At 51.9% G+C, this 282,594-nt stretch overlaps 6 protein-coding genes across 11 annotated transcripts; 1 reads left to right on the top strand and 5 right to left on the bottom strand.

Annotated features, from left to right (window-relative positions):
* Positions 1 to 49,613: 49,613 nt before the first annotated feature.
* Positions 49,614 to 177,797, bottom strand: RERE (arginine-glutamic acid dipeptide repeats). The gene is given in 23 exon segments (XM_038159560.1): positions 49,614 to 50,466; positions 50,844 to 51,024; positions 51,723 to 51,869; positions 53,217 to 53,937; positions 54,360 to 54,582; positions 54,841 to 55,937; positions 55,940 to 56,200; positions 56,841 to 56,954; positions 58,102 to 58,263; positions 59,309 to 59,508; positions 60,268 to 60,360; positions 62,434 to 62,596; positions 88,448 to 88,528; positions 104,881 to 104,979; positions 110,202 to 110,301; positions 111,093 to 111,217; positions 113,558 to 113,606; positions 125,248 to 125,352; positions 127,443 to 127,539; positions 129,190 to 129,295; positions 150,977 to 151,047; positions 160,024 to 160,494; positions 177,504 to 177,797. Coding segments are annotated over 22 exon segments (4,554 nt in total). The 5' UTR covers positions 160,349 to 160,494; positions 177,504 to 177,797; the 3' UTR covers positions 49,614 to 50,432.
* A 48,687-nt stretch (positions 177,798 to 226,484) lies between these two features.
* Positions 226,485 to 238,334, bottom strand: ENO1 (enolase 1). 2 transcript variants are annotated; one of them, XM_038159565.1, is made up of 12 exons: positions 238,218 to 238,334; positions 234,841 to 234,934; positions 233,446 to 233,541; positions 231,915 to 231,973; positions 230,912 to 230,981; positions 230,593 to 230,726; positions 230,238 to 230,460; positions 228,518 to 228,715; positions 228,078 to 228,279; positions 227,809 to 227,917; positions 227,362 to 227,420; positions 226,485 to 226,945 (listed from the first exon to the last, which is right to left on the bottom strand). In XM_038159565.1, the coding sequence occupies exons 2-12, from the start codon at positions 234,923 to 234,925 to the stop codon at positions 226,876 to 226,878; spliced, it is 1,305 nt and encodes a 434-aa protein (XP_038015493.1). In that variant the 5' UTR covers positions 234,926 to 234,934; positions 238,218 to 238,334; the 3' UTR covers positions 226,485 to 226,875. The 2 variants fall into 2 exon arrangements, with proteins under 2 accessions (XP_038015493.1, XP_038015492.1); XM_038159564.1 differs by lacking the exon at positions 231,915 to 231,973 and adding an exon at positions 231,593 to 231,651 and having other exon boundaries at positions 238,218 to 238,306.
* A 2,091-nt stretch (positions 238,335 to 240,425) lies between these two features.
* Positions 240,426 to 257,577, top strand: CA6 (carbonic anhydrase 6). 2 transcript variants are annotated; one of them, XM_038159561.1, is made up of 10 exons: positions 240,426 to 241,752; positions 248,312 to 248,394; positions 249,342 to 249,524; positions 252,248 to 252,396; positions 253,134 to 253,229; positions 253,699 to 253,765; positions 254,246 to 254,403; positions 255,482 to 255,605; positions 255,978 to 256,076; positions 256,576 to 257,577. In XM_038159561.1, the coding sequence occupies exons 1-10, from the start codon at positions 241,493 to 241,495 to the stop codon at positions 257,187 to 257,189; spliced, it is 1,833 nt and encodes a 610-aa protein (XP_038015489.1). In that variant the 5' UTR covers positions 240,426 to 241,492; the 3' UTR covers positions 257,190 to 257,577. The 2 variants fall into 2 exon arrangements, with proteins under 2 accessions (XP_038015489.1, XP_038015490.1); XM_038159562.1 differs by lacking the exon at positions 240,426 to 241,752 and adding an exon at positions 248,073 to 248,200.
* A 149-nt stretch (positions 257,578 to 257,726) lies between these two features.
* Positions 257,727 to 267,732, bottom strand: LOC119710480 (solute carrier family 2, facilitated glucose transporter member 5-like). The gene is made up of 13 exons (XM_038159563.1): positions 267,477 to 267,732; positions 266,857 to 266,986; positions 265,209 to 265,307; positions 264,687 to 264,847; positions 263,521 to 263,645; positions 261,597 to 261,749; positions 261,391 to 261,516; positions 260,939 to 261,126; positions 260,459 to 260,569; positions 260,096 to 260,197; positions 259,637 to 259,712; positions 259,227 to 259,354; positions 257,727 to 258,511 (listed from the first exon to the last, which is right to left on the bottom strand). The coding sequence occupies exons 2-13, from the start codon at positions 266,911 to 266,913 to the stop codon at positions 258,284 to 258,286; spliced, it is 1,554 nt and encodes a 517-aa protein (XP_038015491.1). The 5' UTR covers positions 266,914 to 266,986; positions 267,477 to 267,732; the 3' UTR covers positions 257,727 to 258,283.
* Positions 267,733 to 268,868: 1,136 nt separating this feature from the next.
* Positions 268,869 to 270,261, bottom strand: LOC119710483. 2 transcript variants are annotated; one of them, XM_038159571.1, is made up of 2 exons: positions 269,876 to 270,261; positions 268,869 to 269,795 (listed from the first exon to the last, which is right to left on the bottom strand). In XM_038159571.1, the coding sequence occupies exons 1-2, from the start codon at positions 270,233 to 270,235 to the stop codon at positions 269,184 to 269,186; spliced, it is 972 nt and encodes a 323-aa protein (XP_038015499.1). In that variant the 5' UTR covers positions 270,236 to 270,261; the 3' UTR covers positions 268,869 to 269,183. The 2 variants fall into 2 exon arrangements, with proteins under 2 accessions (XP_038015499.1, XP_038015498.1); XM_038159570.1 differs by having other exon boundaries at positions 268,869 to 269,804; positions 269,885 to 270,261.
* Positions 269,309 to 280,570, bottom strand: GPR157 (G protein-coupled receptor 157). 3 transcript variants are annotated; one of them, XM_038159569.1, is made up of 5 exons: positions 280,123 to 280,570; positions 274,567 to 274,780; positions 273,070 to 273,264; positions 272,337 to 272,611; positions 269,309 to 270,447 (listed from the first exon to the last, which is right to left on the bottom strand). In XM_038159569.1, exons 1-4 carry the CDS (start codon positions 280,497 to 280,499, stop codon positions 272,372 to 272,374), a joined length of 1,026 nt encoding a protein of 341 aa, XP_038015497.1. In that variant the 5' UTR covers positions 280,500 to 280,570; the 3' UTR covers positions 269,309 to 270,447; positions 272,337 to 272,371. The 3 variants fall into 3 exon arrangements, with proteins under 3 accessions (XP_038015497.1, XP_038015494.1, XP_038015495.1); XM_038159566.1 differs by lacking the exons at positions 274,567 to 274,780; positions 280,123 to 280,570 and having other exon boundaries at positions 273,070 to 274,346; XM_038159567.1 differs by lacking the exons at positions 269,309 to 270,447; positions 274,567 to 274,780; positions 280,123 to 280,570 and adding an exon at positions 270,461 to 270,731 and having other exon boundaries at positions 273,070 to 274,346.
* Positions 280,571 to 282,594: the final 2,024 nt, after the last annotated feature.

Here is a 282,594-nt window from a genome sequence, read left to right as displayed (position 1 = left end):
AGCTGAGTGCCAGGAGTGTGTGTGAGTGTGAGAAATGGGCACAGGAAGAGCTGAGCTGAGTGCCAGGAGTGTGTGTGAGTGTAAAACATGGGCACAGGAAGAGCTGAGCTGAGTGCCAGGAGTGTGTGAGTGTGAGAAATGGGCACAGGAAGAGCTGAGCTGAGTGCCAGGAGTGTGTGTGAGTGTGAGAAATGGGCACAGGAAGAGCTGAGTGCCAGGAGTGTGTGTGAGTGTGAGAAATGGGCACAGGAAGAGCTGAGCTGAGTGCCAGGAGTGTGTGTGAGTGTGAGAAATGGGCACAGGAAGAGCTGAGTGCCAGGAGTGTGTGTGAGTGAGAGAAATGGGCACAGAAAGAGCTGAGTGCCAGGAGTGTGTGTAAAAAATGGGCACAGGAAGAGCTGAGTGCCAGGAGTGTGTGTGAGTGTGAGAATGGGCACAGGAAGAGCTGAGCTGAGTGCCAGGAGTGTGTGTGAGTGTGAGAATGGGCACAGGAAGAGCTGAGATGAGTGCCAGGAGTGTGTGTGTGTGTAAAAAATGGGCACAGGAAGAGCTGAGTGCCAGGAGTGTGTGAAGAGCTGAGTGCCCAGGAGTTTGAGTCTCTGTGTGAGTGTGTGTGTCTGCCTGGAATCCACAGCCAGCTTACAACCAGAACAAATCAGTGCCCATAAAAAGCAGGTAACAGGAGGTGCCCTCCTGGCACCGAGCAGGGCCATGAGGAATAAGCCATGGGTGACTCCTGTAATTCACACCTGAACACAAACCCGAGTGCACAGAGCAGCTTTCTGGGGTGAGAGAGATGAGCCTTTTTCAGGAATCCTGTGGAAGTGATGTGCCAGGAGAGTCTGGTGTAATCCAGGTGTGACTGCTTTTAATACACACTAGGAAGATCAAACTGAGGACTCAGTGGAACCTGTCCTGACCAATTTAGGAGGTGCTGAAGTGCTACCTTGAGCTGGCTCCCAGCTCCCAACACGTTAATTAGAGCCAACATCTTCTGAAGGCTTTCAATCACTGAGTGCCTCTGCAGAGAGAGCAGACTCTGCCCCTTTCTAACACTGCTGCGGTGGAGTCTCTGCCCTGGGATTAGCACCCAGCACCTCTCCCTGGGAGCTGCACCCTGCAGGAACCCAGCTGAGCAGTAATTGTGAAGCAGTGAGAGCTGGAGGTGCAGCCGGGACTGTCAGGGCTGTCTGTCCTGCAGGTCTGTCCTGACTGAGCTCCCAGGGGACTCTGAGGGGACATCCCCCAGCAGCTCCCCATCACAGACCTGTGTTTCTGTGGGGAATTCTCACTGCAGGTCCTGGGCTGGGCTTTCCCTGCAGGTATTTCAAGGATTAGGAAGGCGATTCCCAAACCAGTGACCAGAACACGGTCCCTTCTCCACATTTGTTAAATTTGAACAAAGCACCCCAAAAACAACCCCACAAACAGTCCCAGGCACGAGCAGTGAACTCACAAACACACCCCAAGAACTCTGTACTCAGTCCTCACTCTCAGCTGGCCACCGAGGAGCTCCTGGGTCAGGAGCACACGGGGGCTCCTCTTGTTTGGTTCCATTTTCTTTTAAATCCTACAATCCAATAAACACAGTCTGCTTGATTACAAACCTCCTGCCACGACTGCACTGTGCTGCAACAGAGGGCTTTAATCAAACAGAAACTGAGATAAGAGATAAGGCAGGGGTAACCAAAACAAAACAGAGGGAATTTCAAAAAACATGTAAACAGGCATTTGCATCTTTGGATCTTCTCATGGTGGTTGGAGTTTCTCAGAAGAGCAGCAGCTTCTCTGCTCCTTCACAGCCAGTGCAGTGTGGAGAGGAAAGCTGCTGCTGCAGCTGCTTACCACTGAGTTTTGTTTGCTGTCAGACCTCCAAACGGGGTCTTTTCTACTCGTGGACTCGGGCATTCCAGCCTCTGCCTGCTTTGCTCCACTGTGGGGCTGCAGCAGCCCCTGGGGACTCCAAACTCGGGTGCCTCACTCGCCAGCCTGGGAGCAAACACCTCTGTAAAACTCCAGAGGCATTCCCATCCCATCCTGAGGATTTGCAGAGCTCTGTTTCTCCCAAGTTCAATCCTGAGGCATTCCCATCCCATCCTGAGGATTTGCAGAGCTCTGTTTCTCCCAAGTTCAATCCTGAGGCATTCCCATCCCATCCTGAGGATTTGCGGAGCTCTGTTTCTCCCAAGTTCAATCCTGAGGCATTCCCATCCCATCCTGAGGATTTGCGGAGCTCTGTTTCTCCCAAGTTCAACTCCAGAGGTGTTTCCATCCCATCCTGAGGATTTGCAGAGCTCTGTTTCTCCCAAGTTCAATAATTCAATAGCTGAGCACAACCAGGGAATTGTGAGCAGTAACACAGCACACGTGGCAAAGGCAGAAATGTCAGAGCGAGCTGTTTACAGATCATTTCAATGCCCGATGCCTAAAATTGTTATCTAAACTCTCTGGAAATACAAATCACTGTTTGGTTCACAGCAGGAGGGAAGGATTTTGTTCGTCACACATCCTCCTTGAGCCAAAACTGCTGCATCCAGTCATGGCACCCCTGGGCTCCAGCTCACATTTCCTTCCTGATTACCTGGGAAAGGCTGGGCAGGAAGGTGAGGCCAGTCACTGAGGATGAGGAGCAGAGCAAAGAGACCTTTAGAAGTTCCTGTTGTCCCTTTTATGCCCAGCAAGCAGCAGCCACTTCTCACCCGTGCTCTGCACCCACCGGCCATAAACCACTGCTCAGGGGTTGCAGCTGCACCGACCCCAAAATGGAAAAGCCTAATGCACTGTAAATATCCAGGAGACCCTCAAGTCTATTACAACCCAGTTTGTCAGGAGTCTGTCTCTCTGCCACGGTCTGCACTCACAATTACAGCAAACACTGATTAGGGTGCACATGGGAGAGCACAGGAAGCAAATGTAAAATTGTCCTAGCCAAGTAACTGCATTTGTAAGGATGGTATTGCTTTTAATTAGCCTTAATTTCTAAAGAATTATTGCTTGCTCAAAAAAAAAATAAAATCTTTATGGATCCATGAATTATTGAGTAGAGGATTCTCCCCCTGGCTCCTGCTGGTACCCAGGAGAGCAGCCCCAGCATAACTCACCAGGGAGTTAATTCTCTGTGTTGGGCTGCAGGAATGCCTGGTGCTCCAACCCATTCAGAATTCCTGTCAGAACTCCAAGGACTGGAGCAGCTCTCGCTGAGCCAAAAGGGAAACCAAGTTCCAGTCTGGATTAACCTTCAGAGCAGCACGAGCGTGCTGTGTTTGTTGGGAGAGATCTGTGTCTGCACACGAAAAAAGGGAAACCGTAAGGATGTACGTGACAAAGAGGAGGCCATTCAGGAGAAAACAGGAATGAAGCTTAGCAGCACCTCAGCAGGGACTGGAAGGCGAGTGGTGTCCCAAGCATTCCTTGAAATACCTCTGGGATTGTCCCTCGATTCAGGACACCTCCTTCCCTCACTCCCAAACCCCCATCCAATTACCAGATGAAATGCAGGAGGATCAAAGGGAGAGTTCCTGAGGATAAGCAGGAGTGTGGGATAATTAGCAGCCCTGAGTGCTGCTGAGCACCTTTCCCTGCAGGGGCAGCTCCCGAGCCCCGGGTCCCCTCCTCGGAGCCCCAGGTCCCCTCCTCGTGTCTCTCCCCACCAGCAGCTGCCCTGACCCAGCCCCAGAGTGACCCTGAGCCTCTGGGGACATGGTTTCACTGCCTGGGAGTGGGGACAGGAGGGAGAGAGAAAAGAGCTCAGGAGCTCTGGGGAGCCTGGACACGGTGACAATCAGGGGACACCACGACGGGAATAATGCACAATATCCAGCTAAACCATAGCTAAATAATATTTCCATTGCTGCCCGCGTCCCCTTGCGTCCCAGGAGCTCTGATCAGGGTGGGAGAGGTGTTCCCACTCTTTTTCACCTGCAAGCAGCACAGAAGTTTCAAGTCTGAAAGGCTCCTAGATGGCAGGGATCAGCTGTCAGGGGCGAGGCCGAGTTCTGAGCTGCTTGTCCCTGCAGAAGAAATGGGGGTGGCCTGTCTGCCGCGGGTGGGGACCCTGGAGTCGTCTCAGAGGACCAGGGTGAAGTGCCTGTGCTTTCCAGGGAGAGCAGCAGCCAGGAGCTCTCCTCCATCCAAGGGACACACCAGGCCAGAAGGTGCAGAAGGGGAACCTTAGCCTGGAATCCCCACCACAAACAGAAGCATTCCCCTGTGAGAGCTCAGCCAGCAAATCGGGCCTTGTCCTGATGTGCTGGTGCTCCTGTCCCAACACCTGGAGCAGCTCGTGTCCCAATCCCAGGGACAAAGTCCATGGCAGGACCGTGGGCACGCTGGCTACTGCCAAGGGAACCAAAGGGATTGGGCTCACGGGGAATTCGCAGGCAAGGAATCAGGCGGGCTGAAATGAGGCTGAAATGTTAATGAAGGTCTGGAAAGCACCAGGAAATCCTTGGATTAGAGGTATCCTAGGAACACAACGCAGCCGGTGACAGCAGATAAGGTCAGCCTGGGGACTGCATCCAGTTTTATCTAAAAATCCAACTTTGCATACGGTGACTCAACAAAAATGTGATAAATGTAAATCGTGTGACAGTGCTGCCCTGTGGATTTAGAGTCGTTTTTCATCAGGACTGGCTGGCAGGATGCCACGGCTCTGACCCCATTGCCCAGCCCAGGCAGACAAGAACACCCCCGGAGCTGTCCCAGGCACAGCAGTGCCTCACTTTTACCCTCTGACCTCGGGCAGGAGCGAGAGCCAGAGTGAGCTGCAGCCAGTCCAGCTTCCAGAGCCCACGGTGCCCACGGAGTGCAGGCTCTGCCAGCCTTGCCCAGCTGGCACGGCTGCACTCCCTGCAAGCCTGCAAACCCGCATTGCCCCGGTGCTTGACTCGGCTGTGCTAAAGGAAGGGCAGAGCGGGTTTGGGAGCCGGGAGCCTCAGCCCTCCGCGCTGGGATGCTCGGCTGGGACGCTTCTCCAGCGGCACCGAACCAAACTCGGCCAGAGAGGCACCAAACCCTTCCCCAGCTGAGCGGGGAGCTTTGAACACCGGTGTGCAGAAAAGCCTTTCCCTGCCGCCTGTCCCTCGCCGGGCAGCGAGCGTGTCGGGGATGCTCCGGGACAGCCCCGGGACAGCCCCGGGACAGCCCCGGGACAGCGGGAGCACCGCGGGCCCGTGCCGAGCGGGGACGGGGACGAGGCACGGCCGGGCCAGGAGCGGTACAGCCGGGCCAGGAGCGGTACAGCCGGGCCAGGAGCGGTATAGCCGGGCCAGGAGCGGCACAGCCGGGCCAGGAGCGGTACAGCCGAGCTCGGAGCGGTACAGCCGGGCCAGGAGCGGTATAGCCGGGCCAGGAGCGGTACAGCCGAGCTCGGAGCGGTACAGCCGGGCCAGGAGCGGTACAGCCGGGCCAGGAACGGCTCAGCCGGGCTCGGAGCGGCGCTGCCCGCCCGTCGCTGCTCGGGAACCCCCCGGCCGGTCCCCGGAGCCGCCGCGGGTTGCTGGCAGCGGCCCCGGAGCCGCAGCGCTGCCGCCGGGGAGAGAGGTAATAAATAACCCGGGGAGCGCGGCGCGGAGCCCGGCGGGCGGCGCAGACTCTGACCTGACAAATACCCACTGGAAAATCATCACCTCCCGCCCCCGGGAGCCTGGAGCCAGCCCCGGGCCGGCCCCAGGCGGGGGGCGGCGGAGCCAGCCGGGCCCGTCCGGCCGCGCCGCCGGGGGTGGCGGCAGCGGGGGCGGCAGCGGGGCCGGGCGGGGCCGCGGTGGGGATGGGGATCCGGGGAGGGGGATACAGCACACACACACAAACAGGGATGGGGATCCGGGGAGGGGATGGGGATCCGGCACACACACACACACACAAACAGGGATGGGGATCCGGCACAAACACACACACAGACACACACAGAGCGGGATCTCGCCTCGCCTCCGCCGCGGCTCCCCCCGGGCCGGGGCGCGGGGAGCGGGCGGGACCGTCCCGCACAGCGGCGGGGAGGGATGGGGGATGTTCCTGCTGGGAACGGTGCTGTCCCCCAGGGAAAGGTGCTGTCCCCGCTGGGAACGGTGCTGTCCCCGTTGGGAACGGTGCTGTCCCCCAGGGAAAGGTGCTGTCCCCGCTGGGAACGGTGCTGTCCCCGTTGGGAACGGTGCTGTCCCCCAGGGAAAGGTGCTGTCCCCTCTGGGAACGGTGCTGTCCCCGCTGGGAACGCTGTCCCCCAGGGAACGGTGCTGTCCCCCAGGGAAAGGTGCTGTCCCCCAGGGAACGGTGCTGTCCCCCAGGGAAAGGTGCTGTCCCCGTTGGGAACGGTGCTGTCCCTGCTGGGAACGCTGTCCCCCAGGGAAAGGTGCTGTCCCCGCATCGTCTGCCCGTGCCACTGGTGGGTGCTCAGCCCTGCCCTCCTCACCTGCTCCAGGAGAAGGCAGCACCCAATTTCCCAGGGGTGGCGAGCAGGAAAAGGGGGGGGGGGGGAAGGAGAGAGAGATGCTTTATTTTCCGCCCCATGCAATAAAGTGTGATTATAAAGAATATAACAGGGAGCACAGCTTGAATTCCAATCGGTGGAGGGCCTGTTGTTAACCATCAGGGAACTATTTATTCTCCAGCCTTACTGGTGCTCCTTGGTCAATAATGATAAAGGGGGGAAAGGAGAAGAAGTTGAAGCCATTATAAAGCAGCAATCCCATTACAGAGGAGCAGCAGCAACAGCCCCCCCAGAATCTATGATTCCCTCAGGTCATGTCTCATGTGCTCAGACCACTGGCCACTGTCAGGATTTACCCTGCATCATTAACCCACCAAAGAGGGTTTTTTCCCTTGCCAGAAATGACTGATTTCTCCAGCCTGATGGCAGTCATCGTTTGGGAGACAAGCAGCACTCCCCTGCTGCTGAACTATCTCCAGCGATATTTAATAAATAAATAAAATAGCTGGATGCTCCACCAGCTCCTCAGGAAAAGGGAAGACAATGTGGCTATTTATTGTGATTAAATACTTGCTGCTCCCTGATTCTGACACTCACACACTCACACAGACAGGCAGCACCCCTGTGTGCTTGCCCAAGCCCTGATCAAGTCCCCACACGTGATTTATGGTTTGCATTTCTCTTCCAGCCAGGGCCGGAGTGTCCCAGGCTGCACAAAGGAGCAGGAGCAGCCCCTGTCCCACCCAGCTGCTGCTGCACTCCCAGGCTCTGCTCTTGCTGGATTCCCCGTGAGCTGTGCCAGCGTTTCAAACGGCATCAGAGCCACTCTGGGCCAGCTTTAGAAACTTCTGGTATCCAAACTGCATGCCAGATCAAAAAAAAAAACAAAAAACCAACAAAACCCAACCTCGGCACAGAAACCTGAGCCCAGAGTTAGTCTCCTTCGCTCTGCCCCAGGGAAGGGGGCTGGGTTGGAGGGTTTGGGCTCCCTGGGGGCTCCCCAGCCAGAGCTGAACACCCAGCCAAGGGGCTGGAGCCTCCTCACGCTGCCCAGCCCACGGAGAGCTGAGCCCTCCCGGCATCACCCGCACCTCACCCCTCTCACCGCTGCATTCCCCACCCCAGGCAGGTTCTCAGAGGCTTTTCCCAGCTCAGAGCATTTCCCGGTGGAGATTATCCCTGGCTGTGTCCATCGCCGTGCCCAGGCGGGGTGGAGGCTGGCGTGGGGCTGTTTTTATGGTTGCCATGGGTTTGCCATGGGTCACAAGCCCTGAGCCTCCTTGCCCCGAGCACATCAGCTCTGGGAAATCCCTGTTTGCTGGCAGCCTTGCCTCTCCCCCTGTGCATCCAGGGAAAAGCCCTCCGAGCACAGGGGCAGGGAGGAGGAGGCTGTGGGGAGTGTGGCTCTGGCAGAGGATGGAATTTTGGGGGGGATGAGCTTCAGCCTCCTTTACATTTCTTTAAGTATTCTGCCCTGACCCTGCAGAGCAAGCTCCTTCTTCCAGCTGAGCTCTCCTGCCACCTAAACAGGGCCTTTTGGCTCCAAACCTGTCACTTGCAGGCTGGGGCTCCTCCAGGTGAGCACGGAAACATTGCTGGCAGCTCAGAAAGCATTTTGCACTTGCTCATTGTTATTTACACATGAGGGCCCAGGCGCAAAGCTCCCCCTCTTGTTTTGAGCGTGGCCAGTGTCCCTCAGTGTGACTGGTTTTTAGGGTAGCACTGGGTGAAGCTGCTCTGAAGCAGCCGAGGAAGTTCCTCCCCAAACAGAGCAAAGATTGCTTCAAGGGCAATCATTAAATTAATCTCTTTAATAGGCAAGATGAAAATGAAGACCTGCAAGAAGCAGGACGAGGAAGGACAGCAGCAGAGGAATTGGAGAGCACGAGTTTAGATAAAAGCTTGACTTGAAGCCTTGGTACAACTACACCCAAATCCTTTTGTGGGAGCCCAGGAACGAGGTCCTTAATGGCTGAGAAGGAGCATTAGAGCTGCTGCTGGGGGAGAAAGCCATGTTTCTTCCCCTGAACAGGGCTGCTGTCTTTTTGCTGCGTGATGCCTTCCATAAGCTCTTCTGGGGATGGGGGTATAAATCATAATAAAGCCATGGCATGGCATATAAATCATAATAAAGAATAATGATACGTAATAAGGATGAATAATATTAAGGGGAGGATTGTGTGAGGGAGCCTGCACACACACACACACACACACACACACACACACAGGGCTGTGCAAACACAGGCAGGAGAGGTGGCATGCACATCGATCCCAGCACGCTGCACCCCCTTCCTGCCCTGCTGCACATGGCAGAGCAGGGAACAGCCATGTGCAGGGATTTCAGTGCCCAGGGGGGTCCCAGGAGGAATCACAGTGGAGTTTGAACCCCCCAGCTCCTGAGCACAAAGCTTCCCCTCTGCCAAATTGCAAGTTCAGCCTCGCCTTGTCCTGCCCGCCTCAGGTGATGGGGACGGGGACACTGCTCCCTGCCAGCCACATCTGCAGCCCTCCAAGGAGGCAGGGCGTGGAAGGGGAGCTCCTAATTCCCAATCCTGCCGATTGCAGCCCTGGATTGGCACTCCAGGTTCCCCCTGTGCAGGTGTGTTTGTCAGTGTGCAGCGAGGGAGGGAGGTAAACCCGGCTGGGGATCTTCAGGGCTGGATGCAAAGAGCAGCTGAAGTCGATCCCCAGGGCTTGGAGAGCGCAGGAATCCGAGTTCCACATCCTCCTCCTCCTCCTCCCAGGGAGACCTGGCCTGCTCAGCTCCTCACACGAATTGATTCATCCCCTGCCTGCAGATCAGCCTAAATTTGGGGGGTTTTTTTGTGTGCTCGCCTCAGCGGCTTCTCCACGAGAGCCAGACTGGAAAACCTCAGGGATCACGAGATCCCGGGATGTCTGCTCAGCCAAACAACAGGCTTGGTGTCACTCCACGGAGCTGACTAAATCTGGGCTACTGGTCAAGACCCATCCAGAATTATCTGCTGGCTGAGCAAGGCAATTCCACTTTGGGCAGGAGGAAGCAGCTTCCCAGGCACTGAACATCAGCAGCAGAAACAGCACGAGGGGAAGATTGCCTCCCTGGTTAAATGTGTATTTAAAATGCTGATAGCCCACACCGAGACCCCAGAAAAAAATGTATTTATCATTGTTATTAGCAGTAATAGAAATAAAACCAGTTCTAATAGTGTGCAGGGTTTGATGCATTTCCCAAGTAAATGGATTTATTAGTTTAAAGCCTGGGTATTTATTTGTTTCTCTCTCCCCAGTCCTGCCCCCCCTCCCAACCCTGCTGAATTTTTAATGCCCCCTGTTTCTAATGTCAGCCGTTTTTCTTGTAAAGGTTTTCTGACATAACTTTATATTGCTGCATCCTTTTGTTGTTGCCATTCCCCATCCTTGTTAGAGACTCCACTCCCCTAATGAAGCCCAGCTCCTGCCAGGATAATAAAAGGAAATAGATCCAGGGCTGAGGAGAGCCAGGGAGAGGGGAGTGCCTGTGAGAGATCAGGAATGAGGGTGACACAACACAAATGCAAGGAAAGCGTCCTCTGGGGACACCCGAGGCTGTCCCTGGGACCCGAGTGTGAAATGCACAGACACACGGTGCACAAAGTTTGTGTGGGTCTGTGTGCACACTGAATATGCATGGATGTCATTTTATACACACACACACTGGTGTGTGAAGGAGACGTCGGGAAAATGTGCCCTGCAGCTGCCAGAAGCTGGGGACATTCTGCCAAATTAAAAAAAATAGGATTCAAAATATCCCCCTTGTGCTCTTGGGGGGGGGGCAACTCACGGTTTTACTGTAAGCTATTAAAAAAAAGTTACCAAACTCTACAAAGCTTCTTTCTTTTCTGTCCCCTGATGATGAGAATCTCCTCCACTGTCTGTGCCTTTCCTCCGGTAGCAAGCAGCTCTGGCGCTTCAGCAATACAGAAATCCAGAGCCAGCCGAGCAGCCCCAGCAGGCAGGAGCCTTCCAGGAGCTCTGGACGCTGCAGCAGCAGCAGCACAAGCCCTGCTGGGTCTGCCTGGGGCTGCGGCGGTGCCTGGAGGGCCGTTGGTCCCTGTCCTTCCCAAAGCAGGGCAGGGGAAGCAGCACCAGGTGAGCCCTGGCTCCTCTGCGGGAGATGTCTCCAAAACCATCAGCAGAAAGCCTGAGAAGAGCCCAGCAATGCACAGACCCAGCCCTGAGCCCCAGCACAGCCTCCTGGATCCTTCAGGGACCCGACATTCATCATCCAGCTCCGCCTGCAGCGAAATTCCCTCCGGGACGGTTCGGTGCCAGCCCAGCGAGCACTGGGGCTCCCGCTGGAACAGCAGGGCCTGGAGGATCTGTCCTGACTTGTTTCCAGGGGGATCTTGGGCTTTTTAAACCCATCAGGCACATTAACATGAGGAGAACCTCCACATGCTCGCGGCTTTCAGCCTCTGAAATATTTAGGGCCACGCAGGGCCCCACTCAGCTGTCAGCAGCAGTGCCACAGGCTCCGGAGAAAACTCCAATTTCTCCCTACCAGACCAATTCTAAAATTCAAACCCCAGAGTCATCGTGTCTAGGCTTGGCTTACACGCTAATTCTACCCTGAAAAGCTTAATTGAAATTTCAGGTGGAAATTAATCTGGCCACCTCTTGTTCCCTAATGGATTTTGATCTACTTCTCCACACTGTGACAATTCCTGGCATGGTAAGTGATGTCTGTTTTGAAGAAGGCTGTAATTATGAAGTCTGCAGGGAACTGTAGGTCAAGCCAGAGATGCAATGACATAGCTCTTACTAGACCAGAAAAACAGGAATGACGAGGACTCCTGACACTGCAGGAACAGTGACAGATCAGGAGGGAAAATCCTTGCAGCAGAGCTGTCTCTGTTTTGTTCTTTTTGAGCTGTATTTTCAGAGCCGTGGAAAAACATCAGACTAATTTTTATAACTAGAACATCATTTACTGTTCCCCTTCCAAAATTCTGTGGCCTGTGCTGTCCCTGGGGACAGGACACACAATCATGTCCTGGTGACAGGAGCCAGCCCCAGCTGCCCACGGTGTGATCCTCAAAAGCCTTTTTTGACCTCAAAGACCTACAGAGACCTTTTCCACATCAAGCCCAGGCTTAGGTTAGTCCTGCCAGGACTCCTGCTCCCTTCTGCTTTCTGGGACTGAAATTCTCCACCCTTATCTCATTGTCTCCTTTTATTCACCTGTTTCGGCATCCTGCCCCTGGCCAGCAGGTCCTGGCTCCAGCAAGTGCCCAGGTAAAATTACCTCCACCTCTCCGGGAGAGTTTTCCTGCTCCCGCGGGGTGGGTTCTGTCCCCGTGGGGGTTCTCCAGCCCGGGATGGTCTCACTCAGGGTGGGTTCTGTCCCCGTGAGGGTTCTCCAGCCTGGAACCCCGAGGCTGGGTTCGGTTCCTGTGGGCTTTGCCCAGTTCTCCAGCCTGGGCTGGTCTCACTCAAGCTGGGTTCTGTTCCTGCGGGCTTTGCCTGGTTCTCCAGCCTGGAACACTTTCCCCGAGGCTGGGTTCTGTCCCCACGGGCTTTGCCCGGTTCTCCAGCCCGGGATGGTCTCATTTAAGCTGGGTTCTGTCCCCACGGGCTTTGCCGGCTCTCCAGCCCGGGATGGTCTCATTTAAGCTGGGTTCTGTTCCCATGGGCTTTGCCGGCTCTCCAGCCCGGGATGCTCTCATTTAAGCTGGGTTCTGTTCCCATGGGCTTTGCCGGTTCTCCAGCCCGGGATGCTCTCATTTAAGCTGGGTTCTGTTCCCATGGGCTTTGCCGGCTCTCCAGCCCGGGATGCTCTCATTTAAGCTGGGTTCTGTCCCCGCGGGTTTTGCCGGCTCTCCAGCCCGGGGTGCTCTCATTTAAGCTGGGTTCTGTCCCCACGGGCTTTGCCGGCTCTCCAGCCCGGGATGCTCTCAGGCTGGGTTCTGTCCCCGCGGGTTTTGCCGGCTCTCCGGCCCGGGATGCTCTCATTTAAGCTGGGTTCTGTCCCCACGGGCTTTGCCGGCTCTCCAGCCCGGGATGCTGTCACTGCGAGCTTTTCCCGGTGCCCGTGGCCCGTGCCCGGCCGGTTCTCGGCAGGGCTGTGTTTGTGCATCCTCTGCCCCCTCGCAGCCCCCCCCGGGCCCCGCGGGGATCGCGGGGGCGGCGGAGCCGAGCGGAGCCGAGCGGAGCGGGGCGGGCCGTGCCCGCAGCGCCCGGGGGAGGCAGCGCCGGGGCCGCCGCGCTAATTGAGCCATTGAGCCGTGGCGGCGGCTCCGCTCCGCCGGCGGGGCCGCTCCGACCGCGGCGGCGGCGGCAGCGCCCCGGGGGGACCGAGCGGCGCCAGCCCGGGCCGGCCCCCGGCCGAGCCCCCGGGGCACAGGCAGCCCGCCCGGCCCGCATCCCGCCGGGATGGCTCCGGGATGGCCCCGGGATGGCTCCGGGATGGCCCGGGGATGCTGCCCTGCCTCCGGGATGGCCCCGGGATGGCCCCGGGAAGGCTCCGGGATGGCCCCGGGATGGCTCCGGGATGACTCCGGGATGCCGCCGTGCCTCCGGGATGCTGCCCTGCCTCCGGGATGCCGCCGGGATGCCGCCGTGCCTCCGGGATGCCGCCCCGGCGGGGGGAAACGGGGGGAGGCCCCAGAGCTGCTGGTGCCGGGAAGCAGGAAAATTCCCCCCCTAATTCCCGTCCGCACTGTGAAAGTAATTCGGCACGATGGAGCGTTCCCAGAGATGGCGCTGGGATTAGGGGAAAACCTCTCTGCCTCGCTGCTTTGATTCCGGAGAGGAGATAATCGGATTACTCGCAAAGCCCCTGTGATGCAGAGCCGTACGCGGGAAGTACAATACCGTATTGTTTTGTCTCCCCGTGCATTCCCACTCCCTACCGGAGACACACCTGGAAATGTTCTGCCTCTGCAGCACGGATTTTTGAGTTGTTTTCCCCCCTGTTTTCCCTGTGTAGTTGTCACAGGGATTAAAGGAGAGCCTCTACCCCAAGGGCTGGCAGGGCTGCATGGTGAAAGTGTTTAGAAACGGGGGGAACAGTTCCCCCTCTGGAAATACTGGAGTCAAATATCAAATGTAAGGGCTGGGGTGGAGGGACTGGGAGGCGTGGAATTGTCCCCGGGTGGGGATCCCCCCACGGGCAGTGTGGGGACCCTGTTTGACAAATCCTGCCCGTGGCACAGCTCCAGCTCACTCTGCAGAAAGCACGGCCCTGGCAGGTGTTGATGGCAGCAAAACAAATGTGGAATGGGTTGTGATAAAGGGAGTTCTCCTGGGAAGTGGAAAAAGCAGCGATAAATATCTTGGAACTGCTGGATCACGGGAAGAGTGAAGATGTGTTTGCTGGAGCACTTGGGGACTGTCCTCCAATGCATCAAATGTTTCATCTGGGGGCCTGATGAAAGCCTAAGATTTCAGTTAAGTTTTTCTTTTTTCTTTTCAGCATTTTCCTCTCCAGGGACAGACATTTGCCTACCCCAAAGAGCCACAATAAATTTGGTGTTATTTTGGGACCTTTGCTCTAAATGTGGTGAAGGAAGACGTGATGTCGGGTCCCCCCTCAGCTGATCTGGGTTTGAACCTGGTGGCTCCATTTCCTCCTTATCTCTGGGTCTTTCTGCTGCCAGGCACCCTCCTGCTCAGCCTTTCTTTTTCAGTGCCTGCTTCCCAAGCATTCACAGCTACAGCCAGGCCTCAAACTTCTCAATCTTCCACTGGAGCAACAACCACCCTGTGCAGGGCCTGACTCCCTGCCAGGACTTCCCCCTGCTCTCTCCAGGATGCTCTGAATTCCAGCCTCCTTTTGCTGAGATCCACACAGGCAGTTTGCTTCCCCGGCAGGAGCTGGCAGGGTGCTGGGCTGGCGTTCCCTTGCTCTGGCTGCTGTCAAAGAACGAGGTTTCCACCCAAAACCTTGCTGGCAAACAGGAGCCACGGCCCAGCTCAGGTGGGGGTGGGAAAGCAGGAGGGAGCTGTGTAATTAAAGATGGAAAAGCCATCTTTGAAATAAGAGCGAGGCTGAGGGGCTGGCTGCTGGCGATCCGGCCGTGGCAGCATGAAAAATGAGGAGGAGCACGATAAGAAACTAATAATTTATGTTCCAAGCACAGACTCACACCAGTGCGGAGGGAAATTCATGCCAATAACTCCTACTAACTCAGAAAGGCACGCAATCTTTTATTGCACAAATTATTAACGACCAGAAAATAAATGACTCTGTAATCAGATTGGTGCTGCCGGCGCTCTTGGCTTCTCCTTTTATTTGTGTAAATTCTGCAGCCAGTCCCCCCCTGAAGCCGAGGCAGGGGGAACTTGCACTGGCCCAGTGCCCTGCCTGACGACAGAGCAGATTAAACAAGGATGAACAGGAACGCCCTGGTATCTCGCTGCCCATCTGAGATGGGTTTGCTCCACTCATTTCTGGCCCCTCCAGCAGCAGCTCTGTAGGGGCACGGGGCTCCTGCTTTGGCTCTCCAGTGCAGAAGGACTGGAACAGCCACAGAAGAGCACGAGTGACAGCTCCCAGCGCCTCCTCTGGGCCCTGCCCTTCTCCAGGCTCCTTGCTTCGCGTCCTTCCTTTGTCCTTGGGCTGCTGCTGTTGCACTCCTGTGCTCCTGCTCTGTTTTTGCAGCATCTGTGCTCAGTACTCAGAGGTGCTGAGCACCTCCAGCAGCTGGCAGAGGTTCTGGAGCTGGGGTCCGCAGGCCAAGGGGAGTTTGGCTCCCTTGCGAGGGGAAGGGAGTGTGAGGAGTTGCTCCCTTCACCTGCAAGCACAGCGTGGAACACCTCCCTGCACTGCCCATCCCGTGCCTCTCTTGAGTGACAATCCTCACCGGGGTGACGAAGAAAGGAAGCATTGGTGACAATGAGACCTTCCGAGGAGGACAGCCCTGCCTGGCCGCCCCAGGCTGGGGACAGGGGGCTGTTGGCCCAGCCCCTGGCTCTGACTGCCCCAGGTGTGCCGTGCCCCAGGTGAGCTCTGCCAGCCTCACCTGCCCGAGGCTCCCTCAGCCCCTGGAGCTCTGCAGGGCGATGTTCCTCACTCAGCCTGAAGGAAGGGAGTTCTCTGGAAGGGACCAGCAGCTGCTGCCTGTACCCCCTGTGTTTCTCAGCTGGTAGGGGAGACCTTTGAGAGGCTGAGACTTTTCCTCTGCCCTCGCGCTCCCCTGCCCCGTTTGGATGATGTGAACCATATGATAAGGGAGAAAAGTGTTCCTATTGTTAATTCAGCCCATTTGTTATCAGTGGCACCATCTCCCTGATGGCTTCATCTGCAGGGAGGAGGGGGAGAGCTGCTCTCCCTGCTCTGCTTTTATGGTCAGGGGGTGCTGGGGAGGCTGCAATAATGAATAATGTGCAGATTGTTCCCGGGCCTGGGAGTGTTTTATTAAGGCAGGTTTTCTTAGACTGAATGCCCAATCACCACAGAACCATGAAACTCAAATTGCCTCACAGCTCTCTCATGAACATAGTTTTAATCTCATTGACCTGTCGTTATACTACAACACATAAATCCAGATTTGGAGATCTTATGTCCAATCATAAATTGGGCTGGCAGACTTCCGATCAACAGAATAAAGCTGTCTCCTGTGAGGGAGCTTTTTATTCATCAGGCCTGGGGGGTGCAGTCAGCTTTTCTTAATAAACCATTCCTTAAAAAAATGGAGGGAAATAAGAAACCCATGGTGAAATTCACAGAGAAAAAAAAAAAAAAGGTGATGTTTAAATAACATTAACATTAGACATAAAGGCAGAAGGTGGAAAGCTGTGAGTTAAGGGATGTTAACTCCTGCTAACATCACGGAGAGAGGAGAGGAGAGGAGCAGAGGCTGTGCAGTGCCAGGCAGGCAGACAGCTCTGGCATAACTCTGGTTTTGGGGCGGGCATGTGACAGGGTCAGAGAATTCCTTCCTCTTTCCTTGTGTCCTTTTGTTCTTTCACTGAAGTGGATAACCCAGAGGAAATCTGGTTTCTCCCTCCCTCCCTCTTGCTGTGCTGTGTGCGTTCCAAAGGGGATGTGGGTCTGGCAGCGGGAGCCTGGACGCGCAGGGAGGCTTCGCTGTGCTGCTGTCAGGGGTGGCTGCTCCTGCAGAAGGCTTTCCCTGAGGGATGGACCTTTGCAGCCACTAAATCCTGCTCAGGAGTTCAGCAGGGCCCCTGTGAGCGCTGGAATCACACAGGGATGCTTCCTGCTGTCCCCAGTAGAGATGTGACACCCGAGGGGCTGAGCACAGGCGGCAGAAGTGGCTCTGCAGGGATGGGCACCCTCTCTCTCCTCTGCGTGGCTCCACCTGGGGCTCATTGCTGCTGAACCCCCTCCCTAAGGACAAAGCAGAGCTCTAAAGGTCTCCTCGCACTGTGGAGACCTTTCCAGAAGGGTCTGTGGTGGAAGAGGCTCATTTCAGGAGCACCCCGGGCTGCTCAGGGCCTGTGGAGTGCAGGCAGGTGGGAGCAGAGGTGCTGCATGAATTCCTCAGGCGGCTGTGCCTCCCTTGCCCCGCTGGGCAGGCAGGGAGAGCCCCCTGCTCGTGCCCCGGGTGTTCTCCTGCTCTCAGGGGCAGCAAAGCCTGCCCTGGGACAGAGGAGCAGCTCAGCCCTGGCTGGGCTCTGCTCCCGCCTCGGACCTGGGGCAGGTGAGGCACTCTGGAGCCCTTCCCCCGGGCTCTGCTGGCCTCGCAGCCGTTTTTGGAAGGTTTCTCTTTCCCCGGGGCTGGGACGGATGGAGCCCCACACTGCAGAGCCAATTACAGAGCAGAATTTATTGGGCTTCATCCCGGAGCTTTATCCCCTGTGCTGGGGCTGGGGGAGGAAGGAAACCCATGGCAACTGGAACTGTGAGTGTGAGGATTAGGAGCCCCCATAAATACACCTGGCTCTGCCATCCCTTTTAATTAAATGCGAGCCGTGAAACACGGGCAGGGAGCGCGCTGGTGACAGGGTGCAGCAGAGCTCAGAGCACAGCAGGGAGCGGGCACTGCCAGCCTGCCCTGGGCTCAGAGCACAGCCCGGAGGGTCAAAGCCCCGGGGCTGATTTAGAGCAGGCCCTTGGCAGCCAGGCAGAGGGAACCCTGCACTCGGTTATTAATGTTTCCTGGTTTATCTCCTCATCTCCACGGCTTTAATTGTAAATTATCCTGCACGCCGCTCTGCTCCGCTGTGCTTCCTTCTCCCAGCCCAGGGAGGAGGTAAAGGAGAAACTGCTGATGCTAACAAGGACAAGGGGGGCTTAGGAAAGGTCTGTCCCCTCTGAGCCCTGCCTCAGGGCTCTCAGCTCTGAATTGTGACACTCCGTGGGCTTTTTGTGTGATTCACCCCCAAAACGAGGGGCCAGGATTGGGCTGCTGTGAGCAGCAGTGCTCAGCTTCCCTCCAGGGCTGGTGTGTGAGAGCCCAGGCTGAGGCACTGTGTTCATCCAGCCCTCCTGCAAACAGCTTCCTCCTTTCCCCCCTCCTGGCACTCAGGCATTTTCCCTTTCCCAGCTCAGTTCCTCCCCCTGTGCTCCTGTGGGGCTCCTGTGTGCAGGAAATAAAGCCCGTGGTTCAGCACTATCCATCTAATATCTTCTGACTGCCTTTAATCATAGCATTTTCCATTTAATTGGGGAGGCAGGCACACTTTGCATATTAATACAGCACAGCCTGCACCTCCTGAGCACTGCAGCCGTGGCTGGGATGTGTTTCTGTGCCTCACTGGGGCTGGGATGTGTTCCACCATGGCTGGAATGTGTTCCACCATGGCTGGGGTGTGTTCCACAATGGCTGGGGTGTGTTCCTCCATGGCTGGGATGTGTTCCACCATGGCTGGGGTGTGTTCCACAATGGCTGGGATGTGTTCCTCCATGTCTGGGATGTGTTCCTCCGTGGCTGGGGTGTGTTTCTGTGTCTCACTGGGGCTGGGATGTGTTCCCCCATGGCTGGGATGTGTTCCTCCATGGCTGGGGTGTGTTCCTCCATGGCTGGGATGTGTTCCCCCATGGCTGGGGTGTGTTCCTCCATGGCTGGGATGCATTTCTGTGCCTCACTGGGGCTGGGATGTGTTCCTCCATGGCTGGGGTGTGTTCCTCCATGGCTGGGGCCCTTCAGCAGCTCTGTCACCGAAATTCAATTCAAACTGACAGCCACAGCAAATTCCCCCTTCCAAACCCCACATTTTCATGGATTGCCCCATTGACAAGCTGCTCTGCAGGCAGTGCCACTGTGCCTCTGTCTGGTGTGTCCCTTTGCCCCAGACCCCAAAGGGAAAGCGATCACCCTGCCTCGAGGAGCGGCTGGCTGTGGAGCACATTCCCCTCGTGCCATCCCTCCATCTCCTCCATCCCCAATTCTTTCTTTTCTTGGCTTCATCCTGGCACCCTGAGGGAAGCCACTGGCTCTGTCCTGATGTCACTGTGCCTGTCATGGCTCGTTGGTCAGAACTGCACCAGCCTCACCCCCATGCACCTTTCACTCCCTCACTAGGGTCAGGGTCAGGTTTAGGGATCTGAAAACCAAAAAGCCCAGAGCTCCAAGCACACTGCAGCTGACATCATTTCCCTCCTCAATTCAAGCCCTTAAAAACCCCAAACCTAACCCTAATCCTAACCCTAACTTATTCACCCAAAATATTGGAAAAGGAGGGGTTTTCCTCACTTTAAATTTCTTATATGACGGAAAAAGGGGGGGAGGGGTTTCCCCTCAATTCAACCCCTTAAAAACTCTAACTCTTATATAATGGGAAAAGGGGGATTGTCCCCCTAAATTCGAGCCCTTAAAAACCCTGACCCTAACCCATCAGAAACTCCTGCCAAGCTGCCTTGTTCAGGCCCCAGTAACCACCCCGTCTTCAGCAGTTTGAATGATGCTCCTGCACGTTTCTGCTCAGGGGGAGAACCTGCAGCTCCTGACCCCCTCCCCAACCGTGCCAGTGCTCTGCTGGGGTCTGGGCACCCAGCTCCAGCTCTCAGAGCACAGCACAAACCCCAGGAAGATCCCTGCAGCCAGCACTGCCCGGGGGCTGCTGCAGGTGGAGAAATCCCCAGAGCCGGAGCCCTGGAGGGGCCAGGTCCCCACTCAGCACCCAGCCCCTCCACACTTTTCCATGGAAAAAGTGGGATATAGCCCTCCACTCCTACAGGCAGCAAGCACTCCAGGCATTGCACAACCCAGGGGGGACTTGGATTGGTAAAAGTGACTGTTCCTCTCCTCAGGGAGCTCAGCTCACTGACTCCACCAGACCTATTTATGTGAGCAATAATTACTGCTCTGAATAAGGGATTAAATCTCCAGCTATTAGACTCTAAAGTAAAAGCCCAAATGACAGACACTAATCTCTTCAGGGTATAAAAGTAGTTTTTAGCTGGTGCATTAACTGGCTGTGTGGCATCCTCCAGAGTCCCCGTTCCATGCCCAGGGTGTGTGCCCTGTGTCCTGCCAGGGCCCAGCCAGCAGCCCCAGGGACAGCAGGAGCCATCCCTTTTCTCATTTTCTCCATTTCTTTCCTCCTTTCCTCCCTTTCTCCCAAGCCAGCAGCCTCAGGAGCCATCCCTTTTCTCCTTTTTTCCTTTTGTCCTTTTCTCCTTCCCTTCTTTTTTCCCAAGCCAGCCACCCCAGGGACAGCAGGAGCCATCCCTTTTCTCCTTTCCTCATTTTCTCCTTTCCTCCCAAGCCAGCAGCCCTAGGAGCCATCTCTTTTCTACTTTTCTCCTTTTCTCCTTTTTTCTCCTTTTTTCTCCTTTCCTCCTTTCTCTCCTTTTTTCTCCTTTTTTCTCCTTTTCTCTTTTCCCCCTTTCCTCCTTTTCTCCTTTTTTCTCCTTTCCTCCTTTCTCTCCTTTTTTCTCCTTTCCCCCTTTCCTCCTTTTCTCCTTTTTTCTCCTTTTTCCTCCTTTCCTCCTTTTTCCTCCTTTCCTCCTGAGCAAGAGGAGGGGTTCATCCAGTGCTGCCTCTGGGCACCTCCATGGCTTTGTGTCTGCAGCAGCCCCGGGTGCCAGCTCCTGGGTTCCAGGGCTGGAAACTGGGCTGGATGGTTCAGTGCCTGCAGGAAGAATCCCTGCTGCTCTCTGGGGGTCTGCTGGTGCTGAACCCTGCAGCTAGAGTTCTGCTCTGAGGGACGATTCCCTCGCCCTGCCTTCTCAGCATTCCAGCCCTTTGGAACGGGCTGTGTCCCCCAAATCCCTTCCCAACGTGAACAACTTCATCTGTCCCCCAAATCCCTTCCCAATGTGAACAACTTCATCCGTCCCCCAAATTCCTTCCCAACGAAACACCTTCATCTGCCCCCCAAATCCCTTCCCAACGAAACACCTTCATCTGCCCCCCAAATCCCTTCCCAACGTGAACAACTTCATCTGTCCCCCAAATCCCTTCCCAATGAAACACCTTCATCTGCCCCCCAAATCCCTTCCCAACGTGAACAACTTCATCTGTCCCCCAAATCCCTTCCCAACGAAACACCTTCATCTGCCCCCCAAATCCCTTCCCAACGTGAACAACTTCATCTGCCCCCCAAATCCCTTCCCAATGAAACACCTTCATCTGTCCCCCAAATCCCTTCCCAATGAAACAACTTCATCTGTCCCCCAAATTCCTTCCCAACGAAACAACTTCATCTGCCCCCCAAATCCCTTCCCAATGAAACACCTTCATCTGCCCCCCAAATCCCTTCCCAACGTGAACAACTTCATCTGCCCCCCAAATCCCTTCCCAATGAAACACCTTCATCTGCCCCCCAAATCCCTTCCCAATGAAACAACTTCATCTGCCCCCAAATCCCTTCCCAACGTGAACAACTTCATCTGCCCCCCAAATCCCTTCCCAATGAAACAACTTCATCTGCCCCCCAAATCCCTTCCCAACGAAACAACTTCATCTGCCCCCCAAATCCCTTCCCAATGAAACAACTTCATCTGTCCCCCAAATCCCTTCCCAACGTGAACAACTTCATCTGTCCCCCAAATCCCTTCCCAACGTGAACAACTTCATCTGTCCCCCAAATCCCTTCCCAATGAAACAACTTCATCTGCCCCCCAAATTCCTTCCCAAAGAAACAACTTCATCTGTCCCCCAAATCCCTTCCCAACGAAACACCTTCATCTGCCCCCAAATTCCTTCCCAATGAAACACCTTCATCTGCCCCTGCTCGAGTGGCAGAGAGGAGCCCGAGCCGTGCTGGAGGCAGATTCCTCACAGATTTAGCACGGGAATCTCTTGCCACCAGCACCTGGGCCTGAGCAATTATGATTTCAATAACAACCTGCACATAATGGCTCGATATTCAGAGCTGAGCATTGATGTTTTTCCATCCCAACCTGCAAATCTCTGCATTGTGAGGCTCACGTCAGGCCTGCAGCTTTTTGTGATCAGGCTTTTCCCCTTCTTTGCCACACTCTGCTGCTGCAGAGGGGGATTCAGGAGGGCTGGGGGAGCTTTAAGCACTGATGAAAATATTTCTGATTGCCTATTAATAGAACCTCTCTGCTGCCTCCTCCCCGAGGCTGGTGACTGCTGCTGCTAACATGACAACACTCAAAACTCAGTGATTACCTGAAAATTACAGGTTTGGATGAGAACTCCGTTTCACTCAAGGATGTTTCATACCACAATGATCTAGAAAGAGCTGGGGTTTGTCACTGATCGGTGCTCTTAATTTTCCCACTTATTTTGCAGCTGCCTCTTTGAATAATTGGGGGTTGCAGGGCAGGCATATGGGGCTTGTTCCTTTACCACAGAGCATCACTGCCCTTGATTTCTTACCTCTATATATTTATATTTATATTTATATTTATATTTATATTTATATTTATATTTATATTTATATTTATATTTATATTTACTTACATTTATAATTATATTTATATTTACTTAAATTTATAATTATATTTATAATATAAATATAAATATTTCTATAAATATATTTGTAAATAAATATTATATTATTTAAGTATATACATACATGCATATATATGTATGCATATATAAAAATATATAAATATATATATATTTTTATATATATATATATATGTATGTATAAAACCCACCTGCCCTCAGTAAGCGGAGACTAAATTAAACAGAAAGAAAGGAGAAACAGAAAAGGAGCAAGAAAAGGAAAAACACTGGGATTACCTCTGGCCCCCATGAAGGAGCAGCTTTAGGAACACTCAGCTTCCATCTGTGTCAGCAGTGAGCTGCACCCTCTGACCCACTGCTGGGATTTTTCATTCTGGAGCAGTTAACAGCAAAACCAAAGTAAAGCCCCCCCCGGCATTCTCAGGCCAGCTTCAAGGAATGGGATCCAGACAAACTGCTGGAGGGAAGGAAGGCTTTTGGATTCTGCATTTTATTTTATTAGGTGCAAGTGAGTTATTTTGGTTATGTTGGCAAGAAGCGGGGAGGAAAAGCCTCATGGCAGCAGCTCTGTCCCCTCTCTGCCCACATGTGCGCTCCCAGCCCCGCAGCCACAGCGAGGGCCAGCCTCACCGTGCATCTGGGAGGCAGAAAAGCCTCTTTTTAAATAAAATATATATTTTAAACCAAAGCATGAAGGCAGGGAAAGGAAGGGAGGAGCGAGTCCCCGCAGTGTGGGGCACTGCCCTCGGGGTTTGCCATGGATGAGTGAGGGGATGGCATTCTCTGCAGGCTGCCCCAGAGCTCCGTGTGTGCTGGGAAGGGAGTGATGGCCAGCAGAGCCCAGGGACAGCAGAGCTGCTGCCACCAGCCCAGCCCAGGGAGCTGGGGGCCGTTCTGTGGCTGTCACTGGAGCTGTGTGTGCAGCCCTGCTGCTCCTCGCCTCGCAGAGGGAGCAGGGAGCCAGAGCTCTGCCAGCCCGGCGCTCCCCGATGTGAGCAGCACAGTCCGAGCCATTGGAATTTTAATTTCTGCAAAGACCTCGAAGATTGGCCTGCCCGTGGGAATGCTGTGTGCAGGAATATCCCCATGTCCCACTCCTGCTGTGTGCAGGAATATCCCCACAGCAAAGGCTGATCCCAACGGGATGTGACCCTCAAGGGGGGATGCTCAGAGGCAAACAGCCCTGAACGGCAGCAGCAGCAGAGCCAGGGGGTGAAAGTGCTGCTGGACTCCCCACCCAAAGGGCATCCAGAGCCAGGGAGATGGAAGCTGCTCACAAGGGTTTCCTGGGGCATTCTCCAAAAGATTTTAGCAGCTATTTATTGCTTGCCTCCTCGAGACTGGTCAGTGCCTCCTGCTACTTCAGGAGTCGCTCGCCGTGCACATCTCACATCCCTCTCCTTTCCCTGACAGGGAAGCAGAAAAGAACAAAACTGGATTTCTGCACGGTGAAACCAGGGATTATAAACTTCCAGATAAGAACTTATCAGCGTCTGTACCCCCACCCAGCACCAGTGGGGCAGCTGAGGTGGCTTTGAGCCCTTGCAGAGAGCCAGAAGCTCAGCACTTCCCTTCCCTGACAGGGATCCTGTTCTGGATACAAACCTTGGCAGGGGAGCACAAACCCTGAGCCTAGAGTGGGGATGGAAAAACAGCTCCAGGAGGAGAACTGTCCCCACAGAACCTTCCAGAGGGTCCCAGACTCACAGGAACCAATACCTGAGGTGTGGCTGTGAAGCAGAGCCCTGGCCCGGCTGTCGTGCACATCAGGCAGGGCTCCCCAGAGCTCTGATCACCCCCAGCCCAGAGAGGCTGCAGGATCAGCCCTGGACTGAGCAGAGCAGAGCAGAGCAGAGCAGAGCAGAGCAGAGCAGCTGGCCCTTCACCTGGGCCAGCCTGTGCAGCCAGGAAGGCACAGGGAAGGGAGCAGCTGCTCAGCTCCCCTTGCTGGATGCTGGGCAGGGTTGCAGCTGGAATTCCTCAGGCTTCACCGCAGCCTCCCTGCCCGCAGAAAGAGGTTTGTGCAGGAGAGATCCCTGCAGGTGGAAAGGAGGGATGGAGCAGGCAGATCACACCTTCCTGCACCCCTGGAACAAACCCTCCTGCATCCCCAAACAAACCCTCCTGCACCCCCAAACAAACCCTCCTGCACCCCCAAACAAACCCTCCTGCATCCCCAAACAAACCCTCCTGCATCTCCAGAACAAACCCTCCTGCACCCCCAGAACAAACCTTCCTGCACCCCCAAACAAACCCTCCTGCATCTCCAGAACAAACCCTCCTGCATCCCCAAACAAACCCTCCTGCACCCCTGGAACAAACCCTCCTGCACCCCTGGAACAAACCCTCCTGCATCTCCAGAACAAACCCTCCTGCACCCCCAAACAAACCCTCCTGCATCCCCAGAACAAACCCTCCTGCATCCCCAGAACAAACCCTCCTGCACCCCCAAACAAACCCTCCTGCATCCCCAAACAAACCCTCCTGCACCCCCAGAACAAACCCTCCTGCACGCCCGGAACAAACCCTTCTGCACGCCCCGAACAAACCCTTCTGCACCCCCAGAACAAACCCTCCTGCACGCCCAGAACAAACCCTCCTGCACCCCCAGAACAAACCCTCCTGCATCCCCAAACAAACCCTCCTGCACCCCCGGAACAAACCCTCCTGCATCCCCAGAACAAACCCTCCTGCACCCCCAAACAAACCCTCCTGCACCCCCAGAACAAACACTCCTGCCCTCAGCCCCGAGCTCAGGTTTAGCAGAGCTGAGCCTTTCCCCAGGTCCCTGCAGCTCAGCCCAGCCCTGGCAGCAGAGCTGGGCTCACCTGAGCTGAGCTCACCTGCCAGGACAGGGATCTCCCCTGCTCTGGGACCTGCAGGTGCAGCTCAGCCAGGGCTGGAAAAGCACTGGGATAAACCCTGGCACTGGGGATAAACCCTGGCACTGGGGGTAAACCCTGGCACTGGGGATTAACCCTGGCACTGGGGATAAACCCTGGCACTGGGGATAAACCCTGGCACTGGGGGTAAACCCTGGCACTGGGGATTAACCCTGGCACTGGGGATAAACCCTGGCACTGGGGGTAAACCCTGGCACTGGGGATAAACCATGGCACTGCAGAGACCTTGGGAAAACCAGAGCAGGTTCTCCAAGGCCCAGCAGCTCCTCGCTGAGGAGCCCAGGGTGACCCCAGCCCTGTGCCGTGTCTCACTTGTCCCCATCCCAGTGCCAAACCACCTTTATTCCAACCATTCCCTCTGAGTTCAGCTGTCTGTGCCCTCTGGCACACCCAGCAGCCTTGCAGCAGGCCAGGGTCAGACCCACACCTGCCCCAGGGCCGTGCCCAGCACGGGCTGTGCCAGGGAGAGCAGAATTCTCCGTCTGTGCAGGGAAAGCAGCTCCCCCTCACTGGGTGCTCCCTGGAACCTCGGGGAGCACCAGGCACTTCTTCCAGGAGCGAGCAGAGGTCACCAAGGGTGTGGGCAGGGGGCACAGGGGGCACAGGGGGCACGGGGGGCACAGGGGGCACAGGGACAGCACTGCTGGGGCTCTCAGGGGGCACAGGGGGCACAGGGACAGCACTGCTGGGGCTCTCAGGGGGCACAGGGGGCACAGGGACAGCACTGCTGGGGCTCTCAGGGGGCACAGGGGGCACAAGGGCACTCTTTCAGCCCTGCTGGGGCTCTCAGGGGGCACAGGGGGCACAGGGGGCACAGGGACAGCACTGCTGGGGCTCTCGGGGGCACGGGGGTACCCCTGGAGGGGCTCTCAGGAGGCACAGGCTGGGCACAGGGTGTTGGGAGGATGAGGAGGAGGAAGTGACACCCAGCTGCTCTCTCAGCGTGGCAGGAAATGCAAACCACACTCTGGGGGCAGCAGGGGCACAGCGAGGGAGCTCGGGGTGCCCCCGCCCTGCCAGTGTGAACGGCCCCCCCCTCTCCCTGCAGGGCTGCTGCACGGAGCTCTCCCTTTCTGGGTGGAAGTGAGCATTCATTCCCCCAATTCCCTGCTCAGCCTTTGGCTCCCATGCCTTCCCATCCCCTTCCAGGACCTGGAGCTGCAGAAGAGAGCACAAAGTCCCTGAGAAGCTGCAGAGGCGCCCTGTTCCACCTCCCTGAAAACTGACAACCCTGCTCTGTGCAGCCCCAAGAGGAGCAGAACTGGCCCTGGCAGAGGGACCCAGCCCCGCCTGACCTCTGGGAGAAGGGAATGGGCAGGGATTTACAGGTCTGAGTTTGGGGATTAGGGTTAGGATTTGAGTTTAGGGTTTTAGGGTTTAGGGTTACAGTTAGGGTTTAGGGTTAGAGTTTAGGGTTACAGTTAGAGTTTAGGGTTAGAGTTAGGGTTTAGGGTTAGAGTTAGGGTTGGTTTAGGGTTAGAGTTCAGGGTTTAGGGTTAGGGTTAGGGTTAAGTGACCCTAAATCATCCCCAAATTTACCATTCCCTGCTCACGTAGCAGTGAGTGATGCTGTGAGATATCTAAAGTTCACAGGGCAGTGAAGCAGAGAAGGAAAGGAGCTCAGGGAGGTGTTTTGCAGCTGCTGCTGGTTCAGGGACTCCTGCCCTGCTCTGTTTCCCACTCTCAGCCCCAACAGTCTCGGTTTCAGTCACAGACTCTCCCTCTTTCCCCCAAGGCTCCCCGGGGAGGACTCAGCCGGGGCTGGGGCAACCCCAGCTCCCCCAAACAAGGGTTCTCTCTGCTGCCTGTCTCAGTGTTTCCCTCCTGCACAGGCATCCTCTGTTCAGAGAAACCCCCGTCCCTCCCACGCTCTCACAGCACCATCTGCCTCTGCTCTGCCCCATGACGTGCTTCCTCTGGGCTTGCTTTGCTTTTTTTAGCCAGGGCAGAGAGGCAGAGAAATACCCTGTTTGCTTTGGGGTGAACCACCCACCCCTCAGCCACCCTGACTTTATTTACTGGTTTTCTCTGGTGGGTAGGGGAAGGCTGAGCTTTCATTTTGGTTTTGTTTTTTCCCCCGTGAGTTCATAAACGGGTTCCTCCCCACAGCATCTGCCGAGATGATGAAAGGCTCGGTGAGGCTGCTGGTTTTGCCAACCCTCGTCAGGTGATGAGGCAGCGAGAGCCTTGAGTGGAGGCAGGAAGGGGGCACAGAGCCCTGTGTCACTGTAGGACACGAAATTCACGGCACGCTCACTGCTGTTCTCAAGGTGGAGAAAAAAGGGGAACGTTTATTTTCTGACTCCAACATTTACAGTTTTCCGAAAGTGACAGTGGATTGCAGGGTGACAGTGCCACCTCTCCAATGGCACTGGACAGACCAACAGTCCATCAAATCTCTCCTCCTCCATAAAAGAATTCAAAACAATGAGTTATCTACAGAAAGTGTGTGAGAAAGTTCGCTACAAGGATGTAAACACCAGAAGGCTTAGAAAATCTTTAAAAATCAGGGTGACACAGCTGGCACAGCCAGGGGAGAGGAGCCAGCCCTGGCAGCTGCCAGCCCAGCAGAGCCATTCCTCCCTCTGCAGAAATTCTTACCCAGCTCAGGAGAGTCCACCAGGAGCCAGCTGCAGCAGGGGCAGTCCCGGTGCCACGGGCCACGTGCAGTTGCCTGCAGGGGGATGCAGCATTCCTGCAGGGGGATGCAGCATTCCCGCAGCATTCCTGCAGCCTAACCCACCTGCTGACTGGCTCCATCACCTGCAGGGAGCTTCTCAAAGCTCACCTGGGCCACAGCCCCCGTGCCAGGCGTGCCTGTGCTGCACAGCCCATTAATCCTCTTTGCTCCAGACTTGATTAAACTCAACATTAGGTCTGGATGAGTAATTTCACCCCGCAACACAATTCAAGGTGATGGATGAGAGCACGAGCAGGTGACAGCCCAGGCCTGTCCCTGCTCCTGCCACAGCAGAGCCGGCCAGGCTGCACAAAGGGATTTCTGCTGCTCCTCTGGGGAGGAGCAGAGCCATGGGGGTTCCAGCTGGCTCGGCAGGCCTGGCAGGGCTGGGAGGGAAGGGCTGCAGAGCCCGGGCCAGGCAGGAGGGCTGGGATTGCTCTTTGTCCCCGTGGTGTGCCCTGGAGCAGCCCCGGTGCCAGCTCTGTGCCCGTTCCTCACCCTGCAGGGCCTCTCGTGGGCAGGAGCGGGGCTCAGGCTGGGCTGCACAAGGGCCCTGTTGGAAACCCCCCAAAAGGGCTTATTGCACCCCAAACAACAGCCCTGGGGTAATTGGAAACACCCCCCAAAAGGGGGAATATTGCACCCCAAACAACAGCCCTGGGGTAATTGGAAACCCCCCAAAAGGGGGAATATTGCTCCCCAAACAACAGCCCTGAGGTCCTTGGAAACACCCCCAAAAGGGGGAATATTGCACCCCAAACAACAGCCCTGGGGTAACTGGAAACACCCCCCAAAAGGGGGAATATTGCACCCCAAACAACAGCCCTGGGGTCCTTGGAAACACCTCCTAAAAGGGGGAATATTGCACCCCAAACAACAGCCCTGGGGTAATTGGAAACACCCCCCAAAAGGGGGAATATTGCACCCCAAACAACAGCCCTGGGGTCCTTGGTAACCCCCCTAAAAGGGGGAATATTGCACCCCAAACAACAGCCCTAGGATCCTTGGTAACCCCCCAAAAGGGGGAATATTGCACCCCAAACAACAGCCCTAGGATCCTTGGTAACACCCCAAAAGGGGGAATATTGCACCCCAAACAACAGCCCTGGGGTCCCTCTCCTTGGCTGTGCCTGGGCCCGGGAGGGCTGGCGCCTGCACGGGGTCTCATCGACAGGGAGCCGTGCAGGGCAGATGCAGATGTTCCCAAAGCCCCGAGAGGCAGAGGAGGGATCGGCAAAGCCCGACAGGCCCGCCCTGTCACCAGCACATCTGCTGGAAAATCTCTTTGCCCGGGATTTTCTCCTGGGAAGCCGAGGAGCCTCAGAGAAGAACGAGAACAATAATTATTGGATTGCTTCTCCCGCTTTCTGCTCGGGGATGTGGCTGGAGATTGTTCACCCACAGGTGATGCTTCCTTGGCCCCGTGGGAATTGTGACTTCACAGCCAGCTCTGCCAGGCTGTGTCAGACCCTGGAGAGACACCGGATTCATTTGTACCTTCTCAGCTTTCTGGCTGTAGCCTTTCTGTATTCTTTGGTACCGTTTCAGTATAGCATCATATAGCATAATATAACATAGCATAATATAATATAACATAACAGAATATAGCATAATGTAGCATAATATAATATAATATAGCATAATATAGCATAATATAATAGATAATAGATAATAGAAAATAGATACTATAATAGATACTATAATAGAGAGTGTAATAGAATAGATAATATAATATAGAACATAATATATAGTATATATAATATGTAATATATAATATAATATTATATAATATTATATAATATTATACAATATAATACATATACAATATAATACAATACAATTAATATAATATAATATAATATAATATAATATAATATAATATAATATAATATAATATAATATAATATAATATAATATAATGTAATACAAGTCATTAATAATAAATTAGCCTTCTGAGAACATGGAGGCAGATTCTCATCTCTCACCTCATCCTGGGGACCTCACCAACACCGCAGCACCAGCCTGGCAGCACCAAGGGCTGCAGCAGCCTGGGGCAGGAGCAGCTGGAGCACTGGGGAGACTCCACCGCAAGGAGCAGCCCCTGGATCACCCTGGCACCTGGCAGCCCCCCTGGATCACCCTGCAAGGGGTGCAGATCAAACCTGAGCTGGTCAAAACACACAGCCAGATCCCCTGGGCGAGCTCAGCTCCTGGCTCTGCTCCATCCTCGGGGCAGGGCGGGACAGCAGGGAGGAAGATTCGGTGTTAGCAGGGGCAGAGATGGCAGAGATGCTGTGGGAGAGGAGAGTTAAAATGTAAATAACAACGGGGGAAGGCTGGAGGAGGGCCTGGAGAGAAGAGCAGGACCCACATTTGGGGACTGCAGTTCAGAGAGGCAGAGAAGCCCCCCCAGCAGCCAGGGTGGCTGCAGGGCAGAGCTCTGTGCAGCCGAGGGGAGCAAGGGGTTAATGAGAAAGGACGAGAGAACGGCACAAATGAAATCAGAAATGACATTGTGGCCAGCAGAGCATCTCCAGGCTGGGGAAAAACCCAGAGCCCTCGCTGGGTTCTATTTTCTGTCCCGCCTGGGGACGAGCTCTGGGCTCAAACTTCACCTTGAATCTCACTGCTGCGTTTGAACAGAGCTGCGGTGCCACAGCCTGGGTTTGTCCTAAAGCCTCTGGATGAACCCCCAGTTCTGGGGAGCTGCTCGTCCCCCAGAGCCCACACAGCTCCTCCTGGGATGCAGCTTCCCAGCCCACAGCCCTTCCTCTGAGAAGCCACGGACAGGCAGAGCTGGGCTCCATCTCAGCCCTCCCAGAGAACTCCTGGGTGACCTTGGCAGAGCCCCCGATTGCTCTGTGCCTCGGTTCTCCACCCATGACAAAGAGCTCATTAAACAGCCGTGAAATCACAGTGAAAGTTGATTAATTCAACGTTCAGGAGGTCCTGGCACACGAAGGGGGGTGGCAGAGCACATCAGAACAGGAATATCCTCAGGAGCTGTCCAGCCCCAGCCCAGGGCTCCCAGAGAGCCCCAGGCAGCAGAGCCACGAGTGGCCATCCAGCCAGGTTAATTAACTAGTCCCAGGTAATGAGGTATTAGCCTGGGTCGTTCAGAGGGAGCTGGGAGATCCCTGCTGGCCAGTGCAGACATCCCAGGAGCAGCCAGGCCTGGAATTCTGAGGAGAGCAGCCAAACCCTGCCCGGCAGCTCCAGCAGGAGAGCAAACTGCAGGGTTTGTGTTCCCAGCTGTGTTTGGTGCAGGCAAAACCCTAACCCTAACCCTAACCCTAACCCTAACCCTAACCCTAACCCTAACCCTAACCCTAACCCTAACCCTTCTCCCACTTAACAGAAATCAAAATTGCAGGAGAAAACCCAGGGGTGTTGCAGAATTGGTTCAAGGGGCACAACTTGGAGGTACAGTAAGCACAGGACTGATTTTTATTTTTCTTTTAGGTCCTTTTAGATCCTTTCTCATAAGGATTTAAAAGAAAAGGGAATGAAGAAAGGGGGGGGTGTTTTGGAATTCAAAACCATCCCATTAATTTCTGAGCCCCCCTGGACACTGCAACAGGAGGTTGGGATTCCGGGGAGGTGGAATGAACTCAGGACAGTGCAGACAATAAGAATAAAATTCTCTCAGCATCCTTGAGAAAGACAATAGTCCCATTAATATGAAATTCGAACTGCAGCCTGTGCCATTAGAGTTTCAAACAGGAAATTGGAGTTGCTGCTAAGGAAACATGAGCAGAAATGCTCACATGAAAGGCTCTCCCAAGCCAAAAGGAGGCAGACCTAAATAAGCAGCAAGAAGGATGTGTGAAGGGTTAGGAGCCCTGGGTCCCTTTAAAAGGGAGATTAATAATCCAGCACTGCCCATCCAGTGAGGAGCTGCCCCAGATTCTGCAAGCACCATGCAAGCTGAAGGAATTGACCCTCAGAATGTCACAGGGGTGAATTCAACCCTGGCACACCCAGCCCCAGTGAGTGAGGCTGCCAGGGCTGCGATGGGGCTGGCTCAGCTGCCTGGGGTTATGGGAGCCCAAGGAATATTCCAGAATCCCAGGGAATCAGCCACGGGGCAGTGCTGGCAGCAGCAATGCCACCAGCGAAGGCTGGGCTGTGTCCTCTGGATCCTCTCTCGTTTTCTTTCCATGGACAGAGTTGTCCAGATGGAAAAGAAGGGTGTGAGTTCCCCTTCCCAGGGGGAAAGCACACCTCAGCTGCTGTGATTTACCTCAGCCCTTGTGATTTATGAGCAAAGCCTCCCATATTATTGGGTTTCCCAAAGCCTGCACTGCTGGAGTCGAGTGCTCGTGTCTGAGACCTGCCTCTTTCTCGCTCTCAAGGAGAGTTCCTGGCCTTTGATGTTACAGAAAAATTTGAAAGCAGAACTGCTAGAGTGTCAAAGTGAGGGAGTAAAACAGCAGAACAACATAAACAAAGTGGAAGGAAGCATTCCTCCAAAGGTCTGTGTTTAATTTGCCTGACTTTGATGCCAGCTCTGGGTTTTGGGTGCCTGACTCCTGAATATTGGAGCCCTTCCTTCCAGCTGACAGCACAACAGCCTGGCACAGACATCAGCATAACCCAGCCCAGCAGCTGCCAAGAACGACAGGGAATGCTCACATTCCTCTTTCTCCTTTCCGAGGAGCAGCAGGAAAAGACAACAGCCCAAAAACGGGCTGCAGGGATGCAGGAAATGCAGGGGCTGAGCTGGGCTCTTCTCTGTGGGAGGAGGCTGCAGTTGGGAGCTGGAAAGCCACACTTTGGAGGGCTGCATTGGCTGGGGGGGTTTCAGAAGGAAATATTGACAGTGCCTGTCAGCAGCCTCCCACAGGGCTGCAGTGTCAGAGCACATTAGCCTGCTGGAAATGGAAAAGCAGATGCAGAGTCTGAGGCCTGGGAGCAGCGAGGCTGGAGCAGCCCAGGCTCTGTGCATGCTAATTCAGTTTAGAGGAGCACTCCTGTGCTCTTTGCTCTGCAGCAAGCAGCTGGGGGGGTTCCCCCCTTTCAGCTCTTTGTAAGAGTAGTTTAGAAATAAATACTCAGCAGAAAATTTATATATTTTCTAATAAATAAAATTCATTTATTAGAAATAAATACTCAGCACAGAGATTTTTGCCCAGTTCTTTAGGTTACAAAGGGCTGAGAAACATGCTTAGCAGTATTTAGAAGAACACTGGAATGAAGGAAGCGCCTGACTGCTTTTGGCTTTAGGGGACTGTTCAGCATGCAGGAATATTTCACATTTCTGGCCCATTCTCTCATTTCTCAGCCAGATAGAGAAGTATCTGGACTTTCTCCAAAAGCAAAATCCTCACTCCAAACCTCATTGCTGTTTATTGCACGTGACAAAGGAGTGGGAAAAGCACAGGCAGGACTGTGGAAACCTGGAAGGGACAGTGATTTCATCAGGGAGAAGCCCCAGCAGGCAGGAGAGGAGCTGCAGTGTTTGCCACTCCTGCCATCTCAGACAGAGCTGCACACCTGCCTCAATCCAGCCAGGACTCACCCTAAAGATAATCTGGATTTATCCTGGATCTGGGTCACCCTGAAGCCACGGGGAAGCATCTCCTCAGCTCCAGCTGAGACTCTCCCACCCCGTTTGTGCCCTGAGCCACCTGCGGGTGTTGCAGTCCCTCAGAGAGGTCTCCAGGGCAGGAGGTGTCCAACCCCTCCATGCTCACAGCAGCATTCCATCCTCTCCCAGAGTTCCACCCTCGGTGTGTGCCCGCAGAAATCCCATTTCCCCTGCCCCAGCCCTGACAGGGGAGGAGGGTGGAGATGTTTTGCCAGGTTTGCTGCCTTCCCCTGTGCCTCCTGCCTGTCCTGCAGTGATGGATGGCTATTGGTTCTGGCTTCATCCCATGGAGAGATCTGTCACCTCGTGCCAGGCAGAGGTGACAGCAAATCCATCAGCGTGGAGACAGCACTCGCTGGCAGATTGCTTTCAAGGCCACTGGGGGCTGGATTCTTCCTTGCCTCCCACCCCTCTGGTTCCTCTCCTTGCCTGTTTTACACAGCTTTAGTAAATCTTCACCTGAACAAACCCATTTGGCCCCTGTGCGCAATGTGGGTCGCACATCCAGGCTGGAGCAGCTTTGAGTTAGCGTGTCAGTGTCCTGGCTGAAAGAAAAAGAAACAAGAAGGAAAAGAAGGAGGAGGTTCAGATTCTGAGTCCCTGTGGGTTTATCAAGTCCAAAGCATTGCTTGACCCAGAGTTGGCCCAGTGGCAGCTTCTCCTCAGGCAGGCTGAAGGATGGGAGTGCAGAGCAGGCTGCAAAGGAGGCAAATGCAAGCAGAGCTGATAGAAATGGAGAAAACATTTCCATTCCACACAGCTCCTACCTTGCTCAGCCTCTGAAGCCCCCCAGAGCTCTGCTGCTCTCACCTGAGCTCACCTGCCTCAGGCTTCCCCCAGGACAGGAAGATTTGTCCTCCTGGTGCAAGCTAAGTGCAAGCTAAGCTCCATCAGCTGATACTTCCACAGATCCTCACAGAGAAAGCCTTAATAAACCTGGTGATCACTGGCACCTTCCCTTCCTGCCCTCCCAAACTCCAGCAGGTGATTATTGGCACTTAGAGAAGGAGCCAGGGGCAGCCTGGCATTGCCTGGCTCCCCAAAGCACCTGGCACTGGGGGCACTGAGCTTGTTCAGCATCCTGCAGCCCTGAGGGCAGCCAGCAGGGCCAGCACTGCAAAGGAAGGGACATCCTGGCGGCTCTGAACTTCTGACAGAGGTGACACAGAGGAAGGGGCAAAGGGGGCAGTTTGGAGCCAGCAATGCCCCTTTCCCCTGGGCACCAGCAAACACCTCCTGCGTGACCCTGCCGGCAGAGCCAGGGCTGCAGCCTGCACACAGAGCAGGGAGAGCTGCCAGGCTGGCTGCAGAGCTGCTGCCCCTGGGCATGTGGCTGGGGGGAAGCCCTGGGTGCAGCCCAGAGGAGCTGCAGAGAGCGCCCTGCAGGCTGCAGGCCAGGGCCAGCACACCAGCAGAGGCTGCAGGGCTGCAGGTGATGGATGGATCTCTGCAGATGGCAGGCTCCAGCCACAGGGCTTTCAGCAGAGCCCCAGAGCCTGCTGCTTCCCTAAAGGGGCTCTGCTGCAGCCCCGCAAACTTCCCTTAGAGTCAACTGCTTTGGCATTGTAATATTTTAAGTGCTGACCCCTCATCGATTCTGTTCAGTCTTTTAAATCTTTAATTTACTTACTTCTTTGGGTTTTAAACCTTGCCTGCGATTGCAGCTAATTAAAAAGCTCATTAGTTGGCATCCTGAGCTGGCTCCCTGGGCTTTATGTACTGTGCACTTTGCCTCCTGAGAGTTTGAGCCATGGCTGGGGCTGCTCAGCTTGTTTCCTACCTCCCCAGCTTTATGAGGTGTTCCATATTTTGGAAGACCGCTCCCCTTTCCCCTGGTTTTGCGTTAAACCACCCCTTGCTGCAGCCTGCAGGAAGCTCAGAGCCATTCTGGCTATCCACAGTAGCTGTGTCACAAATTTATGTGGAGCTGATCTTGCCCCTCGTGCAGAGCTGAGACCTCCCCACACTTTTAAAAGGGGAATTGTGTGTAGACAACAAACATCCCAAACAGATTAGCTCCCATCACTACATGCAGGGCTGGACTTGAGCTCAAACATGCTGTTTACATGCCCAGTAGGAAATTCCATCCTCCTCAAAGACAAACACCAAGGGCTAAAGCCAGAGACGGAAAAAAATAGGTCCTGATCTCACCCACCCCATTCACAGACCCTACAAGACAATATTTCTAGAGCAAAACACCAAAATACATTTCTAAAGCAGGCACAGGGGCACATTCATGTCTCCCGTAAGAATTTGCTGCCTAAACTCCGTTTAGGGATGGGTGGCTTCAAAGCCAGCAAACATTTTCCTGGTGCGGCACTGATAAACCACAGTCTGGGCCAAGTCTGGTGGAAATCTTGCCAGAAGATTTGGGAGCAGTCAAATTCATGCCTGAAACTCTGATGTGTCCACCCCAGCAGCACCAGGAAGCTTCTCCTCCAACCCCCAGTGCTAGCCCCAGTTTTTATTTGGAAGACACGAGTGCCTGTATCAGTTTTCACTGCAGTACGTGCTGCCACGGCCGCGTCTCTGCCCGCCCCCGCTTCCCACAGCCCTGCTCCCTTTTCTCCCCAGCTCTCAGCCTGCCACAGGCAGCCTCTGTCAGGGCAGCAGGGCCCCAAATGGAAACTGGAATCTGGAGCTGCTGCCTCCCAAATTCCCCTTCTGCTCCCCTCCCCTTCCCCGTCACCATCTGGCCGCCGTGCCTTCCAAGAAGCGCAGCAGCCCTGCTCCCCGCCTGGGGAGGCTGCTGCCCTCAGCTCTGCTGCAGAGCCCCTCGCGAGGCTCCAGAGCCCGTTCGGGGCCAGGTTTGCGCACTAAAGCTCCAGGGGAGGCTGTGGTTACAGAGAGGAGCTTCGGGAGCTGCTGCTGCTGCTGCAGGAATGTGCTAAAAGCCGGCTGGGAAGGAGCAGGCTCCTGTTTCCTGCTGCCCTGCCTGCCAGGAGAGCCAGCAGGGCGGCGGGAGAGGGAGCGGGGCTGGGCTGGGCCGCGGCAGCCTGGGGCTGGCTCTGGCAGCGGCTCAGCCCTCCTGCTCTCCTTCTACAAGGCCAAAAGCAAACCCAGCGCTGCTCCGGGGTTTGTGTTCGTGCCTGCAGAAACAGGAGAGCATTTCAGACCTGGCGGAGACCAGCACACACACACAGGATCAGGGATCAGCTGGGCCTGGGATCAGGGATCACCTGGGCCCGGGATCAGCTGGGCCTGGGATCAGGGATCAGCTGGGATCAGCTGGGACCAGGGATCAGCTGGGCCTGGGATCAGGGATCAGCTGGGCCTTGGATCAGGGATCAGGGCTGAGCTGGGCCTGGGATCAGGGATCAGGGATCAGCTGGGACCAGGGATCAGCTGGGCCTGGGATCAGGGATCGGGGCTGAGCTGGATCAGGGATCAGGGATCAGGCTGAGCTGGGTCAGGGATCAGGCTGAGCTGGGCCTGGGATCAGGGATCAGGGCTGAGCTGGGATCAGGCTGAGCTGGGTCAGGGCTCAGGCTGAGCTGGGTCAGGGCTCAGGGCTCAGGCTGAGCTGGGTCAGGAATCAGGCTGAGCTGGGCCTGGCTGAGCAGCCAGGGCAGCCCTCAGCCTGGAAGCACACGGTGTTTGCCAGAGCAGGAGCTGTCCCGGGTCAGGGCTGCGGTCCCGGGCTGGGCCCACAGCTGACAGGCTCCTGGCTGCTCCGTGTGCCGGGGCTGCCCCGCACAGGGGACACCGGCTCCGGTTTCAGAGCTGGCCCCGCTCCGGGGCCCCGCGGCGCCTTCCAGGCTGCCCCTGCCGCAGCTGAGATTCCTGCGGTGACACATGGCCCTGGGCAGCTCCGGGGCCAGCAGGTGCCACCAGCCCTGCCCTGCCCTCCCGACGCAGCCCCGCTGCTCCCCAAAGCGGCTGGAGCCGGGATGCTGCCGGATCTGTTCCCCTGCCCAGCCTCCGGAGGGGCCAGCCAGGAGATGCTGCCAGGGCTGGGCTCCCCTGGCTCTCTGCGCTGCTGTGCCAGGGCTGTGCCACCTCAGCCTGCCCCTTCTGTAACTCCCAGGCTGGCACAGCGATTCCCAGGGCTGGCACAGGGATTCCAGTGCTGGCACAGTAATTACAGTGCTGGCACAGTAACCCAGCTGCTGGCACAGTAATTCCAGCTGCTGGCACAGAAATTCCCAGGGCTGGCACAGCAATTCCAGTGCTGGCACAGCAATTCCCAAGGCTGGCACAGTTATTCCAGTGCTGGCACAGCAATTCCACTGCTGGCACAGCGATTCCAGCTGAGGGGTCAGGATCAGGAATCCCAGGCTGCCCTCCATGCTCAGCCAGGACTCTCAGTGCCCCCAGACTCTCCAGCCTCGCTGCTCCTGACTTCAAAGCACATCAGGCTTTGGAACAGGCCCGGAATCTGTCCGACAGACAGTGAGGACAGGCAAACCCCAGCCCAGGCCAGCACAGGCAGCCTGTGCCTTCCGCAGGCTGTGCGTTGGTCCTGGAAGGCTGCAGGAAAACAACAGGGGCCAGCAAGAGCTGTGAGCAAGCAGTAAAACCCCAAACCTGAGAGCTGCCATCTGCCCTGCCCCTTTAGCTGCACACACTCAGCGACCCCAGCCAGAACATCTATTCCTGCCTTCCCAGGGCAGTCCCCAGTCAGTCCCCAGTCAGTCCCCAGGGCAGCTGGCTCCAGGGGGGTCAATAAAACACAGTTTATCCTGCCTGGAGAAAGGCGCAGCCTCCCCTCCCGGCCCCACAGATCAGCCAGGGATGCTCTCTGCCCCCAGAGCACAACAAGCCCCCCTCAGAAGGGGCAGGGCAGAGGGGAGAAGGGCTCTGGGAGGTTTGATGTCCCAGAGCGTGGCTGGCCCTGGTGCCCAGCCCAGGCTGGAGGAAGTGAGTCACTGTGGGGCTGGGGGGGCTCCATCCCCCCGCAATGGCCCGGAGCAGGGACAGCTCTGCCCAGGGAGCAGCCAGCACTCGGTTCCTGTTTGTGTCCCACATGAATCACTCCCAGCAGCTGTGGCTCTGCCTGACGCTGCTCCTCATGTGCTTCCCATTAGCTGGGAAAACAAGGAGGCTGCTGCAGCGCCGGGACTGGCTTGTGGCAGTGGGGAGAGCAGAGGGAGAGCCTGGACACCCAGCTGGGCTTTCCCCCACGCACAGGTGCTGTGGTGGCAGGGGACGCCCCTCGCAGGCTCGCTGGGGTGCCCCTGACCCCCCTTGCACACATTTCCTTCTCCATTCAGCTTTCCACCCAGCTCTGGGCACGTTCTGCAGCCAGGCTGACTCCCACACACACACACAGCCGTTCCTCAAAAGCCAAACCTTGGCCTGGCACAGCGGGAGCACTTTACTTATTCCAAGGACTGGTTTACAACCCAGAGGAGCCTTCCCATTCCAAAGCTGCGGCCACAGGAATTACCCAGAGCGGGGTGCAGGAGCCACAGCACCAAGGGTGGGCAGTGCCAGCCCTGTGTGACTTCAGGGAGCTGTGCCTCAGTTTCACCTCTCCTGCTCAGCTCAGGGTGACCTGGGGGGACAGGCCAGCTCCTAAAGCTCTTTGCTGTGCTCGGAGGAAAGGAGCTCCACACAAGCCAAAGTGTGGCTATTGACAGAGAGAGCCCCGGGCCTCACCCTCCTCCTGCCCGGGTCACTCCCTGGTGGGAAAAATGCTGGGCTTGTGCTTTCCACCTCAGCCAAAAACAATCCGCGAGCTGCAGGGGGCAGAGGGCCTGGGCAGGGACAGAGGATTTCTGTTCTGAGGCTGCCAGAGCGGAGGGGCTGCAGCACACAATGAGAAATGCATTCCTTCCCTGTGCCCTCCCTCCTCCTGCAGCCGTCACCGAAAATCCCTCTGGGCCCGCTCCAAAAGCCTCAGGAGGGTGCAGCCCGAGCCAGAGCTGCTCCGCTTCCCTTTGAGACCAGGCGTCTGCAGCCTGAAATAGGATGTTCAGCTCTCTGGAGCTCAGCTCGGGGCAGCGGGGAGCGCCGCTGGGTTCTGCTGGGGGGACTCGGGTGTGCTCACGCTGCCTGGCACGCTCAGCTCTGCTGGTGACACGGGACACCCCCAGCAGGTCATCCTGTGCTTCCTGAGCAAACCCCAGAGAGCTGTGGCCTCCAGCACATTCCTGCTGCCAGCTCCCCTCTCCCAGGAGGTGCTCCTGGGGCTGCTGACCGTGCCCAGCTCCTGCAGGGCTGCATTTCCTGCACCGCCGCAGTTTGCTGCCTGCAGCACCCCGGGGCTGCCCTGGCTGTGGCTGCTGGCTCACATCACGCCTTCCTGCCCCTGGGAGCCTTGGCTGCCCCGCAGAGGATGCTCAGGAGAGAGGCACAGCTCAGCATCGCCCCCAGCCCCTCCTGCCAGGCACAGGGAGCCTTGGGGACCGGGGCTGATGACAGGAGCCAAGCTGCTGTCCCCAGGGAGGGGAGGCAGAGCAGCAGAGCCCTTCCTCCATGGCACAGCAGCTTTTCCCTTCCCCTGGTTCAGCCCTCGCTGCTGTTCCCCCAGCCAGTGCCAGGGAGCCCAGCTGCCTCGGCAGGTATGCTCTCATTAATGAGCAATTAGCTCCCAGCCTAATTGGGCAGCAGAACGGCTAATGAGCCTGGCCATGGCTGGCTGTGCCCTCATCATCCTGTGCTCAGCCGGAGCTGAGGCTGAACTTCTGTCCCATTTCTGTGCCACTGCTCCAGAGCTGAGGGATTCTCTCCTCTCCCTCCTCTGGAAAAGCTGTGGATCCTCTTCTCTCCTTCCTCTGGAAAAGCTGTGGATCCTCTCCTCTCCTTCCTCTGGAAAAGCTGTGGATCCTCTTCTCTCCTTCCTCTGGAAAAGCTGTGGATCCTCTTCTCTCCTTCCTCTGGAAAAGCTTCCCCCAGCCCTTTCCCACTGGTGATCTCAGAGCATGGACAGCCCTTGGTGCAAACTCCACACCTCTCCCTGAGCCAGCAGTGGCAGGTGAACCTGCTGCTGAGCCATCAGCACCTCCAGCCTGGCTTTAAAGGGCTCCTAGTGAAGGGCAGGAGTGCTGGGGCACAGAGCACTCAGGGAAGCTCCTCAGGTCTCTCCCCACCCTGTGCTGAGATCCTTCCCTGCTGCTGGGAGCAGAGGCACGGCATTGATTTCCCCCTGCACAGTCCCAGGCATTCCACAGGCAGGCAGCACATGGATCCTCGTGTGCATTTCTGACAGCCTTGCCTCCCCTGTGGGCTCCCCGCAGCCTTCCTTTCTGAAAACCCTTCTGCACAGCCCTGTCTGAGTCCCTGGGCTCACCCACTGCTCTGGCTGATATTTTATTGTATTTCTGTTTCATTTATTGCAGCCTCGCCCTGACACTGAGCTGTCCCCCAGTTAGCTGCTGCTAATTAGCCTGGGTGTCTCTCCAAGGCAGCAGGAGCCAGGCAGGGCAGGGATGAGCTCTGCCAGCCCCAGGCAGCATTCCCTGTCCCTGTGGAATGCCCAGAGACCAAGGAGCAGATGGATTTTACACATTGGTCCAGGGATCAGCAGCATTCCCTGTCTCTGTGCCCAGAGACCAAGGAGCAGATGGATTTTACACCCCTGCCCAGGTATCAGCAGCATTCCCTGTCCCTGTGGACAGATGGATTTTACACATTGGTCCAGGTATCAGCAGCATTCCCTGTCCCTGTGGAATGCCCAGAGACCAAGGAGCAGATGGATTTTACACACCTGCCCAGGGATCAGCAGCATTCCCTGTCCCTGTGCCCAGAGACCAAGGAGCAGATGGATTTTACACCCCTGCCCAGGGATCAGCAGAACAATTCCAGCATTTCACTGAAGCCCAGGGTAACAACAGCCTGGCCAAGCCGGTACATTGACATGGAAAAAGCAATATACAGGAAGAGAGCTGAGGGAATTGCTCCTCTTGCCTCCCTCTGGTCCCTCTCCAAACACGGATTATTCCTGGCTCGGGGTTGAGCCTGGCTGATCTCAGAGTCATCTCTCTGCCTTTGACACTGGCAAGGAGCTCGCCCAGCTGGAAGTGCAGACTTTGGGTTTCCTTTTCAGGGAATTCATGGTCGGTTCTCTTTTTTGCATCTTCGGAGCAAAGTGGGGATGAGGTGAAGCTGTGACTGCAGGAGGGGGAGCTGAGCAGGGGATGGGGCCTTGCAGGAGAAGGTAAAGGCACGGGCAGTTCTGGGAGCAGGAATGAGGGAGTGGAGTGCGAGGAGATGTCTCCAGAAGATCAGCAGTAAATCTTGCTCACTGCATGTAAGAAATCAATATTGCCGTTGGGGCAGGGACATCAGGAACAGCAGAAGGGAATTTCATCCTGAAAAAAGTATTTACAGTACAGGAGAGCTCAGAGAAGGGAACAGAGAGCTGCACTTCACCCAGCGAGCTCAGGCATCGCAGGAATTAGCAGCAGCCATTTCTCAGCCATTTCTCAGCCATTAAAAAGGACAAGAATAGCCTGGCCATCCCTGCCTGTCAATACAGGAGGGCAGCGTGGATGGTTTCATACATGGACACTCGAAGAAGGTGTTAAAGTAGGCTCATTTCCAGGGCAATAAAGAACATTTAGGCAGGAGGAGCTGTGTATGGGAGCTGGTGGCAGCTCAGGCAGGGGTCTGGGAGAGCTTTAACACCTGCCTGGGGACACATGAAAGCCACAGGAGGCTCTCTCTGCCAGCTCCTGACGTGGAGCAAGCAAAGGGTAAACAGAACTGGCACCACTGCACCAGGTAGAGCCAAAGGTGCCCACCCAGGAGGGGGAAGAGCAGGCTCTGCCCTGCCATGGGGATGCCCGAATTTCCCTGTCTGTCAGGTCTCTGCCTGCCGGGAGCTCCCAAGCACGCCCAGCTGCTCGGGGATGGAAATTCCCGATTCCCGAGGTTCTGCTGCCATCCCGTGGCAAATCCTGCCCTGGCACCTGGGGCCTCGCGGGGCGCGGGGACAGCAGGGAACCCCTGGGGAAGGGAGGGAGCCCCTCGGTGCCATGGTCAGTGCCATGGTCAGTGCCCCATGGTCAGTGCCATGGTCAGTGCCATGGTCAGTGCCTGCTTTGTGCCCCATGCTCAGTGCCATGGTCAGTGCCCCATGCTCAGTGCCCCATGCTCAGTGCCCCATGGTCAGTGCCATGGTCAGTGCCCCATGCTCAGTGCCCCATGCTCAGTGCCCCATGGTCAGTGCCATGGTCAGTGCCATGGTCAGTGCCCCATGGACAGTGCCATGCTCAGTGCCATGGTCAGTGCCATGGTCAGTGCCCCATGGTCAGTGCCATGCTCAGTGCCTCATGGTCAGTGCCCCATGGTCAGTGCCCCATGGTCAGTGCCCCATGGTCAGTGCCTGCTCTGTGCCCCATGCTCAGTGCCCCATGGTCAGTGCCCCATGCTCAGTGCCCCATGCTCAGTGCCCACTCTCCAATCACACCGAGGGCTGCAGTCAGGACAGGTGCCCAGCTCAACCCTTGGGGACAATGTCCCCTGTCCCCACTGTCCCTCCCCTGCCCCCCTGCCCAGAGGCCTCCTGAAGGCAGCTCTGCCAAGGCCAGCTGGGCACGGGAACCACGCCAGGGCCAGCAGCCAACAGCTCGTGTTGACTTCCTCACACTCTTGTACATAAAACCCAGGCAGAGGAGCCCTGGGGCCCAGGCAGCCACGGAGTGTGTGCCCTGCAGGGCCCGGGCTGGGGCTGGCACGGTGACAATCCCCTGGGCACTCTGCGGGCACTGCCAGGGTGGCAGGGCTGGTTAAAAAGGAGGAATCAGTTCTGTTCTGCAGTGCCCGAGCTGGGGCTGGCACGGTGACAATCCCCTGGGCACTCTGCTGGTTAAAAAGGAGGAATCCCCGGCAGGGCTGAGGCCAGAGCCTGTTTGACATTCCCCAGCCAATAAAAGATGCCTTTGTGAGACAGACCTGAGCCGTTCCAGGGCTCGGGCAGAACCAGCAATAACGGGAGAAGCAGAGCCCAGAGCCTGGCTTCACAAATGTCACAGCCCGGGCTCAGCTGCTGCTCTGGTGTCCCGGAGTGTGACCGGCACAGCAGCTCCTGTCACACCTGTCACCTGCAGGGAAGCTGCGAGCGCTGCTCTCCTCGCTGTGGGTGAATCCAGGTGAGCACAGGTGAGCACAGCAGCTGCTCGTGGTGGTCGCTGCAGAGCAGGGAGCAGGTCAGGAGCAGGGAGGACAGCGCTGGAGAGGCTCGGTGTCCCCTCCTCCAGGCTGCACAGCACAGAACAGAGGTGTGAATAACCCCAGCAGCCAAGGTTCAAATGACCCTGGAATGATGAATTACAGATCCTGGAGCCATGAGGATTCAAGGCTCTCAAAAGCCTTTGCTAAGTTCTCTTCCACCTCTGTTGCATGAAGAGTGGAAATCCATTTGTTTGCAGCTCTTTTGGAAGGACTAAACTGAAATTTAGGGCCAGTAAGAAGCTTCACCTCTGCTCTGCACCCGGGGAAGGCAGGGCAGAGCAGCAGCAGCCTGGGAGTGGTGCAGAGAGCAAATGCACCTGGACAGGTTGGCACAGGCGTCGCCCAGCCCTGGGCACAGATTCATCCCTCGGTGGGCCATTCAGGAATTTGTCACGAGTTCCAGGCTGCTACTGGAGAGGAAGAAAAGCCTGGAGCTGCAGGCAGGATCCCACAGCCGAGCTCCGTGGGCAGAGCAGCTGGAATTGCCATCACCTCCTGGCCGGGCCGTTGGCCTGTGGCTGCCAGAACACGCCCAGGTCACCCCAAAGTGAAGCTCAGGGCAAAGGAAATCAAACACTGGCGTACAAAAGGAAATTAAACACTGGCGTACAAAGCCCTGCTCACGGGTGGTGCTGGCAGGGATGCACATACAGTGCTCACACTTTCATGCAGAACACAAAATACCTTTAAAAAGCTGTGTTTTGCAGCTTGGTGCAGCCCCTCTTACCTGCTTTCCCTTCTCAGGGGTGGGGTCAGAGAATGCCAAGCTGACTTTGTGAGATGTACAAGCAGATGTTTCTGCCCTCGGGTGACTCAGAAAATCTCCGTTTGTGTCAGGGGCTTTGTGCTGAGCTCCTTTCCTCCACCCCAACCCAACCTGAGGCTGTCCCAGGCTCAGGGAGGAGTGCTGGCAGTTCTCTCCTGTTTCCCTGCGTCCCACTGTTGAGGCACTTCGTCCTTCCCCCACTCAAGACCCCAAATTTTCCCTCCTCCCGACCAGACCTACAGCATTCCTTCTCCTCCTTTGTCTCATCTGACACACCTGCTCGAAAAACAAACATCAGCCCAGAATACATTTCAAATAAACACATAAAAGGCCTTTTATTGACATGAATAAATTGATCGGGACCATTTCTTTGGAGCTGCTTGCCACAGAAAAAAGCCTCTCAAAGGCAGCCCGAGGCAGGGCAGCAACATTTACATTTAGATGAAGGCATTTCTGTCACAACACCTCCCAACAGCTTCTGGCCCAGAAACTCTCTCCAGAAGAAATCAGTGGAGCCAAGGAGCCTGGCTTTAAATACACGGAAGGGAAAGGGAGAATTTGTTTCTGCAATCCACTGCATGCTGGAGTCTGGAATCACACAGCTGCAGCAAAGGAATGTGAAAGCACAGTGGTGACACCACAGTGTGTCCCTCACTCCCGAAGGTCCCCTGGCACTGCTTCCAACACTGCTGCTGATGCCCATTTCATTCTGAACACTGCTGCTGCAGTGCATTTCATTCTAAACACTGCTGCTGCTGTGCATTTCATTCTGAACACTGCTGCTGCTGCTGATGCCCCTTTCATTTCAACCACTGCTGCTGCTGCCCATTTTATTTGCCACTCTATAAAGAGCACGAAGCTGTGAAGGAGTGAACTAGAGAGAAGGATAGAAGTGACAGCTGGATGACACTAAAACAATCCACCTTAGAGGAAGGAAACCCCCCAGGGGTATGTTATCCAATCCCACCCGTGCTGTTGGAGCCTCCCAGGAGCTCTGCCAAGGTGCAGGTGACAAAGCCACACAGCCGATGGCTTCCAGCTCTCACCCTGCCACGGCACGACCCCATTAACACAGAGCCACAATTTAATAACTGTATTGTTCCATTTATCCAGGGGTAAAAGTCCTCCCCAGCCCCGTCCCCGTGGAATTCATCATTTTACATCTGGAAACTTAGGATCTGTTAAGCAGGATAGGGCAGCCTGAGCCCCTCAGGTTCTACACTGAGCACAAGGAATTAAAAAAGAAATGTCAAAATAAATAGCACAGGCTGGGAAAAAGCACTTTCAGAAGCTGTTTCCAGCAGACAAGAGCTGACCTTCCCCTCGTAAAATGCCAGGGGGTATAAATAGAGCAGCCTCTCATGCCGTTTGTCATGGAGCCCCATGTGCCTGCCCCAGCCCCTCCAGCAGCAGCTCACTCCTGTCAGTGCTCAGAGCAGCAATTCCCCCGACCTGGAGCCTATTCCTGAGAAATCCCACAGCAGAAGCAGAGCAGGAACCTCCCCACCTCCCTCCTGAGCTGCCACTGCTCTGCAGGGCTCCCTGTGCCACCCCAAGGCTCCCCTGGGATGGTTTTGCTCTGCAGGGCTCCCTGTGCCACCCCAACCCTTCCCTGGGATGGTTTTGCTCTGCAGGGCTCCCTGTGCCACCCCAAGGCTCCCCTGGGATGGTTTTGCTCTGCAGGGCTCCCTGTGCCACCCCAAGGCTCCCCTGGGATGGTTTTGCTCTGCAGGGCTCCCTGTGCCACCCCAAGGCTCCCCTGGGATTTGCAGATGCTGATCCTCACCAGTCACACGCTGCAGGCCCTGGGGGAGCCACGAATTGATGGAATTGATGGAACTGGCAGGCAAATTTCAGCTTTTCAGCAGCTCCTGCCAGCTGGGGTCAGTTGTGTTCGAGACTGGCACAAATAAGGAAAATCCTGTTTCCTGTTTCTTCTCTCAGGAAAAGCAAGTCCCAAAATTGCAGCTGCTGGGGTACCCCTGGTGTATGGCACTGGAAAGGGAGCAGCAGTGTGACCCAAGGATGCACAGCTGAACTGGATGTGATGCTGCTGTTTGTGTACTGTGTATTAAAACCAAAATTATCTCAAAGAGGGAAAAAACAAGCCAAGAGAAGACAGGTTTGGAGCAGACAAGGTGGCCACGCCAGCACCCACACCATCCCAGGGGAAAGCAGCTCCTCTCCCTCTGCCAACAATCAAGAGACACATTTCACTTGCAGGCAAAACCTGGCTGCTGTAGTGTAGCTTGGTTTTATTTATGTCCACAAATATTTCAAAAAAATTACAAAATACTCAAATGGAGAGAACACAGAAGTCACGATTTCTGGGTTTCTACTCTGTTTACACTGTGTTATCCCATGGCAAACTACTCATATATACATTAAGCTTCAAGATATATATAAATGTAGCAGTCAGAATGTACACTCTGCTTGAACGGTGCAGTGAAACAAGCTCAACCATGACGACACAGAACAAGAGAGACTTTCAAAAACACTAAAGCAAAATCTTTAAAGAAACTTTTGGAACAGAGGAAAAAGAAGAGAGATTTCTTGAAAGAAAATCAAAAGGTCTGGGTTGTTTTTTTAAACGGGGCATCGAACACCGAGATGGCTTCAGGAGCCACTGCAGTGAAGTTGTAGTTAATCACTGGGCTAAAACTGAGGAATTTCAGTGCTTAATTGCTGAAGGATGTGAACAAAAAAGCTCCCATAAAATTACTAGGATGCTCTTCTGGGAGAAAAAAAATATCAATGAACAGCTTTAGAACAGACTGCAACTTCAGCTGAAAACTAAGGAATACAGAGAGGACCACTGGAGGGAATTAGCTTTTCCTTCTGAAGAACTATGGCTAGAAGAAACGGCAAGAGAAGGGTCAGAAGAAATGGCTGAAGGGGCTGAACTCTCCCAAAGTCCCCAGGTCCACACTGTAAAACAAAAGGAGGGGAGGAACTGAACTGAAATGTGCCTGATGAGACCTTTACAGCAAACTGAGGCACTCTGCTGGGCAGGCCCAGCCTCCTGGCTGCTCAGCCGTGAGCAGAAATAACCCTGCTCCACAAGGAGACCTTTTCACCCATCCCTGCCCACAGCCACGCCAAGGACTTCACCGCCCTCATTCTGCACTGACCTCGTGGCTGCCCACCCCAGAACACAACCTGCCCCTCCCAACCCCTTCACCCAGAGCCAGACCCAGCAGGATGAGGGAACAGTCAGCAGGATGGTGGAACAGTCAGCAGGGCTGAGGGAACAGTCAGCAGGATGAGGGAACAGTCAGCAGGATGAGGGAACAGTCAGCAGGATGGTGGAACAGTCAGCAGGGCTGATGAACAGTCAGCAGGATGGTGGAACAGTCATCAGGATGAGGGAACAGTCAGCAGGATGGTGGAACAGTCAGCAGGATGGTGGAACAGTCATCAGGATGAGGGAACAGTCAGCAGGGCTGAGGGAACAGTCAGCAGGATGGTGGAACAGTCAGCAGGATGATGGAACAGTCAGCAGGGCTGATGAACAGTCAGCACGATGGTGGAACAGTCAGCAGGATGATGGAACAGTCAGCAGGACGAGGGAACAGTCAGCAGGATGGTGGAACAGTCAGCAGGATGGTGGAACAGTCAGCAGGATGAGGGAACAGCCAGCAGGGCTGGTGGAACAGTCAGCAGGATGGTGGAACAGTCAGCAGGATGGTGGAACAGCCAGCAGGGCTGGTGGAACAGTCAGCAGGACGAGGGAACAGTCAGCAGGGCTGATGAACAGTCAGCAGGATGGTGGAACAGTCAGCAGGATGGTGGAACAGTCAGCAGGGCTGATGAACAGTCAGCAGGATGGTGGAACAGTCAGCAGGATGATGGAACAGTCAGCAGGATGGTGGAACAGCCAGCAGGATGGTGGAACAGCCAGCAGGGCTGGTGGAACAGTCAGCAGGACGAGGGAACAGTCAGCAGGGCTGATGAACAGTCAGCAGGATGGTGGAACAGTCAGCAGGGCTGATGAACAGTCAGCAGGATGGTGGAACAGTCAGCAGGATGAGGGAACAGCCAGCAGGATGGTGGAACAGTCAGCAGGATGAGGGAACAGTCAGCAGGATGGTGGAACAGTCAGCAGGATGAGGGAACAGTCAGCAGGATGAGGGAACAGTCAGCAGGATGAGGGAACAGCCAGCAGGGCTGGTGGAACAGTCAGCAGGACGAGGGAACAGCCAGCAGGGCTGATGAACAGTCAGCAGGGCTGGTGGAACAGTCAGCAGAATGGTGGAACAGCCAGCAGGATGAGGGAACACCTCAGTAGGGCTTCAACAGTGAGAAACCTGCAGTGGGGCCCAGCAAAAAGGGAATTCCAGCAGGAAAATCCCCCCGACTCTTGCTTCAGTGGGCCTAGGACATTTCTAAGGGGTGAGGGGCTGAGCAGCAGGAGCTGGGTGAGCACTGTGCCTGCAGCTGATTAACTACAACTCCATCAGCGTGGCTCAGAACAGTCCTAGGACACAACCATCACACTGGACAGGCTACAACAGCAGAGAGAGCACTCGTGAGTGAGAGAGAGAATGGGGGGAGTTGTGCACCAGCAGGAAAAAATGACCAGCAGGTTCAGATGTCCATTGGTCGCATCACCCTCTGCTCCAGCAAAGAAAAACTGGGGCAAAACTGGGGGAAAAAGCTTTAAAAATCTGCCTCGTAAGCAGAGCTGCCTCCTTGAATGCCCCCTGTGCTCTCCTCTCCTCTCCCCGTCCTGGAGGGCAGCGGCCAGGAGGAGCCACCCTGCAGGACTGTGGGGCTGGGAGCAGAGAGTGTCACTGTCCCAGAGCACCCAGCTCCTCAGGGACACAACACTGGTGGCAGTTAAGCAGTTTTTGCTTATAGAAACCAAACTCAAACAGAAGAACAGACTGGTCTTTGCAACACAACTTAATGGAACCGAGCTGCCAAGTCCACTTTTAGGAACTGATCAAACAGGAGGCCAGGAAAAGCTCGTCCTCCCCAGATACAGAATTGTGGCTGCACTCATCTGAGCCATGGAGCACCTTCAAAAAGAGATTTTTACAACAGATTATTTCTCTGAACTTTCTGCCCAAAGTCCAGACCCGGTGGAGCTAGGTTAAGTTTCAAAAGGTCACAGGAAAGAAGTGTTTCATGGCCACGCTGAGAATGAGCTGTTGAAGGTGGCACCAGAAGGGCCAGCGGGGTCCAAGGGACATCTGAGCTGCTGAGAAACCCAACTCAACAAAATCAGCTGCAGAACAGAGAGATGGAACACCAACAAAAACCCCCAAACAACCAAAGCAACCAAAAAACCAAGAACAGAAACAGTCATTTGCAACATTATCCCTGCAAATCCCTTTAATGCTTATTGTAGATATCAAACCAAGTGTCAAGCTTTTACCCATTTGAAATTATTGATACCCATCATTCCCTTTAATTAAAGGGATAATTATATATATATATTTTATTAAAAAATCAACTCTGTATTCTGTCAATACCAGGTAGGAATTCACAATTTGTGATGTTACTGAAAATCAAGATAAAGGTTTCTGGAGTTTGTTTTGTTTTGTTTCTCCCCTCTACCCAAAAAAAGTTATTTACAGACTTAAAAAGCCATGCTGCAGAACTGAGCTCTCTTTAAAATTATGAAGATTTCCTACAATGTATTAAAATAAAAGTAGATTTTTTTTATTATTATAGCACTTGGATTCAGAGCTTGTTATGTCACCTACTTGCAATCCTTGGTTTTTTTTAATCACCTATAGATGCATTGAGTGTCCCTTCACGCACAGTGACTTGTGTTGTGAACCTGATTCTAGCACCTACTGAAAACAAACTAGTAAGAAAAGAAAAGAAAAAAAACCCAAAAAACCCAAGATTGCAGGAAGTTCTCTGAATATTCCACACAGTCCTGTATTTCCAATAGGCTTCTGAATACGTTTTCATGCAGGGAGACCCACACCAGTCTTGAGAAATCTTCTCTACAAATGAACACTATGCTGATAAGTCTCTACTTGTTGGGTGGTTGCTTCTGTTTTAAATATATAAAGAAATCTTTATAAGATATTCTTTTCCTTTTGTAGCTCTTCGTGTATGTAAAAATGTTCCACTCCTTCCCAAGGACTGGGGTTTCCATAGCCAGCGTTACAAATAAATAATTTATTACAACTGTTTGTCGCCTTCTTTTTTCAGTCGACTGCAAGAGAAAGAAAACTCCTTTTAACACAACAAAGGAGGAGTGAGACACAGGGGACTGCTCTGCCCGCCTGCAGGGAGCAGGGGCTGCAGGCTCTGAGCTCTGGGCACCGCCCTGGCACAGGGCACGGTCACCAGGGCCAGCTGTGCAGAGGGGACACTCGGGGGACTGTGCACTAGGACACACACCAGTACTCTCATGCCGTGCCAGAAATGCCTCCCTCAGCTCCCCTGCCCACAGCCTCGGAGCGCAGCCGGCACCCGCAGCGGCAGCAGGGCTCGGCACGCAGCCAGAGGCCGAATTCCGAGGGGAAAGGGAGGGATGTGGAGAACCAGGATGGAATTGCCAGGCGCCCAAAGCCCCCGCTGCAGCCTCACCTGTAATAATCTTCCTGACTGGGTAGGTGCCCGCCGTGCATGTGGGGGTGCCCGTGCAACCACTGCTGCTCCATCGCCAGTCTCTGCAGCTCGGCAGACTGGGCGTGCATGGCCTGCAGCTGGTGGGCCGCTGACATGGGAGGTGGGATGGCCCCAGGCAGATCCCGAGGGTAGGGAGTACCTGGGGAGGGCACAGGCACCGCTCTTACACTCTGCTTGGCTGCTTCTGCATCCCAGCAAGCCACCACGACCACCCAAAGTCCCAGCTCAACTCCCCCCGCGAGAAACGCTGAACCCCACGGCCACCGGGGTGCTTTCTGAAAAATCCCTTCCCAGGGCTTTCTCCTGGGAAGCTGAGAAGCCTCAGAGAAGAATGAAGACAATAATTATCTGATTGCTTCTCCCCTGTTTTGCTGCTTTGGGATGTGGTCCGGAGACTGCTGACCAACAGTGCATGTTTGATTGGTTCCAGGGGAATTGTTGAATTAATGACCAATCACCAGCTGCATCAAGGCTCTGAGGAGCCATGAGATTTTTGTAATTCATTCTTGTTAAGCCTTCTGTAAGTATCTTTGCTCTATTTTGTTAGTATAGTTTTAGCATAATATAATATAATATAACATAATATAAAATATTTAATATAATATAATTAATATAATTAATATATAAAATATACTGTAATATACTGTAATATACTGTAATATAAATATAAATATAAATATAAATATCATATCATAATAAATCAGCCTTCTGAGAACATGGAGTCACATTCATCTCCTCCCTCGTCCTGGGGACCCCTCACCACCACCACAGCCCACAAGAGAAGATGACCCCGCAGATCAAAGCCAACCCTTGCAAAGGACCATAAAAGGCTCTCACCAAAGACCGGATGTCGGAGCATTTCATGCTCGTGAGGTGGCTGCCCTAGCAATGGGTTGGGGATGGTCCCAGGTGGGTAGGGAAAACGTGCCAGGTGGGGTCCAGCTGCTAGAGGATCCACCAGCGGATGAACAGGTCCTGCTGAGCCTGAGAGAGAAGGAGAGGAGGAGTTTCCAGCGGGGAAAGGAGCACCAAGGCAGAGCAATTCCCTCAGCCGGGGCACAGCACAAATGTGGGGTCGTTCCACCCTCTGTTCATCCCCACTCAGGAGACACAAGGGCTGTAAAGCCTTGGCACCAGTGGAGCCACCTGGAGCAGGAACCACCCAAGAGCCCCTCGCTGAGCTTGGGCAGAGCACAAAGCCAAGCTGCTCCTCAAACGCACAGAGACCTTGGCAGGGGATCCTCCCTGTGTCTGCACCAGCCTCTCTGGACTGCAGGGACACTGTAGCAGCCACGGCTGTGTCCAGAACCAGCACCTGGGGAGCACCCAGCCCTACCTGCACAGAGGTGTGCAGTGACTGGCTCACCTGAGACAGAATCCTTGTACACACACGGCCTGTGTCAAATTTCCTGTGCTCTCAGGGGGTTGCACAGCTGCCTGCAGCTGAGCCCATCTGTGATTGCACAGTGAGCCTCAGCAGCTCCAGGAATGCTGATACCCAGCACTGATATCCTACCTGAACCCCCCTGGCCTCAAGAACCTCACACCACCCTGCAGCTTTCCTTGCTGTCCAACCCAGCTTCTGCAGCAGCACTCACATTCCCTCACGCTCCAGAAGCGGGCATCCCAGCACGTTCAGTGGGCACCAGCAGCACTCACATTCCCTCACGCTCCAGAAGCGGGCATCCCAGCAGGTTCACTGGACACCAGGAGCACTCACATTCCCAGCACTCACATTCCCTCACGCTCCAAAAGCAGGCATCCCAGCACGTTCAGGGGACACTGCTCCAGGGCAAAGAATTCTCATCTGCTTGCAGGAGCGCTGCAGTGGCAGCCAGACCCCAGAACCTGCACTTCACTCTGACTTTCCCCTGCCCTCACTCGGCAGCTGCAGCTCCTGGTGCCTGGCTTGCCACGTTCTCTGCAGTCTGCCACCAGAACATGTGCAAACTCCTGCTGAGTGCCTCATCTGCAGCCTCCAGAGCTCTGGAGCAGGAACCACGAATCTGGCTACAGAAACGGGCAAGGCACAGACTCATTTCTGAGACTATTAATAATTACAACTGTAAGCTGCTGCTCTAGGAAAAGAGTACTTAAAAAAACCAACCCACAACAAACCAGCAAACCTTCCACAGCGAGAGTCTGAAGGAAGACCACTGTGGTGCTACCATCACCCTGCAGAAACTGACAGCATTTTAGTTACCACAGCCTCCCGCAGCACAGAGCCACGACACAGAAACGGCGGCAGGGATTCTGCTATTTGAGCTCCAGGGTGAGGCCGGGCCTGTCCCAAGCCGCTCCCCAGGGAAGCGCCCAGCTGCCGGGGCTCACCTTGGTGTAGGGGGTCCTGCTGGTGTAGGTGTAGATGCGAGTGTATGTGCGAGTGTTGGTGGTGGTGGGGGGTGACGTTGAACATCTGCAGCCGCGCCAGGGGGTCGTTGGTGAGCGAGGCCATGCGCTCGGCGTGGATGCGCTCGGCCGCCAGCCTGTCCGGGTAGCTCATCTCCGGCCGCAGCTGCGGCCCCGCCAGCGCCAGTCTCTCCCTCTCCAGGGGGTTCAGCCCCGGGTGGAAGGAGGCGAAGGGGTGAGGCCCCGCCGTGGGCGGGATAGTCAGCGCCCCGTGCCTGGCGAAGTGCTCCATGGGGTTGGTGGCCGGGTGCAGCGCGTCCAGCTCGGGGGGCTTCACCTCAAAGCCGGGCTTCATCCTCTCGCGCAGCTCCCGCTCGCGGATCTCGCGCTCGCGGATCTCGCGCTCGCGCAGCTCCCGCTCGCGGATGCCGGGGTCCACGTTGTAGAGGCCGGGCATGTGGTAGGCCAGCAGCGGGTCCGTGGGGTTCAGGGGCACGAAGAAGGGGTGGTTGCGGTTGGTCGGGGACATGACGTGCGGCCGCGCGTACTCGCTCAGCGTCCGTAGCGCCGGCGTGTCCGGCCCGATGTAGGGGGGCACGGCCGCGATGGTGGTCGGGGGGGGCTCGAAGGAAGGCCTCATGTGGGCTGGCCCGCTGAGCTGCGACTCGCCGAGACGGCCCTCGTGGGATGAGCTGGACACCTTCTGCTGCACACAGCACAGGGGAGAGAGCCTCAGGTCAACGCGCTCGGCTCAGAGCACCTCAGCCACACACGCGCGCCTCCCCTCTGTCTCCAGCCCCTTTTCCAGCACTCACAAAGGCATTCACGGCGCTCTCCTACTGCAAGGCAAATGCCAGCAATTGGCCTAGTTCTGCCCAGCTGCTCTGGCTTCCCACAGAACCAGACCAGGGGCAGAAACTCTCCATTTCCTTTAGGAGAAGACAACCCCAGGCAGGCGGGGAGGTGCTCAGAGCGGGCTGGATTTCGGTCCATACACACAGCTCCATGCTCAGAGACCCCTGACAGGGTTAAAGTGCTCCTGGGGATCTGCCTCCTGCAGCCATCATCCGGGTCAGACCCAGCCACCGACTCCCTTACCCAGCTCTGAGCCACCACTGCACCTACCGCAGCTCTTTCCGCTTCTCTCTCCCGCTCCCGCTCCCGCTCTCTCTCCTTCTCTTTTTCTTTCTCTCTTTCCCTCTCTTCCCTGGCTTTCTGCTCCGCTTCCCTTTTGGCCTTTTCGATGGCCTCTTCTCTCTTCTTGGCCAGTTTGGATCCTGCCAGAGGCATGAAGTACAGGTCTGCCCTGGAGCATGAATTGTAGCCACGGTCTAGGTGCTTATAGAACCTGAAAGGAACACAGGAGAGAAGAGCTCAGCCCTGACAGAACCTGAAAGGAAAACAAGAGAGAAGAGCTCAGCCCTGAGAAAGGTGCAAGAGCGTGGGATTTGAGAGCTGTATGTCCAAACTAAAAAATATCACTCTACACTTAGACCAAACACTACCAGCTTCCCAGAAAGCCAAGAGAAAATTAACCGGACCGTACTGGCCCACAGACAGCGGAGTATGACACAGGGAAAGCAGAGCACTGGTGGGAGCTCCGTACCTGGCTGACTGACTGGCGTGACTGGGGATATCCACCACCGTGGGCTCTGGGGATGGACTCCGGGGTGGAGGTGGAGGGCTCTCGGGCTCCTCAGCCTCATCGGGGACCTCCTCCTTGATCTGGATGGGTGGCAGCGTGCAGGCCGTCACCACGGGCACTGTCCCACTAGAAGCTGCTGCCGTGGAGATGGGGGTCTGCAGAGGGATGCCAGGCACGGTGGGCGGCGTGGAAGTGGAGGGGCACGAAGGAGGCGTGATGGAAGGGGGGCCCCCGGGCACAAAGGGGTGCTGAGAGAAGGGGGGCTGGGAGGAAACCTGATGGAGTCCAGAGGGGGGGTGACTGGCAGGAGGGGGAAGGCTCTGGCTCTGGGTCAGCACGGGAGGCTGGGCTTGCGAGGACTGCAGAGGTTGGCTCTGAGGCATCAGCTGCAGGGGAGGAGGGTGCGCCGATGGAGGGTGGTGAGTCGACAGCGAGCTCAGAGGCTTCAGAGCGGGCGGCGGAGGCAAGTTGGAGTTCATGGAGAACGGAGACGGCCCGGACAGATGGGGAGGGTGCTTGTGGGCCGGAGCCGTGGGGAGCTGCGGGATGGGGGTGGTGGGGGGAGGTTTGATGTGAGGCATGGCCATGGGGGCGGGCGGCAGCGGCTGCTCGCGCGGGGGCTGCGCCTGCTGCAGCGAGGCCGCGCCGGGCAGGACGGGCTGCGTCACCTGCAGCCCCGAGTGCGAGTGCGACGGGGCCTGCGTCTGGAGGGGCACCTGAGACTGAGCCGGCTGCGCGGGCAGCGAGAAGGGCTGGGCAGGCCCGGCGTGGGGCAGCAGCGGCTGCCCGTGAGGGGCGGGCTGGGGCTGGCCGTGCGGCGGCGGCTGCGCCGGGGCGGGCGCGGGCTGGCTCTGGGGCGCGCTCAGGGGCTGCAGGGGAGGGTGGGGTGACGGCAGCCGCTGCGGGTGCAGCGCGGGGGCCTGCTGGATGTGCGAGTGGGGAGCGGGGGGCGCGGGGGGCTGGGGCTGGCCCGAGGGCTGGGACGCCGGCGGCGACACCTGCGCGGGGGCCGGGGCGGCGCTGGACGCGGGCGGCGGCGCTGGCAGCGGGGGCCGGCACCGGCGGGGGTGGCGGCGGCGGCGGCCTGGGCAGAGCCGCTCGGGGCCTGCAGCACCTGGGGCTGCGCCTGCAGCACTTGCTGCTGAGCGGAGGAGTCCGAGTCGCTCTCGTTGTCCTGGGGGCTGGGGATGCTGGGGGACGTGCTGCGGTTGTCCTGGTCGATGTCCTTGGGGTCGCTGCTCCCCTCGTCGTTGACGCTGCGGCTGTCCGAGCTCTCGCCCTCGCCCTCGCCCTCCGAGGGGGAGTTGGGCCTGCTGATCTCCTGCGGGGAGAGGCAAGTGAGCACTGAGGCCGGGAAAAGCACAGCAGGACACCGCAGGCGTGCCGCAGGTGTGTCACACGTGCAGTGCACACACAGGTGCCCTTTGAACCTCACGGGGCCTAAACCAGCACAGGAACACAAACACCCGAGGGAAGTGCAAGGACAGCAGAACCAGACCCTCCCACAGCCCCCAGGGGCAACGGGAACAAACTGAAACACAGGAGGGGTCCTGCTGAGCACAGCAAAACTCTTCTTCACTATGAGGGTGAGCAGCAATGGAAAAGGTTTGTCTTGCGACAACTCCAGGGGTGGTCCTCTAACTTGTCAGAGAAGACAAAAACCCAAATTTAAATTGGAAAAAAATGGAGGAAAGGAGTGGAGAGCAATCCAGTGTACTCATATACGGTTGATATTAATATTAAAACAAAGAAAAAGCCCAACTTCTGGACTTACCCCGCATCACTCCACTGTTTTCAGCAGAAGGAACACATTATAGCATCGGTCACTTTCCAGACACAGATTAAGTTACAACTTGCTGTGACTTAAATTGATTTAATGTTTTTGGTTTGTTACCAGATTTGCACCCCCTCCCCACCTCAAACCATTCTCCTAAGAGGAAATACTGCTCTGTGGGACTCACTTGAGTTTTGGATTTTTTGGCATTGGACCTGTCAGGTTCTTCCGTGTCAGATGCTGCCTTCTCCCGCTGCCTCTTGGAGTTCTTGAGAGGAGAAGATACCTCTTCCTTTATCTTCTGCCACAAAGGAAACAGAATACAACAGTTACCAGTGGTGTAAATGCCAAAGTAAGCTGAGGGTAGGCCAGTGCCACCCTCTTTAACACAAATTAAGGAGCAGCAGAACTCCTTGGAGGAGCTGACACAGTCAGTATTTAGGACCAATCCAACACACTTCAAACTAGTAGGAAAAAGGCAAAGTGCACAAAGCATTCCTCATTTTAAAGAGAGCTGGGCAGGACCAAGTCCATCAGGAACTCACAGCACATCACCTGGCCCAGGCTACCCTTCCAACACAGACCAACACCAGTTATTAACTGGTGCAAGGCAGAGCCAGAATTTCTGCAGGAGACAGGATAAGCCTCCCTCTGCTACATGAAAGTCTTGCTCTACTCTTGATATTTTGAGAGGAATATTTTTAGACCCCCTCAAATACAGGGCCAACAGTGAATAGCTATTCTGAGATTACTACCTTCTCCCATGGCCTGGAAAAGCTCTGTGCATCACATAATTACCTAACTTTAAATTCTGCCAAGTTTTCAGTTTTATAATGTGAAAACTTGCTCCTTGCTCATTTTGACTTTTTTTTTTTTTTTTGGTGTAATATTTATTTTTAACTTGCTACCTCTCAATTCACACTGCTTAATGGTAAGCCTTCAGCTTCATGTGGCTTTGTTTCTTTAGAACTCTCTTGGAAAGGCACTCAATTCATCTGAACAGATTCAGCTGTCAGCTTGCTCTGAACAATCAAGCAAATACACCTCCAGAAAAACAGTAGCAGAAGCAGACTCAATTACTGAATGTTCATTCTCCTTTGTAAACAAAGATTAAGTCCTGCTTACAAAAAATCCCCAAAACTGTCTACTTGTCTTGAACACAGCATTCTGATCTGCATTACTCCCCTGAGCTTAATGCTTGCATTTGCATCCCAAGTGCAGGGATTACTTTGCTGTGAGAGCAGGGAGGTGACGTGGGGCTACCGGGGAGGTTGGATCACTCCCCTCCCTCCCTGGCCAGGCACAGAGCAGCTCCAGGCTGCCCCAAACTCTGCCTTACCCACACTCACAGGGTTTCCTGGGTCCCGGAGACTCCCCAGCCTCCCGTACCTGCCCGAGAGGCCTCAGGCGTGCAGGCCTGGCTGGGAGAGCCCAGGGGAAGGGTTTACCTTGGAGGATTTCTTCACAGACTCGGCCTTGCTGTCGTTGCTGGAGGTGCTGGCGGCGCTGGGCGAGTTGCGGCCGCTGGAGCGCACGTCCTCGGCGATGGGCGAGGCGCGGCCATCGGGGCTGGCTGCCTGCTTCTTCCTGCCACTGCGTAGGGTCGACATCTGGGGACAACACCCCCCAGCTCAGCACCCACAGGCCCCTCAGAGCGCTCTGCCTCGGCAGGGCAGCACGGCCCCGGCAGAGCCCTGCGGCGTTTCGCCTCGTTCCCTCTTCCTTCAAAGCCCAGCTGGACTCAAATGTGAGAGGAGGCAAATCCTTAATCTGTCCACTCACAAGCATTAAGGGCTGATTATTTCATCAGCAGCGGCTGTTAGAAATGGCATTCAGGAAGATGCTCCAATGCACAGCACACACACAGGGGTGCCTGAGGCAGGAGGACCCCCGTGTTCATTAAAATACTCCATCTGCTGGCAGCCAAGGCCAAGGTCTAAACCCCCAGCCCCAGCAGGCTCCTGCTATGCAGTAAGGGATCAGTAGAGTACATTTCAATAATAAATGCTGTTTCCCTGCCTTTTTGGCAGTTTTTTTGGAGGACTGACTACAAAAAAAACAATGGAGCCAACACTCCCCAAGAGTGGAGCCTGACGAGGTATTTAGAACCAATGGTCAGTCACATCATCCTCTTCAGAAAGACAGAGGGGAGGGCAAGGAAAGAAATCTACCTGATGCTTTCTGTCAGCTAAACCCCACTGCAGGATACATCACCCAGAGCTGCTCCCAGGAAGGCTCCTGGTGCCCCACCCGAGTCACAGCTCAGAGCACACCAACCACAGAGGCAAGGCAGAGCTCTCTGCAGGGAAGAGGCTTGAACTCCAGTCACACCAGGAGACCACATGAACAGTATCTAGTTTTTTTTAACTGCTCCCAAGGGCGTACCTCTGACAGAAGGCAGCTGGAAGGAGGACATGTACTAGCACAGGATCTGTAATGCACTGTCAATGCCCCCTGTGGTGACAGCCCACTGCCAGTCACAACAGAGAAATAACCCAGCTGGCAGGGACTTTGCATCTCCCTTTTCCCGAGAAAGCTCCCCCTGAGCAAAGCTGCCCCTGGCACACACAGGCAGCAGGAGCAGGAGCAGCCCGTGGCAAACCAGCTCAGGGCTCTGGCTCCTTTCAGCCCTGCTCTCAAGAGGGTGAAACGCACCGAGCCTCGACTGCGCCGTGTCCTCATGCTATGCTTCCCACTGAGGCCATCATCTTCCTCTTTCACAGGCTTGAACATAAAGGGTGGGGGGTCCACGGGCTTCTCGATGGGCGGCAGCTCCCCGTACTTCTTGAAGTGGATCCGACAGTCCGTGCACAGCAGAATGTTCTCCCGGCCCCCGTGGTGCCAGTCCTTGGAGGCTGGGGGCAGGGAAAGCAACAGCTCAGCAACTTAGAGAGCACCCCAGCCCCAGCACAAACACGGGGAATTGTTAAAAAAAAGCTGCTTTTCTATGGGTAACAGAGTTGGAGAAGTTTCTGGGAAAAGCAAAAGTTTGTCCTGTCCCAGCGCACATCCTCAATATTCAATTTTTACAAACTATGGTTGTTTGCTTAAGAAACTACAGCTTCGAGGCACAGAAAGAAACCTCATCTGCTCCACCTAGGAGCTAACAAGCAGCTGTTGCTCTTCAAAGCTGTGGTTTCTGCAAGACAAGTGAGCTCTGAACCTCTTATTTCCTTCCCCATTCTGGGGCTTCCACTTCCAGCTGCAAACACCCCAGCATCAAGCGACCTTTGGGACAGCCACGGGAAGGGGGCTGATGCACAGGAGATCTGGTGCAGCATCAGGAAGTTTTGTGTGTGACAGCCACAGCCCGACGCTGATTCATTATGTCACAAATTGATTACATAGATTATGGATTATGCAGATTTATTCCTGGCTAAATGTCTACCTCAGGCTTCTCCTTTGTCACCGCAGCATTAATTTGCAATGGCAAAGCCTGATTAACTCTGTTAGCAACGCTGCATGTTTTAGCTGATTCACCCCCACACTGCTGAGAACAGCTGTACCAGCTCAGGAGCTGCTCCTGCTGCCTGAACCACCCCCCCAGCAGCAGAGGGGAGCAGCCAGCAGGGACTGGGACTGGGACTGGGACTGGGACTGGGACTGGCACATACTGGTGGTGAAGCAGTGGCGGCAGGCGTAGCCCTTCAGCTCCTGCTCGCTGTCCTCGCTGTCAAAGTCATCTTCACTGGCTGAGCTCAGGTCCACTGAGGGTGGGAGAGAGAGGAAAACGGAAAATAAACACTCAGCAGGATTTTCTACTTCCTCCTACTTGGCTAAAAATAAGCCTTAAGTAGAATAGATCGTGACTGCCCAGCCCACCCTGCCTGGCATGGCCATTATTTCTGATTTTTCAAACTGAGCAAACCCAGACCTCATCATGCTGCAGGTTAAAGAGGATTCCAGCAACGTGCCAACTCCTGGAACCTCTGATTCAGCACGTGCTACATTTCCAGGTAAGCTGTCATTCAAATACTGTCCATGGGGAGGTCGAGAGGCTGTGTTCCAAACCCGCAATTTTCAAGACAAAAGGTGTTAATCTCTAGAATCTGGTCAAATTTAAAATCAAGTATTCTCTATTTAAAACCCACAAGATGCCATGAACAGGTCCTGTGGTGGCTTTTCTGGTTATTATTTTGTTACCCAGCAGCAGAGGCGTTTGTGGGTGGAGGAATCAATGCTTACATACAATGGACCTGTTTGAAAAACATGCTGAGATCCTTTTGGATGAGAGGCACTGAAGGATAACTAACACCAGCTTTCCTGTCCTTAATGCAGGACTCAAAGCTGTAACCTGTGGCAAACTCCCACTGAAAACATGTCACGTTTTGAAGAAGAAGAGGATATGCAAAGGGTCCCTTTCCTTTGTGGCAAATTAGCTGATTACACATCCATGAGCTCAAAAGCAGCATCTAAACCACTGAAAATATGCAGACATCACAAAAACTGCATCTTACCTTCTAAACACCTCGGGAGTAAGTATTTCCCTTTTGAGAACACTACATTTTTCTAGTCCCACCACTATAAATTCACAACGTAACAGGGCTATAATTTGGCACAAGCAGGAAGCCCTCAGGCTTCTTCTGTTCAAATCTTTAATTAGAAGAGAAGTCCTTGATGCAGGAGCAGTGTTTTTCTAAAGGCTCCAAGAGGATGTTTTGTACATGCAGGTTACAGTTTATGGATTCAAGCTTACAGATTCTCCAGTACTTGCCACCAGCATTTGTCAGCAACTCGTTACCCTCCAAATTAACACAGGGTTACATTTAATAGCTACCACTGCTCTGATTCCCACATTAATACTTGCAGGTGTTCAAACCCTGACTGCAGAGCTGACCCCAGGCTAGCGCTCGCTTTCTTTTGCTAAATGAATTTTGATTCTCATCCTGCAGGCAGATCCATAAGGATGGGTCCTCCCAGCCACAAGCTCTCACGTGCTGAGGATCTGGGATTGAGCTGTGGAGTCCAGATCCTCACTCCTTGTGCACACAGAGACCAGCACTAAATCCTACCAGCTCAGCAGGGAAAAACTCCCAGCCCTTTCCTGCTCCCTCCCCACCCTGGATTGCATTCTGTGTCCTGCCTGCTCCCCACACCCTCCACCTGCCCACATTCACTTTTACATCTGCCAATCTGCCTTCCACAGCCCCTTTTCTCTATCAGCCACGTGGGTTTAGAGAGATTTAAACCTCCCAGGGTAACAAACCTTTCCCATATGGACAAAGGTTTCTCTCCCTGCATGGCCCCTGTGCAAGGCAGCAGGCACTGCTCTGGGGGATTGCTCCTGGGGGCTCCAGGCAAGGCCAGTGCTCCTCCCAGAGCCCCTGGGACAGTGCTGCAGCACAGTCTGAGCTCCAGCAGAGGGCAGGGGTCACCCAGAAGGATGGAAGGGACTTCCTTCCAAAGGCAGGGAGCACTTCCTTCCTTCCTTCCTTCCTTTCCTTTCCTTCCTTTCCTTTCCTTCCTTCTTTCTGTGCTTTCCAATCCCCATAACTGTAATAAGCCTGGAGAAAATACAACACAGCACCAAGAAAAAGAGCAGGGAAATCCAACCCCAGGGGCAGCACTCCCACCCTCACAGGATGCTTTTATGTTTCAGGGCTGCACAGATCTCTGGGTGATCAAAGCCACCTTCCACATCCCAGCAGGAAGGCGAGGCACGGCGAGGGCGACCGCCCCAAGTCCCTTTCCTGGCTGTCCCCTGGCAGGTGTGGCAGCATTCCGTGGCTGCTGCCCCCTGCCCTGCCCGGAGCCGAGCGCCCAGCCGGGGCTGCACTCACGGAACTCGCTGGAGGGGGGTCTGGAGGGGGTGTTGACGGGCGTGGAGGCCGTGCGGGTTTTGATCCTGCGGAACACGGCCTGGCGCCGGTGCCGCCGGTGCGCGCGCGAGCTCGCCGCCTCGGGCGTCTTCTTCCAGTAGTAGTAGAAGGTGATCAGCTCCCCCTGCAAGCACACAGCACACAGCATGGGGTTAGAGGGACCTGCAAACCTGACCCGCCAGCTTCCTGCCTCCCCTGGCTCGCTGTGATTTTTCCAGGAAGAATCATGATGGATTTCAGCCAGAAAAAAAGAACTCTTCAGGTAAGACACACAAAAAAAACTCGTCATTATTTGCTTGCTTTTGCAGAGGAGGAAAATACGTCAATAAATGCTTTAAATGCTTTTTCACTCCTCCCCTAGGAAAGAAAAGAGGCTGGGAAGCACCAGGAGGCAGCCTCCACCTGGATGCTTCAGAAGAGGGTGCCCTTGTGTCACTGTCAGCATCCCCTGCCCAGCCCTGACAGCCACCCCAAACCTGCCACAGCTCCCGCTGTCCTCAGAGAGAACCGGGCTCAGCCCAGACACACTCTGCCATTTTGTCAACCTGCATTCCACAGACGGGTATTGTTCAATATTCCTGCGTGAGGAGCTGAAAGTTTGAGTACAAACACGTTCAACAACAAGTCTATAACCGTAACACAACCCCACCACGCTGAATCGTGTTTTAATTTGAATACATATACCCACATCTAAATTAATTAAGCAGTTAAAAGAGCACACCTAGAGAAATGAGTGATAATTTCACAGCATAATGGATCTGGCTTGCATTCAGGAAGTGCAGCAGCTGCCATTCAAACCTGCGGATGCAAGGCTGAACCAAAGAACAGCATGTGGTTTTAATCTCTTTTCTCTTACTTTGAAACCCCATCATTTCCTGGCGACTTGTCTGCCTCTAAGGTAAAAGGTGTTGCTGCTTTCAAGTTGCTAGAGAAAAACGGAGAAGTTCTAACCAGCCCCTTGAAAAAAAATCAACATCAGAACAAACATACCTGAACTGCCCACAAAAAGGGTTTCTTTGAACTGTGTTTTATGTGATCAAATAACCTCAGCCTGCTGCCTCCGTGGGGAAATCCTGCAGCCCCCGCTCCGGGCAGAGCAGGAGTTAACTCCAATAACGACCCTGCCTGAATCCAAACCCTCCCCAGGGCCCCAAACAAGCAATTACAGCCACAACCAATACCTGCACCACTGAAACACTCCAAAGACAAAGGGAGGATGTTGTTCTAGACATTAACTGCTGACATTTAAGACACTTAAGAATTTTACCAGTGCCTAATTTAAAAATAGAAACCCCAGAAGAAAGAACACGACCACATTCTGGCAACAGGCAGAACAGATCATCTTTAATCTGTGCTGCCACAGACGGATGATGCTGCTGATCCCCACCATGGAATTCTGTTTGTGTACCATCGATTAAAATAACAAACATATTCAGAGTGATGGCTGCTGAGGAGGAGCAAGTGGGCAAAACGTTACCTCCAATTCCTGATTCTGAGGGACTAAAGCCCTACTAAAAACATTAAAAATGGGTTTCCTGCAGAGGATCTGAACTGCCTGGTGGGGTGAGCACACAGTGCTCATGGCAAACTGGGCAGAACAGGAGCTCTGAGCCCAGCCCCCTGCTCTGCTCCTGCCTGTTCCCTGCACGTGTTTGCTTTGGAAATACCATTTCCCTGAGCCCATGGAGTGGGCTCAAAGTCCACCCAGGCCAGCTGTTTGTCCACCTGGGGCTGTGCCTGTGCCAGGAGCCAGGCTGGGCTCTGCGGGGAGGCTTTTGCAACACTCTGCACAGGCAGAAAGTCTCTTGCAAATGAAACCGGTCGTTTTTTACCTATAAATTCATTTGTACCAAATCTGAGGTGTCAGCACCAAGGAGCAAGTCAGTAAATCCCATGTCTTTATGTCAGTGAATTAATGTGTCCTCTGACACATGGCAACAGCAGAGCAGGAACCAATCTGCTGTCCTCCCATCATAAAATAGGGAATGGGAACCTATCAGAGCTCCATTTACACACTGCAAAGCCATCAGGTCCCAAGGGAAGTTTAACAACTCATACATGCAGATCATAAACCAAACTTTAAAAAGAAACTGGGTATTTATAGAAAATGCCAGCCTCATGACCATAAAGCTTTTCCCCCCTGAGACTGGCTCAGAAGTGCAGTCACAACTGCACTGGATAAAGATGAAGTCAAAGTCGATTTATTCAACAAGCAGTTTTACCCCAGCTAGAATGCACAGATTAAAGGACTAAAGAATACTCTGCACTTCAGCTCATGCTCAGACTGCACAAGCACAGCACCCAGACACAGAGAGGTGTCAGAGGGGAGCACACCCAGAACGCCTCCGTACACAGGAACCCACCGAGAGAATTCCCTGCAGGATCCCCTGAGCCAGCTGGCTGCCCAGGATGCCCCGTGTGCCTGAGGGATGAGCTGCTGGGGTCAGCCCGGCAGCCTCACCCCCATCCCGGGGGCTGCAGCACAAAGGACTGAGTCAGGAGAGCTTTGGCTCCCCAAACAGGGAGCAAAACCAGCTTCCAGCCTCACTGCAAGCAGTCAGATGAGCTTTAATCAAACATGCACGGTGCGTGCTGCTGAAAGCCAGGGCACATAAATTCAGGAACAAAAGCTGCTGCAGAAATCAATAGCCTCCTGAAACATTAACACAGGCCAGCACTGATCAAAGGCCCTGGGACAAAAGGCTGCCTTGCAAATTAGCTGCTGGTTTTGCTTGCAAGCAAACACAGAGGCATGAACGCTCTGACATGAATGGCCTGTAATGATCGTTTTGTTCCCGGTGATCTCACCTCAGCTCACCACAAGGTCTCGCAGTCAGCACATCCCACAGCCCTGAGCTCTGCCAGCCTGGGGAGGGCTGGCCCAGCTGCTCCAGAGCTCTTTTTGTGGCTCGCAGGCCACCAGCCGGCCCTGCCAGCCTGCAAACACACCGTCCCTTCCTGCGGGTGCTCTGTGCAGGCTGCCCATCGCTGCAACGCACAGCAAAGCCAAGGCAGAGCAGCCTGAGCCACCCCTCTGTCACCGGCGGACTGGCCCAGCTCAGCGGGCAGTGACACCCCTCTAACGAGCTGTAATTTATTCCTTAATGAGGAAGGGTGGAACCTCTAGGGTGACTATGTGCCACATCCCCGGAAGATGCTGTTAATGCCCTCCCAGAGCAACTCCAAGGCCCAGCTTTCTCTTTTCCGGCGCTGCGGGGAGAAGATTCCTCTCCCTTCCAGGATTCAGGGCTCCCCTCCCGGTCGCTGCAGCCTCACCTTGACTCCATACACCACCACCTCTTCTTTCCTGCACACACAGCTCCACTTTCCATGTTAACATCTGATTAACTGTCCCCAGCACACAGAAAGCAAAATGAGAAGCATTCTTCAGGCTTTTAACGCCACATGTCCCTGACAACACCTACATTCCCAAGTTTCACGAGGCAGAGGGGATTATGTTCCTCACTGAAAGCACCAGTTCAGCTTTCACCAGTTCTGAAATGCCTGCCGAGCTCACACTCCAGTCTCCTGCCTCCTCCTGCCAAGGCCATCTCACCCCACGTCGTAGGTGCGTATAAAAAAGTCACACTTCATCTCCTTTCAGCTGCATTCTGCAGATAATTTCTGCAGAGGAAGATGTGGCTCAGACCCCTCCTGCAGGAGCTCACAGCGGGGAGGTTTCTCTGCAGTTCTGAGCTGACACCTGGAGTGCTCCCAGCCCTCACCTGCCCCAGCCAGGGGGACTGTCCTTGCCAGGGGCCACCTCTCCCCTGCCTGTCCCACTCCTTTCACTCTCACCTGTGTGTTCTGCCAGCTCAACCCTTCCCCCTGCACTTCACCCCCACCAGAGCAGCCCCTTTACCTGCCCACCCCGCTTTCCTCCTCCTTATCAGCAGTTTTCAGTGCAAAACCCACAGCCCGAGCCGTGCCCGTGGCTGTGTCCAGCCCTGCCCTGGTGCCCAAGGGGTTAAGGCTGGGTGTGCATCCCTGGGCAGGAGGGTTCTGACAGCACACAGCTCCTGGGCAAGCCCATCACACACACACCAACTTCCCTTCAACTCTCTGTTAGGGTACAACAGTGAGCAAACACAATAATTGCTGTTTAATTTCCCCAGGGCCGAGCTCTGACAGGGGAAAGAAAAATCAAGGGGGAGGGGAATAGCCTTGCAGTAATGAAAGAGAAAAGGTAAATGGCAGCACTCCTCAATGGCTGGAAGCAGCCACGGCACAGCAGAGGGAACAGACCGTCCAGCTGTGGCCTTAATGAATTCACAATCTTTCTGGAATGCTTCGAGATTTTATTAAGTCAACTCAATTTAGCTAATGCTCTTGTAAAGTCCCGCAGTAAAAACAGTCTCCAGTGCTTGCCCTGGATCCCCTGGCACAGGCTGCTCCCAGCATCTGCTCCAGGGCAGGAGCAGAACACGGGTTTGGATCGGGGCAGTGTGGAACACCCTGAGCCTCAGCAGGGTCACAGAATACCCAGGATACTGCCCTGCACTGGCAGGAGACAAAACTGAAACTACCCATCCCTCACACACCCAGAGCAGCCAGGGCACGGCTGAGCCACCACCCCTGCAGGTGTCCCCAAAGAGGTGTAGGTGGCACCTGGGGACAGGATGGTGACCATGGCAGGGACCCAGGGACCAAGAGAGAGAAAAGGTGGAACTCCTGCCCCGGTCTGAACAAGCTGAAGGACTGCAAACTGCAGCAGGGCCCAGAGCAGCAGCCCCAGGAGCTGAACCTGGCCATTCCTGCAGTGTGAGCAGCAGCCCCAGGAGCTGAACCTGGCCATTCCTGCAGTGTGAGCAGCTCCAGGAGCTGAACCTGGCCATTCCTGCAGTGTGAGCAGCTCCAGGAGCTGAACCTGGCCATTCCTGCAGTGTGAGCAGCAGCTCCAGGAGCTGAACCTGGCCATCCCTGCAGTGTGAGCAGCCCCAGGAGCTGAACCTGGCCATTCCTGCAGTGTGAGCAGCCCCAGGAGCTGAACCTGGCCATTCCTGCAGTGTGAGCAGCCCCAGGAGCTGAACCTGGCCATCCCTGCAGTGTGAGCAGCAGCCCCAGGAGCTGAACCTGGCCATTCCTGCAGTGTGAGCAGCTCCAGGAGCTGAACCTGGCCATTCCTGCAGTGTGAGCAGCTCCAGGAGCTGAACCTGGCCATTCCTGCAGTGTGAGCAGCTCCAGGAGCTGAACCTGGCCATTCCTGCAGTGTGAGCAGCTCCAGGAGCTGAACCTGGCCATTCCTGCAGTGTGAGCAGCCCCAGGAGCTGAACCTGGCCATCCCTGCAGTGTGAGCAGCTCCAGGAGCTGAACCTGGCCATTCCTGCAGTGTGAGCAGCAGCTCCAGGAGCTCAACCTGGCCATTCCTGCAGCGTGAGGCTCAGCTCAGTGCCTGTGCCAGCCATGACAAATAGGTTTGCACATGCTCTAATTAAGCAGTAAGTCTCAGCAGCTTGTTCAGTAGCACTGATTAATGTCCACCTTGGGTGCACAGGAATCCTGCATATTCCAACACATTACTGAGGTTTTAAGAGAGGCTTTTAAAAATCAAGCAATATTTTACTTAACACTACAAAAAGCCCCATTAAAAATCGTGGGATGCTCTCTAAGGAATCCCCTCAGGTCTGGGCTCTCTGGCAGATTTCAGAAGTGCAGGTACAGCCATTTTACCTTGCAGCTCCTCTGGCCATTTGTTATCTCCTGGATGGCAGCACAGCCCTGGCTCCGTGCCCCTGCCAGGAACTCCACTCCAGTCCTGGGAGATTGGCTGCCCCCCACTGCTTCCCTGCCCTGCACACAGCGAGGTTAAACTCCCTGGTTTCATTTTTTTATTTGAAACTCCTGGCAAACAGGCTGAGCAAGTGGCAATCCAAAGAGGAGACAGGTGTGTAACAAACCCAGGCTGCCTCCTTGGGTTTTATGCTGTCAATTTACTTCCAACACAGGAACAGCCACAGAATTTCCTGGGAACCCAGCCGAGGCTCCATCTGCATCTTCTGGATTTCATTTTGTTGTGGAAAAAAACCTGCAGTCAGACAGAGCTTTATGCTTTCTGATTGTTTCTGCTAAATGAGTACTGGTACCCTCACTCACAGGGGAAGAGGGAGCTCCTCTCTCCCACAAATGAGGTTCTGTCTGAAGAGCTGCCACAGGCCCTGAGAGAACTGGGGCACTCCTGGGATTGTTAAAATAAGCTTGGAACCTGAAGATTTCCCTCCCAAGTTGCTCAAGCAGTGAAGAGACGAGAATAATTTCACTGTGCACACAGTTTTGGTTTTTTTTTATTTCACCTAAACACATCACAGGTCACACTTCTGTAACTACCCCAGGAGAATGTATTTGCCCTTCTCAGCTCCTAATTCTCCCACAAAAGGGGTGAGTAATGGAATCACTACTAGAGAGAGTCAGTGCAGGGACTGCAGAGTCAGGGGAAAGAGGAAAGGAGTACATGAGCTGGATGTAAACCATCTCTCCTTCGAAACAAACATTGTCTTCAGCAGCACAGCAACACTCCACCACTGTACAGCATCTTCCACTCGATGACAAAGTCAATGAAGTTTTACAAATTAAGTCCCAGCGCATCCTTCTGAAGCTTTATGGCGTGGGGAAACAAAGAGACACAAGATTTATAAATTGGCCGAGCTCAATCCTGAGTGGGAAGGACAATGGTGCTGATTAACTCCAACTCCGTGAGCAGCTCCAGCACTGACAGCCCCTGAAACTCCCTCAGAACTCCAGCCCAGGCCTGCTGGACAGGCTCACCCATCCCTGCAAAGCACAGGACTGGCTGAGTGCTCAGCGTTCACTTCCCTTCTGCCCTCAGCACGAGCTGCTCTTTCTGACAGCTGGATATCCCTGCTTCACTCCTGCCTGCATGGCCTTAGCAAACCACAGAGAAATCGAAATTATCCCCCAAAAAACACCAGCAACCTCTGTGCCACATCTAACTCGCCATTTCCAAGCAGTTCATTTGTTCATCTCTTCCAGTGTTTGTAATTAAGGTTGCACAAACTGGCAGCAAATAAGATAATTAACATTTTATGGAACTAACCCTCGCTATGCAAACAATTCTCTTTTCCCTCCATTTTTAGGGATTTAAGTACCAGCTTTAGCAGTTCTGCAAAACAAATGCAAAGCACACTGGGGCATTGTTTTAAGGCTGAGCCCCAGTTAAAAGCTGCCACCCCTCTCTGCATCAGGCCAGAATGGAAAGAAAGCTTTTGTAATTAAGGCTTCTTCCTCCAGAGACTCCTCTTTGTTAATCAACAGAGCTCCCAATCCCCACAGGAACTCACACACTGTTGGCTGCATCCATTATTAATTATTAGAGCCTGTCTTCAGCAGCGGTGGCTCCCAGGCCTGTGCAGCACTGCCAGGGTCACCAGGAAGGTGCCAGGGGCACCCCCGGGGCTGCAGCCACCACGGGGTTATCAGCACAGGGACAGCTCAGGACCTCAGCCTTACACACATGTGTTGAGTATTTATTTTCTACTCAGCTTTCCCTTTGCAACTTGCATTATCAATGTTTCTGAGGTCAGAAATCCTGATTTTCTCCACCACTCGTATCTGCAATAATTGAACTTTACCCTCTGGTGCTGCACACACCTCTGAGCCCAGTCCTGCAGCACTGCTGGGATGTTCTCAGCCTGAGCACACACACAGGGCCAGGGAACGAGGTGGTGCTGAGGGCAGAGCTGAAATGCCTCTAAAGATGGCACAAGGTGCTGTTTTCCCCAGCCAGCAGTGCTCCTGCTCCATGTCACAGCCCACATCAAAGCCCTGGGCTGCACAGCTGGCCCGGGCAGCACCTCCCTGCCAGCCTCCTGCTCAGGAGAGGTTCTCAGGATCTGAACTCACACCCCAGGACAAAAAGGAGAGTGGGATAAATACCCAGATAAATTGATGCCAGTTATTGAGGAAAGCTTTCAGGGCATTGTCTGCACTGGATGGTGTCTCTCCCACTCCACTTCCACCTCGCCATCGACACTGAGAATTACAATGAGAATTTAGCAGCACAATACCCAGAACAGGATTGGCTCAGTGCAGGTGCCAATTATCCCTTTAACTGCACTCTCTTTCTGCACCAGCTCCATAATGAAGCTTCTTGATTGGGTATTGCTGGAGTTGAGGCTGAGGAACAGAGCCCCATTTCCCTGCTGCTGGCCACCTTTCCAGAGCCTAGGACAAATCCCATTTTCACTGTAAAGCCAAGGGAGCCTGGTTCCTGGGGGGTGTGTCAGTGACAAGCCAGCCATGAAGCCATAAAGCACTTCCAACCACCACACTCCATCCTGTAAACATTTTTCTATTTATCTGCCCTTCATTACATGCACAATCTTATTATCTCTGCACATCCTCAAAGCGACAGCCGTCAGGGTCACCCTATAAAATATACATGGGCAATGTTACAGCTAATGACTGGAGCAGGCAGGGAAGTGAAGGATGGGAGGAGTGGAAAACCGCAGGATGCTTGAAAGGGATCATCAGTTATATCTGTGCATTTCCTGAGGTGATAATTGAATGACAGTGGCTGGGAGGAAAATCCATTTCTGAGCCTCGGAAAGGGCTGTTCAGAAAGAACTGGTTTTGTGCTGGCAGCATGTAATGGCTGCTAGGAAATGGGAAAGGCTCCTCCAGCCACAGCAGCTCCTCTGCTCCGTGCATTTTACAGAACCACAGCCAGCACCATCAGCTACTCGAGCCAATAAAAAATATCGACAGATTTTGGTCATTTCATCTGCCACCCAGACTGCCTGTTGTGGTTTGCATGTCAGCTTTAATTAATTTAAGTGAAAGGCCAATTTGTGCATGTGCATGAGAAAGGGACACTCCGAACACAAGGACAGAGCATTGTCCACTTTCATAATTCCCCTTCAAACAAAGTATTAAAAATTAAATTCTGCTATTCAGCAGGGAACTTAATCCCCCTGCATCTCAGGAAGGTGTACAGATGCTTATTTGTTTCCCAACAACCAAAATTAGGCTTGTAATGATTAAGAAAGTTTTACTACTTCAAAAATATTTTCATTATTTCCCCATGCCAGTTCTACAAATAGAATCAAGCTATAATCACCAAAACCTCTCCTGAGCTAGAACTGTGAGCTTATTTTTTGCTGCTAGGAGAGTACTTCCCATCAGTAATTCCAGTTGGTATTTCAACCAAGCCATTCCCAGGAAGTGTCACTTGGGATCAATACTCTCAGCAGGGCAGCCCTCGCTGGGGTGACAGCCCCTGCAGGGCTGAGGGCAAACACTGACCTGCAGCTCCCAGGCACCCTGGGCTTCTCTCACTGCAGCACCGGGGAGGGACAGAGCAGCATCCCAGGCTCAGGGAATCCCCCCACCCATGGAAACCCCCCAGGTGAGATGGATGGCATCCTGCTGATGCGAGGAGAGGATTTCCAGGGGTGATTTCCCTCGGCAAGCACTCTCCTGGCGCTGCTCACCTGAGCAGCCTCTGGCACTCAACACAGGAGCTCCCAGTTACCTGTCAAGCCCCAGTTTAAGTCACCCACTGGTGCCTGTGTGGGCAGAGCAGGCTGAACTCATCATCACCCAGCACCTCTGGGGCACCTCGGATGGGCTGGAAGAATGTTCCGGTCCCCAGGCTGCTGCAGCCTCTCTGGAACAGCCACATTAAATCCTGCAGCATTTATGGGCCACCAAGGACTGCCTGCCCGTTCACTGCAGCTGCTGCTTCTGTGTGCTGCCTTGTAGAAGCTGCCTCCTGGCCTCCCCAGGTGAAGTCAGAATCCAGTATATTGGCAGGTTTTGTATTACCAGGTGCTGGACACTGAGAAGATAACATAACAAGGAAACAAACCCACTGAAACAAACAAAAACCACAGAATCTGACATTTTGATCCCATTTTCCATTTTCGATAGGGCAAGGAGAGCTGAGAGGTGAGGAAGGATTAGCCACTTGTTTCTCAAATGTCCCATTCTGTACGTGCTTTTATTTAAATACAGAAATCAGAACTGAAGGTCCCCTGGGTGCTGTGACACCCCCAGCAGTGCAACTGTGCCAGCAGCAGCACTGCTTGAACCCCCGATGTGTCTGAGCACTGACCTGCATTCCACACTCCACGCTCCAGATGTTTTAGGTTTCCCAAACACATCTGTGCTGAATCACACAAAGCCTGGCTTGTCAAACGTGCACACTCCCCTCCCTGACACAGCTTCCTCCTTTCCCAGCTCGTGACCCCTGGGGGAGCTGCTGGGGTTTCAGGGTTTCTTACAAATACAGCAGCAACCAGAAAATACTGACCATCCCATACTGGAGACAAACTCTGTGAAATTATCCTCCCTGCTAATGAGCAATGGGAAGATTTCATCTCATTAAGTTTAAAAGCCCTCACACCTGGTTATTTCAGGATGGAAACTATCAACCCCTCTGGTTCCATGCTGAAGACAGACACAGGGTGACCTCTGAATAAAAGTCACAGGATGTCCAACATCTGAACAGGCCAGATGGAGGAAGAATCCTGTCCCCTTTACACCTGGAAAGGATCAAGTGAGCTCAGAGAAAGCAGCAGCTTATCACGGCAAAGCCAGCCATGGCACAGAGGGAGAGGGAGGACGGGCTCCTGCCCTGAGTTATGGACACAGCCAACACAACCTCTCAGCACAGTCCCTGTCATTAACCCTGATTTTAAACAGACTCTGCTCCTCTCAGATCTGCTCCCTGAGCAGCTGTTTTCCTTTTACTGCTCTCCAAGAACAGCTCCCTAAACCAGTAGATTTTCTAGACTGAGTGTGGAAGGTTGAGGGGTATTTCAGTGTTTTCCTGTTTATCAGAGCCATGTAAGAAAAGAGGAATATTGAAGCAGGACATCAAGCAACCCCCCACCCCCAAAGCACAAAGAACTGCCACGTAAGCTGCTTATCCCTCAGTTATTGTTGCTTCCCTCCAGTCTCAAATTCTTTCTGTCAGGAAAAATCCTTAGCAAGCAAAATGTAACTAGAAGACAAAGCTAAGAGTTGTAAAGCAGCATTAGGAAGAGCAATTCATTGTAGCTCACTCTAATACCTATACAGTGAGCTCAGAAGTGAAAGAAATTACCAATTCTTTCCAGCCCTGTTCCGCCCCGGTGTCTCCAGCCAACATTAATCCCAGCTGCTCCCTCAGAAGGTGAGCCTGATCCCCACAATCTGGGCTGAAGGAAAAGGGCAGCAGGAATGTGGGGCACGGCTCTGAGGTCCTGCAGATGGACCTGCAGCTCAGCCCAGAGCCCCTGCCCTCCTCCAGCCCATCCCTCACCCAAACCCCGCAGGCTCTGCCCCCCGTCAGGGGATTCAGGGATTCAGGAATGCTGCCCTGCGGCAGCCAGGCTGTGCCAGCATCCCTGGGGACAGGGACAGAAGCTGCTGGGGCAGGAGGTGACACCCCTGATCCCCTGCCCAGCGTGGCAGAGGGGTCAGTTCAATCAGCCCAGCACTGAGGGGTCAGAACCAGGAGAGGAGCCCTCAGAAGGGGGAACCCAACAGGAAGGGACAAGTTACATCCATAGCTGCTGGCCTCTCCCCTGGGAGCCTGCTGATGTTCCCACTTGTGTGGCTCTTGGAAGGACAAACTGTTATTAACTGATAAGCTGCAGCCACAGAGCTTCTCAAAGCGCTGCAACACTAATCTGCAACCCGTGCACTCTGCAAACAAAACTGCACACAGAAACATCCTGCTCTGCTTCATCCCTGATAGCCACAATTCCCCACTGCATTCTCCTCTTTAAACTTTGTTTTTCTGAAAGAGGTTTATGCCCCCTGCAAACAAACCAACCATCCTCTGGTTCTAGACAAAGCACAAAAGCTTTCATCTGTTAGAAAGTTTCATTTCGTTCTGGATTTCACTGACTACAGCAAAATATCACACCCTAAATAAATTCTTCAGAAAGATGCAGTGACCCAGAGGCACAACTGAGTGCTGGAAAAAAGCCTGACAGGGAAGCTGAGGGTGCTGATTTGGCTGCCATGTGTCTGTATGGAAACTGCAGTGATAAAAGTGGATTTGGGGGGGACACATTCTGATTTTCCCTTCTGGCTGAGGAAGATTTCCATTTGTGAAACAAGAGCAGTGCTTGACACGGTGCTTGGGCTCGTGGCCAAGCTGAGCACACAACCACAGGCAGGGCACAAGGAGCATTTCCTGCAGACATCAACACCTGCACCTTCTGGGGGGGTTTGTCTGTCCATCCTGCAGCCTCAGAAGGGCAGGGTGACACTGTGACAAACCTTCCTGGGAGCCCCCAGCTCCTGTCTCCTGCCTGTCCCCCCCATCCTGCTCCCTCCAAAGCTTCTCCCAAGCTGGTTCTACCCTCCACAAACCCCGAATTTCACAGCCTTAGCAAAAAACCCAGCCTGAAGATGCCAGCTCCTGTTTAATTACAAACACATCCAACCCCCAGCAGCTGCCACAAGCAAGGCACAGATCTGCAGTAACAGGGATGGGAGACATTACACAGCTCTGGAAAGGAAACCCTGTGCCATGTGAAAGACACACCACAAGAGCTATTTTCTCCCTAAAAAAACCCACTTTACTCTGCTCGATCTGCCCACATGTAAGCACAGGGGAAGTTGTGAATGTCTCATGTATCATTCCACGAGTAATTCCAGCTCTCCTGCTTTCCCCCTCATTAAACTCATTACAGCAACACTGCTAAGACACAGAATCTGGTTTTGGTCCATCCTTGCAGGTGTTGTTTGTAAGGTAAACAGGCAATTTCTCTAATTATTTCTATTGCTCAGGCCTGACATGTGAAATCAGTCTGGAATTCAGCCCATTCCCACAGGATGTGAGGGTAACCAGGACTCCCTGTGCCTATGCACTGCTGTCAGCAACTGCTACCCAGCACACGGGACAAACAAGTGGCATCTTTGGGGGAAAATGAAACAAAAGCTGCAAATGAAGACCCAAGTTTTCATGGAAATGGTACCTGTGATAAAACTAAGAGGGAAAACACTGAAAAAGATGCCCTAAACCCCTGGAATCAGAGTGGAATTTTTCCAGGGTTATTTCTCTCAGCAGCATTGCCACCAGGCTCAAGAGGCTCCACAAACACCTGCCAGGCAGCTCAGGCATGTGAGGATTCCTGGAGTGTTTATCCTGCAGCACGTGAAATCCCCTCAGCCAGTACCTGGGAATTCCAGGCCTCTCCCAGCCCACGCTGCTGGCAATGGCACTTTGCAGGGAGGAGGAATTCTGCACCTCCAGCTCTGGAGCATCAGTGATGGCAGAGCTGAGCTGCACCCCAGGGAGAAAAGAGGAGCCTGGGGGAGCAGAATAACCCAGGAGCCTGAACCCACTCCCACCCATCCAGCACAACACTGGAGACAAAAGCAGGGAGCAGCTCCTGGGATGTCTGTGTAAATCCTGATGGAGCTGAGGAGGGCAGCACTGCAAACCCTCCCACTCCAGTGAAATGGGTATGTTAGAGTTACACTTGAAGCTAGACAAATACCAAAACACTTAAAAAAAGAGTAGGAGATGAGTAGGAGATCAGCAAATGCAAAGAAACACCCCTTGCAAATAAAAACCAAACAAAAATCCCCAACAAACCTGCAACTAATACAAATGATTTCCTTGCAGTCAGTCCCAACAGTTCCCTTGAGCAGGCAAACACCCAATAACCAGAGCTCAAACAGGCAGAAGTTCCCACAGCACCCACAAAAATTCAAGTTTTCAAAACCACATTAGAAGTGGGAAAAGGTCTGTGAGTATCACACTAACTGAATCAGAGGAGCTAAGCTCTTGCAGTGGCTGTATTAATTCTGGTGCATTTTATACCCCAAAGCTCCACCCCTGCCCAGCAGCTTCCCCCCAGGAGAGCCCCAAAGCAGCAGGACAGGTTTGTGCTCCTCTGTTCCCCTAATCCATCACACACGTGCTGCTGCAGAGTGGGCTCTAATTGAAACCACTCCAGCTGTCAGACACAGCAGCAAAGCCCTGGCTGTGCTTCACTGGCAGCCTTTGCTGGGCTTTGGTTCCTCAGCAGGCTCAGAGAACGGGCAGCCCGTGGGCCCAGAGCAGGTGAGGGCTCAGGTGGGCTCAGCTGCTGCTGCTCAAGGGCTCTGAGCCCCAAAGGATTCAGCACTGGCTGCACTGGGGTCTGTTCCAAGGTGCAGGGACCTGCAGCTTGTTCTCCTGCTCCTCCCAGGGCAGGTATCCCCTGCCAGAGCTGCCAGGAGCCCGGCAGCCTCATTAACACTAACAGAGATGGAGGCAGGGCAAACCAGCACAGGGGCAGCAAACCTGCAGCACTGCCTGCCTGCTGCCCTTCCCAAACTCTGCTCTGGCACCTGGAAATCCCCACTGTCCCCCGCAGACCCAGGCGACCTTGGGAAGCTGGGGGAACGACCTCAGGCTGTCACCTGCCCCAGGTGTCCCCAGCCCTGTCCTGCTGGGGACTCCCTGCAGCTCTCATTTAGGGTCAGGCACAGCAGACCCACCAGTGCCCATCCCCTGATTTCCAGGAGCTGCTTCCCTGCTCCAAAGGCAGAGTTATCCCCTCTCCTGAAACTGCCCCTCCTCAGGAGCTGTCCTGCTGCCAGCACAGCAGCTTTACAACTCCAGCTGGGACGGAACAGAGCATTTGGGAGCTCAGTTACACCACGGGCTCCTCTCACCACTGAGGAGAGAGGGCGCATTGCTGGGGAGAGACTGAAGCAGAAATATCTGAAAAATCACAACTTCTAATTCCTGAAATATGGAGTCCCTGCTACTCTGAGTTTGGGTTGGGGTTTTGTGTTGCTGTTGCTGATTTGTTTTGGGGTTTTCCCCTCATTTTGACATGACCTTTATGGAATGGCTGAAATGCTGTTTATCCACAGCCTGCAGGACTCCATCCACAATTCCAGCTCAGAGATGACAACTAAAGCAGTCAAACATAATGCCAAACTCACTTTTGAACGTTTCCCATGCCTTTGCTATGTAGGTTCCCCTGAAAAGGTCAAAGCAGAAGCTCAGCAGCTCCAAGAAATGTGAAACCTAGCGCTGGCACAAAGACCCAAGCCCAGCAATGCCGAGGTGATTCACAGCATCTGCTCCGTGCTCCTTAATTGCTGCAGCCACGAAAACTCGTGCAGTTGCAATCTGTAAATGCCAGCACGGCAGAGCTGTGACTCAGGGCTGTAAACAGGGCAGGAGGGCTATCAAGGAGTCACTGGATGGGCCGGGAGTCTCAGGGGATTTTCACTGCCACAGGAGCAGCCCCGTGGATTCCTCTCAGCAGCTCTGTCCATGTGCTCCGTGGAAAAGCAGCCAGAGAGGGGCACGTGGGGTCACTCCCAACCACAGCCAGCAGCTCACAATGTCCCTGTTTCTCTACAGCAGCCACATTCCTATTAAATAAAACCTTCTCAAAGTCAAATGCGGGATTTCCAAATATCTCCTGGGCTACAACTCTCTGGTTACTCAAATCAAGACTTCCCTCCTCTTCATCCTTTAGCTGAAAATCATTTGCATCATTTTTAAAGTCTTACAAGTTTAAGACACACAGATTTGTCTAAAACAAAACCATTATGAACCTTAATACAGAATAAATAGGTGGCAGATAGGAAGGGCAGTTTTATGCCCAGTGAGCAGACAATTTCTTTTCAGAAGCTCTAAAAGCAATGTTTTCCTAAAGCCAAGCAACAAGATGGAAAAAATCTCTCCCATCAAAAGGCACAGAGTAAGAACATGAGGTGGAATTGTTAAATCAATACAACTTTAGCACAGCACTGAGAGAGGGAGGCCTTTGTCCCTGTCACTTCTGCACAGCAAGGTGAAGGTCCAGTTACACAACCCAGAGCTGCTGCACAGCCTGCAGCTCCTTCAGGAGGACCAGGAGAAATGTGATTTTCCACACGCTCCTGCAGAGCCCACTCTGTGGCAAGGTTTATGGCACATGCTTTTCATCACATCTCCACGGGCAAGGGTCTGCAGAGCAAAACCAGGGCCCAACCAACCCCTCCTGTCTGTGTCCGTTCTGTTCTCCCAGCTCCTGAGGCATTTTCCAGCCGTGCTCCTGCAGGGCAATGAAGGAATCCACTGGAAGCGCTGTCAGTGTGGCAGAGCTGCAGAGCAGCCAGACAAGCTCCAGGGAAGCACAAGCAGCACAGCTGAGGAGCCCTGCCCAGGCAAAGCAACAAACTGCACCAGGTGAATTCACCCTCGGCCCTAAAAGCAACTTCAGAAAGGGAAAATAAGATGGAAAGTAGCAGACTGCAGGAACAGGGCAAGGAGAGAGAAAAGGGCTGGGTTTATAGCTTAGTGGGGTTTCTTTTGGTTTTACTTTGGCTTGTTTGTTGGGGAGGTGGCATGATTTATTTCTCCAGTTCCCTCTCATTGCAACTGAGGTAATGAAAGACTTGGGCTTTGGCAAAGATCCCCTCCTAAGCCATAAAAATAAAAAAGAACTGTAATTAAACTTACCAGAAACAAAGCTAATCAAACTCAACAGTAACAAAGGGCAACAGGAACACGTTCCCTGTATCAGATCTTCCTTGCTGGCCCAAAGCCCAGAGTTTTCATTACATTTTTTTCCTTCCCCCCAATTTCACAACGGCATTAAGCAGCCCTGGCCCAGGATGCCTCAGCTTTACAAACTCTATTTGCAGGAGATCAGCTTTTCATGATCCAAAAACCCAGCATGTGGAAAGTGTTAAGTCTTTCATGTTTTAGAGGAGGTTCTTAAAACTTCTACTGTTCAACTCAGAAATCTTGGAGCTTCACAGCCCATTAGAGGTTTGTGAACCACAGAGAAGGGCAGAGTTAGCAAAATAAATCAAGAGTTCCTGTGGGATGTCCTGGTGCTTTACACAAGAGCACAAAGCAGCCTCTGGGTTGAACACCAGGGAGGACTTCTCAGATTGCAGGAGCAGAGCTGGTTTACAACCTGGAATGTGCTCTCCTCTCTTTGAAGGGTCTGGAGGCATCCTACAAAACCACTCTGTTTGTGTCAGGGGCACTGCAGGGGAAAAGGGAGCCCACAAAGTGGCTGGGGGAGGGGGAGCATCAGCCCAACTCTTCAGCCAACAACAAACCTGGCAATAAAAGCACTCACCAGCACCTTCTCCATGCCAGGTCTCTCCTTGCTGGACACGAGTTTGGTAGGGTAAAACAAACAGTCCTCCCTCCAGTGCTGCTCATCCCAGGTGACCAGAGCCAGGAGGATTTCCCCAGCAGCTGGGATTTTGTCATCATGCCTCTAACACTCTGTTTCTGAAGGCCCCAGGTTCTCAAATACAGCAACTACTCTGAGCAGCTCCTTCACTGACTCCTCCCCAGCCCACAAAGTTTGCAAAGAAAAGGGCAATGGACAAACTTAACCTTGGAGATCTGAATCAGAAGGAAACAGGCCCGACACCACTCTGGGGTTTCAAAAAAGAGATGCAAGAAGCAGGAGGTTTTCTGTGGAATCTGCTTTGGTCACTCAGGGGCTGCTGAGGCATCACCTGCACCCTCTTAGCCAGGGAGGGAGGGAGGGCTGGAATTCTGTCCTGCAGGATGCAGCCCCTCCTGACTCCAGGGAAAAGGCACAAACACCACAAATGGGGGACCCCAGCCCTGCAAGATCCTCACTCCTCATGAGCAGAGCAGGAAACCCAAAGCCTGAGCGTTTCACAGCTTTTCCACATACAGGAGACATGAATGCACCTTCCGGCAGGGAAAGGAACCCCTCCACATCCCATCCATCCATAAATCCAGCACGGTGCAGGTGTGCAGGGCTCTGGCTGACACAGCCCTCCTGGCACCCTGCAGAACAGGGATCCTCCCTTCCCTGTGCTGGGAGAAAACAGGAGAAGTTCACCCACAGCGACATCACCCTCACCCAGAAGCAACCACCAGCATCTTCATGTCCTGACAATCTGAATTCCATCCCTCTCCTAAGTGTTCTCCCTTCAGATCAGGAAAAACAAAGCAAAAGCAAATGCAGTAGATTTCAACGTGTGATGTTAAATGTTTGTTCTGCTTACAGAGCCAGTTCTACCCACAAACTGCTTCACCTCCCCGTGGCACAGCCTCTATTCTAGCTCCCCATCCTCACTTTATTCCACCATCTCTGTAATCCCTGGGAGTCTTCCTTGGCATGAAAAAAAGCCAAGCAGCAAAAAACCCCCAGTAATCAAGCACTGCTTCTTTTTTACAGCTGGTTGGAAACAAAACTGACAAAATGAGTGCATCTGTCTCCTGGAGTTGTTGTTGTCTTTTCTCCCAGCTCCAGCACACAGTACAGGATATTCAGGAGTGACTGATGTGCTGGGGCTGCTTTGGAGCCAGGGGCAGGCAGTGGGTGCTGTTCTTAGGGGGCCATGGGGTGATGCCTGAGCCCACTGATCTCCTGAGGAAGAATAAAGTTCATTCTGTGCTCTGTGGCAGCGAGGCTCACTCAAAGTACACTTTATTCCCTGCCAACAGAGGGTTTTTCCTAGTGCATCCTTTGCCCAGCTGGCTGCCCTGAACCCCACGCAGGCCAGGCACAAGTCCCTGGGGGTTTAAGGAACCAAGCTCTGCTCTGACTCCCCTGAACACGGCTCACAACACGCCTGAGCTGCTGCTATTATCTGCTCCTTGAACTCCCAAATTCACAGCTGCAGTGGCTCTTGGAGCTGTAATCTGTGTCTCACACTGTAAATACCCACGGTGAGCAGCACGCAGAGGATTTTACCTGCAGAGTGCTCCTCTCCTCAGCCATTCCCAAAGGCAGTCCCCAGGCAGGATTACACAGATGCATTTCCTCCAGGACTTACCTGGATTTTAGAACGTTAGCTCTGTTCTGGGACAGGATGTCCCACAAACAGCATGCTGCTGACATGCCTGGTTTATTTCTGCCTTTCTGAAAGCCATTTCCAAGCTTTAAAGCACATCTTCAGTGACTGGGTGGGGAACAAACACCACGAAGGGTTTGATGCATGGCAGCCGTGGAAAAGTCCTGCCAGGCTGGGACACTCGGCCATGAAAATAAACTGCACAAATCCTTTGCCAGACACCTATTTTATGTACCTGCAATTCACAGGACCTCAGGCTTGATGTCTGAGTATTTGATACAATCTGACAACTGCCAGGGAAGAAAAAAAGCTGCTGGTTTTTCTCACAGGGAAAGAAAATACAGAATAAATATACAGCTGTTGATGAACAAAAGCATTTTAACCAGAGTCACACATACCCTTCAGCACAGATGCAAAAGAGAATTCACAATAGGAAAATAAACAAACTGAAATTCCTTAGGATGGTGAATTATAAACAGAAAGTAAGGAAAATGCAGTGGAACAGAACTCTGAGGAGCAGCATTGTGCTCTCTCAGTTGCTGAGGAAGGCTCAGACAATATTGTATCAATTACCCAAATAATCTTGGCTTGTATCTTTGACTACAGACTTTTCCCTACAAAGCAGAAATTGTCCTTTCTGGCTCCCTGACAGAGCTCGATGCAATTGCCTAATGGCCCTCTTTTACTTGCAACAATATTTTACTCCTACCTACCCTAAACCTTCAGAGAAAAATAAACAATGAGATCCAATCTTGTAATGTAAAATAATAAAAAAAAGCCACTGGAGTGCAGAGCTGATTTATTGCCCGTGCTAAAGTCAATTCTAGAGTCCAGCTGGCACAGTGAGCACACCTTCTGCTTTTATGCTCTCCATCTATGAGGGTTTCTTAGGAAGAAACTCAAATAAGCAGCTCATTTTTTGAGCTGATGACGCTGTAAATTACCTTGGCATACAAAAGTAAAACGATACAATTGAAAATTAATCCTCTTATTGTCTTAAGAGAACGCTTAAGAGATTTAAAACAAAAACAATAAAAACAAAGCACATTTTAGGTACTTTCTTTCTCTGGTTTTGTCTGCTTCAGCTGGAATTGAGACAGGCAGGTTTGGGAAAGGGTATTTTGGTCTTTGGAAGCTGGAGCCAGTCCTTAATCAATCATTAATCAATGAGCACACACGTGGCACAGGCCAGGTGAAAGGGCTGCTGAGAGCCAGGCAAGATGCACCCCCAGGAGATGGGAACTCACAGGATCCACTCTGGACTAAAGGAACACACCTGTACGGGCACCCCCAGGAGATGGGAACTCACAGGATCCACTCACAGGATCCACTCAGAGAACTGGACTAAAGGAACACATGTGTGGTGTAGGAGCCACGGAGCTGTGGTGAGCTGTGAGCTGTGCTCACCTGAACACCTGCAATCCCTGCCGAGATGAAGGAAGACACCGTGGTGTGTGTGAGTTAAACCTTTACGTCTCTTTAAAGGCCTTTCCAAAGCTCCTGGTTTATTATCCAATAAAGTTCTGACATTTGCAATAGGTTTAACAGTTAAACTTTTGAAAACAAACCAGATCACAGCGAACACACACACTGAACATCCCTGTGCAAACAGCCTTCAGCTCAGAGCCACTCAAATTCAGGAATATCTCCATCTGAGCTCAGCGTGTCACTGCATTCCTTGGCTTTCCTCGCCCTGCTCCTGGTGAGCAGCACCCAGGGCCTGGCTGCAGCTGCCTCAGCGCCCTGCCTCACCTGCAGCTAAACACCAGCTCAGCGCTCTTCCTCCCTCAGCTGAGACAGCTCACAAAAACAGGAAAAAAAACAAAACAAAAAAAAGAAAGGCAGCGGGTTCCCTCCAGAAGAGTTTGTTATGCAAATGGCTCGGTGGTTTCACTTACACAGGAAAAGCAACTGCTGCCTCTGCCCCTGTGCTCGCTGGACTGGAGCCCGGGAGGATATCTGCTGCACTACAGAGCGAGGTCCCAGCCTGTCACTGAAATCAGGGGGGGAACGTGGAGCCCACGAGCCCCTCGTGAACACGAGCAAAGCCCCTGCCTGCAGTGGCCACGCTCTGGAAGCAGCAGCAGAGAGCAGATGAAATGAAAAGAAGCAGTGGCTGTTTATGTTGGCAGTCGCTTCAAACTCTAATGGAAAATTTCAGCTCCGACTGCATCCAGGCTAGGAGAAGTTATTAAAGAGAAAGGTTCAGCTTTCAAACAGAAAAGGCTTCCACAGCTCGTCCCTCTCTGAACGCTCCCGCAGCAGAGACAAGGCAGGAAATAAATAATATGCCTTGACTGCAGTGTATTAATATTCCATCATTAGGGGAATATGGCCTCAAATAAAGCAGATTTCCTTGGGGAGAGCAGAGCAGGGATAAAGCCCACGCCACAGCCACAACGCAGCTCCTGCTGCTAACGAGGCTCACCACTAAATGCAAATATTAAAAAGCCAGTGTAGGGCTAAGTAATCACTTTATACCAACAGACCAAGAGATATTCATCTAATTATCCCCCTCCTTTGATCAAAGGCACTCTGCTATTTGAACAATCGTGTCGAGGGAGAAGCTCTACCTTTCAGATGCTCAGGAGAGCCTTGCACAAATATTCCTGGGGCTGCTGGCTGCCATCAGGAGTGGCGTGGGGAGGGGACAGACACCTTGCCAGCTGCACATATGGTAACTGCACTGACCTTTCAGCTACTACACATTTGCACTATATTTAAGTGCTACTCAGGAAGCCAATATTGTGTATTATGTAACACGAGATTAAGCATTAATGAGGCAAGAATAAAATTGTTTATCTAAACCCCAATCTAAAATTAAACAGAAGTTTATGCTGAAAGCTCACACTGCACTCGTTTTGCCTCCTAACATTAACAGAGCACAGCTTATTTAGTCTCTGAGCTAAGTCCCAGCAGCATTTAATTTGAAGAGGAAGATTTTACTATCAGAAGAGAGACCATTTTTCCTAAAGAAATGATGCATATTTAGTTCTTCTGTGCATAAATCCAGCACGCTGCAGGTACTCCAGTGTCGGGAAACAGGCAATATTCCTGACTCCTGTTTACACTGTGCTCTAGAGCTAAATAAAGGAGCATCCAGCCAGAGGCAAGATCTTTCGATTGCACTCTGTCATCTCTTGCTCAGCAGCCAAACCAAGAATCACACACACCACAGATACCTTTGTGCTTAGCAGGGAAATTCAACCCAAAATTAGCCTGAGTCTGCACAAAGCTCCACTGTCCTCCTCCTGGGCTTCCTGCAGGGCCAGCGAGGAGCAGAGAGGGGCACGGGGAGTAGGCCCACAGCCCCGTGCCAGGAACTGTCCCTGGGGAGCCTCTGCAGAGCCCCACAACGTCCCCAGAGCTGTCACCCCTGCTCTCAGAAGGGCCCAGAGTGCTCAGGCCCATCCACAGGAGAGACAAGGTGGCTCCAAAATCTCAGTTCAGCTGCAGCGAAGGCCATGGCAGCGTGGCAGGATAGCAGACATCCCTCCTGCACCTGGGAAAGGGACAGTCACACACATCCCTGCTCGTGGGGGCACTGCTCAGACAGCTCCCCTGCCCCAGAGCAGGCTGCAGGAAGCCCAGGCACGGGGGAACAATTCTGTTCCTGCTGGGAGGTGGCCCGAGCAGCTCAGACAAACTGCAAGGGCAGCCTGTGCTTCTGAGGCAGCAGCACAAGGACAGGCTGAGCAGCAGGAGCCAGCTCTGGGTCCCAGCAAGGTGACACCAGGACCTGGCACCCTTCTGCTCCTGCTCTGATGGAGTCACTGCCCTGCACGAGCCCAGGCCCTGGTTCTGTTTACCTCCTGCACCAAGCCAGCACAGAGTTAAGCTGCTCCCAGGATCACAGGAAGGCAATCCCCAACCTTGGAGGCATTTAAGTACCTTTATCTCAGGCCTATCACAATGCTGGTGCTTCTAAAACTCTCAAATTCAAGTAGCTAAGTGTAATCATCTGAAGAATTCAGAGCAGAATGTTAAATACTCGGAAAATCCTGTATTATCACCAAGTTTTAGCAAATTATCCCAAAATGGGTGGATGGGAGGGGAATAAAACCACATTTAAAGCCAAACCAGACAGTTAAGGAAACTGCAGCCAGCTGTGCACCTTTCATTCTCACAACACGGGAATTTAAATGAAAGTAATTATTGAAAACTGCTCATGCCACTGAAAAGCCTCCAAAATTTACTTCTTCCCATGAAGAGCAATCAGGAGTGCTGCTAAGCAGGAACCAAGGAGAGCAGGGCAGGAGCTGCAGCCAAGGGGAAACCACCCAGGGAAGATAAAGGAAAAAAGCTGCAGGGAAATAGAGGAGAAGGTGCATTTCAGACAGGTCAGTGGAAACCCAAGGAAGTTTCAGGAGTTTCATTCAGAAATCTCATGGCCCAGGCACACAGAGGCACTTTCCCTCCAGGCTAGCACTGATCCTGCACGAGAGCAGCACCTCCCCTGATCCACTGCAGTTATTTACCCCCACGTCCACTGGGACCCCTCCTGGACATCAACATGGAAATACACTGGAAATGTGAAATAAACCAGCGGAGTGAAGACCCAAACAAACACACCTTTGACATGGAAGAAACATTCTCTTTCATAAAGCTTTTTTCTTCAGGATTACTCATTTAGAAGAAATAATTTAAGATCTGTTGGAAAACTCTGTTAAACTAGTTAGAACACACATTGATAAATACAGGGCTTTCTCAGAAGCTACTGCACACTGACTATGGAGGGGGAAAAAGCCAAGGCACAACTCAAATAGGACATCCCTCAACACACTTGTGAGAGCTCAGTACAGCATGGCCTGATTCTCATCTCTCACCACGGCCACGTTACTCCTTCCCCAAGCACTGAAAAAACACAATGTCATGTTCACCTCCACACCCTGGCTCCTGCACAGCAGCCTCAGCTGGGTTCAACCTGAAACAAGAATTCCCTATTTCTGCTGTATTCCTTTTCTCCCACTGTTTCCATGTTCCAGCTTCAGGCTGACAGTGGGGAGAATTTTCCCCCAGTGAAGGGTCTAGGGAAGGACACATTTTACAGAAATCATGGTAATAAAGAGATTTAACTTTTAGTGGGGATTGCAAAGCCAAAGCCCCTGGGTCCCCTCCCCACAGAGACCAGGAAGGAAAACTCTTAATAAGTCAGATGTCCAAGAGCCATTAGGGCAAGTCACTCCAAGAGTGCCCTGGCACATCTTTAAGCACCTGGAAGTTGCTTTAGTACCCATAGAACAACTTTTTAGTTGTTAATATTGAGGCTGAACACAACAATAAAGCCTTCTTCTGGTGTTTCTGGAACTGCTACAGGGTTACTTCACACTGCAATAGAAAAATGGCAGGCAAAGTATCTGAAATTATGCTGGTGATGAAAAAATGCAGACAAATTAATCCCACAGCCTTGTCATTTACATTACTCATTATTCCACTTTAAAGAACAGAAGCAAAACTGTACAGTCAAATATTTACTGCAGCCTTTACGCTGCAATGTCCTCCTACAGCAGAAGGGCTGTAAATTTTGGCTGAGAAAGATTGGGAATTAGAGAAAGCAGAAGTGAGGCCTGTGGGCAAAAATAGGAAGCAGAGATTATAAACAACCCGTTGTAGGTCAAAGGTGATTTGTAGATCAGTTACCACAGGGGCTAAAAAAACCCCTGAGCCCAAACCCATCTACACGATACTTCCCACAGCTCAGACTTCATATTCAGTCTTCTCTGTAGTAAAAAATTACACCTAATGAAACAAAAATATAACGCTTGAAAAATGAGAGCTTCTGTGAGGTTTAACACCACTTGCAAAACTTTTACTGAAACCCCAAGGCCGATATCCAAGCTCCAGTGCAAGAAGTTAAGCAGCACAAACAGGGGCAGGTACTGCCCCAAACTCTCCATTTTTCAGGGCTTTTTTTTTTTTATCCTCACTCCTACAAAATGTTTTTCTCCATGACAAAAAAATAAATAAACCCACATGTCATATTAAAAATATAAATTTCAATTTCTAAAAACACAATATACTTCAGAGCTGCTGTAATTCAAACTCAGAAGAGGACTTTTGCCCCTGAGCAACTTTACCATCAGTTCTAAAAGCAAACACTGATTTGTTCTAAACCCATTCCAGGAGATTTCTGGAGGAAAGAGGAAAGGCATGATATGTGTAGGTTTGTCAGATGCTGCTAAGATTCATACTATTCCAGCATTCCTTCCCAGGCCTCCACATCTCAAAATCCAACAGGATCCTCGAGTCCACCAACACTTGAGCAGTAATCTGAGTTTCCTTTCTCGGCAGGATGAGCGAACTCGTAATTGTCTCATCCTCCCCTTCCTTTTTAACTCACACAGTGTTACTATTTACCACCCAGAGATTTGTGCTATCACAGCACTGCCTCACAGGAACCTCCGGGAGGAGAATGGAATCATCCCACAGAAACGGAGAGCTTTTTAAAGATCATTTCAGCGATGCTCGTCCCCAGTGCACATCCAGACTGCACACCTACCAAAGTCTGAGCACTCTGTGACGCTTTAAACCACTAATACACTGCTAGAAAACAGTCCAACTCCATTTGCACGGAGCTACCTCCCTTCTGAAGCCAGAACAAAAAGGAAAGCACTTTCCCAAAGGCTCCCCGCAGCTGGAGGACACCTGCAGGACAGAACCCGAGGCTCTTTTGGGGCCGATGGCAAGGTGACTGGCTTCCCAAGGCATCCCAGAGCCCCGTGCAGGAGTGTCCCACCGGTCCCTGCCCGGGTTTGGGGGGCAATCCAGGGTTAGAGAACCCCGAGGAGAATATCGGGAGACGTGGGATGCAGGCAGGGGAAGAGTTAAGCAGAGCCCGGCGCGGTGTGGGTCACAGGCAGACCCCGATCCCATCAGATGCTGCTTTGGTTTAGGTTTTCTTTCATTACCCGATGCCACTCGAGCCCCACCGGGTGACACAAAATGTATTATCCCGTCGTAATGTCAGAATTTAAAATTAGATTCGCTCTCCATAAATACACTTCACCCAGGCTCAGTGGCTCCGTCCAGCCATGACGATTATTTTATGTAACATCTTTCACAGCCCAAGACCTAAAAAACTGCACTAAAAAGCAGCAGCTGCCTTGGCTGGCTGAGGATTTCTCTTCCTTTATCAGAGGAGAATTCGGGGTAAAAAGGAAAGAGTTTCGCAAGATCAAACAGCGAAGCAGCAAGAGAAAAAGCGAATTACATAAAGTCCAAATGTACTTACGGTCTCCTTATTGGGAAGCAACTCCTTTCGGATTCTGAAGAAGTTCTTGCCGTACTGCCTCAACCCCTTAATAAACCGTTTCTGTGATAAAAGATAATAAAAACAGCGTGTCAGCAGCAGGAAAAAAAAAAAAAAGAAAGAAAAAAAAGTAAAAAAAAAGATTAAAAAAAATCCCCCAAACGGCGGCTGTGAATCGGCAGCGGCGCCGGGAGCCCGGGGAAGCGAACGCACCTACACGGCTGCGAACGGGGGAAAGGGCTCGGGAAAGACACGGAAAAATCCCAACCGCATCCCCTTCCAAGCGCGTCCAAGTTGCAGCGCTCGGAGCTCCGCCGGAGCCGCTGCCGGGGCCGCTCGGGGCCGCTCGGGGCCGGGCAGAGCGCAGCGCGGGGCCGGGGCGCCGGGCAGGTGCCGCAGGGGTTAAAGGCTCGCAGCCCCCGCGTTCCTCGGCGGGGCTCGGCGGGCCGGGGCCGGGCAGCGGGGCCGGGCGGGCAGCGGGGCCGGGCGCGGAGCGGAGCCGAGCCCCGGAGCAGCCGCGCAGGGCCGGGCGGAGGCGGCGGCGCCCAGCGTGTGATGGCGGCGGGGCTGGGCGGGCGGCTCCGCGGGGCGCGCCGCAAAAGGCGGCCTGGATCGCCGGCCCCCCTCAGCCGCGGGCCCGGGCCCGGCCCCGGCACCGCCGCCGCCTCCTCCGCCCGCCGGGCTCGGCCCCGACACCGCCCCCGGCAGCCCCGGCAGCGGCCGCCGCCCGGCCCCGGCAGCCCCCGGCACCGCTCCCTCCTCGCTCCTGCTCGGCCCCGTCCTCTCCCCGGCCGCCGGCACCGCTCCCTCCTCGCTCCTGCTCGGCCCCGTCCTCTCCCCGGCCGCTTCCCTCGGCGCAGCCCTGCCCGGGGGGCTCCAGCCCTGCCCGGGGGGCTCCAGCCCTGCCCGCGGCCCCTCACGGCCCCCAGCGCATCCCCACAGGAGCCAGCAGCAGCCGATGTAAGGCTGCACAAAGTGCCTCTCTCTGCAAGGGACATCCTAGAGAAGGGCTCCTTCCTTCCCTTCCCTGTGCACGCCAAAATAAAAAGGCTTTTTCCTTTCCTATCAACACCGTATACAGGTATAAACAACAGGCAAATAGCAAATTTCTGCCTGCAAAACCGATAGGGGATGGTATGTGGGCCCTACTATTCCAGGGAAAGGAGGGAAATGACAATTCGTAATTCCATGAAAAGAAACAAGCAAAAATATAAAAGGCCTTTTCCTTTCCTATAAACACTGTGTACAGCTATAAACAACGAGTAAATAACAAATTCTGTCTGCAAAAAAGATAATGGATGCTGAGTACATGGGCCCTACTATTCCAGGGAAGGGAGGGAGATGAGATTTTAAAATCCCCTAGAGAGCAACGAGCCTCAAGTTGGCTTAATGTATTTTGGATCGCAAAATAAATTTTTGCAAACATCTGCTGGAAGGAGGTGGGCAGGGATCAGAGGCTTCCATGTCGTGAAGGGCACGAGGACTCCCAAAAAGGTGAATCCACTGCTCCAACGCTGCTCTCAGCTCCCAGCGCAGCCCTGGATGCGAGGCAAGAGCCTCTCTGGAGCCTCCCAGGTTTGCTCCCACAGGGATCTATCCTCACCTAACCCTGACCCTCAAAACCAGCAAGACTGCAGAGCTGGCCAAGAACGTGCCCGGGGGCACGGAGGCAGGAATTAACCACCCTTGTAAAGGCTCGGAGATTACAGTCCCTTGCAGTGCGTGATTTACTCATCCCCACCTGCTCCTTCCAAAGCAGCCCACACGGCACCGAGGCGTGTGAGGGGTGCCTGAGCTCCCCAGCATGAGAAGTTTTCCTGAGAGCAAGGTGCCAGCCCCCGGACAGCCGAGGAGCTGCCGAGCAGGATGCTGAGTGCCCGCAGAGTACAGCCGGTCCCCAGTGCACTCATACACTCATTTTTACCAGGTGAATTTCACAAGGAATTCTCATGATGCTGGGGTGGGTGGATCACTCCCCTGGCACCACAAACCTCTGGCTGGTGCTCTGGGCAAGACACGGTGGCAGCAGCAGTGACAAACACAGCCCAGCACCACTCCCAGCACCCAGAGAGCACTGCAATTCCTGTCTGCAGGAATTCAACCAGCTCAATGGGGAAACACGGAAAGGCAGGCACTGCATAAAATGAGAACACCCAATTCCTATTCCTCATTTTGCTCAAGACTTACTATGGTGCACTTGAATTCTCGGGCAACCATTTAATTTATTTTTTAAGATTCCTTTTAACCAACCCATGTTATATTTGGGTTGTGTTGTGATTCAACTCTTTTAATAAAACCTGTGACAAACTCTTTTCCTTTGAGCCCCTACTGGAAATGCAAGCCTAGCACAGAGCCCATCTGAATATCAGAATTAGAGGGACCTTGAATGCTGCTCCAAATTTCCAAGCAGGAATGAATCCCCCTGGCCAATTCTGCTGTCACCTTTACTGATGTTGTACAGAACTCTCCCTGGGCCACTGAGGCACTGAGATATACCCAGCCCTAAGGCAGCTTTGTGCCCCTTGGAAAGGCAAGAGAGAGACACTTCTTAATGTACAAACAGCAACAAAGCACACAAAAAATCATTTCAGAAACTCAGAAATTCTAGAGCTTAATAATACTATTTTAAAAACCATTTTTGGATCTTCCTTCCTGTTCTAGACTGCCACTAATTCATCATGGCCCATTCTCCTGCAGCAAGAACAGGACTTTTCTCCAAGTCAAGCCCAACAGCGACCCCAAAACGGCTTTAAGCACAACAGAACGAGAGAGCTGCACAGCAAATCTGAGGTGACCTGTTGCTCGCCGGTGTCTCACAAAGCAGAGTGCCTGACACTGACTGGATTTGCTCTCCCCTGCACAAATGACATGCACCGGTGCTGCAGGAGATGCTGCACTGCTCCCAGGAGGAGCGACAGCTGCCGAGCTCAAATCGCCTCAAACGCAGGGCTCAGGCTCAGGCCCATGGATAACTCTGGGTGAGAAGTGGAAGTGGCTCTGGAGGCACAGTGGTTTCGTTTTTACGAGTACATCATTTGGATTTTTAGGAACAAACATTTCAACTTTACCACTTCTGTTTAACTTTAAAAGATTGCTTATGACAGGATTCTGTCAGCATTATTGTTTGTGCCGCTCACTGAAGACAAACTGTGCCACAATTAAGAAAGTGCTGTGGGTAATGAGGGCTGTGAGGCAGCTTGAGGAAATCCCAGCGCTCGTGGGGCGGCCGGTGCTGACAGACGGGGCTCGGTCTGATGGGGTGGGTCGTGGCTATTGACCAGCCCCAGCACGAGGCTCCTGCTGCCATTTGATAATTTCTGAAAGGCGTGAGATGCTGCAGCATCCTGCGTGCACACGGGGAGCTATAAATAACTGGCAGAACAAGGAACAAGCGTGTTAATGTCTGCCTGCGTGCCACTTGCAGGTCCCATATTTTATCCCGAGGAACAAACCTCCTGACAAGATACACAGAGCCATTCTGCCGTGCCTGACAGAGCTCAGCTGGCACGTTTGTCACGGGGCTGGCAGTGCCAGGGCTCAGCTCGTGCGTCAGGGTTTCCATTATCCCCAGATTACAGCCTGGCAGGAGGAGCTGCCTGCTGCAAACCCTGCACCCCGTGTGCCTCCCTACCCCGAAACCCCACATGAAGCTGCTGCTGAAAGGGTGCACCAGTACAGAAACAACAACCAACCTGCTCAACCAACTTCCAGCTGAAGATTTCCACCTGAAACCTTCAGAAAGGCAGCACAACTCTGATGAACCTGCAAATTCATCACTGCTATTCACGTGTCTCTTCTGATGCTGCAATCAAGTTTAGAGCTCGTTATTTTCTCTAAGAAATTCCATGTGCTGCTTCATTCCCTCCCTATGATTTCCACCTGGTTAATGAGTGAAGAGCATTGTGTAATGCAAAACATTGACACACAGGGCCTCTTCTGATCTTTCTCAATCCAGGAAATAAGGATTTTATTTCTCAATCTTTCTAATAAAAAACAGAATGAAATCACCTCTTCAGCTGTAAAAAAAGAAAATCAAATCACCTGTCCAAGAACAACAAGTTCTTCTCTCAACCTTTTCCTTATTTCTAAGCAAAGAAAATGGGAGATTTTGCTATTATGAAAGCAATAGGTTTCCATGTCTGGAAAGGCCAGGTTTTCCAGCAGATGCCAGTGGAAGTTGTCACCACCTTCCATATTTAATATGCATTTTTAAGTTTTATAATAAATATGGTAGGAAAATTTATGGGGTTTTCATTAACAGCAGATAAACACTGAATACATGAAAGCATCTTTACTCTCGATCTTCACAAGCTGCAAAACTTCTGTTTAGAGATATTTGAAAACAAAATCACCTTTTCACCCAGTTCTCTCACACAAAGACATGGAAAACCAAAATATTTTGGTGGCATTCATTAGGGAGCAGTCTATGCAACAAGGCAGGGCTGCTCCCTCTGGAAATTCCAAGCCCTGTGCAGAGTGCAGCCCCGGTCACCCACACCTGACACAAACCCTGCACTCCCCAGGCCATCTGCCCGTGAGATCAAGTGTCCTCTCTAAACAAACTGACAAGGAATAGATCAGCTGAAAGCCTTCAAGGTTCCCAACAATTTGCTCTCTCCCTCCCAACTGCATCGCTTTGTCTTCCTGAAAAATTATACTGGAAAAGGAGAGCCTGGCCCCAAGCGTGGGGGATTGAACCCAGAGCTCTGCGGGAGAGGCACCTCCCAGCCTGAGCCAGTACCCACGGCAGCCACGGAGTCATTAACAGCTCCCTCAGGGAATGCCAAAAGATCCGGGGTGATAATGACCCCCCTTCCACGGAGCTGCTTTTGTTGGGAACAATGGAGCTCCCGTGGTACCTCTCGCTGGCTGGAAATATTGGTATTAAGTGAGCGTGAGCACAGCTGTGTGTAAATGACACATATAAACAGATTAGATTTGTGTATTTATACTGGATGCAAACACATTAATAGCACATTTGCATACCCAGTTGGCTAAATGAGATTGCATGCAGAGCAGGATTACTGGTTACAAACACATTTATTTAGGATTTTCAATAAAGTATTTATATTGCCATTCAGGAGGTCAGAGTGGATTCATCATCCTTTTTCTCCTCTTTGCCTCCTCAGACACACGCAAACGCTCTTGTCAACGCGAGGCACGGATTGCCCAGCCCTCCCCAGCCAGGCTGGGAAAAGGAGCTGGACAGAGGCGCTCAGCCCAAAGGCTGCCCCGGTTTCCTCCCGGTTTCCTCACTGAAGGTGATGTTTCAAGGGCTCTCCTTGTGACCGCAGCACGAACCACTCCCTAAATGCCAGTTTACAAACCTCCTCTTTCCCTCCTGTGTTTAATGCCAGGGATCAATGCAAGAGTCTGCACGAAAGGCAACATGATACTGAAGGTGACACAACAGCTCTCAGACATTTCCAGAGCTGCAGGAGAATTCAGCTCTTCCTTCACCCGGGGCCTGGAGCTGTCAGGGTGTTGCTAACCTTTTGTGCTGACCCCAGCTCTATTTTCCCATCAGGATTTTAACCAGAGCTATTTTTATAAAAACAAAGATTACAGGTTCACCGAAGCACCGGGCAAAGCTTTGATTCCCATTCTGTGCTGTACCTGTGTCTGGGGGAGTCCCGATGGGAAAGAGAAAACAAAACAGAAAAAAAAAAAAAAAAAAATTTAAAAAAAATTAATAAAATCGATTCCGTCTAAAGGAGGAGCCTTTCTGTTTGCCCTAATTGCACCCTGATTATCAGCTCTGGGATCAAATGCTCGCAAGCCCTCAGCTCCAGGCCGTTCCTGTTAAAAGCCCCTCCGGGGGCCCTGCCATAAATCATCCCCAATAAATCATCCCCCAGTGCTGGGAGGCACCGGGCCAGGTTGCCAGGCAACCTGAGCAGGAGGGATGCAGGGATGGACGCAGGGATGCAGGGATGGATGCAGGGATGGACACAGGGGTGGATGCAGGGATGCAGGGATGGATGCAGGGATGGATGCAGGGATGGACACAGGGGTGGATGCAGGGAGGGATGGATGGATGGATGGATGGATGGACGGACGGACGGATGGGAGCTGCTGACAAACAGCCAAGGGGCTGCACCACCACACTGGTCCCTGTGCCTCCCCACCCCAGCTCCAAAGGCTTCTGTGAGGAACACCTGCTCCCTGCTCCATTCCCGACTGCTGCTGGGCTGTGGGAGGCAGAGATCCCACCGAGATCCCCCCGAGATCCCCCAGATCACCCACAGATCACCCACAGATCACCCACAGATCCCACAGAGTGTGGCAGCAGCAATGTGATCCCCTGAAGGAAATAAAATCAGAAACCCAGCCCAGGCAGAGCTGCATCAGCTGATGCTGGATCAAACCCTGCCCTGGGCATTAAAGCAGCAGCAGCAGCAGCAGGAGAAAAGCAAACCTGACTTTCCTTTCCTGCAGCTCTGGAAGGGCTGTGGGATAAACAGCCTCCGCTCTGGGAAGAACAGCTCCTGGATTATTCCAGGCATTTCAGCCCTGGTAACCTCACTAATGGTCCCACGTTTCAGCAGGGGATGAAAGGCAGGCAGAGATGAACCCCCTCTCGTTAAAGGCTGCTCAGTTTGCAGTTTCCTCTTCCCTGCTGGAAGAAGAGGAGGTGTTCCCTTTCCAAACCAAGGCACAGAGGGGAGAGGGCAGGAGGACCTTGCACAGGGAGCAACAAGTCCTGGGCCTGCCCTGGCTGACAAAAAAGAGCTTTCTGTTTGTCCAGCATTCTCTGTCTCCTGCATTCAACAGCTTCTCAGTGTTGCTAACAGAGCTAAAATGATTTGAGTGGGTTTTTTACAGAAATGATTTTTTAAAGGTGACTTTTAGGAGTTAAACAGAACCAAGGTCTGGCACATTTGTGACCCAGAAAAGCAAAACAATGTGCTGCTGACAAGAGACAACAGAAAGCTTTTGATTATACTTCAGATTGCCTTTTCTGCACACAACGAGATTCATTCCTGGTTGTTATTCTAAGCTGCTGTTAAAATGCTAGTATACAAAAAGCCTTCTTGTACCTCAAAACCAAAGAGCAAGTGAGAAGAAAGGGCTGGACATGTTCCTTTTCAAGGACTGCCTGAAATATCTTGTGTCATCCTTCAAGGCTCCAACGCAGCATTTCCAGAGAAGTTCCCTGCTACAGAAATGTTCTTCCCCGGGGACTTCAACCATTATTGTCAATTATTCTGGAGACAGTTTCTGCAGTCAAACAGGGATTTTTATGCAAATGCAGAAGGAAACAAATAAAAGCACTTCAAAAGCCCCCAGACTTTGGAGCAATGAACGAATCCAAGAATAATGAGACAAACTGGGAATGATCCCTCTCAGAGGCAGGTATTTCTGGAGGTGCCTTCCCAGGTAAATCATTAACAGAGGGGCTGTGACTGCAGCGATGCCCAGGGTGGAATTCAGGCACTCAGATACAAATTCCAGGTTTTGACCCTTGCCAAAATGACACCAGGCAACCTCTGGAAACTCCCTAAATTCCTCTCAGAGTAAGTCTGCCTGGCTGCAGTGGAGTGAAGAGACCTGAGCATGCAAAGCTGCGTGGAAGAAATGCTGGGGATGACAAAATGGAATTCCAGGCTGAGGGACACATCCTCAGTGAGGGGGAGAATGGGGCCAGTAGGGAAAAAGGGACCCCAAATCAGAGAGGAAATGATTAAAGAGTTGAAAACGAAGGACCAGAAATGCAGCTGTACCAAAGGAGAAGGCTGCAGGGGAAACCCTGAAGGTGGATGTTGTGGAGGGGAGCAGGGGGAGGCGGTGCTGGGACTGTGGAAGTGCCTCCCCAGACACGTAGAGCTGCAGAAACCTCCCGTAAGAGATAAATGAAATGTGCACCCTAATAAAGCAGAGGTGCCCTCTTTGCCTTCCCCGGTTTGTGGCAAATGGGATGTTTGATTTGAGCGCTGAAGGTATTCCAGAGCAGTGGAGGGCAATGTGCTGCCTGCCATTTCTCAGCTCCTCTAAATGCATAAGGCTGGCTGATCCATCTCCCCACCCAGCCTAAAAGCCCTATAAATCTGAGGGAGGCAGCCAGAGGGCTGGGGCAGCAGCGAAGAACAAAAGGCTGGGGAAACCCAGGGTGGAAGGAGCTCGGGGGGAGCAGGGGAGGGACCGAGGCTGTGAAAGCTGAAGCACAACCACAAAGCCCTCACCACAACACGAGTCACAACCACGAGGCACAGAGCACAAAAACAACGCTGGGCAGGAGCAGCAGATTGTAACTGCAGCCTCCCGGGCACAGATCAGCAACGTGAGCCAGGGGAAGGCACGGGGCAGCTCCACCAGCAGAGAGGAGCTGCTGCTCCAGGAGCTGCTCTGGGCCAGCCACGGTTCAGGGTGAAGCTCCTCCAGGGCCAGGGATGGACCCCAACTTCCTTCCAGGGGGCATTTCCACCCCAAATCTGAGTTTCCTGGCAGCCCATAGGGAACCCCTCTCGTTGGGAGCATCGTGGGGCCAGGCTCACAAAGGAAGTCTCTGCAGCTCCAGCAGAATTCACAGAATCCTGGAACATCCCGAGCTGGAATCCCCACAGGAGCTCTGATCCAGCTCTCATCCCTGCCCAGAACACCCCAGCAATCCCTCCCTGTGCCCACTGCCCAGCACCCTCTGCCTTTTCCCACTGCAGGGAGTGGAGTTTCCCCTGGATCACGTCCTCATTGCTGCCAAATTCCTTTCGTGGCACTGTCATCATCAGCTCTACTGGCACTGCTCTCCGTGTAACTCATTAGGGATCGGGGATGGATGCAGAAATTGATGAATATTTAGTCCCTATTCATCTACTACAGAAGCAGCCTATTATCAAACAAGTGACACCTTTACAAACTTAAATTAAATAATGGCTCCCGTGGAGGATCCCGAGCCCCTGACAGGATGGCAAGTGATTTAAGTAACATAAAGCTGAGCAACTGGTGATGGATGGTGGCTCTGCTCTGCTCCGTTACAGCCTGTAATGGAACAAATGATCATTTCTCAGCCTAATTGAATGTGGCCGCCCCGCTCGTGCACAGAGGAGACAAAGCCTGATCATTTGCTTCATTAAAATGCATTTTTATGTCATCGGAAAGATTAAAAAAAAATTGGTTCTGTTGATAGGGGAGATTAGAAAAATAAAATTTATCATGCAAACAGCACTTGCAAATGAGGTGTATTTTGGCATTCATACTGCTTATGTTGTGCAAGAAAGATAAGCCCTGAGCACTAAAGCACACAGAGCATCCACATTGTGACAGTAATCAACATTTCTTCAATAGGAATTATGTCACTACACCCATTTGAAGAGCATTTTGTCATTTGCTGCTGCAACGGCCACTGGGCCAGACTAAATAATTCCCAGCTAAGCTGTTGGGCAGAACACAGGGAATCCAGTGACATTCAGGAAGTTTGGGGGTTTGGGGCTGTCAGCCTCTGTGCTCAAACAAAGAATCAAAGTCAAGACTCAGACAGAGACCCAAACTACCAGGGAAAAAAAATTCAAAACTCAAATATCATCTTGTCAAGTTGCAGACAATGCTGTCATCTGTCTGCACTCACTTTGTTTTAGGGGTTGGGGCTCTTGTGTTTGTAAAGCAATCTTGTTAGGAACAGCAAATTGCCATTCAGACAGCAAACAACTCCTCCAAAATAAAACAGACGTTTGCCACGTCAAGTAATCCATTCCTGGGCTCCGAGGGTTTAATAAAGTGTAATTCCAACATAAGCATTTGGAAAGGAGATGCTTTTACCTCTATCAACTTGGACTAAGCCAAAATCACTTGGAAAGAAGCTGCAGATTTCTATCACACACTAAACACAGAAAAATATCAAAGCACTTCATTATTTATTACTCTATTTCAACTGCATTTCACCACAACCACCAGAGGTGAGTTCCAGCTCCTCCCTGGGCTCTGCTGCTATGCCAGAAGCACTGAGCTCAGAAAATGCCCACTTGTGATGGTCCCGGCACTCCCCAGCTGCTCCTCAGGATGCCATGACTCAGTTTCCTCCTGGAGCAGCACAGGATACAGCAGCAGGTTAAATTTAACCCAGATCCCAGAGCTATCCCCGAGCAGATGGAATCTGGAGAAAAGGTCAGGGTGCTGCAGGCAGCAGTGGGCCCAGGAGGGAGCCTGGGGCTGTTCTGGGCCCAGGACTGGGCTCTGTGCTCAGGAGAGGGCTCTGTGCCCAGGAATGGGCTCTGTGCTCAGGAGAGGGTTCTGAGCCCAGCACAGGGCTCTGTTCCCAGGAATGGGCTCTGTTCCCAGCACAGGGCTCTGTGCCCAGCACAGGGTTCTGAGCCCAGCACAGGGCTCTGTTCCCAGCACAGGGTTCTGAGCCCAGTACAGGGTTCTGAGCCCAGCACAGGGCTCTGTTCCCAGCACAGGGCTCTGTTCCCAGCACAGGGCTCTGTTCCCAGCACAGGGCTCTGTTCCCAGCACAGGGCTCTGAGCCCAGCACAGGGTTCTGAGCCCAGCACAGGGCTCTGAGCCCAGCACAGGGTTCTGAGCCCAGCACAGGGCTCTGTTCCCAGGAATGGTCTCTGTTCCCAGCACAGGGCTCTGTTCCCAGCACAGGGCTCTGTTCCTAGCACAGGGCTCTGCTGGGCTCTGCTCAGCTGCTGCTCTGCCCCCGGGCTGGGACAGACCCACAGACACCAAACTGACCCTGCTGCTGAGCAGCAACAGCTCCTTGGTCCCTCTGTTTATGAAACCACCCCGCTGCCCCGAGGGAGGACAAATCCACATCCCCCAGCACTGGCTCCCATCTGGAATGCACCCAGGGGTGATGGGGAGCACCAGGAAGTGCCAGGGAGCTCCATTTTTGAGATGCCCTTGAAAAGGAGCTGGGAAATGGTGACAATCAGCCCCTGTGGTGTTTATTAACCTCGCAGGCAGCACATCCCTTCCCTTGGCAGCTCCCAGGGAGCTCAGGGGCTTGGGGGGCAGCATCCAAAACACGCCAGCAGCTCCTGAAGGCACTCATGGATGGTTTGGGCTGGGCTGGAGCTGGAGCTTCTCTCCCATCCCACCCAGAAACTGCTCCTGAGCCCTGGGTCCCAGCCAGGCCAGGGGCTGGGCTGGTGATTTTGGGGATCCGCAGCACGGTGAGCGCTCAGCAGATAAAAATATTGCACGTGAGGGCAGAGAGACGGCGGATCAGGGAGCACACACAGCTCAGCAAAGCCCAAAATGACATCGTTAAGGAAACAGCAACTCCTCTGGCAGCTGGGCAAAGATCAACATCAGGGAAAGCACTGAAATCACCCACTCTGAAGCCAAGGTCACTGACAGGATTTACAGATTTATCCCTGAAGAGCCTCTGCTCCACATGAAATGCTGAAATAATTTTTTTTTAATCTCTGCCCCCGCCCCTCTGGGCTCCCTCATTTGCTGGAGGCCTTTAAAATTCATTCCTTTTCACAGCTGGTTAAACAATGGAATCTTTTGGCAAACTAAAAGGACAGAATTGATTGCCCTACACAAACTTTTCTGCACGTATAATTGATTTTTAATTCACTGCCTTATTTCCAAAAGGACTTGACAATAAACTCGGTGCTGTATGTGCAGTATTGATCCCTCTCAACAAGGCCTTGGATCAAAGACTGATGCAAGTTAATCACAAACAAAAGATTGTTATCTTTCATCTAGGAACCCGTGTTTAAACCAAATTCCCTTTTCTGAGCTGCAATACACCTTGTATTTCCCAGCTGTACTGCACCTCAGCATTCTGTAAACCTGCCAGCTACTCAGTAACTATAATTTTATGCAACCTTTAAATAACAACTTTTTCCCCCAAGCAGAATAATTTCATCCTTCACTGGTCACTTTTGACTGCGAGGGCTGATGGTTCTTTTCCACTCTGAGTTCTTAGAATAAAACACAGACAAGACCTTCCCACACGTGCTTAAGCTGAAATCTTATTTATTCTTAAAACACAGCTCCTACGAGGCCACAGCAGTCTGAGCTTGGTGGTTTTTATCTCAGTGCTCAGCTGAGTTTCAGTTGTTGCTGAGTCTCACACTTGCAGGCGTGGCAGGATCACTGAATTCCAGCCAATGTTCACTGAGTGGGACCCTCGCTGGTTATTTCTGTGGGTACAACAGTGGCACTGAGCAGTACCTGGGGTCTCAACCTTTCCCTCCAGGACCAGCCCTGCAATGCTGCTCAGCTTTTCCAACACCCTTCATCATTCCTTTCCCCTGACCCATTCCAGATTCTGTTTCAATCTGGCTCTGAGCTCCATTTTCTGGAGCTGCCACACAAACATAAATAAAACCCGTGGTGTTTCAGCCCCAGTGAGCAGCTCTGTCTCCCAGCACATCCGAAGAGCCATGCTTCCAAAGCAGAACATGGGAACCATGTTTTCATCAGCATCCACTCCAAAAAGGGTGGATGAGACGTTTGAGGATGATTCCAGGCAAAGAAGCCAAGCAAATAAGTCTGTGGGTTTTGCATAAGTAATTCCTTGACCTGCCACACTGGATTACAAACACTTGCAAACACATTAGGAAAGCAGTTTGCTGTATCTTGTCCTTTCTGGCAGAAGCCTCTCCACTTGTGTTTTATGACAAACGAGTTTAAGCTGAAGCCAGGTGTGGATATTTTAAAATTTATGAACTTGTAAATCGATGTACACGGCCAATTAAGATTTAGCACCAGCCAGGATTAACTACCCCTGCACATAAATGGAGGAGGTTGTTTGAATGGAGGCTGTTTACCTCAACTACTCGACATCAAGAGCCACGTAAAATATTTAAAAGGCAGAATATTTCAGGATAAAAGGCAGTTACCAGGGATGTCACAGAGGTGCACACGGTGACAGAACCTTCCTAAGGAACTCCTGGCAACTTCCTCTAGAGAATTTAACACGGATGGAGCAAAGTGTAGAGCAAAAGGGAGCAATTGCCCAGCAAAGAATGTTCAAGCTTCACCCAGATCTCCTTCAGCCTGGGAAGACACAGCCCCGAGTTCCAAAGGTGCTTCAATTAAGCCTCACTGGCTCTTCATAATCAACACCTGAATGCTAATGAGGAGCACAGCCCCATGCAGGAGAGCATCCCCGTGCAATAAACTGCAGCAGAGCAGCAGCAAGCTCTGCCTGCAGCAAGCATGCATAAATAAACAGAATTAATAACTACCCAAGTGTGGCTGGGTGACTTAATCTGTTTCGATTAGATGCAGCTCAGCCCCAGGCCTTTGTGGTGTTTAAAATGTGTTCATCATGTTTAATTAAAAACCTAATAAACTGGAGGTTCCTGCAGTTCTGATTCGGATTTCTGTCTCCTGAAAGCCCTATTGATTTTGTTAGAACTTCTGGTAAAGAGAGAGAAAAAAGCACATTCTGAATGAAGAGATGAAAGCGTGAGCTGGAAAGGGGCTGTGGGTGAGCAGCAGTCAGCTCCTCTCCTTCACACTGCCAGCACTCCAGAGCAGAAAACCTTCCCAAACTAGAGATGATCACTGTGTCCTGTATAAACGACACCCTTTGATAGGTTATTGATCCCAAATGGGAGCTCATTTCTGCACCTGGAGCAAGGGCAGGCTCAGAACTGCACTGACACCACTGAGCACAAAAGCCATTTAGCAGAGATTTTCTCCCAGGATTTTTCGTGGTGGTTGTATCAGGACAGTCTGTCCTGGGAGGTGCTCCTGCTGGAACCAGAGCAGGGGATGTTCATTTAACCTCAGCTGGAGAAGCTCCCGATCCTGGCTCCAGGGCTGGGATCTCAACTCTGCCAGCAGGGCAGGCACCAGAGGCAGCAGAGGCACTGCAGACCCCCTCGAGGCTCCAGACCCCACTGCCACAGCAGCCACCAGGGATTTCCAGTGGGGAAGAGCAGAGCAGCACCATTCCATCCCCAGGGGGATTTCTGGCTGCCTGCACCCAAAACCCCACACCTGGCAAAGAGGTTCAGGGGCATTTTCAGAGGTGACCACGAGGTGCAGAGCACAGCTCACTGCTCTGACCCCCTGGGCTGGGTTTGAGAGGAGATTTAAACCTTTAAACCAAGACAACTTTGCTGCTGGCTTCTCCCCAGACAATCCCCCTCCTCCATCCAGCCCCTGGGCAGCAGGAGATGCTGCTGGAGGGGTCGTGTGAGCTCAGGAGCCTCAGTCAGGCAGCAAATGTGACCATGGCTGCACCTTGCCCACAGCAGCGAATTCTTGAGCACCAGCAGAGAAAGCAAGCCCTGCCCATCAAAGCTCTGCTGGAAATGGATGTTGTCAGGTGGGGAAGGAGCCCTCAAAACAGGAAACAGCTGCTGGAGCTGCCCTGCACACCCTGCCAGGCTGTGTGCAGGGCTGGCTCTCACCCTGGGCCTCTGCATTTACATACTGGGACAAAAAAAGCTTTAAAAATAGCCACAGGTTCAGAGGCACGAGGGGAACAACAAAGCCCGGCCTCCATGTTCACACAGCCCTCACGTAACTCAATCAGTGGCCAATTTTATCCTCTGTTTAATTCCATCTAAACATCTGCAGCCACAGCAGCAGCAGCAACAATCACACAACTCCCATCCTTTGTTTCAATCAGGTCTGACACTGCCAAGCAGCTCCTACCTCACAGCTTGGACACAGGCAGCAGAGCCAAAACAAAGGCTTTGTCTTTGGGCAGCTGAGTCCACAAAAAAAGTTTTAAATGTGCTGGTATTATTATTATTATTATTATTATTATTATTATTATTATTATTATTATTATTATTATTATCATTATCATTATCATTATCATTATTACTGTTATTCAGGTTAACTGACCAAAGCTCTGTATCAGGTGTGGGATCTGCTTATTTATCCAACTGCAAACTTAGATTTAAGTATTTACATTTCAGTAAGCCACTTTTGCTGGGCTGCCAGGAGAGATTTATTACAAATCTAGCCCAAATAAGGACAGGGATTGGAGCTGGTCTCCATTTCCCCCAGAACTCTCTGGGATTATCCCCCATCACATCCCTGCCCCCTGAGAGGAAGGGCACACACAGGGTTAATGCTGTCAGCACAGTTTCATTGTTCTGGCCAGACTTAGGGTTTGACACCTCAGTATTTTCTGAGCAACACTTCAGTGCAGAATTCCTCTGCAGCTTTAGCACCCTGTGGGTCAGAGTTCCCCTCGGTTTCCCAGGGCTGCAATAAGGAAACTTCCCCTGCAAGGCTCCAAAATGCTCCAAAATGCTCCAGAATGCTCCAGAATGCAGCAGAGCTGCTTGGGGCTGGAGCTGCAGGGACCAAGAGGCTCTGAGGCTGTGCAGGTGGAGCTTTGCTGTCTATAAATAAGAGCACAGTTTGATCTCTGGCTCTGCCCAGCCTGGAGGGCTGCCAAATGTTTCTGGAAACTTGGATGGAGCAGAACAAGAACAAATATGATAAAATGAGCTGGGGCTGACAATGATTTATGGAGTCAGTGATCATTACTCTGTGCTCACAGGCTGCACTAATGCTTCACTTTTCAATAAACTTTGGTTTTTTCCATTGGTGAGGCTCAATTCTCTCTCATTTAACACGGGTGGATCACCCAGAGCCCTGAGTGCAGCTCCAGCACTCCCAGCTCAGGGCAGCTGATGGAAAAAAAGGAGAAAAAAGCTACACAGGGAGAAAAAGAGAGGTGCTGGCCCAGGGCACCCCTGGGTGTGTGCAGAGAGCAAGGCTGGAGCCATCTCCACCCAAACTCAGCCCAGCAAGGATGGTTCCAGCACTCAGTCCCCACTCAAAGCTCCCTCCTGGGGTAAGAGCAGAACTGAGCAGGGGAGCGAGCCCCAGGCTCTGCCCCTGCCCTGGCATCCTCCCTCCCTCCTGGCAGCCACAAAGGGGCTTTGTTGGGCCTGGAAGCAGCCCCAAACAGGGGCTCTGGGCTGGCCCAGCCTCCCCCAGCTCCTGCAGGAAGGTTTAAATGAGGAGAGAGCAGAGCACACGTCGTGCACTGCAAGGACTGCCTGAAAGCCTCGCAGAGAACCTACAGCTTAAAAAACCTCTCCAGCCACTGCCTGAATAATTAAAGCCACTAAGAGAACATGAAAGTTTCCTCCATTAATCAGTTCTATTTCCTAACGCCCATGCCAGCTTTATTAGTAGCTTAACAAGATCACATTTTTATTTTTGTTTACTTCTTTAAACACTTCACCACTTAACCAGTTAAAAATTGACCCATTCAAAACAAAAAAAAAAAAAAAAAAACCAAAAAAAAAAAAAAACCAACAAAAAAAAACCAACCAAACTTTTCTCCTGCCAATTAATCTGTCACGCCCTGGATCAGGTTTTTTCATTTATACCCATGCATGTGTATTGTTATTTACACACCCGCCCTCTTCCTGCTCATAAAGAGAACCTCTTTAGGAAAAAAAATAAAACCAACACAAAAAAGCAAGAGCAGCAAGGTGAACCATAAAGGCTGGAGGAGATAAATCATTTCCTACCACTTCATCTTCAGTCCAACACTTCTCAATCAGCTTTGGCACAGGTTTCTTCACCAAGCGCTGCAGGGCTTTTCCAGCATCGTAGTTACTTTCATGGAGCTGAAAAAGAAAGAAGACAAATAGATCATGCAAAGGAATTAGCAGTGATCTGATATTGGAGGGGAGAAAACCACTGCAGGGAGCCACATGAGGTGTTCTCTGCCTAATTATTTTTACTGTTGGTGTGTGGAGTGAGATGTAAACAACCTGAGGGGTAACTGAGCTTTCAGCAGGGGAAGCAGCAGCACTGACCCGAGCAGGGATGCCCCTTCCTCCCTGCCCCTGGCCCAGGGAATGTTCCACCCAGAGCCCCACTGCTCCCTCCCACTCACAGGGCTCACTGTGATGTCAGCCACGACAAAATAAAAATTAATACATGATGGGTTGTACTTCACACAACTTGGCTCCAGTCTCCTATGGTCAGCAGGAGAAAAAACATTTTAAAAAAACAACTTAAAAGAAAATAGTTCTAAGGCTCCCATGGCATGCAATGCCTACTTACAGGCATGAAAATAAGATGTTGCCTTTTCTGCTGGGTACACATTAATCCTCCTCCCTGTTTGCACTCCAGCACTGGGAACAAATCCATCTCAAAGCAAAAAGCACTGTTTGTTTTGCCAGCTCACCTTGCAAGTGCCTCTTTTCTGTGCATGCCACTACCTAGAGGATTTTTCACTCAGGAGATGTGACAGTGCTGAGCAGAATGGAGCTCCTGTTTCCCTCCCCTCTCTGCTCCCTCCCAAAACAGCAGCAGTGCCAAAGCCTCTTTGTAACTTGGAGGGCATCTTGCTTTTGCCTCAAGGACAACACGTGTTTTTCCCTGGCAGCCCCACTGCCCAGGCAGCTCAGTCTGCAGGGAGAACAAACCAGACAAGCCCAGAAAGAACAGCCTGGACTGGCAGGCACCTACTCCAGAAAAAGAGAAGTTTACAGGCCAGCAAGGCTGTCCCAGACCAGCCACAGATTATATGGGATGAATTTCTGGGCAAGTAATGACATTAATAACGACCCCAAACACAGCACAGATGACAGAAGAGCCATGGAGCAGAGAAGACCCCTGTGAAAACACAACACAAGCTTGGAGTCTCCCGAAAAATGTTAATTTTAGCAGGTGGGAGTGGAAAAAAAATGTTTTAAAAATGCCAAGAGTAGAATAATGCAGCAGAAAGGAAAAATATTTTCTCTAAGTGCTGGAGTTAAATTTACATGTCCCAGGCTGGCTCATTCTCTGCTCTCTACTTGCAGCCATTTAGTATTCCTGAGCCCTTTATTGGCAAGATTCAGAGTATAAATAACAGCTAATGATGACTGTGCTGGTTTCATTAACTTCTGCTTGAACTTCTCCAGGTATTTCTATAAACACTGCATCATTGTCCAGCCAGCCAGAGAATCTCCATTTTCAGCACTAACTCTGCATCCAAATTTGGCACCACCGTGAGATTCGATCTGTGAACAACTGCAACAAAGGGAACCACCACAAATGCACCTCGAAACAGAAAACACAGCAACTTCTGCCCCACTGGCCAGGATTAAAGCAGAATTCTGGATGTGCACGTGCCCAAAAGCCTCCTTCACCCTGCTCCTACAGCAAGCCAGGTCCCAGGGAAGGGATTTCCCATCAAGGCTGCACATTCCCACACGGTTCCAGCTCCCACTGCAGCCCCTGAGCAGAGCTGCCATTGCTGTCTGGGTGATGCTGCAAATAAATTCTCCTTTGGCATGGCTCAGCTGTCAGGCACCTCCAGTCTGTAATGAACCCATGAATTACATCTTGCAGCGCTGACATCTCTGGGCTTGCTCATCAAAATATTGTTCTTCAATTGTAATTTATAACTTAATTTAAATGTCCCTTTGCTGTGACCTTTTTAGAGCAGAGTGCCATTGCATCTGGCAGCTCCTGCTCCAGCAAGGCTTCCTTTGGCAATTACAGCCATTATGCTCTGCCTGGAAAAGCCCAGCCCAGGCAGGCTGCGTTCAGGGCTCAGCATTAAATAATTGCAGTCCATTAGGAGCGCTGAGATCCCAGAGCCTTCTTCTCCAAGGAAAAACTGCTGCAGTCTCATGGGAGTTTTACTGAACTGCTTCAGAACCAGAGGCCCAGCCTGGTTTGGGCTGACCTTAGAGCAGCAGGGGCTGTGCAGCCAAACCCACTTTGATGGGACAGCCCTGGAATTCCAGAGCTCCCCAGTTCCAGACTGGCTCTTCCATGGCACGGTGACGTGTCCTGGACAAATCACACCCCAAGATGAGGGAGGAGGAAAAGGAGGAGCAGGATGGCAATTACTGCCACGAGCAGCTCCATCTTTGGGTGTGGCAACTCCAACCCAACACCTGATTTAATACAAAATGTCACTCGGGCCACTTCTTTCAGCAGCAGAGCAAATTTCAGTGAGCTGTGGATAGCTATGCACTTCTTGCCCTACTATGAAGACAGAATATGCTCCTTTTAATTACTATCATTTCTAAAACCCAGCAAGGAGCCCCAAGTGCCCTTTAGGGTATAATTTGGGTATCAGACAAAATAAAAAAAATTAAAAAGAAACAAAAAACCCCCAACTCCCATCTCCTTCCCCCAGCTCTAATCTGTTTCAGGCATCTGAAGAGCTGCTGCTGAAGATTAACAAGGCTGATGATTGTGATGCAGCCACTTTGCACTGGCATTGCCAGGGAGGTGCCAAACAGCCCCAATGCAGCTGCAGAGCAGCTCTGGGGCACTGCAGGCACGGCCAGTGCAAGAAATGCCAATTACCTGCAAAACTTCCCACAGCGCTTGAAAAACGCCTTTCAAAACCAGCAGTGTTTGGCATACTCCCCCAGAATTTTACCAGCAGCCACAGCAGTGGGTTTTGGCCCTTTCTGACCTGCCTGGAAGAGCGAGGATGAGGATGAATGGAAGTTGCAGTGGCAGAACTGTCTCCTGCACTGAGGAGGCTGCAGCCTGGGACAGGCCTGGGCAGGGAGCCTGGCCCTGCCTCTGTGAACCAGCAGAGCAGCTGCTCATTAACTTCCTCCACCAGGAAAGCCAGTCATAAGGAGAAATGCTAACATATATTTAAATATTTTTTTTTATGCTTTCAACCTTGTCTGTAGTTAATGAACAAGAAAATCTGGTCTAAGGGCAAGTTAAAACAGGGAGTAATTTGTCTGGGTGACATCTTAGTTAGAAGTGAATTTCCTTGCTCTGAGATTAGCCTGTCATGTTTGTCACTCATAATGACACGTTCCCATGCAGCAGAGCCATGAGAAGGCACAACACCACTATTAGTAAAGAGAGATTTACACAATGTTAGCATATCATGGTTTGGGCTCTCCTCCATGGGGCACTACACGAGCCTCAGTGGTGCTATTTTTCCATCTGATGAGGACAAATAGGAGTGGCTGGCTGTGATTTCCCCGGCAAAACCACGCACCAAACCCCAGAGATTCTGAGTTCCACAGCCTGCCTGCCCCAGGGCCTGCTGCAGGCTCTGCTGCTGCACAGAGCACCAGGCAAGGCTGACCTCTGGGAGTGAATTCTTCCTCTGCAGCTCTGTCGAACCTGAGCACAAAGCAGAGGATGAAGCCCTGCTCGGCCGGGGATCTCCGGGAGCAGCACTGCAGAGCCTCTGACCAGCAGGCACAAGGATGAGAGAGGTCATGAGTTCCTGGCTTTGCACTGGTGTGGACACAGAAAGGATCTTAAACCACATCTGGTGCTAAATCAGTCTGGAGGCAAAGAGGAGGGAAGGAGGGAGGGGAAGGAACTACTCCCAGACCTCCCCCAGCTCTCCCTCCTCAGCACTGCCAGCAGGGCAAGGCCTGGGCTCAGCATTCCCCTTGTTCCACCCTCCCTGCACTGCAGACCTGGCACCACCTCCCCCAGAGCAGGCTGAGCTTTCTGGGATCATTTCTGCACCGTTATTGTAGGGAAAGACTTGCAGGAGCTGCTGTGTCCTCCTCCAGCAGCATCAGGAGGGCAGCAAACTCCAGATGAAAACTCCATCTCCTGCCTAAGGGTTACAGTGACCAGTGTGGCAGCAACAGCCAAACAAAGGACCAGGGGCTGGAATCCACCTGGAATGCTGAGTGAAGAATCCTTTCAGTGAGCTGGGATATAAATACATGTGTGTGATGTCTGTATGTTGCATTGTGCCTTCCGTGATCTTCATTTCTATCTGGCACAATTAACAATAAATCATTCTGGGGGCTTACAGCACCTGTTATTACATAAATAAAACAGCAGCAAAGGAGCTTGTCAAGACTGATTTATGTGGAGTGCTACCCTGAAGTTTATTGGATTTCCATAATAAGAAATCATAGCACACCATTTTCTTTTACATTCATCTTCTGGGTTGCATATGGTAATTTCTAAACAAAGACACAACTTAGTGCAGGTTAAGAGGCTCACAAATCATTTATCAGATAAATCTGATCTCTTTTAAATAGGTGGTGAACTGAAAGACAAAAGAGGTACCATTCTCTCAGGACAACAGGTGAGCTGTCTAAACTGTTTAAAGTCAAAAAAGCAGGGTGTCAGAAATAAGTCAAAGTTTCTTAAAATATCCTTGACAGAACTATTATTTATAAGGAAACTCTTTTCTAGAAAAATTCAAAGTGGTTAAGGAAAGCATTTCCTAAAATAGACATGCACTAGACACACAAAGAGAAAAGAACCAGAAGAACAAAACCAAAATATTTTGGGACTAATCGAATTTCAGAAGCAAGAGCTCCACAAGTGCAACTGCAGATTCCTCGGGCTGCCAAGCGATTAAAGGGAGTAATTAAAGAAGATAGAGAAGCAGGGAAGTTAAATGAATTTTCTGCATTAGGCTATTATTATAGATAAGGGGAAAGAAATTCCAATTCCAAAAGCTCTTTAATGATTATTGACCTTAACAGAAAGTCTCTGAGAAGATGTCAGGGACAGCTCAGCCAAGTGCAGAGGGCTGAGGCACTCAGGGGGCCTCCATCCCGAGGAAAGCAACACAGGAGCATTTCCCTGTGCAGAATGCAGACACTCCAGCTCCAGCTAAAACCCAGACCAGACCCCAGCAGCCAGCTGAGGGGCGGCTGAGCGAGTCCCAGCTCCAGCTGGTGGCCCTGACCTGAGCAGCCTCCCAAAAACACTCCCTGGGGTCACCCTTGAGGCACCACCCACGAGTTCATCGCTGAACTTCTGCAGCCCAGAGCTCTGAAAACCACCAGGAAACGTGATCCCAAGGCCTGGCTGAAGCCTGGGTGCAGCCCCTGCTCCGGGGGGCTCAGGAGGGGCAGGAGGGGCTGCTCTCCCTGGGGTCACTTACGGTGTTGAGGGCGTTGAGGGTGGTGTCGTCCCGCGAGGCAGCCACGCATCCATCCTCCGTGGATCCCCCGTCACACATCCCTGCAAAGGCTGCCATGCTCCTGCAAAGCCAGGGGGACAGGGGGAAACTCCTGTGAGTGCTGCAGGCACCCACAGAGCCCTGCACACACACCGGGTTTACACCTCCACAGGGTTTACACCGGGTTTACACCTCCACTCCTGGATTCGGGGCCTTGCGACACTGTGCAGCAAATAAGGCACCACAAAACTGCAAAGCTGAGTCACCCCAGCACACAGAATAAATCCAGCATTACAATCCAATCTAATTTGCTTTCATCAGCCAGAAGTCTGCGCTGCCAAAGGAGCAGAGCCTGAGCAGGATTACAGAAGCTGAAACCTGCAGACAGGAGAACAGTCTCAGCAGACAGCAAACTGTGCTGTCATCTTGGTTTTAATATGTCAGAAAACTGACTGAAACTGCACATTCCCCAGCCTGTGAATTCTTGCGAGCTGCAAATAATTTACTGAGACTCTGAATTACTGCGAAGCCCACCAGTGGCTTGCTGAGCCCACCAGGGAAGAGCTGAAGTGCAAACTGGAGCTCCCAAGGGGATTGACTCCCTGCAGGGATCCTCTGCTGTCCCAGAGCAGCTCCTCCCTTGTCACCCCTCCCACACCACACCGCTGCCCTTGCACTTCACCTCCAGAGCCACAGATGATGGAGGGTGCTGTGCTGGCCCAAATCTGAGAGTTTTGCCTCAAACCCAACGTCTCAGCTGATGCCCCCAGCACCCCCAGCATCCCAGGGTGAAGGAGGGGCTGCAGCCAGCACAGCCCTGCCCAGCCCCAGCCCAGCAGGCCACAGGCACAGCAGGCAGGTGCCTGAACTCACCTGGCCGCCCTCAGGTACATCAGCAGGTCGCAGTCGTTGACTCCTGGCATCCACACCAGCTCCTCGTGCTGCGTCACCGTGTCCCCGTCCGGGGACGGGAAGGGCTGCAGGTCAGGGAGCTTGGCCTGCAAAACCAGGGCACACACACACATGGCAGCTGCTCCTGCCTCAGGAGCACGCACAGGAGCCCAGGTTCTCCGCAACAGCGGCATCTGGCAGGTGGAAGGTGTTCAGACAACGGCTGGTGAAGGATCTGTTCCAAGCTTCAGAACTCAGAGGACGCCGAGGCACCGAGCCCAGCCCATGCCCTTCACCCAGCACTCCTTCCTCAGAAGGGCAGTGACCTTCCTGAGGGTAATTCTGGGCTAACACCACCTCAGCCTGCTGCCAGTGGAGCCCTTCTGTACACAGGAGCAGCAGAGATGGGAAGGAAAGCACTTGGCCCTGCACAGCCCCGTGGCTTGGAGGTCCAGAGCCCCTCAGACTCAGCAGCTGCATTTGCCACAGGGATGCTGATCCAGCTGCTGCCTGCCAGGCTGAAACCCTCCCAGAACACACATGAAGGAAGGCAGGAAGGTAGCTACCAGATGGGTCCCATTTGAAATCAGCAAGGAACCCTACAGATGTGACACCAAGTTTAAAACGAAATGCTCGGTAAATCACTGGAACTCTGAAGGGAAACAAAGACATTTCCTGAAAGGGAGATAGCTCAGCAAAATGAACACTGCCTCTAAATAAGTATTACACTCTATCCAGAGACCCAATTAGCATCTTTAGTCATCTCCTGCTCTGAGATGAGATAGCTGAGAGCCTCTTCAGAAACAGCTTTTAAGCCCTATAATTACCTCCTATACTCACAACGCTAAACGTATTTGAGAGGCAACATTTATACATAACCAGTAATTACAAGTCACAGGTTCAGATGTCTTTCATGTTCTGCTCTTTAATCTCTACTTTATTTTACTTCTTGCCTGGGAAAATGTCATTGAAGTCTCTTCTGGCAGGGGATAAGGCAGCCCTGGGGTTTCTGTGAGAGAGGCACTCCAGCAAGCAGGGGGCTGCACCAGCCCACCTCCAGCCTCCTGCACCCCTGAACGTGCTCAGTTACTGCAGCCAGCCCAGGAGCAGCCTCCTCCTCCTCCTCACAGCAGCTCTGAGGCTGGACAAGATCTCCGGGATGATCAAGCCCAAGCTGTGACCCGTGGCCACCCTGTCCCCAGCCCAGTGCCACCTCTAGGGCTGGCACTCCCAGCCTCCCTGGCTGTCACCTGGAGCCAGGAGCTGTCCCAGGAGAGCACTCGGTGGAGGGAGGTGAATTCTCACAGCTCTGCAATCCTACAGAACACTTGTGTCCTCTGGTGTCCCTGCTGCTGTGGGGACACAGGCAGGGTCAGTGTCACTGAGGAAAGCCCAAGCCAACAGCTCTGACACCTGTGCTGTGCACAGCAGAGGGAAAATGAGGGCTCCAGAGGCAGCAGAACCCCTGCTGGGACCTCAGGCTCTGGATCCTGCTGCCTCCACCGGCTGCTCGCTGAGGGGGTGTCACTGGTGACATTTGTCACAAGCAAGGATGAGCGAGGGAACAGTGGAAGTCTCAAACATGAGGCAAGCCAGAATCAACAGTATTCTAAATCAATGGACCTTCTTCCCCATCCATAAATGCACGTGGTAATTACACCTTAGAGCAGGGTGACTAATGCCTGCCAAAATATTAGATGGCAATTTGAGATGAAAGTTGTTTGGAAGGTATCATTTACAGTACTCTTGTTATGACTACTGCAAAGAACACTACAGGTTTAATTGCCAAGGACTTTTTTCCTCTGAAGGCAAAACATCCTCAAGAATGTGACATCAGGTTCCATAAATATTTACTTTCACTAGTTCTTAAACAAGATTTTTAAGAGGGTCTGAATGAATATTCATCACTTGGATGCAGAACTCCAGCACTCGGACACTACAAAGTCAATTCCTCAGGAACAGGAGAGGCCCCAGCCCGCAGTGACAGATCTGGCCCTAGGAACCAGAGCAAGCTCTATGCTAATACTCTTTAAGAACAGATTATTTCCAATGCTTATGAAGGATTTCTCTCAAATTAGAATTAACATACCAGGAACATCTAGAGTCTTAACCTTATTCTGCTTCCCAGTGAGTGAACACACTCAGCAGCTCCCTCAGTTTCTGTTTTAACAATCCCAGTGACTTAAAGCCCTTGTTTAACTTCAGCAGTTACTCACATTCCCTCAATCTTACCCAGGAATTAACCCCATAGCACTTGTGCTACAGAAAATCATTAACATATCAACATGTGACACAGAAAAATCTGAGCTGAGGAAGGCTAAAGAACTCACTGCAGTGAGTCACCTAAAGAGGATTCTAAAACCCCTCCTGTGTCTGAACACATGCAATTTTAAAGCATCAAGAGGCCAGAGCCTCCCTGGATACTGAACACAAACAAAAGCCCTTACCTGGTGGCTGGGTCCCACTCTGATTTCACCTTGGGTACTGTTTAGCCTCCTAAGGCACAAAGGAAAAACAGCAATGAGAAAGAATTGCAATGAGTGACATTCAGGGTGATACTCTTTTTTGTCACTGCATTTCCAATGCAGATGGAGCAGGAGCAGAAATAACAGAATATTTAGAGGACAGGAGGGGATGTGCTCAGCTGTGCTGAGTAACCTGGTCTGTGAAGGGGGCAGGGGCTGGGACAGTGCCACCCTCCCAGGAAACAAATCCACTCCAAAAATGAGCCAAAAGCCTCCAGAAAACAATCAGAACACGTCAAAATGTCTTCCCCCAATGCATATTTTTGCAAGACAACCTGACACTGTTTTCTTGTTTTCAGGCTATGCAAGGAAATGACTGAACTAGGAAATCAATTTTCTATTTACAAAGCCATACATTAAATACCAGGTTACTACAAGGTGTCAGAATTCTCAGCTGTGAGGAGCAAAGGGGAAGCTGACAACAGAAAACGCTGATGCTCTTCCTTTCCTCCCAGAATTCATTTTCAGGCCATGCACATGCCTGCTCTCAACGTTCCTGCGCAGGGTTTGTGCCCACCCTGAGCCCTGGGCTGGTTTCAGCTTGACAGGAAGAACCAAACATCCCCCAGCTCCCAATTTCTTCAGCTGCACCACACTCAATGTGATAAACAGACATTGAAGAACCAAGGCTGGACCATCCTGTGATTGCAAAGTTAAAATCAAAGTCTGGCATGGGACTTGTGCCCCCAGCTCCTTCTGTGAGGCTCTCCAGCCATCCCCCATGGAGCACGGACAGAAACATTCCTGTGTGCCTTTCCAGTCCCCATCTCCTGGGAGCATTCCCACCTCCAGGTGCTCCCTCCCCTGCCCAAGAGGTGAGGGCAGGGCTGAGCTGCTGGGCAGGGAGCTCTGGCAGGCTGCCCCACAGCCCCCCTGGGTGTTCAAAGGGCACAGAGCCCCCGGCTCCTCGAGGACACAGCATCTGCTCCGTGCTTTCTGCTGCTTCCACATCCCCAGGAATGGCTTTCAAACGGAGAGGAAAATTCTCGCTATGGAAACTAAAATGCAGCGCAGATCTGAAGCTAAATCATATTGGTGAGAGCAATTACAATGAGAATGGAATGGCATCCTGTGTTTATTCGGTGGGAAAGGGAAAAAAGGAGCCAACGCCGTATATGAAATGTGACACAAAAGAAACTGCTGTAACAAAGCAGTATCCATAGCAACAACAACTTAATATTTCAGTCCTCCTCAGCTGCAGTGGATTAAATATAATGACAAGATGTTCCCTTTGAAAAGTAACCTGTTGCCATGGCAACGTTGTGTTCTGCAAAGTAAACAGGGGCTGGTCAGGAAGGAGCTGGGAGCCGGTGCTGGAATATCAAAGAGGCAGGAGGGGAGCAGGGCGAGCAGCACGCCCTGACGCCCAGAGCAGTGCCCAGAGAGCCAGCAGGGCAGGAGCAGCCCCGGAGCCTGCTGCCCTTGTCCTCTCCCTCTGAACCAGCAGGGCAGCCTGCAGGGCACTGACACAGCAGCTCAGGGCTGAGCGGGGCCAGGACTGGGCACAGGCTGGGGCACAGCTCTCCTCTCCCACCCTGGGAACGAGAGAGGGAAGAAGACTGGCACAGCACGATTCCCAACACAGAAACCAGCTTCATTCTCTGTCACCTGCCTTGCTGTCCCCAGCACTGACCAGTTCCTCAAGGCTGGCACAGCAGTTCTGCACGATTCCCAACACAGAAACCAGCTTCATTCTCTGTCACCTGCCTTCTTGTCCCCAGCACTGACCAGTTCCTCAAGGCTGGCACAGCTGGCAGCTCTGTCCATGGGCACAGTGCCACCAAGGACTGGGACACGGCCACCAAGCTGCCCCAAAGCCCAGCAGAACTGTCTCTGGGCTCAGGATTCTGTCCCAGAACCAGAGCTGGGCAGGGGCAGGGCTGGGAACTGACAGCAAAGCTCTCCCCAGGCTGGGGGCCGTGGCCAAAGGGCCCTGGGCATTTATTTGTGCACAGCCCTGCCCTGTCCCTGGTGCCAGTCCCTGCCAGCTCCTGCCCAGGAGGCTCCTGATGGAAGCACACAGGCCGGATGCCCTGCAGGGCCAGGGAGCAGCTGACAAGGTGCCATCTCAGCAGGGCTGCTGCTCCTTTCACCTTTCCCTTCCCACTGCCAGAGCTCAGCAGCAGAGCTGCCCTGCAGTAAATGCACATTTCCCTCCCTGCTGCAGCTCCTGTGCAGCTCCCTGCGTTTATCCCTGCTGCTGTGGCCACCCTGCCCTCAGGGCTCCCCCCGTGGGCTCTCAGCCACCCTCTGCCAGCCAGCAGCAGCTCCAGCCCCTGAGATAACTCAGTGCTGCCATTCAGGTTAAAAAACAACCCAACAAAACCCCACAGCAAAAGCAGAACCCACACATCACCCAGGACAGCACTGTGTGCTACCCACAGAAGCACCCCGGGCATCCATCCCCGACTCTGCAGCCTGAGCTGATCCCAAATTAAATTACAGGGAGGCTTCAACAGAAGAGGGTTTTTAAACCAGCCACAAACCTCCCCTCAAACAGCTAAGGAAGTGTCCAAAACCAGCTGGAAAAGGTCATTATTTCTATACAGCCAAAGATGAAAGGGAAAGGCACATCTTCAGCCAGGATAAAGAGGGGCTTGGGCTGAATGTTTGTTTTTAATAGGCAATAACAAGCTGTAGCACTGAAAAATGAATCCTGTGAGATTTGGGGCTCTGTATGAAGCCTGGTATCAACACCAGTGGCTTTACTGAATAAAAGCAGGCCCATGTTAGATATGTGTGTTGCAGAATAATTATAAACTGCAGTCACACACCTGGCACTGACCAACCAGCCATTATTAATCAGTTACAGCCACTGAGAGTGGGACACAGCAAAGCCACTCCTAGACCCTTGTGAATTCTGCAAAATTAATAGAAACTCCCAAGAAAGTCCCAAGAAAAGGCTTTAAAAAAAAATCCTTTAATTCAAATATCCAATACCCAAGATGAAAGACCCCTGCTCTTCAGAGGCAGCTCTATAAACATCTGGCAAGGATCATTTTGTTCCATCTCTAGAGGGACAAAACAGGGGAGAACAAAATTACTGCACTCCAACTTCAGCAGATTAAAAACCAGTTTATCAGGGCCTGAGAGTGACTGGCACTGCAGCCAAGAGCATCTGTTTATGGTCACTGTTGGGAGGCAGGATACTGAGCCAAGTGGATCTGTAATTTTAACCCAAAATTATCTTATGCATGTCATGTTCAAACACTGCACACTCCAAAATACAAAAAGGACAAACACGTTCAGGCTGCACAACCTTTAACCAAAAAACTCTCAACTGCCTCAAAGCTGAGTTAAAGACCTCAGAGGAGCAAGTCCCTGAGTTCACCTGTGTCCTAAACCTTCATTCTTTAAGCAAGATTTTAATTTCATTTTAATAATATCCTAATGCTCAGAAAATATCCTTGCCCCTTGTATGCTTAAGCTTCATTTAAAACCTGTTGTAACTGCGTGTTGCAATAATTTAAAAAAAATTTAAAAAGCAGAAGCAATTTTGTCTTCTGGGTGAAAAATGCAAGCTGTGTTTCAGACAGATGAGCTCATAAGGGAAGGTTCTGAGTCCCTGCTCACCCCAGAGCAGGAATGAGCAGACGTGTCCCAGCACCTGCACCTGCAGAGCAAGCTCCAGCCTGCTCCTGCCTGCAGGGACAGGGGCTGCAGGCTGCTCTGCACCCTGGGCTGCTTGCAGGAGGAAGCACTTGCACAAGCTCCAGCCACACAGGAAAAGCTTTCTCGACATAAAGTTGTTTTTTCATCACGTTCATAGAGGAGGAAAAAAACAAAGCCTGTAGAGAGTCCTCAGTGCTGTCCCCTGCCCAAAGGTGGGGTGGAGGTGACAGACATTCAGCCAGGTTAGGGCAGGGGAAGGAAGAGCTCTCCCCACAGGGATCCCCTGGGTGGGGAATGCTCTGCTGGCCCGTGCCATGGAGCACCTCTCTGCCACCTGTGCACCTCCAGGTAAGGCAGACACCAGCATTTTGATCACGAGTTCAAATAAATCAATTACTGGGAAGCACTGCATAATGCAAAGGTTTTTATCTGCTCACGTGTGATTTTAACCAGATTTTAGTTTGGTTTGAACCAGAGTGTGCTGTACCAGCAGCACTGGCGCTGCAGAGTGAGTGTGGCAAGCTCAGCATGGTGCTGCTGGAGTGCTGCTCCTGTGCAGTCTCTAAAGTGGCCAGGCCGTGCCTCTGCACCTCCCACATCCCCAGATATTCCCTGATCAACAGCCTGAGCTCCACAGCAGCACAGCCCCAGCTGCTGGGCAGGCCACGGGGACCTTTTTCCATGGAGCTCCATCAGATCAGAGGCAGTGATCAACCTCGGGGCTCTGAGCCTGCCTGACAGCACGGATCTGCAGCTCCCTGAGCAGCACACGGGGCAGAGGCAACAGCTCGTGTCAGAGGTGATAAGCATGAAGAATGGGAAGCGTGCAAGGAGCTGGAAGGTATCCCCAGTTCCACCATGCACCTGGAAACAAGCTCTAATTAAAACAAATTGCATCCTAAAGAATTGGAAGGAAGGGGAAAGAGGTAATGCTGCTGATTTATGCCTGGAAGAAGAGCTGAAATGAAGGCAGAACAAAGGGAAGAGACTATTCTTTATCCAAAGGACAATATTCAAGCACTTCCCGTGATATATCTGCAATTTCCAACAGCTGCTTGGAGTGGCATTAACTCAGCAGACCACCCAGCAGCAGCAGGGAGAATCTGCTGGGCATGCAGCCAGGGCAGGACAGAGCTGTCCCCGGGGAGGGAACGGCTGCAGGAGCCCAGCTGCACTGCCCAGGGAGCAGGGGGCAGCTCAGGCACCAGCACAGCCCCAGCCTGAGCCCCCTGCCACCCAGGGCTGCTGGCTCTGGGCTGGGGGCCTTGGGGGCTTTCCCTTCCTGGGGGGAGCAGGGAGGGTGGGTTTCTGCTTTTGTTGTTTGTTTTATTTTTAAACCCAAGGGTACACCTCCACACGAACCCGAGGAGCTGCTTGGTGATGACCTGGCTGCCCAAGCCCTTCTCTTCTGCCTAGGAGGGAACATTTAAAACCAGTGCTGAGGACACAAGCTGCCACATCCCTGTATTCCTGCAGAGCATGATGGATGCCTGCACACACTCAAGGAGCTCCTTTATTAGGAATAAGAATGTGTCCACAGCTCAGGCCCGTGGACACTCCTCTCTAGCCACGAGGAGATGCAGCCAGGCTGAAGCTCAGGGGAGCTGAGCTCTGCCATCATTAGCAGGACTTTGCTTCAGCCAGTGGCCAGAGTGATCCACATGAAAGAGGTGCTCTTGGTTGGTTTATGCTCTGCAGGTATAAAAGGAGATGTTGCAGGAATGACACTTGGGGCAGGGTACAGACATGGACGTGGCACTGACAAGGGCAGAATTCTGCAGGTTTATTCATCACTCATTCCTCAGCTTCTGACAAGAATCACAGACTGGCTTGTGCTGGAAGGGACCTCAAAGCCCAATCTGGTCCACCCCTGCCATGGCAGGGACACCTTCCACTGTCCCAGGCTGCTCCCAGCCTCGTCCAGCCTGGCCTTGGGCACTGCCAGGGATGCAGGGGCAGCCACAGCTGCTCTGGGCACCAGTGCCAGGGCTGCCACCCTCACAGGGGAGAATTTCTTCCTCTCCTCTCATCCACATCTCTGCTCTGTTACTCTGAAGCTGCTTCCCTTGTGTGTCACTGTGCCCAGGTGAGCAGCCACTGTCCCTGCGTGACCCAGCCCCTGCCAGGTGAGTGCCAACGTGTGCAGGGCTGAGGGCCACCCTGCTGCTCCCAGGTGTCACTGTGAGCAGCACACACAGTCCTGTCTCCTTCCCACCCACAGCCTGCCCAGCTCCCTGCCAGCTCCCTGAGTGAGCCCAGCCCTGCAGGACAGCCCAGGGACAGAGCCTGGCAAGGACAACACACAGGTGTGACCAAAGCACAGCCCCAGGTGCCCTCAGCCCCATTTCCATCCAGCAGTGACACCGCTGGCTGTGCCACAGGGAGCCAGAGCCCTGCCCTTGATCCATCAGCCTGGCCCGTGCCTGCTGAGCCGCTGTGCTGCTGCACAGCTGCTGTCCTGCTCCTCCACATGCACCAGTGCTACCTGCATGGCCTGACAGCCCAGCACAGCACAGCACAGCAGCTCCTGCTCCTCCACATGCACCAGTGCTACCTGCATGGCCTGGCAGCCCAGCACAGCAGCTCCTGCTCCTCCACATGCACCAGTGCTACCTGCATGGCCTGGCAGCCCAGCACAGCAGCTCCTGCTCCTCCACATGCACCAGGGCTACCTGCATGGCCTGGCAGCCCAGCACAGCACAGCACAGCAGCTCCTGCTCCTTCACATGCACCAGTGCTACCTGCATGGCCTGACAGCCCAGCACAGCACAGCACAGCAGCTCCTGCTCCATCACATGCACCAGGGCTACCTGCATGGCCTGACAGCACAGCAGCTCCTGCTCCAGCAGATGCACCAGTGCTACCTGCATGGCCTGACAGCACAGCAGCTCCTGCTCCTCCACATGCACCAGTGCTACCTGCATGGCCTGACAGCCCAGCACAGCAGCTCCTGCTCCATCACATGCACCAGGGCTACCTGCATGGCCTGACAGCACAGCACAGCACAGCACAGCAGCTCCTGCTGCTCACACCTCTCAGTGCCCTCCATCAGCAGGGACCACCCATCCTGATCCTGGAGCAGCCGTGGCTGCTGCTGCAGCACCATCCCGGCACAGCACCCGAGCATCCTCACCTGCAGGCACACCTGCAGGCACGCACACCTGCACGGGAGCCCCCGGCTGCAGCGTGCTGCCTGCCCCGGCTGTGCCCCGCCGGCAGGGCTCCCGGGAGCTGCAGGAGGCACCCAGGGATGCCAGGGGCAGGAGCCACGAAGGACAGCGGCGGTCGCCGTGGTGTCGGGAGGCCGGAGGGAGGCAGCCTACCTGCAGGGGCTGAAGGGATCGTCCATGACTGTGACAGGCGCCCGGGGGCTGGGATGGATCGCCGAGCCCTCTGCTCCCGGCCCCAACTCTGCCTTTTCCCCTCTCCCAACTCAAAATGGAGGCACATGCGGGCTGCGAGACCTCGCCAGCCTGCACTGAGCTTGTGCTGTGACCTAAGCCCGCACGCAGAACGCAGAAACTTCGCCCTCGGACCGGCGGCACTGAGCATGTGCTGTGACCCTCCCTCCCTCCTTCCTCCTCCTCCTCCTCCTCCCTCCGGAACGGCTCCGCGCCCGCTGCTCCGGCAGCGAATGCCGAGGGGACCCGAAAACACAGCCGGGATCCATAAAAACAGCCAGGATCCGGGAATTAATACAGCAGGGACCCGAAAACACAGCCGGGATCCATAAAAACAGCCAGGATCCGAGAATTAATACAGCGGGGACCCGAAAACACAGCCGGGATCCGTAAAAACAGCCAGGATCCGAGAATTAATACAGCAGGGACCCGAAAACACAACCGGGATCCATAAAAACAGCCAGGATCCGAGAATTAATACAGCAGGGACCCGAAAACACAACCGGGATCCATAAAAACAGCCAGGATCCGAGAATTAATACAGCAGGGACCCGAAAACACAGCCGGGATCCATAAAAACAGCCAGGATCCGAGAATTAATACAGCGGGGACCCGAAAACACAGCCGGGATCCGTAAAAACAGCCAGGATCCGGGAATTAATACAGCAGGGACCCGAAAATACAGCCGGGATCCGCTGAGAAACACAGCCCGGAATCCGTGAATAAATACATCGGGGATCCATAAAAACAGCAAGAATCTGTGAATTAATACAGCGGGGACCTGAAAATACAGCCGGGATCCGCTGAGAAATACAGAAGGGATCCATGAATAAATACAGCCGAGGATAAATACAGCAAGGATCTGCCAATAAATGCAGCAGGAGATCTGCTAATAAATACAGAGGGGATCTGGGAATAGAGCCAGGGATCACTGATAAATACAGCCAGGGATCCACTGATAAACACAGCCTGGGATCCACTGATAAATACAGCCAGGGATCACTGATAAACACAGCCTGGGATCCACTGATAAATACAACTGGGATCACTGATAAATACAGCCAGGGATCCACTGATAAATACAGCTGGGATCACTGATAAACACAGCCAGGGATCACTGATAAATACAGCTGGGATCACTGATAAACACAGTTGGGATCCACTGACAAATACAACTGGGATCACTGATAAACACAGTTGGGATCCACTGATAAATACAGCTGGGATCTGCGGGGCATGGAGGGATGGAGGATTGAGGGAGGGATGGAGGATTGAGGGTCTCGGCTGGGGGATCCCTCACTGCACGCTCCTGCTCTCCTGTCAATGGTGGGAGCATTTAAGGAGTAGTTTCTGCCATTTAAGGAATATTATTCTGCCATTTAAGGAATATTATTCTCTGGCACCCGAGGAGCCAGGCTCGATTCTCCCTGCCTGCACTTCCTGCATCTCTGACCCCTCTATTTCCTGGCTGATTCCAAACATGCTCTTAGGTACCCATTTATGTGAAGGCAACATCCCCTCCAGCACACATGGCTTTAACTGGGACACATCCCTCTGTTTTCCAGCTCCTGAGATGCCTCCATCTACCACGAGGCTAAAGAAGGATAAAAAGTTCCCCAAATATTGTATTTTGAAAGACAGAGTAAGCAAAACACATCAGGCCCCAGAAAAATCCTTCATTTTCCCGTACAACAATGCGGTGAGGAATGTTCATTGTAGCAGAGGTGGATACACAATTTCCTTGTGTATCACAAGTTTTAAACGCACAGAAAGGACAAAACAACCTTTCCTGGAGCTCTGTGTCCTCCAACAAAAGGGCCTCGTCCTACACATCCCCCCCAGTGCTGGGGATGATTCTGCAGTCTGGGCTTTTTTTCAAGATGTTTTGCAAATACAAACACACAGAAATAGCTTCTCTGCAAACATACAAACACACTGAAATAGAACCCCACCACGCTGAGCTGCTTCTGAGAGCGCTGCAGGATTTTCTGAGCCTCTCGTGGTGAGCCCAGAATGCAGAAATCCCCTCGCACACCCAGCTCAGGATTGCTGGGGCTCAGCTGGGTCCCACATTCCCCCAGCAGGGCTCACTGCAGCCTTCAGAGCCTTTCCCACAACCACGAGTGCTCCTCACCCTCCCACGGAACCAAAACCCCTCTTTAGGAGAGCAGATCAGGTGGAAGATGGAGCTGACAAACCCCCAGCAGCCCGCCCTGAAACGTGCCCTAAACACTTTCACTTCCCACAGCGGAGGAAATCCGGCAGCAGCAACTCACAGCAGCAGAGCACAGCTCCAAAATCTCCAACCAACCTCCCCTGGGCAGCAGCAACTCACAGCAGCAGAGCACAGCTCCAAAATCTCCAACCAACCTCCCCTGGGCAGCAGCAACTCACAGCAGCAGAGCACAGCTCCAAAATCTCCAACCAACCAACCTCCCCTGGGCTCCTCTCGCTGAACCTCCCCCTCTCCAAGACAAAATCCAGGCCTGAGTCAGAAAAAGAAACCTGGCTGCATCCAAATGAAGAAAAACTGACTTTGCAGAGCTGGCTAATTTGAGTAATTAGCTGATCACTAAGTGCTCAGCTCTGTCCTTTCATTGATCCTTCCAGGCTCAGTCATCCTCTAACAGCTGGAAGAATTAACAGCACCAGAAAGTGAGTTTAAAACCCACTGACAGCACCAAAAATGCCATTTCACAGGAGAAATCATCCCTTAGGCACCAACACCAACACTCCAACCCCAAACTGAAGCACAGTGACAAACACAGGGGTCAGGGAGGGTGCTGAACATCAGAGAGGGGCACCATGAAAATGCTCATCCATGAAAATGCTCATCCATGAAAACCTCACCCAAGAAAACCTCACCCAAGAAAACATTATCAATGAGAAACCTCATCCAGGAGAAACCTCATCCATGAAAAACCTCACCCAAGAAAACGTTATCAATGAGAAACCTCATCCATGAAAAACCTCATCCAGGAAAACCTCATCCATGAAAAACCTCACCCAAGAAAACGTTATCAATGAAAAACCTCATCCATGAAAACCTCACCCAAGAAAACCTCACCAGGAAAACGTTATCAATGAAAAACCTCATCCATGAAAAACCTCATCCAGGAAAACCTTATCCATGAAAAACCTCATCCATGAAAAACCTCATCCAAGAAAATGTTAGCCATGAAAACCTCACCAATGCAAACCTCACCATGAAAACCTCACCAAGGAAAACCTCATCCATAAAAAACCCCATCCAGTAAAACCTCATCCAGGAAAACCTCATCCATGAAAACCTCCCCAGGCCTTGCCTCGTGGGCTGCTCAGAAGAAGACACCAGCGATGCTCCAGAAGCATTTCAGGGTTTGGTGTCTGAATCTGGGATATCCCAGGGCTGAGCTCCAGGAGACTCCCAGGGAAGGGGAAATGCCTGGGGGAGGGAGGTCCAGCAGGGCAGCCCCTCGTGGCCACCAGGACACACTGGGACACTCACAGTGAGGCAGGAAGCCCCAGAAATAAGAACGGGGGTGATTTCCTAACAAACCCCGCTCAGGGAGCTCCTCCTAACTGCAGGCACGCAGGGGCTGGCAATGCCCTGAGGCACAGAGATCCAGATCTGCTTCAGAAGCAGGAAATCCACCACAGACCAAGCGGAATATTGATTATTTATGTGCTTATCTAGCCCCCACTTCATGAGACTTTTCTCCACGATACCTCTGGAAATCAAAGGGCACAGCTGATTGTTCAGAGAACAATTCCCTTCCAGAGGGCACAGACCTGAGCCAAACTCTTCATCTCTCACTGGGTGCTCATGGAAACCCCCCCCTGAACAGCAAGCTGCTCAATGCTGCCATTTGTGGGGCATTTTCTGTGTTAGAAAATCCCATGCATGCAGAAAGTGTCATGTTCGGACCCAGAAAATAACCAAGCCACAGCCTGGGCTGAGCTCTCCAAGGCTGGCTGAACAAAGCCCAGGCAGGCTGAGGAGCAGGGACACCCCTTCCTCAAATATGAACTGACCCCAAAATAATTCTCTCTGTGCCTCTCATTTGTTCCAGGCCAGCAAGGCATAAACCAGGAATTCTGACAGGGACCCTGGACAGTTGTTTACACACGAAAGCAGGAATTTCCACACTTAAAAACTTTCAATTTGATTTCTTAGAAGTGTCTAAATTTCAACTTTGCTGACTAGAATATGCAAACGATTTTTAGAGGTATTTTCAAGGGTGTACATTCAGCCAACAAGACAGCCAAGAATTCCTGCTGAAGTTTGCAAGTTTTAAAAAACTTCCATATTTCCAAGAAGCTGTTTAGAAGCAGCACATTAATTACCCAGAGATGCACCTGGACATCAGGACTCACTGCAAAATCTGATTTTCTACTCTTATTTTTCTCCTGTATAAACACACACTCAGAAATCTGCAGCTTCTCCCTCGCATCCCTTCCAGCCCAGCCTCCTGCCAGCTGGATTTGAACCTTTCTTCCCCTGAGTAATTTCACAGAATTAAGGTTGGAAAAGACCTCCAGGATCATCGAGTCCAACCTCTGAGTGAACACCAGCTCAGGTCAGTGGTGAAGTGGAGTTTAAAAGCCATTTTCACTCACCTTGTCTCTGGATTATAGCCCAGGATGTAGAAAAATGAATCCACTCGTGCCTTGAACTCTCTAGCAGCAAATATGTCAGAGAAATGGGAGATGTTGCACTTGCCTCTGGAAGGAAGAAAGAGCAGAAAATGGCATTAGAATTCCAGCTTGAGTAACAGCTACTTTAATTAAGTGCCACTGCAGTCTGGGGAGAAGCCACGGGCATCCCTGCTCTCATAAATGTCCAGAACACCATAAATACAGGGCTGCTTTAACTAAAATCCTTTACCAAAAATCCATGTGGGCTCTTCCCACGGCGGAAAGGGAAGGAGATGCAGTCACGGTGGCTCAGATGCTGCTCTGCAAACACATTAATTCTCCTCCAGCCAGCACAGTCCTGAGGAGCCCAAATACCACCAGCCCAACAAACAGCTCAAAATGCAATCCTGACAGTCCCCAACCTGCAAAGCTGTCACACCTACATCCTCCAAAACTCCACCATGCATGCTGCTGGAGCAAAGAGCAGCAGCCAGGTCTGAGAGGCCTCCCACACACCCGGAGTGCCAGCCTTGCTCTCTAGCACTGATTTTAACACTGATTTTCTCCCTGCAGGCTGACGCTGCTTTCCAGGTTTAGTCATTTGGAGAGACAGAAAATGAGCAGGGGGTTTTGTTTTGGTATTTCATATTTTAAAAGTATTCTAGGGAAAGAGGTTTAGCTTCCTTTCAGTAATTCACCTGGCAGCTAACAAGCATTTTCCAGCTAAGCTGCACTGTCTCTCTGGATGGCAGCAGCACCTCCTGTTCCCAGCACTCCAGACCAGGAGTTCTGCATTTCACCAGAGAGGTAAAAAGCAAATGTTTATTACACACCTCCACAGAGATCTACAACTACCCTCTAGTTAAATTTTTCCACTGGTTAGAGCAGAATATTGCTAGTTACAATCACTGGTTTTTATTCCCCAGTTTGCCATCAATCCATCGTGTGTCCAGAGCCATTTGTTTGCAGAGGGCAGAGAAACAATCTGGTGTTATAATAAATGAGAATCTGATGTTAACCTTTCATGCATCACGACACACTGTGCCTCCCCCGTGCTCTCTGCAGGAACACCATGTGCAATTATCCTTCTGCTCATCCTGTGCACTCTGAGGGTATTCTTCAAGTTTGTTTGGCACACACCTAAATTCCATTTTTATCTTTCCATTCCTATCTTTTCTTTAAAGGGAGAAAGAACTGTGAGGGTGTAGCAGGGGAGTTAGAACAGTCCTGGGAAAACTGCAGCCACAGAGCTGAGTTTCTGTGTTTGAGCAGATTTCCAGCCTGGCTCCTGGAAGGGGACTCAGCAGAGGCACTGTGGAATGCCAGGGGCTCCCAGCACACGGCTGCAGCACTCTGAGCTTCTAAGAAAGGTTTAATATGTGAATCAAAGGCTTTCCCCCACCAGAACAGAAGCCAGTTTGTCTTGAAGCAAGTGGCTTCAGCAAAGTGACTCTGAACAAAAAAATGTCTCCAGATGGCTGTGGTGAAACACCATCTGAGCACCATTATCAGGGAGATTATTCAATTTGCATCTTGACAATATCCATGCATGTCTGGCATGCTGAAAATCAGCTGACAAATAACGCCCTGCTGCTGGGACCTGAAAACATCCCAGGTGAGGGTGTCTCCCTCAGCCTGTGCAGCCTGTGTCCCCTGGCTGTCCCCCCACAGCCCCAGGAACCTCTGTGCCCCCTGGCTGTCCCCCCACAGTCCCAGGAACCTCTGTGCCCCCTGGCTGTCCCCCCACAGCCCCAGGAACCTCTGTCGCAGGCCAGGCTGTCCCCCAGGCTGTCCCCCTAGGCCCAGGAATCTCTGTCCCAGCCCCAGTCTGACCCAAGACTGTCCCCCAGGCTGTCCCCACACTGTTCCCCCAGCCCCAGGCTGACCCCAGACTGTCCCCAGCCCCAGTCTGACCCCAGACTGTTCCCTAGGCTGCCCCCAGGTGTCCCCCCAGCCCCAGGCTGACCCCAGGCTGACCCCAGGTGTCCCCAGGTGTCCCCAGGTTGTCCCCCCAGCCCCAGGCTGACCCCAGGCTGTCCCCAGGGTGTCTCCAGGTGTCCCCAGGTTGTCCCCCCAGCCCCAGTCTGACCCCAGACTGTCCCCAGGCTGTCCCCAGGGTGTCCCCAGGCTGTTCCCAGGCTGTCCCCAGGGTGTCCCAGGTGTCCCCAGTGTCCCACCTCAGGGCAGCAGCGTGGTAGGTGTCCACGTAGTCGGAGATGAAGAGCTCGCGGTTCTTGATCACGGGGTCAGTGATCACCAGCTCCCGGCCCGAGTCTGCAGAGACAAACACCAGCACAGCCCTGACACACAGCTGGGCCACCAGTGCCACCAGCAGCGGCAGGCACAGCCCCAGGGTGCTCCTCAGATGCACCCGGGGTGACAAACACGCTGTGTGTGTGGCCGGGCAGGGGTGGGGTGTGGGAACTGATGTGGGAGAACATCACATCACATCTACTCTGCTCCATCAGTTCTGCCAGGATTTCTGAAGGGAAAACCTTTCTAAGGGCTCTGGGTGACTCATGGGGACCACAGGGAGCAGTCACTCCCAGGTGGAAGGAACCAAGGGAATGGATCTGTTTGGTTTCCAGGACAAGGTGTGGGCTCCTGTGCATACTTGATGGCAAACCTTCAACAAAATCCTGACTGCTAACTGCAGGGCTCTGGCTTTGAGGTAAATATTGACATTCCTGTTCGAACACAGAAAACTCTGAGTGTTAACAAAAGAGCTGGAAGACAACTTTTTCCATGACTTCTTTCTAATACCTTTGAGGAAGACACAAAAATACTTCTCCACACACAAGAGACTGCATCAAAAAGCAGCCAGGCTATCAAAAATACTTTTTGACACTGTGCCTGTAATCTCATTCTTAGAAGCTTCAAATAAATTAGTAACAGAAATGTTAGATTTGTGGAGCTCTTGCTAAAAGCACACACAGAATGTCCTTTAAAAGGGGAACGTGTGCTCAACTTTGTTCTGTCAGGCACCAGAAAGTTGCTGCACTCCACATTTCAATCATCAACTTTTATCATCACGGTTCACCTTGGAGTACCTTCAGAATTTTTAACAGTTGCCTCAAGGAAATTTCCTGGTAAGAACAGAAGCAAATGTTATGTCTTCCCTGGAGGCAGGAGATAAATGACACTGGGATATGTACTAAAGTTTCTTCTGCTTCTATGAAACCCAGGATCACACTTGTTTTTGCAAAGAGAAAAGGGGAAACAGCTCCAAGTGCTTCAGTTCCATCCCTCACTGCAATATTAATCACAGTGAATGCTCACTGCGAGGGAGCACGACTGAGAGACACACAGCTCCCACTGTGGCAGAGCCACAAAAACCAGAGCAGATCCCCAATTTCTGCAGATAATTTGGTGCTCAGTTCATTATCAGCACAGTGTCCAGGAGGCCTACCAAGGATCCAGGGTGATTCTGCTTTTCTGTCCTCTCTCAAGGAGATAATCATCATCATCATCATACTCACAATAATAATGACAGTCATTTTGTTATGCTATTATTAATATTGTTGCTGTTGTTATTAATTATTATTAATAATGCAGCCCAGCACTTCTAGCACACCTGGAACGGCCCTGATTACAGGAACAGGACACACCCCAGTGACACCAGGCAGGCAGAGAAACCAGCAGCCCTTTTCCAACGCCATGTCCTGGTTCCATCCCCTGTGCACAAATGATCTGGTAAAGCTGAGACTGGGACTGGGGCAGGCTGGCTCTGGAAAAGCTGAGACTGGGACTGGGACAGGCTGGCTCTGGTAAAGCCAGGATCAGGCCAGGCTGGCTCTGTCACAGCCAGGATCAGCCAGGCTGGCTCTGTCACAGCCAGGATCAGCCAGGCTGGCTCTGTCACAGCCAGGATCAGCCAGGCTGGCTCACAGCCAGGATCAGCCAGGCTGCCCCAGAGGCACTCACCGTTCTCGTTGTGCCTGTCCTGCACCAGGTGCTGGTACACCGAGTCGGGCACCTCGGACTGGCGGTAGTACCACTTCACATTCATCAGCAGATGGTCCCTCTTGCTCTGAAAAACAACCCTGGGTGTTACTGACAGGGAAATGAGCCCCAGCCCCACAGCCCTCACTGGGAAACCCCCGGGGTCAGACCCAGAGGGAGGAATTTCTCCAGCCTGTGCTGGTGACAGGTTCAATTCCAGCCCAGACAAAGGCAGGACCCCCTCCTGCATCAGCTGTGTCCCTCTGCATCTGACCAGCAAACCCCAATCTACTCACTCACGTTAATTAACCCAAGGAAAGAGGCAGGGATCAGAAAAGGATTGCAATTTTTGGCCTCGTGCAGTCTGCTGATTTTCACAAATAAGAAGTATTTATGGCCAAACATGCAACAAAGAATACCCACAGTGACACCATTCAGTGCAACCATTCTTAGCACTGGAAACCAAGAGATAATAGATTTTTTTTTCCCCCAGGACAGATGGATCCAGACATAATCATAGATGTTCTTTATTACACAAAAGAATAGGATACTGCACTTCAATCACAATAATTACAGGCTCTGACTGCTCATCAACCTCACAGCAAAATTTACACAAAACTGTCTTCCCCAAATGCTCTTTTTTCACTGATGGGGAAAAAAAAAAAAAAGCCACCAATTTTCTCCTTCTTAGAAGGAAACTGAAGCAGCACTTAAAGAGAACTTTTAGCTGGAGTCACTACAGACTGTGCTCAGTTCATCTCCAAACCCCTGGTCTGATATTCTGCTGCTCCAAAGCACAGAAGAAACAAAGGCCTGAAGGGAAGGGAACATTCTTCTGGCATGAGGCAACTGCAGGCTTGTTTTCCTCCGGGCTGCAACCCCCGGCCCGGTCTGAGACTGTTCCTGGGCTCCTCAGCCCGCCCCGGGCTCCCTGGCTGCCGGCAGGCTCTGCTGCTCCTGCTGCCAGAGCTTTCCTGCGCAGCCAGCTCCGGCCAGAGCTGCCGGGAAAGGCTTTCCCCAGCAGAGCCGTGCAGTACCGGCAGAGCACTGCCAGCGGCAGCATTGTGCCAGGAAAGCCGGGACCGACACCTCCACATCCCCATCCCCATCCCCGTCCCCGGAGCAGCCCGGGCTGAGGGGAGCCCAGCCCTGTTAGAGCACCGCAGCTGCAATGGGATCAAGGAGCCTGGGAATGCAGGGGAAAAGCAAAGGGACAGCGGGAGAGGCAGCTCTGACTCCTGCTGCTGCTGCTCAGAACCGGGGCTGTTCTGCTGGAGCAGTGCTCTGTGCACCACAGCTTTTATGGGCAGGCCCTCCGAGTTCTGGAGACAAAAAAGTCCAAGTAAATAATCTGTTACCCTCTCATAAGAGTTCATAAACTCTCTCAGTGGAGCTCGCAGCAATGATGGGAAACATCAACCCAGCATCTCTCTGCAAATTCTCTTTGTGTTTGTCAGCTGAGAGGACAAAACCCCCCTCTTTTGTTCCACAGACCCTGGGAGGATGCTGAGAGCTCCTCTGGCACCAATCCCATCCACACGCATAAGGACAGCTAGCAACAAGCAGCACCGCTCTGATTTTTGTGCCTCTGGAGTCTTTCAAAGGCCAGAACTGCACGGAGCCCTGCAAAGGAGGCACAGGCACAGCTGCACATGCCAGCCTGCAGTTTGGGGTGCTGCTTTGGAGCAGCACAGGGCAGCTGGGGAGGGGCAGGACTGGGAATGCCAAAGCTTCCCTGCAAACCCCAAACGGTCCCAGGTGTGAAGGAGCACCCACAGACAAGGGGAGAGCTGAGGAGAGAGGGAGCTGCTGGCCCTGGGCAAAGGAGCAAGGCAGGCAGTGTGAAGGGATGGCTGTGTGTCCTTCCAGACACCCTGCGGGAGGGGACAGCGTTGCAGGGGCAGCTCGGGGTGCCCAAATTCACCCTTGACATCTGCCCGCTCTCCAGCACAGACCTTTTTGTGGGGTTTAACCCGAATCTTGCTAAAAATACAGAACGTCTGTCAGAGTCTCCCTTTTCACATTTCCATCCCTCGTGGCACAGAAATTCCTAGACATGCTGTTTTGCCAGCCAACTTCCTAAATACGTGTGTCATTTCTAAAGCAGGCTGCACTCAGAGGTGTCAAGGCGCCAACTTCTGTGGCAGACTATTTATTTTCAAACCATGTGCACACAAAAGAAGTGTCCCCTCCCTCCTAAAAGTGTGACTTTTTTTTCCTTTTTTACACCTTTACATCTGAAAAGCTGCAGACGGTCACATGCCAAATCCAGGCTTGCAGAAAGTGCAGCCACGGCAAGAGCTTTAAATTTCAAGTGTCTTTCTGTCAGCTCCAAACGATTCCCTGTGCTGCAAAGCCACATTCTCCCCTTTAATGAAAATATTGTCTTTTGCTGCAGCGCTCACAAAGTGCTCATTTGGGGGTTTTAATCTCGCTGACATTTTGGGTTTTGTTCCTTTTAAACAGCATGAATCAGTTTTGGACATTGAACAAGAATTAGATGGGATCTGTAAATGGATTAAAGCATCTCGGTTCACAAGCATCTGGTCAACTTCTATTTAAAATGAGCCTCTGCCTTGAAGGGGAAAAAATAATGCTGCAAGTTCTCTTTAAAAAGCAGGAATGTCCTGATTTCCACAGCACTCGTGACAATTCCAAGGTGCCTGTTTGCCCTGTTTTTCAGAGCAGAGTTCCTGCACACCCCACAGATCCTCAGAGGCTCCAGGTCCAGGGGGGTGAGAGCCCAACTGTGCAAACCAGCACAGATGTCCTGCAGATCCTCCCGAGGGAACAATCCCTGCACTTCACTCCCTGCCCTATTTAGAGGCACCTTCAATCCCAGCTAGCTTTGGGAACAGCGTGCCAAAGGCTGGGGATGACAGATGGGCACGCTGGAGCTGGGACTAGCAGCGATTCCAGAGAAACAAACAGGCACAAGGAACAGAACATCCTCCCTTCCCAACGGGTTTGCCACCAGGAAACCTCATCCTGCTGGAGAACTGCTCTGGCTCTTGGGTAATTCTGACATTTACTAACAGTCAAAGGAGAGAAAAGGAAAAAAAAAAAATAAAACCCACTCAGATTCACTGTGGGGAAAAAAAGAAAAAAGCAGAGGGGGGAAACAAATGAACCTATCTGGAAATCAGGAGCCAAGGAGACACAGCAAGGATTGTTTCTCTTCCCTCTCCACATCAGCACGTGCAATTCAACGTTCTCAGGGTATCTTTTTGTAGGCTGTTTGCTAATTAATTAAGAAAACTGATCAGCTGTTTGTAAGCCAAGCAAACCCAGCCTGGAAATGCAGAGGTTATTACTACAAATGAATGTTATTTTTGCAGCTTGATTATTTAATTCAGACGCCTGCACGGAAACACGTAATTACTCCTTGCAAAGAGAGCAGCATTGTCAGCGTTCAGCAAGAAACACAAATGTGAAACAGAAGCAATGGAGGGGCCACGTGGAGATGGATGGATCCTCTGTGCCCCTGCCCAGGGCAGGGCTGAGCTCTTACCCCAGCCAAGCAGAGCCTGCAGCTCTAAACCTGGCACTGGTATCTGATGACTGCTCCATCTACAGGGATTTTCTGATGCAAACATGCCTCCGTGGCTTGTCTGGGCACAGAGGCTGTGGCTGGTGTGGTTGGGCTGACTGAGGAGTGATGGGAGGCAGGAAATGAGGAGCCCTGGGAAAGCCTGGATAATCGATCAGAGGATTCACTCAAGGGTGAGCTGAGCTGGCAATGAGCTGCTGGGCTATCAAATATTGCTGTTTCCAGGCTGAAGGCCCATTTCTGTGATCCATGCAGGGCACAGTGTAATTTATTGACAAAACAATAGCGGATTTTTTCACAACTGGCATTTTCTGACTGCTTACAGCAAGAATTCTTCACCTGTCCTTTTCATTCACAAACAAAACTCCTTTTGCAATTCACTGAGTCACCTCAGCATGGAAAGGAATTCAGCCTGGTGCAGGAGGAACTCTGAGATGTAAAGCACTGCCCACACTCCCCCTGCCCTGAATTCCAGGCTCTCACAGGTGCACAGAGCTCTGCACACCTGCAGGGACACACCTGGCCCAGACCCCACGGGGGGCACACTCAGGGACACTGTTCAGAGAAGCGTTTGCTCTGCATCCACAGAATGTGAGGCAGCGCTGGCAAACATCACAACCGGGGCATTCGTGGCCTTGTCCCTCCCAGGAGGACAGGGGAAGGCACCAGAGCCCCAGGAACAGCCCTGAGCCTACAGGTACACCCTGACCCACCCAGGTATCGATCAGCTGTCTGCCCACACCTTTAAAAACTGCACAGCGTGCCCAAACCCTTTTCCAGCAGGGCACATCCTCTGCAGGGCTGTCTGTGCACGTGAGGCAGCCCCAAAGCCCCGGGGCTGGAGCTCTCCAGAACACGCAGTCAGTGCCCAGGAGATGCCATCTGCTGTCTCCCAGCGTGGGTGTTTGGCACTGGAGCTGCCAGACTTGCTGAAAAACAGAGCTCAGCACAGCCCTGAGCTCCAGCACGGCCCTGAGAGCACGGCACGTTCTGCTGGGCCACAGCAGGGATGAGAATTGTGGCAGCTCTGCAGCGGGACAGACCCGTCAGGAAATGCAGTGGAAGGCACTGAACTGAGCCTGGTGAGTGCAGCAGCGAGAGCCACCCCACAGGAGCCAGCCCTGCAGCTCCTTGTGCTCCAGCCACGCCGCAGCAAACCCAGCGGGTTCTACAAAAGCTGGCTGGTGTAAAACAAGAGTCAGCCCTTTATTTTATTTAGTGTCACTCACACGTCTCACCTTGAGCACAGCCTCATCCAGGGCTTTAGAGGAGAAAAAGAACATTATTCATTTCAGGTAATGACTGAGAGAGGTGGCTGTATTTAAAATAAACTCTACTGTTTATTCCATCAGCTTTCCAGCTTTACCAGAAACAAAGCTGCTCACTGTGCTGAGAACCAGCCAGTCACCTGCTTTCACTGAAGTGAAATGCACTCAGGTACAAAATACCCTTAAAATTTCACTGTGATCCTAAACGACAAAATATAATTTCATCTTGTTATAAAAAAAGGCAGTTATGCTTAAAAACTGACTGGCTTAAAATAAAACTGTGATAAGATCTTCCATGAAGGTTATGGGTCATTGCTTACTACCTCATTTAATCCCTTTGTGGTCTCTTTCTGCTCCGTTTCCTTTTTTCCCATCCAGGTTTCCTGGGTTCATTTTCCCCCCACACCTCCAGGTTCAGTGGAATTCCAGGTGATTGTCCAGGGGAAGGTGCTGCCAGCACCCAGAGCTGCTGTCCCTCCAGGGTGTCACACTGCACCCAGCTGGGCAGGGAACTCCTGTTCCACACCGAACTCACAGATCTGCATTTCACAGCAATTCCCAAATGCCACAGAGGCCGTGGAGGTGCCACATCTCTGCTGCTGCTGCACAAACATCCCAGAAGGAGACACACACAGTCATTAACGGGCTGTAATTAACAGCACCGAGAGAGAAAGCAAGCAGCACTGTTTCTGACTGACCACAGCCTCCCTGCTCACGCTTTCTGCCCCTCCCAGCCCTCTCTGAGCACAGATTCTGCCTTTCCCCAGGAGCAGAGCTGGAGGGAGCTGCTGACCCAGAAGTGCCAGGGACCTCCTGAGCATCCCCTGCCCAGCTCAGCACCAGCAGCCAGCGGCCAGCACACCTAATGGGATCACAAATGCATTTATCTGATCGCTGAATGGATGCTCCGGTAATTCAATTCCATCAAGGTTTTTTTAGCGTTATGCCAAAGAAGTGTAACACTGAAATGAAGATACCGTTGTTCGGCCCCGCCTGGCATTTGCCATTAAATGTCATTTATAGCACAGAGCTCAGATCTAATTGCAGAGCAGCCACAGTATTTATCACTTCTATTAAAACAAGCAGCACTCAGCAGTGGGGCTATTCAAAGCCATCATCCACCGTTTAAATAGATTTCTCACCTTTTAAATATCAAGAGGCCACATTTTCTTTCCCATCTCACTGAGGGGTTTACCTTTGAACAAAGACACACCAAGAGCTGGAGGATAAAACAAGCAGGAGTTTGCTCTGCAAACCCAGCCCCGAGTTTGAACAGTCACTAAAATATCACCTCACGGGCAGGGAATTTTATAACGGGAAAAATTCAAGCACCTTTGCCAACAGGCTGGGGTTGGAAATTACAAGAAGGAAAGAAAAGGCTCTGATCAGCCAGAGCCTTGACTTGGCTGTTCCACCACAAAAGCAAACGCTGCTCCTGGGAGGAAACAAAGTGTGTTTGGAAATGAATGCCTGGGAAGCGAATGTTTCCTTGTGCAGCTCCCCAGAGGATGTCATTTACTTGGTAAATGGTCACTTACTGAAATGTTTACCTCTTCTCAGAAACTGCCCGACGTGTGTGTCACTGCCCAGCTGATTGGAACCAGAGCAAAATCAGCCTTTCACACAGAACTCAGCAGGGCCAGAGCCAGCCTCCCCAAAACCCTGCCCGGAATTAATGGGCAACACCCAGAGCAGCTCCTCGGGGAAACAAAGCACTTAAACATGGCAATCTGCAGGACACAGGGCTCTATCTCAGCACACGGGGAATTTCTAACAGATCCGTGCTGCCCGCCCTGCTATCAATAGCTACATCAGCAATTGGCTTTAGAGCTCTTCTTTGTATTGGTATGGAAATCAGGACTAAATAAACATACCCCAGCCAGCTCCACAGGCTGCAATCTAATCTGAACAGAAAGATTGGAAAGATGCTCTCCATTCATCTGGAAATAGCCAGATGCTGAAAACACTAAAATCAGAAATAACTACACTGAGAATAAACAGGATGCATTTACCTGCTGGAAGAGAAAAAAATCTCAAAGGAAAAGTTGGGAGAGAGATATAAAGAAAAAAACAACTTTTCTTGGGCACTGGAAGTGTGAACATACAGACAACTGGGATGGTCCACAAGAAAAGCAGTTCTGAAATAGAGAAATTAGGTTTTTAAACCTCTAGCACATCCCATGGCCACCACGTGCACTCTGCTTTGAACTGCAGTGAACACGGCCAGCCAAGCTAATGCAATATTCCAAAGTTAATAGTTTGTCTTGGGCCATATAATCACCACAGCATTACAGCTCCAACAAATGAAGCCACTAATAACTTGTATTAAAGAAGTCAAGGTGTTAATTCACTCCCAGGTCCAGCAGAGAAAGCTCTGAGCCCAAGCAGCAGAAAGCACTCAGTCCTCGTGCAGAACTCAAATTAATTTCCTCTATTACTGGAGGCACTGGATGGAACCCATCAGCGCCAGGCCCAAAGGCTCTGACTCCAGAGGCCTCCTGAGGATGATGATGATGATGAGGGCTGAGGCCTCTCCCCTGGCCTGGGCACAAGGATTCACCCCAAGGGAATCAGCACAGCCAGTTCTCTCCAGGCTCACTGGAAACAGGAGGATTCTCCGAGCTACCAGAAATGCAGACACCGGCAGGGAACCTTCCAAAACTGAAACACGACCAGAAGTCATTCAGGCAATTTGTCTAAAACTTGGTTTGACGGTTCAGAGAGAGCTCATGATTTACATCAGCTTTCTTTTACCAAAGAGAACCTTCTCAGAAAGGTTTCAACCCTTCCATGACCTTGGTCCTGCAAAGTGCAGAGCAGGAGGCTGTCTTTGGGAAAATGGAAGTGTTAGAGACTGTGGAATCAGACAGGAGCTCTGCCTCTCTGTGACACACGAGCTGGGGGGAGAAGCCTGCTGGATCAATACTGAAGCCCATGTTTCAGCTGCCTGTGCAGCTGTCTGCAGTTCTGGCTGTGCCATCTCCCTGGGAACCTGACCCGAAAAGCCCCGGAGCTCCCGGAGTGCTCAGAACCTTGGAAAAATGAAATTAAATATTCATGCACTGGCACAAGCAACACTGACAAATCCAAAGCCATTTCCCAGCACTTGAACCGGTGTAAACTGCAGCACTCGTCCTACAAGTGCTTCCCAAGGAGCACATGAGGAATTCATCTGGAGTTGGAGGCAGTATTAGCTCCAATTTCAATATTTACTGTGCCTGCTGCAAACGCAGCCATGCTCCAGATGTGCTCCCAGCTGTTTGTTTTCCTGGCCCAGTGTCTTTAGTAACAAACAGCCCCTCGGTTTAATCACCTCCAGATCAGAGATTTATGATGATATTTCACCACAGTTAATGGAATTCTGCACTTCAGAGCGTGAAGTTTTCAGCTGAAAGGCCCAAACCAGCTCACAACTGCCTCAGTTCGTGTTCTGAGGGTGCAGCACAGGCACACCTGAAATCAGAGGCACTTCTCAGGTATTTCCTCCCCCAGCTGAGGGAGGGGAGCTCCAAATCCCAGTCCAGGGTGCTCATCACCCTGGATCACGAGAGGGAGTTCCTGGAATATCAACATGGGAAGCACCACAACAGCTCCAAACAGGAAAACTGGCACCAAATGGCAGCTCCCCTCCTGGAAAACACCCTTCTCCATCTGCTCAGGCACAGGCACTGCAAAAAGCACCCCAGAACAGCTCCCTGCAGCCCTGGCTGCTGTTCCCATCCTGCAGCTGCTGCCTGCCAGGGTCCTGGGGTCACATTTATCAAAGCACCCAATTGCCTTTGCTTTTCTTGCCTTCTTTTTTTTTTTTTTAAACACGAGGAATATGAAAGCACCCGCTGAAGCTGGTCCTTGTTAGCAGACCCATTTTCATCTCTTTAAACTCAAAGAGAGCAATTCCCTTGAAAACTGTCACAGCATTTTCCCAATCCATAAAGAGGAAGTTCAACAGCCTCGGGTCACTAATCACAACCACGGGAGATACAGAGCATAAATTATGTCTTTCTATTCCTCAGCACTGAAACATATACATTCTTTTATCTCACTTATTTGATTCTCTCCATAAACTGAACGTTTTAGACATGTTTGTAGTCTGAAAAGGAGGTTTTACAAATAAAAGGGAAGCACTTTGTTGTTTACACAGCATTCCTTCCATGGGGTATATTAATATCACATCCAGGTGGGTGGACAAGAATTGCTTCACACAGCAACACAACTCGGGTGTTTTCCCAAAGGAAAAACTTTATTTGAAGTTTAAGAGTTGCTCAAGCACGAGTTTGTTGGTCTTAATAATTTTGCATCACTTTTAACCTTAAAATGTGCCAACAAACAACTGAAGGGAATATGATTTTAAAACCCCCAGAAGTTCTGCTTAGAAAGCAGAGCAGGATGCTTACACACAACTAATTTAATTAAAGAGTTCTTTTCCTTTCAAATACCCTCCAACGGCCCAAAACGAACTGAGGCTGCTTTAAAAATCAATCACTTTAATCAAAATTACAAGTCCAAATTCTCCATGGATTAGAGTTCAGTGATTGCAGTGTCAAAAATGCAGATCCATCACATCCCTGGCTGTGAGTGCCAGGCAGGGACCCGTCCCCAGAGGTGACACCAGGGGACAAAACCCAGCCTGAGAGCATCAGAAGCTCTGTCAGGCACAAGGTGGAGCTGACTTGAAGGGTTTTCCTAAGTGGCTCCATCAGTCCCTGCTGAGCAAAAGGGAGATTTTGCCTTTCCTGCCACTCAGGCACAGAACAGCTACTCAGAAAAGGGAGATTCTGCCTTTCTTGACACTCAGGCACAGAACAGACACTCCAAAAAGGGAGCTTCTGCGTTTCCTGCCCCTCAAGCACAGAACAGGCACTGAAAAAAGGGAGATTTTACCTTTCCAGCCACTGAGACACAGAACAGACACTCCAGAAAGGGAGATTCTGCCTTTCCTGCCCCTCAGGCACAGAACAGATATATAAAAAAGGAGATTCTGCCTTTCCTGCCCCTCAGGCACAGAACAGATATATAAAAAAGGGAGATTCTGCCCTTCCTGCCCCTCAGGCACAGAACAGATATATAAAAAAGGAGATTCTGCCTTTCCTGCCCCTCAGGCACAGAACAGGTGCTCAGGAGCATCCACCCCTTTTCCCCTCGCTGCTCCCCTGTCCCTCTCAGCCTGTGCAGACCTTCCCCAGCATTCTATAACCTTGCACAAGCCAAGCCCTGCTGGCTCAGGGGGTCCCAAAGTCAGGCTCAGCCCCATGAACCCTCCCCTGCAGTGACACTGCCAGGTTTAAGGTGTCCCACACCCCAAACCTGCACTGAGCCCTTGATTGCAGCATCAAGAGCATCACCTCCACCCCACAGAGCAATCCCAAGCACGTCCCTGGGGCTGGGGCACGCTCTGGAATTCAGTGACATTTCACATTCCTCAAGGAAACCCTTCGGAAAGCAGGAAAACAAATTTCTTTAATGAATTACCCTCAGCAGCTCACGAAGCATAACAATGTGTCTTTGGAGGCTGAGCAGAGACACAAGAAATCTGACAGTGCTCAAGTAGCCCCAAATGACCAGAGAGAAAATTTCGACTTCAATAATCCTAAAGGTCAGAAGCATTATTAAACATGACAGATGCTCTCACTATTCAACACCAGAGGACACGGCTACATTTATTCTAACTCCATTTTCTCTTGCTACATAAAACCCAGCTAATGTACAATTTGATACTTTTTTTTCCCCCCTAAAAGCCAGAGATAACATTTTTTTTCTCGGTATTTTCCAGCTGGCACACAATGATTTATTTAGCACTCAATTATCTCAGCACAGGTGGAGGAAACAGGTTTACCTTGGCTAAGGGGGAGGAAACAAGGCAGGAGAAAGGTAAAATAAAAAGCTAAAGGGGGTGAAGACCACACTGCCACGACAAAGGGCTTAATGAAATTATAAATATCAGCCCAGGAGCCTTTCCTGGGGGGAACAATCCCCCCCCGGCCTCCTGTGCCAGCAAGCCAGCCGTGAGAATTCCAACTGCTGGATGCCAAGTGGGGCAAAAACAAACAGGGCAATCACATTAAAAAGGAAAAAAAAATCAAAACAACCCCCTGTGGATTATTCTGTGGGGTTTTTTTGTTTGTTTTGATGTTTTGTGTGTGTGTTTGGGGTTTTTTTACGTAGCCCCTAAGTTGTGAGGTCTGGATTGCAGAGATCCGGGCCATATGGAAGGAATGGAGGCAGGGCTGGATTTGAGCCCTCAAAAACACACATCTAGCCTTAACTTCCAGCTGTTAATCCTCGCTCTGAACAATGCTGCCATCTGCTTTAAACCCCCAAACATGAGCACTGCCTCTCCAAAGGACCATGGAATTGTGCCATAACACTGCAGCTCTGCAGGAATCCGTTCACTCGCACTGGTGCATTACACACCAGAAAAACAACCCCAAAACCCCACAAAAATGTTAAACATTGGTTAACTGACACAATAATGGCACCGATGAAATGACACCTCTCAGCCAGGTCTGAACACAGCGTCTCCACACAGCCCTGGGAATGCCAAACACGCTGGGTGAGCTGCTGGAATGGATGGCTCCTGCCCCTGCCTCCCTTCCCAAGATGTACAACAGAATAAAAGAATGTTGCTCTGTATTTCAGCCGAGTGCAGTGAAACTCCAGTGCCCATAAATCCACAGAGCAGCCTCGTGCCTCTTCCCTCAGTTCTGAAGCTCACCTGAGAGACACTGCAAATCCCCTGCTAATTTAACAGCCTGAAAGCAGCACTTAGAGAACAGTCTGCCATACAAAAAGAATTTATTTTTACACAGATGTGACAAGCCCTAAGCTCACTGTGCAGCACAGCTTAGGATCTGTGTGAGAATTCAAAGTGGCATCTGGGTAATAGCAACCAAAAAAAAAAAAAATACACAGAGAGGCATTGTAAAAAGGAGGGGAATTATCAAAATGGATTCATATGCATCTGGAATTATTTTAATACAAAACACCCAGCAAATCTCCCCGTGCTGCTGACAAATCACCAGCTGAGGTAAATCCCAGATAATGAAACATTGTAAGGAAGGCTCTATTTAATAATTTAGCCCCTGTCAAGGAGTTTGTATTGATTCTTGTTTCCAGCACAGGGAGAGAATGTTATCTGCAGCCTCACGGCTCAGTGACAGCATCAGAGGATTTAATCACTGTGCAGCCCCTGCCATGCAATCCTTAAACTGTCACCTCTGCCTCTCCATCACTGCCTGCACAGCCCTGCACCCAGGCTGCCCCCACGCGAGCCCCACTGCAGCCACAGCAGCACTTCAATCTGCTGCACACTGGCCAGAAGAGCCAACCTCATCTGCAGGCGAAATTTCTGATTTTAAATAATTCAGTGCTCCTTCAAACGCCTCATTCATCTGGCTCCCATTAGCAAGGCAGCTCTGTCCCCCCATGGCACAGTGAGCTGTGCTGGGGCAGCACTTCCAGAGCCATGAACAGCCTGGGCAGCACTTCCAGAGCCATGGCACAGCCTGGGCAGCACTTCCAGAGCCAGGAACAGCCTGGGCAGCACTTCCAGAGCCAGGAACAGCCTGGGCAGCACTTCCAGAGCCATGGAACAGCCTGGGCAGCACTTCCAGAGCCTGGAATAGCCTGGGCAGCACTTCCAGAGCCATGGAATAGCCTGGGCAGCACTTCCAGAGCCATGGCACAGCCTGGGCAGCACTTCCAGAGCCAGGAACCAGCCTGGGCAGCGCTTCCAGAGCCTGGAACAGCCTGGGCAGCACTTCCAGAGCCTGGAATAGCCTGGGCAGCACTTCCAGAGCCATGGAACAGCCTGGGCAGCACTCCCAGAGCCAGGAACCAGCCTGGGCAGCACTTCCAGAGCCAGGAACCAGCCTGGGCAGCACTTCCAGAGCCAGGAACCAGCCCGGGCAGCACTTCCAGAGCCATGGCACAGCCTGGGCAGCACTTCCAGAGCCATGGCACAGCCTGGGCAGCACTTCCAGAGCCATGGCACAGCCTGGGCAGCACTTCCAGAGCCAGGAACCAACCTGGGCAGCACTTCCAGAGCCAGGAACCAGCCTGGGCAGCACTTCCAGAGCCATGGCACAGCCTGGGCAGCACTTCCAGAGCCATGGCACAGCCTGGGCAGCACTTCCAGAGCCATGGCACAGCCTGGGCAGCACTTCCAGAGCCTGGAACAGCCTGGGCAGCACTTCCAGAGCCATGGCACAGCCTGGGCAGCACTTCCAGAGCCATGGCACAGCCTGGGCAGCACTTCCAGAGCCATGGCACAGCCTGGGCAGCACTTCCAGAGCCTGGAACCAGCCTGGGCAGCACTTCCAGAGCCATGGCACAGCCTGGGCAGCACTTCCAGAGCCAGGAACCAGCCTGGGCAGCACTTCCAGAGCCTGGAACCAGCCTGGGCAGCATTTCCAGAGCCTGGAACCAGCCTGGGCAGCACTTCCAGAGCCAGGAACCAGCCTGGGCAGCACTTCCAGAGCCATGGCACAGCCTGGGCAGCACTTCCAGAGCCATGGCACAGCCTGGGCAGCACTTCCAGAGCCATGGCACAGCCTGGGCAGCACTTCCAGAGCCATGGCACAGCCTGGGCAGCACTTCCAGAGCCAGGAACAGCCTGGACAGCACTTCCAGAGCCATGGAATAGCCTGGGCAGCACTTCCAGAGCCTGGAATAGCCTGGGCAGTACTTCCAGAGCCAGGAACCAGCCTGGACAGCACTTCCAGAGCCATGGCACAGCCTGGACAGCACTTCCAGAGCCAGGAACCAGCCTGGGCAGCACTTCCAGAGCCTGGAATATCCTGGGCAGCACTTCCAGAGCCAGGAACCAGCCTGGGCAGCACTTCCAGAGCCATGGCACAGCCTGGGCAGCACTTCCAGAGCCATGGCACAGCCTGGGCAGCACTTCCAGAGCCATGGCACAGCCTGGGCAGCACTTCCAGAGCCATGGCACAGCCTGGGCAGCACTTCCAGAGCCAGGAACCAGCCTGGGCAGCACTTCCAGAGCCATGGAACAGCCTGGGCAGCACTTCCAGAGCCAGGAACCAGCCTGGGCAGCACTTCCAGAGCCAGGAACCAGCCTGCCCTGCCTTGGCAGGAGCTCAAAGCCCACCCAGCCCCACCCTGCCCGGGCAGGGACCTTCCACCCCTCCAGCCTGCTCCACGCTCGCCTTGAAAAGGTTTAGCAGTGATTTGGAGGAAGCAGAAAATCTTTTTTTTTTGCCTTCTTTTGGCCATAGAAAGAGTGATGGATCTGGAGAAGCAGGGGGAAAAAAATCTGTATTAATCAGCATTTTTTCCACACCAAAAAGGAAAGGTCACGCTGCCTCGGAACTGGCCAGGAAAAATTTGCCACAAATTAATTCAGCTGCAGTTCAGGAACAGAACATCAATTCATCTGCAAACAGAACGAGGCTTTTAAATGCATAAATGCTTGTGGCTACAGAAACCTCACCCAGATATTTGCATGCAAAAACCCCAGCTCCTGTAACAGTGCAGAGAATAACAGATGTAAATTTAACATGTTTGCTAAAATGCAAGGCCACATGCAGGAGGAATGCAAAGGAGAGGAAGCATGAACTGCACAATTTGGAAAAACAGATTTCTTGTGATTTTTTCCCCCTTTATTCCAGGTGAGATGCAATAGTTTCCATCTTCTAATCCTTTGGGTCGGAGCAAAGCGATCCCAGAGGCCCACGCAGCCAAGGTCATCACAGCCAGATTTTCTATTACAGGGCACTAGCAGCATTTCACAACTGTCTTTTTATGCACTTCTGCCTTTCCAGCCAGACTATAAATTGTTACAAGGCCCTGGGGCAATCCAGCTGTACACTCCATTCAAATCAGGCTTCAAGGAGAAAGCTCCACAGTCAAGATGCTTCAATCAAGTAAACACACAGGCACAAAGGGCAACTGCATCACAATTAATAACGTTTCCTTTTGTGCGGCAAATTCAGCGTTTTCCTGGTGTAAAGTTTCCCTCTGATGCTCCCATTCAGAGTGTGGCCATTAGCATTTTAAATGTGACATCAAATTAAGGCAGGATGCAGAAAGCACAAACATGCTGCTGAAATCCATCTGCTGGTGGTGTTCTGGGTCCCTCTGGAACACAGGAAAACCTTAAAAAGGCAATTTGGACCCATTTATCCAAGCTGGAAACTCGCACCAGGAAAGGTCTGAACGGCAGGATGGGAGGGCAGGGCTGCAGCTCTGCTGTGCTGCTCGGAATGCAGAAATAAATGAGTGTAATTGCAGCACTGAGCTGCTGCCAGCTCCCACAGAGCCCGGCTGAGGCAGCTGCCTCTCCCTGCCTTCACTCCTCACCCCTGCCTTTGCTGCTTCCTTCTCACCTCTCCCTTCAGCTCACCTGCTGTGCCAGGGGAACGCAGAGCAGCTCCCAGGGCTCCTGTCCCTGTGTCCCCTTCCCCTCCAGCCAGGCTGAGCTGGAGCTGCAGGTGCCACCAGAGCTGCTCCAGGAGCATTCCAAACCTGGCACAGCCAGCAGAGCTGCTCCAGGAGCATTCCAAAACCAGCAGAGCCATCAGAGCTGCTCCAGGAGCATTCCAAACCAGCAGAGCCACCAGAGCTGCTCCAGGAGCATTCCAAACCTGGCACAGCCAGCAGAGCTGCTCCAGGAGCATTCCAAAACCAGCAGAGCCATCAGAGCTGCTCCAGGAGCATTCCAAACCAGCAGAGCCACCAGAGCTGCTCCAGGAGCATTCCAAACCAGCAGAGCCACCAGAGCTGCTCCAGGAGCATTCCAAACCAGCAGAGCCAGCAGAGCTGCTCCAGGAGCATTCCAAACCAGCAGAGCTGCTCCAGGAGCATTCCAAACCTGGCACAGCCAGCAGAGCTGCTCCAGGAGCATTCCAAACCAGCAGAGCTGCTCCAGGAGCATTCCAAACCTGGCACAGCCAGCAGAGCTGCTCCAGGAGCATTCCAAACCAGCAGAGCTGCTCCAGGAGCATTCCAAACCTGGCACAGCCATCAGAGCTGCTCCAGGAGCATTCCAAACCTGGCACAGCCAGCAGAGCTGCTCCAGGAGCATTCCAAACCAGCAGAGCCATCAGAGCTGCTCCAGGAGCATTCCAAACCAGCACAGCCATCAGAGCTGCTCCAGGAGCATTCCAAACCAGCAGAGCCATCAGAGCTGCTCCAGGAGCATTCCAAACCTGGCACAGCCAGCAGAGCTGCTCCAGGAGCATTCCAAACCAGCAGAGCCAGCAGAGCTGCTCCAGGAGCATTCCAAACCAGCAGAGCTGCTCCAGGAGCATTCCAAACCTGGCACAGCCAGCAGAGCTGCTCCAGGAGCATTCCAAACCAGCAGAGCTGCTCCAGGAGCATTCCAAACCTGGCACAGCCATCAGAGCTGCTCCAGGAGCATTCCAAACCTGGCACAGCCAGCAGAGCTGCTCCAGGAGCATTCCAAACCAGCAGAGCCATCAGAGCTGCTCCAGGAGCATTCCAAACCAGCACAGCCATCAGAGCTGCTCCAGGAGCATTCCAAACCAGCACAGCCAGCAGAGCTGCTCCAGGAGCATTCCAAACCAGCAGAGCCATCAGAGCTGCTCCAGGAGCATTCCAAACCTGGCACAGCCAGCAGAGCTGCTCCAGGAGCATTCCAAACCAGCAGAGCCAGCAGAGCTGCTCCAGGAGCATTCCAAACCAGCAGAGCTGCTCCAGGAGCATTCCAAACCTGGCACAGCCAGCAGAGCTGCTCCAGGAGCATTCCAAACCAGCAGAGCCATCAGAGCTGCTCCAGGAGCATTCCAAACCAGCAGAGCTGCTCCAGGAGCATTCCAAACCTGGCACAGCCATCAGAGCTGCTCCAGGAGCATTCCAAACCTGGCACAGCCAGCAGAGCTGCTCCAGGAGCATTCCAAACCAGCAGAGCCAGCAGAGCTGCTCCAGGAGCATTCCAAACCAGCAGAGCTCACCTGAGCTGCTCCAGGAGCATTCCACACCAGCACAACCTCCCTGGCACAGCCCAGCTCTCAGGTAATCCCACCTTGTGCCCCTCTCCCAAACACCAAAATTCAGCCAACTTCTGCACTGCTGATCTCTGCAGGCAGACAAAGCCCTTTCCCACACACAAGGCTCTGCACTACTTTTGATATTTAAATTGAGCCTTAATCAAAGCTGGATCCGCATGGGTTTACAGGCACTACATAATTAATAAATTCATATCTGAAATGTAATTACTGCTGTTGCATCATATATTTAAAGCCAGCAGCTGGCTATTACAGGTGAGGCAGACACTTTCACTGGGATAAAGCAATCCTGTAACCAGCACTGCAGGGTTTTTTGGATCACAACCACTCTGAGGAGGAACAGGAACACCCAGAGCTTGGGACAGCTCCCCTGGCTGAGCTCTGTGCAGAGAGCTCTGCTGACATCCTGAAGGATTCCCCAGGATACTCCTGCTGGATTTCCCATCACAGCATGCTCCCTTCATCAGGTTTCATTTCTGTATCTGGGGTGGGGTTATAAAATGTGCCTCAGCCCACCGGGTGCACACAGGAACTGAACTGCTGCACATTTATTGGATTTTCTCACACAAGTCACTCCACTGAGTTTTAATTGTGTGTTTTCATCAGCCAGAAGTAATCACAATCAACATTTTAATTAAGATAAAGAGAATGGACGGAATTTTAGGACTTGTTAACCACAAACAAAGAGATAAAAGGAAATTTCACTGTTTATAATTCTTTGTATCACAATCAGCGTTAAGCTACAAAAGAACCACATTAAATACTACTATTTAATTTTAAAAACCCTTTAGCTCTGAAGCCATACCCTCAGCCTGAAGAAAATACAAATCTGTTTCTTCAAATGGCCCGATCTGAAAGGAAATTCAGTGAGAGTTTCCACTTTGAAAACACAGCACTCTTCAAGGAAAAGAGCATTTTTGACATTTTTGGTTTGGTTTCCTTTGGGGGCAGTGGGTGGGAGGAAGCAGCAGAAGGTGCTGGGTGTGGATGACAAACAGGACTGGCTGGGCAGACCCTCTGCCATTTCCCCCAGAAATCCCAGATGCCAGGAACTCCGTTCTGGTGCCAGGAACTCGGGAGCTCCAAGTGCTTTGGGCCGGGCTGGTGAATTCCCAGCAGAGCTCAGACCCAACACCACCAGCACGAGCAGCTGCAGCCAGGCTGAGGGACATGAACTGAGCCAAGACTGGAGCAGTTTGGGGAAAATGAACACTGAGGGGAGGTGAAGCAAGCCTGGATTGCTTCCTCAGAGCTGCAGACAATCCCCAGCCCACCTCCCCTCCCTCCAGCAGGGCTCAGGCAGCCCTGCTCTGCTGCTGAGCTTTGATCAAGGCATTTGTAGCACCACGGAGCATTTAAGGAATACTTCGTCAAGCCTGTGGGTTTTTTAAATGTTTGACTCGTGCCAGATGAAAATGAAGGAGAAGTATGCTTCCCTAACTTCCTGATGAATAGGAAACGGGGGTTTCTGACAGCAGCAGGCTGCTGTGGGAACAGCTGCATTGTTAAAAATGCACTGGAGCTGCTGCAGAAGGGAGGGAAAGCAGCAGATTGACATCCAGGAGACAATTCCTGATGTAAACAACCTGAACGTTTTCTCACGGAAAAAAATAATCAGAGAAACTTATGTTTTTTTAATGCACCAGAGCATTTACTGCTTCCATTTTATTGATTTGCCTGTGTAATTTAAACCCCAAGCTGAAGATTGTTCTGGAACAAAAACACCCAGAGCAAGCAAAGCCTGAATCCCCTGTGAGGGATCCCACCTTCACCATTCTGAAAACACCATTTTCCTCCTTAAAGCTGCTCAACAGGCAATGCCAGGAAAGCATTAAAGCCACATTACTCTGCCCTTCAAGGGCTTTCTCTACCTTCCAGCTTCCCAATTACATTCTGCTGTTTCCTTTTTTAAAAACAACATTTTTAAGTAACTGGCATTGTAAGCTGGATAGGACAGGCTTAAACTGGGGAAAGAAGTGCTCCCCAAGGGAAAAACAAGGAGAGAAAAGTTGCTTTAAAGCCAATTGTGACCTTGCACAATCCAGATTTCCAGGAGACCACTTGAACCCAAGCACTGGCTCAGCTGCCCCGACAGGAGGGAGAGCAAACTTAGAGTATCAGCAATGAAGGGGGAGCTGATAACCAATAAAAACAGGTAAGGCAATAGAGCAAACTCAGACTGAATCTCTGCTTCACCACAGTTTGCTCCTGATCAAAGCCCTCTAGAATAATCTGGTCTTGAATCCTGCAAGAGGATAGTGTTAATCCAAAGAAAATGAACTAGCACCAAAAAGAGATTAATAAAATGTTCTGGGACACAGCACAGAATAACCCAATCAGCAGAGAAAAAAAGAATCTAGTGCCTTTTTTTAAAAAAACAGACAACTATCTCATCTCTTCTGAGAGACAACAGCAATTTCACTCTTAAAACGTTTTAAATTCAATAATTCCAACTGGTGAAGCGAAGCCAACAAAGGAAAGCATTTATGGATATCACACCTCCCCACCTGACCTGCCACCCCGTCCTCCTGGGAGGAGAAAAGGAAGCTGCACTTTTACCAGCCAACACTGACACATCTCAGTGCTGGAGGGCAGAAACAAACCAGCGGATTCCCAGAGAGCTGCTCAAAGCTCTGCAAAATTCCAAACAAACCCAAACCATCACAGGGATCCTGGTCCAGCGAGGACATCCTGCTTTCCAGGGGTGGGACAAGGCCACCTCCACGTGCCACAGCAGAGGAAGCTGACGTTCCCTTCATGCCCACACACCCTGCTCCCCGTGGAGCACACCTCTGCTCTCCTGCCATGTCATTTTTATTTGAGCAGCTCGTCTCTGTGGGCAGCTGGGGGAAAATTTCCCCTTCTCTGAGCACGAGAGGACTCACAGGAATCACTCCCCACCAGCATCTCTGCTCCCTCCCACCAAGGGCAGCTTGGAGGGTGACCCCAGCAGCTGTGGGACAGCAGCAGGGCTCTGGAGGCTCACTGCCCTGGAATTCAGCTTTTTCCAGCTGCAGGGACAGTCAGTGCATCCCAGGGGCAGAGCAGCTCTCCTGTCACACCCTCAGTGCTGCTGCCCTTTAGCTCCTTCCCAAACCCACCTGAGACCAGCAGCACCTCCCTGCAGTGATCTGGAGGGATGTTACTGATCCTGCAGTGAAAGGCACACCTCCAGTTCAGCAATAAACATAAAATCACCCAACTGTGCTTCCAAGTCTTACTGCAAACTAAACCCCAAATTAAAAACCAGGAATTAAACCCCAGTTTACCTGAAGAATGAAACTCAGTGGCACTTTATTCCATGGCTCTCAGCACCTCTCTGTGCAGGATGATGCACAGCATTGGCTGTGTCATCTTCAACTCCCTCTCATTTTTATAAACTATAACTTTATGTTCCTGTTTTTGTCAGTAAAACACCCCCCTCATCTCCTGTCCCCAGACTGCACCTAGAGCCAGGGGAAGCATAAGGTAAGGCTCACACACTCCGCCAGAAACTTTTATTTTGTGACAAGCAAGATGATAATGTATTTAATTAGTAGGCGACATTTCAAAGCTGTTGACTTTAACTTTCCTGCTTCACTTGACATATTTAGCTGAAGGCAAAACAAGGCTGTTTTCCTGTTGGTATCTCACACTAGAAGAGAAATCAAGTGTCCTTTCCACTGCTCATCCTCCCTTTCCCCCAACAGGAAAATCAACAGCCACACACACACTGGGGATTTATTTTTGCTGGTATAATCATCATCAAGAGGTTTTTGGTTTTGTCATTTGTACAAGTTCCTTTTATGCATTAGGTCAGTAAGAAAAATTAAATTAACAGAGAAATTGGAGAACTCTGAGCAGGCAAAGGTAAACATAGAACAGACACTGTTTCCATGTCAAAAATTATGCAAAATCGCCAGCAGCCCCGGAGCCAAGTCCTTTGTGTGCTGAAAACACGAGTGAGGAGAAACCACTTCAAACCATCCAAAGGTACCAAAGCTGCAATTCCCAGCACCCAGGGCCTTGCAGAGAGCTGAAAGGCGTGCTCCAGCCCAAGAGGCTGCAGCTTTTGCTCACCTCCTGAGCAAGGAGGGCAGCTCAGCAGAACCCCCAGCCCCTGGAAGCCAGGCAGACCCAAAAGCTGATGGGCAGGAGTGGCCCAGGGGGGCTGAGCCCGCTGCAAACCCAGGGACTCCCAAAAACAGGGGAGGAAAGAGGGAACAAGGCCCAGCAGGGGCATCAGCACTGAGGAACAGCTCAGTGATTCTCACAGAATAACGGGAAGAGCCTGGAAGGAAAGGAGGAAGGAAGGAAGGAAGGTTTATTCTGGTAGCAGCAGCCTGTGGTGATCCATGGCTGTGGACAACACACTGATAAGGAGAGTTTGTTATGTGCTCAGACTTCAACACAGCAATAAGGAGCAGCAGAAACAAACTCCCAGAGGTGCCCAAATCCCCTGCTCCCAGAACTCTGCCAGGTGCCAAGGCTGGGCCCTGCCCTGAGCAGCTCCTGCTGCAGCCAGGGGGGACAGGGGGGACAGGCTGAACCCCCAGGGGTGCAGACAGAAAGGGGCAAACCCTGCTCTGATTCTTGCTCAGCCCCCTGGCTTCTCACTGCTAGAGAATGAAGTGCTAACAGGTCCTTCAATGTTATTTTCTGTTTCTCCCCACACCGGTCACCCTGGGACAGAGCTGCCACGAGCCAGCGCTCATCCCAGAGCTGGGCTGGGGCAGCACAGCCAAACTGAACCTCCTGAGCCCCCGTTTCCCCACAACACAACTGGAAGCTCACGTTTCTGTTCAGCTGAACAGCACGGGGATCACAGCCTGAACTCCTGCGGCTGCGCCGGAGACAGAGCTGGGGTTTGACAAGAACAATAAAAACCAGCTCCTGGTGCAGAGGGCAAAGATGCTGCAGGGAGGGATCCAGGCTGAGAAACATCCCCCTGGGGCAGGGGAAAGGAGGAGATGGGAAATGTTCCTTACCAGTTTGAAGTCTTGAATGCTGCAGATGAAATAGGGCGTGTTCGGCCGGCGACTTTCGATATAAACGCAATCTTTAAAAACACAAGATTTTAGAATAACGGGCATTAACTTCTGTGCCTCCAAGAAAGAGCATAACAACAGGATAAATTCAAACACAGCTTAAACTTTGAAAGAACCACCATTGCATTTGCATATTGTGTAATTTATTCTGAGTGCGGTCTAAAAATAGAAACTATTTATGATGATAAATAAGGGAATTAACTGCATAAAAATTAACTTGGATTTGAACAGACGTTTTGCTAGGAAAACAAAAAGAAAGGAATTTAAAGACCACTCTGCATTGAGTTAGTAACAATGACCAGGTCACAGCCTATGAACCAGACCAAAATAAGAGAGGAAAGTAATCAGATTTTTCCTGGTCAGCTTGCCATTAAGAACCAGGCACTAACATATTTTCTCTTCTAATTGTGAAGAAAACCAAGGCAACCAATCACAGATGAAACACAGCAAACTTAAATTAGATTTACCTCAGGGAAGGCCTGCGCTTTCTCGAATTACATTTGACAAGACAGAAACACAGTAATTATTTTTGTTTGCTTTTGACAACTGTGCTCTCCAAGGCTGCTGTAACATAAGGTCTGTTGTGCTCAAAACAGTCTTGGCAATAACTACAACAAAAGCAGTGCCCTCGGAATGAAAACACGGCAGGGATGGGAGAGAAGTGCCTGATTAATGATCCTGACCTTGGAACTCAGCAAACTCACACACAGCTTGCTAAACAGAGAGATGCCAACCCCAAAGCCAAGCAAATATTTAAAGGAACGTCCTGGTGACCCCTCTCACACACAGATAAGGAGCTGCTGCTCAAAACACAGGAGAGACAACAAACACACTGTCCTGGCAGGGATTTTCCATGGGCTTTTTTGGATTTCTACAGAAAACCCCCAAAATCTCAGAGTTTTATAAGACACATTTCAAATCCAGCTCATTTGGAAGCTCCAGCAATTCCACCCCGTCCAAGTATTCCCTTGGTTATCCCAGCTTTCCTGGCTGGTCAGGAATAGGTCCTGCAATTCCACCCCATCCCAGCATCCCCATAGCCTGGTTATTATCCCAGCTTTCCTGGCTGGTCAGGAATAGCTCCAGCAATTCCACCCCATCCCAGCATCCCCACAGCCTGGTTGTTATCCCAGCTTTCCTGGCTGGTCAGCATTCCCACAGCCTGGCTATCCCAGCTTTCCTGGCTGGTCAGTGCACTTGCAGACGGCTGCAGCCCCTGCTCAGGACCCTCCATGCACATCCTGCTCCCCCAGGAGCTCCTCGGGGGCTCACTGCGAGTCAGTGAGATCCCACACACACACAGCACCACAACTTGCAAGATCCTTTTTGTTTTTTCCCCTTGGTATCTGGGCTGTGCAAGCCTCATTTCCCAGAGTTTTATCAGGCAGCGGGCAGAACGAGCAGCCAAGCATCCCTGGAAATGGCTGGCACGGAGTGAGGGGCTGGGGCATCTCCCACGGATAAAAACTCAGCTCTGGGCTGCATTTGAGGCAGGCACTGCTGGCTGCCTGCCAAGCCCTAAAACAATGATCACATCCACTTACAAGGCTCCAAAGCAGGAGCGGCCAGGCAGATAAGGAAAACAAGTTTATCCAGGTGCACAGCAATGCTGGGGATGACAGGAACTCGAAAGATGCCCCCAGAAAAGGAGAATATTTACAGAGGCACTCACACCAGCCACTCAAAACTCAGACAAGTTCAACATCTGATGTGCTCAGTCACTGGGTTTAGCAATGACAAACCACAAATGCTCTGAAAGGAAATTAACAAAAATAAAAATAAAAGGGTTTTCCATAACCTTTGCTAAACAGAGTAAGGAAATGTTGAGTGCCCTGCACAGCCCCTGGATTCCCTGCCAGCGTGAGCCACGAGTGCATTGCTCACTTCCCTATCTCGTGTAGAACGTCCCACTGGAGATGAAGCATTTCCCTGACACATGGTACAGAGTCATTCTGCCTTTGGGCTTGTGATATTCACCAGATGTGCCCTAGTTCTGAAGGGTTACATTAATATTCCCACACTAAAAGCTGCCTTTAAAATCAGAGCTTCAATGCGTGGATGTAAAAAATTCTCCAGGAAAAGCACCCCAAGCAGCTCCATCTTCTGAGCCTTCGGCAGCCCAACCGCTGCAGTTTTTGTAGTAACCATCTTCACAATTAGAATCCTTTCATGTTTTACCTAATGAGTCAACACTTCCATCATCCAAGAACAAAGGCACAGGCTCTCTGCACGGCAGACACTTCCACAGGGAGGACATTCCTTGAAAGCCTTTGTCAAGGAATTACCTACAGTCGCTCCCCATCAGGTCTGCACGTGTGTACAGGCCTGGACAAACCCTGACCCGAGCTGTGGGACCAGCACTGAAGGACATTTACACTCCTGAACTCAGGGATATTTACGTTCCTCATCCTGGCGGCTGAAATGGAAAGCTCGGCGGCCCCAGAGCCCTGTGCCAGCCCCTGAGGAGGATGAGCAGGCAAGCCTGGCCCCTTGTGCAGAACTGAGCCAGAGCCAGGGGGGGCCCAGGACCCTCCCAGGGGCTGCGGGTTAAACGGCAGCACCCCCGAGCACCCCCAGAGCAGCTCACGCCAGGGGAGCAGGGAGCAGCAGGCACGGCTCATCCGTGGGCAGGAGGGGCCTGCCCAGGAGCAGAACCAGCATGCAGCGAGCCAAAGGCCAAATGGGAACCTGCCCAGGCTCAGGAGAAGGGACAAACCCTCGCACACAGGCCAGCACTGCAGACAAACCTGCAGCAGCAGTGCATGGGGAAGGGGCTCAGGGACAAACCTGCAGCAGCAGCAGTGCATGGGGAAGGTGCTCAGGGACAAACCCACAGCAGCAGTGCATGGGGAAGGGGCTCAGGGACAAACCTGCAGCAGCAGCAGTGCATGGGGAAGGTGCTCAGGGACAAACCTGCAGCAGCAGCAGTGCATGGGGAAGGGGCTCAGGGACAAACCTGCAGCAGCAGTGCATGGGGAAGGGGCTCAGGGACAAACCTGCAGCAGCAGTGCATGGGGAAGGTGCTCAGTGACAAACCTGCAGCAGCAGTGCATGGGGAAGGGGCTCAGGGACAAACCCACAGCAGCAGTGCATGGGGAAGGGGCTCAGGGACAAACCTGCAGCAGCAGCAGTGCATGGGGAAGGTGCTCAGGGACAAACCTGCAGCAGCAGCAGTGCATGGGGAAGGGGCTCAGGGACAAACCTGCAGCAGCAGTGCATGGGGAAGGGGCTCAGGGACAAACCTGCAGCAGCAGCAGTGCATGGGGAAGGTGCTCAGGGACAAACCTGCAGCAGCAGTGCATGGGGAAGGTGCTCAGTGACAAACCCCCAGCAGCAGCAGTGCATGGGGAAGGTGCTCAGGGACAAACCTGCAGCAGCAGTGCATGGGGAAGGTGCTCAGGGACAAACCTGCAGCAGCAGTGCATGGGGAAGGTGCTCAGTGACAAACCCCCAGCAGCAGTGCATGGGGAAGGTGCTCAGTGACAAACCCCCAGCAGCAGTGCATGGGGAAGGTGCTCAGGGACAAACCTGCAGCAGCAGCAGTGCATGGGGAAGGTGCTCAGGGACAAACCCCCAGCAGCAGTGCATGGGGAAGGTGCTCAGTGGCAAACCCCCAGCAGCAGTGCATGGTGCATGGGGAAGGTGCTCAGCAAGGCAGCCGGGGGGCCTGGAGCACCCTGCACACCCTGGGGCTCCTGCAGCACGTTCCCTGGGACAAGCAGGGAGCTGTGCATGCCTCTCCTGCCCCATGGCTGACAGCACACACACGGCCAGGCTGATCTTCCAGGGCCCTTCCCGCGGAGCAGACTGAGGCAGCGCTGCTGGCTCCTGCTCAGGGAGCGGGGAGCTGGAGCCCTGCTCTGCAATAAATGGTTCAACCAATTTACTGTGTTCATTGGAGGCTCACAGGAGTATTCCCACTGCCTGGACTATAGTTCTTATTTGGCAAATGATTTTATTATAAACCGGTATCATAGTGAATCCATTTTCTTTAAGGGGTTTTGCTGCTGTTTAATGGACTGTCAGTATAATTTAGATTTCATCTATTTAAACTCATTCAAGCCTGGCTCCTGATTGTACAATAAATGGAACATATTTCTATTCAACAAAATTAATGACAGCTAATTGTACTCTGCAGTTCCCGATTTCATAAAAGCAACTGTTCTGCAGCTCGGGCCCCCGGCTACATCATTTCCCACACCAATTATTTTCCTGCACTTTTCAAGCATGTCCACAACACCGCACAGTTCTCCTTGCAAGGTGCATCCACGCACTCTTCATTAGCAGATCTGTGCAGAGCAAACACGTTTTCACACCGAGTTGTGTCCCCAGAAATGCCACACTGCCAGCAAAGACACCGTGGCTGCTCGGCCCCCACCTCCTGCCCTGGAGGTGTTTCTTCAATTAAACACATGAAAAGGGAGGAGGGGTGAGAACAAGAATCCAGGCTGATAAAAGAAATTAATTAAATAACCAGTTAGTCTGAAACTCCTCCTCCAGCACCAGATAAGCTTTGCTGCACTTGTGCCACTTCCAGCAGTGTCCCTTTGGGGCAGGGCACACCCAGGTGTCACAGCAGTGTCCCTTTGGGGCAGGGCACACCCAGGTGCCAGGGCAGTGTCCCTTTGGGGCAGGGCACACCCAGGTGTCACAGCAGTGTCCCTCTGGAGCAGGGCACACCCAGGTGCCAGGGCAGTGTCCCTCTGGAGCAGGGCACACCCAGGTGTCACAGCAGTGTCCCTCTGGAGCAGGGCACACCCAGGTGCCAGGGCAGTGTCCCTTTGGGGCAGGGCACACCCAGGTGTCACAGCAGTGTCCCTCTGGAGCAGGGCACACCCAGGTGCCAGGGCAGTGTCCCTTTGGGGCAGGGCACACCCAGGTGTCACAGCAGTGTCCCTCTGGAGCAGGGCACACCCAGGTGCCAGGGCAGTGTCCCTTTGGGGCAGGGCACACCCAGGTGTCACAGCAGTGTCCCTCTGGGGCAGGCCACACCCAGGTGTCACAGCAGTGTCCCTCTGTCCCGTGCTGTCCCAGCTGCCCTCCCCAGCCCCAGTCCCCCCTGCAGGCTGGCACACAGCTTTGCTGCCTGCATCCTGCAGGCATTTCAGCATCTCACCCTGCCTCACCTCCTGCCGCAGGGCTGTTTGTACATTTGTACAGCCACTGATGTCACCGCAGAAACAGATCCTCACAAATCCCTTTAATTCCTGCAGATCCCTTTAAATGGCTCTACGTAGGCAAAGCAAACAATATTGTCCCCAACTCCAGGTGACAGTCACCTGCTCTGCCAGGCTCCAAACCAACCCAGACTTTCACCCAGCACTCCAGGCGCCACCACAGCAGCACCAACCTCCTCAGCACCGATTCTGTGGCTTTAATTCAATCCCAGCCCTTCCTGAGGTGGATTTTGGCAAAAGCCAGGGACACAGAAGGGATCGGTCTGCATGAGAAATGGAAGGAAAATCAGCATTAAATGATCTAACTGAAATCCAAGAGGAGAAAAAAAATAACATTCAGCTTTAACACAACTCTCTTTCACTGCCATCTCCCTATGCAAATTTGAATATTCACTGTGCAACACAAATGAACAATGCCACTCCAACAGGCAACCTGACAACAGCGAGGTGGGAGCTGCAAGGGGAAGAAGAAGGAAAACCCCAGAGATTAGATTTGGAAGGAAAGGGGAGGGAGGGTGTGGAAACTGAGAGGACAGATGGGGAACTGGGCCAACAAGCTTTTAGGATAGGCCTGTGTGATTTCCAGCAAAGTAGAGAAGATTAATTGCACAGTGTTGTCTAAGCCCTCCTCAATTCTTTTTAATACATTATTTAAAGCTGTGCACACATTCATTATATCTATGCAAATTAATAAGAGCAGTATTTACATGGTAACAATACAGTGAAACCTTTCCCTCGAAAAAAATTCAATGATCTTGATTATCTGTTTATTTACAGTTTATTTGCTATTACTCCAATACAGCTGCTGAGCTCAGCACAGGAAAAAAAGCAGAATTAAGTGCTGGATTAAGTACTCCACAGCAATGGGGTAAACACAGAATGAGATTTTACCCAAGAAATGCAGACCTTGAACTTTCGTCCACATCAGATGAGAGCACTTAAGAGAAAGAATCAAATGATTGGAAAGGATTTCCCCTCCTTAAAGCCCAGAAGATGTAAGCTGAAGATAGTTATCCCTTCTGCACACACCTTTAATTTTCATCTCTCTAATCCTTGCTGTGACTCATTAATTTAAACTCTCTAATCCCTCTTAAAATTTATGTAATTTTCACCCTTAACCACAAATCCATCTCCCTGTATGCACGGAGCTGGAAGAGCTCCTTCTGTGGTGGATGGTTTAGAACACCTCCAGCACAGGGATGTGGATTCGAGCCCTCACTCCTGACAAGAAATTCCCTCTAAAATCAAATCTAGAAATGGGTATATTCACTTCAGGATCCAGCCATGCTCAGGTCCCTCCAGAGCTGAGCTCATGTTTGTTCTCCTCACTCTCAGCAGTTTCCAATACAAGTTTTACAACAGCACAAAGAGCCAACACAACAGAAAAGTTCCAGTGCCAGGGTGCATCTCTTATGCTGATTACTATTAGCAAAATGCAAAATTTAATAAGCGGGGTTTAAGCTACAGAACAGCTACAAAGTCTCCCCATTATCACAATTAGCATGGCTTTCCTCGCTCCTTCCCTGGACAACCTCCTCCAGACCAGCCACAGCCACTGCTCCGTCCTCCTACAGGATAAAACTGAGACCACAAACTGATTCCCCATCTTCATTTTAAGCAAACCCTTTTTGCAACAAAGCCAGTGTATCACATTGTACTCCCGGGCCCACACAACAGCTGTTCTCAACAGATTCTGAATTATTTTTCATCCTCTGACACTGAAAATAAGATTGCCACCAAAGCTGACGCTTCCGCAGGCTCCCGCTTGCCCCTGCTGCAAAACAAATACTCCTGACACCACGGCAAAAGCAGCTCCTCTGCAGAGATTGATGAAACGAGCTGAAATTGAAGCTGAGGATTCCAAGGGGAAGCTGCTCTGACTAATGCTGGTCGAGCTGAGTGCAAGCCAGACTGCTCAAGGCTCCCGGGGGAGGAGGAGGAGGGCACACAGCACGTCCCACCTGGATGTGCCCCACACACAGCACGAGCACCAAAACTGCATCAGCACCTCCAGCATCCCTATCTGACCCGGGGAGATTGCTGCAGCTGAGCTGAGAGGCTCCTCATGGAGAACCAGAGGGGATCTGACCTCCCTGGCTCCCTGTTTGCAGTCTGAATCCACCTCTGCTTTGCCCACTGCAGGATATGAACCTGCCAGGACCCTTCAGCAGTGCTGGCTCCCTGTTTCCAGTCTGAATCCATCTGTGCCCTGCCCCAGCCCTGTCACTGCAGGACATGAACCTGCCAGGACCCTTCAGCAGTGCTGGCTCCCTGTTTCCAGTCTGAATCCATCTGTGCCCTGCCCCAGCCCTGTCACTGCAGGATATGAACCTGCCAGGACCCTTCAGCAGTGCTGGCTCCCTGTTTCCAGTCTGAATCCATCTGTGCCCTGCCCCAGCCCTGTCACTGCAGGACATGAACCTGCCAGGACCCTTGAGCAGTGCTGCCAACAGAGCAGGCAAACACAGCCACAGCTTGTGGGGGAACAAACTGCAGGCAGCCCTTTCAAAGCGCTCTGCAGACGCACAGGGAAGCCTGGGCTCACAAATGGGAGCTGGGTAATCTCATTTTAAGGGCAGTTTGAGGAAAACATTCCCCGGCAGCAGCCACAGGTTGGACCCTGACACCTCACACGAGAGCCTAAAAACTTCCTGTGAACTTGGCAGTAATTAAGAGGCACCTCCAAGACGTGCAGAGCACACTGCCAGCCGCTGGAGATGTCCCCAGACATCCCTGATCCAACACTGCTCTGCCCAACAGCTGGGCACGGGCCCAGCCAGGAACGAGGGGTGAAACCAGTGCAAGAGCAGCGCTGAGATCCTCACTCCTCTGGGTTCTCTGTCCCAGAGCAAGCAGAGATTCCCAGAAAAGCTTGCCAGAAAGGTTGAGGATGTCTCCATAATCCCCAGCTCAGGGTGGGTCTCGCTCCAAAGTGGGAGTGAAGCATTTCATGCATTATCCAATTTAGTTTCCAACTCCCAGGGACAGAGATTCCATGTGATACACAGATAATTCATGCAGCAGAAAGCAAAAAGGGTGGCTCTCTTCCAGAGGGCAGCTAAGTTCCTTCCCACAAATCAGATACCACAAGATACAGCCAGGAGCTTCCCACGCACACCCACATCTGTCTGCAAGGGGAAGGCTGCAGCCTTCCCCAGGACAGGGCTAATTCCAGCCCCAGGAGCACCAGGACAGGGCTAATTCCAGCCCCCAGGACAGGGCTAATTCCAGCCCCCAGGACAGGGCTAATTCCAGCCCCCAGGAGCACCAGGACAGGGGTAATTCCAGCCCCAGGAGCACCAGGACAGGGTTAATTCCAGCCCCCAGGAGAGGAGTAATTCCAGTTCCCAGGAGCACCAGGACAGGGTTAATTCCAGCCCCCAGGACAGGGCTAATTCCAGCCCCCAGGAGCACCAGGACAGGGTTAATTCCAGCCCCCAGGAGAGGAGTAATTCCAGTTCCCAGGAGCACCAGGACAGGGGTAATTCCAGCCCCCAGGAGCACCAGGACAGGGGTAATTCCAGCCCCCAGGACAGGGCTAATTCCAGCCCCTAAGAGCACCAGGACTGGGCTAATTCCAGTTCCCAGGAGCACCAGGACAGGGCTAATTCCAGTTCCCAGGAGCACCAGGACAGGGGTAATTCCAGGCCCCAGGACAGGGGTAATTCCAGGCCCCAGGACAGGGGTAATTCCAGCCCCCAGGAGCACCAGGACAGGGCTAATTCCAGCCCCCAGGAGCACACTGAGCAGCCCCAGGGCACCACAAACACCACCAAAACGAGGTGGATATAATTTCACAACGCCCCTCACCTCCAGGCCTGTACACCACGTCGTCCTCGGTGATGAAGGACGTGATCTCGCCGTTGTCGGTTCTCTCGTAGCGCGACTTCTTCTTGGGGGGTTTCTTCTTGCTCTTCTTGGTGGACTCCTCGGTGGTGGCACTGTTGTTGTCATTGTCCTCGTCCTCGCTGTGCTCGCTCTCGGCGTAGTTCTTGGCGCCTCCCTCCAAGGTGCAGCTGCGCCGCGGCCGCGAGTTCTCGCTCTCGCGCGCCTTGTCCCGCTTGTCCCGCTCCTTGTCCCGGTCCCTGTCCCTGTCCTTCTCTTTGTCTTTGTCCTTCTCCTTGTCCGCTGTCATGATTCGCCACGTGCCTTCTTCTGTCCTCTCACGGCTGGGCCTCCGTGAAAGGTAGACAGTGAGCCTGGGCTTCAGTCTTCTGAATTTCTCACTCAAAGCCAGGAAAAATTCAACCACTCCGGCAAGCCCAGCGCTTTAAAAAGGCTCTTGAAGAGGTGAGGGGAGAGAAAGAGGGAAAAAGCTCATGTTAGTATTCCAAATTCCTTCAATTCCTCGAGATAAAAATTAAAACCCAATAAAACCCCACATCCTAAAGCAACTCAGCGTGGAAAGCACGAGCAGTAAAACACAAAGCAGCCTTTTGAAGACTTCACAGAAATGGTAACTTCAGTGTCTGGAAATGTTTGAAGCTACCTCCATCCTCAAAAAAGATCCTTCCATTCCTTAAAAAAATTCTTCAGCTCCTGCAGGCACGTAATAACTTCTGGGATGGGGAGTGCCCACTGAGAACAGGCACCACTTTACAGCTGGAGCCAACGGGGAGCATGCCAGTGCAAAAACAAAACCCATAAAACATTTAAGAAAGGACGAGTGCAAGGAGGAAGAGTCTCCAGCTTTGCTCTGGAGGCAAATGAGGGAGTTCAGCAAATGGCAGTATTGTTTTACATCTCACCACCACTCACAAGCCATGCCCTACAAAGCTGGTACAGGGTAAGGGATGCCATCTGCCACTTCCAGGGCAATCTGTTAGCAAGTCCTGCCCCTACCCTGCTTTGCCAAAAATAGAGCTAACCTGTAATCCACAGATTACAGGAATTAATTAATTGAAACCCAACCAAACCACAGTAGTTACAACTGCACTAACGAAATCTGCTTTTCCATACAGGAAAACAGGACCTTCCATGAGAGGAGGATGTTTCAAAAAGGAGGCATTCAACTCACAAAGGTAAATTATCTTTTTTTTTCCCCCCTAATTCACCAATAATGCTGAATCTGCCCACATCCAGCTCCTCAGTTTCCAGGAAGCTCCTACGTGGTGCAACTCAGAATTAGCCCACGGTGTAGGATGCCTGAAAGGCAGGGACCTGAGAACATTGATTGCTCATGCATTAAGCTTTTGAAACCACATCAGAGAAGGAAAAAGGCTGGTTTGATTTTTGAGAAGTCAGCTGAGGAGCCCCTGATCCCGTGCACTGGAGATTCCTTCAGTCCTACACGGATCTCAGCCCCCAGTGCTCCTGTCCCTGCTGCTCCTGGAGCAGTGGGAGCAGCAGAAGAGACACACAGAAGGGACAGACACACAGAAGGGACAGACACACAGAAGGGACAGACTGCTTCTGCTGCTGCTGCAGCGAGGCTGTGCCTGGGCTCAGGGAGGAAATGCAGGCAGGTGGGAAATGCAGGCAGGTGGGAAATGCAGGCAGGTGGGAAATGCAGGCAGGTGGGAAATGCGGGCAGGTGGGCAATGAGGGCAGGTGGGCAATGCGGGCAGGTGGGCAATGCGGGCAGGTGGGCAATGCAGGCAGGTGGGCAATGCGGGCAGGTGGGCAATGCGGGCAGGTGGGCAATGCGGGCAGGTGGGCAATGAGGGCAGGTGGGCAATGAGGGCAGGTGGGCAATGAGGGCAGGTGGGCAATGATGCTGTTGGCTCTGCCCCCAGCAGCTCTGACAGCTCCCAGGGGATGTGAAGGACCTGCAGGGGAGAACACCTCAGTGAGCCTGCCAGGGATGCTGAGAGCCTGCAGGGATTCAGGAAGGAGCCTCCTACATTTCCAGAGGGGAGGGAATTCCCCAGCAGCAAAGCTTGGGGGTTCCTATTGCTGCTCACACAAAGATCACTTCAGTGGAAGGATCACACCCCTCTTCTGGCTCGACTGCAGCACAAGCACCTTCCTTGGACTGGCAACTGCAAAATGCCCATTTTTTTTCTTTAAATTGTTTCCGAATTAAAAAATCCCCATCAGTCACCATTTCATTATTGAGGATGGTAGTAAATGACAGAAGGAGCAAGTTTGAAACCTGGCCAGCTCCAGGGCTTCTCCTTGAAGCCTCAGGATGAAGAGCTAAGAAGGTGCCAACCATCCCACATCTCTAAACTTAAAGGCAAAATGATTTTAAAGTTCCTGTCTTAAGGACAAATGAAAAAGTTGATTAGTAACTGACAGATAATGCATCCATATTCATTTTACCTGCATCTGAAACACTCTGAGCTCCACCTGTATTGTGTGAGCCTCAAGGAGCCAGAGCTGTGCAAACAATTCTGAGAAAGCCACAGTTGCAGTGCAGGCTGCTCTTGCTAAGCTTTGATTTGAAGGTAAATGTCAGGTGAAGCACTTTGCAGCACTGGAGCCCGTCCTGAGGCTGACAGCACAGCAAAGCCAGTGAGCCTGCTGGGAAAAGCACTCCACACAAGTCCTGCAGTGCTTTTAGTAAATTACTGTGGGGATCTTTTTTCCTGGGTTTATTTTCTTTGCACAACACAGTTCTGCATAGAGGAGTAACACTGAATAAACAAACACCATGATCAGATTATTTCATTTACTGGAGGGCTGTGCAAGAAGCAGTGTGTGCCACACTTTGCTCAGCCTGTTCATCTGTGAAATTTCCACTCCAGTGGCCACTTTCCTCCCAGCTCCCATTTCAGGGATCCCATAAAAAATCATTTTCACAGCCACTGCTTTCCTACATAAATATATCACATTTCCAAGACGATTTCACTCCAAATACTCAACTTCAAAAGATTTGGCAGGATTAAACTAACACCACCATGAAGCACTGACTACTTTGTCTAAGAATAAAGCAGCTCCATAACTTTCAGAATAGCTGTACCAGGAAAAATCCACATCTCACACATTCTGTGCTCACCCACCACAGAACAGGAAACAAACTCAACGTGCTGCCTGATCACCCTTTACCAAAATGTGAGCACTGTGCAAACTGCTCTGCTGACTCAACATCACTCACCAGCTCCAGCTGCTGAGTGGGCTGAGCACTTGTGCCACCCCGTGCACTTAGGGATGAGCACGGGACCCAAAACCACCCCACCAGAAAGCACAGAAGCACTGGGAGCCTTCCTCTGCCCCCTGGGCTGACACATCCCCGGGCAGCAATCACACAGATGCTGCATTTGGGATTAGGGCAGCACTGAAACCTGCCCTGGGGCTTGCCAAGCGCTGGCCCTGGGCTGTCTGGGCATTTCCCCGGGCAGCTGCTCGGGCTCTGTGCACCAAACCCCACAAAGCAGCTGCTCCCGTCCCTCTGGCCCAGCCCAGGCAGCCTGGGAGCAGCACAGGGGCTGCAGGGCAGTAACTGCCCCGGCAGGAATCACAGGGAATTCATCCCTCAACAAGCCATGGAAGCCACACGGGAACAGCTGAGTGTGCCACACAAAGGAGAGGGAGAACAGCCCCCGTCCATTATTTGCTCAATGCAAGTTGAAAAACCCGAGGGGAAACATTAATTTCACTGCAATCACACCCTAAGACCTTTCTGTTGTTATTTGCTAACTCAGGATATGGCCATTTCAATAAGTTTACTACATGCACTCAGGGATAACTTTTTTTATCTCCACCCACTCTGCTATCAGACCTGCAAGGTCTTTTTTATCCTGAATTGTTTAGAGATCAAACACGAGCCAAAAATGTGTTTGCAGAGTAACTCAGTAAGGTCTCCCATTTCTGCTTTGGAGCAGAAAATGCAGATCCTGACAATGTGCCTTCGTACTCAAATGCTGATATTCCTGTTCAAGTGCTCAGGTTTCCAGTGATGAGGAAACGAGAACTTCCCACCAGGATTTCGGAGAAATCCAGCAGGCACAATGTAACCTTTCACTTCATCTAATAATCTCAAATGCAGAAGTTCATAATCATTATTTTCAACTGACCATTACCCCATATTCACCTGGTTCATTTCCCCACACCCCCTCCAGCATTTTAAATCTAGATCAAATTAAAGTTTCAACTTTTTTTACAGCCACAAAACCCTTCTCACGCTCCAGCCCCAGCCTGGGAGGAGGATATTGCTACTCCCACAAGTTACCTGCTGCACAGAGTTGTTTTGTCTGGACACCTGGAAACCCCTGTCAGAGCAAAAGGCACATATAGCACCACTCTGCACGTTAAGTACTTAAACCTCTTAGCCAGAATTAAAGAGTCAGGTTTTAAAGATAACGTGAAAGCAAGTCCACCAGAAACGCCACGAGACTGTAACAGGAAGGCGTCTAAGAATGCTGGGCAACTGAAACTATGGAGAAGAGCTCCTTTTTCTTATTCAAGCTAGACAGATAAATCTTTTAACAAGATTTGTTTGGTCATGTGTTACCAGTCTTAATAAACACAACAGGACCGTTCTTCTGGAAACTTTTAGTCCCATATTGCCAGATAAAAAGGCACTGTGTTCAGATTAAAGGAACCGTGTGCTGCCACTGCTAGAGCTCCTGCCACAGAGCTTTTCTAATTTTGATGTCAAGGAAGAATTTTAACTCAGTTTAGGTGCAAGGGATTAAAACCCAAAAAAAAAAAAAAAAAAACCAGAGAAAACAGCCCATAAAGGTTTCCCCATATATTTATAAGGTTTTAAGAACTGCTTTAAGAAAAGCTCTGAGATCATTTGTGAAAGATGATGCAAATTAGAATGGAAGCAGAGCTGAACTCCGGGAATCCAGGAGCTCAGACCCTCACACCCTGCAGCCCACCCTGGAAAAGCTCATTAGCTGCAGGGCAGGCACACACCTTTAACCTCCAGCTTTCAGGAGAGACTGGGAACATCTGTTATCAACTTTCTCCCACATTCCTCCCCTATCGCCTGCTCGCCATGGAAAATATGAGCTGCAGATATCCAGAGGGACCAAGTGCATGAAGAGCTCATGTGGGACATCCCTGAGAATATTCCCAAATCCCAGGGTCCATTCATCATCTGCCACTGCCAGCACTGACAACAGCACAGCCAACAGAGCAGACTGAGGGCAAACTCAGACACCAGCAGAGCAGGGCAGGAAAAAGAAAAGGGAAAAAAGTAAGAAAAAAGGGAAAGGGAGTACAGCAAGAGTTTTCCCCCACTATTCTTGGACAGTTTTCCACTGTTGGGGTGAGATTTTTATTAAAGACATTCACCCCAACTCTGAAAATCCAGATCCTGCTGGGTTTACCTACAGATTTTTCTATCCAACCACCACACACAGAGCCAAAACGCAGATCTCTCCCTGCCAGTAGTACACAGACACACACACAAAGCATCTTCCTGTAACACTAATGCCCCAGTGAGTGCAAATGCTCATTTTCCTGCTCTGTGCCAATCCTGCTGGTGCCCAGTGGGTGCTGAAGGGGTCCCACTGCCTATTCTGGAATGCTCAGGGGACAAGTCTGGGACCCTCCTGGGAAAAAAAGATTTGCTAAAGTCTTAAAAAGCCCTTAGGAGTCCCTCCAGTGATTTATGTGCCTCTTATCAGCTGTCTCCCTTATCTCCTTCCCTGGGTTTGGAGTTTTTAACACAAACACAGCCCTGGAGGGCTGTGGCCAGCACTGGTCACTGTGAGTTATACTTTTACAGCCCCCAGCCCCTGGAAGCCCTGTCAAAACATGAATTAAAGTGTGTTTGCTCCCTTTGTGCTCTGTGCCCACCGTCCCCAGGGCAGGGGGAAGAGGCAGCCCCGCTCCACAGCCCCTGCGAGCTGGGAGGTCACTGCCGCTGCAGGCACAGGGCTCCAGGTGTTTCCCATGACAGGCAGCGACCTCTCCTTCCCCCCTGCTATTTACCCAACCCGACCTGAGCAAAGCAAACAGGAGATCTCCCGTTTCTGAGCCAGGGCTCAGCTGCCCTGCACATCCCAGCCACGCTGCCACCCCGAGAGCATCACCCCGAGAGCCAGGGGCTGTGGGACGCTCCTGAGCAGGCTGACAGCTCGGACAAGATCCCAGGGCCTCTCTTCAACACAGCCCTGATGCTACACGGCTCAGAGGAACGGGGAAGAGCGGCAAAGCAGGATTTCACAGGGCACAAACACCCCTGCCCCGATGAGAGAAAAGCGCCAGGATATCGGTGTGCCTTCAGTCACCCTCTCAGGAGGGAACTGCCAGGGAAGCACAGGCAGTCCTGAGGATTTTTAAGGACCCCGGCCAGCAGAGTAACATTTCCCTTTGTGTTATTCTAATGGGCATAGGGAGGACAAGCAGAACAAGTTTCTATTTGTGAGAGGTCAGGAATTCAGTGAGGACTGGGAGTGAAATTCTACAGGAGTCAGCTTTGAGCACAGAGCAGACTGAAGGGCTGGCTGTGAGATTTGGAGTGAACGTATCAGCTCCTACTCCTCCAGAAATGGATGGGCAGCATCACACCATTAAAAACCAGAACTCTAAAAAGTGACCATATAATGCGGGATAACTCCCTCCTAAAATGCAGGATAACTCCCCTGTCAGGGGAGAACAGGCCCACGGGACCTGCAGAAGCTGCTGCTAAAACAAGAACAATTATCTGGGGAACCTGAAGTCATCTGGAGCCATGAAAACATCTGCATTATGAGGCTGCTTAACAACATGAAAAAAAAGAAAAAGTTGAACAAAAACTTGTTGTTCTACACGGCAATTTATTTTGAACAGATAGACAGACTTTGAGAAGCAATAAGGGTAAACCCTGAAAAAGCATGCATATGGGTTTCCTGACAGGCAAGTCTGTGGCAAAAAAAAAAAGAGAAGTCTGCAGTATTGTTACTAAAATAGGTGAAATAAAACCATTCCAGAGGGCTGTAAATTCAGATCTGGGAAATACCAACAAAGAAATCAAAGCATCAAGAGAAATCCCTGGCACACAATAACAGCCAAGCTAATGGCAACAGGAAAGAATCCTTGCATGGAACAGAGCCACGCGTCCCTCTCAGAACAGCCCTGGTTTTATGGGATGCCTGATTACTGAAGCCACCAGTACCTCACCCTCTGCTGCCTGCAGGTCACTTATTTTAAGACAGAAATGAATTCTGCACGATGCTGACCACATTTGTGTGTGTTTATAGAACCAGCCCATCGCTGCTTCGCAAGTGCAACTCATCTCCTACTCCCAACTAAATCCAGTTTCCATTCCTCATTTTATTTTGGTGCATCCATCTCTGGAGCATGTCTACAAATATCTACCAAACTGTCCCTCCCTGCATGTTTTTAGCTGAGCTTTTCTCCACTGGAGGTTTCATTTTTAAATGGCTGAACACTCAGCTGTCCCCTCACAATCCTTTCCTCCTCCAGAAAGCTTCAAACCATAGTTATTTAAATCACCCAAAAGAGAACTAGATCAGGTTATTTTTGGAAAACCCCTTTGAGCAGGAAAGGCAAAACCTCTGGTCTTCAGCCACACAAGCTGTTTTATTTAACTGCAGACACAGTTGTGCATCCGAGCTTCTCAAAAGGGAAGAGTAACTGCAGGGTGGGCTCCCACCAGAGCTGCCTGACCAGACATTCCCAGGGAAACATGCCTATAAATAAAGCAATTTCTCTCTAAAGAAAGCAGCATCCTGAGATTTGGAGACTATCTGTAAGACTAACTAAAGCTGTGCCACCTAAGTGCCCCATAAAACTCCCTACCAGTGAAAACAAAGAAATCTGCTCCCAGTGCAAGGGCAGAGGATGGTACAAGGTTGAGCAGGGTGAGCAAGAGATACTAAGAGGACATTTTTTCTTGTCCACTGTTTTAAAACACTTGATGCATGAGCATGCAGACAGATGACATTTCTGCCTGGAGAAGCACCTTTAATTTCAGCCATTGGTGTCGTTTCTGCGAGGAGCTTCTTTTGGTTAGTGACAGAGCAGAGCCAGAGCTGCTGCCCAGCCCAGGCCAGCCCAGAGCTGCTGTAATCGGGAGATGAAGTGTGCTCGTTCATGTGTGAAATGCAGGCCTGAGCCCCGTCTCACATTAGAGCCCGGCTGCAGCCTGTTCCTCATCAGCTCAGAGCATTAACAACCGAGATGGATTCAATTACACCTGCCTTCCTTTCTCGCAGCACAGAAAACGCATAAATACCGGTATTTAAAGCAGTAAAACCTCGCCGGGGCAAGGCTGACCCCTGATCTTTAATCTCCGGCTGCACGAGCAGCTTCTGCCACGAGGCAGCAGGAAAATGATTTGAAAAGCAAACAGACGCTATGCTGTGCAAGGAAGAGTAAGCACCAAGCTGCCAGACAAAGGTGTGCTGCTGAAAAAGAAGTCAGTCAGCAGCAGTCCTGCACAAGAGCTCCTTATCCCCCGGGCTCTGCTGAAGGGCTCCCAACACGTGTTAAAAGGTATTTGCAAAGAGGGTCTGTGTTTCATGGCATCATATGAGCTCCTGCATGACCTTAAGTGAGAGAAACCAAAGCTGTCAATGCCAGCCTTTGACTTCCAACATATTTTCACCCCAGAACTGCATCTCGGAGTCTCTCACACATCCCTCTGCCCGAGGGGAAGCTCCCAAAGAAGCCCCACGCTGCCCAGCTCCCCAGCCCCACCAACACGGGTTTCCCAGTGCCCCAGGGCCACCCAGTGGCTTCTCAGACAGACTTTCACAGCCTTTTTCCCTTCAGTCTGGCTCGCTTTTCTGGAAGTCAGAAAGGTTCCTTCTAAAAAAAGAGAACATGGTTTCAAAGACAACTGACAAATTCGCCTTCTTTGCAGCCACATCACTGCCCCTGGGCTACAACCAACTGAGTTCCTGAGTAGATTTTAAGCACTATTTTTTAATATTAAAGTATTAAGAGTATTTTTTAGAAGGACCAGCTGCCAGCTGTCACATATTGGGTGTTTCAACTCTATAAAATTATGTTCAAACAGCAACACTTCTGCTAGAGGAGTAACCCCACCAGTGCCCAGCTACCCACTGCTAACGAGCCCACTGAAAGGGGCTTCACCACTGGCCCCATCTTCCGTGAGGAGAAGAAAATATTAAGAAATGCTCCGAGTGATTAATCTGCTCCTAATCTACAGCGAGAGGAAATACTTTAACACTGCATGAAATAACTGCTGGCTGTGGTCACGCTTCAGACATTAATGTCATTTCTGCTGGCAGGGCTCTCAGCAGAGGCTCTGAGCTCCAGTGTGGCTCAGGCAGGAGCTGCTGGGGCTGGATCCCTGTATTTGGGGCTGATCTTGTAAGCTGCTGAGAACAAGGCTGCAGAGTAAGACCTTAAGCCACTAAGCACAGAATAACCAATGTAAATAAGCAGTAAACTACACATGAAATGGGCTGGCCTCGCTCACGCTGTGGCACCACCACACCTCATCACTCGCCACAGCAGAACCAGGACGTGGCAGAGGTCCTGTGGCAGCAGCTTGGGTTTGTGGCCTTGCACACACAAAATAAAACTGAAAAAAAAATGGAAAACCTTCCCAGCTCTCATAATGACACACTAATATTCCATGACATGCAAATGAAGATCACACGAGCCATGTCTCATACTGAAAACACCCTCCAAGTGGAGGCTATTTTCCTGAAATGAAGCAATACCAAACTCCTGACTCTATTTTCAAGGTGAGGCTTTAAGGTTAGACACCACTAACAGTCTGAAACAACATTAAATGTTTAATAAAGCAACCTGCAGTCTATAGTGGAGGAGACAGACTGAGCAGAGCACCATAAACTGTTCAGAGCAGCGTTTGATCCCTCTCTGACCAAGGAAAGCCTTTCAAGACCTTCTTTATTCCCACAACAACAATCTGGGGTTTCCATATCTCCTTGTTCTTCCAAATGAAAACCTGTGATCCCTCAGCAAGCAAAGACAGCAAAACAAATTACATGATTTATTAGGGATCTGATGCACTGAAGTTTTCCTTGTAAAAGCTCAGCTTTGAAGCCTGCAGCCTGTGAAGCTGCCATCTCCTCCTGCACGTGAGCAGGGAGCAGCTGAAGCAGCAGCAGCAGAGGGAAGTCCTGCCAAGCAGTGTTTTCTGAAACACTCACCTCACCAGGAGCTGACTTAGGAGCAGCTTTCAAAATACTACCCAGGAAAATTCACAAGGTGCCAGTTGCCCAAGCAACTGGGACCTAATTAAATGCAGCCAGCACTTGAGGGATTAGGCAGTTTTCTCCTGCCGTCCTCCAGCCTCTCCCCTGAGATAACACACACAGCCATGCTCAGATTTATTACTTGCTGACTGCTTCTCACATATGCTGATCTGGCCTTTGCATCAGAATGAACTTGGCTGGAAGTGACATTTCAAAACTGTTCTCAAAGTTATCTACTGTTTTTTATTCTAAACATGAAATAAGAAGCAATGTAGAGCATTTTAGTATCGAATGGTATGGATAAGACCAAGAAAAAAAGAAACTTTTAGAAGGGTATTTCTCAAGCTCTCGGCCCAACAGCCAAGTGAGAAGCTTTTTCATTGTTTCCCACTAGTGCTGTGTGCATTATTTCTTTGCCCACTGCTTCCCAGACAGGGATAACTCCACACTTGCTGCTCAGAGTTTAAAAAACCCCTCCCATAACAGTCTTTTTGGAGAGGGGACAAAAAAAACCCCACCAAACCAAAACCTCCATAAAAAAAAAAAAAAACACATCAAAGCAAAAACCCCAAACAAAGCAAAAACCACAGCAAGAGTTCTAAGAAAAAATCCCCATATAAATCTAGACAAAAAAATCCCCTGACACAACCACTATCTTCCTCACACGTTACCCTTCAAAACAAAAATAAACTGAAGTTGTCACGAGCACCGTTTAGGCTGGAAGAGGCAGGAAAATTTCAACCCTCTCTTAAAGATAACCACGAGGAAGTTTATATTATCTGTTTTACTCCTCATCTCTGCAGGGCTGCAGCACTTGTTGATGTGCTTTTATAAGAGCAGGTAGAACATCTGAACTTCCGAGGAAGGGCTGTCCCACGAGAGCCACAGCAGCTCCACATCCATCCCACTGAGGCTTCCACAGAGCAGGAAAAGCCCCCAGAATTTCATCACCCTGACACACAGCACTTCTAATTCATCCCCAGCACCTCTCTCCGCTTCAAGTGAGATGTGCACTGAACAATTTCCCTGTCAGGAACTCTGCACGCTCCTGAAATCCTAACCCACCGTGGAGTCCCCCACGAGGGAGCAGAACAAGGGTTATATTTTTGTATTTACCTTGGGCACCCCAGATGCCACAGCAAGCCCTGAGAAGAGAAGAGCCCAGCCAAAAGCACGGATTCAATCAAGTTTTGTGCCAGAACAGAACTTTATACAGCAGGGTTTGTTAAAAAAAGCCAAAGTCTAAAGTTCAGCGTGGGCATGTTCAGCTGCATTCCCATTTTTATTGCTGACTCCATGCCCCAAAAATCCACAGGAACTGCTTTTACCAACCCATGGAGGCTGCACATCTTCCTAGGCAAACACAGGTACAGAGGACACGCCTGACACACGAGGTCCCAACCCTCCCAAATCCCAGTGCAAGTCCCAACCCCCAGGTAAATCAGGCCTAGCTTGATTTAAAATCACACTATATTTATTTTTCACAATACTGTAGTCACAAACTACGGTAATTCAAACCACAGGTCTTACTTTTTGCACTAAAGACTGAAACTTAATTTTTATTTTAATCTGAAAAGCTTCACAGGAGCACTGGTCCCGTGCTGCCCGAGTTACAAACTGAGCATCGTGACTGGCTTTTCCAAAGCCCACCTTAGCTGATGCCAGGGCAGCACAGGAACACCAAGGGAGGAGGCTGTGAAAGCCCTGCAGCTCCTCCATCCCTTCAGCTGACCCCAGAAGAGCTGCAAAGGGAGCAGAGCAGCACAGACACACCAAGGGAGGAGGCTGTGAAAGCCCTGCAGCTGCCCCATCCCTTCAGCTGACCCCAGAAGAGCTGCAAAGGGAGCAGAGCAGCACAGACACACCAAGGGAGGAGGCTGTGAAAGCCCTGCAGCTCCTCCATCCCTTCAGCTGACCCCAGAAGAGCTGCAAAGGGAGCAGAGCAGCACAGACACACCAAGGGAGGAGGCTGTGAAAGCCCTGCAGCTCCTCCATCCCTTCAGCTGACCCCAGAAGAGCTGCAAAGGGAGCAGAGCAGCACAGACACACCAAGGGAGGAGGCTGTGAAAGCCCTGCAGCTCCTCCATCCCTTCAGCTGACCCCAGAAGAGCTGCAAAGGGAGCAGAGCCAAGGTGCAGCACCTCAGGACCTGCAAACCCCCACAAACAGCTGGCATGGCTTGGCTTTGAAATGCTGCTGAGCATTTCCAGCTGCAGGCCGAGCACGCTCTGAGTGTGCAAACCATGAGATCAGAGCAGCACAAAGGGGACAATGCCATTCCTGCCACAGACAGGCACCACAACTGCAAACAGCCTGCGCCCCATCTCCATACACACTCATAATCACTTTACTGCACCGGGAAAGGGCAATCGCTGCCCAACCTGATAACCCTGGGCTGCTCTTAACTCTTTAATACCAGTTTTAACTACAAGCCCGGGCTGGGGCTCCAGTTGGAAGCCAGTTCCAGCAGTCTGATATTCAGCACACAGGGAAAATCAGCTCTGTCTCACATCCTCTCACACATCAGCACACAAGACACCAAAGAACATCCAATTATTCAGCAGGAACTGCCATATATATATATAAAAAAAAATCCATTCCCAGCTCTAATCTCAAAGGAATAGCTTTATTACCAGGAAATGGAAATCTGATTTTTGGCTTCTTTGTTAGATTTCAATAGGAAAAGGAGCAAATACAGTGTGTTTTGACTGCTTGGAAGAATAAATTCTGTAGGGATCTGTTACTATGTCAAACTCAGGGAAAAAAAGTCCCCAGCCTTAAGTGCTTGAATTGTATTGACTCATATCATGGCTCAGTCATTCCCACACTGATCTCACTGCTCACTGGGGCACTGTGCTCATCAGGCACTGAGCAAAGCCAGGGAACTTCCCAACAGCAAAACCCACAGCTAACCGAGTTCCCAGGTTCAATTTGTGCCTGGCTTCAAAAACCTGCTGTGGGCAGGAACAGAAATGCAGAGAACTTCCCACAGGAAGGGCAGAACTGCAGATGCTGCTGGAACACTTACTGCCTATTAGCAAAAGTTCAGTTTTATTTCAAAAAAACAAGTAATTTTGATCTCTACAAATAAGCAAATTCACCAAGGAAACACTGCCAAAACCAAGGCATTTTTTCCTTGCTAGTCTCAAGAAAATTCAAATCAGCATTTAAAACAAAACGTATTTCATGTACAAAATTGGTGTTACAGACGCAGCAATTATCTACACCAAAATTGGTTGCTTTCAGTAAAAGGTTTACCTAATCACAGCTTTTTACAGTCAGCTCATTTTTTAAAAAAGGGAAAAATAAGAAATGAAAAACCTGCAAGTATCTAAACTTTTAGGTCCCAGTACTAACACATTCCAGATTTGTTATTTCACACTGTATTGTCATCTTATGAAAATGAAAGTGATATCCATTCACAGAAGACTAATTAAACCAAGTTTCCTTTCAAAATTTGCCATTCCTTCCCCAGAGAAGAGCACAGCCACATCGTTAATGCTGAATTTACAGCCTCCCCTTCTTCTGTACTTCTGCTAACATTAGAAAATGCCTGAATTCCAAATGCACCAATTACACAGAAAAACATTGTGAGAGAATCTACACATCACAATCAAACACTATCTATTCCACTGGTAAAACATTTATCCAATTACCAAGCCCTTTTCTTGGATAAACTTGACACAAATGTTTCCTAGGGAAGGCCAGCTTGTTTTAATCATTTACATTTTTCAACACTATTTGTTCTCACTTCGTATCCAAAGGTCAGAACTCAAACCACTACCCCAGGCAAACTCTGGAATAAATACTATTTTTGTCCACTTTTCTGGAAAGAGTTTCACTTCTGCTAAGAAAGCTCAAGTGTGATAAACCAGATTTCCCTCTGATTCATTTCAAGGTGCCTGACATTATTTTTCATGCAGATGTTCTGATAGCAGCATTTCACGGGTCCTCTTTATTTATCTGGGAGTCTTACACCATTAAAGGCTTTTCCAGCCTGTAGGAACAGAAATTTGTCCTGTGTTCTGAAATACTGGAGGAGCAGCCAAACAAGGAGCAAGGCCAAGCAAGGTCCAGGTGACACGAGTTTGGATTATCCAGCTCTGCTGACACAGCCCTGCCCCCCAGTGCCCCTCCTGACACGCTTTTACACACATTAATGAAGATTTGCACATTAATCTGCTGTTGGGGGCTGCTGATTACTGCGGGTAAGGCTCCCCACGGTCTGGATCCACCCCAGCAGAGCATCAGGGTGCCTGCTGGTCAGGACCACAGCGGTCCAGAAACCATTTCTCATTTTATTTACCTTTAAAACACAAAACAGAACTACTCAGTGCTCCCATGTGTCATTTACTGAGTCTGGCACTTTAAGGTTCAAGTGAAAATAAAAGTTTCTTTAAAGCAGGAATGGGCATCTTGGCCAGAACATTACAGCTCACAAAAACCAACAGAAGTGATGAGCAGCCTGCTGACCCTGTCCCAAGGCGTGAGCCTCCCCCAGGAGTCACTGCCTGCAGCACCACAGGCTGCAGGATCCCTGCTGCCAGCGCCCAGAATCTCAAATGCTGCTGCTCCTGGCCCGTCCCATGAGCTGAGCTCTCACTTTGGACACAACACCCAACCCTAACTCTGTCAGAGCCCAGCCTAATGCTCCTTCAGCCTTCATCTGAAAACCACTGGGCCAAGGCAGCACTGCACAGCCTCAACATCCTGCACCTATTTCTGCACCTTCACAGCTGCTTTTTTCACCAGCCACTGGCTCTCAGAAATATCCTGTCAGCCACATACATCAACAAGTTACAAATGCTGCTCTGCACTGTTTTAAAACAGCGTGTGCCTTTCAATCCAACACACACCATAGCAGCAGAGCCCCCCAACATCTCCTGAAGCCCCAGAACAATTAACAATGAACAATTAACATGTGCACACTGGCCTGACACTCAGAGCCAGCTCTATAAAGCTGTAGAGCCAGTAAAGAGTAAGAAATGTAGAGGTTACTTCTGCCTGCTCTGAAGCAGAACAATAGGCAGCATAAACCCCCTCCACCCCACAGACAAGGTTTAGGATTAGGTCAGTGATAAACAGCTTATTTCCTTCCCCACACACAAAAATCAAACCCAGGCTCTCTGGCAGGGAGCTGTTAACCACTGATGAGGAGACAAAGCCCCATCTCTGTCACCTTCACACAAACAAAAGTCAGCAGAAGAGGTCTGAGAGGCACATCAAGGGATTCTCTACAACCTGTAGTAAAACTGCAAAGACAGGCGATGCGTTCTGACAGAACAGCTGTACGCATCATTATGTTAATTAAAATTAAAGTCTCATCTACTTAGCATATAAGCAATTCACTGAACCTTGGTGACAAAAGGAAGGAGCCATTTCCTCAAAGGGACACAATCACACACAACTGAACAAGTTGCCTGCTTACACTGAAGGCCACAGCAGAAAGGAGATAGAGAAGTATTCAAGAAGCAGCCCTGGCTATTTTAAGCAAAACAAAGCACTATCAACTCTAAAACACACACAAAGGAAGTGGTCGGATAGATTACGTCAGCCCTCGCCTCAATTCATAAATCCTAACCACAAAACAAGACAAATTCTGAGCTGCCTCTCTCTGGAATCCTGTTTGAAGCCAATGCACGCAGTTGGGTCTTAAAATACGCTCTCGAACAACACTCGCTGATGCATCACTTTCAAACAGCAACCGGGGGGTGAAAAAAATTGTGTAATCCAAGTGAATTCTATCGCGCTGCCAGATCAAATAACATTTCGAGAAGTGCCTGCCAAGCACCCAGCCTGCCAGAGCACAATGAGCACTCGAGTGCTGGGGACCGAAAACCACCTTTCACTGCTCCCAGAGATCTTTATAAAGCAGTTTAAACACCACCAAATTACAGCGTTGGAAAAAAACAAATAGAAGCTTTGAAATGCTGCTCCCGCACCGCTCTCAGCCTGCTGCCTGGCATCTCAGACTGCTGGTAGCCACTGGGCACAGGGATTCAGAACTGCCTGCAAGAACAAAAACTGCGGGCTCGGTGCCCTGGGGTTCCTCTGCCTGGAATCACTGCCGGCAGATGAAGGAAGGGCTCTGCACCGGAGCAGGGCTGTCCGTGGGGCTGGAACCCCCCGGGCTCGGTGCCCTGGGGTTCCTCTGTCTGGAATCACTGCCGGCAGATGAAGGAAGGGCTCTGCACCGGAGCAGGGCTGTCCGTGGGGCTGGAACCCCCCGGGCTCGGTGCCCTGGGGTTCCTGTCTGGAATCACTGCCGGCAGATGAAGGAAGGGCTCTGCACCGGAGCAGGGCTGTCCGTGGGGCTGGAACCCCCGACCCGGGCTGCCAGAAGAAACAGATCCGTGGAGCATCTCCAGCCGCGCTTCCCTGCGCTGCTGTTCGCCACTTTCTTCTACTTCGTGCCCAACAGTAACGTCAAGTTTAAATCAACAAGGAAAGGCATTCGGTGGCCTTGTCAAGCCGTTCCCACTCCCCGGCAATTAAAGCAGCCCCATATGGCTGCCAGGAGCCAGGCAGCCACACACTGCCCCACGCAGGGCAAAGCCACATGCACTCAGAGCAGCTCAAACCCAGCTGCAAAACAAAGCAGAGCTGGTTTCTTCCTCAGGAAACAAAGTGGCCGAGCAGGTCCCCTGTCACTATCTTAAATCACCGTTAAACAGCGTTTAAAGAGTTACACCACACACTGTCCCAATTAGCGCTTCAAAGGCATTCCATTGTACCAAGAGTAATGAAAAAGTACTTTCTTCCAGGATAAAGAAAATGCAATCCTTATCTCCTCGTCCCATTTGCTTGTAAAAAACAGAATTAAACACAGCGGTCCGGTTACCCCAACTGTTTATATTTAGAACAGGGAGGTAAAGCATTTGTTATGGAAAAAGAAAAAACAAACCAAAACAAAACAAAACAAACCACACCACCAACCCTGCAGCCTTTAGAGCGCTCTGAACTCCCCAGGCCAATAGCAACCCACCCACGCCTCACCTACCAAGTCGATCCAACTTTTTCTGAAAAGAAAAAAAAAAAAAAAAAAAGAGAGAAAAAAACCAAAAAACTGGAGCAACCCAAAGCGGAAAAGAGAATTAAGCCAAGCCTTTCCTCCATCCAGGCAGTTATCGTTAGCCAGGTAACAATTAATCAACTTGCAGAGAGCAGCCTTAATTCTCCTGCTGGGAATACAACTTGTGAGGCAGCGAGTCACGCAGTCCATCGGCTCGGGGGCTCGGGGGGTCGGGGGGCACTCACCGCGGCTCCGGCCGAGCCCGAGCCCGAGCCCGGCCCCGCTCCGGCGGCGGAGCCCGGCGGGAGGAGCGGCGGCAGGAGGAGCAGGAGCAGCAGGAGGAGGAGGAGGAGGAGGGCTCCGGGAAGGGCAGGCACGGAGGAAGCGGGGCCGGCAGGCGCGGCTGCTGAACAAAAGGAGGCCCCTCCGCCGCCGAGCAGCTGCGGCCGGAGCCGAGCGGAGCGTCCCGGGCCCGCCGCCCCCCGGCCGGCCCCACGCACCGGCCCCGGCCCCGGCCCCGGCCCGGCGGCTGCTGCGGGCTCGGCACCGGCTCTCGGCCGGCCCCGCTCCGCCTCCCGCCGGAACCGGGAGCGCCGTGATTGATGGGCGGCAGCGCTGGAACTGCGAGCTCGGCGAGAGCGCGGGGCGAGAGCATCCCCCGGGCCGGGCCGGGCAGAACAGAACCGGGCAGGGCAGAACCGGGCAGAACCGGGCAGGACCGGGCAGGGCAGCCCGCGGCTCGGGGTGCGCAAATGCACAAATGCACATCAGGCACGGCGAGGGAGCCATCCTGGCCAGACACTTTGCATAGGGATCTGCCTGCGCTGCCTTCAATTAGTGAGCCATTTTGTTCAAAATCTTTCCTAGGACGCTTTCCTTCCCCTCGTTAGGAGCTGAAATTCATCTGCTTTTAACTGGATTTCTTATAAAGAATGAATGTTTATCTGACTGTGCATCTCCACGCAAAGCCGTAACTCATCTCCCAATGTCTTGTGTTGTTCCTCTACACCACAACCATGACCTTTCAGTTGTTAGTACCGCCTTAATTTTAGAGCAAAGCCCTGCTATTTCCCTTGCAGAATAACATGCAAAACAAGTCATCTGTGTAATCCATTACCTTGGGGCAACATACACTTTATCCCTGCCGAGCAAATCCATTTCCTAGTCATACAGTAATATTTTACCTATAAAATAAATATGGGAGTACGCCACCTCCGAGCTAGTTTGACAAAGCCAAGTTAAAAAAAAAAAAAAAACAGGAAAAAATGATAATCATTAAGGTTCACAGACCCGGTTAATTAGAGCAACACCCTCAAGTACTGCCTGCCAACTTCATCTTTCCAGAGGCTGCTAATTATTTGTAGTTATGTGTCTTCCCGCTATTTATCCATGCCCATTTCTACCATTTTCATCCTAGAGCCCAGGAGTCCTTCAGCAGAGAGAGATCTAAGTTTGAAATTTATCGTGTACTTTCTAGAAATAGCTCCCTAAAAGCTGACGAATTGCAGCGAGCCGTGATCAATACAAAGAGGGGTGGTGCAGCGCGAGCTGCACTCCTGCAATATTCATGGCACGGCAGCTCCTGAACTGGAGCCTGCCTTGGCCAGAGCCGGTGCAAAACACGCTTTGTGACCAAGCAGAGACAGCCCCAAAGCTGCCAGAGCTGGAACTCAATCCTCCTGTGTGGTCAGCACAAAGCCACCACGTGCCTTCAGCCTCGCTCCTCAATCTCCTCATCAAACCTGGCCCAACAGCTGGCAGGTGTAGAAGGGAACTCACTGCTCCAGAGTGCATTTAAATCAGCTTGGCTCCTAATGACTTCCACAAGAGCTTTCCAGCAGGAAGTTAATTCAGGGCAGGTTTCATCACTTGAAAAATACCCTGTTTGATGGTTGTTGTTCAAAAATACCTTATCCCTCTAGGGCAGGTGACTCAGGCAGCTCGGATCACAAATCCCTAAAGTCAGTATATACTGGGAAAAGGCACTCAGATAATAATAATAATAATTTTAAAACGCGTGGATTTCTTTGTATCCCGTTAGGATGAAAGTTGTCCAAACAGTGCAGAGCGCAGCATCTGGCAGTCTGAGCACAGCCACAGAACTGGAGACTATTCTTGAATCTCAGACACGGTCTTGCAAATGCAACACAAACCAACTTCCGAATTCAGCAGTGTGGGAGATGGCAGAGAAATCATCTCAAGTCCCATCTGTTTGTATACAGCATTCTGGAGATCCTTGAGTGAGCAGAACAGCCACAGCACTCAATCACCGACATCAGAGACAACTCAACTTTCACTAATTGGTTTTCCTAGGAGATATGGAGATCTGCCCCCATTTCAGAGACTAAAATAAAAAACATGCACAGAGTACAGCCTCGAGCTCCATTTTGCAATAGGGACTTTTTATCTTGTCTTTCGAAAATGGGCTATAAAAGATCTTTTCCTGGCCATGAAATACACCTTTGCTAGCCACAGCATTATAAACTTACACCAGCACTTGTTTTTGTATCCCTTCTGAAAGATGGATATCTGAAAAAGGGGGGGAAATGTGAGTTACACATTCACAAAGCCCATCAAGACCAGGCAAAATCTACTTCCACACAGGTCAGGAAAACAGAGTGGAAAGAGGAGACCTTGAGTGGAGACTGCCTGGATGGGCAGGGGTGGAACCGCTGCCCAGAGACCTCTCAGTGCACTCCGTGGTGTTTGGTCCAGCGTGCATCAGCCCTCTGGTGCCGCACAATGAAACAAAGCTCGGCTCCACCGCCTGCAAAATCCATCCCAGCTTTCTTGGCAGGCTCCATTTATCAAAACAAGCCTGTCATGTCGAGTACCATTAACAGATAATGAACTGAGACAAGGGATGCAGTTACAAGCAAAGCACTCCGCATGCTACAGGCCTGAGCACACAGCCAAGGGAGCTGATATTTACTATAAACATCATAATTAAATAGAACACCTAGCTGAAGAAACATTAAGGTCGTGACAATAAACAACAGAAGCTGGAAATCTGAAGAAATAAGGCTTTGACTCGCTGTCAGTAACTCCTGACACCACTCAAAGGCGTGTGCGCATCCAGCCCTGCACACCTTCTCTTGTGGCAGCTAAAATCTGGGAAGCACCTGTTAACTCACAGCTTTGGCTTTCAGCGCTTCCCCGAATGCTGTAACACTTTGTATCCTGTACCCACGCACTTCAGCTCATGAAAGATTGAGCGCTGAGAAGTGACAGACAGTGTATCTTCAAAGGGCTGGAAAATGTGCTGCTTTCGAGACACACGACTCATAACAAACGCGAATAATTCATAACTTCGCACCAGCCCGACCCGATTGGAAGAATATTAAACACAGACACACAAATTGGAGGAATATTAAATAAAGATGTAATCCCTCCAAGACACAAGACCTATCAATCAGCAGCATTCCCCACTTCTGACAGAATGAGCCGTGGAGCACACAAACATTCCACCCCTGGAAAAACCAATCCAAAGGAGCAATGCCGGCTCTCCCAGGTATGGGAACACCTGGAACACAAACTAGCCTAAACAGCCTTAATGAGATTATACACATTAAACGGGTCCATTAAGTTGTTACTTTCAAAAGACGCTGATGACAAAGAGGTGCCACAATCACTGGGAAGCAGCTCCCCCTGACTCGGGGCTCACCCACAGCCAGGTTCAAAGCAGGCTGGAGAACAGCGGTGCCTGGCACGGACTGCACACAAAGAAGCCTTCAACTCCTCCTGAGAACACATGGAGACACGAACACAAGTGTTTCCTAAAAGCCAGTCCAGCACAACTTCCCCGCTTAGGCGAGCAGGGAGTCAGCACTAACCCCCGCTAAGCTGGACCTATTTTTAAAAGGGGACTTAACACTGCCTTCAGAGCTCCACTAAATCCAGCTCTCCCCTCGGATCTGGCCTTGGGCAGGGGGAAGAGGAAGGCAGTGGGTTCACGGAGAGCAAACTAACAGATTAATGCTGTCCCAACAGCGTTTTCCTTGTGTGTCACCAGTTGCAGTGCTCGCCACAAGTTTCCCAGTCTCTGTCAGTGGTGTAACCCCAGCCAAAAGCCCCACGGTGCCTCCAGTAAAACAAAACCCTGACACAGAGGCAGCTTACACTGAAAGTGAGCTGGAGAATTCCAGGGGTCACCTGGAGATCTCTCAGCAGGGGAGAGGAATCGCTGGCTGGGCTGCCAGCAGGAAAGGTCACCTCCCTCTGCTCCCAGCAGCGCTGAGTCTGTAACCCATTTCTGATTGTTTGCACTTGGCCATCAAAGCACCCCGGCTCTATCTAAACACAAAACCTTTGGTCAGGTGAGAGGTGAGGCTCTGTTCCTGTGTAAATAATGCTGTTTTCTTGGCACAAACAGCGAGAGGAACCGATCCCCAGCTCCTGACAAGACAGTTCCTGCTGTCTGCGCACACAGCGCTCCAAATCCGCTCGCAGCAGGAGTCGTGCCTGCACTTGCAGATCTGTGACACCCACAGGAAACCTGCTCTGAGCTGTGGCAGCCGCAGCACCACGCCAGCCCCTGCTCCACAGTCACACCGGGCTGCTTCTCCCCGCTGCTGAACGCAGCCTGCAGGAGGAGAGCCAGGGCACTGCCCCAGCATAGCCCAAAGGCCACTTGGGGCTGCAGCCCCAGCCCAGGGAGGCTGTAAGTGCTGTAAACTCTGCTGTAAACTCTGCTCACAGCTGAACAGCCACGGCCACTTCCACTGCACCACACTGACACGCACAGCACTTCTGACAAGCCAGCGTGCCGAGGGTTATTGTCATTTACAGCGTGACTGCTGGCATTGGCACGAGCCATTCCTTGCCTCCCTCAATCCCCAGAAGGAACCCGCACCCTTTACAGACCAAGGACCTTCACAGGCTTGGCTTTTTTTGCTGGGTTAGATTTTGTTTAGCTGGGGTGAGGTTTCCCCTGTTAAACCAGATTACCAGCACAATCACACATGGCTCCCTCCCTGTACTCACCTGCTGCTCGGGATGTTCCAGGGGACCTCTGGCCAAGCTCTAATCCTCCCAGGTCCTGTTAAACTCCAGCACCACACCAGCACTCTGGGGGGTCAGAGAGCCCTCCCGAGCACAGAACAGTCTGAGGACCTTCAGCCTCTTCTTAACGACCCCTGGGCCCCAGAGCTGCAGGCAAAGCCCTCCTGTAACTGCCACCAGCAACTGCCACCAACTGCCCCGGTGCCAGCCCTGCGGGGTCACCCCCCTGCCAAGGGCCAGCTGAGCACACAGGCACGGATCTCAAGCAAAGCACAAACACGAAGCAGAGCCTGCCACAGAATGAGCCCAGCTCCTTGCCAACACCTGTGCTCCCTGCTGCTCCTCGGCACAACTGCTGCGCAGGGAAAAGCTGCCTGGGACTGCCCCTGAGCCTCGGAGCTGTGACACGGCCCAAAAGCGCCCCTGGCACAGGCAGAGCATCCCTGAGATGGGGACAGCACCCAAGGGGGGCTCCCTGAGTGCCTGGGAGCAGTCCCTGGGCTGGCTGTGCACAGCATCCTGGCTGCACGCTGCCCTTCTGGGCCAGCAGGCAGGGACAGCACCAGCAGCTCCCCCGGGAGCGGGGAACACCACGGCAACTGCCACACTAACAGGGACAAAAGCAGGGCTTTACAGGAAGGCCTGGCTTAGGAAGTGTTGGGGAAAACAAACAAACCAAACATACCAGAAAAACCCCGAACAAACAACCACAGCCTGACAAGAAAGAGCCCGGCCCTGTCAGAGTTCACTCCCAGGTGTCCATACAATGAAAAGAGTGCTCCCAGCAGTGCCAGCCCAGCCCCTGCTGCCTGCTCTGCCCCCTGAACACCCAGCTCTGCCAGGACAGCAATCCCAAACCCTCCTGAACACCCAACTCTGCCAGGACAGCAATCCCAAACCCTCCTGAACACCCAGCTCTGCCAGGACAGAAACCCCAGACCCTCCTGAACACCCAGCTCTGCCAGGACAGCAATCCCAAACCCTCCTGAACACCCAACTCTGCCAGGACAGCAATCCCAGACCCTCCTGAACACCCAGCTCTGCCAGGACAGCAATCCCAAACCCTCCTGAACACCCAGCTCTGCCAGGACAGCAATCCCAGACCCTCCTGAACACCCAGCTCTGCCAGGACAGCAATCCCAAACCCTCCTGAACACCCAGCTCTGCCAGGACAGCAATCCCAAACCCTCCTGAACACCCAACTCTGCCAGGACAGGAATCCCAGACCCCAAATCCTGCTGACTCCCTGATCCCAGACTCCCCTGAACACCCAACTCTGCCAGGACAGAAACCCCAGACCCCAAACCCTCCTGAACCCAGACCCCCCTGAACACCCAGCTGTGCCAGGACAGGAACCCCTGATTCCAGCCCCCTTGGCCAAGCAGAAGCAAACCTGAGGCAGAGAAGGGGACACAGCAGGGTTCAAACCCAGCTCTAGAGGAATGATCTCAGATAGCTGCACCTCCAAGAGAACAAAATTCAGCCAGAAGTACAGGATGCTTTTTCTGGGAAGACAGAAGGAGGAAAAAAACCTTTTTTTTTTTTTTTTTTTTTTTGTTCTGGTACTTCTCATCTGGTTTGTTTCCTCTTCTCTGTAGGGACCAACACTTAAATTCAAAAGTGTTTCTGTAAAAAATCCCTGCCCTGGGAAACTCCAGATTACAGAATGGTAAACTGTAAGCCAAGAATATTAAAACAAAATGCAGCGTGTCTGCCAGATTTTGTGGTACTTACGGCAAGACACCAACCTGTTCAGCAGCTTCTTGAATTTAACACAAAGGAATGCTCACAACTCACTTTAGAACGTATTATCTTACACAGAACAAAACAAAAATCCAAATATTTGTCAAAAAAAGTAATTTAAAAGGAAAAATTTACATACTTGAAAACGTAACAAAGGGATTAAAACAAACAAGAAGCTCTTTGTTCTCAGATGAACATAAAAAAGCAAACAAAATCCAATTCTCAATAGTTAAATGTGTGTGGGAGGGGTGAAGCCAAAGCAGGGAAGGAAGAACTAAGCACATGCATCTTTTTCAGCTCTATCAAAGCAGCTGTAAAACAATGGGAGCTTGCCTGTTCTTCCCTCCAGTTCAAACTAAAAGTAACTCTGGGAATGGAAAACTTGATACCTCCATCAAGAGCCTGTGGAATGTTTAAACTATTATAGCACAAAGCACGCTCGTACTCACGCTGAAGGAAATGACTCCCAAATGCTTCCTCTGCAATCCTCCTTCCAGAGCCAGACAGATCCTTTACCAAGGGATTTTCTCCACGCAGAAATGGAACTAACAGAGATGTAACATTTGCAATGGATTTACAGCCTTTTATTGAGATCACAGAGATGGGAACTGAGGCTGCAGCTCAGCTTTTGGAGCAGTAATCACTCACACATTCAAAGGCCTCTGAAAACTCTAAAGATTTCTTTTTTTTTTTTTTTCACAAGTGACAACAACCACAGGATGTGACCGTACCTAGAATAACCTCTCCCTCCAGACAGGGAGATAAGCTCTAAAAACAGGAAGTTTCTAGTGTAATCTTGAAAAAATATCAACAGCCTGCAACCACTCGGGTCCCGTTCAGTTACAGGAGGAAGGAACTCCTCACTTCCCAGAGCGAAGCACAAGGGACTCTGGAGGGAACTAATCCAGGCTCGGCTCCTCCTCACCTCCCCAGAACCCCCAGATCATGGAATCTGCTGAGGATTCTCAGTTTATCCTCTTCTCTTCCCTCCACAGCTTCCAAGAGTAAGCAAGCAAGCCAGCCTCACTCCCACGGGAAGCGTTATTATTTTAGCACTTTGCTGGACTCGTTTTGATTTGTTTTTTCTCCAGCAGACAGGGATTTACTGGTGCAGGGCTGTGTTTCACACAGCACTCACTCTGCAGCCACCTACACGGGAACTTTGAGTCAACTGAAAGGAAGCAGCAGATTTTTGATAGCTGCTATCAACCAATTAACAGCCAAAAAAGCTTTTCAAAATTAGTTTCACAATGTTGCTCACGCTGGAGATGAGGAGGTGGCAACAGCTAAGCAGGGCTTCCACCAACTTAGCAAACACTCTCACAAGCAAGGATCCTGCTGTATATTTCAGCATAAATCAGCTCCGTGCTGCTTGTCAACACAATGCACGTTTTCCTGTCAGCATCCAACACAAAACAACAGAATCACACTGAAGGCTTAAAAATCCCATTCTCTGGCTGTGTTCTGACTCTGAACTTCCTTTGAATTCTCAAGTAAAACACACAATAGTCTTAACTCCATTTATGTTGGTTTCATGTCTACCTCAGCTACTACAGGAACGTTTAAATTCAGTATTTTTAGGAATGCTAAACCTCCAACACATCGGTTTTCTCTTTACATGGTTCCTCCAGTGGCCTATTAAAGAATTCAACATAAAAGGCATCCCAGGTGTTCTATTTAGCTTCTTGTGATATGGAGATAAAACGGCCAAAGCTTCAAATACATAACCCCCACCAGGAAGAGGCAACCAAATAATTCCAAGGCATCCTAGCAGTGAGGATGTGTGAGAGGATGCTGTGGAATTTCCTCGGAAGTCCTTGCAGAAAGCTGTAAAATACCAGAGTGCCAGGCATTGCATGTGGGATGAAATCCCCTCCTGCAGATTGAAAACCCAGCCCTGAAACCCGCACGCAGGCTCAGTCCATAAAGCAAACATTCACTTCAGGAAGTCCTGCGTGAAACCCACAGGAAAAACAAACAAACCCTCCTGGAGCAGAGGAACACGGGGCTTCCAGAGGATGCGAGACAATTCCCCAGGTACCAACAAACAGCTCCAGAGCCAGCACACACTGCCAGCCCCTTTGAACAACAGGGGCCCCAGCTGTGCCCGGGCTGCAGGGAGGTGCCAGGGCACTGCAACCTGGAAATGTGATTTCAGTGCTGCCAGCAGCCCCACCGAGAGCACTGAGAGAGAATCCACAGAGCACAGAAAGCACAGAAACCCACAAAGCACAGAGCTCAGTGACAGCCTGGGCAACCCCTGAGCGTGCCCAGCCGCCAGGGCCCTCATGGACTGAGCCATGGACCAGGGAACAACTGAACGGGCACGGAAAGGGCACAGGAAGCCACCAGAGTGGCACAGGAACCCAGAGCTAGGATCAGGAACCCAGAGCTAGGATCAGGAACCCAGAGCTAGGATCAGGAACCCAGAGCTAGGATCAGGAACCCAGAAGGGGGGCTCAGGCAGATCCCAATTTGTGATTCCCAGAGCAAACCATGAACACCTTCCCGGTTCTGAGTGCTGCTCCCTCCCTTTCTGAGCTCTCTGTCAGGGTTTGGAGAGGTGAGTGACAGGAACTGCTCAATTTTCATGCTAATGTTTTATCAGGAAGAAGTATACGTGTCACATCACGAGCTCGAGCTCGTTAACAATCCATTCCCAAGACTTGTAGTAAAGCTTGGCAGGCAACTTCCTCCTGAAATGAGATCTGCTGCTTTGCTTTTTAGGATCTGAACATGCTGGTGTGGCACATCAAGAGGCAAAAACACCATTTAAAGGTTACACTTGTTCCAGTTCCACAGAATCAGCATTAAGCAGTCACAGAACACACACCAGGTTGTCCATTTCATTCTTTATTACCTGCAGCCATCAAGCTCCAGAGGAAACTCTGCAATCACTTATGTGCTGCAGCACAGGTCTGTGTAACTCCACATGCAGGTAAACATGCAGCTGCCATCCCTCTCTACTCCCTTCCCAAGGAAATCTCCCCTTTGGCTACCAGTAGCCAGCCGGGGAACTGCATTTGAAATGTATCTGAGATAAGCAGAGCTCGCTGGACAAATGAGGTCAAGAACAAGGCTGACAATCGCCTTAGATTCAGTTCTTGGAATGAAAAGACAAAGTCCCTTTCATGGCTTCCACTACAAAGAAACCCATCATTAGACCTCATTTTTGTCAGTTCATACAAAGGCTGAAGACACAGACAAGTGGTGTTTAAAAGAAAAGCCTTTGAAATGAAATGGCTCCCAAGAATATCCCTCCATGCATGGCTCATGGAAACTTTCCTCCCTTCCCTTCTCAGTGCAGCTGAAGGTGCCAAGCACCATCTTCTCCTCATTAGTTCCAGACCCGGGCTGGGCTCTTCGGGTTGTTTGTGGGCTTGGTGGCTGCTTTTGTTTTTTAAATAACCTTTAAGACATCTCTCTGTTGATTAAACCATTTTCATCCTTCAATGAGTTTGATTCCTATTAGTTCAGACTGCAGAGAAGACATTGATTTTTACTGTGCTCAGGATCAGGAGAAGTAACAGCTTTTCCAATTAAACAACTGCTCACCACGTTAAGTAGAAAAATATGTCCACAGCAATAATGTGCAAGCATCCAGAGCACTCTGCAATGCCAACAACAGCTCACACACATGCTTGTAATAACTTTAACCTTTAACTCAGGAAAAGGAAAACTCCATGAATTACAGACAGTTCAGCCCCAGTTAACTCTGCTGATATGAAGCTGGAGCACTGAGAGGCTCAGAATTACAGACAACTCATCTTCCAGCTCAGAATCACCATCATTACACCACACAAATCACCACACTGGGCTCCCACCTACTAGAACAGAAATCACAAGCAGAAATGGTCAGAGGCTGCTGCTTCTCCTGTCAAATGAAGCTTTTACACCAAACAAATCCAAACAGCTCTTGTGTTACAGCCTTTCACAGGGTTGCACTGTAAATCAAATATTTTATTCCACACCCTGCAGCTATTTCCACATTTAATAACTGACATGGGAGACAAGTTTTAATCTCCATCAGGCTGAAACAATTACTGTCCTCATAACCATTCAAGGCAGAGGTAAAAACGACGAGGTTTCTATTACCCAACTGCAAATTCAGGGGGAAACAGTTACATTCTTCCAGAGGAAAAACACAAAGCACCATCAGCAGAACAAAAAAGGGGAGCCCAAAGAACCACAGTCCCTGGTTTTCAGTGTGCCACAATGGTCACTGCTGGCACTCAGGGCTTTCTTCTAAGCTGGAAAAGAACAGCAACAGCCCTGCCAAAAAGCAGCAAAGAGACAAGAGATCTGAACGGACGTGACACTCGCAGATGTAAATATTCCCTGGCCAAAAACTCCAGCTTTAAACTTTTTCTTGGCATCGAGGAAACAACTGCCATGCTTGGAGGAAAAATCAATTAAAACTCAAGCTGAATTAGAGAGCTGGGAGTCGGCCTGTGCTGCAGCCAGCCCTGAGCACCATCAGCACCTGGAGGCTTTACAGAGCCCAGGAAATTCCTCCCAAGGACGTCTGGGGCAGGGGCACAGGACTGGAAAATGAAAGGAAAAGATGAAAGTGTCACACAGACACTTACAGCCAACAGCAAAAAAACCCCTGTGTGAAATCTCGCTGTGGAATTTGTCTGTTATTACATGTTTTACTACCAGTTATTACTGGCTGCTAGAAAGGGATATTAAAAATCACAGCAGGTCAAGACACTGCTTCTTTCTCTATTAATATATTGAGGCAAAAATGCAATGATTCACCTCCTGTCCAAGAAAGGGAGAAAATGCCATCAAGTTTGAACCATTCATCCTTTTATTTATGCTCTCTAAAGACCTCCAAAGATACTTAAACATCCAAATTATTTAAATCAGCATGAGAACACACGAAGGATGTTAGAGCTCACAGTGCAGGAATCCCCCTAGAGCTAAATAATTAAGCAGCATCTTCCAGAAAAACTCTCCAGGCCAAACTAATATTCAGGTTTCCAATAAAGTGCGAGCCCATGTGCTTGGGGAGGAGGGCAGGAGGGAGGCAGAGTGATTTTTATTGTTTTTCTTCAGCAAAACGTCATCAGTGGCTGGTAAAGAGGGGAAGGAGACGCTGCCTTGGTTCAGAGCACCCTCTAGAGCCAACTCCTCATCCCTGACACCATCCCGGGGTCCCCTTGCACTCAGCCCGGCCCCAGCTCCCTGCAGAGCTCTGAAATCAGCAATATTTTACCTTTATATATCAGGAAACTCAGCAGCGCTTTGCACGCTTCGGGGAATAAATGTATTTTCTAAATTTACACCCAGTGTACATTCAGCTCTGCTCTCCCTGAAGTCCCATCCGTGTGCTGATAACAAAATTAGACACCACCTCTGATCCAAGTACAAAGCTATTAAAAATAAGGCCCTATTTCTCAGCTGGAGGAGAATTAACCACCTCATCCTGAATAAAGACTCAGCTTTGTTTTCCAAGGCTTCCCATGCACCTTTCACTGAAGAGAATAAAGAAGCTTTTCTGTTTCCAGATTTTTTCCATCAGGCCGAGCATGGATTGCAGGAGCCATCCTTGAACTGGAGTTTTTAATTATTATTTGTAAGTGAAAGATTTAAAGGCATAGGATTTCATTAAATTAAAATCCAATTAGTTATCAAACTATGACCAAAAGACCCATTTCGACCTCAAACGAGGGTAACTACAAATGTGTCATTAAATTCTCACTCACTGATTGGAAACTTTTTGCTTCAAGCAGGTACATCTAAAAGATAACAGTGACACAAGGAGCTGTGCAGAGCCTCTAATCAGGAACCATTGATCAATTCAATTCTTAGGGATTCATTTCTTCCAAACCAGAGCCCTTAGGAGGAGAAGGACCACAGAGAAACCAGAGTGTAAAATTTCATGATGTCTGACTCCAAGAGCTGACTGAGGACACAGAACACGTTACACAACAGCAGCAGTTCCCAGGGAGCTGTGCAGGCAATCCTGAAACAGGGGGGAATGTTGTTCCTTCAGCCCACCACGCTCATCCTCACTCAGTGCCACAGCCACAGGCTCCAGCCCAAGAAGGCAGGGGAACACACAAGGTCAGCTCTGGAGCTCCACTCACCCCTCAGACCTGAACCTGCCCTGTGCTTCAGAAAATCCACATTTATCCTTCTCATCTGATGAGGAGAATTGTGAGGACACCCATCCTTCATCTGAGGGGATTCAGAGACATCTGAGGACCCTCCTCAGGACACTCAGGGCTGTGAGAACTCAGGGCTACCTCCAAACTGCCACTCCTTTAAAGTAAATCACAGGGAAAATGAGGAGTTTAAATAAAATGATTTAATATTTAAGCAAGTTCAACATAAAGCCAAAGAGGCAGAAGAAAATAATTTGTCTCTTCAACACAAAGTCACTGCCAGGAAAACAGAGATTTGGAAAAGGTCAGAAAAATTCTTGGCAACACAAACAGGTGGAAACACTGATGTACAGAAAGGATACAGCACACTTCCATCACAGGCTGTCTTCCTCAGAGATACTTGCTGCAAGAGAATCACAGCTTTCAAGGCCAAATCAAGTGTCACAGCAAGCCAAGGTGCCTCCCAGCCTTCCCGCTCACAGAATCTGCAGCTCTACGACACTCGGCGCAAGAAGCAAGGTGAAGGTTTCAGCTCAAGCCTTCTCACAAGTTTCTTTACCTTAGAACATCAACCAAGAATGAAGAACAGCAGCTAAAACCAGCATCTATTGAAAGGCAAACCTGGAGCCCGTGATAGCCCCGAACCTCAGTACAGACTCTTCCCCAAGAGGATCAATGTGCAGCCCCTGTTTCAGCAGAACCCATTTCTCTGTGACCCCCCTGCTCTGATTCTGAACGTGAGCAAACTGCTGTGCACCTAACAAAAACTACCTGCAATTCCACTGACAGAGCAGTAATCCTGCTGGCTCTCACATCTTCTGCTAAGGAGCAATTCTTCAGACCTCATTTCCCTTTCACTTGACCAAAATAGAAAGATTAAGGTAAGCCATCTACAGCTCGGGAAAGGAAAACTTATTACGTGTTATTTTTAACCAGCTACACTGAACTTAAAACCATCTCCAGAAATTATGCCATGGCTTTCAGCAGCAACATTTATGCCTCCCACAGCTAAAGTCTGGGCATCTTCTCCCTCCCTTATATTAATGTGTTTATCCAACCATAATTCCATTAGCATTATGTAACACGGACAATCTTCTTAGGCGTTTTGTCATTGTCTCACCCAAAACTCAGCCTGCACACACCAACACCGACTGTGGAACTGTGATCTCCCAGCCTGTGCTGACACACAGGGCTGGCTGATGCAGAGCTGAGCTGACACCTTCAGCTGCTGAGCAGCTCTGCCTGTATCCTCAGCCAAACCCCCTCAGAACACGACAGTCTCGCTGGCCAGGGCATCTCCTCCCCTCACACACTGGCAGCATTAAATTATCCTAACACCTGTGATTCTTCCTCTACGAAAAAAAAGAAATTAAAAAATATATTTGATGTTTATCAACTGTCTACCCCTCCTGCACACTGAACACAGCAAGTACTATTTGCAGTCGTGTCTGTAATTTGACATTAATTCCTTAATCTTCTTAAGGCAAGGCAAGCTTGTAGATCATTATGAGGTTATTTAGAAGAGCACATCTCAAGTGCTACATGAAATGCACATTTTATTAAGAGAATGAGGTAACTCCAGTTTTGTGTTTTGTCATTCACACACCTGACAAATAAATCAGTGTCCTTTGGAGAGCAATGAGAAGATGCCCCGTGAGCCTTTATTGCAGTGTAATCCTCTTTGGGGTGCACAGCGCCTGCTAAGGAGATTGTGGGGCTTTCCCAGCGCCTCAGCAGGACTGTGCCCTTCCCTGACACTACTCCAATAATAACAACAGTGCCAGAGCAGCATCTCCCCTTGGAGTCCTGTCCCCTCCTGCGTCCTGCCTGCACCAGGCCAGGGCAGCAGCACAGTGCACCAAGCACAGGCTGCTCCAAAAATCCCACCTTTGGCAGCCCCTGAAACCTCGCTGAGAGCCAGCAGGGGCTCCACGAGGCCTTCCCAAAATAGTGGTAATGAACAAAATCAATACAACCCCCAACAGCACAGGGCAGTGACTGCTCTGCACCCAGCACACACCATCCTCCTCCTCCTCACAAACAAAGCTCTTCAGCCACACCCATGCTGAAATCCAAGTTCCAAGCCGAGGGGTTTAGTTAAGCCAATAAAGATGAGCTCAGAAACAGCTTTTAAAAAATTACCTGGGCAGGGGCAGCTCCTGCACTCAGTCCTGGGACTCACACTGCTGCCCTGGTGGAAGGAGGAGACCAAACCCAGAGGGGAAGGGGGATGAGTGAGGAGACCCATCCTGGGCAGGGTGCTTGGATTCCACCTTCCCACAGGACTCGGCACTCCCTGGCTGCCACGTGCCAAGGTGGATAAAATCCCATCTGTGTGCAGCAGTCCAAAGCTGTGAAAACTGACATTACCTTCTTGGAGTTTAAATTGTGTAAGCAATTTCAAACTGTGCTTAAGTTTCCAGAGCAAGATTCACTCTGATGCAAATTTGAATATTTCACTTGCTCATACGATGGCTCCTAAAGCTGATTTTGTGAAAAACAGGATGTGAAAGAGCAGCTACAGCTACCAGCAAAGTATTTCTTGCTAGTTTTACAATCACAAGGCATTTTGTAATTAAATTGCTAATGCTGCAGAACCTAGTTTTGGTCAAATCTACATCTAATTACATTCATCAATTAGCCTGTAATTGCATTTTGCTATTTTTAATTCCTAAGACTTTGCTGGGTGTATTTGACAAACTGATCTTCCCTGGTTTTGGTTCCTGGGATGGGGTGGATAAAAATGCCAGACTACAAAAGAGGCTGAATGGCTGGAAATAGCCTTATGTTCTCAAATCCAGGTTTACCTGGAACACAGAAGATGATCTGCAGTGGCCAGAGGGACAGGACGGGTGCTCACAGTGCACACAAGCTGCAGAGGGATTCAAACACTACCCTGCCACGTTCTGGTTTCGAGGTACTTCTGAATGCAGAAGTGAGCTCCTGAAACTGCTTCTTTCTGCCTCTGAAAAGCTTGTACCCAAGTAATTACTGTAATTTTCAGGGGAGATAATCTACCAAAAATAAAGGAAATCCCATTCTGAAATTTTATTTGCACTGTGAGCTCATCTAGTGGAAAGAATGACATTTCAGCACCTTTTCCTCCAAAACACCAGTGGAAGGAACACAGAGTGAGGAATACTTTGCTTCAGGGTTTTGCCTGAAGGTTCAAGACACAAACAATTATAAAAACAAAGCATGAGCTGAGTAGGAAACATTTTTTGTTGTCACAGAAAGCTGGAACCCAAAGAGAACAGGCAGCCAGGCATTGATCATCCACCTCCTCTCTACAGCACATAATTAAACAGATAACTTTTATTTCCAGGATCAAGACACAGCTGAGCCCATGAAACAAGGAGCTAAAACTCTGCCAGAGGTCCCCACAATGACATAAGGAAGGCAGAGGGTTTGTTTCTCTGGGAAGGGTTTTGTTTCTAAAAATAAAGGTGCAGATTATCCCACTAGGAGTTATCTGCTATTTCCCCACAGGAGTTGTCAGCCCTGTGGTACTGCACGCCTGCAAACCCATAACCCCTGTCAGAATCAGCACACTTAAAAAAACTTCTTCAGGAGCAGTGAGGCCTTCTTCTCAGCCATTGCAGACATGGTCTGCTCTGGAGTGGCTCCTGAACCGCTCCTGGAATCCTTCAGAAATTATTCCCTAAGCAGAGAGCCCTAAGCTTGTCAGCGACCAAAGTTTACAGGATATTTACACAAACTTCCTCCCCAAAGGAGTCACAGCTCCTGTTGAGATAGTGAATTACTCTGGGCACACTTCACCCACAGGAATTCTGCTCTCCGTGATGAGCCAGCAGTAATTGTAACCGAGAAAAACTAATCCCACTTTAAGAACTACTTTTAATGAATTTCAGCTCTATGTGCCAATTCTGGTTAAGAACCCAATAACTTTGGTGTTGCGGCTGATTAGGATCCAACCGAGTTGGATTTGCTGCCATTTACATTTCTCAGAATGCCCTAATAAGATCAAGTGTCACCCAATACCAGCAAATACAAGATTTTGATTTTTTTTTTCCACCAGACACCACAAAAGAAATCTGAGTTATTACCCAAGGTAGCAAACAAGCCAGCACGCCTTCAGCTGTGGTTAGAACCGAAACTGTCAGGCCTCACTTAGCACGTACAGCTCTGCCTTTGCATATTTCTGTGTTTGTCTCACAGCTTATTAAGTTTTGCAAACAAAAGCAGTTGCGCTCTCGCCAACAGATTATCACGTTTTATTATCAGGGATCATTCTAAAACATCAATGTACCTACAGAAAGAAGAGACCCGCGCTGCAAGTGTCTCTGGGCAATGGCAGGGGGGATTTCTTTGTATCAGAGCAGGCACACAGGAGCGTTTGGAATCGCAGGATGGTGTTTTCATCTGCCATGACAGCTGAGGCTGTGTAGATACCAAACACACGGTAAATGCAGCAAGCATTCCTTTTAATAAACTGCCACGGAAAAAGTATGAAAAAAATGATTCAAGCTGAGGACATATTGATGGGTACAAAATCCTCGAGGCATTATGCAGCTCACACAGGCTCATGGATCAGTATTATTGCAGCAACCAGGAGCCGTCAAAGCCAATTACCCCGGGGAGAGGGGCCGGGGCTCCGCGGGCGCGAGGGGCGGCGGCGGCCGAGCTGTCACAGCCAATTACTGCCAATGTTTTATTTATGGCAGGATACACCTGATCAGCCAACAATAAAGCCATTTTAGAGAGGCTGATTACAAAACCAGAATGCAAAATGGCAACAGCTGGCAGGGAAACGGCGGCCGCACGCCAGGGACGCTCGCCACCCAGGACACGCAGAGTGGGCTGGGGACACGGGGGTGGCAGCCCTGCTCCTGGCATGTCCCCGTCCCCAGTCCTGTCCCCAGTGCCCTGACCAAAGGCTGGCATGGCCGTAACTCCTCTCACACACGGGGACAAGCGAATCCACCTGCTACAATGGATTTAAGGAATTAAATTGGATATGGAAGGAAACCGGGCAGGGGAGAGGGGGGAGCAGAAAACGCTGACACAATTTGGAGATAAGCCCACAGAACATCTTTTCTGTGCAACTCCAGCCTTTATTTCAATTGCCCAACTCAAGTGACAGAAGAAAAAGGTTATCTGCAGGAAAAATATAGAATTTTTAACATTCTCCAAGGCTTGAGAACCTGCTTTGTACTTATCTGTCTTCATCTCACAATATACTACCTGCATTTTGAAGTTAAACAGATTTAAGTGGACTCAGCATCAGATCCCAAAGAAAATATTGATTTTTTTTCCCCACAGATATATAAACTGTGTCTAGTTTTATTCACGGCAATTTCCATTACTTTCAGGAAAAGGGCACTGCACAGAGCTGCTCTAAATGAACAGATCAGCCCTTATCAGGTGAATATGCAGTGGGGAAACCCCCCTTCAAGCAGCACTGACCTCCCAGGAGAAGCTGTATCAGCCACCGAGCTGCAAGTCGGCACTTAGAGATAATTTTCTTCTATTATTTTGCTGCCTTAAGCTTTGCTGCCAATATTTCCTGTCCTCCCTGCTGGAGGATGCACCCTGACCCCATTCCCAAAGCCACCACAGAGATGTGCAGGAGATTCCACCCAGCACTGCTCTGGAAATGTGATTTCCACACACCTGAAACAGCCAACAAGCCCCAGGTGGGCTGGACAGCGTTTGTCTCAAGTAAGGCCTTTTTAAGTACCAGATCTAAGCTGAATGGAACTCCCAGTATTTTGTAAACTTGAAATATCTACGGAGAAATGGCAAAAAGAAACTGAAAGCCCAAAGACACAGAAACTTAAAACCCCAGGACTACATATACCACTTCAAAAGGTATTAAGACAGGCAAGACACGAGAGAATTGGGCATGGCCTTCCCTGGAGCAGGCTGCAAAGAGTGCAAAAAACGGGCATTTTGGCCCCGAAATCAAAGTATGAAAGGAATGGCTGCTGGGTGCCAAGCTGAGCACTGGGTACTCGGATTCTCCCCTCCCTTTCACATATCATATATGCAACATTCTTCAAAGGGTCGTTTTGTTCACAAGGCAGACACTGTGCAAGTACAGCTGCAGAATAAGGCAGCATTTTAACACAAAAACACACTCCCTACGTTGAGTTTTGTGTGCACTTTGATACATTTTTAAAAATAATCTGTCCTGTAGGTATTCAAAGGAGCTACACAGGTATCTGCCAATAAATTTCATCTTTATTCTTTTCTCTCCAAATGCACGCCTTTGAATTTAATCTAACTGTGGCACCATCACCCAGAGTATTTGTGTGTGTGGTGCTGCAAACAGATTTAATCAAGGCAATGTTCCCCACTGGAGTGCCTGAGCTCCCCACGTGCCCTAGAGAATGCATTTGGTTTCGATTTTAATACCTGACAGGGACACCCCACCCCTCAGAAAAAATCAAATCAGGAACCTAGCAGATCTAGCAGGGTATCTCACAATGGAGTTGCACAGTGTATGCTCTCAATCGCTCCATTTCCCAGAAGATTCATTACAGTTACATTAGAAAGTCAAATCAGGCAATTCTGCAGTCTGGTGAAAGCTAGCATATGAAAGCAGGTTAATACAAAAGAATTTCATTTTAAATAGAGGACATTTAGGACTTTTAAAAGCAACATTATGATAAAAATTTCAGGGTGTTTATTCTGGCTTCAGAGCACGCTTTTCAAGTCTCGTTTCAGTGATGTAGCTGATTTTCTAAGGAGAGAGGGAGGGGATGCTGGATCTCCGAGGTTTGCCATCTTAATTACCCTCTGCTCCCACACGTGGCTCAGAGTCAGGACAGATGTCCTTGTCCCCTCAGCAGCCAGGGCAGGGCTGAGACCAACTCTGAGCACAAAATCCCCGAGTGCATCATCACTCCAGAGCCACAGAGCCCAGGGGCTGCATCCCAGACAGAGGTGTCATTAGTACAAGATCCCAGGCATCTGAAGTTTCCTGCTTACCTCACAACACAGGCATTGTATCTAATTATTACCATTTAGAACCTAGCCTCCTTCTCAGCCAGTAAAATGCAAACAGTGAATGTAATTACTAAACTAATAATGTAAGACCTGATTGACAGCATGGGAGGAAAAAAATCGGTTCAAAGCAGTTTTAACTTGAGTGTGAGCTCAGCTGAATGAAGACAACCAATCCCAGAGCCATTCTTTACCACAAGCAAGACACCTCCAAACGCACAAGTCACACACGGAGCCAGCAGCAGCACCAAAGCCCCAGAACACAGAGTGGCTGTCACAGCAGCAGCCTGGGCAGCATTAATGATGAACTTCAGGCACCCCTGCCTATGTTTAATTTAATACAAAACCAAATGCAGTCAAAACATCTGGTGCATTATTGATGGTTACCGTGATAAATGAGATTTGACATTTCAGAAGAACTCATTAAATATTCTACTTACACCCCACATTTCAAGTGTTTCTGATTTTACATCTCTTTGGAAAACACACACTGTGTGGATATTGAACTGGTATTTTTGACCCCACTGTTTTAAAGGAATCGACTTGCACAGCTAATTACACATTAATGTTTTACCCTCTGCTCACCCAAACGCTCCTGGAATCCAAGAGAATTTCTGTGCTGCCCCATCTGAAGGGCAGAGCTGACAAGGGAGGGGCAGGATGGTGCCACTGCTGCCCAGGGATGCTGAAGTGACCCCCAGGAGCCCCAGCAGGCTCCCTGCAGCCTTTTCCATGTCTGAGTGAGATAATGCAGGAACAAACGCGCTGCAGGCCAAGCAAGAACTGCCTCCCTTTCATTTCTCACATCTCGACTCGAGAGCTGCACAAAAAGTTATTAAAATTAATGCAAACTATCATAACTCTGTCTTTTTATTACTGGTAATATTCCTTCTAAAATATTAGTCTCCTTGGCTGAACCAGCATGTCTTTTTGAAAATTGTCTTTGAAGATCAGAAACTCCTTAGCATAAAAAGTGAAACATGCAATCATGTTAATTTGACAAGGTAAAAGGGGGAGAAAAAAAATCACTTCAGCTTAGTATTTCTGAAATTCAGGCTATTCTTTCATTAAAAAAAAAAAAAAAAAGCATTTTTCCTTCCTGGTTCCCACTCCAGTAACAGAAGTGAGGATGTAACAAAGGCTTTTGGCACTCCAAGTGTTTTAAAAACAAAACAAGTAAGTTTCAAACTCGGCAAGCAGCCAAAGCAAACATCTCCCATCTCACATGAAATTACTAAGTTTGAATAAATTGCTGAAGCTCAAACAACCCTGGCAATCCAGTGAGTGCTCATTTCTCCTTGTTTGCATAATCAGCACCACAGCTCTATATATGTGTGTATATATATATGTATATATGTGTGTGTATATATGTATATATATAATATACACACGTAAGGAAGAGGCAAGAGCCTCAGCACATGTGTTGTATAAACAAGAAATTCCAGCTGGAATTTCTCACTCTTCCTTCCGAAGTTAAAGCCCCCCCATGATCCAGTCATTTTATCAAGACCAAACACACAGCATCCCCACATTCCCAGGTTTTCTATCAAAACCCCCCCAACCCAAGAACTTCATCAGCTGGCAGAAGCATGACAGCTCTGCAATTCCCAAGTGCAGCTCACGGTAACGCTTTGTGCATGTCAGTGCTGTATCCTGCAATCATTTGTTCCTCTCATCTGCTTTGCTCTGCAGCAGGAAGCGCTCAGAACAGCCCATTCCTCCCTGCTCCCATGTACCACGGCGTTCCTGTGAGTAATCCGTGTTCCCATTCCTGTTCCCAAACGTTCAGGGACGCCTGTGCAGCCAGCAATGGGCTCTGGATTGCAGAACAGCACGCCCAGAGCTGACCAGCACCCTGGGAGTCACGGACTCCTCAGAGCCATCCCGGGGATGGGCACAAGCTGAATGCCAGCACTCAGGGGTGACAGGGACACTGCCAAACCATCCCACCTCTCTGAGGCTGTGATCGCAGAGGTATTCCCTGGGAAACCAGGGGTTCTCCCTCTCCACACAGGCTCTCCTGAGCACAGACCCGGGTTCCACAGGCACCCCGATCCACTCACCCGAGGGTAAACACATGGAGCCACTCTGGGGCAGCTCTGGCTGCTGCCTGCCCGGTGCTGCTTCAAACCCCCACCAGCCAGCCCCGACTAAACAGCATTTCCAGGAGTGCAGAGTAACCTCCTTTTCATAATTGCTCACTCCGTTTTTAAAAGCATGTTCCTCTCCCTTACAGTTACAGAATGATTTCAAAAGCATGAACCCATTAGACATTTGCCTCAGTCTGCCCTCAACAATAGCCTGGAGAGATAAAACTCTCATTTGTTTCCACAGAGGCCCTATTGATTCTGCTGTCACAGAATATGACTGTTCTCTCCTCACGCTGCTTTTCAGAACAGAGCATTCTGCCGTGGAGCTGCACTTTTATTGCCTTGCCCGTCTCCCACAGCAGCTCTGGAGCAGTGGTTTCTCACAGCACCACCCCTCTCCATCCCAGCAGAGCTTCCAGCAGGCAAGGCACAGATAAATCTGCTCCACACAGCCCAGCACACAGGGGAGCTCATGCAAAGAAGCAGCCAGGCTGTGGGGAACACCCCAACTCCCTGCACTGAGCGCTTCCCACTGCTCCAGCAGGAACATCCAGGAGTCTGGGAGCCAGGTGGAGAGGAACCACCTGCCTGACAGGAATCACAGCAGCGCTCGTGGCTCTTCAGAAAAACAAGGTCAGAAGGCTTATTTCTGGCAGTGCTGTAGATGTGAGAGTCTCCAGGCTGATCCTGGGCTGTCGCTGCAAAGCTGCCACATTTTATTAGGAGCAGGGAATATCGACTGCGTTCCCTCCCTGGAATGTCAATGATGTGATCCTGCAAGGGAAGTCAGGCACAATTTCCATTTCCAGCATAGCAAAAAGGCAATGCAATGGACAGAAATTGGAAAAAAAAAAAAAAAAGAATAAATTTAGCTTGCTGATATTTGGGTCAGTACGGACCAGTCCTGCAACATCTGCCACTGACTTCATTTCCACCAGAGTAAGGACTAAATAAAGACATCAGAATTCAGCACACCAAGTATTTTACAGAGCTTACAGCAGGACCTAGAAACATTTTCAGTGATCCTGATCCAACTCTAGTTTTAATGCTGCAGCCACCTTTAGCTCACCAAGATGATTCTATTAACTGTGGGGAAATTCCAGCTTCTCTGGGAGCAGGGAAAGCTCCTTCAGTGAATCTGTGTCAGAAATACAAGTTAGCTTATGGCTGTTGAGATGTTTGGGGATGGAGTAAGCCAAGCCCAAGGGCCACAGTAAGCTCAGCCTCAGAGGCACCAGTGACACGGTGAGAACTGTCCCTGAAGCAACCCTGCCAGGCAGCTCCTTGTCCAGCTGAACTCAGAGTTTCCACCCCTAGCAGAATATTCCATCAGCCTTACAAATCTCCTCTTAACCTCCCCACTTCCCTAATCCCTGGCAGTACAGGAACTTTCCCCCAGCATCCTGAACAGTTTCAGAGGGATGTAACTCACATTGAGAGCTAATATCCAGTTCAAACAAGCATCAGATTGCTGCATGGTTTTCATACCAGCCCGTGCAACCCCTGGGTTCCTCACATCTGTCTTTCATTTGGGATATAATCGCACATTTATTTTCCATTTTATAGTTTAATTTCATATACTGTTTACTTGATCTGGGGTCTGATCTTGCTGCAGCCAAGGGACATCATGCTCCTCCTTGCCCACACACACGTGAAATCACAAAGTCCTGCAGCTCTCCTGCTCACCACCAGATCCGTGTATTTATGGGAGAGAATTGCTCATACATTCCTCCCCCTGAACTACAAACATAAACTCTTAATAGTTCACAAAATCTAGAGGGACAAACTACAGAAACTTGACCAGCTCTTCCATAAACACTCAAAAACAACTGCAAAAGCTTTAAGTGTACTGGGAGGTGAGGGGGCAGAAAGAGGCATCAATATTTAATCCACTGCTAAAAGTGCAGCATCAAAGCTGCATCAGGGTGGCATAACGTTGCAGCTGGTTCCATTTTCATGTTCTTACATTAAGAAACCAGCTTTTCCTTTTGCATTATGTATTAAATAGTACATATTTTAGAATCTCAGAAAATCATCTCTAAGCCTTGCTAAGCCTTTATAATTGAAAAAATTGCATTTAGCATTTTACCAGCTAGACATGCACGAAATACTAAATTCAAGGGCAGAGCTAATGTTAATTTCTCTGTAGTCTCCTGTGATCTATGGACCTGCTCAAACTCACCACATCTGCAAAACAGAGCCATCAATGTAGTTCACATCCTAACTTAAAGCACACTTGCATTCTTCATGTTTGAGCAAGGGAAGTTCAGGCTTTCTATCCACACGGATTCCTTTCCTGAGAAAATTGCCACCATGTGGTGACTGGCCTGCACGCTGGATACTCCCCTGAATGCTCTGCCTGGCTGGAGGAGCCCTGAAAACCAAGGAGCTGTGTTTGCAAACACCGTGATGCACTTCTCACAAGCCAGGCCACGAAAATCTGGGTTTGCAGGTTGCTCCAGACAGGAGTTGTGTTTCCCCAGTTCCAAAGAGCAGCCTGGGGATGGTCAGTGCTGTGTGACTTTCCAGGTAAACCCAGGCCCTGGACGCAGCCCCTAACACCAGGCAGGCACACGCTGGCAGCGCCAGCACAGAGCAGCCTCACCCGGGCACAGGCAGAGCTGCAGCAACACAAATTGGACATATTGTTAACAGAATACATTTTTGGCAACCAAAGAGCAATTACCATCAGAATAATCCTTAATCATCTGGAGCATCCCCACGCTGGAGAGCTGGGTACCAGGCTGGGCAGAGCCAGGGCCAGTGGGGAGCTGGGACTGGCACAGCCCTGCCAAGGGGCACCAGCCCAGCCTGCTCCTGCCCCAGCCCTGCCAAGGGGCACCAGCCCAGCCTGCTCCTGCCCCAGCCCTGCCAAGGGCACCAGCCCAGCCTGCTCCTGCTCCTGCCCTGCCAAGGGGCACCAGCCCAGCCTGCTCCTGCTCCTGCCCTGCCAAGGGGCACCAGCCCAGCCCTGCCAAGGGGCACCAGCCCAGCCTGCTCCTGCCCCAGCCACACAGACCCAAACACTGCGAAGCAGCTTCCTGGTAAAAAGGAGAGGGGAAAATGTCTTGTTTACACCACATCCAGAGCAGAACAGAGCAACACATTCCTCCAGCACCACTGACGGCACTGGAAGCTGCGTTTGCTGTACCATTACCCCTCTGCACACAGAGATTCATGCCACGCATCATCTCAGAGTAACAGCTCACGTTTCCACAGCAGAATCGCACAATGTAAGTCTGCCCTGTTTGTTTTCACTTGCTGGCTCTAAAACACACCAAGTGCAGCCTGCAGCTCCCCGGGCTGCCTGGCATCCATTATTAAAGGCAGCAGATGCTTATTGCCACTGTGCCCGCATTGTGGCCGCGGCACACAGGCACCGTTCATGGCCCGGCGGGGCCAGGCGGCCCCTGCTCCGGGAGGGACCCCAGCCCCACAAAGGGAGCCTTTCAGGCACCACCACCCGCTAATGGGTTTTGATAAGGGCAGAGACACCCGCTGTATTCTTCACGCTGCCCGACCTATTTCACAGCTCGTTCCGAACAGATCTGGACGCATAAAATCATGCCAAGCGCTGCGTTTAAAGACATTATCACCCCGAGCACGGGATCCCTCCAACGCCCCTCCCGTATCGATTAAATGACCGACACAGCCAGGATTTACAAGTCCACTATAATAGAAACCATCTCCTCCAGCATCTGCTCATCAGTTCTTTGTGCTCCTTTATCCCCTCCACGCTTTAAGTGGTTTTCCATTTTTTAATAAAATACATTTCTGGTCACACCATTAAGAGTGGCACCAGAGTGTAAGAGCGCCGAAAACACCGAAAACAAGAGTCTCCCATTCGATATTTCTGAACAACCAAACATCACATTAAAAGAATAACACTACAAAAGACAATCACTCTGAAACACGGCCTGGTTTTGTCAGCTAGTGTAGATTTTAAAAGTCAGATGCTTGCATTTTACTTGTCTTCCATTACTGGCAAATTAAAGCTATGAACAAATGCTGCGTAGGCAACAAATAATTCTACTAACACGCCAACAATCACTTTAATCTCTTCCACTTAACAACTCATGAACCTTTTATGAACATAATCTTCTAGAAGGTAGCTGGTAATACAAGATAATCCCAGTACAAGTTTAATTAAAAATACAAACTACATATAGCTCCATGCTTCCCAACTCTTTCAGGCTGAAGGAGCAGGAGTGGCTATTACTAATAGCTCCGTTAATCTGGCAAACTGAAGTGCACAGGAACATGCTAGAGAAGCATTCAGCAGACCATTTCCCACCGAAAAAAAAGAGCCCTCACAAATTCTAACTTGCCTCAGCACAGCATTTAAACTCCCCCCGTTTGAAACAGCTGAACTAAAGCTTGCTTGCAGAGTTATGGATCCTACTTTTATGAAGAAAATCCAGTACGAGATTATTTATTGTTACAGGCTACAATGGAATTAATCGGAAACTAAAAATAAAAAAGCCATTTTCCTTTAGGAAACATAGAATTTGAGTCACTTGGCTGTCAGATAGAAGTCAACATAGATTTCATTTGACTGCCAAGAACCTTATTTGACTGGACATAAAAGACATTTGCTATTTTTAACCATACCTCATGTAATCATTTAACCAGAGCCCTGTAATTCAGACCGGGGAGCTCTTTCCACATTCAAAAGCTGATCAGAGCACGGGTCTTTACAGCTCTGTTTAAGAGCTGGCTTCTTTCCAATAAATACAGTTTGCACTCCCAAGCTCCCCTAATAATCATCTGCACAGCTCTTTCCCCTTCTCCTAAACCCGCTCAGAAATGTTTCCAACTGCCTGGGAGCCTCCAGAAAGCTTTTTCTGCTTCCTCTGACCACAGCCACTGCCTGAACGTGTGGCAAGCAGCAACCAGCCCAGGCAGGCCAACACTGCAGGGACGGTCAGTGGTCACAGAGTGTCCAACTCCTCGCTGCTCTGGGAATGATGAAATCCAGAACTCGCTCCAACGATCCAGCTGTCCCAAACACAGAAGTGGCACCTACCTGTGGCCCAAACCTGAATCATTTCTCACCTCAAGCTCCAGCTGTGGAACTCTGAGCTTTACAGCTGCTCAGAGCCACAGAAGGAATTCTCTTCAACACAGATCAGCAAATACATCTCTGGTGAACTCTCCTGACACACACAGAATGAAGTGATGTGTAGGTGAGCTGTCACATTCTTTTGGAGAAGCACATTTCCCAAACCCTTCAGTTTTCCATTTTCCTTTTGGATGGGGCTGTGCCATGGTGAAAGGCACTGTAGGGGCTCTTTTTCACACCAAGAAAATAGCAAGAAATCCCATGCTGGAGAAAAAAACTGCACAAGCAAGCAAAATTAAACCTTGTGATCTAACACGGATTCCTTTAAACGCGTTTCAGCTCTGACACTTCACTGAGAACTAAAGGCATAGCAAATATTTCTGCCTCCTACAAGACAGAATCAAATTTTAGACACAGCTGAATGAGTTACCGCTACAGAGAAACGTGGGTTTCCTCAAGCTCGGGATCAAAAAAGCCAGACTACACAAAGGCTTTGTCCTTTCAGGAACACACTGCTCTAATGGCAGCAGCCACATGCAGTTCCCTGGACTCGCAGCTCCTGCAGGGGTCTGGAGGGTGCTGGGGCTCAGAGGAAGGACTTGCACAAGGCAAGGCAAGCCCTGGAGATGCTGCTCTCTGGCAGCAGTTAGCAGCTCCCTCCTCTTCAATGATTCCATGCATTTCCCACCCAGGGCTGCCCCCAAATGTCAGACTCCAGTGCTCCCTTCATCTCAGCTTCTCACTGATGTGAAAGCTTCCAATTCAGGCAGCGCTCAGTCCCCAGGGCACTCAGGGTTTGTTTTGATACCTTAAAAAACAAACCAAAACACCTAAAAATCGCGCTATAGAGACAACACCGGCAGCCTCGCTGACAGCCAATTTATCTGCAGTCCAAATCCAGAGCTAATGGAGTCACCGGAGCAGGCACACCAGGCACGTGCCACGCTCCAGCTCCTCCTGACAAACACCCAACATCTGCAGCCTCCTGCACCAGCAGGCACCTCTGCACAGCTGCGGGAGCACACCCTGCACGCACGGCTGGCCCCTCTAGTCCTGCTGCAGCAGGAGCTGCTGCCCCGAGAACTGGCAACACCACGGAACTAGGCAGGCAGCAATCTCCCAGGGATGCTTCAGGATGCTGCTCCAGTGGGTTCTGCCCACACAAAAATCCACTCCTCTCAAAACTGGAAGCAATTTTTGAGGCGTTTGCCTGAGCACTGAAGACAAGGGCTTTGCTGCTGCCAAGAGGTACTTTTAAGGCACCTTGTAAGTCTGGTGTCTTTCTGTATCAACTTAATGTGGAAAATGAATGCAGTGAACATCAAAAAAAAAAAACAAAAACCTCAACTAGAGGGGAAAAAAAAAGGCACATTCAAGAAACCAGGCAAACTCATGCACATGCCTAAGTACGCTCACAAGAGAAGGAAACCCTCCTGCCCCAGCCATGCCCCCTGATAACTGCCTGAGTTTTATTTTAGAGTTTAAGGACTATTTTGGTTTTACTTGTGACACCAGCTCACTACAGCCACCTCTTCTCTACTCACAGCCCAGACAGAAAGGCCACAGCAGCTCAAAAACACATCCAGGCACACAGAGAATAGACCTGGTTGGACTTCAAACAGAAACTTTAGATCACAGAGGGATCAGTGTTTCCTGCACTGCAAGTATTAATCTCTTCTGCCTCATTTTCCTCCCCGGAGCCCGCCCTTCCTCTCCCCAGGGAAGAGAGAACACAGATTTGATTCTTCATACACCCACTGGACCACAGACTGATTGAAAAAACCCTATTTAAATGAGGTGCAAATTATGTTCCTACTGAACTGGATTCTACAGAACATATTTTTATTAAAACCAAACATGTACACAGGAAATATCCCCCTGGCTTTTCCTCAGCCTCCAGTGGGGTGACTCCACCTCCTTCCATCCTGGAAGGCTCATTCAGCATTCAGAACTTCACCTTTGTGCACCTGCAAGAGAAATCCCAACCCCTGCAGTTCCAGGAGGCAGAGAGAAGCTCCTCAGGGAGGCTTTCCAGCGTTGACTGGGAAAGGCTCTCTGCAGGAGCCCATCGGGAACAGGAGGGACACCAAGGGCAGGACTCAGCACCAGGAATGCCCAGAGCTGTCCTGCCTCATCCTTCTGCTCCACCGAATGCACAAATACCTAAACCAAGGGCAAGATTATCCCTACAAAGCTTATTTTAAAGGCAAACTTGATCCAGGACAAGACATAAAAGAGTTCTGAAAACCACCGACAACAGCAAACCAGAAATTTGTTCTAAAACTTTTAAGGAAAAGAAAAATTAATATAGCTCAAATTTGGCATCAAGCAGAAGACACATTTAAAAAACAATAAGAATAATTTCCATTCAATACCAAGGAATTAGATATTCTCTACAGCTGCTGGTATGGCAAAACCCTAAACTGCTTTGCTATGGACAAGTAATACCAAATAGATAGATACACTGGGAGACAAAATAACAAATGCAAACATACAGCATACAACTGCCATCAGAATTAAGCCTTTAAGTAAAAGAAGAGCAAATGTCTCAAACTCAAAGGTACAGAGACATGGAACAGAGCTCAGTGACATTTTGATGTAAATATACCATTATATGCATATATTTATGGTTTTTATTCATTAACTACCTGTTTCACGACCACTGCAAAAAGGAAACATGGTGTTTAACTAAGTTAAACACATTTTCAGATTAGCAGAGTAAACAGACATGGCAAATTGGCACTTTCTTATTGCCCGACAGCTATAAAGCTCCCTGATAACAAAGTACCCTCACACCTCTCCTGTAAGCAGAAAACACAACTGCAAGGAGTTTCTTGGCTCAAGGTCATGCAATGAGTTTGGCGACTTCTTAAAGTGTCTGGAGCACAACCAAAATACTGTGGTACCAACATCTGAATTCTTGTCAGGAGTTAACAGCCTGGAATCTCCCCAGTCTCACTTGCTGCCTGCTTGTACCGTGACCCTTTCTCATCTCCAGGAATGAAAGATCTTACCTCAGCGTAATATGCTTGGGATCTAACACGGGACTCGTGTTCAGGCTCAAACAATGTCCTGAAGCAGGGATTCTGCAGGAATGCCTCCCAGCTCCTCTCCAGGAGCACCCCAGGCGTTCACCTGCCCAGGACAGCAAGGACCGGTGAACGGAACTTCTGGGGACTCCGAAGACTTGACTAAACATACACAAAAGTAATTACATTCCACATCTTGCCAACTCGTACTTTGGGACAAAAGCCGTGGAAGGAGTTATTTGCTGACTAATTAGCGCGGGGAAGAGCCCGTTAATTGAGGCAGGGCTGCAGAGAGCAGCGAGGACCCAGAGAAGCAGCTCCGCTGCTCACGCTCCAGAGAGAAGCAGTTACACAATAAAACCCAACAATGAAGGACTGAGGCCATTCAGCATGAAGACAAGCAGGAAATAAGAATCAAATGACTTTTTCCAGCCAGAAGAATGAGCAGATATGCTGTTTACAGGCTGTTTAACAAAGCCAGCCCTGGAAGGTGAGCTGTCACAGGGACTGAGACTCAGGGAAAAAGAAACATCCTCAAACACTGACATTAATCACCAAAAAGCAGAACAGGGAGAATCTCAAAGTCTGCAGTGGGGAAATGGGCAGGATTATGAAAAACACCTCAGCAGAGGTACAAAATAAACATGTCACAAGTCACATACATCTCTAGTGACCTGCTAAAGGACATGTGAGATACAGGAACGTGTCGCTGATAAATCCTGAACCTCCCCATGAATTAGTACAATTAAAAAACAACCTTCAGATTACCAGACTGTGTGCACCACTGCCTTTTCACCTGCTGTCCTCCAACAACTCAGAACTCTGATCAAGCATTCAGACAGCAGCCAGGACTGTTCCAGCAGAGCAGAGGAGAACCTGGATTCTGCCTGGTTTCCCTGACCAACCACAGACAGGAGGGGCACATCAAGGGGGTAAGCCAGTTATTTCCTGGGGAGTTATTAGCTGGGCGTTTGACACACAGCAATCTTTAAGTGCACAGGTAAATAGGTTTGTTGAATCATGGAGTAAAGGTTCTCATCTGAAGGGTTCATGTTGGAAGGCAAGTAACATAATTCAGTGGTTTAAGGAGCAGTCAGAGCCAGGTCTATTAAGTTTCATGAAAATGAATGACCTTAGAGACATAAATTAGATTTCCTGCACCTCACTCCCAGTTTGTAGAAATGAGGATTAAGTGTTTAAGTCTCCTGCACCGACCTCATTAGAAGATCTTTAATGGAGACACTGCATTCCTTCTCACCCAGGCTGCACCCCTGGCACAGCAGTAGCAGGCACCAAAGGACACACAACCACTGGTAAATTGTGTTTCCTTCACTTAAAGCAGGGAGCACCTGCTCTGATGAACCTGCGCTCTTTCTTCATTCAAAGCCCCTCTGAAGGTCCCAACTGTCTGACACCACCGTTTTTTCCTGGGTATTTCTCAGGGAAATACAGCCCTTAAAGCACTAGAATTCCATGAGCTACAGCACCTTCTTCTTTCATATTCATGACACTTTTCATGTAAACGTATTCCAGTCCCTTGTGGATGCTGGCATCAGCAAACTACTGCCATATATGCACTTGTTTAAGAAGATTCATAATCCTTAAACACATATATTTAATAGCTTTGATATTTAGCACAAAGCTGCTGATCCCCTAACACCCTATAATGCATAGTTAATTACTAACTGAATCTGCCGTTTTCTTTAAACCAGGGAATAAACTGGTTGCCAAAACAGTAAACTTTGACAGAGACCATCATATTCTGGTTTGATTCTCTACTTCACCACACCAAAACACTCGAGTCTCGATCATCCTGCTTTACTTTGCAATGCAACCACATAATTACTGTAGGTGCTCAGGTTTAAAACGTGGTGCAGTCCTAGCACTCCCTTCAGACCACTGTGACCTCAGCAGCAACAGAGAACAGGCCTCTCTGGCTTAGTTTTTGTAAAAACGTTGAAGACATTCCCTAACATGAGACCACGTGTCAGTTTGTGCAATGCACGGGTGGTTATGGAACAGGCAGTGCTCGCAGGCTGCTGAGCCAAGCTCTGAGCGCAGGGCTGAGATCCCAGGAGTCAGAGCCACTCTGAGCCAAGTGTCCAGAGCCACTTCCCAAAGCCACAGAAGGGCTGCTGGAAGTCACCTGTCCTGCAGGGGAGGCAAACTGGCACCTTCCCCTGCTGCATGGCAGTGAACACCTGCTGCATGTCTGGCATTGGGGGGGGAAAATGCTACAAACACACACACAGATTCACATCAAACCACAGCAAAGCTGGGCTTTCTAACAGTTTAAACAGTGACTTCCCACTGCTAAGAAACTCTGCTCCTTACTGCCTTTATTCATTTTTAGTACATGACAAGAATGTTTCCCCTAAGTATTTTACCAACAGTTGTAGGAGATGCCTGCTCCCAGACCAGCTGACACTACAGTGCTTCCAAAGAGCTCCAAAAAAAAGAGAATCTGCAGCAAGATGGGCCCAGTGCCCAATAACTTGTCTGCTTCCACCCCAAACCAGTCGGCCACATGAAAAGGACCAACATAAAGGAGACACTGCTCATCACCCAGACAGAAATATTTATTAGCACTGGATGACACAACTTCCTTTCTCTTTCTTTATCCCCTTTGCTCAGAGAAAACAAACTTCCCTAATTCACCTCAGTTCCCCCTTCCTTCCCCCTCCCCAATTCCCTCCTTCTCTTATTTCATGCCAGTAACTTGTAGTGCATAATGAATTTCCAACCAGCCTGCCACGACAGTCATCTCAGCAATAACCAACATTCCTGAAAGTTTTGTGCAAGCCGGCAGATGGATAGGAAAAAACTCTCTAATTAATTACATCCCCAGTAAGGCATGGCCAGACAGAAAGCAGCATTTGGGGTTTTGCTTGGCAGCCAGGAGCCCGAAGGCACAGCCATGTTATTGCCCACTCAACTGCTAGGAAGGACAGAGGAAAAAAGAGGATTTCACTGGCAGCAGGGATGGAGGGAGCAAACTTCAGGACTTATCAGCTCCTGTCTCCTCGGCAGAAACACTAAAACAGAACCTTCATTAGTCCTGCTGATCAGGAAAATAAATTTACACGGCGGCCCTCACTGCCTGTACTAGAAAGGATCACGGAACACCCATCATCATAAAGGGGAAATCCTGTTACATATCTGAAACAGGCCAAAACTGACTCTCAGTCAGGGATTAATAATACCACGGTAACTTTTTTTTATTACAGACAAGGAGATTAAATACACAGATTAACTAAGACCTCAGAATTAACGAGCGCTCATTTTCTTCCACTTATCCTGAATCTTGTAATGTGAACTGGCCTCTCATTTGTGCTCTGTAGGAAGAACAAAAGACAACCTACACAGTCAGAGAACAGCCCATTTTTCACTAACTCAGTCATCAAAACTCACTTTTTCATCAATGGACTTTGTGCGATACCTAAAGCGATGCACATTTGCAGAACTGCACTGCTAACATAATTAAGATGCCAAATGCAAATAGAGCCCTTTCTGTCTGCAATCCAGAGAAACACCAGCACCTCACACACAGTGCATCCCAAACACACGTTTCTAAGAATTCCAAAGGAAAAAAACCCCGTACACAAAACGGCGACCATTCCCCCCGCTGGGCACGGAGGGAAAAGTGATGTTTGTGTCCTCGCTAGTTTCACTTTTCTCTAGGTCACTGTACAATTCTGGGCGCTCAGTGAACTAACAAACATTTGCATTAAAAAACAAACCCGAAGCCCGAGCACACAACACCTATTGAGGCAGGCACAGCCAGGCCAATATTTCGATCTGCTTGTGCTTTTCATCCCTCGCAGGCAGCCCTTGCCCCGTGGGCTGGAAGGCACCGGGAGCCAGCGCAGCATTCAGATCTTGTTTGCTCCTTTGTTCCCCCAGCAGCCTCTCTGAAAGGAGCACTTGGGCACAGCCACCAACATTAGCAAAGCCTGTGGAAAACGCTGCTGGCAAAGCCACAGCCGGAGCACAAAGCTGCCTTGTGGACCCTGCTCCCCACACGTCTGTCGCTCCAAGGAGGGCAGGGGTGTTCTCCCAGCAGCTCGCTGGAAAAGCCATCCCCAAGGAGCAGCTGATCACCCTCCCTCGGGGCCTGCCAGCCTCACACACCTCCCCACATCCCTGGTGCAACCCACTCCTCAGCAGGAACCTGCAAACTTCATTCCAGGCAGCTTCAAAGAGAAGCACGTTAAATAAACAGGTTTCCAATCAATAGGGGGTTTGTTCTGTTATGGTTCAAAGATAGGTTTCACTTAAAAATATGCTGCATTTTCAACCTATTGATTTAAATTTAAGCTCTGAGCTAAAATCAGAGAGTATGCATCCCTTTAAGTGAAGCAGGATGATTTGTTTAGACTTCGTGCAACTGAGACAACTGCAACATATAGTAAAACCGGAGTGAAAAATAGCTGAACATTAAAAATAGTCTAGCCAGGATGCCACTTAAAAAAAACCCCAAATACCAGTTCATTAGAAACTTAGAGTTGGTTGTTCTGAGTTTGTTTGGGTTTTTTAATAGTTAACTCCAACCCCAGCCACCCCTTTTAAATTTATGTCCTTGCTCTCTCATCTCATTTCAGGATCACATAATAACTAATTGTTTTCCAATTGTCATTATTTTTCCGACTAGAAACTAAGCACAATCCGGGCACTGTTCCCACTCGGAGAGCAGAGTGTAACCTGGCACTGGGGCTCACAGGGTCCCTCCCGGAGCTCCGAATGAAGTCAGAGCCCCTCGGGCAATGCAGGCTGTGAGCAGCCCCTGCAGGGCCATTACCCCTCCACTAACACTCACCCGCAATTCCCTGCGCCTGGCACACCTGGGTCCCCTCCTGTCCCAAAAGTGAAAGAAGTTCTTTATGGCTGAAACAACCACCCGGCGTGGCTTCAACAGAAAGATGCATTTTGGAGCTGTGAGAATAAATTTACAGATTGAGTGTTATTTTAAAGAGTCGGTTATTAAACCACAACATCAAAATGCCCTTTTTCCCACCTAAGCTGCAACCGGTGTGAACAATCACAGGATCACAGGATCTCCTGAGCTAGAAGGGACCCGCGAGGATTAGAGTCCAGCTCTCAGCCTGCCCAGACACCCCAAAATCCCACCCTGGGCATCCCTGAGAGTTCCTGGAGCTCTGGCAGCCTCGGGGCTGTGCCCATTCCTTGGGCAGCGCCCAGCACCCTTTGGGAGAAAAACCTTTCCCTGAAATCCAACCTGACCCTCCCCTGGCACAGCTTTGTGAGTTCACAGCTTCAAAAATCACACACGCACACCTCTTCAAACCCATGAACGTTATCACTTACTCACTTTGCTGTGGCAGCCCTGAATCTGCACCCACAACTCCACAGGAAGGGCTCTGGAGGCAAACAACCCCCGCCAAGGTAAAACAAACCCCTGGACGCAGAGAAATCCCAGCCTGCTCGGCCACAGCAAGGACTGCCGAGGCCAGGGCTGCCTCTCCTGGCCCCACTCACCTCTTCTGCCCTGGAAATGCTGCCTGTTTTGCACAGGAGCATCAGGAGCTTTGTCCAGGGGCACAGTTACCCATGCCAGTCCCTGCAGAGGACAAACCCACAGGGCACAGGAAGCCCAGAGGCACAGAGAGGCGGCACAAAGTGCTTCCCTGCACCTCTCTGACCTCACAGCATTCATGCAGACAATAGCCACGGTCTCTGGCCACACCAAAGCTGGAGTGGGAGAAAAATACCCGAAAAGTGTCCTCAACCCACAGACAACCACCACGCTTTATTCAGGTGAGGAAAATGAAGTCATTTACCCCAATTACACACTGAAGTCAGCTAAAGAGTCAAAACCAAAACTCTGAGACCTCCTGATTAAACTGTGACAGTCACTGTTTCCTGTTTTCCAAAGGATCCGGCACACTGGCAACTTTTGCTCAACAACCACGTTATTTTGCACTCTCTTCTGCACACCTCAGCCTCAGCAGCTGAGATTTTACCACACCTCACCAGCCTAACCACCCCAAATCCGAAGCCCTTGAGCAGCAGTTGCTCCTTTCCATCCCCATCCCCAGCCGTGGGAGGAGGAAGGGGCTGCCCTCGGTGTCCCTGGGGGTGTCCCCAGCTCCAGACACCCTCCAGTTGCACAGCTGCTCTGGGCCTTTGCACACACGCTGCTGGCAAAACAAAAGCCTGGAAGGATCAGCAGCAAGGGAAACCGTGTACACACCGAAGGCAAGCTCTGCACTTCCTCTTGCTTTTGTCATCCCGAGGCTTTTCTGTGACGTGTCCTCCCCTGGCAGCGGTGTCCCCAGCACACGGAGCAAGCCCAGGGCAGCAGGGCGTGAGAGGGGAGGCAGTGCCTGCTGCCGGGAGGGTGGGGGTCCGGGGAAGGAGGGGAGGGAAGGAGGGAAGGGAAGAAGGGAAGGGAAGAAGGGAAGGGAAGGAAAGGAAGGGAAGGAAAGGAAGGGAAGGAAAGGAAGGAGAGGGAAGGAAGGAGAGAAAGGGAAGGGAAGGAAAGAAAGGGAAGGGAAGGAAAGAAAGGGAAGGGAAGGAAAGAAAGGGAAGGGAAGGAAAGAAAGGGAAGGGAAGGAAAGGAAAGGAAAGGAAGGGAAGGAAAGGAAGGGAAGGGAGGGAGGAAAGTTCAATGGAGCGCACTGCACTTCCCAGCCTCACCTCGCGTGCTCCCGCTCCATCCGCCCCGCAGCACAGCGCACACGCGGGCTCCGACTCTCCCTTTTCCTGCTGCCAGGCTCCAGAGGCCGGCCCGGGGAAGCCGGGAAGGGGAAGAAGCGCTGCCGGGGCTCCGCTCCGTGCCCCCTCTCCCGGAAAAGGCGGCGTGCAGGCAGCGGAGCCCCGGCGGCGGCGGGCGCACAAGAACAATGAGCTCGCAGCCCGGGCATTGTGTGCAGCCGCCTCCTGCTCTGCCCTCCCTTCGCGAACACCCGAGACCGGCCCCGGGCCACGCCGGGCACGGACCGGCACCCCGGCAGCCCTGGGGCCAGCCCGGGCAGCAGAACCGGGACACGGCTTTGCCAGAAGAGCTTTTATTATCATAGAAACGGCTCCACGCCTCCTAACCACCATGGATTACTCAATTCTAAGGGAGCTGGGTATCAAAAGGAACACAAAAAAAAAAAAAAAAAAAAAAAAAAAAAAAAAAAAAAAAGAAAACCCCACAGTGTGTGCCTGGCAATACCAGAACGACAAAAAATATGTTGTATGTTGCATATTATTCAAAAATCTGACATGTGCCTTTCACGACCAAGAAGTACTTCTTTTGACACAGTGTTCATTTTCATCTGGTGGAACCCCACATTTTACTACCTAAATTGTCACTTCAAATCTGCTCTGAGAAAGCATTTTTACTGAATTCTGACAGGGTGAACTACTGCGTGAGGCTCCCCAATTCGGCTGCACACGCCAAATAACACCTTTGATTTCAATAATTGGCCAGTGTAAGCCAGGAGTAAACAGCCATCAGACAGCAGCCTGCTGACTGCACAAAAACCCTCTGAGCTCCTCATCTCCAAGAACGCCGCTGCTTCGAGGAAAAACTCAGCATAAGAACTCAGCAAACCAAAATAACTGCGAGCAGCCTGTAAAAATAAATCTAAGGGCAGAGACACCTCAACAATGAATCATATTGTTTTCATCCCAGCGATTTCTTGAGCAGTCAGTTTCAGCAATGAAGCCTCCAATGTTGTCTACCTCCTACTACTTTCCTGATTCTGGGCATCTTCTTTTCACGCTTTAGAAAGAGAAATGGGAACAAAACAAAACAAACGAAAGAGGAAAAAAAAAAAAAAAAAAAGAAGAAAGAGAAAACCCCACCCCTTCCTATGCCACCGAAAATGTTATGATTAAATCAATTTGCATAAAATCTTCATTTCAGGATTCCATAGCTACACACATGAAAGCCAGTGTGCCTTTTAAACAGCCAAGCCGTTCACCCGTGTGCGTGCATTTAAATCATATATAAGTCATACACCCCCTTTCTTTGGATGCTTAACAAGTTAAGCCTTTCCCCGAGCACATTATTCCTACGGAGCATCAGGCAGACACGACAGACGAGCAGCAAAATAAAGAAATAAACACAGAGACGCGGCTGAACCAAACAAATAACCCCCGAGCGCTCGCAGCCCAGCCCCGGCGGGCGCAACTCCGCCGCGGGAGCATCCCCGCAGCCCCGCCGGGGCTCGCTCGCTCCCTCCCCGCGCTCCCCGGGGGCGGCCGCGGCCTCTCCCCGCCACCGCGGCCCACCCACCTCGGCGGGCTCTACACCATCCGCGGCGGCTCCGGGGCGCTGCCGGGACAAAGCGGCGGCGGCGGCGGCGGCGCGGGGGGGGAGCGAGCGGCGGGGACCCCGCGCGGTGCGGTGCCTCAGCAGCGGCAGCCCAGGGGCATCTTCGCGGGGAACAAGGAGGGGACGGAGGAGGAGGAGGAGGAGGAGGAGGAGGAGGAGGAGGAGGAGGAGGAGCAGCGGCCGGTCCCGCGCTGCCCCCGCCCGCCCCGGCCCTCGCGCACGCACGCACCGCGGGCGCCCAGCAACGCCGCCGGCCGCGCGCCCCGCCAGTATCGCCGCGCGCCATTGGCCGCCGCGCCGCGCCGCGTGACGCGCCGGCCAATGGCGGCGCGGGATGGAGGGGATTTAAACGCGAGGGGAGGCGGGGGGCGGCGCCGGGCACAAAGGCGGCTGTGAGGGAGACGGAGGGAGGGGCGGCTTGGCCCCTTCTTCTTCCTTCCCCTTCTTCTTCCTTCCCCTTCTTCTTCCTTCCCCTTCTTCTTCCTTTCCCGGGTGCCGAGCGCTACGGGGTTGCTTTGAGGTGTCTTTGTCCCCCGCCGCTCCCAGCCCGCTTATCGGCTGTGGAATCGCGACATCGGCGAGGTTAAAAAGGACCTGTGGGACCATCGAGTCCAGCTCGCGGCCCGTGCCCACCGTGTCCTCGCCCAGAGCGCTGAGTGCCACCTCCATGGTTCCCTGGACCCCTCCGGCCATGGGGACTCCAAACCCCGCCAGTGTCTGACCGCCCTTAACGTGAGGGAATTCTGAGTGTGCAAAGGCCCAGCCTGACAGCACAGACCTGCCAGGGCTCCGACCTGAGCCTTCCCTGCTGCTGCTCGAGGGGAAATTGACAGAGCTGCTGCGTGGTTTGGCTTGGAGGGACCTTACAGCCCATCCCATCCCACAGCTTCCCCTGGCCCGGGACACCCTCAGGGACAGCCAGCGCAGTGAGAGTGACACCCGTGCCCCAGGACACTCTGAGGGACAGCCAGCCCATGAGGGTGACCCCCGTGCCCCAGGACACTCTGAGGGACAGCCAGCCCATGAGGGTGACCCCTGTGCCCCAGGACACTCAGGGACAGCCAGCCCATGAGGGTGACCCCGTGCCCCAGGACACTCTGAGGGACAGCCAGCCCATGAGGGTGACCCCCGTGCCCCAGGACACTCAGGGACAGCCAGCCCATGAGGGTGACCCTGGTGCCCCAGGGCACTCAGGGACAGCCAGCCCATGAGGGTGACCCCGTGCCCCAAGGACACCCTCAGGGACAGCCAGCCCATGAGGGTGACCCTGGTGCCCCAGGACACTCAGGGACAGCCAGCCCATGAGGGTGACCCCAATGCCCCCAGACACTCTGAGGGACAGCCAGCCCATGAGGGTGACCCCCGTGCCCCAGGACACTCTGAGGGACAGCCAGCCCATGAGGGTGACCCCCGTGCCCCAGGACACTCAGGGACAGCCAGCCCATGAGGGTGACTCCCGTGCCCCAGGACACTCAGGGACAGCCAGCCCATGAGGGTGACCCCGTGCCCCAGGCTGAGCAGCCCTGCTGTGCTCACGTCCCTCTGTCCTGGACGTGTCCGCCGTGCGCTGTTTGCCCCGAGCTGGCTGCTTCTCATGAATTAGTGAACAGTCATCAGCCTGAGGAGTAAATGTGTGTGAAGTGTCTTCAATGGGAGGCGAGGTACAGAATTTTATGGCTCTGTCAGAAGCTCCGGCCCATCAGCCCTCTAAGGTTCACACTCCGGATCAGGCACATTAAGCTGCTGCTGCTGCTGGCCCTGCACTGAATGTTCAGATTATGCATAAGTGCTTTGCTGGATAAACAGCTGATGCTGCTTCTTGCTGCTCTGTGCAGCGAGGAAGTTGACACAACAGCAGAATTCCAAATTACCGAGTAGCAATTAATAAAACACTTGGTCACTTAAGAGATTTTTTTTTAAGCTTCTTCATCTCCGAGCTATCACATATTTAGACGAGATAACATTAAGGTACCGGAGCTGAAAATAGAGCAAACTTGTTATTTAACATGAACCTCACCTCTCCTCCACAGGCCAGCGAAATAAATCACATGGCTGCAAACAAAATCACACATTCTTCCCGGGCATCCGAGCATTTTCATGTGGAATTATATCTTCCTTCTGAAAAGGCACTCGGATATGTCAGGGCAGATTTTGCCCTCAATTACACCCGTGTAACCCCAACTGTTTGCTGTCTCTGTAAGCTGTCTCCGTGGTCGATTCCAGCGGTGCTGCAGAGATAAGTTTGAGGCTGTTATTGCCTTCAGCAGGGGGAAGTGGGAACTGTTCTCACTGAAGAGAAGGGAACACACAAGGAGATCTGAGCTCGGCACATCAGAGGCATTCAGTTCTCTGCCCTGAACACACAGGACAAATTTATCCCCAGCATAACTTCGGGGGCATTAGCACCAGAGGGTGAGACACAGAGCAGATTGTGCTCTAATAACTCATTTAGATAAGGGTCTGGAAATGCACATCAGTGCAGGGGCTGCCACAGCCATCTCGGAGCTGCACTTAGGCTGTCCTTGATGGAGCCCGATTCCATCTCTCCTATTTTCTGCACTAATTACAATTTCATGTTCCTCGACCTCTGGATGTCTGCATTAAAATCTCCATGAATTGCCACGGTGGCAGGTTTGCCTTCAGCTTTTCCCAGTCGCTCTCTCTGTGATGGGGAAATTCTCCACAGCAGCTTCTCCCTCTTTTTCTTCCCCTTTCCTCTCCTCTGCCCTGGTGAGGGAGTGGCTGCACAAGGATTAGAAATGTTTACTCACAACATTTTGATGCCAGACTTTGTTGTTGAACAAACCCAAGCACTCCTGAGGGAATAGCCTCACAAATATATGTATAATGTGTGTATCCTCGTGCAAAGGAGGCCACCACCTTGATTAGAGGGATGGGGCACAAGGAAAGGCCGAGAGAATCGGGGTTGTTCACCCTGGAAAAAGAGAAGCTCTGAGGTGACCTCACTGTGGCCTTCCAGGACCTGAAGGAGCTGCAGGAAAGACAGAGAGGATTTCCAAGGGCTGGAGGGGCAGAGGCAGGGATGGATGGGATTTTGGGCAGGAATTGTTCCATGGGAGGGTGGGCAGGCCCTGGCACAGGTGCCCAGAGCAGCTGGGGCTGCCCCTGGATCCCTGGCAGTGCCCAAGGCCAGCCTGGGACAGTGGAAGGTGTCCCTGCCATGGCAGAGGTGGCACCGGGTGGGCTTTGAGGTCCTTTCCAACGCAAGCCAGTCCAGGATTCTGGGATTCTGTTGTTTAATAAACATCTGTGTACCCCCCAAAATTATTCCCAGCCAGTCCTAGCGGGCAAAGCCACATGCTCACACCACCACCAAGTGATCCAATTATGAGTTTGGTTCATGGCCAGGGGATTGCTGCAGGAATAGCACTTGAAGCTGCTGCTTTTTTTGGGTTGTCTTTTTTTTTTCTGGCAAAGATGCAGCTCTCCCTGTGGACAATAATAAACAAAGCCACAGAGCTTGTCCCATAATCTTCTCCCAGCTAAAGCCACGGGGTTTAGCTGACACAAGGAAGGTCAAGGAACCCCCAGATGCTGCTGAGGGGGGTTTGTTCCTCTGTGTGGTCACTGCAGGTTTCCGTGGCTCACACCCAAGTGCAGAGAGGTCGCTGGTGGGACGAGTGGCCACGTTCTGTGTTCTGTGTGTAAAATGTCTGATGTTCATGCAGATTGTCCTGTGAGAGCCTGGCAGGCCCTGGCAGGGCAGAGAGTGAGTCTCGGGGTGTTTGGTGCCTCCGTCTCCCAGCGCTCCCGGGGGCTGGGAAGTGCTGACACAGAGAAAGCCTAATTGGCCAAATCCACAGAGACACCGAAATCCCAGCGTGCCACATGGGGTACCCACACAGAATGTTAATCCTCACATTCCTGCTCCTTACCCCGGGATGTTTGTGAGGATCTGAGCAGCACAGTTTCTGCTGAGTGTTCTGGCTCTGGAGCTCTCCTGGCTCCCCGTCCTGCCCCTGTCCCTGCTTGCTTCCCCATCTCCCACACCCTCCCAGGGCTTTGGCCTCTGGGGCTCTCAGTCACAGGGTTCAGCTCTTCAGGGCACCCCCAGACCACTGAGGCAAGGAAACAGCAGGAGCCTCAAATTATTACTGTTACTGTGCTGGTGTTATTGTTGTTGTCACGGAAAAATCCCACCACGTTTCACCTGTTACCATTCCATCTCCTTCGTTTCAGGGGAACAAAACCAAACAGGGGCAAAGTTCCACGGATGGTTCTTTCTCCCTTTGCCAACCCCTGCACCTCTTTTATTTGACATCCATGTGGCAGTGTATGTGGTGTACTTAACTTTTTAAAATTACCTCTTTACAAATCTGTTTTAACGTGGCTCTTTTTTTAATAACTGACATTCTGCCAACTGTTTGAAACAAAAATCTACGAGGAAAAAATCTAACTAGGAACTATGAAGTCAAAACACACCAATAGTGAGAATTTTGTGAACACCATTTCAGCCCAAACAGTTAAAATAATGGAGGGGTTTTTTGATTTTTAATTCTCCAGTCATGAAATTACAAACCAGTCCTTGACCATGACAGATGAGTCAGGTTGTAACCTCAGCAATGCAGTAAAAACTCAGCTCTAATGAAACAGGCAAATGTCAATACAGCGATTAGCTCGGGAGATAATATTCTGAGAGGCTTTTACAGATGACCTAACTCCACTCACAAAAAAGGATTATATTCTCTCTTTTCCTTTGTCATAGCTGAATACCAGCCCTTTAGCTGAAAACTGTTTGCTTTGGGGGGTTTCCTGCTTTGTTTTGTTTACTGTAGAAATCTCAGGAATTTAAAATCTCATTTCCACAGATATTACCAGGGAATTTTTGGAAGGCTCATCCCACAGGGAGGCCGGTGCTCTGGATATGTGTGAACTCCTCCTGGACACAGAGATCTCTGTCCAGAAGTGGGTTACAGTGAAAGCAGAAGTCATGGAAATGAGATTCAAATCAGTCTGGGCATATTCACACCCACTGGAGGGAGCAGCAAGTGCCGGGGGCTGAGCAGAGCCCTGGAAAAGCCCAGTGCTCTTCCCTGGGCTGATGCAACTTCTCCGAGGCTGGAGGAACGAGTTCCCAGCAGGCCAGGCCGGGCTGAGCTGGCAGGTGACCATGGCACAGCCACTCCTGTGTCCCTGAGGGAGAGGGAGAAGCTCCTGGGGATGCCAGGGGATGGGAACGGGATCAGGGACGGTGGGACCCGTTCCCAGCCAGCCCCGCTCAGGGGCTCCCTGCAGATCCCTGAGCACCCTCAGCCACCTCCTGACGCGTTCCCTGCCACCCGAAAGTCTTGTCTCTGTATTGGCTCAGTCCTTCTGTTCTGCCAGGCAGTTTTGAAGCACGGGTCACAGAACCACTGAGGTGGAAAAGCCCTCTGACATCACCCAGTCCAACCATTAACCCCACCCAGTGCCCCACCAAACCCTGTTCCTGCTCACCTCCCAGACAGCCCAGGAATTTGGGGGGAAAGCTCTATTTCCTGTGGCACCATTCTCAGGGTTCTAACACACAGCACACACAACCACAAAATTTCTGGGTCTAATATTTTGAATATTTTAAATCCCGGAAATGTAAAATGTTATAAATTAGTTTCCTCATTAAATTAAAAAAAAAATTTAAAACCTTTTTATCTTTTAAAGGTTTTCAATTTCCCTGACTCAGACCATTTCCTAGTGGGTTCTGCATAATGAATATTAGCAGAGGTTGGCTTACCACAGTGTCTGGTGAGACTCATTTATCAAAGCCCAGGATGTGTGCCGTGCAAAGGGAAAAAAATCCCATTGAAAGGGAACAAAAAAATTTCAGCCCTAACAATCGCTCCTCTCATTTCTGTAAACTTGGGCATGTTCCAGTGCATGTGGAGAGGGGACAAAATGGCATCTGCAGAACATGAAACGTGTCTAACGAGAGATTTGTGCACCTTGAAAGGCACCGGTGCTGAAGCTGCAAATGACTAATGAGTCTTTCCTCAGGAGTGGGATTAATTGCATCACCCCTTGATGGCAGCTCTGGATCCTGCTCACGCCCAGGCACGGGCACAGGAACCCATTCTGGGATTTACACACCAGATAAAACCTGCTAAACAAATTAAATACAACTAACTTGCTTTCAGCCCCAAGCAGCTGCCGGATCGTACCGACATCACAAACTGGCAGCAGCCCTTTGAAGCAGGGGGGTGGAAAAGGGATCCAAGCACAGGAGGATTTGGGGGGAGTTTTTGGTGTGATTTTGGTACCTTTTCACCATCGGACCCTGAGCTCACGCACATGCACTCACACAGCCCCGGGGCACCTTCCCATCCAGCTCCATGGCCACACGCCCCAGAGCTCGAGGCTTTTCCAGCTCCTTTCCTCCAGCAAAGCAGCTCCGCGCCAGGCCGTGCACAGGGGCAGGGACAGGGTGCCTGGTGCAGGTCCAGTGGGTGTCACACAGCTCAAACAGGGGGCATTTTCAATACTTCTGAACTCCTGGGCTCCGCTGAAGGGAGCCACAAGCACGGCACAGCGCTCGTTCCACACTCCTTACAGTTCATATCAATTGATCGCTCGTAATCAATTCTCGACTGAGCCCTCACACGGGAAGCAGATGCCAGAGCAGCCGAGTCTGCCATCCCGGGGAGGCAAGGGGAGCCCCAGGCAGGGGCTGCTTGCCAGGGCTGGCCTGCTGCTCTCCGGCTGGTCAGAGGCTTGCTCTGGCCCTGCTGAGCTGCCCTCTCCTGCCGAGGTGGGGCTGCTCAGCTGGGCACTTTCTGCATGCCGCTGTAAATGCACCGCTGCTCCTCCAGGGCAGGGAGCAGTAAATGCATTCACAGGCTCCCCTTGTCCTAAGTGACCGACTTGGCTTTGAGCTGTGATAAATGACCAGAGCATTCAAGGGAGAGATGGATTGATTTCAGATTTGCGTTTTTGTCCTTCCCACTGCAAATTGCTCCTCCAGGAGGAGGTGCCTGGCTCCCACCTCCCCCGGTAGCTGCTCTTTCCCTGCTGTTGCAACACTGCTGCCTTTGATGGCACCTCTGAATGGACTTTTCTGAAGGGAGAGAAAGCGATGGGAACATTTCCATTTCAAGCACCATCTCTTTTTTCCCCTCAGCACTCGTTATCTTCAAAGCACAGTACAAAACCGACTGAGGAATCCTCCCCAGCGCCCTGGGAAGTGTCACCCACGCCTGGGGACAGGTGAGACAAGTGAGCAGCAGGGAGATGACACAGCAGAGCCAGGTCTGGGTGCGTGGCCGGGGCTGAGCGGGGCTCACACCTGCAACTCCCCGTGGGGCCTCTCTCACTGCAGAGCTTGTTCCGAACACCTTCACCCCGAGCAGCTGGGCAAGAGCACGTCAGGCTTTGTCCAGCCCCAGAGCCCTGCCTGCCCAGCCAGAGCCACCCAGCCCTCCTGCCTGGGGCTGAGGACAGGCTCCGAGCTGGAGACATCTGCCCTCTGCATCTCCTTGGGAGCAGCTGCCCTGCTCTGGGGCTGCTGCAGCCCGGCTTTCCTGGCTCCTTCGCCAAGGGAACCCTACACCCTGTGCCATCACGGGCACCCCCAGGCCCCTGGTGGCCCCGTGGCCTCTGCCAGCCCATCAGCAGGGGACACGGGGGCTGCAGAGCCGGGCTGGCCCCGGGATGCTCCTGCAGACGCTGCTGTCAGCGCGGTGTCAGCTTGCCTGGCCTTTGTCCGAGGGTTTCTTTTGCAGAATTAGCCCGTATTCCTCCTCTCTCCTGTAACTGGAGCCTGTAAGTGCACCTGGAGGATTAAACGTGTGTGGTTCCAGACAGAGCTGTGCTGTGCCTCGTGCTTCAGGCCTGAGATTTCACCACACACTCACTTCAAGTGTGGCACAAGGAAGTCATCTGGGCATTGTGATTATTTTCTTCCTCATAGTTTATTTGTATCTGTCATTTTTATCATCTGAGCTCTTTATTCAACCCCTTTTCTTCCTGCATTCCTCAGTTCTCTTCCTGGATTTTTTTTTGTGGGATTTTCTCCTTCTTTTTTTACCTCCAGGCCTTCCTAGCAGAACTGAGGTCTGCAGCTGGTTTGATTTCTTCTCCTTGTTCCCCTTCTCCACACCCTGCACTTCCAGTCTCTGGGAGTGTCCATCCATGGAGCACACAGTGCATCAAAGTGCACCAGATCTGATGGCACCTGGGTCCCTCTGGGTCTTTTTCCCTGCAGAAAGGGCCAGGCCTGGGCTCCCCAGGGTGGGACAGCTCCAGCCCCAGCTCCAGCCCCAGCTCCAGCCCCAGCCTGCTGACCCAGGAGCAGCTGCAGGCCCTGCTCCCACGTGCTCAGAGGAGGCTCCTGCGTTCTCACACCCACCCACAGCTCCTGTCTGCAGGGAAATCATTTCACCCTGCAACACAAACGAACAGCAGCCAAACCTTTCCAAGGCAGTGCTGGGCCTGAGCTGGTGCCTGGCACAGCTCTCGGTGCTGCCACAGCCCCAGAGCTGCTGGGGGCAGGCAGGGCTGGCTCTGAGCCCGGTCCCAGTGGCACTGCCACCCTGGGTGTCCTGGCAGAGCTCAGCCCCAGCCCGTGCTGCTCAGGGAAGGTCAGGAGTGATGTCCTCACTCGCACCAGGGGCTCATGTCTGGCAGGAAAGCCAAATGCTGAATCATCTGGTTTCTCGAGATCCCTGAGGGATGGCAGCATCGCTTCCTGCCCAGAGCAAACTCATCGGGACAGGGCCTGGACCAGGCCTAGGAACCAACGTGAGGAAGTCAGCGCTCAGAGCAGGCTGGGCTACCAGGCAGAAAAGGCACTCCTCCACACCTAGAAACAGCCAGGGGTAATGGAGAGCTTTCCCACTGCACTCCTTTGGATCAGTCCATTATAAATCCTGCTCCTGAACAGCTCCCAGAGCACCTCCTGCCTCTCCCCTCTGCCCATCAGTCACCACAGCTCTGCTTTTAAGCCTGGCTGCTATTCTCAGAGCAGCCTCCCAGCTCGTGTTTGCTAAGCTGATGCCTCCTCTGCTCCAAGGAGTGCCATCCCTGCAAATTATTGCAGTAATAAAGCCACTGGCTGTGCCACATTTGCTCTCTGTTATAAAGCACAGCCTTTCGAGTCCAACTCCGTGGGGACAGCAGGGAAAGGTGAGGAGCTGTGCAGCAGGAGCTGAGCCCTGATTAAGGAGCAGACACAGCTCCCCCCCTCCAGCACTGCAGGTTCAGGTCTTGATTTTCAGCAATCAAATCTTGTTCCTATTCACTTATTCCCCTCACTCCAAACACACACGGCGTTACCAATCATTCACTTTTCTCTAACACGCTTAAAATCCTTATCTACAAACCCCAGCCCCACGCTCCAGCACTTCCCCACTCGGGGCTCTTTTCTTCCTTTGCAAGGGACTCCTTTCAACGCCGCGGCCTCATTAGGGAGAGCCTGAATCCGCTGCAGCTGGAAGCACCTTGCTGATCTGGCCCAAATACTCTCGGAGATTGAACTTGAAAGCTTTCTGTGAGGGGTTTGATGGGCCAGGTGAGCACAGCATCTGACACGGCAGGATTGATTCACAGAGCAGGAGGAGCGCACGCTTCAATGGCAGCTGACTCCAGCTTCGGGCAGCGCAGCCCAAGCCCTGTTCCACCGCTGCCATTTGCTGCTGTTTAAAGGCAGCAGCACCTGGTAATTGACCTGTAGCTGTTCCCTCCACCTTGCTCTGACAAGGTGGGAACGATAATGAATTCCTGCCGGGCTCCAGTGGCAGTGTTACGGCACACGTGGAAGGGGCTTTGGTCAGAGCTGGGGCTGAGCTCTCGCTCTGTTCAGAGCAGGATGCCAGCCCGGCTGTCCCCCACAAGGATGTGGCTGCACACAAGCACAGCAGCCCAGCTGCCAGGCCCTGCTCTTGTCACTCATTTCGTCACAGCCTTGCTGCCCTTTGGGGTTTGCTCGATTTATGGCAGCCAGTGACCTGATTTTCCAGCTCTTTTTGCTTTCTGCTGCTCATTAAAGGAAGAGCACCAGGTGGAAATAGAGGCCGGGTAAGGGGGTTGAGCATTTGGCTTCACTTTGAGAAGTGCCAGGTGAGGAACAGCCCTCCTCATGCTCCTGCACACAGCTCTGCTAAAAAGCTTCCTAAACCATTCTGCAGATAGTGGAAGCTGCCTCTCCGAGAGAAGAAAAATCCCTTGATAGGATTTGTGTGTAATTAGCTGGTTTATTCATTTAACAGGTCTAATTCAGAGATCAGCTGAGTGTGAAAAGTGCAGTGGGCTTCAAATCTGCCACAGAGTGCAACCAGCTCAGAGCAAGGCCTGGGGAAAGGACAAAGGGGGAGAGAGGAGCCTGGCCCGGTGCTGAGCTGGGGCTGGTAAATTTGGTATTTATAGCCAAGCTGACAAAGGCAATAAACCTCCTAAGGAAGCAGAGGTGCCAGGGGCCCAGGGAAGGCTGTTTCCCTGCTCTGCCCACAGCAGAACTGAGGCCACTCTTGCAGGCAGCTGGTGCCAGGGGCCCCGCAGCAGCGCTGGCTGCAGCCCTCGGGCAGGACTGCAAAGGCGCGAGGAAAGCAGCGGTGCGGTGCAAGGCCCGGCGCGGCCGCCAGGGAGCAGCGCTGGGCACGGCCCACACTCATTAACAGCCTCGGGATTAATCACTTTCTCGGCGATCTGCCGGGAAACAAGCGGCGAGAATGGCTCACACATCCTCGCGCTCAGCTGGGTAGAAATTTGTTTTTTCCTGTCTGGGAATGGACTGAGGTCACAGCTCTGCTCCCTGTGACAGTGCTCGCACAGAAACACAACCACCGTGGGGACAGAGAGCCCAAAAACTCTTGGCACACCCCAGGAAAAAGGGCAAGACGAGCCTTAAGGTCCCTTCCAACATAAACCATTCCATGACTCCGTGATGCAAAGGTGGGAATCCCTGCTCCTCAGACTCCTCCAAATACTTCCAAGGAACACACGTGGTTGGGTTGTTTGATGCTTTTATTTATCACATGTAAAAACACTACTGTCTCTGCCTGCAGGTACCTCTTGCTGCACTGCAAATCACACGGCTCCAAACGTTGAAGATGAGACAGAGAAGGGAACTAAAGTGTTGATGCCCAGAATCACAATGTCATGAGCCCCGAGGGTGTTAAATACACAGAACACCCGCAGGGACTGTTCTACAGAAGCAGCAGAGCGTTACAATTAACAGACCAGAGTTGGTGAAAACACTGGGTGAGGGATCATCTAGAGGATAAGAGGACCTGCAGACTGGTCTTTTCCTTCAGCTGCCCTTATCTTTCTAGTACAGGTAATTGTGATCTAAGTCAATATCTAGTGCTGAACCAGAACAGAGGGGACTCTTCCACACTTAGTTGACACGAGGGTTCCTGAAGTTCCTCCCGGCAAAGCGAGCCTTGCTGCCGAGCTCCTCCTCGATTCTGGTGAAGGACAGAGAGCACAGGGGGTCAGCAGCCAGCAGAGAACCCCTGCACTAGCACAGGCCTCACCCTGAACACCTGGCCCACCTGGCCCTGAAACACCTGGCCCACCTGGCCCTGGAGGTCCTCCAGTGACAAGGCAGCTCCCACCAAGCCCCTGCACAGTGGGGCAGTGCCACAGGTCTGACACGACTCAACCCAAATGTTTGAGATGCTTGCCAAGAGAGCTGCCTCGTGCACAGAGGACAATGTCTCAGTCCAGCATCACAGGCTGCTTGGTGGGATCTGTTCTGGACCTCACCCACCCCGCTCCTCCTCAGCCTCCTGCACCCACGAGCACCTCTGCCAGTGCTGCAGGTGCTTCTGAGGGGCAAAGCCCAAGCGGACTGAGAGCCCTGTGGCAGCCCCAGGCTCACCTCAGCAGCTGGTTGTACTTGGCCAGACGCTCCGACCGGCACGGGGCACCGGTTTTGATCTGAGGGAAATCACAAAGTTAGTGAAGAACTCCAAGTGCCAACACAAAACTTGCTCAGAGTAATGAGCACCATCACAAGCTCTGCTTGGGCATCAGGCTCAGGATCCACACAAGCAAACCCAGCAGGGCTGGGGAGCAGCAGAGGCTGTGCATTTGCTATCAGCTGCAGGACCAGGAAACCCCAGCACAGCCACTGGAGCCAAGCCCTTTGGCAGTGCTGGTTAAAGGCGAGTTTGCCAAAGATAAGGTGTTCCCTTGTCACACTCCATTAACAGAGCAGCCCCCTGCAAACAGACACAGCAGATCTGCAGCCCTGGAGGCAGCGCAGTGCCCCATGGCTTGGCTTCACCCCACACTATCCCAGACTGCAGCAGCTGCAGATACCAACCTGGCCGGTGCACAGACCCACTACCAGGTCAGCAATGAAGGTGTCTTCTGTCTCTCCAGAGCGGTGGCTCACCATCACACCCCAGCCATTGGACTGGGCCAGCTTGCAGCTGCAAGAGATCAAGAGAAGCAGCTCACAGCATGCCCTGTGCCCAGCAGCCTCTGCTCCAGTGACCCTGCCAAGGGGCAGCGCAGGGCTCTGCTCTGTACATCCACATCCCCCAGCTAAAGCCAGCCCCACCCTGGCCCGGCCCCGAGGGCAGAACTTACGCCTGCAGGGACTCTGTCACAGAGCCAATCTGGTTGACCTTGAGGAGGAGGCAGTTGCAGGCCTTCTCCTCCACAGCCTTGGCAATTCTCTTTGGGTTGGTCACAGTCAGATCATCACCAACCACCTGGATGTTGACGCTGCCAGTGAACTTCTTCCAGGCACCCCAGTCATCCTGGTCAAAGGGGTCTTCAATGGACACCACTGCAGAGGGACACAGCAGCTTTAGGACAATGCCAGCACAAAGGTCTGGTTGGGATGAGTGGCACCAAAGTGCTGCAGACAAGCAGAACACTTCCCAGAACACTCCTGAGCCTGAGAGGCTGGGTAAGGCAGGAGCTCTCAATGTCTCCTGTAAGAGGGGCTGCACACCAACTCCCTCCTTCAGCCATCAACCCCGATCCACCACTACCACTGTGCTTCTCACCGAGGAGCAACTTACCAGGGTAGTTCTTGACAAAGCCCTTGTACAGGTCGGCCAGCTGGTCAGGAGAGATGTATCTGCTGGGGTCATCAGGGGATTTGAAGTCCAGGTCGTACTTGCCATCCCGGTAGAACTCTGAGGCAGCCACGTCCATGCCAATGACCACCTTGTCCGTGTAGCCAGCCTTGGCGATGGCCGTCTTCAGCAGCTCCAGAGCTGCAACACACACAGCAGCTCCTGAGGGCTGCAGGCATCCCAACCCCAAAGCTCCTCGCTGCCCACAGCGGCACGCTCCCTTGGCAGAGAACCTCCCTCACCCCTTCACAAAGCCCAGAGGAAAAGGTTCTTAAATTCTCCCACTTCTGAACTGACTGGAACAAGATATTACATTAATACTGCTTTTAGCTTGTAATACCCTTGAGACACCATTATGGGATTCCTAATCTCTTCAGGCAGGACTACATGTCAGCCCAGAAAGCTTAATGCTAGATGATACCACATCCTCTTTCAACTTTATGCATGTGGGCAGGAAGCAGTGCCTGCACTCTAATCCCTTTTAGCTCCAGAGCAGGTGTTGACCATGCAAGTGGTGAGCATCCAAACCCTGAGAGCAGGGAGACAGAGCCTGCCTCTGCACAGGAGACCCCCCTGGGCATCACCTGCTCTCCACGTGCACAGTTACCTGCACGAGGGGACAGAACCACTCAGCACAAGTCTCGGGATACTGCCCAGTGCCACTGTTAGGGAGAGTCCCAGTGAGACCCCAAGCTGAAGGGGAGCAGCTGGGCTCTGTCTGCAGCAGGAAGCTTAGATCAAGTGTTTTCTTTTGTTGTTGGGTTGGTTTTTTGTTTGGGCTCTTTTTGTGTGGGTCTGGTTGTGTTTTGTAAGATGCTAATGTAGCACAAACTGCAAAAGCAGCTGCTGCCAGCAACAAAAATCCCTTGGAATGTAATTGTCATTCAAGGTCATCTTCACTGACGTCTGTAAGGGTACAGACCCAGCAGAGCTGCATGTGACACTGGGACTCAAGCAGCACAGCTGCTGGTGCTGTCTCAGTGTCTTCAAAAAGGCAGTGCAGGTCACCAGGCCCCTCCACAATGACACCACCAACAGCTGTAAAGTCAAAGGCAACTGAACTGAGCTCATGTCCTCCTGCCTTGTGAGCAGCTCCATTTCTGGAGGGGCACAGAAAGCTCCTCTGGTACAGTGTTTGTAGGAATAGATATTTTGCTTCCCACAGACAAATTGCCTCTCCCACAGGTTCCTGAACAGAACTGTTTGGCCATGGAAGCAGCAACTGCCTCAGCTTCCCAGGCAAGCCTTCATGCCCTCCCACACACAACCAGGCAGGGCACAAACTGCTTTCCCTCTTTGTCTGCAGAAAAACAACAACACTGATCTGAATGCTGACTTCTGGAACACCTGCAGTGCACAGAAGCTCCCACACCACTTTTCAACTGAAGGGCACGAGGTTCCCTTAAGCTGCCACAGGAATGAGAGTCACAAGGCACTGAAGTAAAAACCATCCTGTCCTACTGCACGAACTGATACCCAAGGGAGCACCTGACCACATCTCTAGAGCATCTCAGGGTGTCTGCCAGGGTAAGAAACAGAGTAAAGACAAAGCAGGAGGTTCTACACCTCTGAGCCTATTGATCCTGCTTGTCGCTGTATTGGGCAGGCTATCAGTTCATTCTCCAGCTATCAGCTATCTCCTCCCACACTGGCTCACTCTCACCTTCTTTGTTTTCCAGGATGTTGGGGGCAAAGCCGCCCTCATCCCCCACGTTGGTGGCATCCTTGCCATACTTCTCCTTGATGACGTTCTTGAGGTTGTGGTAGACCTCTGCCCCGACGCGCATGGCGTCCTTGAAGCTCTCTGCCCCCACGGGCAGGATCATGAACTCCTGCATGGCCAGCTTGTTGCCAGCGTGGGAGCCCCCGTTGATCACGTTGAAAGCCTCGGAGGAACCAGGAAAAGCCAGGTTGGAACATGGTAACAGCCCTTACACTCACCCTCCTCCTCCTCTGGAGCTTGATCCAAGAGCACCAGGCTAAGGTCACGCCAAGGCCTGCCCCACCCAGGGACTTACAGGAACGGGGAGAATGACTTCTGGATTCCCAGCAAGGTCAGCGATGTGCCGGTACAGGGGAACTCCCTTCTCAGCAGCACCAGCTTTGCACACAGCCAGAGACACGCCCAGGATGGCATTAGCACCAAATTTGGCTGAAACGAGAAGAAATTGATTAGAGAAATGTCTTTATACAGTGAGACTCAGCAGCACCAGCCCACGGTTTGAATTATGGCAGTGCACAGCCAAGGCCATACACTGGCTGTTGGTTCTGGTAAACAGAATTCTATTGACCCATCCTTGGCTTTGCACCCCTCAGAGCAACACAAAGCCCACTCACATTTGTTCTCTGTCCCATCCATTTCCAGCATCAGCTTGTCAATCTTTTCTTGTTCCACAACGTTCACATTCTGCAGAGGGAAGCAAGAAGGTGTTGTTTGACAGCAAGCACAGGCCCACAAACCCTCACCTACCCCCCAAGCACTGAGAGCCCTGGCAGGCACCAACACTTGCTCAAGGGCAGCTATCATGAGCTGAGCAGACCAATCCCTGTCACTGTCACACAGCAGCAGCAGCCCAAGGCTGACAGCTGAGCTGGGTGTGCCATCATTTACCCACTATCACTCAGTTCTGCACCAGCCTTGGTGCCCACAAAGCAATCTCATTCAAACAGATCTAGGTCCTCTCAGATTCCCTTCCAATCACCCTGCTTGGATAAAACCTAGCCCCTCCTCATCATTCAGGCACTCTTTGAAGCATAAATCAGCTTGTATCCTAGCTGCACCACTGCAGCTCCCAGGGCTGAAGGGTTTCTGCACGCTACACCACCAGGCTGCTGGAGAAGTTCCATTGCGTGTTAGACGTGCACTCATTAAGTAAATTAATTAAAACCATCGCTGTGGTCAGTTTGTTCACATGCACTCCAACACACAGGCTGACACCCCAGGTGACACCCCACCAGAGGATGGCTCGGACCCTGCCTGGCTGTGGGAGATGTTAAGAGAAGACAGATTGCTCCTACCTTGCTAATCAGTGCAGGTGCAATCGTTTTATTGACGTGCTCAACAGCTTTTGAGACACCTGGAAGGAACAAGCAAATCAGACACTGGTCAACACAGGTTATGCAGGGATTAGTAGGGGATCTCAGGAACATCCAGGAAAACCACCTCATGCTGCCCCAGCCCCAGTCCAAGCTGAGCCAGGTGTGAACACAGAGGCCCCTGGCTGGACTGGGAGGCGCATGAAGGATGCATTGGCTAGGACTTGTCCAGGAATGCCAGGTTAGTCTGCCAGGCCATGCACTGGAGAGACTCATCCGAGTGCCAGGGCTGCACATCCATTACCTGTGTGCACAGTGCCGTGGCCAGGAACTCGTTAACATACTTAACAGCTCTGGAGACACCTGACAGAAGCGAAACACCGCGGTCAAGGCACGGGTGAAGGCTCACAGCAGCCCCCAGGAATGCAGCAGAGGACACCAACAGGCAGCAGGACTCTGGCACTGAGCACTGGAGCAGACACAGGGCTCCGAGAGCAGAGGAAGCTGGGAGAGGCTCTGCTTGGGCTCCACACCCAGCTCTCTGTAGCTGCCTCACCACTGCCAGCACAAAGCTCAAGGGCTGAACAACAGCTTTTAGGGAAGGTTTTAGCTCTCCCACCAACTCACAGAATCCAGGAGTAAGGGGAGGGAAAAGGGTTCCCCAGAAGTTACACACACAGCAGCTCAGGCACTTCACTACCTGGCACTGTGCTACAGCATCACCTTATTTACTGTGCAGTGTTTAAAGACTTCCAAAAACCTAAGCTTCAGAATGATGAATGCTATTTGACTGCATCCTAAACAATGTTAATTGCTTTTCCAAATGGTCTAAGTCTGCAGACTTCTATTACAAAAGGCCTAACAGCTATCTGCAACTCTTCCCATTTGATAATTATTTTTTCATAACCTGTGTTATTTCCCAGCTGACAAAGCCCTTCAGCTGCAGCCTGCTAACTACAGTCTAATTAAATGCCATTAAGAACTGCCCACAGATAGGATCAGACATAACAGCTCTAAGCACACACACATTTAGCACAGTCAGGTAAATACACATCTACTCTTTGCAAGAAAAAATGCCCTGGGTGAACAGTGTAAGAGCCTCAGGATTTTGGGATAGTCAGTCATCCAGGCATTTATTCTCTGTTAAGGCATTAACAGCCATGAATCTTCTACGACAAGGCTCTCCAAGTTCAATTCAGCTATCCACTTTTATTGCTCTTTCTTAATAGGCAAAAGATATTTCAGCTTCTTTTCACCTGACTGGCAGGTCAGCAGAGGTGCTCATTCACAGTGGACAGAGGAGGCATAAAACCTCAGGTTCAGGATTTAACATGCTGGGAGATCTAAGGAGTCTGCAGTCTCAGAGCTGACAGGTTTAAGGGCTCTGAGAAAATGTGGTCTATGAAAAGACCTTGTGACTAACTGCAGGATGACTGAGGCTTTTGGAGCTGGCAGCTTAGATGTCCTTACAACACTGGTAAAGCACTCTGCACTGTGCCACGCACCAACACACAGTGCGAGAGGGGCAGGGTAACAAAGTACACCCGGACACCTTGTCCCAGACACTGTCACCTGGCTGGGTGTGCCCAGCTCCACACCCCACCCATGCAGGTGCCTGCCCTGCAGCACGAGGCAGCTGCACTGCAGGAGGCACTCACCCTCCAGCTCATGGCCAGGAAACCACCCCAGGCACCTGTGCCCAGCTCACAGCCCACACCTGGCAGGAGCTGCTGTCACTCCCTGTCTGTCCCTGTGCAGCACACAGACAGTGGGACAGAGCCCAGCAGTGACAGCGCCCCGTCCCAGGGCACTGCGGGTGCCCAGGCCAGCTTTACCTTTGCCCATGTAGCGTGTCTTGTCATTGTCACGGAGCTCCAGAGCCTCATAGATTCCAGTCGAGGCACCGCTGGGAACAGCAGCTCTGAACAGACCTGCTCACAACAGGAAAAACACCTTGGCACACTCAAACACACCAAACTTCCCCCAGCCAGCCAGCATCCCAGCCCTGCAGCTGGAGGGGGAGTCTCCAAAGCACACCTCTGCTCACATACACAGTGATCCCACAAGGGCTTTCTGCTCCTTTACAGCACCACCAGTTTATCAGCATCTCCCTCACACTCACTAGCAATAGCAAACTGACTCCTCTTCCACTGGCATTTCAAGAGTTAAGGAAGGCATCCACTCCCCTTCCTAAAAGGATAGCTTCATTCACTGGATCTGCTTTTGAGCTCAGGCAAGGCAAGCTCTTAAATTCTTCTGGGATATGGCATAAAAGGGACAATTAGGAGACCCATTTTGTTAACAGGAGTTCCAAGCTCTTCTGGTGACAGCAGAGCCACCCAGAGAGCCCATGCCTCCAGCCAAGGATGCTGAACTTGGAGCCAATGTGCACACTGGAGCAGCTCTGCCTGGGGTTCAGGATGCCAACTCCAGCCTCCAGTCTTCCCCTTATCCCACTAAATCAAAGAGCTTAGTGGGGGCAGTCTCATTAAATGACTGCATTAATCTCTTGAGGCAGACAGATCAGCTCTTTAGGCAGTGTATTACAGCCATTGTGTTTGCTCATTCCACCAAAGCACATTGGTAGGAGTTCGCACAATGCTTTTGTCAGATCCCATCAGATGTGGGATGAACAGCTAACAAACCCAGGGAAAGTCCTACAGTAATTAAAAATATAAGATGTTACATGTGAAAGCCCAATTAGGCATGTTCTTTAGTCATGGCCGAGTACTTAGGCAGAGGAGAAACCATTGCCCAAAATTCAACTGTGCAGCAGGAGAGGAGACTCTGCCACTACAGAAAGCCACTGCAGACAAATGAAGAATTGAACTTCAAGTGTACTCATACAGAGTGTGGGCAGCACTGACAACCAGGGCCATCAGCAGCTGCTCAGGAACAGTTTCCAGGTGCTATCCCAGTTTATGCTGGGGCAAGGGAAGGAAAGGAGGGCAGGTGTGGCACAGCTCTCCCACAGTTTAGGCTGTAAGAAGCAGCACCCTCCAAAAAACCCTGCACTGCCCAGGCCAGGAACTCGAGCTCAGCAAACTCATCCAACAGAATGAGGCAGAGGCTGTTCCTGCAAGACTCACGGCAAGTTCTAACAAGTTCTATGTGTGGAGGAAGAAGTCAGCACAGTTCCACTGCTAGAACAGAACTGGCTGTATACTTCTGCTTGCCTGGAGGTCTATCAGCTCTAGGGCAGGGATGAACAGCTGCAGCTGAGGACTCACCTTTGTTGGTGTAGAGGTCTACCTCAACAGTGGGATTGCCACGGGAGTCAAAGATTTCACGGGCGTGGATCTTGGTGATAGACATCTTTAGTATCTGAAAAAAGGAGCTTACAGTTACTCACTGAATGGTTTGGCTTGGAAGGAACCATAAAGCTCAACCCATGCCACCAGCAGTGACACTTTGCACCAGACTGGGCTGCTGGATGAGCCTCATCCAGCGTGGCCTGGAACATTCTCAGCGATCGGGCAGCCACAGCTCCTCTGGGCAAGCTCTTCCAGTGTCCCATGACTTTTACTATTAAAAAAAAATCACTTCCTTATGTGCAAGGGACAATCTCTTGATGTTTCCAAAGGGCTGAACTGCAGTATCAGACATGAGACAGAGCAGCAGGAGCAGATGACAAATCTAAAGGAACGTCGCCTCACCACATCAGAGCAGCGAAGAGCTCCCTAAACAGCAACTCTCTGCTATCAGTTAAGAGTCCTTTTTGATAAGGGACCAGAGTGCAGTGGCTCTCAGTATGCACAGAGTGCTCTCAGTCTGCACAGCAGCTGCTCAGAGCCAAACGGAACCAACGGCGAAAGAGAAGCAGCCACAGCTCTCATTAAAAACTTGCATTAATAGCTACACCCTGTTGAGCATTTACAGGAACAGTTTTTCCTCTTAACTTTTCATCTCAAAAGGAATAAAAATCCCCCATGTCTTTGGAATACTTCCTTTCTGCCTTCTCACATTGATCCACTTCAGGAAACTGCAGGAAGGGAATTCTTATGTAAGCCCAGCTACATTTTAAAAATCAAGTCATACTCATGCCTGTAAGCCATCGACTGGCACCAGACCCAGCCCATCTGCACAGGAGAAAGCTCAGCCTCAGAAGCAGAACTATCTGGAAGCTGGTTTTTTGGCAAGCCAATGTGGGTGGCAACCCTGTTTACAGAAATGGTCATGAATCCTTCCACAGTTACTGCAAAGTTAAAAAAACATGACCTTAGAAACGCTGCTGCTGGTTCAGTCCGTGAGGGGGAAGCTGCACACGCTCGTTCCTCCCCCCAGGTCAAAGCACAGGCAGCCTTTGCTCCCCCCCGTGTCCCTTCCAGCTGTCCTGCCCCTGCATGCTGTCTAAGATTTCAGTCAGACCCCCACACTGACACACGATCTGACTAAAATATGAAACAAGACAGCTTCTTCAAGCTGACCTTCATGCTGCCACCACCTAGCTTCACTCAGGGAACACACGGCTCGAAATAAATCCCTGCAAGTCTCTGCTTATCAGTGCCACCCACACGAACACGGCTCTGCAGATGCACCGAGCAATGGCTACCAGGAGGAATGCCCACTTATCCTCAAAGGGCTTTCAGGGTTTATCAGGCTGGCACCTGCTAAACCTTACTTTCATTTATAGAACCTTGGCTTTTGCCACAGAACCGGAGGTGGCTCATTCTTTGAGAGCACAGCCAGTTCCCAGGACTTCTCAATGCAGGGCTACAGCAGCTTGCTGACCTTCACAAAGGAGGCACTTCAGGAACACACACTGCAAGAACTTCCACTGGGAACGTCTGCCAGGTCAGACATTGCTCAAGCACCCTTGACAAGGAGCACAGTTCCCTCCCTTCTCTGCAGAAAGAGGCATTTCACAGCACTGCATCACCCCAGAAACCCTTGATGCTCCTTCTGCAAACTCCCCACTCCTGTGTTCAAGAAACACTTCTTCCTTTGAGCTGTAGGGTGAAACTGATGCTGCTTAGCTCACCAGGTTTCTGCCTCAGTCGAATCAGTGACCCCGGTGTGCCCAGGTTTAACCACAGAAATGCTGACTGAAGGCAGAGAGGTCACAGCAGCACTGCCTGCTCAGACCTTTGCCCTCTGCCAAACACGCAAACACCCCGGTGGTATTTAACTGGTATTTAATGAGCACACTGCCTTAAACCTTTTTTTGCAGCATAATCTGCTGACAAGGTCACTGTCTCCCTTCAGGGGAAGCCACACACTCCAGCCTGCCTGGCCTGCCCAGGGCACCTACTCCAAGAGTCAGTTACAACCCCTGCCAGCTCTGAGGAGCTTCTTCTCTACCAGCTCGAGTCTAAGAAAGCACCACTTATTCCTCACCTGGTCCTGCACAGGGAATGCAGTATTCTCAACTGCAGATCACTCCAACTGAAAATTATTCCCAAAGATTCTGTTTTTAAATCCAGCCCTACCACCAAACCCTGTCCTCGTGAGCTGCCCTGCAGCCACACTTCTCTAAAATCAATACAGGGTTAAGGCTGAGCACTGCAAGCATCTGAATGGAGATTTAAAAAGCAACACTAAAGTTTAGCCATAGAAATAACTGCCCTAGTGAGTGTCTTATTACAGGCCTGCCACATTTATCAGTGAAGCCTCCCCTGACACTTAAAGGTCCTCATGACCGTAACTCTCATACCACCAGTGCTCTGAAAAAAGCCGAGACCTTTGAGTGCACTCTATCAGATCCCAACGTATTAATTCCCCTGCCAAAGCACTCCTAGAAACCGGACAAATGGGCACATTCCAACCCCGCTCCTCTGCACTCCGCGGGGCATCAATCCACCTCTACAACATGATCCAACGGGTTCTGAAGGATGCCTGGCAGGGAGCAAATCACAGACACGTCCAACCACTTTCTCCCTCTGTGTTTAGTAAGATGGAGGCCTGAAACTGCCTTGGCTCATCTCCTGTGGGTTTGCATGACAAACTTCGGTACTTCCTGCCAGGCTCCGCGAGCCATGGCCCTACCCTGTGACTCAGCAGGCGAGTAACGGAGCAGCAGAGAGCCCAGGATCCTCTCTGGCAGCCCTGCACGAGGCAAGATGGTTCAGAGGCAGCTCCTTATCCACACCTGCACATCCAGCGCTTCTCCCCACTACCTCGGGATAACCCGCACCTAAATACCCACTATGAGGCCTCAGGCACAGATGCAGTGCTAGCAAACGTTAAATATTTGAGATGGGAAGCTGAAGGACATCCACTAAAGAGGGGAAGGTCCAAATCACCACACGCAATCCGAGAGCGACTGTTAATGATTAAAAGAAAGAGGTTAAACTCTGCGTTTGAGGATGCCTTGACCCACCACATCCCCCTGATTCCGCCCCCGCCCTGACCCACCACATCCCCCTGATTCCGCCCCCGCCCTGACCCACGACAGCCCCGTTTTTAACCCCCCACCCCCGCAGGCCCTCCCTTCCCCGTCGATGCTGCGGGAACACACAGCGGCCTGCGCCCCCCGGGGACCACCGAGCCTCGGCCCGGCCCTTTGCCACGGGGACGGCCGGGGCTCCGCGGCCGCTACCCGGAGAAGGGAACCGCGGCCTCAGGGCCCGCGGGGCGCCGAGCGGGGCGCCGCGGCCGCCGCACTCACCGCAGTGCCGGCAGCCCCGCTCCGCAGCCGCTCCGCTGTCGCCGCCCCGGCTCTGACTGAGACCCAACGGCGCGGCGCCCGCCCGCCTATAGCCGCCCTCGCGCACAGGGCCCGCCCCCCGGCCGCGCCCATTGGCCGGCCCCGTCCCCCGCCGCGTCCCGATTGGCCGCGGCCGCCTCGCGCCAGCGGCGGGCTCGCGTGCGTGCGCTACGTGCGGCCGGGCCGCGGCCTCGTGGAAAATCCCCGTGCGAGGGGCGGGGCCAGCGCGGCGCATGCGGGCGGGGGGAGCGGGCGGGACCATGTGGCGCGGGGCGCGGGGGGAGCGGGCGGCACCATGCGGAGCGGGGCGCGGGGGGAGCCGTGAGGGACGGGCATGGCGTGAGGAGCGGGCTGGCCGGGCACCGACACTGGGAATCGGCCGGCTCCAAAACCCTGCCGTGGGCAGCCACATCTGCCACTGCCCCAGCTTGCTCCAAGCCCCGTCCATCCTGGCCTTGCACGCTTTCAGAGTTGTCCTCCATCCTGAGTGCCCTGGACACCCTGTGCCAGAGCCTCACCACCCTCACGGGGAATTTGTTCCTGATCTCCCATCTAAACTGCCCTCCGTCAGGCTGAACCCATTCCCCTTGTCCTGTCACCACTCGCCCGTGTAGGCAGTCCCTCCCCACCTGTCCTCTAAGTTCCCCTCAGGCACTGGAAGGCTGTGAGGAGGCCGCCCCAGAGCTTCTCTGCAGGCAGAACAATCCCAATCCCCTCAGCCTTTCCTCACAATTGTGTCCAGTTCCGGGCTCTTCAGTGCAAGAAAGGCAAGGAGCTACTGGAGAGGGGCCGGTGGAGGCCACAACGTTGGGGTTTGGAGCATCTCCCTCATGAGGAGAAAGAGCCGGGCTGGGCCTGGGTAGTCCCAAGGAGACTGAGAGGGTGTGGGAATAACGAGTAAACCTGGAAAGAGGAAGGCTGGAACGGCTGTGTGTGTTCGTAATAGTTCCAGGGAAAGGCTAATTACAAACACAATAAATACTCACTCTGATTTTGAAGTGAATAACCATCACACTTCCTGGGGGGGAGAAGGAGCCCTAATGGTGGCTGTGACACCTCACAGCAGTGTGCCAGCAGGAACACAAACTTTTCCCAGTGTGGAAAGGTTGGGCTGTGACGCCAGCAGGAACACAAACTTTCCCGAGTGTTTGGGATAGGGGAAGGTGTCCCTGCCCGTGGCAGGGCTGGGATGGGTTGAGCTTTCAGGTCCCAGCGAGCCCAACCATTCTGTGTTCTGTCTGTGAGGATGTGGCAGTGCCCGGTTCACCCTGACCGCACCAACAAAGCCGTTTTATCGCTCGCTCATCGGTGAAGTTTGTGCTCCTCCAGCCCTGCCTCGCCCTGCCCTGCCAGCCTGTGCCTGATGTACCTCCTGGGCACATTTTTCTTTCCTTCCTGAGAACATTCCCTCGGGCCAAGCTTAAAGTCCAATAAAGAGCAAAGGCAGGCAGCTGGACTGACCTTCCCGAGGCATTCCGAGTGCCCTCAGACCGGCTGTGACCCCGGGCTGGGACAGCAGAGGGACAGGCCCTGTGCCAGCCTGGTTTGTGGCAGTGCCCTGTGTCCCCTGTGTGCGGGGTTTGTGCCTTCCCTGCACAGCCGTGAATCAGGTCGGAATGCTGCTGGGTCCTGCCCAGCTGAGATAAGGCACCATTGGGCAGGAAAAGCCCTTGGAATTGAACTGTGGCAGGGAGATAACTCTTTGAAGTGCCAGCCCCCCAAAAATGCACATTGTGCCCCTTACAGCTGTGTCCTTGGCAGCACTGCTCATCCTGCAGCCTCACCCTTCCTGTGAGGGCACAGGAGGGGAACAGTCCCTGTAAAAACACATTCCAGATGCTGGAAATCCTAAAACTGCATTTTTATGATGCATTTTAACTGCTGGATTAGAGATGCTTCACTATCTCTGCCTTTATTGCCATGCAGGAAAATCACACAGAGGTGTCAAGTCTTATAATGAGCTAAAGAAAATGGAGCACAAGAAAGCCTGAGGCTGAGGGAAATTAAACACTGTAGTAGCCAGCAAAGGCTGATGCTGAAGTACAGCAGGGTGCTCTTTGGGGACAAAACGTATTCTAAAAGGTCATAATTGGCCTGGTGGGGGGCAGAGGTGGGGTTCAAAGCAAACCCCCTGCCCGGAGCACTGAGCTCTCCCTCAGAACTTCTCAGGAGGAGTTTAGGACTTGTCCCCTGCCTCACCCTCCCTCCCTTGCGGGCACAGAGGCAGCACAAAGCAGATTGCCTCGGCTGGAGCCTGCATTCCCCATCCCAGCAGGACCCCTGGACACCGTGCCAGGAGCCACGCTGGCCCCTGTCCCCCGGAGGCACAGCTGGGGACATGGGGCTGCAGGCAGCAGTGCTCAGGCATCCATGAGCACAAGCCTGGAATCGTTCAGGTGTTGGGATAATTTTTTCCTGGATCAGCAGATTTAAACTCGCGCTGTGCCATACATGTTAAAATTAAACTCAGAGCTGGTGTTGAAAGTGCTGCTGCTCAGTCGTGTATCCTGCCTGATTTTCCTTTTTGTCTTGCTTTAAAGAGCATCCCCAAGGCTATGAGGTTTCTAGGAAGCAGGAGTTTCTTTGGGAACACAAGCTTGTTACCAGCTTATCTAATACTCAGTACACCCTTTAAATATTTCACTGTTTGGAAGGGGCCTCAATGGCTAATGGGGTGGACACTGGGGACAGAGAGTTTGGGGACACACAAAGCCAGTGTTCCCATTCAACAGCCCACACAGGAACACTGACACAGCAGAGGAACTGCTGCTGGAGCTGGGGGGGAAAACCACGGCACAGACCTGGCTCCCAGGCACCCACCAGCCACAAATGGAGAACGACCCTTCGGAGCAAAATCCCTCCACCGCAAGGCCTCGCCTTCCCTGTGCTTTACAGGTAAAATTGGAAGTGTGATAAATGTACATTTTTGGTGGCTTGCAGCAGGCTGATGAGCACAGAAGCCAGCCGGGCCAGCCTTTCCCTGCCCTGTTTAGAGCAGTTGGGCAGGAGCCTTCTGAGCTCTGCAGAGTGTGAAATCACTGGTTCAGGCAGCTGAGGGTGCCAAGGCACAGCAGAACCACCACAGATCAGGACTTGTTCTCGATGCACTCAAGTGCTAATAACCATTAGCAGTGCAGGGCACATTCCAGGGCGTGAGCTTTCGGAGCACCTTGAAAGCACTTCCTGCATGCTCAGGGACTCCTCTTTCCCCCCAGTGCCTCCCAGAACACCTGAAGATGTGCTTGGGTGGCTGCGTGGGCACCTCCCTCACCTGCTCCTTCCACTTCAGCCAGTGCCAGCCTGCTCGTGCTCTGAGCAGGTTCCTTCGGGAGGGCAGCTCTGCATCTCGGGGAGCCAGGTTGTGCACCTCACTTCAGTCCAGGTGGGATCTCCAGGGGGAGGCCGCTGGGTGCGGACGTGAGCACGCTGTCACTCAGATTTCTGCTTTCATCAACCCTGCAGATCCTGCTGCTTTTAAGGAACGTTCTTTGGAAAGGTAATGGCAGAGTGACTAATGTTCTTCCTGGGTATCTATTAAATTGTGGAATGACTGTTCAAGATGTTTTCTTCCAGGCATTCAGAGCCTCCTCTGACTTTACATCCTTCTCCCTCACTTTTCATCCCGTTTTCTGCCATGCCTTTGTCTCACAGCTTCACCCTGCAGTGAGGCACCTTTAGGCACATGAATAGTGAAATGGCTGGAGGTGACAGACCTCATGGCTTTCTTAATGCTCTTAACTCCCAGCACTTCCAGCTTTCTTAATGCTCTTAACTTCCAGTCTTCATTATGCTGTCTTCTCCAGGGCTGGGGAAGGGCTGGTTAGTCCATATGGTTAGTGTGGGTCTGTGTAGAGCAGCTCCATCATCAGCCTCCCTGAGTACACGAGGGCTGTGTGAGACACTCAGGACCAGGCAGGATATTCTTTACTAGTGGAAACGCTAACCTACATTGACAGCTATCACATGCATTCCCAGGGCATGGGGAATGGCCGTTTGGAAGGGAACCGATGCATGAATCAGGGTGCTGATACCAAAGAGTACATTTCCCAGGAGCTGATGATCTGATATGGTGATTTGCAGGGAGACTGAAAGCTTCTGAACCAGCTGGATGTTAATTGCCACGAGTTGTGGATCCAAAGGCCACAGCTGCTTGTTGCAACCACGCTGAAATCGTGAAGTAATCCTCTCTATGGAGGCCAGAGTGCAAGTCCTGCACTGCCTCTCAGGGTGTCTGAGGCTCCTTCCTGAGCAGGGCCTTTCCCCTCTCTTTGAAATGTATTCCACTATGAAGAGGAAAGAAAGCTAGGAATTGATTTTTGGTGTTTAAGATTGGGGGTTTTTTGAATGATAACCTGAAAAAAAAAAAAAAAAAGAAAGAGTAGTCCCAAAACACCTAATTTGTTTCCTTAATGGGTGCAAAATAGTTATGTAAAGCACAAGAGTTATCAAGCAGGATCCTCTTGCCACAGAACAGGTACAACAGAGACAGCAGGATTAAAATTTCCTTCATGTTGTCTTCCTGCCTTAAAAATCAACCTCATTCTCATGGGAAACACTTTCAGCTCCCATCATCACTCTTAGCTCCTCAGAGTGCAGTGGTGATGAGCTGCTGGGAGAGGAGGCACTGTGGGCACTTGGCTCCTTCTGAATGTCCCTGCAATGACCTTGCCTGCAGAAACAGCCCCTGCAGAGCTGAGCAAGCAAACACGGGGCACTGATGACCTCGGGAAAGCAGGGACTGGTGCCTTGGTCACTGAAACTGGGTGCGCCTGTCCCCAGCCTGCATCTCTGAATGCATCTCATTGAAGTCTGCTTTTCTCATCAAGAGGAGCAGGCATGTCTGCATTGGCACCCCACACACCCATATAAAACACAGCATCTCTCTCAAGGCTGGTTTACTGCCTGGGCTGGAAAAGAAGTTTAAGATGGCATCTCCTTGTAGTCACATTTCTTCCATTCCACCGCTGCATTTCTTAATCCAAATCCACATCTGTGCTGCCTTCCCTGCCTTCCACATTTGTCAGCAATGTCCTCGGATGTTTTCAGAAAATCTCTGCTGAAGCTTTTTCCTCAGGCCTCTGACAAAGGATCTCTTCCAAAGCAGCTCTGGTCCTGCTGGGATCTCTCAGCTTTCCCCATCTTTTCCTCTCTTTTTCCATGGACTTTTTTGCTCTTGGGAAAACAAGCACAACCCATCCCTCAGGTGTGGCGTCTTCATCAGGTGCTGAGTGAGCTGCACCTTTCTGATCCCTTATCTCTCAGCTCCTTGCCTTGGGGCTGAAGGTCCTGCCCTCTGGTGCTGCAGCAGGTTCTCCACGTGCCTGGAGAGCTGATTGCCATGCCTTTGGAGAGTGCTGTCCCCTCCCATGTGTACTTTTGGGATCGCTGCATTGCTCTGCCCTGTGAGCCGTGCAGGGGTTAATGAATTCGTGCTTGTGCAGCTTTTTGAAGATGAAAAGTGCCGTGGAAGGGCTCTGTTATTGTTACCACGTATGAAGAGGTCTGTACCAGACCCAACCGTATTGTGTTTGGCCACTGGATGTCACAGCTGCTCAACACACAATGCAGAAAGGAAAAGTGCTTACCCAGCAATGAGCAGCAGCACTTTCCAGAGCCCTTACTTGTTCTGTGCACTGTTTGTTTGTTTGTTAAGGGCCTTGGGGTCTTCTCCTTTGTTTGTGCACTGCTAATGTCCATTTTCAGAGAGATGGAGCAGCAGTTGTGCTTCCTCTGCCTGCCATAACACTGGGAGATGAGGAGCAAACTGAGCATTTTTAGGGGAGCAGTGCAGATAGGTGTAAAGCACTAATTACACTGTGAACAGCTATTGGCACGTGCTGCCACCCTGCCTTGGCACCCAGTTATTGCTTCTCTGTCCCATCCAGTGCACAGCACAGAGCCCTGGCATGATGGCAACCTTTCTCCAAGGCTCTCTCTCACACAGCTCCTCCATCCCCACACTCAGACCACGTTGCAGTGCTCCTCACACACAATGCAGTCTGGCCTCCCCCTTCCTAATCCTGCCTTCACGCTTTGCTCTCTTCCAAAGTCTCAAGCAGAGATCCAGAACGTGAAATCCCCTTTCAGCAAAGCCTGTAGAGCAGCCCTAAAGAGACATTACAAGAGCTGTAATGACATTTCCTGGAAATGAAAATGAAGAGGGATTATTTGACCATGTTCTCTCCTTTTTATAGCATCACATTGTCCTTTTCTCCACCTTGGGGAAATGGCAGTGAAAGGCTGCTCCTGCCATGGTGCAGCGAGGTGATAACCACCCCAGAAGTGATGTGAACATTAAAAAGGGAAAACTATTTTAAGATAATCCAAGGGTTACAGCTATAACTAAGAGTAATTGGCTGAAACTGAGCAAAAGAAAATTTAGGTTGACAATGAAGTGCAGGTAGCTAATGCTGAGATCTGTTAGAGCGTGAAATGGAATTCGCAGAGGAAACCTCTCTGCTTTCAAATGGGCAAATCCTGCCTTCAGGAGCACTGGTGGAGATCTCTGGTGTCTGTCTCTGACTGCCTCAAAGCCCATTTCTTCCACAAAGCTTCAGCAGAATCATAAAGGTGTCTGAATTTATATCAGAAGAAGGTAAGAAGGTGTCCCTGCCCATGGCACAGGGTTGGACTAGATATTCTTTAAGGTCCCTTCCAAACCAAACCATTCTGATTCTATGATTAAATTTAGTCGAATACATCAAAATATTGTATAAGATGAAGGAGGTCTAAAGGGATTGTGTGAACTGGAGAAATGAATTCCAGCGCTTTTCTGCCTCTGTGATCTCTGTATGTACTTGAAAACCAGGGGCAAAAAGGGAAGGAAAGAAAAAAAGCCTGGGCAAAATATCAAAGAAAAGAGGGCCAGTTTTGGAAATAAGATGTAGAAACATTACAGGAATTGTCGAATAAAAGAATCTCGTGTTTCAATCCGCACAGCTATTGTCAGCTTTCCTCATGGGTCTGGGCCTGCCAGCACTGGCTGATCTTTGCCTTTCATAAAACTTGTGTAGGCTCTGGATGCCTTCACTCATCCAGCCCAACCTCAGCAGAGAGAGCTCTGTTTGAAGAGGTTTCAGACTCACTCAGAAAAACCTGAATGGTCTGATTGAAGGCACTCTGTCCATCTCACTTCAGACAGCCTTTTCCTGGCCAAACGTTTGCTGGGCTGGGGAGTGATGCAGCTCTTCCTGCAAGCCCCGATGGAATTCCTGCTGATTCAGAGGCAGAGGAGTTAACCCTTTCAAGTTCTGGGTCAAAGGAGCACTGAGGTTTGAGCCAGCTACTTCAATGCCACACCAAGGTTTTAATGTGGCCACCAATTCTCAGAATGTCAGACTTGAGCTGAGCTTTAGGCCAGTGAGGACAGAGAGAATAGCCTGGGAGAAGCAGGATTTAAAAGATGGCAAAGAGTCAGGGGAAACTGTAGAGATGAAAGTGGAGAGCATGGAAGCCAACGATGTGGGATAAAAGGCTTATTTCCTACTGCAGTCGAGGCGGGAGGGGGAAGGCCGAGGTCTGTGTGAAAGTTCCCTGCTGCTGGGAAGAAATCACGCCAAGAATATTCATGGCTGACATACACAACACCAGATTTTCTCACTGGCTGAATCTCGGTGCAGAGATGAGTCCTGTTCCAGTCCCCACCTGTGGACCCCCAGCTCACCTCAGGCACGGGGCTGCCGTGCTGCCTGGAGTTCCCAGGCACCGTGTCCATTCTTCTCTCCAGAAATTATGTCCAAGCAGCAAAAGAGCTGACCAAGACAAGCCTCAGGCCAGCCAGGTTTAATACCACATACACTAAAAAAGCCCCAAGAACCAGTAACCAGTGGTTGACATGGGCAATACTTATACAGGAGGACTTCCATAACATTCAGCCCCTAGTTAGAAGCTCAAGATCCAAATACATTTAAAAAACTTAATTGAAATTATTGTTCTGTCCTAACCCCAAAACAAATTCATGCTTTGTGCCCTTAGTAAATCCTTTCCACAGACTGCTGTGTCTTCAGGGTCACAGAATGGTTTGGGTTAGAAGGGGCCTTAAAGACAAGAATTTGAGCTAGCACAGATGTGGGGTTTGGGTGTGCTGAGCACCGACAGCCCCTGCTGATGTCAAGTGAAATGTCACAAATGTTGCAAAAGCTCCATTAAAAATGAATTCCAGTGCAGAGGTGATCCCCTGTGCCTGGCTCTTCTTCACACCCTCCTGTGCTGCTGTGTGGAATCCTGAAGTGCAGAGAGGTGTAAACCCCCAAAATTTCGCCCTCAGCTAATTTCAAAGCCTATTTACACAACTGGGTACACAAGGATTAAGAAGTGCATTGCAGGGCAGGTTTGCTTAGTTTGGTCCTTACACAGTTCAGTGCAACCGTCAGAATAAATGACTTCTTCAGAGGAGAGAGGGAAAAACCACATTTGGTTAATCAGCTCAATATTACAGCAGTTCCCAAAGATTAAATATGCACTGCACAAACCAGCAACCCAGGAAAGGCCTTTTCACGTTAACAATTCACTTGCAAAGAAGATTTTGAGTCAAATACCTGCTTCTGGTCTCCAGCACAGAAACCTGGGTTCTCGTGGCACCTGTAGCTCACCTGTGCCTCTTACTGTTGAATTGCTGTTATTATTCATAGAATCACAGAATGAGCAAGACTGCCTGTGCTGCGGCATCCTGGGGCCTGTCCTGCCCAAACTGCCACCCAAACTGCCACCCAAACTGCCCCAAACTGCCCCAAACTGCCACCCAAACTGCCACCCAAACTGCCCCAAACTGCCACACCGGGTCTTGCCTGCTGTGCAGCTCAGCCTGACCCTCACCCCCAGGCTCACCTCAGTTGCTGCCACCTGGCTGAGTGGCTGGAAATCACCTTGTTCCTGAAAATAATTGCCAATTTGATCACAAGCAGCAGGGACGCTGGGAACAGAAGTGCTGAGATTTCACTGATCTGAGTTTTCTTTCCTCGTGTTTAATATTGCTGCCCATCACCTAAAATCAACAGCCCAGCTATGCTGCTTTTGTTGGAATCTCCAGTTCTCTTCCATAGAAGGTAAAAATTCCATTCCTGGGGAGAATTCTGCTCCCCTTTTGTTTTGAAACCAGGGGTTTAGGAGCTGGGGGCCACGGCTGGGAAGAAAGGGCTGCCAGCAGCGTGTCATTCCTGAGGGAGGAGGAGGATTTTCAAAAGGAATGGCATTTCCTGGTGACAGGATACAAAAAGGCAGGGAGAGAATCCATGGTCTGTTCCCTGTTCTGCCAAATGACTTTTACTGGACCACAGACAAGTATTTGCTTGGGACACGTTTTTAAGGAAATCAAGTGTCTGAAGAGATACAGAAGTCCACAAGAGCATTTAGACACCTGTCACCTGCTAGTTTTTATTTGAATTCCTGCATGTTTTTTGAAAAGCCATCAGGTTTGCAGTCTGCTGCACCTTACAAGTCTAAGTAGTTTTTGAGAGCTCTGAATTTTTCAAAGGTTTCAAATCTCTCCCATTCAAAACTAGATTTTCAGTGATGAGGGAAGGTGTTGAAAGCAGAATGCTTTGAATGCTGAGGCTCAGGGGTATGGAGTGCTTTTAAACCCAGTCTCCGAATCTCAGAGGAGCTAAGTGTCTACAGTTTTGATTTCTAGTAGGATTGTGAATGCTCTGCACTTTTGAAATCCAGTCCTCCGGATGCCTTCTGCCTTGGTCCTTGCTCTGCAAAGGGGAGCAGCTCTGAGGCCTGGGCTGGGTGTTTCTGCTTACAAAGCTCTGCTGTACCCATACTTGCAGCGAGAAGCTTTTCATGCCATTCATCGGGAATGAAAGGACAGGAAAAGCTGTGCAGGGGTCAGACAGACCCGGGGCCATCAGCTCTGGCCATCGGGGGGACCTGTCCCCTCTGCGGGGACAGCTCAGCCAAAGGGCCAGCAGAGCTGACTGGCCAAACCCATTATCCTGCTGGGGGTGGGTGAGCAGAGGGGCAGCAGGGCTGCTGGAAAGGCCAGGCCTGGAGAAAACCAGCCTTTGGGGTTTCTGAGGGGTTTTTAACCAGTCTCCCTCTCGGCTGTGCTGCAGGTACAACACAGACATGCTGATGGCAGCGCTCCTGCTCCTGGTGCCCCTCGGCCGCTGCCACGAGGTGTCCTGGACATACAAAGGTAAAAAAGGGGCTGCTCTGGGGCTGCTGCTGCTCAACAGGCTCCCTTCCCTTCCCTTCTGCGCTGCAGCAGCAGCCTGGCTGTCCCTTAGTGAGAGATCACAGAGCAGCTAATTTATTCTACTTCATTGATGCCTCCGTGTCTTGAAAGTGATTCTCCTCAATGTCACCTCTTTTTACTCCTTTGTGTGGTTAGGACACATTGTCAGGGTTGGCAGCACAACCAGGTTCAAACAGTGGGGGAAATCTTTAGAATGTGTTAGAAGAAAAGCTGCCCTTTGGATGATCCTGCAAGGAAAAGCTTTAAATACTGCCTGCTTCTTATTTTATTGTCATATCCCAGGCAGTACAGAGCACTAAGAAGTACTTTTTTAGGTATTTATAATTTTTTTTGCTGAAATTTTATCTAAATTTCATTTGCTCAGGGGGTTGTTTGCAGAGCTCACTGAAGTAAGTGTTAATCCTTTTGTGATCTTCAGTGGGCTAAGTCAAAACAAAGGATATTGTTGAAGAGTTGCAATATTGCAATTGCTCTCTCCCTAGTTAAAAATAGCTAATTGCTGTCAGTTCCTGATCCCAAGCTGAGCTTTCCTGCCTATTGCCCTGATCCTATTCACTCGCACCGGTTAAGAAGCCAATTCCACACCTCTGGCAGCTGGGACCCATTTAAATCCCCATTTCCCTGTAAACACCCTCCTCTTCTGGTGGAGTTCAGCCTCCAGCGATCACCGAGCCGCTGCTGCAATGCAGGTTTCTTACTTCGCAGCACAGTTGTCCTGCAGACACAATAATGTGCATTTTCACTCTGGGGAAGGCAAAGCGACCTGTTATGGCAGCAGCTCCTGGCGTGCCAATAATTAGACCGGCATTTCCTGCTGGCACATGGGGAGAGCGCTCTGGCTGCTGACTAACAGCACATCCCTGTCCCCTGCCGTGCCTCCCCTGCAGGAGAAGGAGAGCTGGATGAGGAGCACTGGGGACAGCACTTCCCAGACTGTGCTGGCAAGCAGCAGTCCCCGATTGACATCCAGAGGAGGAAAGTGAGGTTCAACCCCCTGCTGCAGCTGGAGCTCGGCGGCTACGACGAGCCCTTGCAGGGGCAGCTCAGGATGACCAACAACGGCCACTCTGGTAAGGCTCGGGCCACTGCAGGAGCAGATCTTTTATTTCAGCTGTGGAAATGCATTCCCAGCCAATGCTCTTGTTTTGAACTCACTTTGCCATCTCACTTCATTCTGCTCCCTTAGGTTTGCTGTTTTCCTAAGTCACCCAGGAAAGCTCTCCAGAAATACATAAATAAATCAGACAAATAGAAGGCAGTTAGGTTTCTGCAAGGTGTTTTCTCTGTTGGACATGAAAAGGGGATAAAATGCAGCTGCAGAATTCCAGATTGATCCTTTCCTTTAATGCGCTGCAAGACAACAGGAGTGCAGCAGTGAGAGGTATTTGGGGCACACTGACTGCTCTGCGTGCAGAAAAATGCATCTTTTGGCCTGTGCATGAATCAGAAGTGACAGGAACGGAACCTTTGCGTCCCAAAGGTTGGATGTAGGTCACCCTAAGTACAACACAGAGGAGGATCCCTCCCTCACCAGAGGATTGGTATTTTGGGGCTCAGGAAAGGAAACTGAAGCACAGCACATGTTGAAAGCCCCCTTTGGCTACACAGTTTCAGGGCAATGCTGATAATTTAGGAGATCCCAGATCCCCCTGCTGCAATCTGTAATTCATTGCCTAAATAATTCATCAGCTGGTACTGTTGGGATAACGCCTTTGGACTACAGATGAGCAATGAGAGAATTTTCTAATGGCTGCAGGGGAGAGAGGATGAGTGGCTTGGGAAGGTGATGGGAACATAAAGCTGTCGGCTCCTGAGTCTTGCACAGCAGCTCTTTCTTCCTGCCTGCAGCAAAGAGAGAGAGATGCGGTGTGAGGGCAGGGCAGCAGAGTGCTGAGGGACGCGGTGCCCGCAGAGGAAGACTGCTGCGATTGTGCTCCTGAAAATTGAAACTCCTTTTGTGTGGCCCACACCAGCTCAGCGTTCAGCCCCAGCTCTCTGTCAGCACTACTGCCCTGCCTGCCTAGACATTAATTCTTGCAGGTTTAGCTATTTTGGCTGCATGCGTGTATTTGTCCATTCTTTTGTTAACTTCCCAACAATGCTTTTCTGATGCGGGGCAGTTTCCTAAAGCACAAAGACAAACCACTGTCCCTATTCACAGCTCCTGTGAGTCAGGCTGGCCTTTTCTGCTGGCTTCAGTGAGATGGGACAGGGCAGCAGAATCTCTCAGGGAAAGCACTCAGCAGATCTGACAGGGACAGGAGAGGGATTTATCAGCAGGACTCTCCTTACAGGCTCCCAGAGCCAAACCCCAAATGTCTCACCAAGGAAACCAGGTTCAGTTTTTTTTTGTGGGGGTGTTAGCACCAGGCTGAATCCTACCTGAAAATGCCTGTTGGCTGTGGTGTGAGTGCTCACACAGACAGACTGGGGTTAACAAAGCCTTTTGCATTTGCACTTTCTTTTTGTTTTAAAGAGGGTTGGTCCTCGAGTGAGGACAACCAAAATTAAACCATGTGTGCATCCTCCTCCAGGAGCAGATTTAACTGGGAGCTCCAGAGTGCCCCAGTAACTCCCAGGGGCCAGAGCTGGGCAGGCAGGCTGGCTGCTGTCCCTGCAGGCAGGGATGGCCAGAGGCCAAGCTGCAGAGCAGGAGTGCTGGGGAAGGCTCAGCTGCACTCACCCTGCTCACCCAGCTGATTCTCCGCCGCCTGGCAGAGCCAGGGCAAAGCAGGAGGGAGGCACTGCCAGCTCGGAGCACTCACACTCCCCACTCACACTCCACGAGAAAGCAGAGGCAAACCAGGCTGCTCCCTACCTTGTGCTTGCAGCAAATATTTGCCTAGAATATCTTAGAGGAGCCTGAAGCTTGTTACAAACTCACAACACAATTCCCTGGCTGTGTTTTTGGAAAGTAGAAACCCTGGTGAGGTACTTGAAGTAAATAACCCTCATTATGGAAGGCAGTCAGCAGGGAACTTGTGAAAAAGGTAGATTATGTTATCCCTCCCACTCTAGAGCCTCTGGGATATTAAAAGGAAACATGCTTTCGTCTTGTCTGTCTATAAACAGTTCACAAACAAAAGAAACTCCTCAGAAACCCAAACTATGACTAATTAATAATATGTTGTGCTGCATTTTGCAAGGATAGTTGCTAGTTTTTGTAACATGCTGGGGGCTTTCATTTAGATGAAGCAATTCTGCACTTCCACTCCTAGATTTATTAACATAATCTATGATTTCTGGCAGTGAATTAGCAGGAAGACAAAGGGTTTGTGACTTCTCCTTGGCAAGGAGAAGAAAAGAGGTTTGTCTCCACAAATCCTTCAGCAATGACACAGCCTTTTCAAACCCACAGGGTGCTCCCAGAATGGCTGGGGCCTCGCTGGGAATTGTGATAACAGACGAGGCCACTGGCTGTGCTGATTCCTATTCCCCTTTTCTGCCTTGGGAAGGAAGTGGTTAACAGACCTGTGCCGGATGTGCTGGGCTGGGTGAGCTGAGCATTACAGCTTCCATTTGTGCCTGCTGCCAAAGCCAGGGCTCTCGGGGGAGAAGGGGTCTGCAGGCACAGCCGGGGATGCCCAGTCCTGCTTGCGCCTGGTGTGCTGCACCAGCCCGAGCCCAGGAAAGGTTTCAAGCACACCCAGCTTTAAAGTTCACAGTTTTCCCTGCCACACCGGGGTGGTGACTGTGCCTGCTGGTCCCAGGAGGTGCCACCGGCACTGCGGGAGCCAGCACAGGGATGGGCAGGCCTGCACCCCCTGCTGCCTCCAAGCCTGTCATTTTTCAGTCCAGATCGATTTGCCGCCCACCATGAACATCTCCAGAGGGCTCCCAGGTGTCTACACAGCTGTCCAGATGCACCTGCACTGGGGAGGGCTGGACCTGGAGAGCAGCGGCTCGGAGCACACCATCGACGGCATGCGCTACTTCGCCGAGGTTCGTGAGCTCAGGGCTCCGGGGCTCTCCCTGGGACAGGGGGCTGCATCCCCCCGAGCCTGCAGGGAGACCAGGGGGAAAGCAGGGCGATGGGAATGGGGGCTGCATCCCCCCGAGCCTGCAGGGAGACCAGGGGGAAAGCAGGGCGATGGGAATGGGGGCTGTATCCCACAGAGCCTGCAGGGAGACCAGGGGGAAAGCAGGGCAATGGGAATGGGGGCTGCATCCCCCCGAGCCTGCAGGGAGACCAGGGGGAAAGCAGGGCAATGGGAATGGGGGCTGCATCCCCCCGAGCCTGCAGGGAGACAAGGGGGAAAGCAGGGCAATGGGAATGGGGGCTGCATTCCCCCGAGCCTGCAGGGAGACAAGGGGAAAAGCAGGGTGATGGGAGTGGGGGCTGCATCCCCCCGAGCCTGCAGGGAGACAAGGGGGAAAGCAGGGCAATGGGAATGGGGGCTGCATCCCCCTGAGCCTGCAGGGAGACAAGGGGGAAAGCAGGGCAATGCTGGAGGGCTGAGCCTGATGCTGGTAGCACAGAAAACTCCAAGAAAAGCCATGGCAGGAGCACTCATGTTCTTCAGAGGTATTCCCCCACAGTCACTACAAACCTGTTATGGCCTGCTATGAGGCACAAACAGCACAAACTGGGGTGGTGACTGTCCCTTCAGTGTGTCCCTCTAAACACGCAGGAGCCATTGATCACTTCTCTCTAAACGAGCCCATCTCTCTCCTGGCAGCTGCACATTGTCCACTACAACTCTGCCAACTACTCCAGCTTTGAAGAAGCCAAAGACAAGCCCCAGGGGCTGGCTGTGCTGGCCTTCCTGTACACGGTAGGTGTGACCCAGGCTGGGGCAGGGGACACTGGCTGAGCTCCCTCAGACACGAGCAGCCCCGGCCAGGTTTGTACTGCTGTCCCAAGAGATGGGGTCTGGCACCTCTTTAGGGTGCTTCCCCTGGGCCATCTGGGCTCCACACAACACCAGCCAATACCCCTTGGGAGCCCCAGAAAACTGCCCCATAAGTATAAGAATATCAGGTGGGGTTTCCCTGCTGTGCCTCCAAGCCTTGCTCTGCTTTGCAGTGGGAACACTTGATTGGCTTTAAAAGTAGTAAAAAATAATCCTGTTCACTATTCTGCCCAGGCTGTACAAACCTGACCATTGTCCAGCCCATCAGGAGACCTGTGGTGGTATTGGCTCTCTTTGTCTCCCAGCTGATGAATTGGCCTCCCCCAAGGGCTCAGCAATGGGAAGGTCAGGCAGGTCCCACCTTCTGATCAAGTGTCTGTGCTGTGTTTAGGATGGGCACTTTGAGAACACCTACTACAGCGAATTCATTTCCAAACTGGCAAGGATCAGGTTTGCAGGTAAGACCCGGGAGTGCCTTTCTCTGTCCCTGATGTGTCCCAGCCTGTGTGTACACTCTGGCTCTGGGAACAGACATTTTTCTGCTGTGCTGGCAGAGCATCCTCAGCCCTGCACAACTCCAGCCCAGGGCCGTGGGGAAGGTGCTCAGGGCTGCAATAAATGCATTCCTGGAGGTCTGTGCAGCACCAAATACCAGCTTCCTGCAGCCTGCACACCCCCTGGTGCCTCCTGGAGCACCCCAGGGACTGGCAGAGCACTGAGAGCAGCTGCCCAGCACCCCCAGGACCCAAACATGCCTGACTGACAAACACAGACCCAGAAAGGGCCTTTCATGCCTCTCCATCTCCACCCAGTTCCACCAAAGATCTGATGGGCCAGTGCTCCGGGCAGAGGAGTTTGCCAACGCCAGCTCCAGGAGCACTTCCACCTGTCTCTTCCCTCCCCATTAAGTGCTGATACCATCTCTGCTTCCTTTGGAGGTCAGTCAACAACACTCAGCTCTCTGGACATCCAAGCCATGCTGCCAGAAAACCTCTCACACTTCTACAGGTACCAGGGCTCCCTGACCACCCCGCCGTGCTCCGAGAGCGTGATCTGGACCATCTTCCACTCCCCGATTGTCCTGTCACACACTCAGGTCAGTGCTGCCTCCCACCAGCTCCTCCTCCCTCTGAACGTTTCCCTTTCAGTCCTCCAGGGATCTTGTGAACATGGAGCTCTTAGGGCACCTCTCCCGCAGAGCTTTTGGGGTGCGTTCCTGAGCAGCTGGAGTTACAGGTGGCTGTCACTGTGTGTGGCAGCAGGGTCAGGCCGTGTGGCAGGTGACCCGAGGTCTGGTGACTGGTAACAAAACTCTCTGCTCAGCTTAGCTCAGCCACCCTGAAGCACTATAAAAAAGGAGGAGACCAGTGAGAATTAACAAGGCAAAACCTACTGCAAGAGAGTCCCCCTGAAAAAAAAAAAAAAAAAGCCAAAAAAAACCACCAAAAAAGAGCTATTCATGACATTAAAATAATTACAGAATCATTGGCAGATATTAGAAGGTATTTCAGGGGTTTTCTGTAGACTTACACTGAAAGTCATGCTTTTAAGTTAATAAATAATAAAGAAGCAGCAGAAACATTTTCTTCCAGGAGAAGAAAAAGATAAAACTGAGACCACAGTAGTGGGGGATCACAGTGTGCTCTCTTTGAAAAAGAAATACTCTTTTTGGCAGGGGAAGGCCAGAAGGCACTTGTGAGAAAGGTACAGAATAGCAGCAAAGTCTCCATCCCTGCTATCATCAGGCAGGAGCTCAGAACTCCCCCAGCCTTTCTCATGGATTAGCTGCTAAGGGCCCTCAGTCCTGCTCCTTCCCCAGCTGCTGCTCAGCACGAGACCCTGAGGATTCCTGTCTGAATCCCAGTGCAATCCCGAGCTGCAGGATGTGCACTGCAGCTCCGGGCACAGCTGCTGTCCCTGTGCCCTCTGGGATGTCCCTGTGCCCTGTGGGATGTCCCTGTGCCATTCTGCACTGCAGCTCCAGGCACAGCTTCTGTCCCTGTGCCCTGTGTGATGTCCCTGTGATGTCCCTGTGCCATCCTGCCCTGCAGCTCTGGGCACAGCTGCTGTCCCCATGCCCTGTGTGATGTCCCCATGCCCTGTGTGATGTCCCCGTGCCCTGAGTGATGTCCCCACGCCACTGTGGCCTGTGTTTGTCCCTGTCCCTGTGCCAGGTGCAGCTCCTGGAGAACACCCTGCTGGACTGGCACAACCACACCCTGCGCAACGACTACCGGCACGCGCAGCCGCTGCGGGGCCGCGTGGTGGAGGCCTCCTTCCGAGCCCAGCGGGGCCAGGGTAGGGCCAGGGGACACCTGGGGGGGACAGACAGCCCTGGGAGGGTGTGACACTGCCAGTCCTTGCGGTTGGACGGGCTGGAATCCCTGTCTGGGAGGGCAGTGTCCCTGCTCGTGGAGGTGGCCCGTGTGCCTCCCCGCTGGCACCCCTCGTTTAAGGTGTGTGCCAGCCCTGCCTTTGGAGTGTCACACCTGGGGCTACCTGGCACCATGTCAGGACCCTCAGCTCAGGTGTGTCTGGTGCATGGGGTGTGTGGGAACAGCCACACCGAGGGGAGGAGCTGCAGTTTGAAACACAGCTTTTGCTCCAGCTAGAAAATGTAGCTTGTGCGGGTCCCAGCCCTCTGTAAGTTCAGCTGTCTGATTGCTCCAGCACAGTGTCATCCAGAGGAATTCACCCTCAGGCTGGACCAAATCCAGATGCAGCTCCAGGACATGAAGACAGAGCTGCTGAATGGACTGAGCCACACAGGTAAGAAACACAGGCTGAGTCCAGCTCACCTTGTGAGGATGAAGAGCCCTGCTGAGCTTGGGGGGCCCAAACCATTGACAGGTTTGGTACTGGCACACACAGGTAGAATTTTGTCCCATCTCTGGACCTGCTGATGGAAAAAGCCAGCCCTAAGCCAGCTACTCCCACAGCAGCTGCAGCTCTCTCCTGCCACACGGGAACACAAATTTACAAACAGTAAAACTGCTCAGCTCAGTTCCCCCAGGATAAATAACCATCACCTCTGTTTTATACAACATGAGAGAAGAGGAGGAAGGAGGGAAAACCATGATTTTCCCAAACATTTGTGTGGGGGACCTCAGCTCAGCTTTTCATCTTCCAGACCCCTTCCCTGCTGGCACAGCACCCAGCAGTAACTGGAAACTCAGACTCCACAGCCCTACCAGCTCCGTGGGTGTTACCCTCCAGAATGTGGGCTTGTTTATAGGAAATGTAACTGCTGGCTTTTGGGTTATTTCAGGTACGAAATCCAGCACCTTTCCAGCTTTCTACTTCCCCGTGGAAAACATTGAGAGCTTTGTGGAGGTCCATCCCCTCCGTGCCGTGTCTCTGCGAGCCTTCACGCTGTGCTTCTGGAGCAGAGCCCAGCCCGTGGGCAGCCAGACCATCCTGTCCTACTCCACTGGGGACAGTGACCACGAGCTGGTGGTGACCGTGGGCGCAGAGCTGGGGCTGTGGCTAGGAGGCCACTTCCTCAGCTTTCCCCTGCAGCATGGGGCGCAGGGCTGGCTGCACCACTGCGTGACCTGGGCGTCCGCGGAGGGAACGGCCAGCCTCTGGCTCAACGGAGCAGCTGGCAAAGCCAAGAGCGTCCAGCAGGGCTACGTGAGCCGGGCTGGGGGCACGCTGGTCCTTGGCAAGGCCAGGGACGCTCTGCTTGGCACCTTCTCCAACGGCTTTGCGGGGTGGATGAGCCAGGTGAACCTGTGGAGCCGAGTGCTCAGCGCCACGGAGGTTCGGGCGCTGGCGCTGTGCAAGGCAGGGCAGCCCACGGGGGATGTCATAGCCTGGGGACAAACCCCCATGGCCCTCCTCGGGGGCGTGCTTCTGCAGCCTGACACCAGCTGCCAGTGAGCACAGCCTCTGGCTGGCTCGAGGCATCCAGAGAGCCCAAACTGCTTGTTGGGAAAACTCAGAAAAACTGAGGTTGTTTGCTCGTTTCCCCTCCTGCTTTGTAGGCTCACTGTGGTGAGCACTCCTGTCCAAGATACCAAAACCTCCATCTGTGAGACAAAAGCAATGAACTGCAGAGCCTGGCACAGTCCAGCACCCTGGGTTGTTACATCCCTCCCAGGGGGTTGATTTAGATCCCCATACACAGATTTTTTTTCATGCCAAAGAGCTGCTCTCTGGTCAAAGGAGCTGCTTTCTCCAATAAAAGTTCTCTCCCATCCCTCAGCCAGTCTCAGTTTCTCACCATCCTCCCTGCTTGTCTCTCCTTCTGTTTGTCACCAACTCACCAGCCCTTCCCTTGCAGTCGTATCCCACAGGAGAGGGGATGTGGAGCTCGGGCAAGGCAGGCCTAGGACAGGTCCTGTGCAATCCCTGGGCCTGTGGCACAACTTTGCCCTCTTTTCTCTAGTGGATGCAGAGACAGGGCATAGAAACAGCTCCTTTTCCAGCACTTTTATGTCACAAACTTGAGCACAGGTATATTGTATATATGAACCAATTTGCTAAGGTTAAAGTAAATCATGTGAAGGATTCTCCATCTACACAAGATCCCTGCCAAGCTGCTCAATGATTCTGCTTTTCTCAAAACAGAGGGCAGCACACTGATATACCAAATTGGACTTAATTTCCCCTTGCTGGACCCTCAAACACACAAGTGACAGTTCCTCAGAGGAGTTTAGTGCACTCCTTGCACACGACGGCCCCACACCCAGCCCAAGGGCTGGCTTGTGTCCCCTGGATGTGTCACCAGGACACCAGGGACGCGCATCAGCTCGTGCCATCGGCTGCTTGGTCACAGAACTGAGCTGGCTGAGGCCATTTCCTTTTCCTTGGACCAAGAGGAGGACTTGGCAGCATTAGGTTTGCAGTTGGATTTGATGTTCAATGTGTTTTCCAGCCTTAACAGTTCTGTGATTGTCAGATCAGCATCAGAGGAGGAATCCCTGTATTTGTTTTCCTGCTGAACAGATCCTGCCAGGCCAAACACAGCTGGGTCACATCTCACTGCTGGAGAGCGATTTCTTCTCTTCCTGCCTGCCCAGGGGGTAGGAATCTTTAAGCTCTTTGCTTTCCTGAACCTCCACTTTGTTCCTCTTGGCCATGATCCTGTTGATTTCCATGAAGGTTTTATTCTTGGTCTCGGGAACAATGAAGAAGATGTAAAGCACGGTGGCGACGCAGATGGCGCAGAAGATGAGGAAGCTGTAGGGCCCCAGCCCAGCCTAGGGCAGTGACAGGAGAGAGCAGGGTCAGGCAACATTCCAGCTGGGAGTTACCTGCTCCGGTAACTCCCTGCGCTGGCTGTGGAAACGCTGCCACGGTGAGGTGCTCGTGTTTTAACCTGAACGACTCAGAGTCAGGCTGGATTCAGGTTCTGTCTTCTCAAACCAGCACCACGCCTTTACTGGAAACTTACTGGGAAAGGAGATGAGGGTCTGCTCTGTAACTCAAACAAAACCCAGCAGCTGCCCCTGCCCAGGGGAAAGTCAGGGGCTGCAGCAGTTTGTGGGTCACTGCTGCTGGGGGCAGGTTAACCAGGCACCCAGATTTCAGAACCTAAAATGGTCCCCTCGAGGCACATCCTGCAGTGGAAGATGGGGAATTTGCCATCTTTTCCAAGCTCCTGAGCTCAGGATGAGGGAATTTGCCATCTCTTCCAAGCTCCTGAGCTCAGGATGAGGGAATTTGCCATCTTTTCCAAGCTCCTGAGCTCAGGATGAGACCTGGCGATCAAACTGCTTTCTTTTAAAGCCTGAGCAGCAGCCAGGTGCGATGAGAAAATGCTGAGAAACATCAGCCTCCTGCCCGTAACACCATCCCACACACGGGTTTGGGGAACCAACAGATGATTTACACTCCTCAAAGCCTCTCTGTGGGGACACAGGGGTGACGGGGCCAATGTGCAGCCCAAGTTTTGCCCCGGGGTGGGGTTCTCACCTCCATGTAGAGGAACACCAGCCCCACGGTGAAGTTGCTGAGCCAGTGCACAGAGCCCCCCACCATGAACGCCGCGGGTCGGGACGACTGCAGGAACATCTCCGTGATCATCACAGGAGGAATGGGACCTGCAAGGCAGCTGCAGGTGAGGAAACCCCAGAGGCAATCCCCTCGCCCTGAATTCCTAATTACGCTGCTCATTTCAGTGGCAGACAGTGGTTCAACCATCAGAAAATCAAACACGGATTACATTTAAAGGAAAAAACGGGGCAATTAAATGACTTGCACAGGGCCTGGCCACACAGAGATGAAATTCAGCCTCCCTGGATGAGTTCCACAGAGGATTTGATTGGAAACTGAAGACAACACCTGGCTTTACCCAGCTCGAGGGGGAGGCTGTGGGCACTCACTGGGTCCGATGGCGTGTCCAATGATGTAGGCAATGACACAGACTATGCTGAGGTAGGACATCCAGGAGACAGTGCTCTGCAAGGATTGAATCACAGGTTAGGGTGCTTCCTGTCCAAACATCACCTGCCCATTCAAGGCACTGCTCTCAGTGAGATCTGAAGGCATTCCAAGGCAGTGTCACCCTTCAGTGCCAGAATTAGACACAAAGCACAGCCTGGCTGTGACCCTTGCTGCCAAAGGGATCCTGATGCAGCAGGAACTGGGAACGTGGCATCCTGGGGGGAGCATTCAGGCAAGCAGCATCAAAGCCTTTCTTTAAGGCAGACGTGCAAGTACAGAGACTTTCATGCTGTCTCCTCCTCCCCAGGGTGTGGAAGCATCCTCAAAATATTCCAGTGGCCTGTTCCCTGGAAAGCCCAGAAATCATGGGAGGGACCAGCTGAGCCATCCATCCATACCTGGAGGTTGAGGGCCAGAGTTAGGATAGCACAGGAGGCAGAGCACAGCACAAAGCCAGCCAGGAGAAGGATCCTCCTCCCCAGGGATTCCACGATGAAAACCTGGAAGAGACAGGAGAGGGGCACACACCAGGGGCTCAGCAATTGTTGCAGATGTTTTTGTGCAAGGGACACCACAGGGCATCTGTCATGGAAAACACCTCCCAGTGTGTGCTCTAGTGGAAGGGTTTTGGGATGAGATGATCCCCAAGGTCCCTTCCAACCCAAACCATTCTGTGACTGCAGGATTCCATGAGCGCAACCCAATTGAAACAGGGGGAGAGTGGGGAAGTGAGAGCTCACAGAGCCCCAGCACAGACTTACAGCCAGCAGAGTCATGACCACGTTGATGGCACCTATTGACACGGTGACATACTGGATGCTGCTGCTGGGCACCCCTGCTGACTCGAAGATTCTGTCTGCGTAGTAGAAGACCTGCAGCAGAACCACAGCAGTCAGTGCATGGCCCGAGGCAGGACACGGGGATCCCCCTTCTGGCTGCTCTAAATCCTGGCACCGGTGCACAGAAGGCCCAGGATGGAATGTGTCCATCTCTGGAGACACTGGTTTGGATCTGGGCACAAGCACTTTGCTCTAGAAACGCTCCAGTGATCATTAACAGGGCAGCTGATCTGCACCTCGTCCGTGGGTTTGGCACCGGCCAGGGCTGGCCCACCCCCGTGTGACACTGGGCATGTCCTGGGTGAAGGGGCACTGCCAGGTGTCTGCCCTGTGCCAGCACTGCCCCCAGCACCCCTCTGAATTCCCAGCCCTTGTTTGTGCCCCCCAGCCTTCCCCACTCACCCCGTTGACCCCCGAGAGCTGCTGGCCTGCCATCATGACGATGATGGAGATGAGCTGCCACCTCAGGCCCCTGAAGGTGAACAGGCTGAGCACAGAGAACTGCCCTTCCTCCTTCTCTGACTGGTTCTCCTGGTACATCTCCTGTATCTCATCGTCCACGTCCTCCCAGCCCCTCAGCCTCTGCAGAGCTGGTGGGGAGAGCACAGGGAGCTGTGAGCCCCAGGTTTGCAGAGCTGTCCTGCTTCAGACCAGGACAGAGCAGGGTGTGACCCTGGGTGGCCGTGGTGGGCACCTGGGGATCCACACACCCAGGGAAAGGAGCAGCGTGCTGAGAGCTCCACCCCCCAGCAGCACATCAGTGGAGAATCTCCCACCCTTCTCCAGGGCTGCCAGCCTGTCCCACAGCCTGGTCCATCCCCTCCCAGCTCCCTCCCTCAAGGGTGGCTCTGTACCTCTCCGGGCCTGCTCCTCGTTGCCCTTTTGGATGAGCAGGTACCTGGGACTCTCAGGGAAAAAGGGCAATGTCAGGAGCTGGATCAGGGACGGGATCCCAGTGAGCCCCAGCAGCACAGGCCAGCCTGCAGCAAGGTCACAGCACATCAGCTGAGAGAAATCCTCCCCCTGAGGAGCCCAGAGAGGCCCCGAGCCAGAGCTTTACCTTCAGCATTGCCAAGGATGCTGTTGAGACCAAGGATCTGAGCTGCAAGGATGCCAATGGTGATGAAGAGCTGTGGCACCACCCCGACAGCTCCTCTCAGGTTTTTGGGGGACATTTCTCCAAGGAACATAGGAACCACATTGGAAGCCAGACCTAGAAGTTGAGAGAACAGTGGTAGACAGGCAGCTCAGCAAGCTGCTCATTTCCACGGGCAACAAAAGAGATTCCTGATGAACACAGGATGCACAGGAACTTCACTCTCAAAGCCTTCTGCTTTGAGTGTCTGGGTTATCAGCTGCTGGGCAGCAGAGCGCTTTTGGAGCTGACAGGATTAGCAGGAGCCTGCCTTGCCTACAGAGCCAGCAGATGATTTGGGGGTGTCTTGGTTTGAGTGTTCATCCTCCTGAATGCTGCTTTCTCCCAGCAGGCTCTGCCAGGAAGAGCACAAGACACACAAAGAAAAACTGTGCTGCTTCAGGTTTGGAAACAAACTCCAAACACAAGAGAGGAACTTTTTGCTTCCTCTAAAACAAGAAGAGAAATCAGTATCCAGACACGCTGATGTGAAAGGGGAAGGAAATGACTTTGTGCTGGCTTTTAAAACTTCCCTGCTCAGCAAGGCTGTGCTGAGAGCTTTGCTGGTCTGTGATGTCTTGCAGGTGGCTTGCTGGAATAGGTATTCATGCTCTAATAAGGGCACCAGGGACAGTGGTTATTTTTAGGAACATTCTAGGGTTGCCCACAGTGACCCCAGCGAGCTGCCAGCTCCTGTGCTCCCGCTGGAAATCCTGGCAGCTCCCAAACTCCTGGAATCAAATGACCACAGGGAACTCTTACCTGACATTTCTAGAGTCCCTGGGCTTCAGGAGCCCGGTGTGACAAAGGTGATCAGGCTGATATTTGAAAGCTAAAAGGCCTAAAAGGCACAGAACCAAGTGCCACCAGTGCCAGAGGGTGACAGTCCCTGGGATGCTCCCAGATCCTCCCCAGGCACAGCAGCCACAGTTCAGGCCAGGCCAGCCTGAGAAGGACAAGCCAGGGCAGGCAGGCTGGATTTGCTTGGTGGTTATAAATAACTGCAGAGAGGGATCACATTTAACAAGACCCTTAGCATTTATTCCAAGCCCCAGTGCTGAGAGCAGCTGCCAGCTTTCAGGGAGTCAAAAGCCAAAGCAAAACCATTGGATTAAAAAAACTGGAAAACAAGAAACTGGCTCGGGAAAGCAACTTGATCTGTACATGCAGCAGTTACAATTGGCCAGCTAAGGCAGGAAATTTGTTTTTACAAGCTAGCCCAGCTCATTAACAAACCATGGAGTGTGCCAGTCTCACCAGCCCAAAGCCAATTAATTGAGCCTAAATGCTCTTAGGACCCTTCTAGCCCTGGCTGTGCTCGGGGTACCCAGCATGGTTCTGTTCTGTTCCTGCAGCTCCAAGACAGCCCTCACACTGGGAACACACAGATATCCTTGGCTTCCCTCTCCCTCTGCAGGAAATCCAGTGGCTCCGAGCCCTTTGCTCTCCCTTTTAACATTTCTTTTCTCCTGCAGGAAGAACAGTCAGTTCCAGGACTGGATTATTGGATCTGGCAATGCTTTTGATGGATTATTCTGGTCATGTTAAAAAGGAAAGAAGTACACTATCTGCTTCAAGTTGTCTGGGAAAACGGATTACCCTCAGCAGGTTTGGAGCTGCAGTGCCCAGCAGATGTTTATTGCTGCATTTCCAGGCACACATCTCCTCCCTGCAGCTTAAATTCCAGTCCCAGGGCCCTTATCTCCCAAAGATCTTCTGCACAGGCTAAAGCACAGCCTTGTCACGCAGATTCCCAAGTGTGATACCTGTGAAAGCTTCTGCTGGGAGAATAAAACACCTTTACACAGCCAAAGAAATATTTATTACTCTCCCTTTACCATCCACTTACCAGCAAATATTCCCATGACAACACGGGAAAGGATGATTACTTCAAAGGTTTTTGCCAGCTCTGAGGTTCCCATAAGGACTGCAGCAGCGATGGAAAAGAGGTTATTTATCAGCAAAGTGCCCTTTCTGCAAAGAACAGCCAAAGAGGTGGATTCAGCTGGGCATTTCTAAGCTGCAGAAACATCCCCTCCGTCCAAAACTCAAATTATTCATCATGCCAAGCACTGATCAAGGAGGAAATGCCAATTGCCACATTTTTCCTGCAGGCAGTGAAGGCTTCCAGAAAGGAGTGAAGTTTCTCAGGAAACCTGAGCAGCAGAAGCTGGGCCTGAGGTGAGACCCCAGAACTTTCTTTCCCACTGGCTCAGTGCCCAGCCCACAGCCTTGGCCATACCAGAAGCCCATAAATTCCTTCCCCCTGGGGAGACAGCTCTTGTGGCTGAGCCCAGCAGCTCTCCCTCATCCCACCTGCTTTAGCCCCAAGGTGTGGGGGGAATTTCAGGCAGCAGAAGGGCTGGGCAAGGTGGAGTCACCACGAGCTAAATGTTCTCAGCTCAAATGCTGAATGTTCTCAGCTCAAATGCTCAATGCTCTCAGCTCAAATGATCAGTGTTCTCAGCTCAAATGCTCAATGTTCTCAGCTCAAATGATCAGTGTTCTCAGCTCAAATGCTCAATGCTCTCAGCTCAAATGCTCAATGTTCTCAGCTCAAATGCTCAATGTTCTCAGCTCAAATGATCAGTGTTCTCAGCTCAAATGCTCAATGTTCTCAGCTCAAATCATCAGTGTTCTCAGCTCAAATGCTCAATGCTCTCAGCTCAAATGCTCAATGTTCTCAGCTCAAATGCTCAATGCTCTCAGCTCAAATGATCAGTGTTATCAGCTCAAATGATCAGTGTTCTCAGCTCAAATGCTCAATGCTCTCAGCTCAAATGCTCAATGCTCTCAGCTCAAATGCTCAATGTTCTCAGCTCAAATGCTCAGTGTTCTCAGCTCAAATGCTCAATGTTCTCAGCTCAAATGCTCAATGTTCTCAGCTCAAATGCTCAATGTTATCAGCTCAAATGCTCAATGTTCTCAGCTCAAATCATCAGTGTTCTCAGCTCAAATGCTCAATGTTCTCAGCTCCAAAGGGAGGGCAGGGCCTCAGACAGGCCTCTCACCTACCGGCCACAGTTGTTGACCATGGGCCACACCATGAGTGACCCAAAGAGGCCACCCAGAGGGAACATGGACACGGTGAGAGACCAGAGCAGCGTCTGGAAGCCTCTGTCCATGGGCGCTCCAGTCCTGTCCAGGTAGGTTCTGTTGTAAAACTCTTGCATGTACTGGAAGGAAGCACAAAGCAGATTTGGCCCAGTGGTACAATTTCCGTGCCATAAAGGTTAGATAACAACAGCTCAGAGCCATAAAGCTCTGCCATAAAGCTCTGCCATAAAACAACTGTCCTGAGGAAAAAAACCGGAATGCCTGAGCTGGGAAATGAATGCGAGAGAGGGATGGAGCAGCCCGGGGTGGGGGAGGATGGAGAAGCCTGTGTTCTACGGGCTGCCCTTCAGGATGTGCCTGGTTCCCAGAGCTGTGTCCCAGGCACAGGGACAGGACAAGCCCGTGCCCACAAACACCCACAAAGAGCATTTCATTTCCAGAACCTCACTCCCGCCTGGCTCTGCCCTAACCCCCACTCACCGGGGCGGGAGAGTTGATCACAGACACGTTGTAGCCATACTGGAAGGAAGAGCCAAAGGCAGAAATCAGAGCCACCAGGGCCAGGGGAAGTGTCATTTTCTGCAGAGGGAGAGAAAAAAAACCATGAACACCACCTTGGAAGTGGGTCTGGCTCTTAGGTATTAATAACATTCAGTAAAACCAAAGAAATACACAAAGTCTTGCTTTCTGTGTTTTTGCCTTGATTTTGCTGCACATAAAAGCCCAATGAGTTGTTTCCATCACAACTCATTTTGTTCTGCTTGATATGCCCACAGTCATTAGAGTAATTCGCTCTGCTTTGCTGGTATTGATCAATCATTTGGATGATTAATTTTTTTTTTCAAGTCACCATTCTTAAAACACCACCCTGCAGGGAAAAAGGCTGTATGCAATTATTCTTTTCCAACGTGCAAATTGGGCAGTGCAGTAACACAGGATATTGGCACAGGAAAGCTTTAAAAAGAAGTGATTTTTGCATTAAGTGGCCAAATCCCTTTCCTGTTCGTTTTTTCTTCCTCTGCATTTTGGGATAGAGCTGTTTATGGATCTAACTGATTGCCACTGAAGCCAGTTAGAGCTTAGCCAGGCAACCCCTGGAAGGCTTGGCTGAGGGGTCCAAGAGCTGCACTTTGCACTGGGAATTGCCATCTGGAGCGGGATCAGCACCCCGTGGTGGGCACACATTCCCCAGGTCACCCCCAACCAGATCAACTCTCTTTTCCCAGCAGTTCAGCTGCCGTTCAGCCCCGGGCTGTGCTGACAGAGCTGGGTTGTTGGGGTTTTGTTTGGCTGGGGTTTATGGCTCGCTAATGCACCTCACTGCTGCTACATCAATAAAGTCATTTTTCATTCTAATCTCGTTTGCTGCCACCGTCACCAGCCTTAATGGCCTCGATGTCTGGGGTTTTTTTGCCCAGCACTCAGCTCAGGTCCCACATGCAGGCTCGGTCACTTCCCTAATTGAACATTTGTCCAAATAGCTGCTGGTGCTTCTTTCTATTCCTCAGAATCTCTGGCAGCTCAGCTCCAGGGATCTGCAGAGTTTAAGGTGCTACAGGAGATCAAAATTCAAGTCTGTCTCAGCCTAAGGATTGGAAGGAAGCTGGGGCTTCCAGGTCCGTTTTCTGGGAGGAGACTGCTGACATTCTCTCCTTGGTGAAGAAAAGCAGCTGCCTTGCTCTCATCAACCAAATCCCAGGAGCTCAAAAGAGCCACTGGTGTTAATTATTGACATCCAGCACTCTCAAGAAAACCTCTGGCACTCCCCAGCAGTGCTTTGTGCAGCACTCCCCAAACCCTGCTGTGAAAGGCAGCCCTGTCCAGAAGCATCTGCAGCCTCAAACAGATTAGAAAATGGGAAAGAAAACTCACACTCAGAAGGGGAAAGTCCCTCAGAAGGGAAAAGTCACTCAGAAGGGGAAAGTCCCACAGAAGTTACGGGGTGGGAGAGCTGCAGACAATCACTCGGTGCAGCACTGTGCTGCAGACAGGCACAAACTGGGCTCAGGAACAGAAACGTCTCAGCCCAAAAGATCGTGGGCTTTTCCTCTCTCTACAGGCGCCCACAGGTGCCCAGGGCTCATCCCGTGTCCCTGCGTCCCTGGAAGCAGGCAGCCAGCATACTCACCCCCTTGGCACCTGCAGTGCCCTCGGAGCTGTCCTGCTTGTCCCCTTTCAGCTTCATGCTGCTGGGAGAACCACAGATGCTGAGCTCAGCTTCTCCCAGGCGCGGCAGCCTCGGGGGGCATGGAAACGCCCTGCACAGAAAAACCCCTCCTGAGACTCTTGCAAACCCTGCCAGGCAGTGGCAGCTCTGTCAGCCGGGGCTGTGGTTGATCATCCCCCTCCTCTGCCCGTCTCTCCCACGGCTGCAATTTCATTTTCTTCCAGCTCCGTTGCCAGTGACAGACGTTCGTTCTTTCACCAGCTGCTCTCGCAAGCAGAGGCGCTGCCCAGTGAGAGGGGCACAGGCTCATCTCTCCAGGGAGAAGGGGCAGACTCTCAGCAAAGCTGGTAAAATGAGCCAGTTACCCCCGATGTCTGTGCAGGGACGAGGAGAGTCCATGGAGCTGCAGCTCCTGGGGTGGTGCAGCCAGAGGTGCTGCCCAGCACTTGTGCCATCAGGGAGCGTGGGGGGCAGCCCTGGCAGCACAGGGTGCTTGCCCTGAGCCCCAGCCCTGCAGCTGAACCCCACCAACCCCCCTGCACACAAATCTGCCCCGGCCACAATGCTGCTCCTTGTCCTACCTTGCAGGGAGAGTTGGCTCAGGCACTCCTGCAGCCCCCAGAGCTCATCCTCCCAGGGCTGTGCCTGTCAGTGTCTCCTCCAAAGCACTTGAGATCCTTTCCCTCTCCATGCAGGAGGTGCACCACGTGCTGCTGCTGCCTCTCTGGTCACCTCCTCTGTTACGGGATGGCTTTAAGAGCCCGGGACCTGGTTAATCATCCACCACGACTCCCGAGTTTATCGGAGAAATGCAAAGTTCACAGGCATCCCCAGCAGCCGGATAAACTAGAACAAAGCCTGCTGTTTATTGGCCTGTCTATTTTTATCAGCCAGTTCAGAAAAAAGGCATCTCTTGAGCAACACCTCTTTCCCACGTGCCCTGCGCTGCCCTGGCTGCTGCAGCATCCCTCCTCCACGTGGCAGCAGCATGTCCCGGAGCAGGAAAGAGAGCAGAGCCCTGCTGCTCTCAGTGTGGAGCCTTTCAGTCCCCAGGCTCGCTGGCTTTTCTCTTTTGCTGCATTTCTTCTCAGGGAGCAGGCTGAAGGTGCTGTTCCCAGGTGTCTTGATGGGGATCTCACTCCCGAGTCACAGCTACCGAGCTCACAGCTCGCTCAGCAGCTCCTCACCTTCACAGAGCTTGAGCCAAGAGGGAAAATTCTGCCCCAGAGTTGGGGAAACTGCAAAGAGGGCGAATTTCTATCGTGGAATTCCAGCCCTTCAAAGGCAGCATCACCCTCTGGGAGCTCCTGGCAGAATGACAGCTGCTCTGACACTCAGTAAATACAGAAAAGGAGAATTCTCTACCGTGGTCTTTGAACTCTGTTCCTGAACTTGAAGAAACAATCTTGAAACGTACAGGAATCAGAGAGAACCCATATGTTTGTCATCAAAACCCCTTCATCAGAGGAAGTACTTGCTTATGTCAGCAGAACAGTTGGAATATTTTCTGAACACAGCAGGAGTGTGGCAACAACATCTCCGTGGTTGTGATTGGCACTGGGATGATCTTGGAGGAGGTTGGTGAAGGGAGACAGGACAGTAAATCAACTTCTTGGATTTTCAAAGCGGCTGCAGGGGTGTGACATCTTCAGCAGCTGGGATCCTGTTGGACTTGGCAAAGGACAGGGCCAGGAAGGAGCAAAGAGCTGATTTTACAGGCTTTTACAAGCACGTTTTCCATTTCACGCAGCACATCCCAAGGTTTTACATCTGCTCTTCACCCCAGAGCACGTGTGCCTGGAGACATTCACTCCACCCCGTGTCGCCCCTGCCCTCAGCCAGCTCCTGCTGTGCAGGGATTTATTTACCCTGAGCCTAATGATCTGTGCTCAAGGCTGGATCCTATGAAACCCTGATATCTTTGGGGGAAAAAAATGATTAAGAGGGCAAACTTGGTTTGCAGGACAGTAAATGTGCTGGAGAACATTAGTGGTGAGCTCTAAAATGTGATGTTTGAGCAGGAGCTGGCAGCCAGCCCTGCTGCAGGGTGCTCACTGCAATGCCCACCCTGAGGAGACACCCCACAGGCTACATCCACGAGTGACACCTTCTCACCTGCATTTTGGGAAGGAATTGCATGCTCAGGCAAGGCTAATTCAGTGTTCTGGGCCCCCGAGCTACAACGGGACTTTGGGTGAAACAAGGATTTCAGAAATAATATCATATTTTCTGCCTGAAAATAAGTCATGCACAGACCCTGCTCTATCAGCTGTGGAAATGGCTCCCAGTCAAACAGGGAGAGGGAGATTTGAGTCTGATGCCCAGCAAGAGGAAAGGGCTGGGTCCATGAGGACTGGAGCCAGGAACCAGATCCTGTTGGTGCTGCACAAATCAATGCTGGGCAGTGTCCTGGTAAAGAAACTGAACTTTATTTTGTAAAAGTTGGAGAAAATACTTAAAAAACGAGCAAGTGAGGAGCTGTGAATGAGGTAAAACATGATCTCCAAATGGCACACAAAGCCCAGCCCGTCCCCTGTGTGATCCAGCAGTGCCAAGGCACAGACAAAGCCCAGGAGCTCCGAGCCAGGCACTGTCCTGCTGCGGGCAGGGGCTGGCCCTGCTGGAGCCCGGGGCACATCCCCACATCCCCGAGCAGCCAGGGAGCCTGCAGGGCTCTGACTCCCTCGGGAGAACCCCCATGAACCCCGATGGTCCGGGCCCCTAAACGCCAGGGAGGAGGGATGAACATCCAGAGGCACCATCCAGCAGCAGCAGCAGCAAATAAACATCGTTCTGTCCCAGTTCCAGTGAAGAACAGAGCCAGGCTGGAGCTCCCAGAGGGCTCTCACCATGACTGAAAGCCATGCCCAGGACATGAAAGCCATGCTCCTGGAGCTTTCCTGGCCCAGGACAGTGCTTCCAGCAGCTCCCGGAGCTTTCCTGGCCCAGGACAGTCCTTCCAGCAGCTCCTGGAGCTTTCCTGGCCCAGGACAGTCCTTCCAGCAGCTCCCGGAGCTTTCCTGGCCCAGGACAGTCCTTCCAGCAGCTCCTGGAGCTTTCCTGGCCCAGGACAGTGCTTCCAGCAGCTCCCGGAGCTTTCCTGGCCCAGGACAGTGCTTCCAGCAGCTCCCGGAGCTTTCCTGGCCCAGGACAGTCCTTCCAGCAGCTCCCGGAGCTTTCCTGGCCCAGGACAGTCCTTCCAGCAGCTCCTGGAGCTTTCCTGGCCCAGGACAGTCCTTCCAGCAGCTCCTGGAGCTTTCCTGGCCCAGGACAGTCCTTCCAGCAGCTCCTGGAGCTTTCCTGGCCCGGGGCTGTGTTCACCTCGGAACTCAGCACGCATCAGCCTCGGCAGGCAGGAAAGTGAGACCCCAAACAAGTGTTCAGATTGCCAGTGGAGGGTGAGGGAAGGAGGGGACACAAACGGGAGTGCAGTGTGTTCCAGAGGATCCTGCCAGCTGAGCGAGGAACGGGACCTGTCCAGGGCTCAGCCTCTCCAGCGCCGCTTTTCCCGGGCTACAGCTCCCTCTGTGGGGCTGTGCCACCACCCTGCACCTGCAGGGACAGTGACACTCACTGCAGGGCTGTGCCACCACCCTGCACCTGCAGGGACAGTGACACTCACTGCAGGGCTGTGCCACCACCCTGCACCTGCAGGGACAGTGACAGTCACTGCGGGGCTGTGCCACCACCCTGCACCTGCAGGAACAGTGACAGTCACTGCAGGGCTGTGCCACCACCCTGCACCTGCAGGGACAGTGACACTGCAGGGCTGTGCCACCACCCTGCACCTGCAGGGACAGTGACAGTCACTGCAGGGCTGTGCCACCACCCTGCACCTGCAGGGACAGTGACAGTCACGCCCCTGGAGCTGGAAATGTGCCTGGCCCATTCCTCCAAAGGCATTTCTCAGAGCTCTGTAATGGAAAAAGGCAAACCGAGGCCATGGAATCTGTTTTGATTCTTTTTGGTGTTGTTTTTTCTGCTGTTTTGTTTTGTGTTCCCTTAAGCCAAGTTGGTGACAATTCTGCTTTCTCTCTTCAGGGCTGGCTCCAAAAGAAGGGAACACAGCACGATTCTAAGTCTCATAAAATTTAAACATTTCTACCCTACCTTCCTGTAAGAAGTTTAACACTTCTCCTCTTTGCAAGCCTTGTGGGACTCACAGGAGGTTGAGCCATCAAGGTTGCTATTTAGCTTTCAGAAGTTTTTAAAAGCCTTTTGAAAGGAGAAAAAACAACTCTTGAAGTCATCTATGGCACAGATAGGATGCTTCCATCTACCTTTCAAAGACTCCAGGGAGGCTGAGGAGCAGAGGCATCCAGCAGCCCCACGGAGTGTTTACACAGCCTGTGCCCATTAGGGTTTAAATACATAATATAATTAAAAAGTGAATGCCGAGGCTTCAGGAAAGAACAGGAGTCACCTCTGCCCACAGAGGAATCCCCTGGTGGGGGAACTCGGGGAGCCAAACATCTGATGTGTGCAGCACTGACAAAGTGTTTGTGCACGTGGCATTTCACAATAAAGAGGCACCAGTTCCTCTTCAGCTCTGCCTGGTGTCCTGTTCCTGGGGGCCAGACTGCCCTGAGCTCAGTTCCTCCTTCCATCCTCCTCTCACAGACCCGAGGAGCAGCTCAGGGGGAGAGGAGCAGGGCAGTTCTGTGAATGGTTTGGGAGCCTGATGGGGCTGCAGAGTCAGACAGGGAACCCCAGAGCAGCAGCAGAGCCCCGTGCCTGCTCCCTGTGCCTGCTCCCCGTGCCTGCTCCCTGTCTGTGGGAATCCATGAAATCAGAGTTTTGGGAAAGCTGCAAAAGGCCTCAGGGACAGCAGAGCTGGGATTGGAGCTAAGCAGTAGCCATGAGCTAGGCCAGCAGAAAAATGATGTAAGAATTAAAAAGTAAGGACAAATGGAACAATGGTCTGTGTATTAATGCTTGTCTAGAATAACTCCTGAAAAAAAAAGTAAAATCCTCCTGCAGAAAAGTAAATCTAGAGAGATATTAGGAAGTTCTAAGCTTAATAATGGAGCTCTGTGCATTGTGCTTTAAGGCTTACAGGCAGGTATTGTGTCCAAAATAAGCAAGCATTGTTTTAATCAAAGGTACGTGTGCTTATAGAGATTGGGTAGAAGCACTGCCAGTGTGCTTTTGCTTTGTGTGATTGGTCAAAAAACCTTTAAAGTGAGTTGTAACATTAAGTTCTTTGTGTGCTGCCTGGGATGTGAGCTGCTGGCATCTTCCCATTGTCATGGCCATGCAATGAGAGTGATGCTGGAAAATAAACAGCTCAAGGCACATTCCCAGCAGTCCTGTCCTGTTGGTGATTTGTTCACAGACCCGGGCCGGTGATCCCTGTGCCTGCTCTCTGTCCCCTGTCCCTGCTCCCACCCCTCCATGGGGGCACAGGCAGGGCAGGAGGGGGAAAGGCTCCCTGGAATTACCATGAGAGAAGGAATCGGCAGCAGCCAGGGCCAGCTCAGGTGCTGGGGAGCAGCGGCTTCGTCTGCCCGGGGCCGGGCACGTCCTTGTCCTTGTCCTTGTCCTTGTCCTTGTCCTTGTCCTTGTCCCCGTGGGGCTGCCAGGAGCTGGGGGAGCCCTGGCCAGGCCAGGCCAGCTGGCCACAGCAGAGCAGGGCCAGCAGCCGGGCCCGCACCGCCCGGGTGCACAGCACGAACATGATGCAGTTGGCTCCTCCTTGGAACGTGTTCCCAACTCCCTGCAAGGGCAGCACAGCAGTCACCAGGGCTGCTCCCACGGGCACCCCGGACAGGGGCAAACACCGTGCCACAGCAGCTGCAGTGCTGACAGACACCGGCTTCGAGGACAGGGAATTCAGAAAAATGAGGGTTTTTTTCCCCAAAAAGCACCGCAAAGCAGAGCGGGGGCTGCTGTGCGCTGGCTCTGGTGTAGGGCAGGCGCAGGCTGAGCCCTGCTGGAGGACAGACACCCAACAGTCCCCTGCCCATCCCTGCCGGCGCAGCTTTCCTCTGCAGCCACTAGATGCTGCTGGAGCAGCTCCTGCTGCATTTCTGCCTCTGCTGCAGCGCTGCCCGGGCATCACCCGAGGGGAGCCGGTGCTCCTGCCACAACACCGCGTCCCAGCAAGAAAAGCCACTCTGGGAGCGCCGGACCCGCCCTGCCCCAGCCCGGGACGCGATCCCAGCAAACACTCACGTGCAGGACGACCAGGACGGAGTTCTGCACGGCGGGGGAGTCACAGAGGGTCAGCACGAAGCGCACGGTGCTCCAGATGCGGAGGAAGATGAAGATGACGGGGATGAGGATCAGCTTCTTGTCCGCCACGCTGCCGCGGGGCCGCAGGGCAGGCGCTGCGGGCAGGATGGGGCGGTACTCGGACAGCGCGGCGTGCTGCGGCGGGGGACAGCGACAGCGGCTGCAGACGTGGCACAGGCCCCCTCCCAGAGCAAAGGAACCCTCGGGAGGGGAGCAGCGAAGGGCAGCAGCCTCTCTCTGCCTGTGGGGACGCTGACATTCGGCTGAGGACAAGCAGCGACCCTGCGGGAGGCTGCCTGTGCCGCTCCGAGCCCGAGGGGAGAACAGCAGCCCCAGCGCTGCCCCAGCACCAGTGCAGAGGGACAGCAGCGTGCCCAGCAGCCCCTGGCACCAGTGCAGAGGGACAGCAGCGTGCCCAGCAGCCCCGGCACCAGTGCAGAGGGACAGCAGCGTGCCCAGCAGCCCCCGGCACCAGTGCAGAGGGACAGCAGCGTGCCCAGCAGCCCCTGGCACCAGTGCAGAGGGACAGCAGCGTGCCCAGCAGCCCCCGGCACAGGCAGGAGCCGGCTCCAGTTTCCAGGAGGTCACGCTGCTGTCTCTGGCCAGGCTGGGACAGCGTGTCCTGCCTGCTGCGCGCCAGGTGATGCTGACAGGCACCGGCAAACCCTCCCCAGCTCTGCTCCCCTTCCCTGGACGCCCAGGGCTGCTGAAAATCACCTCGTTCTTCCAAATCATCGGCAGGATCCTGCCCCAAGCAGGGCTGTGTTCATCCCCACCACCACCACAGCTGCCCCACAAGCAGAGGCAGAATGCCCAGAAGGACATCTACCCACACGTGGGGCTTTTTTCCCCCTCACCCAGCTCAGAGAGAAGGGGAATCTCTGGGTGCAGCTCCTTCTGCCACTCTCATCTGGATCTGTCTGTTGTGCAAATGCTGTCCTAGATGCCTGCACTCTGCGTGCTCACAAGGAACAGAACAACTGAGGCTCTGAATTCCAAGCCCCTGCCAGGACAGGGAGTCTCCTGCATGGAGCCCAGAGCCATCCAGTGCCCCGACTCCCAAACGGAGCTTTGAGCTGCAGTACAAAATAACATTCACAAACACAAACTATCACTGGAGACGCTAAAAGGATTGAGGCTTGAGAATTCCAACCCCGGTACAAGTGGAACTGCAGAAAACTGATTAAAGCTGAGTTTGTCCTTCGCATTCTGTTTCAGTTCTTACTGTAGCATTTCCCTCGTGAACACCCCACAACCCCTGCTCGTTTTCAAAGGGCTTTTGCATTCTGCTTGTGCTAAGCCACTGTGTGATGGTGCTGCTGGACCAGGGCACTGCTTCTCCCAGGGACATTTCAGTGTCACGAAGCACCTCCTGCCTGAACAGGGAGCAAGAAATGCAGAGCGTGGGGGGACGGAATCACCCGGCAGAATACTCACTGCTCTGCTGATGTGCCTCTTGATGAGGATGTAGAGCACTGGCAGGGTGACATAGGCCAGGATCTCCCAGACCTTTCCTGTCAGCAGCATCCACAGGAGCCGATCCTCAGCGTCCAGGTTGACCCAGCACCAGCCCACAGAAACATTGGAGGCATCATAACCAATCTTCTTCAGAGCCACTGCAGCCACTGTGATGGCCAGGGGCACACCCCAGCTGAGGGGGACACGGAGAAGGGGGTTAAGCCAGGAACAGCCTCGGCTGAGCCCCCACACCTCAGGAAATGGGGGCAGAGCCAGGACTCTCCCCCAGACAGATTCCAGTGCTCATCCCAGACCTGCAGCCCCAGCGAGGGGAAGCAGCCAGCAGGGAATGACCCAGGACTGCAAACCCACCCCCTGGGCACCCCGTGGGAGGGTGAGCCCAGCCCTGAGGTGCAGGGATGTGCTGCACTCTGAGCTGGCCTCACAGCACGCTCAGGGGGCAGCAGGACCCATCCCAGCTCCTGCCCTTCCCCACTGCCTCTGGACACAGGGAGCTGGAGATTACACCAGGCCAGGGCACTGGAAAATGTGATTTTCCTGCAGGACCCAGCCAGCTGACCCCAGCTTTTGGAGCACAAGCAGCCAAGTCCCACCTTCTGATTCCAAAGAGAAACTCTGCACACAAAGAAATCCACAACTTCATTCTGCCAGTGGTTTGTTTGTTTGTTTGCTTTGCTGTCAAGTGGAGATGTAGTCAGTGTTTTGGGAACAAAAATACGATTTCTGAAGGACAAAGAGCCCAGGAAAAGTACTGGGAGTAACAGCAAAAAGCTAAGAAAGCAAAGAGGAGGCACATCCACATAACTTGGAGCTGTGACTTTGGCTTCTCACTTGGTGGCAGAGGCAAAGACAGGGAAGCATTTAGAAGAAAAATAACTGTGGTGACACACTAGAATGAAGTCACTCAGCAGCTTGGGCTGCCCACAAGAAACCATGAGGAAGAACAGAGGAATCCCAGCAGCCCAAACAAAAATTCCACCACAGGAGTGCCCTGCGTCCAGCTGAGTGTGTCACCTGCCCTCCCCACGGCCACCCCGGGTCAGGCTGGGCTCCCAGCACAGCCCTCCCCTCTCCCCAGGTGCACAGAAAACAAACCCATGACTGCCTGCCACTCGTACAGTCTTCCACTGACAGCCTGGGGCAGCTGCAGGGAGCATGGAAAGCATCTTGCCCCCAAAAACCAGACTCCAGACCAGGTAGGCAAGCAGCAGTTGCTTTGACCAGATTATCTGAAACTCCACAGCCCAACTGTAGAACCAGAGATAATCCCATGATATTAGATTTCAAAAATACCCCATTTCCTAATCTTGAATGATGTCTGGATTCACCTACTCGCAAAATAAACAAATATAAATATAAGGCTGTAAAAAAATTTAGAGTCGACTCTGCAGGCCGGTTAGAACATTTTGTCTCAGGGCTGAGCTCAGAACAGGCAGTGCTATTCCAAGCCAGTGCTGTTATTTAAGGACAGTTGTGCTGCAGGAAGCCCTCCCCAGTCTGTTATCAGAGCAGGCTTCTAAAAACATCCCAAACGTCACCACCACCATGAAAGTCTCCACACAATCCAGGAGCCCTTTGGGTGAAACTGGTGATTTCTCAGACAGCAGCTGCAAATGCAAAGACATTCCATCCCGAGCACTGCTGCCAGGGCTGGGCTCTGAGGTAAAGAACTCAAGAGAAACGGCACTTCCTAAAAGAAACCATGTGAAGGCATGAAGGCAGCAAGAAAAGGGAAGTGAATTAGGAGACTAATTTTACACAATTTTACAAATAATGATCTCATCAGCGAGCTGAAACTGCAGAAGAATGACGATAACACCAGGTCAAATGACAGCCTGTGGATGGGAGACAGGACAGTGGAAGCAGAGACACAGAGAGGCCACAGGAGGAAATAACTCAGCACTGAGAAACCACTTAAAAACCTTCAGGTGATAGCTGGTGAAAGGAGGAGTGAAACTGCTGCATGAACAGGAGGGTAATCTTCACTGGAGCAGCACTCTGGGATCAGATGGGTATTTACCACTGACACCAGGCAGAAGGACTGCCAGCAAAGGGAAATCAGAGAGGGCCTAGGCAGGAATCAGACATTTCTGTGAGGTTCAGCTCCATTCCAGCAGGCTGGAAAGGAGAACTGAGACTGGTGATTCAGTTGTTCTTAGGAGCTCCGAAGTGACAGATTCAGGGGGGCTGCCAAATGTCACTGCTTTTACTGAGCTAGGAGAGGGGGAACTGAAGAGTCAGGAGAGATCCTCACCCAAGGTGTGCGTGAGCACTGGAATAAAAAGGGTCCCAGATAACAGAGGAGCAGAAATATCCCTCTGAGCCCCAAAGAGCAATTGTGCAGGCTGGGCCTCTCCACAGCACACCTGGGTGCAAACAGAGAGAAGGGAAGGTGACTCCTCCTTCCTGCAAAAAGGCTGGAAACCCCGCCTGTAAGACAGACACAGCAGCACCTATTCCTCCAATACAGCTCCTGGTGATCTATGAATAAAAAAATCCTCCAGCCCAGCAGATCTTTGCACAGCCACACCAAAACAAGGCAAGGTGAGGACCCTTCAGCTGCAGCAGTGTTCAGCTCGACCTGCCCTGGTTTTCGGGGGTCAGATTGCCCAATGACCACGTTCTGATTTATGCTGCACAGCTGCTTTTCCCCCCTGGAGGCTCTCACAAGCAGGTGATTTGCTGTCACCTGCCTGCACAGGTTGGACAAGGAGCCATCCTGCCAGCAGGCAGTTCCTCCTGGGGACAGGAATTTGTAAGGAGGGAAAAATCAGGCTCCTGCACATCCCAGGCAGTCCAGGAAGGAGCTCTGAGCACACTTTGAGACCAGAACTCCAAATCTGCCCCAATCCAATCCTGCAGGAGGCAGCCCATGAAGGAGTGAGATGACCAGTGCATGAAAGGACCCCAGGCACCCCGTGGACATGAATGGATATGCATGGTTATAAATGTGTGTATATATATAGAACATATATTTTAATATATAGCATGCAGAGATATGCATGGTTATAAATGTGTGTATATATATATATAAAAAACATATTTTAATATACAACATGCATAGATATGCATGGTTATAAATGTATATATATAAAAACCATATATTTTAATATATAACATGCATAGATATGCATGGTTATAAATGTGTATATATATAGAACATATATTTTAATATATAACATGCATAGATATGCATGGTTATAAATGTGTATATATATATATATATATATATATATATATATAAAACATATATTACAATATATAAGCATGCATATGATATAGATTTTTAAAATTAAGTATATTTATGGTTAAAATGATCTGCACAGCCTGATCACGAAATGAAAACCCTTCAAAATATTGGTATCAAAAGCCAAGCAGGAACCCCAAGGTGGGCTCTGTCTGCTCCGTTCCTCACCCCGAGCTTGGCTCACCTTCTCTCACAGCAAAGGTGATGCTTTCCAGCAGAGGACACCTGACCCTTCAAACTCAGCCTGGCCATTTGCACGCTGCATGCCAGAACTCACATTTTGCAGCTACGTAAGTGTTTCCAAAGCTGGCTCTGGGCTTGTTTTCAAAGCTCATCTGAGCTCAACAGGTTTAAAAGCAGAGCAGAGGCTGCAGCTCTGCAGCCTGGAATTGGTGGATGTGTTACCACAGGAATCCCTGCGGCACAAACCTGCCTGACGGGTTTGATCCACCGGGACATCCTGATTCCCCTCAGGAAAATTCCAGGTTCTGACTTCCAACATGTATTTAGTCAGCTCCATCCCCACGCATTATGTTCAGAGTTTCATTTCCCAGGTCACTACAGAAGTGCAGGGAAGGAGAGCAGGGCGGTGTGTCACGAGGGGATGGGCACAGAACACGTCCTCACTTGTTGTCTCTGGCTTTTCAGACACATCCTGAAGCAGAAGCAGCTTTAAACACTGGCTCTGCACACAACAGGAGGCATTGACAAAGCAGAACCTGATCACAGGTGCTCAACAGCCTTTAAATACAGCAGATGGTGCTGATCAATAGCAAGGACTGAAGATGGCATTTCATTTTTATGGTAAAGAACCGAAAATAAACTGAACAAATTCCCCCAGAAGCAGCTCAGTCTGAGCAGCTCTCCTTCCATGCCAGGGGTAGAGCAATCTTTCTCCCAGGCCTTTTCCAGTTTCCAGGGAGGGCACAGATTGCAGCCAGCACTGTTTCAGGGGCTCTGTTTCTCTCCACACTTGGTAGCTGACAAGGCTGAGGAGCATTAAACCAGATGGAGAAACTGAAGCACAGACAAAAGCCCCACGAGCAATTAGCAGACAGGAAAATTACAACTCGGCCAGATTTGCCTGAGCTCTTTGATGTGCCTGATGGTGCCAGAATGCCCAGCAAGGAGCCGGACTTGGGTTTTACATCCATTAAGCAACACGTGGCTCCTTCCCAGCACCCTGTCCTCACCACAGCTCCGAGTGCAGCTCTCCTTTACTGCAGATGGAATGACAGAAATACTCCTGCAGTGCTTCTTCCCCCAGCTCCAGCACCAGCCTGGGCCTGCTGCAGCCCCCAGCTCCTCACCCAGCCCCTGCTGCCCGCAGCAACTCCAGCAGGGCAGGGGCTGAGCTTCCTCCCTCCTCACACCCAGCCTCCAAGCCTCTCTGCCCGTCCTCACCTGGACTCAGCTCCACTGCAATCCTCTGCCGCACGACGCTGTTTGAAACTAAAAGGTGTCAAATATTTGGCTAAGAAACCAAAGAAAATTCTCTACTTGTCCTGAGGGCTTTTTTTTTTTCTCCTTTTAAAGCAGATCACTCCTCTTATAATTTATTGCAAAAGCTTGGCAGCACGGGGGACTGAAGGATCACTGCTTTGCTCAGCGTGGACGTAGCACATGATCCCACAAGCTCCAATTGCATAAGGAAAGCTTTTACTAAACATGATGTGGAAAATCAGCGCCCTAAATAGCAGAATCTGAGACATGAAGCTACACTGTGGACTGGTTTGTCTTGCTTTCAATCAAACATGCCAAAACATCCTTCAGAGCGCTTCCCTGGCAGTTTCATCACTTGTGAGCAACATTTTCCTGTGAGTGTGGAATTACAGCAACCTGCCTGGGCAGAGGGGAAGGACCCACAGAGCAGGCTGACAGGGAAGCTGGGGACCTGTGGAAACAGATCCCAAACACGGGAGTTGGGCAGCAGCAGGCAGGTATCACAGACACAAGGTTTGCTGTATTATTTCTTAGAACATCAGAGCAGACTGCAGGGAAAGCAGAAGCCAGGATTTCCAGTCATTAGAACTTGCCAGAGATTTTTCTAAGTCACCTTGAACAAAAACACTTCAACTTTTCCACGTCTCCAGCTCTTGGGAAGGGAAAGGGGGAACAAGCAGGGCCGGTTAGTTGAAAGACAGCAAAATCCCCGTTTGAAAGGAGCGTGAGGGGAAGAGGAGGAGGAGGAGAGCGCAGGGACTGAAGGGACACCGGGGGCTCCATCCCAGCGCGGGGTGGGGTCCCAGCACAGCCACGGCACCCACCTCACGGCGTGGAAAGCCCAGAGCACGGCCGGGCCCGCGGGCGAGCCCCTGACGATGCTCAGGTACAGGTAGAGGGCGATGGCCATGGTCCAGAAGAAGGAGCTGGTGTTGGCGAAGGTGGACAGGGCGCCCTGCAGCACGCAGTCCCACGAGGTGCTCTGGAAGTCGCGCAGCACCCCGTAGAAGTAGGAGAGCGCCGAGAGCAGGTCGGCCAGGGACAGGTGCAGCAGCAGCTGCCGCGGCCGCGTCCGCAGCTCCGGCCACAGCGCCTGGGAGCAGAGCAGCAGCGCCGAGCCCGCGCACGACAGCGCGCACGACAGCAGCACGGCCCCGCGCTCCGCCGCCAGCAGCGGCGTGGGGGGCAGCGCCGCCGGCATCGCGACAGCGGGGACAGCGGGGACAGCGGGGACAGCGGGGACAGAGGGGACAGCGGGGACAGAGGGGACAGCGGGGACAGCGGGGAGACAGCGGGGACAGCGGGGACAGCGGGGACAGCGGGGACAGAGGGGACAGAGGGGACAGAGGGGACAGCGGGGAGACAGCGGGGACAGCGGGGAGATGATAGCGGGGACAGAGGGGAGATGATAGCGGGGACAGCGGGATGGAGCGCGATGGAGCGGGGGGACAGGGAGGGGACAGAGGAGAGGAGCGGGGGGACAGCGGGATGACAGCGAGGGACAGCGGGACGGAGGAGAGCAGCGGAGGGACAGCGGAGAGGAGCGAGGGGACAGCGGAGAGCAGCGGAGGGACAACGGGGGGACGGCGGAGAGAAGCGAGGGGACAGCGAGGGGACAGCGGGATGGAGGAGAACAGCGGAGGGACAGCGGAGGGACAGCGGGGGGACAGCGGGGGGGACAGCGGAGAGGAGCGGAGGGACAGCGGAGGGACAGCGGGGGGACAGCGGGGTCACGGCGCGGTGCAGCCCCGCGGGACGGGCGCTCTGCCGGAGTCCCCGGCCCGCCCTGGCCGCAGCGCTGTGTCCGCAGCGCCCGGAGCCGGCACCGGCACCGGCACCGGCCGGGAAGGCAGCGCGGCGGGCGCAGGAGAGCCCCGGGAGCGGCGGGGCCCGGCCCGCCCCCGCCGTCATGTGAGAGCGGCCCGGCCCCCGCGCTGCCCCGGGAATCCCCGCCGGGACCGGGACCGGGACAAGGAGCGGGACCGGGACAAGGATCGGGACAAGGACCGGGAGCGGGACCGGGAGCGGGACAAGGACCGGGAGCGGGACCGGGAGCGGGACAAGGATGGGAACAAGGACCGGGACAAGGATCGGGAGCGGGACAAGGAGCGGGACAGGGACCGGGAACGGGACAAGGACCGGGAGCGGGACCGGGACAAGGACCGGGAGGGAGACAAGGACTGGGACCGGGACTGGGACCGGGACAAGGACCGGGAGCGGGACAAGGATGGGAACAAGGAGCGGGACCGGGAGCCGCTCCCGCCGCGGCGCACGGAGCGCACCCACGGCGGCCCCGCCGCGCAGAAAACCCTTTTTTCCTTTTTTTCCCTTTTTTTCCTTTTTTTTCTTCCAATCGAAAATCCCGCCCCGGCCGCAGAGAGCAGCGCGGCAGCAGGAGCCAGAAGGAATAGAGCCCAGGGTTGCTGCTGTCCCCTTCCTTTCCCACGGACACCTTCCCCAAGGACAGCTCTCCTCCCTGCTGAGCCAGAGCCGCCGGGATTTATTCACAGATTTATGCACAAGTTGCTGCCTTTGGAAACAGGATATTCTTTCAATGCACCTTAATTACCACTCGGTTACACTTCGGTCAGGCAGCCTTTACTTTCTTAGGAATTTCTTTAGGAGCGTGATGCCCCCTGCATGTTCTTTACAGAAAAAGGAAGCTGCAGCAACTTGCATTTGCCCTGCACACCATCTGACACCAACAGCTTTTTTAACTTTATCACTATTGCAGGCTTTCTTTAGCTACCATCTGACCCCTCAAAAAAAAAAAAAAAAAAATTCCACGAGACAAAGCTTTGTCAGGGCTGCATTCCCAGTTGTTGCTCTCACACATTCCTGGCTTCCTCCTTGTTCCCTGGTTTCCCTTTTCCCCACTTTTATAGCACAAGCCCAGCCTACCACAGACATCCAGACAAACCGCGTCAGCAAACACCCTGCCTGGCGAGTGCTGCTTTTATTTTGGGTGATGGATGAAGCTCTACAACACAGCTTAATTAAGTCTTGCCAGATAGAGAACCACGATAAATCCAGAACTTGCATTTCCACTGACTTGTGGCTCCGATTCAGATGTTCCTTTCTCCTCAGTTCTAGAGAAATGGCTCGTCAGCTCATCATAAATTGTTGAACTAAAACCCAGAGAAATGGATCTTTGCCTTAACAATCAGAATTAGGGCAGGCAGAGGATTTTCTGCCGGGTCTCTCCCTGTTTTCTAAAACAGGAGCATGGGAAGCTTGAGCACAGAAGTCACCACCCAACAGCAGGCCATACTCAGGGTTTGTGCTTCAAAACCGAG

The sequence above is a fragment of the Motacilla alba genome, chromosome 21 (assembly GCF_015832195.1).
Source record: "Motacilla alba alba isolate MOTALB_02 chromosome 21, Motacilla_alba_V1.0_pri, whole genome shotgun sequence".
Classification (NCBI taxonomy): Eukaryota; Metazoa; Chordata; class Aves; order Passeriformes; family Motacillidae; genus Motacilla; species Motacilla alba.
Note: the sequence above shows the minus strand (reverse complement) of the source record. Positions and strands in the feature narration are given on the sequence as shown.

Bases quoted from the DNA above. Each gene is read 5' to 3' on its own strand.
- ENO1 (XM_038159565.1), bottom strand. From the start codon at position 234,925: ATGTCTATCACCAAGATCCACGCCCGTGAAATCTTTGACTCCCGTGGC. The intron at 230,461-230,592 runs GTAAGTCCCTGG...GGTTCCTCCGAG, and splicing joins AAGTCATTCTCCCCGTTCCT to GCTTTCAACGTGATCAACGG. The intron at 228,716-230,237 runs GTGAGAGTGAGC...TGTGTGTTGCAG, and splicing joins CATCCTGGAAAACAAAGAAG to CTCTGGAGCTGCTGAAGACG.
- CA6 (XM_038159561.1), top strand. From the start codon at position 241,493: ATGTGCTTGGGTGGCTGCGTGGGCACCTCCCTCACCTGCTCCTTCCAC. The intron at 249,525-252,247 runs GTAAGGCTCGGG...GTCATTTTTCAG, and splicing joins GACCAACAACGGCCACTCTG to TCCAGATCGATTTGCCGCCC. The intron at 256,077-256,575 runs GTAAGAAACACA...GGGTTATTTCAG, and splicing joins GAATGGACTGAGCCACACAG to GTACGAAATCCAGCACCTTT.
- LOC119710480 (XM_038159563.1), bottom strand. From the start codon at position 266,913: ATGAAGCTGAAAGGGGACAAGCAGGACAGCTCCGAGGGCACTGCAGGT. The intron at 264,848-265,208 runs GTGAGTGGGGGT...GCTTCCTTCCAG, and splicing joins TGATCAACTCTCCCGCCCCG to TACATGCAAGAGTTTTACAA. The intron at 260,570-260,938 runs GTGAGTGGGGAA...GTTCTGCTGCAG, and splicing joins AGCTCTCGGGGGTCAACGGG to GTCTTCTACTACGCAGACAG.
- LOC119710483 (XM_038159571.1), bottom strand. From the start codon at position 270,235: ATGCGTGCTGAGTTCCGAGGTGAACACAGCCCCGGGCCAGGAAAGCTC. The intron at 269,796-269,875 runs GAAAGCTCCAGG...GTCCTGGGCCAG, and splicing joins GAAGGACTGTCCTGGGCCAG to GAAAGCTCCAGGAGCATGGC.
- GPR157 (XM_038159566.1), bottom strand. From the start codon at position 273,954: ATGTCCTTCTGGGCATTCTGCCTCTGCTTGTGGGGCAGCTGTGGTGGT. The intron at 272,612-273,069 runs GTGAGTGTTTGC...CTGCCCTTGCAG, and splicing joins CCGTCCTGGTCGTCCTGCAC to GGAGTTGGGAACACGTTCCA.